The 288,358-nt window shown below is 43.1% G+C and overlaps 1 protein-coding gene across 7 annotated transcripts; it reads right to left on the reverse strand.

The window, feature by feature from the left end:
• Nucleotides 1-15,321: 15,321 nt before the first annotated feature.
• Nucleotides 15,322-173,326, reverse strand: LOC122932114 (bile acid receptor-like). 7 transcript variants are annotated; one of them, XM_044286349.1, is made up of 13 exons: nt 173,205-173,320; nt 170,471-170,592; nt 121,599-121,716; nt 81,683-81,812; nt 70,159-70,521; nt 60,547-60,687; nt 52,931-53,070; nt 52,605-52,712; nt 35,784-35,883; nt 25,959-26,084; nt 24,883-24,999; nt 17,465-17,578; nt 15,322-17,352 (listed from the first exon to the last, which is right to left on the reverse strand). In XM_044286349.1, the coding sequence occupies exons 3-13, from the start codon at nt 121,641-121,643 to the stop codon at nt 17,114-17,116; spliced, it is 1,623 nt and encodes a 540-aa protein (XP_044142284.1). In that variant the 5' UTR covers nt 121,644-121,716; nt 170,471-170,592; nt 173,205-173,320; the 3' UTR covers nt 15,322-17,113. The 7 variants fall into 7 exon arrangements, with proteins under 7 accessions (XP_044142284.1, XP_044142283.1, XP_044142282.1 ...); XM_044286348.1 differs by lacking the exon at nt 170,471-170,592 and having other exon boundaries at nt 52,605-52,709; nt 173,205-173,326; XM_044286347.1 differs by lacking the exon at nt 170,471-170,592 and having other exon boundaries at nt 173,205-173,326.
• Between the last annotated feature and the right edge of the window lie 115,032 nt (nt 173,327-288,358).

Below are 288,358 nucleotides of genomic sequence, written 5' to 3' on the forward strand. Positions count from 1 at the left end.
ATGCCTGGGCCTTGGCTCTAAAATGATTGCGCGCATTATGGCATTATACTCTTCTCCCTCAGCCCAGGTCCGAGTCAATAGCCGCCTCTCTGCACCTTTCACTATAAACAATGGAACGCGCCAGGGCTGCCCCCTATCCCCCTTTTTTATATATCCTGACCATGGAATCATTGGCCAATGCAATACGTAGCAACCAATGTATAAAAGGGGTGGAGGTTGGAACTAGTGAACACAAACTGTCCCTTTTTGCAGATGACTTGCTCCTATACCTTTCAAACCCTAGAATAGGTTTGCCTTCGGTCCTCCGGGAATTTGAGAATTTTGGCAGGCTCAGCAATTTTAAAGTAAATATTCAGAAATCTGAAATTCTGAATATCTCACTTGGCACATAGAGAAATCACCCACACCAAAGACACGTTTTCATTTAAAGTGGACTCTGACTCGATTCGCCACTTAGGTATAAACCTCCCTGCAAACCCTAATCACCTCTTTAGGCTGAACTACAAACCGCTGATTAAGACGGTTGAATCCTCCCTCCAGAAATGGTCTCCCCTCCAGATTTCTTGGTTCGGTAGAATTAATGCCCTAAAGATGGACATCTTACCCAAACTCCTCTACCTGTTCCAGACCGCTCCCTGTGACATACCTAACAGATTCTTTGTCCAATTGCGGTCAATAGCCTCTAGATTTATCTGGAATGGCGCAAGGGCCAGAGTAAGCCATAAAGTATTGTCTAGAGCGAAGAGTTTGGGGGGTGCAGGCCTTCCTGACTTTCAGGCATACTATAGAGCCTCCATCTCAAATTGTGTATTGGATCTTGTCCACAATCGTTCTCTGAAACTATGGGTAGACATTGAACATACCCTTGACCCACACCCGGTGACGGGGATATTCTGGCTCCCTGTGGCCACACAAAATAGCCTCCTCCATACTCTTCGCTCTCCTTTACTTCAAATCCTGACAAAATCATGGGGAAGATTTGCCTCCAAAATAAATCTAATTTCTGCCCCGGGTCTTCTGACAAATATAGTGGCTCACCCTGAACATCCTTCCCCGTTTAAGAATTTGCCATCACTTCAGACCTCCCCCCCTCCCCGGATTCTAATAAGAGAGATTTTTAAAAGTTCAGGTCTCTTACCCCTTAATGATTTATCACACATCTTTCTAAACTCCCCAAGTCGCTGGTTTCATTACCTTCAACTCGTAGCTTTTTGGGGTCCCTGGCTCCCAGGGCGCAATTATCTGCTCCGTTGACAAATTTTGAAAAGCTTTGTGTAGCCAGCACAGGCCCGGATCACGGTATCTCTTTGATTTATGGCTTGCTTGATGCCGGTGGTATAGGGGACATGTCGTTACTTGAACAGTTGAGGAGTGTTCAAGTAACGACATGTCGCCTGCAAGAGTTGAATTATAAGATCCTCATGCGTTGGTATAGAACTCCGGTCAAGTTGCACCTTTCTACCCATCGGTCCCCAACACCTGCTGGCGCTGCCATACGGCAGTTGGATCTATGCTCCACATTTGGTGGGACTGCCCCGGGGTTGCCCCCCTCTGGCAGGATATTTTCGCTCTTTACAATGCTCTGTACCGGTCTACTATACCTCCGTCCCCTCTGATTGCTTTACTCTCTGTTTACTCAGGTTTAGGTACCAAACATGCCGATTTTTCTCACGCGCGTGCAAAGCGCATTACAATGTTTTTGACTCGTGCTGAAAAATCGTGCATGTTCCCGCAATGCACCCGCGCCTTTTCCCGCAACGCCCGTGATCCATTTTTTTGCGGATCACAAACTGAAATGGAAGCATACAATAACGTTTAACAGTAAGTACATAAAACAAATTGGGCCGGGCATCAAATTTTGAAAAATATCCCGTGTCCCTCAAAAAACATGGTTATAAGGGAAAATAATAGCATTCTGAATACAGAATGCATAGTACAATAGCGCTGGAGGGGTTAATAAAAAATAATTTAACTCACCTTAATCCACTTGCTCACGCAGCCCGGCTTCTCTTCTTTGCTGTGTACAGGAAAAGGACCTGTGGTGACGTCGCTCCGGTCATCACATGGTCCATCACATGATCTTTTACCATGGTGATGGACCATGTGATGACCGGAGTGACGTCATCATGGGTCCTTTTCATGTACACAGCAAAGAAGAAGACAGAAGAGAGGCAGGGCTGCCCGAGCAAGTAAATTAAGGTGAGTTAAATTATTATTATTATTTTAACCCCTCCAGCGCTATTGTACTATACATTCTGTATTCAAAATGCTATTATTTTCCCTTATAACAAAATAATAAAGATCGGGTCCCCATCCCAATTGTCACCTAGCAACCGTGCGTGAAAATCGCACCGCAACCGCACTTGCTTGCGGATGCTTGCAATTTTCACGTAGCCCCATTCACTTCTATGGGGCCTGCGTTGCATGAAAAACGCACAAAATAGAGCTTGCTGCGATTTTCACGCAACGCACAAGTGATGCATGAAAATCACCGCTCATGTGAACAGCCCCATAAAAATAAATGGGTCCTGATTCAGTGCGGGAGCAATGCGTTCAACTCACGCATTGCAGCAGCGCGGAAAATTCACCCATGTGAAAGGGGCCTAAGGCCCGTTTCACACATGCGAGTATTCCGCGCGGATGCGATGCGTGAGTTGAACGCATTGCACCCGCGCTGAATACCGACCCATTCATTTCTATGGGGCTGTTCACATGAGCGGTGATTTTCACGCATCACTTATGCGTTGTGTGAAAATCGCAGCATGTTCTATATTGTACGTTTTTCACGTAACGCAGGCCCCATAGAAATGAATGGGGTTGCGTGAAAATCGCAAGCAATTGCAGATGCGGTGCGATTTGCACGCACGGTTGCTAGGAGACGATCGGGACGGAGACACGATCTGTATTATTTTCCCTTATAACATGGTTATAAGGGAAAATAATAGCATTCTGAATACATAATGCATAAACAAATAGCGCTGGAGGGGTTAAAAAAATAATAATTTTAACTCACCTTAGTCCACTTGTTCGCGTAGCCCGACATCTCCTTCTGTCTCCTTTGCTGAACAGGACCTGGGGTGAGCCTTAATTACATGAACAGGCCTGTGATGACGTCACTCCGGTCATCATATGATCCATCACCATAGTAAAAGATCATGTGATGGAACATGTGATGACCGGAGTGACATCATCACAGGTCCTGTTCATGTAATTAACCGCTTAACGCAGGATCGCTGTCCGGAGGCGGCAGTCTCAGGCAGAGTCACGCATATACGCGTCATCTCGCGAGGCGCGAGATGACGCTCACAGCCGGCCCGCGCATGCGCATCGCGGGCCGGCAAAAGTTCGAGGGGGGTTACATCATCAGCCTGCCAGCCAATGGTCATCGCTGGCAAGCTGATGATTTTTTTTTTTTTAAATCACAGGCCATTTAACACTTTATATTTATAAATATAAGGTGTTAATTGGCTGCTGTGCTCCTCTGCTGATTCTTTTCGTCGGTTGGTCTCAGCAGAGGAGCACAGTTCACAGTGAGTACACCAAACACCACACTTAGCCCCCAGATCACCCCCCATCACCCCAATTAAACCCTTGATCGCCCCTGCCAATCACCTGGTGAAAGGGAAAAAAGTGATCAGTGTAAACTGTCACTTTTTTTTTTCACTGGTATTGACTGATTCGCTGATTAGCGTATCGCTAATCAGCATTTGTACTTTTATAGTATCTGTAAGTGATCAAAACTAATCACAGTCAGATCTATAATAGTATTAGAGTCACCTTAGCTCGCACTTCACCCAAAACGCAGTGTTTGCCCGAACAGGCCTGATCGGTCGCCCACACGTGCGTTCACCCACTCCCGCTCCGCCGCAGTGACGGCCTCCGGTACTTCGCTAGCCTCCCATTTGTAAGACAGGCTTGCTTTTTTTCTTGGGTAGTCTCAGGGAATACCCCCTAAATTTTGTAGTCCAAGTGTCAAACAAGGGGTATTCTTCTGAAGAGGCCTACAGGATTTTGACCCAGTCGGATGAGGAATGGGAACCCTCATCTGACAAATCCAGCGGGTCAGAATATGAACCTGTAGAAAGCAGTGGCAGTCTGACCCAAAGTTCGGACGAGGAGGTTGAGGTCCCTGATACCAACAGGCGTACCCGGCCCCGTGTTGCTACACCACAGGTTGCGCAGGATCCGCTTCAAGGGCAGCAGAGTGGGGCTGGCGCTGTCGGATTACGTGGTGAGGCATACACCAGCAGCGCAGCCCACCCTGGACCTAGTACCAGCACTGCCATACCACATGGTGAAGTGGCGAGTACCAGAAGGGCAGTTGAAGCTGGTACGGTGGCACGTGCAATAGTTACCCTGTCGCAGCCACCGCACAGACAGGCCCGTAGACCCCCTAGAGTCCCTGAGGTGCTGGCAAACCCTGATTGGCAGTCCCCAACTTCAGCCGCACCATTAGTTCCCCCTTTTACCGCCCAGTCTGGAGTTCGGGTTGAGACAGCTCAGATCGGTTCGGCCCTGGTATTTTTTGAGCTGTTCTTGACTGCGGAGCTCTTGGACATAGTCGTGGCAGAAACAAATCGGTATGCCACTCAATTTATAGCTGCCGACCCGGGAAGCTATTATGCCCAGCCTTTCCGGTGGAAACCCGTCCAATTTACCGAATTACAAAATTTTCTGGGCCTTCTACTCAACATGGGTCTAACCAAAAGGCATGAATTGCGGTCATATTGGTCCACGAACCCAATTCATCACATGCCCATGTTCTCTGCTGCCATGTCCAGGGCACGATTTGAGGCCATCCTGCGTTTCCTGCACTTTAGCGATAACACCACCTCCCGTCCCAGAGGCCACCAAGCTTTTGACCGGCTCCACAAAATTCAGCTCCCCATAGACCACTTCAACAACAAATTTGCAGATTTGTATACCCCTGAGCAAAACATCTGCGTAAACGAGTGCCTTATACATTTTACCGGGCGCCTTGGTTTCAAACAATACATCCCAAGCAAGCGCGCCCGGTATGGGGTCAAATTGTATAAGCTCTGTGAAAGGGCCACAGGCTATACCCACAAATTTCGGATCTATGAGGTTAAAGATCAGACCCTTGAGCCAGTCGGTTGCCCTGACTACCTGGGGAGCAGTGGGAAGACAGTCTGTCACCCTTAGTTGGCAAGGGGTACCATCTTTATGTGGACAATTTCTACACAAGTGTGGCCCTCTTCAGGCATTTTTTCGTAGAACAGATTGCCTGCTGTGGCACAGCGCGACCTAGTCGCCGGGCTTCCCCAACGGCTCGTTACCACCCGTCTTGCAAGGGGGGAGAGGGCTGCCTTGTGTAATGAAGAACTGCTCACGGTGAAATGCAGAGACAAGCGTGACATTTACATGCTCTCCTCCATTCACGCAGACACGACAATACAAATTGAACGAGCAACCAGTGTAATTGAAAAGCCCCTCTGTGTCCACGACTATAATTCGCTCATGAGAATGGTGGACTTCAATGACCAGATGTTGTCTCCGTATTTAGTTTCCCGACGCACAAGACGCTGGTATAAAAAGGTGTCTGTATATTTAATTAAATTGGCTGTATATAATAGTTTTGTTCTCTACAGTAAGGCTGGGAGAACAGGATCCTTCCTCAAATTTCAGGAAGAGATCATCGAGAACCTCCTGTATCCAGGAGGTTCCGTGGCCCCATCCACCAGTGTAGTGAGCCGTCTACACGAGCGACATTTCCCCAATGTCGTTGCTGGTACCTCAACCCAACCGTCACCCCGAAAAAGATGTTGTGTCTGTAGCAGGAGTAGAATAAGGCGTGACACCCGCTATTTCTGTCCTGACTGCCCTGACCACCCTGCCCTATGCTTTGGGGAGTGTTTCCGGAAGTACCACACAAAGGTACACTTAGCATAGGAATTGCATCTCACAGGACAGGCACACAGGGCTATTAAGGCCCATTCACACAGAGCTGCTGCCAACCTCTCCTTTCACCTGGGACAAAGTGCATAATGTACTTCACCACATCTTTGGGCGATTTGCGCTTTGCACATTGTCCCATGGGGAAGGAGAGGTTTGTCCTATAATGGTAAAAAAAAAAATCACCAGTAAGCAAAAAAGTTAACGTTCTGTTCAAAAAGTTAAATAAAGATTATATGTTCAGTTCAAACGTTATTATAAAGTTAATAAATTTATCGCGTTTTTTTTTTTTTTTTTTACCTTCCAGGTGGACCAACCGATCGACTAGCTGCAGCACTGATGTGCATTCTGACAGAAGCATTGCGTTGCTGTCAGATTACACAAAAGTCGGTGTATGCGGCGCTGCAAGACGAGATTTCTCCTCTGCAGTAAAAGATACGTTTGCCGAGGCATATGAGCTGAGGAGGCGGCGGTGTTCATATGCTTTGGCAAACACTTTGTATATAAAAAAAATTGTAAAAAAAATCCTGGCAATGATTTATTCATCCACATCGATTGATGTGAATGGAGAAATCGAGTTTGTCAGGGCATACGAGCTAAGTGGGTATGGCTGTTTGGCGGAGCTGCTATGTCCTGGCAGACACCTTTCCCCTCCTTTTTTTTTTTTTTTGGCAGAGATTTTTTCATCCACATTGATCGATGCGAATGAAGAAATCTGTGCCGTTAATTTTTTCTTTCAGCCCAGAGACTGAACGGAAAAAAAAAATCTCATTACCTGTATGCTCAATATAAGGAGAATAGCAGAAACTCCTAATGCTGGCCATACATGTAATGATTGCGGAGACCCTCAAATGCCAGGGCAGTACAAACACCCCACAAATGACCCCATTTTGGAAAGAAGACACCCCAAGGTATTCGCTGAGGGGCATATTGAGTCCATGAAAGATTGACATTTTTGTCCCAAGTTAGCGGAAAGGGAGACTTTGTGAGAAAAATAAAAACAATTTCCGCTAACTTGTGCCAATTATTTTTTTTTTTATATGAAGTCGCCATGCCCCTCATTGAATACCTTAGGGTGTCTTCTTTCCAAAATGGGGTCACATGTGTGGTATTTATACTGCCCTGGCTTTTTAGGGGCCCTAAAGCGTGAGAAGAGGTCTGGGATCCAAATGTCTAAAAATGCCCTCCTAATAGGAATTTGGGCCCCTTTGCGCATCTAGGCTGCAAAAAAGTGTCACACATGTGTTATCGCCGTACTCATGAGAAGTTGGGGAATGTGTTGTGGGGTGTAATTTTACATATACCCATGCTGGGTGAGATAAATATCTTGGTCAAATGCCAACTTTGTATAAAAAAATGGGAATAGTTGTCTTTTGCCGAGATATTTCTCTCACCCAGCATGGGTATATGTAAAAAGGCACCCCCAAAACACATTGCCCTACTTCTTCTGAGTACGGCGATACCACATGGGTGACACTTTTTTGTAGCCTAGGTGGGCAAATGGGCCCACATTACAAGAGCACCTTTCGGATTTCACAGGTCATTTTTTACAGATTTTGATTTCAAACTACTTCTCAAGCATTAGGGCCCCTAAAATGCCAGGGCAGTATAACTACCCCACAAGTGACCCTATTTTGGAAAGAAGACACCCCAAGATATTCCGTGAAGGTTTGGCGAGTTCCTTGAATTTTTTATTTTTTGTCACAAGTTAGCGGATGATGATTTTTTTTTCTTACAAAGTCTCTTATTCCACTAACTTGTGATAAAAACATCCATGAACTCACTATGCCCATCACGAAATACCTTGGGGTGTCTTCTTTCCAAAATGGGGTCACTTGTGGCGTAGTTATACTGCCCTGGCATTTTAGGGGCCCAAATGCGTGCAAAGTAGTTTGAAATCTAAATCTGTAAAAAATGACCTGTGAAATCCGAAAGGTGCTCTTTGGAATGTGGGCCCCTTTGCCCACCTAGGCTGCAAAAAAGTGTCACACATGAGGTATCGCCGTACTCAGGAGACGTTGGGGAATGTGTTTTAGGGTGTCATTTTACATATACCCATGCTGGGTGAGATAAATATCTTGGTCAAATGCCAACTTTGTATAGAAAAAATTTGAAAAGTTGTCTTTTGCCGAGATATTTCTCTCACCCAGCATGGGTATATGTAAAAAGACACCCCAAAACACATTGCCTTACTTCTTCTGAGTACGGCGATACCAGATGTGTGACACTTTTTTTGCAGCCTAGGTGGGCAAATGGGCCCACATTCCAAGAGCACCTTTCGGATTTCACAGGGCATTTTTTACACATTTTGATTTCAAACTTCTTCTTACGCATTAGGGCCCCTAAAATGCAAAGGCAGTATAACTACCCCACAAGTGACCCCATTTTGGAAAGAAGACACCCCAAGGTATTCATTAAGGGGCATGGCGAGTTCATATAATTTTTTAATTTTTGTCACAAGTTAGCGGAAAAGTATTATTATAATATTTTTTTTCTTACAAAGTCTCATATTCCACTAACTTGTGACAAAAAATAAAAACTTCAATGAAGTCACTGTGCCCATCACGAAATACCTTGGGGTGTCTTCTTTCCAAAATGGGGTCACTTGTGGGGTAGTTATAAGGTGCTCTTTGGAATGTGGGCCCCTTTGCCCACCTAGGCTGCAAAAAAGTGTCACACATGTGGTATCGCCGTACTCAGGAGAAGTTGGGGAATGTGTTTTGGGGTGCCATTTTACAGATACCCATGCTGGGTGAGATAAATATCTTGGCAAAAGACATTTCCCATTTTTTTATACAAAAAAATTATTTGTATATATTTGTATATATTTTTTTATAAGTTGGCATTTGACCGAGATATTTTGATTTCAAACTACTTCGCACACATTTGTTCCCTAAAATGCCAGGGCAGTATAACTACCCCACAAGTGACCCCATTTTGGAAAGAAGACACCTCAAGGTATTTCATGATGGGCATAGTGAGTTCATGGAAGTGTCATGGCTGAGGATGGGGAAAACCCTCAGCCGTGCGATGCCAGAAGATTGTTAAAACAACAGAAATAGGGAGCAGGTCACCTCCTATTGTGTCCCTAATCTGACCCTAACTCCTAACCGTATGAGCCAACCCTGATGGTAGGAGGGCTCATACACCGGAACCTAATAGTCCCTGCTAGCCCTCGGGGTGGCCCTGGACTAGGAGCTGGGTAGACAACCTGTTCCTCCTAGACGCGGAGAAACAGGAGTCCAAAGTGGCCAAGCTACAAAGAAAAGGGAGACATGAACAACTTATGGCATCGCACGGCTGAGGGTTTTCCCCATCCTCAGCCGTGACAGTATGACCAGAAGGGTGGCCCCCACTGGCAGATGGTAAATAACAGGAGGATGTCTCCAGCAACCATGGCTGAAGAACCCCTCAGCTAACTGAAACCAGCAGAGGCTTTATAGCCCAAAGTAGCCACACCCACACTCAGACACACCCAGTGCACTCACACTAGGAAGGAATTTACCCTTCTCACACCAGGGAAGGGAAGACAACCACTTAAAGGGGAAAGTGCACACATAACATGTAACACCCCGTGCATACCGATAAAAGGCACACCTATAAAGAGAGGTTGCCAGGTGCAACTGCATGCACATTGCAGCAAACTGACTAGCACCAGTTCAGGCTGCTATACTGCCACATACATAATAAAAACATGTTGCCAGCAGCAACCACAAGTGTGGCAACAAATAAGCGGCCCTCACCTGTGGTTGAAACAACCAAACAAGACAGCAAGCAACAGCCTACAGACCATGGTCGTGACAGGAAGTTTTTATTTTTTGTCACAAGTTAGTGGAATATGAGACTTTGTAAGGGGGGAAAAAAAAATCATCATTTCCCGCTAACTTGTGACGAAGGCACGCCGAAACGTGCGTTGGGGTTGGGGCCATCCTGGAGGAGACACAGCATGGGTAACTGTCCGATGTCCTTTTGATTATAGATGATTTGTTTGCATTAGCACTTTACTCTTTCATGTATTACATTAATGGACTGAAATATGGACTTGTATCCGATGTATGTTTCCTCCAGTGATGTCGTTTTTTATCTCTTGCACCATATTCCTTTTAATCATGTTTGTGAAATATATGTGATTTTGTAATAAAGTATTCATTCATTATAAGCGGTCTGGCACATTTTTTGTAGGTTTATATTGCGGTAGTATGCCACAGGCTTATGCCAGCTAATTACTTTTCTAAATAATCATTCCCTGGTTGGGGTATATATTGGTTACTAAGTGCTCTAGCAGCAGAGGGAAGGAGAGGTGGCTGCTTAAGGCAGCTCATATCTCCAGATTGTCTCGTTCGGAAACATTCAAAGCTTAGTTTCAACAAATACCAGAATCACAGCATTATCTTCACTACATTGGAAGATATCACTGTTAGAAATCAGGATTGCAGTGAATGCAGTTGATAGTGAAAGTAAGTGCAGATTATACTGTGTTTATTCCCGACTCAATTTCTAACTGTAATATCTGTAGCTGAAGCAGGACCCCCCTCCCTCTGCTGCTATGCTTGGGCAGAACTGTTAGGCGGTTAATAAATGTGACGCATGTGTGCAGGTTTATGGGCCTACAGATAGATCTACACCAGCAAGACAGCTGGTGTACATTTTCACTATAATCTATGCCAGTGTTCTGATGTAAATTATAATAAATGTGATGGGCCTCCCACACCGACTTCTACCACTTGGCACTTTGAATATTGGCAAATGGTGTATAAAACCCCCAAAAAGTTGCTAAATTTTGTGCAAGTACAGCATAAGCCATACTACGTGGCTTTTTGGCGCCAGTTTCCTCTCACAGAGGGGATGATAAATTTCCGCCCTGAATGTTTTTTGAAAACTTGGTGTCAACCTAGCCCCACATTGTGTTTCAAAATTTTCTTGTTGTGAATGGAAAGGATTCACCTGTTGAAAACATTTATAACCTATCCACAGAATAGATTGTATGATCATTGGGGGTCTGACCACTGGGATCCCTTTCAGTCTTGAGAACAGGGGCCCCCAAGTTCCATTTGTAAAAAGAATGGTAGTACGCAAGGGTGACCACCACTCTATTTACTTCCATGGGGTTGCCGACTACAGCACTCGGGTATCTCGAACACTCCCATAGAAGTGAATAGAGAGGTGGTCACTCATGTGTGCCACTGCTCTGTTCACACAAGGAGCTCAGGGACCCCCCATTCTTGCAATCCATGGGGGTGACAACACTCAGATCCCTAGCGATCATACATTTATCACCTATCCTGTGGACCAATGACAAACCTCTTTATTTTAATTAACACTGGGAAATACTTTTATCAAAATTTTTCAGCTTCTGCATTGTTTTTGAACAATATGAATGGTAGAGGGATAGAAATATGTGCACAATTAGTAAACGTTTGATTAGCTTGTAGGGAACATTTGTTGCAAGCCTATCCATAAAAAGGAAAACAAGGAGCTTTTCTCATTTTAAAACTCCAACTGTATTTACATGTTGCACAATAATATGAAAAACTAAAATTCAATACAAATGCTATTAAAATATGAGATATTCCCTTACAAATGCATTTTTAGGAAAATAGAAAAATATATAAAAAATACAATTAAATGATGTGATATCATTTCAGAAAATATTAGTATTTCACAGTTTTACAATGACCCCTATAGGAAAAACAGGCTGCCTTTATGATCATTCAAGCAACATATTTTAAATGTGTTAGAAGCCATTAAGATTTCCCTAAACATCAGTTGTCCCTTAAAGTTGTGGTTTTGCTTTTTTCTTTCTTTTTTATGAGCAGGTAATTATTTTTATGGTCAGTGGTTAACATATTTGCACTGAAAACTCTGGCGCAGATTTACCAATGTGATTACGCCAAGAATGGCATAGATAGGGTTTCCACACTTTTTTTCCGTCATGCATAAAAGAGTGGTGGGGCTTAGAAGAAAGTGGGTCGAGATTCACAAAATTTGTCTCACTGTAAGCCAACCAATAGTTGGTATAAAGTCAGAAAAAAGTGCCTATCCCTGCACCACATTTATCATCTAGTCTGAGCCCCTGTGATAAATCTGGATCAGGTCTAGATAGCCTGTCTAACGTGACATTATCTACAGGATTAGTAAATCCGGGCCAAAATTCACATTCATCACTAAAATTGAAAAAAAGGCTCCTGCTACCTCATAAACCATATATCATTTTCCATTTTGGTTACAGGCCTAGCTTTTTTTTGCAGAGTGCCATATAAATGTCTGGTAATGTAACCAGGCTACTACCAACACACAGCCCAATTTTATGGTCATGCCTATTATAGTTTAAATATCTATAAAGAAAAAATCAAGGCAACTGGACGTACTGTAGATTTCTTGAAAATGTTTCACTCGTTCTTCCAACGAGCTTTCTCAATTCTGAGTGATTGTACAAAAATTCTGGGAATAAATATGTAACTGAATCCACATCTGGTAATTATACCCAGCATTGGATCAAAGGTGTTGATTCCATTATCCTAATTGGAGTCAGTAGGTGATAAAGACTTCCCAGAAAAAGGTGTCAAGACAGCATTGTATGTGGCAGACAATAGATGTCTAACCCCCCCCCTTCCCCACCACCACCACCTCTATTCAAGCTTGGCTTTTCCATTTTTACGTAGATGGCCTCCTTCACGCCTCATTTGTACCAATCGGCCTCCTTATCCAAAACACGTACTTGACTGTCTTCAAAGGTGTGACCTGTTCCTTTTAGATGTAAGTACACGGCTGAATCTTGACCAGAGGTTTTGGCTCTTCTATGCTGAGCCATACGCTGATGTAGTTGTTGTTTTGTTTCGCCGATATACAGTTCTGAGCATTCTTCATTGCACTGGACTGCGTACACAATGTTGTCCATCTTGTGTTTAGGCGTTGGGTCTTTGGGGTGAACCATTTGTTGCCTCAGTGTGTTGCTGGGTTTAAAGCAAACAGGAATGTGATGTTTATTAAAAATCCTTTTCCTTATTCTTGCGTCTGTCATGCTTCTCGCCCTCACTGGTAGTCTTGGTGGTCTTTATTCTCCTTCCTTCTGTTTTGACAAAGGCCCAAACTGGATACCCACAAGTTTTAAGTGCCCCTCTGAGGTGTTTGAGTTCCTTGGCCTCTGTGCTGGTGGGGATTTTCTCTTCCCGGTGGTGTAGAGTCTGGATGACTCCCAGTTTGTGGTCTAGAGGATGGTGGGAATCAAATAGCAGGTACTGGTCTGTGTGTGTTGGTTTTCGATAAACCTCTATTCCCAGCTTCCTTCCCTCTTCCACTGTTATAAGACAGTCTTGACACCTTTTTCTGGGATGTCTTTATCACCTACTGACTCCAATTAGGATAATGGAATCAACACCTTTGACCCAATTCTGGGTAAAATTACCAGATGTGGATACAGTTACATATTTATTCCCAGAATTTTTGTATAATCACTCAGAATTGAGAAGAACGAGTGAAACGTTTTCAAGAAATCTACAGTACGTCCAGTTGCCTTGATTTATTCTTTACAGATATATACCATGACCTGGATAAATGAGAACCTTCACAGACATATTATAGTTTAAGGCCTCGTACACACGGCCGATGCCTGCCATGGCACTATTGCGGATGCAGCCGCATTCACTTAAACATGTACTATTTTTTTGCGGTGCGGACAGATTACAGACCCATTCAAGTTCAATGGGTCTCATCCGTCCTGGCCACCGCACGGACGTTGCCCGTGCATTGGGGACCGCAAATTGCGGTCCCCAATGCACGTAACAGCCGCACAACGGCCGTGTGCATGAGGCCTAAGGGTGTTATCACACATAGTTTTTTAGTCTTGTTTTTCTGCACTTTTTGCTACTTTGTTTGCGTTATGGGAAATATGAACCTCAGGGCACACAAGCCATTTGTTGGCACTGGTATTTCTGTCAATTAGATGGTGTTTTTTTGTGTCTTTTTTGCTTTTGAAAAATGCTTATTACCTTCTCAATAAGGAAAAGACAGCACTAGAAAAACACTCACCTCTCTCGCCACTTTAAAAAAATGACAAGACAAGTGAAAAGTCACAAATTATTGCGCAGTTTTATGGCATTCGCCATAATTAGCAATTTTTTTTATGCCACAATATTGGTGCTTTATTGGTATTGCAATATTGGTACTTTAATGAATGTCCCTCACTGTGTGCGAAAAAGACCAGAAAAACTGCCACAAAAAAAGCATTTTGGCCAGTGCTAGATTGACGTGTAAGGCTACTGTCACACTAGCGTTAATATTTTCCGGTATTGAGATCCGTCATAGGTTCTCAATACCGGAAAAAACGCTTCGGTTTTGTCCCCATTCATTGTCAATGGGGGCAAAACGTAACTGAACAGAATGGAATGCTCCAAAATGCTCATACCGGAGTGCAGACCGCAGCATGTTGTAGATTGCTTTACGTCCTGGGATGCGATTCAAAATGGATCTATCATGACCCACAATGCAAGTCAATGGGGATGGATCAGTTTTCTTTGGCACAATCTGACACAATAGAAAACGGATCCGTCCCCCATTGACTTTTAATGGAGTTCATGATGGATCCATCATGGCTATGTTAAAGATAATACAAGCAGATGCAGATGGTTGTATTATCAGAAACGGAAGCGTTTTTTGCTGAACCCTGCCGGATCCATCAAAAACACTAGTGTGAAAATAGCCTAAGGACCTTAAGGTGTATTTTTTTTATACACTTTTATGAACTGATGTTTAAAGCGAACCTTTCACCAGGATTTCACTTAATAAACTATGACCAGTACCTTATAGATTATCCTCATTGTGTTTCAATGCATTCTTGTGCCGCTTTCCTGGGATGGATATTCATGAAAAAAACGAGTTATAGAGTCCTCGTCTCCAGCTCCTGAAGTCACGCTAGAAGTCAAGGGGGTAACCCTTCCCTCACTCCGGGCTGTAACTCCCCTGCCCTAACCCCGCCTCTAAGTAGTGTAACTGACACCCGGCTCAGTCGCCGGGACTGTGCTTGTACAGGCGGCGCATGCGCCGTCGGACTCGAGCACGATCCTGTAACTGAATCGCGCATGAGGAAGAGAAGACAGGCAGGCACCGGGGACGGCGCATGCGTGATTCAGTTACAGGATCGCGCTCGAGTCCGACGGCGCATGCGCCGTCTGTACAAGTGCAGTCCCGGCGACTGAGCCGGGTGTCAGTTACACTACTTAGAGGCGGGGTTAGGGCAGGGGAGTTACAGCCCGGAGTGAGGGAAGGGCTACCCCTTTGACTTCTAGTCTGACTTCAGGAGCTGGAGACGAGGACTTTATAACTCTTTTTTTTCATGAATATCCATCCCAGGAAAGTTGCACAAGAATGCATTGAAACACAATGAGGATAATCTATAAGGTACTGGTAATAGTTTATTAAGTGAAATCCTGGTGAAAGGTTAAAGTGCATGTTCATTTAAATGACTTAATAAATAGCTGGTAACCCAAAACTTAAAACATACATTTTCATTTAACTTTTATTAGTTTGTGCGTGCTCTTATTAACCTATGGGTCACTTGAAATCAGATGTTTAGATGTTGTTTCATGTGCAAAAAATCCAAAATGTTTTCCTCAAAATGCAGTGAGCTACCAAAGGCACAATCTGGTATACGTAACCATGCCTTATTCCTCAGTCCTTGAAGGAGTATGAAGGTTTCAGCAAGGTTCATTATCTGTAGTGATGTAAAATTGAATTCATGCAGCATTTCAGTATGCTGTAAGTTTCACTTCCTCATGGTTCTCAAGATTTCTGCTGTCTGTCAGTCAGTAGGAGTTTGTTTTATCTAAGTGGTGACTGGCTTATTAGAAGAAAAATCCCTGGTAACTTTACTATACCATTAATGACCTTGCACTTGTGTGTCTATCACATGACCCAGACAGGTTTTTGGCCTCTGGGAGTAAATCATCAAGGTTTCTATTGAGTGACAGAAAGCAGAGATCTTGAAAACCATAAGAATTGAAAAAAAAGTATTTTTGAAAATTGTATTATAATTTTCATACTTAAAGTTCATCCATATTCGTGAATTGACATGTAAATACATAACACACTGCCGTAGGAGGAAACCCAAATTTACAGTACTAAACTTTTAGATTTCTTGTGTTTCATTCTGCACTATCCACTGAATAATAATTTGCAATTTAACAATTTCTGTATGATCTTGGTATTCAAGGGGTATTCTGATATACAAAACTGGATTCCTATCGAAAGTGTGTAATACAATGTAAAAATCTTTAATATATGATAATTAAATCTTTTCAGCAGTTTTCCATTAGGCTCCATTCAGACGTCCACACCTGTTCCACAATAATCCGGAATGGATGCGTACCTATTCATTCTCTAAGGGGCAAGAATGGATGACGACAGCACACAGTGTGCTGTCCGCATCCACATTTCCAGAGCAGGGCCCCGAACTTCCGGTCCACGGCTCCGGGAAAAAAAAAATAGAACATGTTCTATTCTTGTCCACAATAGCGGACAACAATAGGCAGTTCTATGGGGGTGCCGGGCCGATGTAGTGCGGATCCGCAATACACTACGGACGTGTGAATGGACACTTATTGCTATCCACTTGACCCAGAATGTGATGCTCATAGCTCGCTGCCTAGGTTTACGAGAAACAAATCTAGAGGAGTGCCCTCCCATTACTATGTTTCTACAATGCCACCAATCCTAGTACAAGGGACTTAGATCAGTCTGTCATCTCAAATAGAGAAGCAGGGCAGCATTACATTTTAGTCAGTTCCTCTTTTTTGTTTGTCTTTGGAGAGAGTGAGCTGTAGGCAGCGTCATACCACCCATCGTGAAGGAGGGCAATTCTAACATGAGCCCCCATTTCACAGGTCCCATACAGTGAAATTGGTGCCCTCAATTATTTTAATGTCCATGTTCCATCATGATAAATTAGGGCTACTATTAATTTTATGATTGAATCAATATCCGTTTGATCTGTATTTAGTATGATTTCTCTTCTTTGGACAGCCATATTGAAACAGAATGACTTCAAAGAGTAAAAAACAAACAAATTCAGACAGTTGAAGTGTGGAGGCACTTTCACATTTGCTTTGTATGTCACAAAACAGTGTCCAACATCTTAACAGATGCATTTCCATAAAGATGCATTTCCATAAATTAGGTGATTAAAATGATGGTTTCAGTGAAAAACTTAGTGGAAGTCCCAACCACCATAAAGCAATGAGGTATGCTTGGTATCTCTGGTTTTCCAAGATAATAGTACTTCTGAGTGATTGTGGTTAAGGGTCCTTAGCTCAGTCAGGCGTCCAATCAGTCGTGCAAAATGTTGTGGGTCTTCTGGATGGTAAATCTTTGAATATTTATGTAAAATCACGAGAAGTGGCTCCTGCAGTTTTTCAACACCATTTTTGTTCTTCAAGAACGGACGATCTATTATCGAAACAAAAATGCTTTTTAAAATATATTTATCCAATAATAATACCATTGCTATAATTCCACCGACATAAGGACGAATTAGAGGATAAAAATCTTATTTACACACCTGAAAAGAACACAGTTATTGCAGAGAGTAGAGCATATTCTGCATCAGTCACATTAAGAGAGCCCATACTTCTATAAAAGTTGAACAGTGGAGTAATAAATTCTTCTGTGAGATCTGCAACATAAAACACAGCATTTCATGAATGTAGCTTTCATTTTTCCAGTGTAGTAAAAAACAAACAAAAAAAAAATGGTGGTCTCATTGGTTACTATGGGCAAAAAACCTGCTTTACATTACATCTCAAAAAGTCTACATACCTAACTTCCATGGTGTCTCCTCTCAACAACGCTGATATTTCAAGAGGTGCTGAGTGACCAGAAGTGCATAATGTCTTGCCTAGCAGACATATTCTGCATGTAAGGGGGCAACATACATTGAACTCCATTGAGGGAGAACACTACAATACACACTAGATTAAACAAATATAGACTGCATGCAAATTGCAAGTACATTATAATGCCAGGCCTCAAGCTGATGGTAATACCTCTGTTAACTGGCAGATTTGCACAGCCATTGGCCACCGCTAGTGGACAAGGTTGCAATCGGCCGTGGAAACTGAAAGTTATTTGAAACTATTGTCAAAAGTTATTGTAACCACATGCATGAACTGAAGACGCCTTTTTAAGCCAATGTCAGGAATGGCTCTGAGGACTCGTATAAACGAGAGTCTTGTCCTCATTTTGAATCCACCCCTGACTTTGGCTTAAAAAACGTCATAAAAAACCTTAATGTGTAAGCCTAGCCGTAGACCACTTACTTGAAGTGAATAACATTATCAGTTTGTTACATTGGCACCTCTTAACCCCTTAAGTACTTATGACGTACATGTACGTCATCTCTGGCCGTGACTTAAGGACCAGAGAAATACATGCAGGAGCTGCGCCCGATCAGTGGCAGGGGTCCGGTAGTCACTGATAGCTGGATCCCTGCTGCATGCACCGGCATCGGTGAAATCGTTAACCCCTGCACACCCACGATCAGCGCTGACCGCGGCACGTGCGATGTCCGTGCAAGGAGGAAGCAGCCATCGGGTCGCCGCGCTGCTGTGACGTGGAAGCGATGGCATGGAAGGCAGCCCGATGCTTTCCTTAGGCATCGTGGCTGCCTTCTGGGAGAGCCTGTGAGATCCAGCCCCCTGGATCTCACAGGCAGGAAGGCTGTAAGTGTATTACAGTGTGTAATACACTTACAGCCAGTGCATGACAATACAGAAGTATTGTCATGCATTGTAAAGAACCCCAAAGAACCCCAAAAGCTGAAGTCCCAGAGTAGGACAAAAAATAAAGTTAAAAAAATAAAGTTTTCCTAATTTTCTTTTAAAAGTTTCAAGTAAAAAATATAAAAATATCCTTTTGCCAAAATAAAGGGAGAAAAAAAAATTGTTAAAAATAGGGAAAAAAAGAAAAGTAGACATATTAGGTATAGCCGCTTCCGTATCGGGTCTATAAAAATATCAAAAACTTTTGTCTCCTTACATCACTAAAAGTGTAACACCAAGCGATCAAAAAGGCACATGCCCCCCAAAATAGTACCAATCTGTCACCTCATCCTGCAAAAAATTAGCCCCTACCTAAGACAATCGCCAAAAAATAACTAAGGCTCTCAGAATATGGAGACACTAAAACATGATTTTTTTTGTTACAAAAATTATATCATTGTGTAAAACTTAGATAAATAAAAAAAAGTTGACATTTTAGGTTTCTCCGCGTCCGTAATAGCCTGCTCTATAAAAATATGACATGACCTAACCCTTCTGGTGAACACCATAAAACAAATAAAATAAAACCAGTGTCAAAAAAGCCATTTTTTTGGAACCTTACATCACAAAAAGTGTAATGGCACGCGATCAAAAAGTCATATGCACCCTATAATAGTACCAATCAAACCGTCATCTCATCCTGAAAAAATGAGCCCCTACACAAGACAGTCGCCCAAAAATAAACACTAAAAAAATCTATTTTTTTCAAAAATGCTTTATGTAAAACTGAAAAAAATAAAATAAAATGGTATTGTCGCGTCCATAACAACCTGCTCTATAAAATACAACGTAATCTAACCTGTCAGATGAATGTTGTAAATAACAAAGATAAAACCGGTGCCAAAACAGCTATTTCGTGTTAACTTGCCTCACAAAAAGTGTAATATTGAGCAACCAAAAATCATATGTACCCTAAAATAGTATCAACAAAACTGCCACCTTATCCCCTAGTTTTCAAAATGGGGTCACTTTTTTGGAGTTTCTACTCTAGGAGTGTGCATCAGGGGGGCTTCAAATGGGACATAGTTTCAAAAAACCAGTCCAGAAAAATCTGCCTTCCAAAAACCATATGTTTCTTTTCTTCTGTAACCTGCTGTGTGCCCGTACAGCAGTTTACGACCACATATGGGGTGTTTTTGTAAACTACGGAATCAGGGCCATAAATATTGAGTTTTGTTTGGCTGTTAACTCTGCTTTGTTACTGGAAAAAAAAATGTAAATCTTCCCAAAAAGTGAAATTCTGAAATTTCATCTCCATTTTCCATTAATTCTTGTGGAACACCTAAAGGGTTAACAAGGTTTATAAAATCAGTTGTGTATACCTTGAGGGGTGTAGTTTCTAAAATGGGGTAATTTTTGGGTGGTTTCTATTATGTAAGCCTCACAAAGTGACTTCAGACCTGGACTGGTCCTTAAAAAGTGGGTTTTGGAAATTTTCTGAAAAATTTCAAGATTTGCTTCAAAACTTCTAAGCCTTCTAACGTCCCCAAAAAATAAAATGGCATTCACAAAATGATCCAAACATGTAGACATATGGGAAATCTAAAGCAATACCTATTTTGGAGGTATTACTATCTTTTTGACTCATTTTTACCATTGTGATGAAGTACAATATGTGACGAGAAAACAATCTCAGAATGGCCTGGATAAGTAAAAGCATTTTAAAGTTATCACCACATAAAGTGACACATGTCAGATTTGCAAAAAATTAGCTGGTCCTTAAGGTGAAATATGGCAGGGTCCTTAAAGGGTTAAGGGAGTTGTGCCATGAAAAATATTCTACCTTTTTCAAACCAGCACCTGGTTTTGTAATTGCACCTTACTTTTGTAATTGCATATAATTTAGTATAGCCACTGATCCATTTAATAAAATGTATAATAATGCTCTGTCCTTATTTCTGGAATTTGGTGAGCCTTTTGTCTGTGCCTGGTTTTATTTTTTCCGGCACACTATTTATTGTATACAATTTTTTAATTGTTTGTGTTTTTCTTCAATAAACTATATTATACATTTTATATAACTGGATGTGCGTTCCTTTTGCAGTTTTCTTTGTCTTGTATATGTTTAAAATGTAGCTGTAAAGCGCCACCTGCTGTTTGTTCTTTTCTTTATTTATTGTCCACCCCACTGAGGTGGTCACTCTCGATCAGTTTTAATCTTCAACTGTCACCAGCCATAGCTTCTGTTAGAAGCTGTGGCAGTTACAGAGAAAGTTGTGGACAGTGTCATAGCGCTTTGTTTACTACTACTACTAGAGATCCCACACCCTTGTCAGTGGATGGCCTCAAAAGCACCTTAGAGGCCAAATCTAATGACAGTAATTGCTCAGAAATGGGGGACATAGGAGATAAACAGGGAGAATCTGTGGTGGCTACGGCCAAGTTAAGACAGCTGCCGTTGTTTGAGGATGTGACAAGTGCTCTTTCATAATATGTATGTGTATTTTTTATTCCTTCATTCAGGACTGATAGTGGGAAAAGGGCCGTTCTCATCTGCCATGGTTATGGGAGATGTTCTTGTCGGCTGCGGCAGTGGTGAGCATGTGGTGTCTGACCAGTGACAGCAGGAACGCTGATATGACTAAGAGGCAAAACCAGACTCTACTAAGTGCAGGTCTTATGAAGGTATTGCAGCATGGGAGCGAGTGACTCCTATTATAGTATGCCTGAGCGCTTTTTGAACATTGATAGAGAAATCTAATTGCCACTACAACCACCTGTATATAGAAGCACTGTGCTTCCCAGGCTAGAAATTGACTATTTTGAAGCTGTGAACACTTTTGTGGCCAACTCAGTGTGGACGAAATGGCAAACACTACTTGCTATACACAGGGCTGCATAGCACCACACCAGAGTGTCAATGTTGACACCTTTCCACCACCGAAAACACCTGCAACTGAACCATAGAGCAATGGAAAATGGGGACCTTGTCTTATGAATCATATTTTCTTTTACATCATATGGACAGCTGAGTACATGTGTATAATTTACATGGGAAAGACATGGTAGACAGAAGCCGTATGGGAAGAAGGCAAACTGCTGGAGGCATTGTAATGCTCTGATGCAGTGTTCTGCTGGAAAACCTTGGTTCCTGGCATCCATACAGATGTTACTTTGACATGTACCACATACCTAAATATCCTTGCAAACCAAGTATACTTCCTCCTTAATGGAAACAGTACTCCCTAGTGATGGTAGCCTCTTTCAGCAGGTGACAATGCCCTGTCACACTGCGAAACATGTTCAGGAATTTTTTGTGGAACATGACAAAAAATTCAAGGTATTAGCCTGGCCTCCAAATCCTCAGATTTTACTCCCATTGAGCATCTGTGGGTGTGCTGGAAATTCCAATCCATGGTGGCCTCACCTTGCAACTTTGTAGGGTTATCTGTATACTGTTTACTGAGTATGCCTTGTTGTATTTAATATAAGATTTAACTTTTATTCTTATTATTTAAAATAAGTGTAAAGATATAGGGACTTCTAGTAAAATTGACTGGGCTCCTCCTCTATATACAATTGACCGTTAAGACAGGCATAGCACCCTTAACCTGTACTATATAAATGGTCCCTCCCTTCTCTAATCAAAATAACGCAGCAGTTTCACTAAACTCAGCTGTCTCACACTTATTTTAAATAATAAGAATAAAAGTTAAATCTTATATTAAATACAACAAGGCATACTCAGTAAACAGTATACAGATAAATGAGACCACTGAGAATACTTTATAGTGGGTCTATTTTATAGACACCTACTATAAACATATGACATAGTTTGTAGGGTTATCTTACAATTGACATTTACCAGCTTAGCTATCTTTGGCAGTTCCACAGTCAGATTACATAAAATAAAATACATGTGCATATAGGAATTTTCTCACAAAAATGTTTGATAACATGGCTAGTTGCTGGGGGACCAGCCACTGGAACCCTAATGATTCCCAAGAGCAGAATGGATTTATATTCATTAACATGCCATATAACACTTTTATAGAGAAACCTCATTAACCCATTCAATACCAGCGCTGTACATGTACGGCACTGGAGCAATGTGTAAACATGGTCAGCAGATTTCTTATGTGTCCAACAGCAGAGACCTGTGGCTAATTACCGTGACCGGCAATAATGCCGATCGCTGTAATTACAGTATTTTCGCCATATAAGACGCACCTGCCCATAAGGTATTTGAGGAGGAAAATAAGAAAAATAATATTTTGAACCAAAAGGTGAGCTTTTGGTGGGCTTTGAACTAATGGTGGTCTGTGGATGACACTGTTGTGGTGGCGATCTGTGGATGACACTGTTGTGGTGGCGATCTGTGGATGACACTGTTGTGGTGGCGATCTGTGGATGACACTGTTGTGGTGGCGATCTGTGGATGACACTGTTGTGGTGGCGATCTGTGGATGACACTGTTGAGGTGGCGATCTGTGGATGACACTGTTATGGGGGGTCTGTGGATGGCACTATTATGGGGGATCTGTGGATGGTACTGTTATGTGGGATCTGTGGATGGCACTGTTATCAGGAGGGGATTGGCACTGTTTTGAGGAGGGGGGTCTGTGGATGACACTGTTTTGGGGAGGGGGATCTTTGGATGACACTACCTTACAATCCAGCTCCCATAACACGTCACGCGCCTGCTTCATTCATAAAGTGGGAGTGACGTAACACCTCCGCCCGCTCTGCCTGTTACCGGAGCTTGATTGTAAGGTAGTAAACAGGATAGCGCTGATTTAAAGTTACTTAAGGTTAAGGATTACTGTTTAGATATGTATACTACTGTGAGTGGCAGGGCCCGGTGTAAGAGTACAGTGACTGCACCGGGTCCCGCCGCAAGTTGTCGGCCTCCAGACCCTCCTCCCTCCCCGCTGATACATTTCTGCGCTGTGCAGCATTGTAGCCAGCGATGTATCAGCGTTAGCGATGTAAAAATGGCAGCATTTGCCCCATAAGACACACTGCCATTTTTTTTGGGAAAAAAGTGCATCCTATTGTCACGGATGTAGTAGGGGAGAACACCAAAAGACAATCAAGAAGAAAGGGGAAAGACACTAGGCCTCACCGCTAGGGAAGGAAAAGGGTCGCCACCTATAAAACCCTGCTCCTGGCCGTAACTCCTATCCGTATGGGCACCTCTCGATGGTGAAGATACCCATACACGGGAACCTAGAAAACCCTGGTGACCCTCAGATGCCCTAAAGATAATGACAGGGCAGAGACGCTGGTGAAGGAACTAGCGTCTCACTGAGGCCAAGTAAACAACCGGGGGGAATACAAAACACGCCAAGCAGAACACTTAACTTCAGAGGATAAAGGATGAACAGGACTTCAACGCGAATCACACTCCAGCTCTTCCAAGACCAAATGAAGCTATCCCAAGCAAGGAGTGATGGGAAAAGTCAGACTAAATAGGGTGAGGTAAAGGTCACATAATCCACACCTGAACAGGAGGAGTGGACATACCAGCAACACACAGACAAAATGAAACCAAAAGAGGCTGTCAGATCACTAATGCGTAAATAATCTTTCAGACCTTCTGGGACCTGTCACAGATGTGACACTTATGGGGTGAAAAATACGGCAAATGCTTTAAACGCCATGACTAAATAAGATCACAGTATCTAAATGCACAAAAACCCGGAAGCTCTCTGACTAGGCTGAAAGTGTTCATGCTGCAATTCTTATTTTGGCCACCAGCTGTCAGGCCAGGATAAAAAAAAAAAAAAAAAAATTTTAAGGTAAAAAAATATATAAAAAATAAAAAAATATTAAAGTTTAAATCACCCCCTTTCCATATAATGAAAAAATAAATACCTAATAACAATAAATATAAACACCATAGGTATCACCACGACTAATTTCTTTTTTTTTTTTCTAATTCCACCCCATTTGGATTTTTTATTTACCACTTCCCAATACATTTTATACCATTAATTAATGGTGGCACTAGAAACTACAACCTGTCTTGCAAGAAATAAGCCCTCATACAGCTATCTGACCAGAAATATAAAAAAGTTATGACTCAAGGAAAATGGGGAAGAAAAATGAAAACGAAAAAACCTCAGATATTCTAAGGGTTAATGCTTGATAGATTTTAAAATCGTTGTTGCACATAAATGGGTATAAGCTTGAAGATTCCAAAAATAGACAACCATACCTGTATTAAATGTTTGAGTATTTTGCTGAGGATTGGGTTCAAGAGAATATAGAGGACATCTGTCAAAATCCTGAATGTGGTAGTATTCTCCTGAGTGGCTCTGATATTTTGCAAGCCCTAGAAAATAATATTTGTATTGATATTCTTTAATCTTTTAAGATAAAATAGATTGATAATAGTCAAAAACAGTGTTAGTTTATACAGCTTAGGCTACTTTCACACTAGGGTTAATATTTTCCGGTATTGAGATCCGTCATAGGGTCTCAATACTGGGAAAAAACGCTTTGGTTTTGTCCCCATTCATTGTCAATGAATCCAGTGTAAAAGTAGCCTTAGGATCCCTTGCATTTCAGTATTGCCGGAAGCTTGAACTTCCCCATCCAGCCCCATTAACTATAATGGGGATCGGCAGAGATCCCGCCCCATTTCAGCAACTATTTCAAGAATCTGCCAGAAGAAAACTGCTGCGTTCATATTAGGCAGAATACGGCCAGATCTCTGACAGTCCACATTATAGTTAATAGGGTCGGACAGGGACGTTTAAGCTTCTAGCAATGCCAGAATGCAGAGAGATCCGACAGGCTTTTCCTGCAAGGATCAGCCTGCCGGATCCTAAATGCTAATGTGCAACTAGCCTTATGCAAAACAATACTGCCTTGTAAATGACTTTCAAGCACCAAAAGTTATGAAAATATTCAAAATTAAAGGTACACTTCCATCAAAATTTTACCACACGTTGAAGGGGTTGTCCACCTTTTCTAAGTGATAGTCAGTACTCAGGATAGGCTATCACAAGCTGATCGGTGGGGAGCCAACATGCGTAATTCCACGATTAGCTGTTCAATAGCACCGGCATCGGAAGCAGACAGTTCGGTCTACTTTATAGTGGACTGAGCTTGGCCCTGCAGAACTGCTTGCACTGACTGTTAGTGCATATGGTCATAATTGAGGATAATCCCCGCAATGTGACTATTGAGCTGCTAGTCTTACTGGTAGTCTGTTGTTGCCATTGCAGCAGCCATTTAATAAAAACCTACCTGGATCTAATAAGAAAGATAAACTACAAGGTGAATTACCATTATCTAGCTGTGAGCACCCTGTTGCTTGTTGATTGTATGTTTGTGCAGAACGTAAAAACAGTGCTTCAACAGTGGATCCCTTTAGAAGAGCAATTTGATCATCATGGTCCAGAATTTCAAACCCTGGAAATAAAGTAGGATATATTAATTACAGAATATCAGCAAAAAATATTTATATGCAGTCTTCTAAGGTACGATACATTTTTTAAAGGAATCCCCCCCCCCCCCTCCAGCAACTACTTTACTACTTTTCAACCCCCTCCTCTGCATCCCAGTCACTCCATCTGTTTCATACAGTGTTGCTATATATAAAGTAATCTTATAATACTGTTGAGGGGGCCCTAACAATAAAATATTTTAGTCCTCCTTCTGGTTGGACCCTTTCTAAGTTCCAGCCCCAAAGCAGCCACTTTTCCTGCTTCCACTATAGCTATGCCCCTGATACAATACATATACTGCAAACATAAATGCATTCCATTGTGAGGAAAGAAGTGGATAAGAGGATCTCAAGTTTTAGGATGTCCTGAAATGCACCAAAACTTGCAGACGTGAGAAAACATGATGTTATTCATATATATAGATTTACAATATAGTCTTCAGTCACATGTTAATCGTAGGTCAAAAGTATGGGGACACCCTTCCTATTTATTGTGTTTGGGTCCATTCACACAATCACAAGTGTTTTGCGGTCCGCATTTTGTGGAAAGTACACGGCCAGCAAGGGGTGGGTGATATAGGTGATATGCGATATAAATTTGTGCCACGATATGGATTTTGTCCATATCGCCTATATCGCCAGACCGCGATATGATCGCGCTCTCTGTGCGCACCATGTTCTCCTGAGCCGGCACAGTGAAGAAGGAGGGAGTCACTCCCTCCCCACTGTGCGCGGCTGCCGCTGACCATCAATGAGAACAGATGAGGAGGAGGAGGGAGGGACTGACAGTAAATCATTGAGTTTTCACGATCTCAGTGAGATTGTGAAAACTCAAATCCGTTGGTATATTCTAACCCCCGGGCGTTCCCATGGTGACAGGGACGCTTGCCTGGGGGTTAGAATATACAGGGCCACGCCGCTCACAGGAGAACATTTATAAACTAATCAGTAACTTTACCTTTAATCATTGCTAATCTCTTTACTGGATACCTTACTCTTTCTTAGCTCCGGTAATAGCAGGCAGAGTGGGCGGCGCTCACTCACTGACGTCACGCGCCTGCGCCGCCTAGTGGGAGGAGCAGGCGTGTGACGTCAGTGAGTGAGCGCCGCCTGCTTGCTGTTACCGGAGATAAGACAGAGTGAGGTATCCAGTAAAGAGATTAGCAATGAATAAAGTTACTGATTAGTTTATAAACGTTCTCCTGTGAGCGTCGGGGAGGGGGATCTGTGGATGTTACTGTTTAGAGGAGGGTAGACAATGGGCCCCTAATGCGGGAGGGGGGAGTATGCTTATTTAAAATTTAACTTTTAATGAGATCAACGCTATCAGAATAATAAAACTCACTACACATAATAGACATACATACACATAAATGACCAACTGAATGGTGCCTGGCTGGTATAGACAAAAAATCAGTTCTGTCCGGGAAGACGCAAACAGTCTTACCAGACCCTTTGTAGATAGTGGGAGAGGTCCTTGGATACAGGAGGCAGGAGACACTTGGATCATGCCGTGCGGGAATAGGTGCATTCACTGTGAGGCCGCGTAGACGGAGCAATGGAGTAAATCCTGTATAGTCCTACCAAAGGTGAAGGGGGCTATTATGCTACTACCTATCTACACGGAGCACTCGCCTTGGAAAAGGCGACCCGTCCGGTAGCCTGTCCCTATGGTGGACCTAACCCTAAAACTACAGAAGTTATGCCAGTGAATTAAAGATAGAGTTGCCTCGGCGGCTGGTTTATTGCACTGTTCCCCCCAACCAGAAGGGTTTCACTTGCCAGGGACCATTGTGTCCCCCGGACCGTCTAGCACAGAACTAACTCTCCTGCGCAATACTGCATCCCACCCCAGGATAGCAGAGTACAAGCTTCCTAGCTTGTTCCCCTTTCCAGTGTGTATTCAGCCTCAGGTTAGATACCTGCGGCTTTCTACCTCTCATTTTCCTGCAGTCTTTCCCTGAAGAGTCACGGACAGAAACGTGCCACGTTGGGAGACCATTGGAAGCAACTCTATCTTTAATTCACTGGCATAACTTCTGTAGTTTTAGGGTTAGGTCCACCATAGGGACAGGCTACCGGACGGGGTCGCCTTTTCCAAGGCGAGTGCTTCGTGTAGATAGGTAGTAGCATAATAGCCCCCTTCACCTTTGGTAGGGCTATACAGGATTTACTCCATTGCTCCGTCTACGCGGCCTCACAGTGAATGCACCTATTCCCGCACGGCATGATCCAAGTGTCTCCTGCCTCCTGTATCCAAGGACCTCTCCCACTATCTACAAAGGGTCTGGTAAGACTGTTCGCGTCTTCCCGGACGGAACAGATTTTTTGTCTATACCAGCCAGGCACCATTCAGTTGGTCGTTTATGTGTATGTATGTCTATTATGTGTAGTGAGTTTTATTATTCTGATATCGTTGATCTCATAAAAGTTAAATTTTAAATAAGCATTAGGGGCCCATTGTCTATTTGCCTCTTTGGAGTGTCAGCATAGCCTGAATTGCTTCAGTGCTCTGATCAATTTTATTCTGTTTAGGGGAGAGGGATCAGTGTATGGCACTGTTTAGGGGAGGGGGATCTGTGGATGGCACTGTTTAGAGGAGGGGGATCTGTGGATGGCACTATTTAGGGGAGGGGGATCTGTGGATGGCACTGTTTAGGGGAGGGGGATCTGTGGATGGCACTATTTAGGGGAGGGGGATCTGTGGATGTTACTGTTTAGGTGAGGGGGATCTGTGGATGTTACTGTTTAAGGTAGGGGGATCTGTGGATGGCACTGTTTACGGGAGGGAAATCTGTGGATGTTACTGTTTAGGGGAGGGGGATCAATGGATGTTACTGTTTAGGGGAGGGGGATCAGTGGATGGCACTATTTAGGGGAGGGGGATCAGTGGATGGCACTGTTTAGGGGAGGGGGATCAGTAGATGGCACTATTTAGGGGAGGGGGATCTGTGGATGGTACTGTTTAGGGGAGGGGGATCTGTGGAAGGCACTGTTTAGGGGAGGGGGATCTGTGGATGGCACTGTTTAGGGGAGGGGGATCTGTGGATGGCACTGTTTAGGGGAAGGGGATCTGTGGATGGCACTGTTTAGAGGAGGGGACTCAGCTCCCTGCTGCTGTGTGCACAAAGCACAGGGCAGCTGGGAGAGTGTAAAGTCCTATTCACCCTGATAGATCTCTATTAGGGTGACTATGACAAGGGTTCTAGCCCTTAAGGAGGCTAATAGTTATTAAATAAAAAGTAAAAAAAAAAAAGTTTAAACCCCCCCCCATATAGAAAACAATATATCACGATATACAGTACAGACCAAAAGTTTGGACACACCTTCTCATTCAAAGAGTTTTCTTTATTTTCATGACTATGAAAATTGTAGATTCACACTGAAGGCATCAAAACTATGAATTAACACATGTGGAATTATATACATAACAAAAAAGTGTGAAACAACTGAAAATATGTCATATTCTAGGTTCTTCAAAGTAGCCACCTTTTGCATTGATTACTACTTTGCACACTCTTGGCATTCTCTTGATGAGATTCAAGAGGTAGTCACCTGAAATGTTTTTCACTTCCCCGGTGTGCCCTGTCAGGTTTAATAAGTGGGATTTTATGCCTTATAAATGGGTTGGGACCATCAGTTGCGTTGTGGAGAAGTCAGGTGGATACACAGCTGATAGCCCTACTAAAATAGACTGTTAGAATTTGTATTATGGCAAGTAAAAAGCAGCTAAGTAAAGAAAAACGAGTGGCCATCATTACTTTAAGAAATAAAGGTCAGTCAGTCCGAAAAATTGGGAAAACTTTGAAAGTGTCCCCAAGTGCAGTCACAAAAACCATCAAGCGCTACAAAGAAACTGGCTCACATGTGGACCGCCCCAGGAAAGGAAGACCAAGAGTCACCTCTGCTGCGGAGGATAAATTCATCCGAGTCACCAGCCTCAGAAAACGTAGGTTAACAGCAGCTCAGATTAGAGACCAGGTCAATGCCACACAGAGTTCTAGCAGCAGACACAGCTCTAGAACAACTGTTAAGAGGAGACTGTGTGAATCAGGCCTTCATGGTAGAATATCTGCTAGGAAACCACTGCTAAGGACAGGCAACAAGCAGAAGAGACTTGTTTGAGCTAAAGAACACAAGGAATGGACATTAGACCAGTGGAAATCTGTGCTTTGGTCTGATGAGTCCAAATTTGAGATCTTTGGTTCCAACCACCGTGTCTTTGTGCGACGCAGAAAAGGTGAACGGATGGACTCTACATGCCTGGTTTCCACTGTGAAGCATGGAGGAGGAGGTGTGATGGTGTGGAGGTGCTTTGCTGGTGACACTGTTGGGGATTTATTCAAAATTGAAGGCATACTGAACCAGCATGGCTACCACAGCATCTTGCAGCGGCATGCTATTCCATCCGGTTTGCATTTAGTTGGACCAGCATTTATTTTTCAACATGACAATGACCCCAAACACACCTCCAGGCTGTGTAAGGGCTATTTGACCATGAAGGAGAGTGATGGGGTGCTGCGCCAGATGACCTGGCCTCCACAGTCACTGGACCTGAACCCAATCGAGATGGTTTGGGGTGAGCTGGACCGCAGAGTGAAGGCAAAAGGGCCAACAAGTGCTAAGCATCTCTGGGAACTCCTTCAAGACTGTTGGAAGACCATTTCAGGTGACTACCTCTTGAAGCTCATCAAGAGAATGCCAAGAGTGTGCAAAGCAGTAATCAAGGCAAAAGGTGGCTACTTTGAAGAACCTAGAATATGACATATTTTCAGTTGTTTCACACTTTTTTGCTATGTATATAATTCCACATGTGTTAATTCATAGTTTTGATGCCTTCAGTGTGAATCTACAATTTTCATAGTCATGAAAATAAAGAAAACTCTTTGAATGAGAAGGTGTGTCCAAACTTTTGGTCTGTACTGTATATAACACATGCTTAAAATGATATCGCAATATAGATTTTAGGCCATATCGCCCACCCCTACGGCCAGCCCTATGATACAAATGCCTATTCTTGTCGCAATCTTTTTTTGCGGGTTGCGGAATAGAACCACGGATGAAGACAGCACACGGTGTGCTGTCCATATCTTTTGCTGCCGCATTGGAATTAATAGGTCCGCACCTATTCTGCAAAATTGCGGAACGGAGGCGGAACCAGAAATACAGTCATGCGAGTGGTCCCTTAGTGTGGTAGTAGGATACTACTGTGATAGGATGACATCTTTGTCACAAGTCATTTCTTAAAATTTTGATCTGCCACTTAGATCTATCCACTCAACTGCTATTATTGTGAACTGGATGCATCTAAGGCTACTTTCACACTTGCGTTCGGAGCGGATCCGTCTGGTGTCTGCACAGACGGATCCGCTCCTATAATGCAGACGATGGGATCCATTCAGAACGGATCCGTCTGCATTATATTTCAGAAAAGTCTGAAAGTTAGTCAGACGGATCCATCCAGACTTTACATTGAAAGTCAATGGGGGACGGATCCGTTTGAAATTGAGCCATATTGTGTCAACTTCAAACGGATCCGTCCCCATTGACTTACATTGTAAGTCTGGACGGATCCGTTTGTAAGTCTTGACGGATCCGTTTGCAAGCAGCGTTCGGGTGTCCGCCTGCTGAGCGGAGCAGAGGCCAAACGGCCAGACTGAGGCATTCTGAGCGGATCCGCATCCACTCAGAATGCATTGGGGCCGTACGGATGCGTTCGGGGCCGCTTGTGAGAGCCTTCAAACGGAACTCACAAGCGGAACCCCGAAAGCAAGTGTGAAAGTAGCCTAAGACTAAGGGTCAGTTCAAACGTCAGCAATATCGTTCCACATTTTGCAGTTCTGGAAATGTGGACCCGCACTTCCGGGTCTGCATTTCCGTTCCCGAAAAAAATAGAACATGTCCTATTCTAGGCATTATGTATTAGTGCCAGCAATGTGCGTTCCGCAAAATGCAGGAACGCACATATCTGCTGTCCGTGGATCCGCAAAACACGTTACGGACGTGTGAATGGAGCCTAAGAGCATCTCCGCAAATAAGTACGGTAGTTTACCTCACAAACTCACAGAGTGAGCAGTCAAAGCTGGCTTTAGGTTTGATGGGGCCCTGTCCAAAAATAATTTTAGGCCCCCTCCACAAGGTAACAAGCAAATTATTCATATAGTAGACTTTTTTTCCACAAAGAGCATTTTGATTGTAAAATAGATTGCTTGGACCCTTGCAGAACAATAGGGCAGCAGCCCCAAGTCTCCCATTTCTTCTTAGGCTACATGCACACGACCGTGCTGTTCTTTGCGGTCCACAATCCGCGGATCCGCAAAAAACTTAAGCTGCCCGTGTGCCTTCCGCAATTTGCGGAACTGAACGGGCGGCCCATTGTAGAAATGCCTATTGTCTGCAAAACAGACAAGAATAGGACTTGTTACATTTTTTTTTACTGAGCCACGGATGCAGATAGCACACGGAGTGCTGTCCGCATCTTTTGCGGCCCCATTGAAGTGAATGGGTCCGCATCCGAGCCGCTAAAACGGCGGCTCGGATGCGGACCCAAACAACGGTCATGTGCATGAGGCCTTACTAGCAGATCCACATTGATTAGTAGAGCAGAAGTCAAACATTTGTGCTGCCACTCCATACAAATTCAGCAAAATATAAACTCAAATGATTATGCTGTAATCCTGCCGCCTTTTGGTGATGTTTTTCATTTTCCATGTCACTATATTTAACCGTTTCCAGTCATGGCCATTTTTCCATTTTTGTGGGGGGGTTTTTGACACCCTGGCTTCCTGTAACCATAACTTTTTTATTTTTCTGTTCACATATGAGGACTTATTTTTTCTAAGACAAGTAATTCTTTCAATTAACACCATATTATATTGCATACTATGTAGGGGAAAGCTGGAAACAAGTTCCAAATGGAATGAAATCAAGGCAATTCCGCCACAGTTTGTGGGTTTTGTTTTTACAGTGTTCCTTGACCTGTTCTCTTGTCACTCAAGATGAAGAAAATTGACTTCTGCCTCATAGGGGTTGTTTTGCCATCCCTAGCACTGTGCAATTATAGGCAGAACTACATTAACATGCGTCACAGGGCGCCGACTTCACGCTACTTTCCTTCGGTGCTGCCGGCGCCCTGCGATAAGTTCGGAAAGAGGACGTGGCTGGCGTCCTCCGCTCCCATGGTTACTGAGGAGTCTAAGCGCCGAACTGGGTACTTGGCGATCAGCTGTATGCAAGGGGATCAGTCATGTGACGCTGGCCACGTCACATGACTCCTTCTCTCCCCTATTTAACAGGCAGCCTGCTTGCCACAGGTTGCCTGTGACTAAGGTCCTATACCTTGTGTATCTTCCTCTGTGACATTGCTCTTTGGTATTTGAATCTCGGCTAGTTTTTTTTACTTTGTCCTTCGCTTGCTCCTTGTGTCCGGTTGCATCTCCTGGTATTTTACTCCTGCTATACTTTGACTTGTCCTCGCCTGCTTCCTGTGTCTAAGTTGCTTCTTCTGGTATTTACTCCCGGTTTGTGCACTGACTTTGCTTCTGCTTGTTCCCTGGTACCGCCTAGACCTCCTGGTTTTGACCTTCCTTGTTTGACTACACTGTGTTTGTCTGTCTTGTTTGTCTTTTCTGCACTTACTCAGGTTAGGGATCGCCGCCCAGTTGCGCTCCGTTACCTAGGACGGGTAAGTGCAAGTAGGCAGGGACAGAGATGTAGGTGGAGTCAGTTTTGCACCTATCCCCACCCCCTTCTCGTGACAACATGTTTTTACAAGCTCATTATATAACTTGTGATTAGAACTCTACGGGAAAACTAGTATATTAGTTATCCAATGTCTAACAGATGCCCCCAATGCCTGTGCCCCTCATATAGTTTTACTTACCCCGCACCCAGGCATCCTCATCAGTCCTGATTCCCGCATGGCCGCTGCTGCGTTACCTGCGATGCTAGGGAGCCTGGTTCCCATCGCGGCCTGCTATTGACCGCAGTGATGGCTGTGCAGGTATCAGGAGAGACGTGGGTGCTGGGGAGTGGGTAATTATAATCTATATGAGAGGTCGGGCATTGGGGGGGAATGTGTTAGACTTTGGATAACCCCTTTAAAGTTACAAATATTGTTACTTGAGGGCATTATAACTAGAGATGAGCGAATTTCATATTTTGAAATTCGTTCACGATTCGTACGGGACGATCCCGTTCCGTTATGCAGGGGAGTCCTCTCCTTCATAATGGAAACGGGACGGATCCGTTATGCAGGCCATAGACTTCTATTATGACGGAATGAATAATGGGATGCCTCTAAAGAATTGCGTTATGGTCCGTGGTAATCCATAACACACTTCACCTTTTACCACCAAACGAAGAGTGAACAAATTTCATAACATGAAATTCGCTCATCTCTAATTATAACCTTAAAGGGGTTGTCCGGGTTCAGAGCTGAACCCGGACATACCCTTATTTTCACCCCGGCAGCACATGCTCCGATGCGCTCCAGTGCCCTGCGCTAGATCACGCAGGGCACGGGCTCTTTTGTTTTCAATAACACACTGCCGGGCGGTAACTTCCGCCCAGCGGTGTGTTCGGTGACGTCACCGGCTCTGAGGGGCGGGCTTTAGCTCTGCCCTAGCCATTTTACTGGCTAGGGCAGAGCCAAATCCCGCCCATCAGTGCCGGTGACGTCACCGGGGTTCCTGTCAGCCCCATGGAGAGCCCCGGTACGTCACCGGAACTCTGAAAAATGCCTTTGCCCTGTGCGATTTAGCGCAGGGCAGAGGAGAGCATCGGAGCATGAACTGCTCCGATGCTCATGTCAGGGGGGCTGCCGGGGTGAAAATGGAGGTATGTCCAGGTTCAGCTCTGAACCTGGACAACCCCTTTAAGGGTCATTGACAGGATACCTTGTTATAAATCCATCAGCCATGCAAGATGTGTGCTTGTTATCACACTCTTGTTCCTATTTCGATATGGGCCTCCATTTTGGAAAAATTAGCTTGGCTGCCAAAAGACTTTGTTGCCAACTGTGAGTATGTATTCACTACCTCGCCCTGTAAATCTAAGTGGTGGAGGCATGGCCCAGAAGAGAGTGAGTGGAGCTTCTGGGTGCAATGGCAATGCCCTCATTGTACCCAGGGGCTAATTTGAATAAAATAAAAATCTAATTTCTCCACAATGGGGTCACTTATCGAAATAGGACCAAGAGCATTGGAAGTGAGATTATCACATGGCTAATGTCTTTTTAACTGGGTATCTGGTCACAGATTCCCTTTAATTAATTAATAGCTTTTATTTTGAAACCTATTGTGGACCCAATCCAGTTTAAAAATTGTTGTGTGTGTTAGGCTACATGCACACGACCGTATGTGTTTTGCGGTCTGCAAATTGCGGATCCGCAAAAAAAAAGGATGACGTTCCGTATGGCTTTTTTTTTGCGGATCCATTGTAATAATGCCTATCCTTGTCCGCAAACTAGAAAAAATAGGACATGCACAATTTATTTGGCGGAGCAACGGAACGGACATACTGATGCGGACAGCACACGATGTGCTGCCCGCATTTTTTGCGGACCCATTGAAATGAATGAGTCAGCATCATATCTGCAAAAAAAACGGAACGGACACGGAAACAAAATACGATCATGTGCATGAGGCCTTAAAAAAAGAACATACCTGGGAGCCTTTTTGTGAATTCTACAAGAACTTGCACGTGCATTACAGCTGCTTCAGAGATGTGGTAGAATATTTCTTCTGGATTTGCTGATTCTTCTAGCTGAGTCAAAATGAAAAAAAAAAAAAGTTTTTCACATCAAATTACATTAATATTAGGGCAGATGCTTATAAACGTTATAAGAAGACCAAAATAATCACTATGGAATGTAATCTGCATCAGTGACAAAAGTTATTGCTCAGGTTTGTCCCATTAACCCCTTCAACCCCAGGCCTGTTTTCACCTTCCTGCCCAGGCCATTTTTTTGCAAATCTTATATATGTCACTTTATGTGGTAATAACTTTAAAACGCTTTTACTTATACAGGCCATTCTGAGATTGTTTTCTCGTCACATATCGTACTTCATGACGGTCATAAAAATTAGTTTAAAAAAAATCATTTTTATTTATAAAAAATACCAAATTTACCCAAAATTTTGAAAAATTTCCAAATTTCAATTTCTCTACTTTTATAATAGTAATACCTCCAAAAATAGTAATTACTTTACATTCCCCATATGCCTACTTCATGTTTGGATCATTTTGAAAATGACATTTTATTTTTTGGGGACGTTAGAAGTTTGGAAGCTTGAAAAGAACAAACAGCAGGTGGCGCTTTACAGATACATTTTATGCATAAACAAGACCAAGAAAACTGCAAAAGGAACGCACATCCAGTTATATAAAATGTATAGGGCTTCCGGTTCCGGCGCCGACATGAAGAGAAGCATGCACTGAGAGCTCCATCGTGAGAGACACCGCTTGCTGTGCAAATCCCCTCCAAACGACCTGGTCAGCGATATAGACCGGACACACACAATACCGCTTCGGTGCACAATCGGTCTATGGACCGATAAGTTGTCCAAATGGGGAGCAAATCCAAGAAAAACCCGATGAAGCCTGGGAAGGCGCCAACTGACAACAATATGGCACAGCCACCGGATGAGGAGGCATCAGCACTGGCAAACAGCGAGAGGAAAGAGGATGTCTATACCCAAACCCCGCAGGAGGAAAAAATGGACATTGACTACAAATACCTTGCGGTGGAAGTGGAAACACGTATTTTACCAGACCTATAAGAGGCGCTGTCTTCCACTGTGGTGCAGTCGTTCAACGAGCTAAAAGCAGAGGTCGCACAACATGACACGCAGCTGGAAATGCTGGAGATGAAAATGGCGGAGGTGGAGTGCGATTATGGGGAGGTACGCAAACAGTTGCAGAGAGCTATGTTGGAAAATGCCAAATTGTGGGATAAAGTAGACGACTTAGAGAACCGCTCTCGAAGGAGCAACTTACTTACAGTACAGACCAAAAGTTTGGACACACCTTCTCATTCAAAGAGTTTTCTTTATTTTCATGACTATGAAAATTGTAGATTCACACTGAAGGCATCAAAACTATGAATTAACACATGTAGGATTATATACCTAACAAAAAAGTGTGAAACAAGTAGTCAAGGCTGAAGCTCAGCCTGCGTTTGTGGGAGGGGCGAAGGAGGCCTATTTAGCGCCACCTCACGCTCCCATCACGGACGCCGCGCTCTCACGTGACGTCTCTTCACTTCCGGGTTCAGTGCCGACGCTGCCGCTCTACCCTCGCTGCCGCTCGTTCCTGCCTCCGGTCTGACTTCCTCTGCCCTCCCAAACCTCGCTCCTCTGGTAAGCTAAGCGGCGCCTTGAGCTGCTCCCCATCCTGGGAGCCTCGGCGCCGCGCTCTTCAGCGTTCCACGTGTTTGCTATGCTGGGCCCGGCTCCCACACTGGTCACCAGGCAATGCCGACGCTCAGATCCCCATCACAGGGAAACCATGACACTCAGCATAATTCCAGGCACTCACACCGCATCACAACCATCCAGCACATCCAGGCACAGCCACAGCACCTCTGCATCCAACCCACCCTGGTCACCCCTCTTGAGGTTACGTGGCCAAACCCATAACACACCATGCACTCATTCTGGTCACGCTTCACTCAGCGAAATAAGTGCGAAAACTTGTATTTAAAAATTTAAATCACTCCCCTTTCCCTATGTTAAAACTAAACAATACAAAATAAAGATCATAGGCATTGTTATGTCCCAAAATGCCAGTACTATTAAAATATAAATGTATGTATCCTATACAGTGAACACTGGAATTAAAAAAAAAAAAAATACCATAAGGGCCAATGTTTTTGTCGTTCTACCTACCAAAAAAATGAATAAAAAGTGATCCACTAATATTACTAAAAACTTCAGATATCACAGCTCTCTAGACATAAATATAAAATAGTTATGGGGGTCAGAATATGGTGATGCATAGAAAATCTGAATTTGTTTCTTTTTCAATATAAACTATATAAATGTGGTATTGTTGTAATCATACTGACTTGGAAAATGAAGTTGACGTGTCAGTTTTACTACATGGGAACGCCATAAAAAAAACTATAAAATTGTAGCAGAATTATAAAAAGTTAAAAACTAAGTAATGCCTTACTGATCACTCACTGCTTCCAGGCCACTGAGTCCCCTGCTGGTCTCTCACTTCCTACTATAATGAATCAACACCATGTGGGACTGCTGCAACCAATGTCAGAAACTTCATCACTGGAGGCCATAATACAGAGACTGTTGGGGGCCTAGGAAGTGGCAAGGGAACATCAAGGGGATGGGTCAAGGGTCTGGTTATCCCCTTTAAGACTAAAGTTATGAAGAATAATAATCAGGACAATAATTTGCTAATATAGCTACTGTTGTATACATCAATGAGTGCCTTAAATAACAGAAGTTGTCTTTGTTTAATAGACTACTATAATATGTTTTTGACCTCACAAATTTGTTAACTAAACATATGGCTCACTTGTGGATTCCTGAGTAGCTGCATTTTAGGGTATGTACTGTGACTTGGCAAAACCCTTGATTCCTGATTGTACTGTTGTATTTGGAACACAATATATTTTGAACACATGCATTAAAATGTGACCATAATACGATTGTATAAATAGCTATTTTAGCAATGAAGACTAGATAGAATTATTTTTTTCCTGTCTAATGTTTAGGTATAAAAAAAGTATGGTAATTTAAAAGCAGATCTGTCATCAGGTTATGCTGTCCTACTGAAGCGCAAAATAGTATGGAAACAGGTCAGTTTTCCTATTCACCAAAATGGAACACATCATTTATAAAGGGAAAGGCTGGAGGTTCTCGTTTCTAATGAATACACCAGACTCATAAACTATGTATCCAGTTTATTCTCTGACTTGCTTCTATTAGCCAAAACAGCACAATATTGTTTGTGAAGTTTTGGATAATCGAGCAGACCTGTCCCCATACCGTGCAGTCCTTACAGCATAGTCTGATGCCAGATCTGATAATAAAAATAATAATATTTAGGACTGAATTGATAATCGTTAATTTCTAATGATAATTTGTTTTCCCTTAGTCCTAACAGCAGCACAGATGGGGTTAACTGAGCCCAAAAGAATAACCAATAAAAGAACTTCAGCTCCCTTAAAGGGAGGGGTTCATCCCCCAGCCCACCGTTCATCCCCCAGGTTCGAAGAAAGATGCTGCTCCTGAGGAGACCAGGATCCCCGAACTGGGGACCCGTTTAGATGGGCGCCCCCGCCTACAATGGACACGTCCGTGGTCAATATGAGCCAAACTGGTTGGGTCATAGACTTCCCTTCTGGTAGATGGAACCACCATCTGAGGGAATTTCGGGTTTGGTTGGATAGGGAGCACAGGGAATCTAGCCCCGTAGGGCTGCCGTTCCATTTGTTTAAGACCTCCGACTGAAGGGGTCAGAGGTGCCATAAAGCCCAAGGGACTGCAGCCGCTGACATGAGCCCCACCATCTTCATGAGGGTCCGTATGGAGACTCGTCGTGGTACATAAAGGAACCTTGCTAGGTCCTGAATTCGCGTTCTTCTTTCTGGCGTCAACTGGAGGGACATCTCCAGAGAGTCGATTATGAATCCTAGATAATGGATAGAAGTCGAAGGGCTCACGTTCGACTTCTGCCAGTTGATAATCCAGCCCAGGCGGAGCAGAAAGGAAATTGCGACATGAAGATGATGGGAAAGTAGAGGGACTGAAGGGGCTTGAAGAAGCCAGTCGTCCAGGTAAGGGACAATGGTCAGACCCTGGAGTCTCAATGCTGCCACTACCGATACTACCACCTTGGTGAAGATCATGGGGGCAGAAGAGATTCCAAAGGGAAGGGCGGCAAACTGGAAATGCCTGCACACTCCTGATATCTGGACCGCGATCCTGAGAAATTTCGGGGAGGAAGGATGGATCGGGATGTGGAGGTAAGCAAGCGTCTTTGAGGTCCAGAGTGGCCATCACATCCCCAGGACTGAGGAGGTGGCTGACTGACCTTATGGTTTCCATGCGGAATCTGGTCCTCCTTATGAAACTATTGAGAAATCTCAAATCTATAATCATCCGAAGATCTCCCGTCTTTTTGGGTACCAGAAATACTGGAGAATAAATCCCTAGACCCTTCTCCCCTGCCGGTACCTCCTCCAGGGCTCCCTTGGAAAGGTAGTCTTGAATATAGGATTCCAAGATCCTTTGCCTGGCCGGCGAAAAAATGCGTGTAGCAATGAATCTTCCTGGGGGAGAGAAACAAGGTCTATAAGATAGCCTGTGGCTACTATATTTTGGACCCAGGGATCCAGGATTTCCTGGGCCCATACATGCCTGAAGAAGAAAAGACGCCCCCCTACAGGGAGGTGGGGGAGGGGTGCGGGAAAATCCAGAGGCGTAACGACAGGGATAGCAGGGTTTATCCAAGAGCCTCTGAGAGGCCCATAGTCAGGAGGGCTTTGCCTCCCTGGTGGGTTTGCGGGAGCGTCTAGAAAACTTTCTAGACGGCCCCCCAATCTCTACGTCCAGCCTGCTGTCTTGGTTGGCCCCCGCGGGCTTGTCTACCCCTGCCTCGAAAGGGCTGTTGGGGGAGACTCTTCCCCTTTTTATCTGAAAGACCCTCCATAATGGTGTCTAATTCGGATCCAAATAGACGACTTGGTTCAAAGGGGAGCCCACAGAGGTTATATTTGGACGCATTATCTGCATTCCAAGGTTTCAGCCACAGAGGTCTCCTAGCGGCAGACACTAAAGCCATTGTCTTGGCCGCCAATTTTAGCTGAAGTTGGGCTGTGTCACATAGAAAATCCATGGCCAAATTGACGGATTTAAAGGCAGCGAGGATATCGTCGCGAGAGACACTTTGGTCGACATCCGTCTGGATTTGATTTAGCTTAGCTCTAAGGAAGGAAGAAACCTCTGTGGCAGCAATGGATGTCGAGGCTGAGGCTGCGGCCGCCGAGTAACCCCTTCTGAGGGTGCACTCTGCCCTCCTATCTAGAGGGTCCTGCAGACTAGACCCATCGTCTGCAGGAACCAGAGTGTGCCTGGACAACTTGGCAATCGCCATGTCCACCTTAGGAATGGAACCCCATGATTCCACTAAGGGTTTAGCCATTGGGAACATTAGCTTGAATTTCCTGGTAAGGACTGGGCCTTTTTCCGGCTTTTTCCACTCTGTGCACATCACAGAGAGAAGGGTCTCATCTGCCCTAAAGACCCGCTGGGTCCGGCAGGCGGGATCGGAAGACTCCCCTACGTCAACATCATGGTCCCCTGACCTGATGGACTTTAGAAGCTTCTGTGTCTTTTCAGGTGGAAAGAAACAAGAAGTCTATTCTTCCTCATCAGAGGAAGATGACCCCACAGAAAGGGGCATTGGTCTATCAGTGGGGGCGGCCACCTCCATAGGAGTTTGAGAGGGAATAGGTAGCCTCTCATTAAGAAGACGTACGACCCCTTTAATGGAGTCGTCAACATAAGTTTTGGCCCACTGGTACATGTCCTGCATCAAAGGTTCTGTAGCAGTGGCGGAACGGCAGCTGTCACACCTGGAAAAAGGGAAGCTCTCGTCAAGAGGCGTATTACAGTCGTAACAAGCCAGGTGTCTCCTCTTGGTTGCTGACTTCCGTAGCTGATCGGGCTCTCTGGGAGAGGCCATAGCTGAAATAGAAAGGAAAAAATTAAAGCATCCTGAAAATAAAATAAGGGAAACCATCCATTTGATTTAGGAGCACGAACCTGTCGTGCCTTTTCATAGGTAAATACATTGATATCCAATTCATTTTTAGTCAAGATGGATGTTCATTACCTTTAAGAGCCATGCTCGACTATAGTTACAATTTTGTATGTCTTGAGAAGGCCAAAGTAAGGTCACACGAAGGTTTCTACTTTTTAGTGTTATTCTTCTCATGAATGTACCAGTCTGAGAAGAGGCCTTCTTATCTACTTTAAAATTTATGACAGGGAGGTAAAGATAAGCTCTATGCAGCTGGTGATAATTACCTATACAATTAGGCATTTATTAATGAAGCAAAATATATAATATTCATGTATTCATTTAATGAGCCTTAGTCCTTAGCATAAGACAATCAGTAGGACATATAATATATATTATACTGTTATATGTTATGAAGACAACATGTATCCAGTATATTATATATATTTCTCATTAGGAGAATCTTTGTCTCTAAAAGAGTGTCTGTGAAGATGTGTGTTTCGTAACAATTATTCACCTCTTTGGTATGAGAGGAGGTACTGATATCTCTGAGAAAACAAAGCTATTCAAGTTATTTACGATACACAAATAAACAGTGTGAGAAACATTCAGAGACGCCTGGAGGTCTGTCTCTAATTGCTACAAGTGTCAAATCTAATCCCTATAGCCTTGAATTAAAGCTTTTAAGGTCAATTGTATATTATACCTTTATTCAGACTTACATAAGTTAACCCTTTATACTATGATGCAAATAGCTTACACAGCAGTGCCACCTAGGTATGAGTAGGTGACATTACAACAGTAGCAAAAGTGCATTCTGGGTAAGGTTATGATGTCATTTCTTATCAATGATCACACCCATCCGACAATGATTGGAAATCTCCAAATTAGGAAGGTGTGTCTAACTGATAAGTTTGTGTTCATAAACCATACACAGGGGGGAGAAAAGGACAGAGACACACACAAGAAAGAGAGGAAAGAGAAGTTAAGCTTCGATATATAGATAGATATATAGATAGATATATATATATTGATAGATTATTCTTCGCCAAGCTAAGTGATGGATTCCCACAAGAAAGACTTATTTCAAGTCCTTCCCATTTAAGATATGGTCTAGCAAAGATCCTATATCCCTTTTATTTGTCTTAATGGTCTTACCAAAGTTATATGTGTGAAAATAGTCCAGGATGGGGCGGAAGGATACAGTTATTTCTTCTAGTTATATCCTTGAATGGATCTGCCCATGCCTGAAGTCATGTGACGTGTAGTTGGTTAGAGGGGGGTGGAATGTATTTAGCATTCCATATTAATGTCTAGGATTAGACATGCCCGTCCTGATATCATGAGGTTTTCTCTGAACAGCAGTGATGTATATAACTTATGTTCCTACTTTGGTATCCTAACCTAATAATAGCTTGGTTATAATGTGACAAGTTATTTCCACTCACATGTATTGTTAAGCTTGTAATGCTATATATATTCATTTGCATGTATCATTGTGTTTATTTACTTATATATGTTTATAATCTTGTAACCAATAAATCTGCATATTTTTATAAACCTGTGTATTATTGTATAATGCAGAACTACATGTTTTATCATTAACGTCATCGCACGTCAAAAAGAACTTATTTATCTGAGGAAATAGTCGGACTCAGATGTGAATTGTATCAATTAGGTTGTCTACAATTCACCAGGTCATGATTTTAAGAATTTATGACAAATTTTATAAATTAATTTTTTTTATGATTAATAATTTTTATGACCATAATTAATAATTCTTAATTGAATTATTACAACCCGACAAACCAGAGAAGTCAATACAATGAAAAGCAAAAAAAAGGTATGATAGCAATATCTCACAAATAGCAGGAGACTCTGGAGCTAGCTTGTAAAAGCAACGCAGCCAGAGACCGACTGAAGGAAATCAGGGAGCTTAAATAGAGAAGCTCCGCCCAGGGGAGTGGTTTGCATGATAACCCTCCCTCCTAACGATACTGCTATCCATACAGTTTTCCCCTTAGAAAAAAGGCTTATGCATAAGTGAGGGGAGAACCCTCACACACACATCCCCCCTGGAATAGAACCCGGCCGGCAAACTCAGCTCGAGGACGCCGACGACCGGGCCGAGAGACCGGAAGTGATGCCGCGGCTAGGCTCGCGTCACTTCCGGTCATGGCGGTGCCCATGCCAAACCTGCAGTGGAGCGCCACCGAGTCACATCGCAGGAGGGGACATAGCAGAGGCAAGCATGCCAGGTATCGCAAGGCGAACAAATAAGGCGAAGTAAATAAATAAGGTGCAGAATATAAGCGCTCTTAGATAAAGGGAAAAAAGAGGAGGCAAAGGGTGACTCAGATGGAGTCAGAAAACGTCTCCAACTCCCCAAAAGGAGAGAGAAAACTCGCCAGTCCACCTGTCCAAAGGACAGAAAAAAACACGGTGGGCTGGGGGATGAACCCCTCCCTTAAAGGGAGCTGGAGTTCTTTTATTGGTTATTCTTTTGGGCTCATTAAAAATTCCGCCGGTCCTACCAGTCCACGTGGAGCAGTTAACCCCATCTGTGCTGCTGGTAGGACGTAAGGGAATAAGTGGTATCAATATATGCTAATGAACAGGGATTATAATAAGAATTGTCCATCACTTAATGGAGAGAGAAAGGATTATCTTCTGTTCACAGCATCTCTAAGCAAATTCAGTGAATAGACATTTCTCCCAAGAGAGACTACCTGCCCAGGAGTAAGAAATACCAGATTAATGATAATATTACTATCTCCTTGGAAGACCGCTTTCCATAGGAACACAATTTTATTTTTTCTCTCTGTATATAGAGCTTTATATTCTATTGTGTGAATGAGTATAGTAGAGTTTCTGACTTGTCTCATTAAAAAGAAAGGTATAATATCTGTCTGCTGGTAAAGGTTTTATTGCTCTTATTACTTCCTATAGATATTATTATAAATATTTACAGTCAGAATAAGGAAGGTATAATGATGAAAAAGTGCTAGTGTGCAAATAACTAGTGATAGGAAGAAATATGGTAAGAGCAGTCTGCAGCCTTTAATACAGAGCCTTTCTATACTGTAAAGTAGTGTTGAGCGAATCGAGCTTCAGATCAGAGATCCAAAGTCGATTAGTTCAGACACTTCGGTTTTAACCCCTTAAGGACGCAGGGCGTACCGGTACGCCCTATTTCCCGAGTCCTTAAGGACGTCCTAACTTTAAATGCAGATTCCGACGCCCCAGGGGTTAATTTGAACAGGATGCCGGCTGAAATCATTCAGCCGGCATCCTGTCACAACGACAGGGGGGGTCATGTGACCCCCCCATGTCGGCGATCGCAGCAAACCGCAGATCAATTCAGACCTGCGGTTTGCTGCGCTTTTTGCTGTTTCTGATCCCCGCGGTCCCTGACTTTTGAGTGCCTAAATTAGAGATTTTTCTGCACCCCTGCACGATTTTATGCCGGCGGGTGGTGCGGGGGGGGAGGGTGTCGCAGGCGTTGGGGGCGTTGCAGGAGGCGGGCGGTGCAATCCCCCGCCCGCCTCCCCTTGAAAATTCGTTGGCTTCTAGTGGGTTATACCAGGCTGCCAGCACATTGCTGACACCCTGGTATAAACGGCCGTTTAACCCTTTCTATACCGCGGTCCGTACGGACCGCTGTATGGAAAAGGTTAACTGTCATCGGTCAGGGAGCTCTCTCCATCGGGGGGCTGCTGTGCCTTTGCAGCCCCCCGATGGAGAGGGAGAGAGCCCCCCGACAGTCCCCCTCAGCCCTGTGCTTACCCTTCCCCGTCTGCGAAGTTGTGGCAGACGGGGAAGGTTCCCATGGCAACAGGATGCCTGCTCAGGCGTCCTGCTGTCCATGGTGCTGAACAGATTTATGCTAAAATTAAAAAAAGTTAAGATAAAAAAAAAAAACATTTATCACTGAATAAAAATTAAAAAAATAAAATACACTACACATATTAGGTATCGCCGCGTCCGTAACGACCTGATCTATAAAACGGTCATATTACTTTCCCCGCACGGTGAACGCCAAAAAAATAAAAACTATGAGAAAATTGAAATTTTGCCCACCTTACGTCCCAAAAAAGGTAATAAAAGTGATCAAAAAAGTCGCATGTACGCCAAAATAGTACTAATCAAACCCTCATCCCGCAAAAAATGAGAACCTACCCAAGATAATCGCCCAAAAACTGAAAAAACTATGGCTCTTAGACTATGGAAACACTAAAACATGATTTTTTTGGTTTCAAAAATGAAATCATTGTGTAAAACTTACATAAATAAAAATAAAGTATACATATTAGGTATCGCCGCGTCCCTATCGACCGGCTTTATAGAAATATCACATGACCTAACCCCTCAGGTGACCATCGTAAAAAAAATAAAAATGGTGTAAAAAAAAAGCTATTTTTTGTCATCTTACGTCACAAAAAGTGTAATAGCAAGAGATCAAAAAGTCATATGCACCCCAAAAGTGCCAATCAAACCGTCATCTCATCCCGCAAAAAATGAGACCTTATTCAAGATAATCGCCCAAAAACTGAAAAAACTATGGCTCTTAGACTATGGAGACACTAAAACATTTTTTGGGTTTTAAAAATGAAGTTATTGTATAAAACATAAATAAAAAAAAATGTGTACATATTAGGTATCGCCGCGTCCGTGACAACCTGCTCTATAAAATTACCACATGATCTAACCTGTCAGATGAATGTTGTAAATAACAAAAAAAAACGTGCCAAAAAAGCTATTTCTTGTTACCTTGCCGCACAAAAAGTGTAATATAGAGCAACCAAAAATCATATGTACCCTAAACTAGTACCAACAAAGCTGCCACCCTATTCCGTACTTTCTAAATTGGGGTCACTTTTTAGGAGTTTCTACTCTAGGGGTGCATCAGGGGGGCTTCAAATGGGACATGGTGTCAAAAAAACAGTCCAGCAAAATCTGGCTTCCAAAAACCATACGGCGCACCTTTCACTCTACGCCCCGCTGTGTGGCCGTACAGTAGTTTACGGCCACATATGGGGTGTTTCTGTAAACAGCAGAGTCAGGGCAATAAAGATACAGTCTTGTTTGGCTGTTAACCCTTGCTTTGTTAGTGGAAAAAATGGGTTAAAATGGAAAATTAGGCAAAAAAATGAAATTCTCAAATTTCATCCCCATTTGCCAATAACTCTTGTGCAACACCTAAAGGGTTAATAAAGTTTGTATAATCAGTTTTGAATACCTTGAGGGGTGTAGTTTATAGAATGGGGTCATTTTTTGGGTGGTTTCTATTATATAAGCCTCGCAAAGTGACTTCAGACCTGAACTGGTCCCTAAAAATTGTAAATTTCTGAAAAATTTCAAGATTTGCTTCTAAACTTCTAAGCCTTGTAGCATCCCCAAAAAATAAAATATCATTCCCAAAATAATTCAAACATGAAGTAGACATATGGGGAATGTTAAGTCATCACAAGTTTTGGGAGTATTACTATGTATTACAGAAGTAGAGAAACTGAAACTTAGAAATTTGCTAATTTTTCAAAATTTTGGGTAAATTAGGTATTTTATTATGCAAAAAAATATATTTTTTTTACTTAATTTTACCAGTGTCATGAAGTACAATATGTGACGAAAAAACAATCTCAGAATGGCCTGGATAAGTCAAAGTGTTTTAAAGTTATCAGCACTTAAAGTGACACTGGTCAGATTTGCAAAAAATGGCCAAGTCCTTAAGGTGAAATAGGGCTGAGTCCTTAAGGGGTTAATGTTGTCTCCGCGTACAGCATTAAAATGTATTGGCTCCGTGTAGGCAAAATTCGTCTTACCCGAAGTCCCGCAAGGCTTTGGTGATTTAATTCAGTAATCACATCTGCGTCTTTAAAATAGAAATATGAAGTCGGGTTTGTTACTGGCTGGTACTTCGGTTCCAAACCCGACTTCGGAATGCTATCTTAAAATGTTTTTTTTTTAAAGAAGCAGATTTAATTAATTAATTCACCAAAGTCTCACACGACTTTGGGTGAGACGAATTTTGCCTACACTGAATGGTACATTTGAATGGTATACGGAGATAGCATTAAAACTGAAGTGATTGAACCAGTCGACTTCGGATCTTTGATCCGCGGCTCGCTTTGCTCAATACTACTGTGAAATTAATGTTACAAAAAACGTACAAAAAGTATTTAGTATCCCTGTAATCGTAATAACCCATGCAAATTAATGAACACACATATTTATGGTGATCTGTAAGCAGTTTTTAAAAAAAATGGCACAATTTTTTTAACTTCATTTTGATAATATACTATTTATTTAAAGACATGTCTGTGAAGAAAATAGCTTTTTAACCTCTTAAGGACATAGGGCGTACAGGTACGCCCTTGTGCCCTGGTACTTAAGGACACAGGGCGTACATGTACGCCCTGTGTATTTCTGATCACTGCCGTGCGGCTGGCAGTGATCGGAACGCGGTGCCTGCTCAAATCATTGAGCAGGCACCTAGGCTAAATGCGCGGGGGGGTCCCGTGACCCCCACATGTCGGCGATCGCGGCAAACCGCAGGTCAATTCAGACCTGCGGTTTGCTGCGATTTCTGCAGTTTCTGATCCCCGCGGTCCCTGACCGCGGGGATCAGAAACTTTAGGATTCCAAAAATGTTGCTGCATCCCTCCCCCCTGCACCCCTGAGTTATTTGAGCACGGTGGGAGGTGCAGGGGGAGGGTTGCGGGCGGTGCGGGAGGCGGGCGGTGCGGTAGGCGGGATCGCGATCCCCCGCCCGCCTCCCCTTGAATAATCGTTGGTTTCTAGTGGGTATACCAGGGTGCCAGCACATTGCTGGCACCCTGGTATAAACGGCTGACATCGGTGATGCGATGTCAGCCGTTTAACCCTTTCCATACCGCGGTCCGTACGGACCGCTGTATGGAAAAGGTTAACAGCGCAGGGAGCTCCCTCCCTCTCCCATCGGGGGGCTGCTGTGCCTTTGCAGCCCCCCGAATGGAGAGGGAGAGAGCTCCCAGGCAGCCCCCCCAGAGCCCCGTCCTTACCCTTCCCCGTCTGCGCAGTTCTGACCATAACTGAGCAGACGGGGAAGGTTCCCATGGCAACAGGACGCCTTCTCAGGCATCCTGCTGTCCATGGTGCTGAACAGATCTGTGCTGAAAGGCATAGATCTGTTCAGACAAAGTGTAAAATACAGTAAAGTACTATATATTGTACTGTACTGTATTATACAGACATCAGACCCACTGGATCTTCAAGAACCAAGTGGGTCTGGGTCAAAAAGAAAGTGAAAAAAAGTGAAAATAAAGTAAAAATCAAAAAACACATTTATCACTGATTAAAAATAAAAAAAATTAAATTCCCTACACATGTTTGGTATCGCCGCGTCCGTAACGACCTGATCTATAAAACGGTCATGTTACTTTACCCAAACGGTGAACGCCATAAAAATAAAAAATTAAAAACTATGATGAAATTGAAATTTTGCCCACCTTACTTCCCAAAAAAGTTAATAAAAGTGATCAAAAAAGTTGTATGTACTCCAAAATTGTAACAATCAAACCGTCATCTCATCCCGCAAAAATCATACCCTACCCAAGATAATCGCCCCAAAACTGAAAAAACTATGGCTCTTAGACTATGGAAACACTAAAACATGATTTTTTTTGTTTCAAAAATGAAATCATTGTGTAAAACTTACATAAATAAAAAAAAGTATACATATTAGGTATCGCCGCGTCCATATCGACCGGCTCTATAAAAATATCACATGACCTAACCCCTCAGGTGACCACCGTAAAAAAAAAAAATAAAACGGTGTAAAAAAAGCTATTTTTTGTCATCTTACTTCACAAAAAGTGTAACAGCAAGCGATCAAAAAGTCATATGCACCCCAAAATAGTGCCAATAAAACCGTAATCTCATCCCGCAAAAAATGAGACCCTACTTGAGATAATCGCCCAAAAACTGAAAAAACTATGGCTCTTAGACTATGGAGACACTAAAACTTTTTTTGGTTTTAAAAATTAATTCATTGTGTAAAACTTACATAAATAAAAAAAATTGTATACATATTAGGTATCGCCGCGTCCGTGACAACCTGCTCTATAAAATTACCACATGATCTAACCTGTCAGATGAATGTTGTAAATAACAAAAAAAAAAAACGGTGCCAAAAAAGCTATTTCTTGTTACCTTGCCGCACAAAAAGTGTAATATAGAGCAACCAAAAATCATATGTACCCTAAACTAGTACCAACAAAACTGCCACCTTATCCCGTAGTTTCTAAAATGGGGTAACTTTTTTGGAGTTTCTACTCTAGGGGTGCATCAGGGGGGCTTCAAATGGGACATGGTGTCAATAAAACCAGTCCAGCAAAATCTGCCTTCCAAAAAACGTATGGCATTCCTTTCCTTCTGCGCCCTGCCGTGTGCCCGTACAGCAGTTTACGACCACATATGGGGTGTTTCTGTAAACTACAGAATCAGGGCCATAAATAATGAGTTTTGTTTTGCTGTTAACCCTTGCTTTGTAACTGGAAAAAAAATATTAAAATGGAAAATCTGCCAAAAAAGTGAAATTTTGAAATTGTATCTCTATTTTCCATTAAATCTTGTGCAACACCTAAAGGGTTAACAAACTTTGTAACTTCAGTTTTGAATACCTTGAGGGGTGTAGTTTCTTAGATGGGGTCACTTTTATGGAGTTTCTACTCTAGGGTTGCATCAGGGGGCTTCAAATGGGACATGGTGTAAAAAAAACAGTCCAGCAAAATCTGCCTTCCAAAAGACGTATGGCATTCCTTTCCTTCTGCGCCCTGCCGTGTGCCCGTACAGCAGTTTACGACCACATATTGGGGGTTTCTGTAAACTACAGAATCAGGGCCATAAATAATGAGTTTTGTTTTGCTGTTAACCCTTGCTTTGTAACTGGAAAAAAAATATTAAAATGGAAAATCTGCCAAAAAAGTTAAATTTTTAAATTGTATCTCTATTTTCCATTAAATCTTGTGCAACACCTAAAGGGTTAACAAACTTTGTAAAATCAGTTTTGAATACCTTGAGGGGTGTAGTTTCTTAGATGGGGTCACTTTTATGGAGTTTCTACTCTAGGGTTGCATCAGGGGGGCTTCAAATGGGACATGGTGTCAAAAAAACTGTCCAGCAAAACCTGCCTTCCAAAAACCATATGGCGCACCTTTCACTCTACGCCCCGCTGTGTGGCCGTACAGTAGTTTACGGCCACATATGGGGTGTTTCTGTAAACTGCAGAGTCAGGGCAATAAAGATACAGTCTTGTTTGGCTGTTAACCCTTGCTTTTTTAGTGGAAAAAAATTGGTTAAAATGGAAAATTAGGCAAAAAAATGAAATTCTCAAATTTCATCCCCATTTGCCAATAACTCTTGTGCAACACCTAAAGGGTTAATGAAGTTTGTAAAATCAGTTTTGAATACCTTGAGGGGTGTAGTTTCTTAGATGGGGTTACTTTTATGGAGTTTCTACTCTAGGGGTGCATCAGGGGGCTTCAAATGGGACATGGTGTCAAAAAAACAGTCCAGCAAAACCTGCCTTCCAAAAACCATATGGCGCACCTTTCACTCTACGCCCCGCTGTGTGGCTGTACAGTAGTTTACGGCCACATATAGGGTGTTTCTGTAAACGGCAGAGTCAGGGCAATAAAGATACAGTCTTGTTTGGCTGTTAACCCTTGCTTTGTTAGTGGAAAAAATGGGTTAAAATGGAAAATTAGCCAAAAAAATGAAATTCTCAAATTTCATCCCCATTTGCCAATAACTCTTGTGCAACACCTAAAGGGTTAACGAAGTTTGTAAAATCAGTTTTGAATACCTTGAGGGGTGTAGTTTATAGAATGGGGTCATTTTTGGGTGGTTTCTATTATGTAAGCCTCGCAAAGTGACTTCAGAGCTGTAGTGGTCCCTAAAAATTTGGTTTTTGTAAATTTCTGAAAAATTTCAAGATTTGCTTCTAAACTTCTAAGCCTTGTAACATCCCCAAAAAATAAAATATCATTCCCAAAATAATTCAAACATGAAGTAGACATATGGGGAATGTAAAGGCATCACAATTTTTAGGGGTATTACTATGTATTACAGAAGTAGAGAAACTGAAACTTTGAAATTTACAAATTTTTCCAAATTTTTGTTAAATTAGGTATTTTTTGGTGCAAAAAAAATATTTTTTTTTACTTCATTTTACCAGTGTCATGAAGTACAATATGTGACAAAAAAACAATCTCAGAACGGCCTGGATAAGTCAAAGCGTTTTAAAGTTATCAGCACTTAAAGTGACTCTGGTCAGATTTCAAAAAATGGCCTGGTCCTAAGGTGTAAAAAGGCTGTGTCCTTAAGGGGTTAAGCACCAAAAGTCCTATATTTCCAAACATGGCAGGTCAGTACTGTAATGATAAGTCTTCTGCCTGCTGTACAGAAGGTCTGGGATTTAAATCCCAACAAAGACCTGTAAATTTCTTTCTTGTGTAAAAGTCTATTTGCTGCACGAAGGTCCCTCCTTCAACTCATATCAAGGCCAAGGGCCACACAGCTGCATTAATATTCTTTTAAGTAAATATTAATGAGGCTGCCAATGTTCGAAACCTCAAGTAACTGGCCCCTGGCCCCTGACTGCAGTATCGCCAGTACTGCCCTTGTGGCAGCCCTGGTCTGTTATGTGAAATGTGAAAGATAACACATTGAGAACTTACAAATGATTTGTGTTCATCTACTGGAGAGCTGTATTTTTGATATTCCGTAACTATATGATCAATCATCTTGCAGTCTTCAGCTGTCAGTTCTAGTCTTGTTATTGCCTGCTGGAATAGAAATAACAATTTGATATTTGTGCATGACATTGACAATCATAAACTAAGGTCCATTTGAAGACATGTAGTGGATGTTCCAATTATAATAAAATAATAATTTTGGTGACCTGTTTTAGTGCAGCTTACTGATGTTTATGTTTGTGCCCAATTTAGATTGTGTCCCTCTGGATCTTTTTTTTCATATCGAGTAGAATAAGACATTTACTCACTTTCGCTAACTTTGTAGTTGATGAAACTTGTCTGCTGTCATTTGCATCATCTTCCACTTTCACATTACAGTATACTGAACTGTTTTGCTTACAGTTTTTCCTGAGCCTCTTTGACTTGCATTGTACTTCAGTTAACAAACCTAGCACATAAAACAGGACATGATCAATTTACTATAATATATAACATTTTTTATTTTTTTATTCAGACTTTGAAAGGTAATGAAAGATACACAAATGGATAAATAATTTTACTTGCGGCCACTGAGAGAGTAGAAAAAAATTGAGAATTGCTCGTTTAACCCGTAGGATACCAGCGCTGTATATGAACGGCGCTGGGGACTGTGCCTCAAATCCAAACACCATACAGCTACAGCACAACAGAGCCATAAGAATGGATGCTCCAGAATTGTTGTCACATGGGAAATGCATGTAGTTATTAAAACGGGCATGTCAGGAGTGGTGAAAGGTCCTCTTTAAAAAAAAAAAAAATGATAGACATATTATGGATCGCCACGTCTATAACAACCTGCTCTATAAAAATATCACATTATATGCCCCCTCAGGTGAATGCTGTAAAAAAAAAAAAGTAAAACTATGCCAAAACAGCAATTTTTTTGTCACCTTGCCTCACAAAAAGTGTAATGCCAAGTGATCAAAAAGTCGTATGTACCCCAAAATGGAACCAATCAAACCGTCATCTCATCCCACAAAAAATGAGACCCTGCCAAATACAATCGGCAGAAAAAGAAAAATATATGGCTCTCAATTTATGCATCTATTTATTTGTTTTATCGATTTCAATAAAGATGTAATTGGATATATATTTTTGTATATGCTGAGTGTCTGGGTTTGTCCCATCTAGGAGCTATTCATTTTTGACACTTGCGTTTTATTTGTGCTGTACAACCGTATTCTGGTTTTGTGTTTTATTGCTCATTGGTATCCTCTCAGAACAAGGCAAAACAACAAGATCAGGGCTCCAGATGGCGACCAAAATGGTCTTTTTAGTCTTGTCGCCATTTGCGACTAGACCCGCCGCCGCAGCACTGCCGTTGAATATAGCGGCGGGCACAGGAGCTGATAGTTCTTTGCCCCGTCGCCGATGTTCTTCTCAGCAGCACAGTGGAGGAGTCTCTCTCTCCCCTGTGCTGCTGCCGCCGCCAATAAGAAGAGAGACAGGAGGAGGAGAGGAGGGGCTGTGGTCACTGCGCCACCAATAAAGATAACTGACCTGTTAATACAAATACAGGATGCGGGTGCTGGAATCAAATAGCCGGCACCCGACCTCTATGACCGGGGAGCAGCACTCCTACAGGAGGGGTTAACTGCAGCGGATCGCAGCTCCCTGTCATAGAGGTCGAGTGCCGCCTATTTGATTCCAGCACCCGCCTCCTGTATTTGTATTAACAGGTCAGTTATCTTCATTGGTGGCGCAGTGCGCCCCCCTCTGACCAGTATAATAAACATATAAAAAAAATAAACATTGGTGGAGCAGTGCGCCCCCCCTCCCCAGTATAATAAACATATAAACATTGGTGGCGCAGTGCGCCCCCCTCCCCAGTATAATAAACATTGGTGGCACAGTGCACCCCCTCCCCGGTATAATAAACATATAAACATTGGTGGCGCAGTGCGCTTCCCCCCCTCCCCAGTATAATAAACATATAACCATTGGTGGCGCAGTGCGCCCCCCCAATATAATAAACATATAAACATTGGTGGCGCAGTGCGCTCCCCCCCCCTCCCCGGTATAATAAACATATAACCATTGGTGGTGCAGTGCACCCCCCCCCCAGTATAATAAACATAAACATTGGTGGCGCAGTGCGCCCCCCCCCCAACACCCCAGTATAATAAACATTGGTGGCGCAGTGCCCCCCCCCAACACCCCAGTATAATAAACATTGGTGGCGCAGTGCCAATGAGTGTTAAAAAAATAATAATAAATGAACTCACCTCCTCCAATTGATCGCGTAGCTGCCGGTCTCCTGTTCTTTCTTCAGGACCTGTTGTGATGTCACTGAGCTCATCACATGGTCCATTACCATGGTGATGGATCATGTGCTGTATCATGAGATGAGCACAGTGATGTCACCACAGGTCCTTTGACAGGTCCTGAAGAAAGAACAGGAGACCGGCAGCTACACGATTAATTGGAGGATGTGAGTTCATTTTTTTTTATTTTTTAACCCTCAATTGACCTTCTACTAAGCATTCTGTATTAAAGAATGCTATTATTTTCCCTTATAACCGTGTTATAAGGGAAAACAAAACAGTGAATAGACTTTCATCCTAGCAACCATGCGTGAAAATTGCACCGCATCCGCACTTGCTTGCGGATGCTTACAATTTTCACGCAGCCCCATTAACTTCTATGGGGCCTGCGTTGCGTGAAAAACACACAACATAGAGCATGCTGCGATTTTCACGCAACACACAAGTGATGCGGGAAAATCACCGCTCATGTGCACAGCCCCATAGAAGTGAATGGGTCCGGATTCAGTGCAGGTGCAATGCGTTCACCTCAAGCATTGCACCCGCGCAGAAATCTCGCCCGTGTGAAAAGGGCCTAAGGGTGAATAGTGATCAAATGGCCAAGAGAGGAGAGAAGGCGCTCATAGGTGAGGGTAAAACAAATTGATGTCTCTTCCCCCTACCCAGGATGAGTGAAGTTACTCGCCTGGTTTGGTTTGCACTGATTGTGGTGCAACCTTAGTGGAGGGAGGTTCGAATGGTGGAGGTTGTCTGGGTTGGTGCTGCCAGTAGGTGTCCGAGACGACCCTGGGCGGGGGCCAAACCGCCGCTTGGGTAGATATGTGGATATATAAAAAAAGTTCTCGTCTGCAGTGGATTTGTGCGGTGAGCCGATGGACTTAAGGCGCAAATCACAACCCGAGCTTGGATACAAGATTTTTTTTTTTAAAAGATGACGCGTTTCGGGGTACTCAGGACCCCTTTATCAAGTCTCTAGTAACCAACGCAGAAGGAAACTACGATATGACTGGTCGAAAAACGCTAGTGTGAAAGTACCCTAAAATATTAAGTTTAAATCCCCCCTTTCCCAATTTTACATATAAAATATATAAACAATAAATAAACATATTACATAACGCTGCGTCCGAAAAGTCCAAAGTATAAAATTATTAAAAAAATATCTCCTATGCAGTGAGCGCCGTAACAGAAATAAAGAAAAAAAAACATGCAATTCGCCATTTTTTTGTCACCCCCAAAAAATAGGATAGGACTGTTCTATTATGGGCCAAACGTTTCATAAAATGCGAAATGCACTCAGTTTTTTTGGTGTATTTTTTTGTTTTTTGCGTGGTATTGAGTGTCGCAATACTTTTTTTATGGTGACGAAAGCGAATCAAAATTTTGGAATCAAAACAACCCTACGCCGATCTGATCGGCGTAGAGTTGTCACGATACCAAAATTTAGATTCGTCTTCGATTTGGCGACTAAAAATTTTATTTGGCTACTAAATTTTTCAGTTCAGGAGCCAATGGCTACTAGGTATTTTTTTGTTGTCTGGAGCACTGAAGATTTTATGCTATTTAAAAATGCTTTCGCTGTGTAAAATGTAACAAAAATAAAAATGATAGACATATTAGGTATCACTGCGTCCGTAATAACCTGCTCTACAAAAAGATCACATGATATACTCTGTCAGGTGAACGCTGTAAAAACAAAATAAATAAAAACTAAAAACAGTCATTTTTTGTCACCTTGCATTACAAAATGCTTAATATTGAGTGATCAATAAGTCTTATATACCCCAAAATAGTACCAATGAAAATGTTGCCTCATCCCGCATAAGACTCAATCACTCAAAAAATAAAAAAAGTATGGCACCCGTAAACCAATCCATCAAAATCTGCACTGCAAAAGCCATATGGTGCTCCTTTCTTTCTGAGTCCTGCCATATTTCCCCACAACAGTTTACCACCACATATGGAGTGTTGTCATATTCAGGAGAAAATGGGTAAGAAATTATGGGGTGTTTTTTCTCCTGTTACCCCTTGTGAAAATGAAAAATCTGAGACTAAAGAAACACTTTATTGGAAGAAATAAAACTTCATTTTTACAGCCACAGTGTTCCCAAATTCCGTAAAATGCTTAGGGAGTCAAAGTGCTCAGTACACCCCTTAATATATTCTTTGAGGGGTGTAATTTCCAAAATGGGGTCACTTTTTGAGGGTTGCCACTGTATGGTGCCTAAAAACCATTCTAGCAAAATCTGCCTCCAAAAACCATATATTGCTCCTTTCTTTTTGACCACTGCCATGTGCCCATAGAGCAGTTTACCACCACATATGAGGTATTTCTGTAAGCGGCAGAATCAGAGTAATGTATAACTTTTCATAATAAGCTTCCATATATACACGAGCGATCACTGTATCTGAACATAACATGACTTGTATGTGGCATATTTTTTTTCTCCTTTTCATGGTGCATGTTAATTTCTCTGTTGTCTCTGAGCTGCTCATCACATCTCAATCTCCACACATAGACCCAGCAGATTCTGCTCTCTAATCCTCTCTCACTCAAAAGCACCATATGGCACATTTAGAGAAGTACTGAACAGTATAAATGTGTATAAAGCACTTGAAATGAGAAAAAACAATTGCTATTAGCTTCTGAATCTGCTGAATCATCACTAATTTGTCTCTGTCTCCACATCCTCCCACCTCCTCCCTTCCCCTCTCTATAGACTTCCATGGGATGAAATAACCTGTTCCTCCAGTGAGATTTCTCAAAATTTTTTGAGAAAAAGTTTTAGAAAGGGAAGGTGGGAGAAACGGCTGATAACTGTAGAAAAATAAATTTTTTTCTTTGATAAGACATATTACAAAGTTTCTTATATTTGCCTGTAGTATTGATTTATACAAAGTTACATGAAATTACAGTAAATATTTAACCCCTTAAGGAATCTGGGCATAACGGTACGTCCTAAGTTTAAATCGCGATTGCGGCGCCCCGGGGGTTAATCCGAACAGGATGCCGGCTGAAATCATCCCCCCCGTATCGGCGACTGCCGCAAACCGTAGGTCAATTCAGACCTGCGGTTTGCTGCGCTTTTTGCAGTTTCTGATCCCCGCGGTCCCTGACCACAGGGATCAGAAACTTTAGTGTGCCTAAAATATCGATTTTGCCCCCCCCCTGCACCCCTGCATGATTTTATGCCGGCAGGTGGTGCAGGGGGGTTGTGGGCGGTGCTGGATCGCAATCCCCCGCCCGCCTCCCCTTGAAAATTAATTGGTGTTCAGTGGTTATACCAGAGTGTAAGCACTCCGTACGGACCGCTGTATGGAAAAGGTTAACTGTCAGGGTCAGGGAGCTCCCTCCCTCTTCCATCGGGGGCTGCTGTGCCTTTGCAGCCCCAGACAGGATGGGCTGACAGAGGTAGGGAGCCCCCCTCTTTACCCTTCCCCATCTGCGAAGTTGTGGCCACAACTTAGCAGACGGGGAAGGTTCCCATGGCAACAGGACGCCTTCTCAGGCATCCTGCTGTCCATGGTGCTGAGCAGATCTGTGCTAAAGGCATAGATCTGTTCAGACAAAGTGTAAGTAAAATACAGTACAGTACCCTATATAGTGTACTGTACTGTATTATACAGACATCAGACCCACTGGATCTTCAAGAACCAAGTGGGTCTGGGTCAAAAAAATGTAAAAAAAAAGTTAAGCTTAAAAAAAACACATATATCACTGAATAAAAATTAATAAAATTCACTACACATATTAGGTATCGCAGAGTCCGTAACAAACTGATCTATAAAACGGTCATGTTACTTTCCCCGCACGGTGAACGCCAAAAAAATAAAAACTATGAGAAAATTGAAATTTTGCCCACCTTACTTCCCAAAAAAGGTAATAAAAGTGATCAAAAAAGTCGCATGTACGCCAAAATAGTACCAATCGAACCGTCATCTCATCCCGCAAAAATCATACCCTACCCAAGATAATCCCCCCAAAACTGAAAAAACTATGGCTCTTAGACTATGGAAACACTAAAACATGATTAGTATACATATTACGTATCGCTGCATCCGTATTGACCGGCTCTATAAAAATATCACATGACCTAACCCCTCAGGTGACCACCGTAAAAAAATCTAAATAAAAACGGTGTAAAAAAAGCCATTTTATGTCATCTTAAGTCACAAAAAGTGTAATAGCAAGCCATCAAAAAGTCATATGCACCCCAAAATAGTGCCAATCAAACCGTCATCTCATCCCGCAAAAAATGAGACCCTACTTAAGATAATCGCCCCAAAACTGAAAAAACTATGACTATGGAGACACTAAAATATTTTTTGGGTTTTAAAAATGAAGTCATTGTACAAAACTTACATAAATAAAAAAAATTGTATACATATTAGGTATCACCGCGTCCGTGACAATCTGCTCTAAAAAATTACCACATGATCTAACCTGTCAGATGAATGTTGTAAATAACAAAAAAAATGTGCCAAAAAAGCTATTTCTTGTTACCTTGCCACACAAAAAATTGTAATATAGAGCAAGCAAAAATCATATGTACCCTAAACTAGTACCAACAAGACTGCCACCCTATCCCGTAGTTTCTAAAATGGGGTCACTTTTTTGGAGTTTCTACTCTAGGGTGCATCGGGGGGCTTCAAATGGGACATGGTGTCAAAAAAAACAGTCCAGCAAAATCTGCCTTCCAAAAACCGTATGGCTTTCCTTTCCTTCTGCGCCCTGCCGTGTGCCCGTACAGCAGTTTACGGCCACATATGGGGTGTTTCTGTAAACTACAGAATCAGGGCCATAAATATTGAGTTTTGTTTGGCTGTTAACCCTTGCTTTGTAACTGGAAAAAAACATATTAAAATGGAAAATCTGCCAAAAAAGTAAAATTTTGAAAATGTATCTCTTTTTTCCATTAAATCTTGTGCAACACCTAAAGGGTTAACAAAGTTTGTAAAATCGGTTTTGAATACCTTGAGGGGTGTAGTTTCTTAGATGGGGTCATTTTTATGGAGTTTCTACTCTAGCGGTGCATCAGGGGGGCTTCATATGGGACATTGTGTCATAAAACCAGTCCAGCAAAATCTGGCTTCCAAAAACCATACGGCGCACCTTTCCCTCTACGCCCTACTGTGTGCCCGTACAGTAGTTTACGGCCACATATGGGGTGTTTCTGTAAACGGCAGAGTCAGAGCAATAAAGATACAGTCTTGTTTGGCTGTTAACCCTTGCTTTGTTAGTGGGAAAAAATGGGTTAAAATGGAAAATTAGGCAAAAAAATTAAATTCTCAAATTTCATCCCCATATGCCAATAACTCTTGTGCAACACCTAAAGGGTTAACGAAGTTTGTAAAATCTGTTTTGAATACCTTGAGGGCTGTAGTTTATAGAATGGGGTCATTTTTGGGCGGTTTCTATTATGTAAGCCTCGCAAAGTGACTTCAGACATGTAGTGGTCCCTAAAAATTGGGTTTTTGTCAATTTCTGAAAATCTCAAGATTTGCTTCTAAACTTCTAAGCCTTGTAACATCCCCAAAAAATAAAATATCATTCCCAAAATAATAAGTCCTTAAGGTTAAAAAGGGTCCTTAAGGGGTTAAATATGTGTGAATTGTATACTTACATTCTGCAAGCATGCCAACAGCCTTACACTTCTTCAACCGACACTCTTGACACTTCCGCCGCATGTACATGTCCATCTCACAGTGTCCACCATTCTTACACCTGTAAACAGCATTTTTTGTAATGCTACGGCGAAAAAAACCTGCAAAATATAGTATATTCATATACCATATGATGAATATAAAATTACAACTGTTAATACAATTCACATTGGAAACAGTAGTAAAATGTTGAGTAACTTTGTAAATACTTTCAGGTCATTTCCTACATTAATACACAGCTGCTTTCAATATTAAAATTCTGCTGGATTTATTAATCCATTTGGGGGTTTAAAAAGACCTGTCCCCTCTCCTGATTTGTCTTTTAGCAACTACTTGCATTTGCCCTGCAATAGCAATTCTAGAACATCTATTTTTATAACTGTATGTTGTGCCATTCCTATATTATTCCTGTTTGACTTTTTTGAATTAGGCTAGGTCTACACGACAACATTTGTCGCGCGACAAAAAGTCGCGCGACAGATAGGGCGCAACAGTTGTCGCGTGACATAGCCTTCAGTAAGGGTACAGAGGGGAGGTAACCAGTTGGGGGGTGTACCTGCAGAGACTCATTCTATCCAATCAGTGCTGCCATTGTCAGACTGTGCAGGTACACCCCCAACTTGTAACCTCTCCTCTATACCCTTACTGCAGACTGCTAGCAATTATTCATAACTTCTAGTAGGAATAATAAAGGAATGGCTCAACATACAGACATAATAATAGATGCTCCAGACTTGTTTGTACGTGGGGAATGCATGAAGCTAATAAAACAGACATGTCAGGAGTGGTGAAAGGTCCTCTTTAAAAAGTAAGAGGAGATGTATGATCTCTCCTTAATACGTTCTCTTCTTTTATAATCCACTCCTGGTTTTGGCTTCCAAAAGTGCATCAGGAAACCTAAACATGTGGCTGTACCCTAAGGGTACTTTCACACTAGCGTTAAAGTTTTCCGGTATTGAGTTCCATCATTTTATTATTTTCCCTTATAACATGGTTATAAAGGAAAATAATAGTATTCTTAATACAGAATGCTTACTAAAATGTTGCTTGAGGGGTTAAAAAATATAATAATGTACTCACCCGATTTACTTGTTCGCGCAGCCAGCATCGTCTTTTTTCTTCATCTTTCAGGACCTGCAAAATGACCTTTGATAACGTAATCGCGCTCAGATCCTGCTGAATGCTGACGTCACCACGTGGTGAGCGCGATTACGTCATCAAAGATACTTTTGCAGGTCCTGAAAGATGAAGAAAGAAGACTATGCCAGCTGCGCGAACAAGTGGATGGGGCGAGTTAATTTTTTACTTTTTTAACCCTTCAAGCAACATTTTAGTAAGAATTCTGTATTAAGTATTGTATTATTTTCCTCTATAACCATGTTATAAGGGAAAATAATACAGTACATTGACTTTCATCAATTTACTAACATCATCTCCTAGCAACCATGCGTGAAAGTCGCACTGCATCCACACTTGCTTGCGGATGCTTGCGATTTTAACACAGACCCATTCATTTCTATGGGGTCTGCGTTGCGTGAAAAACGCAGAATATAGAACATGCTGCGATTTTCACGCAACGCACAAGTGATGCAAGAAAATCACCGCTCATCTGAACAGCCCCATTGAAGTGAATTGGTCTGGATTCAGTGCGGGTGCAATGTGTTCATCTCACGCATTGCACGCGCGCGGAAAACTCGCCTGTGTGAAAGGGACCTAAGGGTTTTCTGGTGCCAATAAGGGCTGAATTAGCCACGTTACATGTAGTAGAGATTGAGGCACTCAGATCATTCAGTTTTGCATTTAAGAAAGGATTTTTTTTTATTCATACATCAGTTTCATAATCCAGTTGCCCAATTTTCACATCAAAATCAAAGAAAGAAAAATGACCGGACGTTTCGGTCTCTATGGACCTTCCTCAGCGGTCAGATTTTATCTGCAAATAACTTTTCTTTATTTTTTCTTTCTTGATTTTTCATACTGGTTGACAATGACGATATGTCCTATGTACCCGTTATTTGCAAATAAAATCTGACCACTGAGGAAGGTCCATAGAGATGTAAAAATTGGGCAACTGCATTATGAAACTAATATATGAATAAAAAATTCCTTTCTTAAATGAAAAACGGAATGATCTAAGTGCATCAATCTCTACTACATGGGATACTGATCAAGACGTCATGAAACACAATGTAAGTCAATGGTAACGGATCCGTTTTTTTGGACACAAAAAAAACTGATACTTGGCACCCATTGACTTACAATGGATTTAGTGACGGATCCGTCTTGTTGATTTTGGATATAATACAACCGGATCCGTTCTGAGCGGAGGCAGACAGTTGTATTATATATTGGATGCGTTTTTTCCTGAACACGTGAAGAATTCAGCAAAATGCGTGGAATGCGTGCGGTTTTTCCACACAGATTCTCGTGTGAAAAAAAATCCAGCGTATTACAGTACTAGCAAAGTGTTTGATATTACACAAATGATATGTACAATTTGCATATTTTTCCGTGCAGAAATTGACCTGCCGAGCAGATTTCACAATAAATAGCATGTTAATTATCTTTGCGGTTTTAGCTGCGGGTTTCACCCTTTTCAATGGAAGGGTGACATCTGTAGCAAAACAGCATCAAATCCGCACCAATAGCCACAATTAGACATTGCGGATTTTGGTGCAGAAACGCACATAAATCCGCATTGAAATTCATGCGGATCCTATGTGCGATCATCCGCACTTGTGTGCAGGTGGCCTAAAGGTACAACTGAGTGTTACCAGCTAGGGATGTGTCCCTGCACAGTCTGAAACTATCTAAACAGTACTTCTGGTGTTAAACTGTTCAGGGACACCCCCTTCTGCCGAACGGGTAAAATCCAATTGTACCTTTACTCATAGACTTATAGAAGGAATAATATATGATTGATACTATAGATACTATATACCTAGAGTTTATAAGAATAAATCCTCCACAATTGTCAATTTAAGTGCAATACAGTTATTTACTAAAACAGACATGTCAGGAGAATTACAGGTCCTATTTAACCACTTCAACCCCGCTAGCTAAAACCCCCTTAATGACCAGGCCACTTTTTACACTTCTGCACTACACTACTTTCACCGTTTATCGCTTGGTCATGCAACTTACCACCCAAATGAATTTTACCTCCTTTTCTTCTCACTAATAGAGCTTTCATTTGGTGGTATTTTATTGCTGCTGACTACTTTTTTTGTTATCAATCAAAATGCAACAATTTTTTTGCAAAAAAATGACATTTTTCACTTTCAGCTGTAAAATTTTGCAAAAAAAACGACATCCATATATAAATTTTTCGCCAAATTTATTGTTCTACATGTCTTTGATAAACAAAATATGTTTGGGCAAAAAAAAAATGGTTTGGGTAAAAGTTATAGCGTTTACAAACTATGGTATAAAAATGTGAATTTCCGCTTTTTGAAACAGCTCTGACTTTCTGAGCACCTGTCATGTTTCCTGAGGTTCTACAATGCCCAAACAGTAGAAACCCCCCACAAATGACCCCATTTCGGAAAGTAGACACCCTAAGGTATTCGCTGATGGGCATAGTGAGTTCATAGAACTTTTTTATTTTTTGTCACAAGTTAGCGAAAAATTATGATTTTTTTTTTTCCTTACAAAGTCTCATATTCCACTAACTTGCGACAAAAAATAAAAAATTCTAGGAACTCGCCATGCCCCTCACGGAATACCTTGGGGTGTCTTCTTTCCAAAATGAGGTCACTTGTGGCGTAGTTATACTGCCCTGGCAATTTAGGGGCCCATATGTGTGAGAAGTAGTTTGCAATCAAAATCTGTAAAAAATGACCGGTGAAATCCGAAAGGTGCACTTTGGAATGTGGGTCCCTTTGCCCACCTAGGCTGCAAAAAAGTGTCACACATCTGGTATCGCCGTACTCAGGAGAAGTTGGGGAATGTGTTTTGGGGTGTCATTTTACATATACCCATGCTGGGTTCGCGCGGTGCCACAGGCACCAATCCGTTCTAGAAACAAATGCCTAAAGAGGGCCACACTTGTGTTGAAATTGTCCACATAAAGATGGTACCCCTTGCCGAATAAGGGTGACACCAAGTCCCAGACTATCTTCCCACTGCTCCCCAGGTAGTCAGGGCAACCGACCGGCTCCAGGGTCTGATCTTTTCCCTCATAGACACGAAATTTGTGGGTATAGCCTGTGGCCCTTTCACAGAGCTTATACAATTTGACCCCATACCGGGCGCGCTTGCTTGGGATGTATTGTTTGAAGCCAAGGCGCCCGGTAAAATGTATCAGGGACTCGTCTATGCAGATGTTTTGCTCTGGGGTATACAAATCTGCAAATTTCTGGTTGAAATGGTCTATGAGGGGCCGAATTTTGTGGAGCCGGTCAAAAGCAGGGTGGCCTCTGGGACGGGAGGCGGTGTTGTTACTAAAGTGCAGGAAACGCAGGATGGTCTCAAATCGTGTCCTGGACATAGCAGCAGAGAACATGGGCATGTGATGAATTGGGTTCGTGGATCAATATGACCGCAATTAATGCTTTTTAGTTAGACCCATGTTGAGGAGAAGGCCCAAGGAAACTTGGACTGGTTTCCACCGGAAAGGCTGGGCATAAAAGCTTCCCGGGTTAGCGGTTATAAATTGTGTGGCATACCGGTTTGTCTCTGCCACAACTAAGTCTAAGAGCTCCGCAGTCAAGAACAGCTCAAAGAATCCCAGGGCCGAACCGATCTGAGCTGTCTCAACCCGAACTCCAGACTGGGCGGTGAAAGGGGGAACTACAGGTGCGGCTGAAGTTGGGGACTGCCAATCAGGGTTTGCCAGGACCTCAGGGATTCTAGGGGCTCTACGGGCACGTCATTGCGGTGGCTGCGACGGGGTCACTACTGCACGTGCCACCGTACCAGCTTCAACTGCCCCTGGTGCGCGCCACTTCACCATGTTCTACGGCAGTGCTCGTACTAGGTCCAGGAAGGGCTGCGCTGCTGGTGTATGCCTCACCACGTACTCCGACAGCACCAGCCCCACTCTGCTGCTCTTGAAGCGGATCCTGCGCAACCTGCGGTCTAGCGACACGGGCCGGGTACGCCTGGTGCTATCAGGGACCTCAGCCTCCTCGTCCGAACTTTGGGTCAGAGAGCCACTGCTTTCTACAGGTTCATATTCTGACCCGCTAGATTCATCAGATGAGGGTTCCCATTCCTCATCCGACTGGGTCAGAAGCCTGTAGGCCTCTTCAGAAGAATACCCCCTGTTTGACATTTGGGCAACTAAATTTAGGGGTATTCCCTGAGACTACCCAAGAAAAAAAGCAAGCCTGTCTTACAAATGGGAGGCTAGCGAAGTACCGGAGGCTGCTGCGGTTGATGAAAAAATATCAAAACAGATTTTTTTATCGCCGCAGCGCGTGTAAAGTGAATGTGCAGTGATAAAAAAAAATAATAATTTGTCACTGCAGTGGGGCGGGCGTGGGTGAACGCACGTGTGGGCGACCGATCAGGCCTGATCGGGCAAACACTGCGTTTTGGGTGGAGGGCGAACTAAAGTGACACTAATACAATTATAGATCTGACCGTGATCAGTTTTGATCACTTCCAGATACTATAAAAGTACAAATGCTGATTAGCGATACGCTAATCAGCGAATAACGGACTGCGGTGCGGTGGGCTGGGCGCTAACTGATCCCTAAACTACCTAACCAAGGGGCCTAAACTATACCTAAAACCGGTCAATACCAGTGAAAAAAAAAGTGACAGTTTGCACTGATCACTTTTTTCCTTTCACTAGTGATTGACAGGGGTGATCAAAGGGGTGATCAAAGGGTTAATTGGGGTGCAGGGGGTGATCTGGGGCTAGTATGTAGTGTTGGTGTACTCACTGTGTAGCCTGCTCCTCTGCTGGATCCAACCGACGAAAAGGACCAGCAGAGGAGCAGGGCAGCCATATAACAGATCATATTTACAAATATGATCTGCTATATGGCTTCTGATTGGATTTTTTTTTTAAATCAGCAACCTGCCAGCCGCGATCATTGGCTGGCAGGTTGCTGACGAAATACTCCTTGACGAAATGCCGGCCCGCGATGCGCATGCGCGGGCCGGCTGTGTCCGAAATCTCGCGTCTCGCGAGATGACGCACGGATGCGTCCAGGAGGAATAAATCAACCACCTCCCGGACGCATCTGTGCGTTATGCGGTCGGGAGGTGGTTAAAGGGAACCTGTCACCGGGATTTTGTGTTTAGAGCTGAGGACATGGGTTGCTAGATGACTGCTAGCACATCCACAATAACCAGTCCCCATAGCTCTATGTGCTTTTATTGTGTAAAAAAACAATTTGATACATATGCAAATTAGCCTAAGATGAGTCTTGTCCCTGAGATGAGTCTCACAATAAAAGCACAATAAAAGCACACAGAGCTATGGGGACTGGGTATTGCGGATGTGCTAGCGGCCATCTAGCAACGCATGTCCTTAGCTCTATACACAAAATCCCGGTGACAGGTTTACTTTAACGTTAAAAAGAATGAGTCACCGTGAAATGCAGTGCAATCTGCAGACAGCATCTTATAGAATTGGACGGGCTGAGCAGGTTATATATACAGTTTTGTGGGAAAAGATTTAGAATTTTTTTAAATTTTATTTATTTAAACATCTGCTGTTTCTGAGCTTAAGAGTGCACAACTATCAAGTGACTGATAGCTAACTCAGTATACACACTTAGGCCTCTTGCCCACTGCCGTATGCACTCCGAGATATATGGTCCGTGAGCGGGCCAATATGTCCCAGAGCGGCATTGATCGTGTGCACGGGAGCACACAGCATCATAGATTACAATGATGCTGTGCACGTCGCGCCGCCCACGGGATTATTGTACCGCACTCATAGGATCATAAGAGTGCGGGACAATAGCACCGCGGGCGGCCCAAGGTCCACAGCATCATTTTAATCTATGATCCTTTGCGCTCCCATGCACACGATCAATGCCGATCCGGTACATATGGGCCCACTCACGGACCATATGTCTCGGAGTGCATAAAGTAGTGGGCCTTAAGGAGGAGTTCAGTTATGAAGTCACTGTGTGGGACTTGCATAGTAGAAACCACCCATAAATCACCCCATTTGAGAAACTATACATCTCAAGTTATTCAAAACTGATTTTACAAACTTTGTTAACCCTTTAGGTGTTCCAGAAGAATGAAAGCAAAATGAAGGGGAAAGTAAAAAATTTCATTTTCTATTTTAATCAATTTTTCCTCTAAAACAGCAAGGGTTAACAGCCAAACAAACCTCAATATTTATTACCCAGATTCTGCAGTTTACAGAAACACCCCATATGTGGTCGTAACCTGCAGTATGGGTACATGGCACGGCGCAGAAGGAAAGGAGCGCCATATTGTTAGCAAAGGGCAGATTTTGCTGGAATGGTTTCAGGTGCCATGTCGTATTTGAAGAGACCCTCAGGAATCCCTACAAAGAAAACAATTTTGGAAACTACACCCCATTTTGGAAACTACAGCTCAAGGATTAAATCTATGGGTGAAGTGAATGCTTTGCCTCAACAAGTGTTTCATACAATTTAGAAACACATGGCTGTAAAAATGAAAAATTTACTTTTTTTTCCAATATATTGTTGCACTAGTTCCAAGTTTTTTATTTTCACAAGGGCTGAAATGCACCCCACAATTTGTTATGCATTTTTTGGGGGCACGGTAGTATTCAGAAGGGAAGGAGCGGCATCAGGATTTTCTAACATGTCATGTGCTGAAATTGTTTTTAGGGGCCATAGCATTTTTATTTTTTCACCAATGTAGCTGTGTGAGAGCTTGTTTTTTGTGGAAGGGGCTGTATTGATATCATTTTGGGGTAAATATGTCTTTTTGATCACTTTTTATAAAAAATTTTGTGAAGGTGAACTGGGTAAAATGGCAATTCTGTCAGTGATTTTTATTTTTTAGGGGGCTCCTCTTGCGGTAAATTTGATATGATAATTTAACTCTGTGGGTTGATACAGTTAAGGCGATACCAAATTTATATAGTTTTTTTATATATATTTTACTCCATTTTAGCATAAAATCACTTTTGTGTAAAAAATAAATATCATTTTGCATCGCCATATACTAAAGTACATAACTTTTTTATTTTCTCAGCAACATAGCTATGTGGCGGCGCTTTTTTTGGCGGGAGGGGTTGTAGTTTTTATTGGTATCATTTTGGGGTACATATGACTTTTTGATCACAGGTGAGGTGACAAAAACAGAAATTTCTTCATTTTTTTCTACATTATTTTTTACAGCCTTCACTGCGCAGGATTAGTAATATGATACTTTTATAGATCCGGTCATTATGGACGCGGTGATACCAATTATGTGTATTTTTTTTTTTATGACCTAAATGAATGGATATGAGAAAAGACAATTTTTATTTTATTTAAAATTTCAAGACACATTTGGATCTTTAAGATCCATTGGGCCTGGTGGCTATATATGTATAGTCAGTGTTACACTTAGTGTTACACTTAGGCCTCATACACATGGACGTTTTTTTTGCGTTCCGCAAAAACGGTTTCCGTTGTTTCGTGATCCGTGTCCGTTTTTTCTTCCTTGGGTCTTCCTTGATTTTTGGAGGAATTACGGACATGAAAAGTTCGCCTTTGAAAAAACGGACACAGATCACGGACGCAGATGACAATCTTGTGTGCATCCGTGATTTTTCACGGACCCATTGACTTGAATGGGTCCGTGAACCGTTAGACGTGAAAAAAATAGGACAGGTCCTATTTTTTTCACGGACTGGAAACACGGATCACGGACGCGGATGCCAAACAGTGCATTTTCCGATTTTTCCACTGACCCATTTAAAGTCAATGGGTCCACGTAAAAAAACAGAACAACGGCCGCGGATGCACACAACGGTCGTGTGCATGAGGCCTTACACTAAGGCCGCTGCCATTGCAGCTTCGGCAGCCCAATGGAAGAGAAAGGGAGCCACCTCCCTCTCAGCCCCATGGATGCCACAGGCGGCTACTAAGCGCGACATTCAGGTAAATGCTGTTACCACGAACATAGAAATATTATACAGCGTTGGTTTTATCACTACAATCAGCTTCAGTCTGTGAGGAAACATGGCAAGTGTCCAATTTCCCTGCAGCACCACCACAGGGGAAATTAAACATTACACAGTGTCCATTCAATTCAATAAACTGTCTGTGTAACGCAAGGACAAGACAGGTGTATCAGGGCTGGATACGTTCTGTGCTCCTACTATCCACTCTGGCCAAGAGATGAGGATCCTCCTTTGTTAACTCATAATTCCCTAGGTTTTTTTTTACATGAAATTCATTTTTCTAAAAAAGACACTCCCTTCAATAGTACTCTTTTCTTTTCCGGTGGGATTGATACTTTTACTGCCACAAATGGTGGACTATCTTACCTTGTAGTTCATTCTAATTCACTGAGTACCTCTGTCGGAATTTGCAACATATAAAGTTGTTATCATTTTAGATATGGACATATAAAAGTGACTTGTTAGAAGAACTTACACAAGGTGGACATTTGCTTACCTTTACATCCTTCACAAGTAAGTGCATTGTAGTGATACCCAGAAGCCTTATCTCCACATACAACACAAAGTTCTTCATGACCTTTCATCCGGATGCTAGAATGACTAATCCTCGTCCTCTTTACAGAAGGATACATCTCTTCCACACTATGAGTCATGTTTGAGGGTGGCTTACTCATGTCACATGTGCTAAGGACATATTGCCCATCACCATATGAATTCTCCAAACTGTATGCACTGTAGTGGCATTGAGATGTTGAGGATTGCAACACAGGAGAATAAGGCACATTTGTATACTGACAATATGGAGTCGCCTGGAAGTCTGAATCTGGAAGTTGATAATTAATGTGATCTGGCAGGATGTCTGCGAAAACAAACAAGGAAACATTTGGCAATGTAATACTTTCCCTGCTGAACAGGCAGGGATTGTCCAAACTTAAATTTCTACCCCCAACTTTCTGTCAATCATTGCAGCAATGCTATCGGACATGGACAAAAGCAATTAAAATACATCTAAGGCATGATTCATTGTACATCCCAGAAATAATTTGCAATGGAAGGTCACTTTGTATATAGTATTTGTACAGCTATGCTGTACTTACATTTGCTAACCCCTTCCCCCTGTATGCATACGGGACTCAATTTTATATTTTTATTTTTCTCATTGTCACATTCCAAGAGCCATAACTTTTTTTTTTTAATCAATTTAGATGTATGAGGGCTTGTTTTTTTGCAGTACAGGTTGTATTTTTTATGGTACTATTTTGGGGTACACATAGCCTACTGGTTAACTTCTATTAAGGGCTCATAGAAAACGGATCCGCAAAAAATACGGATGACATCTGTGTGCTTTCCGCATTTTGCGTAACGGAACAGCTGGCCCCTAATAGAACAGTCCTATCCTTGTCCGTAATGTGGATGCGGATTTTTTTGCGGAACGGAAATACGGAAATATAGAGTAACTTCTGTTTTTTTGGGGACCTATTGAAATTAATGGCTCCGGAACGGACACGGAAAGAAAATACATTCGTGTGCATGAGCCCTAACTCTCAGGGTGATGGGAACAAAACAGTAATGCCACCACTAGTTTCTACACTGGAAATTTGGCAAAACATTGTTACATCACTGCATTCCAAGACCCATACCTTTTTTTTTTTTTTTTTTTGAGGGACGACTTGCAGTTTTCATTGGCATCATTCTGGAGTACACTTTTTGATTTTGCTTTTTATTATGTTTTCATGACAAATAAGCAAAAAAAAAAAGCTATTCTGCCATTGTTCTTTTAAGGCATTCACCATGCAGAATATATCACATGATAACTGTATAGTGCGGGTCATTATGGAAGCGGTGTTACCAAATATGTGTAGGGTTTTTTATTTTTTTTTCCATTGAAAAAACATTTTCAATTTCAATGGAAAAAGGTGCATTTTCCATACGCCTCGCCAACGATACTAAGCAGGAGGGTACCCCACCTTCCAGGGACAGGAAACAACATGGAGAACAAAGATTTAAAAGCTTCCTCCCCTTTATCTTCTCCAGTTGTTTCCTGTCCCTCGGGAGGAAGTGGAGAACTAGCAGGGATTCCCTCCTGCTTAAGGATATCGCTCAGCCTGTGATAAGTATTCCCTAATCTTTAGGAGGGCTGAAGCAGAGCAGCAGAATCCGGGACGAGATACTGCTCCCTCCGCTAGTTTAGGCATAAGTACTGCGCTGCAGGCAGCCCCGGGCAAAACGGCTCATATCGGAGCGATTCGTCTCAGGGCCGGAGTCTCTCGAGAGCCAGCCACATGGTCAGAACAGGCGCTGCGTGGCGTGCGGCCATGTACCACGTGACCAGGAAGTTGCACATTGAAAATACCGGCATGGGGATCCGGACAGCGTGCAGTGCAAGTCGCATCCCGGATCGATCTGGAGGCATGTTGCTCCCAGCAGAGAAACCTTCCGACACCCCTAAGGCCCTCAGCCCGGTAAGTCTCCTCTTGGGAGAAATTTTTTCTTCCCCACTCTAATTTGACTCTTTAGTGAGGGGTTGTTTTTGTACTTTTCAGGGCAGACATGCTGGGAAAAGTGGGGAATCTGCACTAAAGAAGAAGTGCGCGATATGTAAAAGGCAGTTAGCAGGTCACAGTAAAAGACAACTCTGTCAAAAGTGCACAGATAAAATTATGTCAGAAGAGGCCCCTTCTTTGGTGGCTAGCCTAAAAACCCTTATTAAGGAGGAGGTCAGCTGGGCCATTAAGGAAAAAATGGTCGTATTACCACAGAAAGCTTCTACATCCAGATCAAAACCGGAATCCCATATGGATTTGACCTTAGATTTTGATAAAGAAAATAATTTTTCAGATTTCGATTCCACCTCTTCTGAAGATGAAGCGGATAGGCCCCTATATTCCATAGAAGAAACTGAATCACTCCTGGAAGCAATTAGGGCTACCATAAACCTCGAAGAGTCAAAGGAAGCCAAAACAATTCAAGATCAAATGTTTAAGGGGCTAGGGGATAGGAAAAAGAGAGTGTTCCCAGTCCAAGATATCATAAAAAAAATTATCTCAGAAGAATGGAGAGACCCAGAAAAAAGCTTGAGTCCGTTCTTAAAAGCCACATACACAGCTAGGACTTTATCCTTATGGTTGTCTCAGCTGGAAGAACATTTGGTCTCAGGCACCCCTAGAGAAGACATTTTGTCTTCCCTACCGGTATTGAAACAAGCTTTAAAGTTTTTATCACTAGGAGGTCTGTTTGGCTAAGATCCTGGTCAGGGGATACCACTTCTAAGAACAGACTTTGTGGTATCCCTTGTGAAGGAGACAGAGTATTTGGGTCCATATTAGATGACATTTTGGAAAAGCCATCTGATAGGAAAAAGGGGTTCCCTTCGGAAACCAGGTTCTGTCAGCAGCGACGTTCCTTTCGGACTCAAAAAAGGGGCAGGTCGGATCAGAAGAAAAAAAGACAACTCAGGCTCTTGGCAGCCCTCTAGAGGTAGAGGTAGGGAGTTCCTCTTTAACCAGGATAAAGCCTCAAGGCAGGCAAATTTGTGATGCCAGAGATCCAGTGGGGGGAAGATTAAAAAGGTTCATCACAGCCTGGGAAAAGATCACAGTGTCTCCTTGGATACTGGATTTAATTTGTCAAGGATACAGGCTGGAATTTTCTTCCCCCAAAGAAAGATTTCTAGTAAACAGGAAACTAAAAAAGAAGGATCATCATTTACTAGAGTCTCAGATTCTACTTTTCTGGAAAAAGAAGCAATTATCCCAGTACCAAAACATCAGACAGGATTCTACTCCCCGATATTCAACAGTGAAAAAGCCAATCGGCTCCATCTGAGCTATTATCAATCTGAAACATCTCTACAGAATTATCCAGTACAAAAAGTTCAAGATGGAGACAGTAAATTCAACCATCAACTTGCTGACCCAGGATTGCTACATGGTAACCCCTGATTTGGCAGATGCATACTATCATGTACCCATTTACCCCAGTCACCAGAAGTATCTCTGTTTCACTATCTTCTTGAGAAACCAACTTGTCCATCTGCAGTTCCAGGTCCTACCCTTCGGCCTCGCATCAGCCCCGAGGATCTTTACCAAGTTAGTGGCAAAAATCTCAAGCGTCTTCCATCAAAAAGAAATAATATTTATTCCATACCTGGATGATTTTCTCATCTCATCATCAGAGACTCTTCTGCAAAGTCCCTTGCAGATAGTACTGAGCACCCTCCAGTCGCTGGGCTGGAAGCTGAATCTGGACAAGTCAGATCTGTCTCCCAGCAGGATTTTTTTTCCCTGGGAATTTGGTTCTTCTTCTTCCGCAACAAAAGAAGAAGTATATTATAACAAAAATCTCAGCATTTCGTCTGCTCAGGAATGTATCCTTTCAGAAAATCATGAAGATTCTAGGCTTAATGACTTTGGAAATAGCAGTGACTCTCTAGGTTGGTGGTTAAACCCACAGAATCTGAACCAGGGAGTACCATTGCAGACACCGAATTAAGTTGTCATCACAACGGACGCAACCAATTCTGGTTGGGGAGCCCACTGCGGGAATCAGCTGGTACAGGGGAGCTGGGATCCAGATCTTCTCTCTCTATCCTCAAATGCAAAGGAGCTGTTAGCAGTATTTCTGGCACTGAATGCCCTTTCTCCAACCATCCACTCACAAAATATCCAAATTTTGTCAGACAACAGGACCACTATAGTGTACCTGAAAAAGCAAGGGGGCACAAAGAGCCAAATTCTCTGGCATATTGCGACCCAAATCTTCTGGGCCGAAACTCACAAAATCAATCTCCTCAGTCCACCTAAGAGGAGAAGAAAATAATCTAGCTGACTTTTTGAGCAGACAGAAATTAAGTCCAGGAGAGTGGAGTCTCAACAGGTCAATGTTTCAAAAAATATGCAGGAGATGGGGTCATTCAAGCCTAGATCTCTTTGCTTCCCAAGAAAACAAGCAGACAGATCAATTTTATTCCCTCTCGTTCAAGGACAATCCGACAAGAGTGGATGCATTTTAGGGTCTATGGCCGGCAGGGCTTCTATACGCCTTTCCTCCAATCCGATTCCAAGGGTCCTGACGAAGATTGCAGAGGAAGGCTCTCATGTAATCCTAATAGCCCCATATTGGCCAAAGAGATCGTGGTTTCCCCTACTTCTAAGCCTTTCCAAAGGGAAATACTGGATCCTTCCTCAGATCCCAGACCTTCTCTTACAGGGTCTGGCTCGGCACCCAACGACCAACCATTTGAAACTTAAAGCAAACTTGGAGTTCTAGTCCAATACGTAGGACAGAATATGGATCAGGGGGCTTCAAAAACCACCATCTCTCGCTGGATAAAAATGACAATTGTCATGGCATATAAAGGAAAAGGACTCTCTGTACCCTCAAGTTTCAGAGCTAATTCAACTAGAGCAGTGTCAACTTCGTGGGCAGAAAGTGCCTCAACATTATTGTTCCAGATCTGCCAGGCAGCAACCTGGTCCAACCCATCAACCTTCTTTAATAACTATAAATGATATTTTGGCCAACAGGGACTTGTCCTTCTGCCGAAAAATTATTGTCTGCAGGAGTCCCTCCCTAGTCTTATTCCTTTGTTAATCCTCCTGCTAAGTGCCGTTGGGGAGGCATATGGAAAAGATGATAATTACTCTTACCAGTAATTGGATTTTCCGTATAGTCTCCACAACGGCACTGGGATCCCCCCCCCCCCCCCCCCCCTAATTTTCTTAACTGTATTGTTTTCTCCCAGATTAAAATTCTTTTCAGCATTATCCTGAGTTCTTGGATATTTACTAGAGAAGGTAAAGGGGAGGAGGCTTTTAAATCTTTGTTCTCCCCGTTGTTTCCTGTCCTTGGGAGGCCTGTCCTTGGGACCCTCCTGCTTAGTGCCGTTAAGAGTAATTATCATCTTTTTCTCTTTGTTTAAACTTTATATTATTATTTTTTGAGTACAAGTTTATTTAACTCTTTTCTTTTTTTTTTTACTATTAGTCCCACAAGAGGACTTTTTGACAGGCGATCTTCTGATCGCTTCTATAATACACTGTATTACCAATGCACTTTACTGTCAGTACTATAGTGACAGGCATCAGAGTGGAACAGCCTGACAGGGCATACACCTTCAGTAGGGCCCCGGCTGCCCGGCTAGCACACCAGCACACAGCAATCACACTCGCGAGATGCTGATGCCTGGAACAGCGCTTCTGCAGATCCGGGTCCTTATTTCAAGAACTCAGCTTTCCACTGCACTGGAGACCTGTGCATTCTAGGCTGCCGTAAAAAGAACAGCATCCTAGAATAAAGCCCATTAATGATCGCCAAAAAATACACATTGGTGGTCATTAAGGGGTTAATTATATTTAGAAAGAGAGATACTTTCACTGATGAACAGAACGTTTGTATATGTGTATGTTAAAACATTAACTTTATTGATTCACATTAAAATAGGAAGAGAGTGAATAACTATTGCAAATTAATCACGATAAGGACTAACCCTTGCTAAGCTATATACACAGCTGAATTGGCAACGGGTTGGCCAGAGAGTCCTCCTTCAGAAACACCCCCTATGCCTGACTGCGGGGTGTGAGGAGAATTATCACTGACTCATAAATAAACCCTGTGGTCCTGTTGTGACCAACTGCCAATTGCCAAATCGTAGCTTGCAGGGTAAGGAGTCCAAATCACCTGTTGGGCATTCACCACAGCTGTGGTCGTGATGTAATGCACCTTCAGACAAATACCGGGCACTGGGGGGACAGAGGCTGTAAGTGGGGCAAGGAGGGGGACTAGATCCTGAATGCAGTGTTCTGAGTACTATAAACTTGAACTCACACTGTCTGAACTTGGATACCACCCCGAAATGCTCCTATTTGCTACCCCTAGCACTGACTCCCTCAGAGATACTATGTGTCCGGGACGGCACAGCATCCTAATCCTAGCAGCTAATTCAGTACCTCTCAGGGAGTCAGTGCTAGGAGTAGCAAATAGGAGCATTGAGGGGTGGTATCCCAGTTCAAGTTTACGATCCAGAGAAAAGAAATAATAGTGGCACTTACCAATTGCAGTAAATTGCTTATTTACTTCACTTAAAGAATGAATAACAAGGGCTGAGGCGGACAAGAGCGTAGACCACTGAGTGATCAGCTGGCGACGGCCTATGTATGAGAGATTTAGGGAGCACATAAACTCAGTGAGGTCAGGCAAAGGTTGCCCCAGGCTTATTGATCATGTCCATAATAGGCATGATCATAACACTAAATGCTTTAAATTTGCAGCCCTGAAACACATCCCTGTTCCAGTATTAGGTGGAGATAGGCACCGCCTCCTTCTTTAAATTATCGCAACTATTTAAGTGTGTTTTTATAGCTAGAGGGTTATCTACGCGATATATGCATCTCCATTGTCAGGGAATAGAGTCCTGATCAAAAGTTTAAGACCACTTGAAAAATGGCAAAAATCATATTTTACATTGTTGGATCTTAACAAGGTTTCAAGTAGAGCTTCAACATGTAACAAGAAGAAATGAGAGTGAGAAAACATTTTTGAGCATTCAATTAATTGAAAATAACGATTAAACTGAAACAGGCTGTTTTTCAGCTGATCAAAAGTTTAGGACCACATGCCTTTAAAAGGCCAAATCTGTGCAAAGATGTGGATTCATTGTCATTTTCTGTCAGGTAGTCACACGTTGTGATGGCAAAGGCAAAAAAAACTCCCTTTTTGAACGTGGTTGGGTTGTTGAACTGCATAGGCAGGGTCTCTCACAGCGCGCCATCGCTGCTGAGGTGGGACGCAGTAAGACAGTCATTGGGAATTTATTAAATGATCCTGAGGGTTATGGAACAAAAAAGTCAAGTGGAAGACCCAAAAAAATGTAATCAGCACTGAGCCGGAGTATCCAATTGGCTGTCCGTCAAGACACTGGACGATCCTCGACCCAAATTAAGGACCTTACTGGTGCTGACTGCAGCCCCATAACCATCAGACGGCATCTGAGACTGAAGGGCTTCAAAAACAAAAAACGTCTTCTAAGCCCTTGTCTCCTTGAGCGCCACAGAACTGCTCGTTTGGACTTTGCAAGAGAGCACCAAACATGGGACATTCAAAGGTGGAAGAAAGTTTTATTCTCTGATGAGAAAAAATTTAACCTTGATGGTCCTGATGGTTTCCAATGTTACTGGCATGACAGACAGATCCCACCTGAGATGTTTTCTACGCACCACAGTGGAGGGGGCGCCATAATGGTCTGGGGTGCTTTTTCCTTCAGTGGAACAATGGAGCTTCAGGAAGTGCAGGGGCGTCAAACGGCCGCTGGCTATGTCCAGATGTTGCAGAGAGCATTCCTCATGACTGAGGGCCCTCGTCTGTGTGATAACGACTGGGTTTTTCAAGAGGACAATGCTACAGTATACAATGCCCACAGGACAAGGGACTTCTTCCAGGAGAATAACATCACTCTTTTGGCCCATCCTACGTGTTCCCCTGATCTAAATCCAATTGAGAACCTTTGGGGATGGATGGCAAGGGAAGTTTACAAAAATGGACAACAGTTCCAGACGGTAGATGGCCTTTGTGCGGCCATCTTCACCACTTGGAGAAATGTTCCCACTCACCTCTTGGAAACGCTTGCATCAAGCATGCCGAAACGAATTTTGGAAGTGATAAACAAAAACTGTGGAGCTACTCATTACCGAGTTCATGTTTGGAAGTTGGATTTCTGTTTTGGGGAGGGGTTTAGTTTTTTGGGGGAGATGTGGTCCTAAACTTTTAATCAGCTGAAAAACAGCCTGTTTCAGTTTATTCGTTGTTTTCATTAAATTGAATGCTCAAATTTTTTTTTGTCTCACATTTCTTCTTGTTGCATGTTGAAGCTCTACTTGGAACCTTGTTAAGATCCAGCCATGCTAAATAAGATTTTTTGCCATTTTCAAGTGGTCTTAAACTTTTGATCAGGACTGTATATTGTTCTTACTCTTGTTCTAATCTTAGATGAGGATGTTTTTAGCGTCCGTGGTTGCCTAGGCAACGTGGGCGCATTTAAATGAGCGCATAGGAAGCGCGACTAGGTCAGAGGCCAGAGGAAGCGCAGGTGCACGAAACGGGCCTCGCCAGCTGATCACTCAGTGCTCTCACGCTCTTGTCCACCCCAGCCCTTGTTATTCATTCTTCAAGTGAAATAAAGAAGCAATTTACTGCAATTGGTGAGTGCCGCTATTATTTATTTTCTCTGGATCGTACTTTGGTTTACTTGGACTTTTTAAAGCAGAGCACCACCGATTATTGCATTATCTGACTGGGTTCCACAGTTCATGGCCCCATACCTGTGTTCTGTTTACAGCAGTGCTGCCTTACACTCTTTTGTATGCTTCAAGTTTATAGTACTCAGATAGAACACTGCATTCAGGATCTAGTCCCCCTCCTTGCCCCACTTACAGCCTCTGTCCCCCCAGTGCCCGGTATTTGTCTGTAGGTGCATTACATCACGACCACAAGCTGTGGTGAATGCCCAACAGGTGATTTGGACACCTTACCCTGCAAGCTACGATTTGGCAATTGGCAGTTGGTCACAACAGGACCACAGGGTTTATTTAAGAGTCAGTGATAATTCTCCTCACACCCCGCAGTCAGGCATAGGGGGTGTTTCTGAAGGAGGACTTTCTGGCCAACCCATTGCCAATTCAGCTGTGTGTATAGCGTAGCAAGAGTTAGTCCTTATCGTGATTAATTTGCAATAGTTATTCACTCTCTTCCTATTTTAATGTGAATCAATAAAGTTAATGTTTTAACATACACATATACAAACGTTCTGTTCATCAGTGAAAGTTTTTAAGAGGTGAACGTATATTTCAATCAGTGATTTGTTAGAAAGAGAGATACACAAAGAGAAGTAAAACAGGGAAACCTTAAATTTTTACCATTTTTTAATGTGCAAAAATAAAATGTCAAAAAAGACAGAGTACTATAATAAACAGTCTAAGATTATTAACATTTGTGTAATGATACTTAGGTCTTAACTATACCGTTAAGGGTCATTTATAAAGCTCTGTATGTCAGTTTTATACGGTTAAGTCACAAATATTGGCCCACAATATTTTTTGCACAAAAGTGTGTGACTTTTTGTGATTTTATGCAGCTCTTGAAAACAGGAGGGGGCCTGGTTAGATTGACAAGTTGTTATAGGACAGATTTATGAAATTTGACTTTTTTTAAAGTTGCAGAAATGTTGCAGTTTCGCCCTAGTAGGGGGGGCAGCAGAAAAACTGGAGTAACATCTCTAGACAAGAGTGCTATTTCGAAAAACAACGAGCGATGTTAAAATTTATGATAATGCAGACTCTGACTTGAAAAATTCCCAAAAGTATAAATCTTCCCCACAATGTATACAATAATACTAATCTTTTCTAATAGACTTGATGCAAATATTTTCTACTGTTTTGTATCCACAGCTGCTATGCAGAAGTATATATCTCCATAGTAACAGACTACTAACTAAAGCTTGTGTAGTCTGATTCTGCAGTAATACTATACACAGGGCGGTATAGGAGCTGTAGACACCAAAGGGTAGGAGATTTTTTATTAGGTCTAGTGCATTGGAGTGTCAAATTTTTTTTTTTTTCAGCATTGGACATAGCCTAATAATAGCATTAGGGGGTTATTCATACATTGAAGCAACCAAGTTGGTCACTGATATGGTGCTAATTGGTTGAGCAGGTCTTTTATGGCATATCTAGTGTGTTGAGCTGGGACCAGGAAGTGGAGAGTAGCAAGGTAAGGAGGAACATTGTAATGGCATTGGTGAGGGATTGCTCAGGGCGAGTATGGTTTCTTAAAGGATTTATCAAAGACTATAAAATACCCCCCATATGCCTGGGCCCTCACATTGAATACACTTACCTGGCTCCCCACTCCCTGTGACGCTCCTGGTCCCTGCACCGCCGCTGCAGCTTCTTCCCATGTGCGGATGAAAACATCCGGTGTCAGGGGGGGAGCAGGCGGTGATGGGGGGAGCCTCTCTAGCATCGCAGTTGATGCTAGGGTAGGTCATCCTCATCCTCACATGCCATTGGCAGCTCACCCCCCTCCACAATACCAGATGTTTTCATCCGCGCACGGGGAGAAGCATAAGGTAAGTATATTCAGTGTGAGGGGCCCAGGCATATGGGCGAGCATTTTATAGTCTTGGATAACCCCTTTAATCATTTTTAACCCCCCGTGAGCCATCTAAAAAAGAAAATGTGTACTGCTGGGCAGCTCCTTTAACTTATGAAGTGCATTTACAGTTTCTGTTCATTTAGTTACATTTATAGTCTAATGGTGTTTCATATTTTATTGTAAAAAAATCAAAGCAAACGTTTTTGAAAATATATTTCTCATGAAGCTGCAACAATTTTTGCTCTATCATGAACTTTATACATGGAATGTGATTTTCTCCAGACCACAAAAGCCTGTTTTATTTTTTATCTGTCAAGTATGCTTTTTCGGTTTGAAATGGGTAAATCCAGTATACTATGCACATTCCACAACAAGCAGCAATTAATGGGATACACAAAGTACTTTTAATAGAGATCATGCTACACACATTCAGGTCAAGTTCACACAGGGCATCCTTGTGGTGTGTTTTTTTTTTTTACTTCAATAACTGAAGGCATGTGAGTGTGTAGAATTCTATCAATTCCTAAATTTTGAACAGTGAAACTTTAACATTTTCTGAAGTGTGGCATGCCATATACTGGGCATTGACAAAAAGGCTTTGCTCATGCAGCCCAGTTTTGGTGTATGCTTTTGCATGCATTTATTTTTAACATACTATATTCCTATTTTGGATCCAGTCCTGGGTGTGGGAAAATATATATAGGCACAAAAGTATTAAAAAGCAGTTGTAGACTTAGCTGCAAGTGGGGTTTAAAAGAGCAAGAACAATGTTTTGTTTTGTTTTCTGTTATTTTTACAGATATTCATATTATTGGAATATTATTATCAACAACTAGCTGCGAAAACCTATTTACTGTGTGGAGAATTTAACTTACCGTAATAAGGTAAAGGTTCAGCAAGACAGTATGCATCAGGAACTGTTACATAGCTGTTTGCCATGGTCTGCTCAAGCCTTTCCCACTGTCTCATTAACACATATTTTTTATGCTGTTCTGCAGAGAAATCCTGTAAAGAAAATAGAACTGTCAGACTAATATATTAATTATGTCGATTTTTTTTCAAACTTCGCTTAGTTACCCATTTTAATTAAGTAATTCAGATCAGTTGTGAGTTGATCTAAATTTGATAGAAAAAAAATTAAGCGATAGGTTATGCTTTGAGTTCAGACGTTTTACCTCACCTGAGCTTTTTACACTAATTCCAGAATAAAGAATCCAGTGAAGTGAATACCCATGATGCATTCTCACCAATGTACTTATACCAGGTGACTTAAAATAAATTTTAGTTAAAGGGGTTGTCTCACCTGAGACAATGGGGGTATATCGCTAGGATGGTGGGACCCGCACCTGTCTCCTAAACAAATCTCCTAATCTCTTAAACAAAGCCACGAAAGTGGAGAGAGCACTCCATTCATTTCTATGGGGCTCGGCTATTTCCGTTGTGCCCATAGAAGTGAATAAGAGCTCTTGCCAGTCATGCGCGGTGCTCTCCCATTCACTTGTATGGGTAGAGCACTTGGTGGTGGCCGGACCAGAGTGCTCCAGCCACCACTTTGGCCTTCTTCGTTCTCGATATAGGTGCTGGTCCCTGCGATGGGACCCACACCTATTAGACAATAAGGGCATATCCTAGCGATATGCCCCCAATGTCTCAGATAAGACAACCCCTTTAAAATCCAAAGAAGAGGAGGTGCTAGCTACCTTATTTTTAACATACACTACTGTAAAATGAAAGAAAAAGACTTGGAAAACTTAATGCGATTGAACTGAGATTGACAAAGTGTAAACTCCTAGTGGTGCATGGACAATGATCACACAACCAAGGTGGTGCACCCTTTATTTTGAGTTCTGCAGCAGGGTATTTGTTGAGGCGGGGTCAGTTTAATACTGGGTGGCATTTCCCCTCGCTGTGATACAGGCTGCCACTCTGGCATGGTAACGGTCATACATATGCTGGATATCATCCTGTGGTATGCCATTCCAGGCTCTTTTAACTTGGACCCATAGTTCAGCTAAATCAGTTGTTGGTTGTATAATCATTGACCAAGCACCTCTAGCAGTTTTTGGTACGGCCACATGGTCAGGTTTCCTGATGCAGTTTGGGGAAGTCAAAATGAGTGAATTTAAAAAAGAGATGTCGTATCTGTTCTTTATACTTTCTCTCCTTTTATAATCCACTTCTGATTTTGGCTTCCAAAACTACATGCAAAATCTGACCATGTTCTTTTCTCATTTTCCGATTGTGTATTAAAAAGAAAGCAAACCTTATAGGCTATAAATTAGGGTGAAAGTTGGGGTTTATAAAACAGAAATCCAATGCTTCTTAAAATCCATAAGATTAATTCAAACATATTAAAAGCCAGGGATGCAGTCAATCCATTTCCACGTTTCGAACACAAAAGGTTCTTTTTTACTTAAACCATTTGACAAAGTATTAAATTTAAATCTCCCACAGAATAATCAGGACTCACATACCCCCTAAAGCTACCAGCTTAGGCTCTGTTCACATGCATTAGCCATTTTGTATTTTGTCTAATGTGATAGAAGAGCTGAGCAATTGCTAAATCACGTTTTTTTTCTCTTTCTGAAAATGATGTGTGCCCTAACTGTTTGCTTATTAGCTTTATCAGTTTTAGGTTTGTTTCGATGTATCTTCAATCATTCTATTTGTATGAACAAATTAGATGTTATCATTTTTGCCATTGATGTAAATGATGCTTAGTTGGAAATCCTCAGAAGTTAATTACTGGCTTTTGTTGCTGTTGCCTCTGTGTGGGGGCTGTAGATGTTCATTAAAAATACAGTTTTGCAATTATATTAAAAGTCTGTAAATATCTTCCAGATCATGAGTCAAAGACACATTTTTGTGTGTGTGCCAAGGAGATTTGGAATTCTGGCTTGAGAAACAGGAGAATGGAGGAAGTGGTAATGTGTCCTAAAAACAACACACATTATCATATTTTACATTTTTTGTGAAAGCCCTTTTCTCCCCGTCTTAACCTTTTCAGAAAAGCCTAATGATAATTTATTAGCAAATGTGCATCTTTTTACAGATGACAGACCATGATAAACTTTGTAAAGTAGTAGAAGACTGCATGCAGTGGAGTGCACATGGTTTTCTTAAAGGGTTTGTACAGGCTACAACTTTTAATGACATATCTTCAGGATAAGTCATCAATATAAGATCTATGGGGTCTGACACCCTATACTGTGTACGGAGTAGAATCAGAAGGCTCCACACACTGTGTAGTTTCCACAGAGTATGGCTTTATGGAAGAGTGGCTAGAAAAAAGCTATTGCTTGGGGAACTTTCACACTCGCATTAAGCTTATTCGTCCTAACATTTGCACACGTGTGCTGCCGGAAGTCCGCCCTGGCCCCATTCACTATAATGAGGACCGACTGGAGATGTGGCCGCAGCACGGCAAACAAGCGGAGTGGTGGCCAGACAAAAACCTTTTCACATGGGGATTTTTTTTTTTTTAACGGCCAGTGAATTGCAGCCGTCAAAAAATAGAACATGCCCTGTATTTTGGGGCATTTAAAATTAATGGCTCATTTAACAGCCATATAGACAGGAGTGCACCTGTGTAATGGCCGTTAAATATGGCTGCAAGGGCCTTTCGGGGGGATAAAGTAAAAAAATACCTCATCCACTTGCGGGGGACATTCACAACTTGCTCTTCAAACCCTCGCTCCTCACTGGATGCAACAGAACCTGCACTCCCAGCGTCACAGGATCACGCTGAGAGCACAGATCCTGCAGCTTCCAGTGAGGAGCGAGTGTCCCTGCATGTTAAAGTGGATGAGGTGAGTATTTTTGTTTTCTGCTATTGTGGGTGGTTTGCTAAAGGGGGCATTTTAAAATACTGGGGTCACTATGGGGGGCATTTTCTATACTGGGGGCACAAAGGGGGCCATTATCTATACGGAGGGCACAAAGGGGTTTGAATAAAAAAATAAAAAAAATTATGAAATTCATCAATTTTTTATTCCTGTTTTTAACAGCCATTAAAATCTAGTGCAAATTGCATGCAAAACAGCCGTTAAAAACAGATAAACGGCCGGAAAATAGATGCACACACTGATGCAAAATGGCCATGAAAAGCTGACAGTTTATCAGTTTTTAACGTGTGAATGTACACTAAAACCACACAATAAACCCCATAAAAGTAAAACATTGCCTTTCTAACTTGAAATAAGCGACCAAAAAACAATATGTACCCCAGAATCCTTACAGGACTTCTAGGAGAGATAGCTAGAGTCTTGATTACCCCACCCACACACAGGACATTGGCATGCTCTGTGTGACCTCGGGTCCCAGCCTAGCAGGCAAACTACTGAATCTCAGGAGCAGCGTCCGAAGCAGGAGAAGTGAGTTTATTTTATTAACATGGGGGTCTGATCTGAAGTCTGAATGGGGGTCCTTCACATTGGGGGTATGATCTGAAGTCTGACTGGGGGTCTTTTTAACATTGAGGGTTTGATCTGTGGTCTGTTTGGGGGTCTTATGAACATTGGTCTGAGCTGAGGTCTGAATGGTATCTTATTAACATTGGGGGTCTGATCTGAGGTCTGATTGGGGTCATATTAACATTGGGAGTCTGAGCTGAGGTCTGATTAACATTGGGGGTCTGATTGGTGGTCTGATCTGATGTCAACTAATAAAAAAATATTTTTTCTTATAGTCCTCCTCTAAAACCTTATGGGGTGAAAAATATGGTATATTATAAAGCTGAGCTTCTCTCCCTCTATCATATCATGCTCTCAGATAAGGCACTAAAAATCACCTAATACTTTAAAAGGTACCTAGCATTTTCTCAATCTTTTGGCATGTTCAGGTGCTGAGATTTGCATTGATCCCTAACAAAGATGCAGAAGTACTTAGCTGATCACTATGTCCCATCATATCTCTTAAACTGTCCTTGGAGAGTTGATGGAAAGGGTGTATGGATTTATAAACTCTATGGGGTTTCTTAGAATCTGAAGACTGTTCACTCTGATTGCCATGGGTCCCATGTAATGTAATATTAAGGATATGGCCAGTATCCTGATAAACCTCTTCTGGCAATACCATGACAGAGTAATGTTGAGCTTCAATGGATAATTTCTACATATGCAGCCTCTGTTTTATGAAATTGATAGTGAAGCTATAGCAAACTTCTCCCTTCATCTTGTTTCCTCTTTATCTATGTATACTAATAATTAGCAGGTACACAACCGGGGTGAGCACTACTGTATGTGGGTTCACTAGGTCAGTCACAGTAGACACCCTATCTAGCACCCCCTAGATCTGACAAGCATAAAGTTGATACCTCTACTATTGCCATGGTCCTCTCAAGCCCTATGGGCCCAGGCCCAAGTTTGCCTAGTGCTGTAGCTGTGGTTTTGAGAGAGAAATTGCTCAGGGGCTAGATAATGTCAATTCAGTTTCTTTCCTATCGGACATGTATTTGTCTAGTAGGAGATTTCCTTCCTCATTATGTTTGGATACTGATTTATTTAGGATTTTCATCTGTCCTCCTTTATAAAAGATAGCGGATGTCAAATGATTATTGATCTTCACTTTAAGCAGGCTGAGAATCCAGCAGATAATCGCTAACAAGCATTCATAAAAATGCTTGTTAGCAATTATCTGGCATTGTCAATGTACTGCCGATTACCCGATAAATAAGTGAAACGCTCATTCGTCAGGTAATAGATCATTTGTGAAGGAACAAAAATTGTTTGCCAGCAGCAGATTGTGCTTTGTTAACAGCATCTGCTGATGGAAAACAACTAGTCAGTATGGGGTGAGCAATGGCATTAGCGATCACTCCTCCCTATACTCTGGAAGATTTACATGCAGCAGTCTCCTCCACCAGCGAGCAGGCGATTGTCAGGAAGGAACACTTCCTTCCTGACAATCTGCTGCTGTTTAGTCCCCTGTAAAGGGACCTTTACACTATGCAGCAAGGTAGTGTTGAGTGAAGTTAGGAAAACTTCGATTCGACTGCTTTGCCGAATTTCACAAAGAAATTCGCTTTATGACAAATTACTTTGTCACGAAGCACATTTCTTTGTAAGTAGCAGGTGCAATGACGGGGAACAGCGATTGTGCTGATCGCGGCATCAGATGTAAAAATGGTGGCCTTTCAGGGGTAAAAATAATAATACTCACCTTATATATTTAAGTGCAAAGAGGCCACTGCAGCCTTCTTGATTGAAGATCCCATGCAAAATCTTGCACAAGATTTTGGACGGGATCAATAATCAAGAAAGCCGTGGTGGCCTCTTCATGTTTAAATGGATGAGGTACGTTTTTTTGTTAGTTTTTTTTACATCATTTGAGGGAAAATTGATTAGTTACCACGAAGCACAGGGTAATTCGGCTTCTTGGTGAATCGAATATTCCCTGAAATTCAGAACAAAGTTCACTTCAATAATTCAATTCACTAAACCCTAAAGGTAACCACTACCTGACATTTTTATCATCCAAATTGATAACCTTCAAAAAACAGCCTCTAAATTACTTACAAGGATGAACCGTAAAAATTAAACTACGGTTTCCATGACATCTGTCTGCTGCCCTCTGCGGTGTTTTATGGTTAGGAGTTCAAATTAAAGGATTCACCTTTCTAACCTTAACTTAACTTTATAGGACATTTTTCAAACGGTTAACTAAGCTTGATAATCCCCCTGAGATGCCTACATGGGTAAAAATTTAATTTAAGTCAATATAGTTATAGGAATTTCAGAAAGAATTGTAGAAAAAAACTCATTAGGAATATATTGTTTTAGGGGATTGAAAATCTCAGCCCTGGGACACCTTTAGTAAGTAAATTTCATTTCATTACATGATCGTTTAAATTACTTCCTGATGATTTGTGTGCACACAATAAACACATAAGATTCAGAGGGAAGGATGCAAGTCTCCTGTGCGTTACGTAACGTGTAACTTTTATTTCGGTTTAACCCCTTAAGGACACAGCCTTATTTCACCTTAAGGACCAGGCCATTTTTTGCAAATCTGACCAGTGTTACTTTAAGTGGTGATAACTTTAAAACACTTTGACTTATCCAGGTTATTCTGAGATTGTTTTTTTCGTCACATATTGTACTTCATGACACTGGTAAAATTAAGTAAAAAATATTCATTTTTATTTATAAAAAATACCAAATTTACCAAAAATGTGTTAAAATTTTTTTAATTTCTCTACTTCTATAATACATATAATACAAAAATAGTTATTACTTTACATTCCCCATATGTCTACTTCATGTTTGGATCAATTTGGGAATGACATTTTTTTTTTGGGGGGGGGGGGGGGATGTTACAAGGCTTAGAAGTTTAGAAGAAAATCTTGAAATTTTTCAGAAGTTGTCAAAAACCCACTTTTTAGGGACCAGTTCAGGTCTGAAGTCACTTTGTGAGGCTTACATAATAGAAACCACCCAAAAATGGCCCCATTCTAGAAACTACACCCCTCAAGGTATTCAAAACTGATTTTACAAACGTTGTTAACCCTTTAGGTGTTCCACAAGAGTTAATGGAAAATGGTGATAACATTTCAGAATTTGGAAAATTTTCCATTTTAATAAATTTTTCCAGTAACAAAGCAAGGGTTAACAGCCAAACAAAATGCTATATTTATTGCCTCGATTCTGTAGTTTGCATAAACACTCCATATGTGGCTGTAAACTACTGTACTGGCACACAGTAGGGCGTAGAGAGAAAGGTGCGCCGTATGGTTTTTGGAAGGCAGATTTTGCTGGACTGTTTTCTTTGACACCATGTCCCATTTGATGCACCCCTAGAGTAGAAACTCCATGAAAGTGACCCCATCTAAGAAACTACAAGGTATTCAAAACTGATTTTACAAACTTTGTTAACCTTTTAGGTGTTGCACAAGATTTATTGGCAAATAGTGATACAATTTCAAAATTTCACTTTTTTGGAAGATTTTCCATTTAAATATTTTTTTTCCAGTTACAAAGCAAGGGTTAACAGACAAACAAAACTCATAATTTATGGCCCTTATTCTGTAGTTTACAGAAACACCCCATATGTGGTCGTAAACTGCTGTACGGGCACATGGCAGGGCGCAGAAGGAAAGAAATGCCATACGGTTTTTGGAAGGCAGATTTTGCTAGACTGTTTTTTTTTTTTACACCATGTCCGATTTGAAGCCCCCCTGATGCACCCCTAGAGTAGAAACTCCAAAAAAGTGACCCCATTTTAGAAACTACAGAATAGGGTGGAAGTTTTGTTGGTACTAGTTTAGGGTACATATGATTTTTCGTTGCTCTATATTACACCTTTTGTGAGGCAAGGTAACAAGAAACAGCTTTTTTGGCACCGTTTTTCTTTTTTTGTTATTTACAACATTCATCTGACAGGTTAGATCATGTGGTAGTTTTATAGAGCAGGTTGTCACGGACGCAGCGATACCTAATATGTATACAATCTTTTTATTTATGTAAGTTTTACACAATGATTTCATTTCTGAAACAAATTTTTTTTTTTTCCAGTTTTTAGGTGATTATCTTAGGTAGGGTCTCATTTTATATGGGATGAGACGACGGTTTGATTGGCACTATTTTGGGGTGCGTATGACTTTTTGATCGCTTGCTATTACACTTTTTGTGACGTAAGATGACCAAAAATGGCTTTTTTTACACCGTTTTTATTTTTTACGGTGTTCACCTGAGGGGTTAGGTCATATGATATTTTTATAGAGACGGTCGATACGGATGCGGCGATACCTAATATGTATACTTTATTTTTATTTATGTAAGTTTTACACAATGATTTTAAAAAAAAATCATGTTTTAGTGTTTCCATAGTCTAAGAGCCATAGTTTTTTCAGTTTTTGGGCGATTATCTTGGGTAGGGTATGATTTTTGCGGGATGAGATGACGGTTTGATTGGTGCTATTTTGGCGTACATGCGACTTTTTTAATCACTTTTATTACCTTTTTTGGGAAGTAAGGTGGGCAAAATTTCAATTTCCTCGTAGATTTTATTTTTATGGCGTTCACCGTGCGGGGAAAGTAACATGACCGTTTTATAGATCAGGTTGTTACGGACGCGGCGATAAATACCGAATATGTGTAGTGTATTTAAATTTTTTTAATTTTTATTCAGTGATGAATGTGTTTTTTTCTATCTTTACTTTTTTTTATTTTTTTGATCCAGACCCACTTGGTTCTTGGAAGATTTAGTGGGTCTGATGTCTGTATAATACAGTACAGTACACTATATGGAGTATTGTACTGTATTTTACTTACACTTTGTCTGAACAGATCTATGCCTTTAGCACAGATCTGTTCAGCACCATGGGAACCTTCCCCGTCTGCCACAACTGAGCAGACGGGGAAGGGGAAGGAGGGGAGCCCCCTCCCTCTGTGACCCCATCCTGTCTGGGGGCTGCAAAGGCACAGTAGCCCCCCGATGGGAGAGAGCTCCCTGACTGTTAACCTTTTCCATACTGCGGTCTGTACGGACCGCGGTATGGAAAGGGTTAAACGGCTGACATCGCAGCACACATGTCAGCCGTTTATACCAGAGTGTCAGCAATATGCTGACACTCTGGTATAACCACTGGACACCAATGAATATTCAAGAGAAGGCGGGCGGGGGATCGCGATCCCACCTCCCGCACCGCCTGCAACCCCCCCCCCCCCCCCCCGCACCACCCGTCAGGGACCGCGGGGATCAAAAACTGCAGAAAGCGCTGCAAACCGCAGGTCTGAATTGACCTGTGGTTTGCTGCGATCACCGATACGGGGGTCATATAACACCCCCCGGCGTTGTGACAGGATGCCCGCTGAATGATTTCAGCGGGCATCCTGTTCCGATTAACCCCTGCAGCGCCACAATCCCATTTTAAACTCATGACGTACCGGTACGTCATGTGTCCTTAAGGAATCGGGAAACATGCCGTACTGGTACGTCATGTGTCCTTAAGGGGTTAAAGAGTCTTCTATCAAAGCTGTAATTGAGCTCTACTAAGGGGATTCTGTCTTCAGTGCTTAACTGAGCACTAAAGATGCCAGTGTTTAAGTCAGGCTGATGGATAGTCATAGTATAGGCTGAATTACACAGCCCAATTCTGCAGGCGATTGTCAGGAAGGAAATGTTACTTCCCAGCAGTCGCAAGCTTGCTAGTGGAGGAGACCACTGCTATTACATGCAGCGATCTACTCCTCAGCATGGTGAGGAGCAATTGCTATGCCATCGCTCACCCCCTTGCTGTCTAGTTGTTTGCCAGCAGCAGATTGGGTTTAAACAGCACGACTTGCCTCCTGTAAAACAAACATTTTTAAGCGTAATTAAAGATTTAAATTGCCCGATGAATGAGCGTTTGCAGTATTGAACTGTCATATCATCCTGCGAACATTCGTTAATGATAAACTGTCCGAAAATTGGTCAGTCTAATACAGGCTTTAGGCCACATATCCATAGTCAGGGACTAAGATAGTGACAAGAGGTGGCTGGAAGTCTCTGTATGTTACACACAGGTGTCCTCTGCAGACTGAAGACATTCTCATTAGCAGTTCCTGTTTTCTAGTACACAGAAGCATTTTTCCCTAATAAAGTATATTACAAAAAAAAATTTACATCCCAGTCCCTATACTATATTAAAAATAAACTGAAACAACAGGTACACTTTACATTAGAATTCCCTTCTTATGAAGTAATGGTATATCACTATGATCATGCTATGTTTTATAATCGGTGAAGATCTGACCTCTGGGATAACACCCATCTTGTGAATGCAGTATTTCTAATTCAAAATGCTAACCTTCACCGACCAACCATGAACAACAAGTTGTTCAGAAAACATCCGTCTAAAAGCCCTGAATGGCCATCTTCACTCTGAACTTGTAATATGCATTGCTTACCAGAAACAAATTCCATAATATGGTGTAATGTAAGGTGACTGAATTATTTGTTAGCTCAAAAATGGTCTAACACTATTAATAACCTGTGGAAAAGGCTTTATATATAGTTGGTGCTGTCCTGAACATCTATAAAGAGATTGTAACAAGGTATCAACTTTTAGATGTAAGTACACGGCTGAATCTTGACCAGAGGTTTTGGCTCTTCTATGCTGGGCCATACGCTTATGTAGTTGTTGTTTTGTTTCGCCAATGTTGTCCAGTGACGCAGTCCAGTGCAATGAGGAATGCTCAGAACTGTATATCGGCGAAACAAAACAACAACTACATCAGCGTATGGCCCAGCATAGAAGAGCCAAAACCTCTGGTCAAGATTCAGCCGTGTACTTACATCTAAAAGGAACAGGTCACACCTTTGAAGACAGTCAAGTATGTGTTTTGGATAAGGAGGCCGATTGGTACAAACGAGGCGTGAAGGAGGCCATCTACGTAAAAATGGAGAAGCCAAGCTTGAATAGAGGTGGGGGGGTTAGACATCTATTGTCTGCCACGTATAATGCTCTCTTGACACCTTTTTCTGGGAAGTCTTTATCACCTACTGACTCCAATTAGGATAATGGAATCAACACCTTTGACCCAATGCTGGGTATAATTACCAGATGTGGATTCAGTTACATATTTATTCTCAGAATTTTTGTACAATCACTCAGAATTGAGAAAGCTCGTTGGAAGAACAAGTGAAACGTTTTCAAGAAATCTACAGTACGTCCAGTTGCCTTGATTTATTCTTTACAGATATATACCATGACCTGGATAAATGAGAACCTTCACAGACATGCTATTCTACTGTTCAACTGTATTGTTGTCCTTCTCTTGGAAATTATTACTATGATTATCAATGTGATTGTAGGAGTAGGCGAGACTACTGGAATGGAGGTGGTTCTGGGGGCAGGTGACGTCTGGCTCACCCCTAATATAGAGAGTCCGCTCCCGCATTGTCATAATGTGTAAACTACTAACTCATAATGTGAGGGGTTTAAATTCCCCTAGAAAGAGAAAGACAGCTTTTACTATATATCTTAAACATGCGCCCGACATTATCTGTCTACAGGAAACGCATTTCACGCCCACCTCTCACCCGAAATACTTCCATCCGCAATACTCCAGTTTCTATTTGTCATCCTTCACATCAAAATGTAGAGGGGTTATCACATTGCTGAGAAACTCTTTCCCTTTCACTGTCACACAGACATGTATTGCTCCTAATGGGAGGTATGTTATTATTGTAGGGACTTACAGAGAGGAAGCACTCTGCTTAATTATCACTTATGCCCCTACTGATGACCCCATCACCTTTTTTTGAAAACATGAACCGGGTAATTGAAACGCTCACATTTCATAAATTAATATGGTGTGGGGATTTTAATTTTACCATTCACCCTATGTTAGATCGCACTATCCCACCCACAACCCCGCGCTCTGCAACCCAGGAAAATAAGATTAGTCGAGTCCTACAATCCTTAACCCTAGCTGATACTTGGAGGGAGCACAATGGCCCGCAGAGAATCTATACATATTATTCATCAGCCCATCGAGCGTATTCCCGCATTGACATGATTTGGGCATCCACCTCTCTCCTCCCCTATTTGTCCTACTCTAGACATGTTGTATCTTCATGGTCTGACCATGATATGGTCATTTCTGACTTTGCAACCCCTCATCAAAGTCATACCTCGTTTCACTGGAGATTAAACGAATCACTCCTGACCCACCCGGCTCTATTTACTCAGCTGCAGGACGACCTTTCAAACTTCCTCACTGAGAATATCTCCTCTGAAATCGACCCTATGATATTGTGGCTGACACACAAAGCTTACATGAGGGGCAGAATAATAAGTGTAGCCTCCAAGAGAAAGAGGGAATGAAATCAGGCCCAAGTTGGTCTAGAAGCCAAATTGAGCAGACTAGTCTGGGCCCATCAAAGGCCCCCTTCACTGTACCTACTCAAAGCAATAAAAGATGTTAAACAACAACTAAACATAATCCTCACAAATAATACAGAAAAAGCCCTTAGCCCGAACTCCTTCTATTATAAATACGCCAATAAACCGGACAAATTACTGGCTAACCAACTCAATTACCAATATCATTACTAAACATAGACAACAAGCTTTTTACTATTTTGGCTGCTAGACTCAACAGACTCCTTCCGAGCCTTATCTATAAGGACCAGGTTGGATTTATTCCAGGCAGAGAAGCACCTGATAATATTAGAAAAATCCTAAACATTATACAAACCTCTAATAAAACCAAAGTCCCACTAGCACTGTTGGCCCTTGATATTGAGAAGGCTTTTGACACAGTCACTTGGCCCTATCTTTACACAGTCCTTTCAACAATGTGAATTAAAGGCTCCTTCTTGGCAGCTATCCAAGCTCTCTATTCCAAACCAGAAGCCTGTCTTAAACTTCCCACCACGAGGGGCTCCCCTATCCCAATCAGAAGAGGTACGAGGCAAGGATGCCCTCTTTCCCCAGCATTATTCACTTTAGCCATTGAACCCCTAGCAATTCACATAACATCCCATACTGACATTAAGGGATTATCAATTGGGGGGACGGAATATAATCTAAGTCTCTTTGCGGACAACCTACTACTATCTATTACCAATCCCATTATCTCCTTCCCTTCCCTTTTAAAGCTATTAGACTCCTTTACTAAAGCATCAGGCCTTTCAATAAACCACACCAAATCTGAAATGCTCCTATGTAATATTCCTTCCTCCACCAGATCAGTACTACTACAAAATTTCCCTTTCTAACACAAACCTCAACACATCTCTTATCTAGGAGTTCAGCTAACAAATGGTCTTGACATGGTTTATAAGACTAACTACTTACCTATGTACCAAAAGATACACCAAGATTTGGCTTCCTGACAAGCCCTGCAGACCACGTGGGTGGGTAGGATAAACATTATTAGAATGGTGATCCTCCCAAGACTCCTCTATTTGTTTAGGGCTCTACCAATACAAATCCCAATAAAGGATCTAAGATTCATTTAAAGAGATGTGTTGAGGTTCATATGGGCGGGCAAGCGTCATCGTATATCCAAGGCTACCATGTGCAGACATAAGTCTCAGGGGGGGGTTATCAGTTCCAGATTTTGTGAAATATTATACAGCAGCTAGAATGGCTCAGATGTTCCTGACCCATCTGGACCCACGAGAGCATCCTCTATGGATCGTGCTAGAACACTCCAATCTTAACCCCTTTACCTGGAAGGCTCTGATTTGGAATGCCTCTCCGACCCTCAGGCCATACGTGCTAACTCCCTATTGTCATACTACTCGCTAATACTTTGTAGATTTGTCAGATTCAAATTCACACTCCAATCCAAACCATCACCGTTGGTGTACCTTATAGGAAATCCTGCTTTCCTGCCGGGCCTTCAATGCCACAACCTTGATTGGTGGTCAACCAATCATCTGTGTACGCTACACAGGTTCATAGTTAGAGGCAAATTGATTTCCCTTACGGACTTCAAGGATAAGTACTCTCCCCCTATCAGGGAATACCTTATTCATGAACCAAATATTTTCTTATCTAAGATCTGTACAAATGCCTAACCGATCTGTAGATTTCACACCATTTGAGCGCTCTATTAACTACTCACTATATAGGCAAGGTCTGTTATCAAGAATGTATGGAGCTCTCAAAACTATTTCCGAAGGTTATAAGTTACCCTATATGAGAGCCTGGGAAGAGGACCTACAACAGGAGTCCTCACCCTCCAAATGGTTCCAACGTTCCCAAACCCTTACGAAGGGATCATGGCAAGTTACTCTGGCCGAGACCTCAACAGAAGTGCTCCACAGAACCTACATGGTCCCTACCCGACTCCATCGCCTATATCCCGAGATATCTCCTATGTGCTTTAGAGGTTGTAATGAGGAGGGGTCAATGCTACACACTTGGTGGTCTTGTTGTTAAACGGTTCTGGGTTAAAATAAATCTAATATCGTCAGTGTTAGACTGTAACTACCCACTAACATTACCCTTATGCCTTCTGGGGGACAAACCTCATTGGTTAACCTATGCCAGATTCAAACTTTCTCAATTTATACTATTAGCAGCTAGAATCCACATTGCTTATAGATGGCGATCAGACTCACTATCCTTCCGAGCAGTTTTAGATCGGATCAATAAAATCCTGCTATATGAGAAATTATCAGCTATCCACACTGACTTGTTCTCCACTTTCGAGAGGGTATGGGAACCCATAGCTATCTTCCTCCCATTCCCCAGATTTACTTTATAGTATCTCCCTTTGAATCTTATAGCATTTTATAACCTGACGCAGAGTGGTTGGATTAATGCACCTCTTCCTCCAGTTTAGAAGTATATTGTTCCTATCTGAATATATTACAAGATGTGATAATTGTTATGTATACCTCCAAGAGATATAATTGTTCTATGTAACATATTTTGTCAATCATCATTGCAAATTCTTGCTTCCTTATGCAAAAAACAATAAATGCTTTCTGAAACATAAAAGGCATCTGTCACCTCATACCACTATGTCAAACGGTCGACAGTTGTCCATCCGCGCTTGTAAGCAGAGTCCCATAATGTCCTTGTCATCATCATATTTTCCGTCAATCCCCTGAAAAAAAGCCTTTTTATAATATGCAAATTACCCCCTAGGTGCAACAAGGGAGGTGCCTCTGTACCTAATTGCACCCTGTATTCTATGCTGCGCCACCACCTCTGTGATGGAGAAGCCAAGCTGTCCCTGAAGTCTTGCGGGATCGTATTCTGTACAGGTGCAGTAACGGAATGGGAGACCTCCAGGCAGATGGCAATCTCCATTCCTTTACTGCGCATATACAGAATATGATGCTGCAAGACTTCAGGTACTGCCTGTCCTGTGCATCACAGCAGTGGGGGTGCAGCATAGAAGACAAGGAGAGGAAGCCTCTGGTTGCAACAAGGGCCCTTAAACCAACGGGGTGATTTTCATATCAAAAAAAGTAATTTTTTAGAGGATTGATGGAACATATGAAAATGCCAAAGACATCATACTTACAAGTGCGAATAGACAGCAGCTGTTGCCCATTTGACAAAGTGGTATGTGGTGACAGATAGCCTTTAGGTCCATTTATCAAACTTCCTTTATTATTTTTCATGAACAAATGTCATTTTTCAATAAGATCAAGAAGTGTTTTTTTAGAAAGAAACACTAGAAACAGCATTGTTCCTGTCAATGCTGTGTCTGGTATTGCATCTCATCCCTATTTACTTGCAAACGATTGACCTATTCTGAACTTAGGCTACTCTTATACCAAAGCTTCCTCCATTCTACCTTGTTGGCCCATTGATTGCATGCCTCTATCTTTGTCTTTCCACAGCACGTTCAAATGGTGGATTTTTCCATCAGCAAAACCTACCGTGGCAGCCATGAACGAAGTTATAAATCTGTCGCTGGTTTCTGCCGAGGTTCTGCAATTTGCATGCACCCGCATACACCAGCAGCTTTATCCCATGTAACAGAGCTAATCTGTGCATGGTCATTCTCTACAGTGTAAAGGATGAAATCAGTGGACCGGATTTAATACTGGCAGCAATGCTGCTGCAAAAATCTGTCCATTTCAGTGAGTATTTGCTGCGGACTGGATTTCAGTTAGACCTGCTGCATATTGCTATGTGTGACTGTATCTTATAGGAAAGGGGAGAAAATCTAAAAAATCTTGTTTGCAAAATATTCATGGAGCTTCATTAATGTAGTTAAAGGAAGTTTTTGGATGTGAACATTGCTGACTCATAGTTTATTACTAAAGACCCCCCACATTCACTTAGCCTCCATTCATCTTATTTAACCTTATTTCATTTAACTCCTATGACATCTTCTTTTAAACTCCATTTGCTTTCAATAGGCCTGCATTCCTTGAAATAACTCCCATCCTCTGGGGACATGTGACTGCAACTCTGCTCCTTCTAAAAACATCATAACCGTAACTTCAACTGCTTTCAATATCCCTTAGGGATAATCTAATAAAGGGAAATGAAATAGCCAACCAGTGGGAGGCTAGAAGAAATCATTAGCAGGTCATCTGATTATTGAAGATGTTCTTGGTAGCTAAACATTCCTTGTTGTTCAGAATGACTTCAGAGCTCGACCAAACAGAAAGACAAACAGTACGGGGTTAAAAATGATGCATATTGTGTTGCATATAAATGGGGGTAATTAAAACAAATGGGCTGCAGTTCATTTATCTAATTGGAACTAAGCATTTTTTGAGTGTTTCTCATAGTTAAGCAACAGTAGATGATTTGTATATAAATATTCTCAGGGCATAAGATATGACTGCTAACATGCATAAACAGTATAAGAAGATAAGTGCCATTTGTCCCACCTTGTATCCCGATCCGCAAATTTATATATAACAACTTTTTATTATGCCTGAACACTTTGTGATTATATTGTGATTGCTATTCTGAAAAGATTTCAGCAGTTAATTAGCATGTACAGATCTATCTACTGTATTTATCTGTCTATCTGTATTTCTTCATTCTCTCCCTCTCTCTGTCTATCTATCCATTTCTCTATCTATCTTACTATCTATCTGTTACAGACGATTGACATGGACCCACTGTGAAAACTGACTGGTTTGGCTGTGGGCTAAACCTCAGGGATTGTCCTGATTGCCCCCTGATACAGGGATCTGGACTTTGCTGCAGGGAACCAACCAGGCTGCTACCTCCTGGAGTAGTCCTGATGTAGTTGGCATCTGACCCCCCGGTCAGAGACACTGGTGTGAAGCAGCAAGGCATCAGGCAGTACTCATAGTCAGAAAATAAGCCAAGGTCAGGGCAGGCAGAGTTTGTGTGTATATGTGAAACAGGTTTGAGGTATGGACAGGTGGTAATGAGTCAGTATGGTAAACAAGCTAAGCTCAAGACAGGCAGCTGAGTATCAGAGTCGGTAAGCACGCAGAGGTTCGGTAAATGGGCAGACTAACTGAGAATCACACCTTCACTGGTAAACTTGGATCTAGAAACCTAATATCAGGCACCCTCCCACTTGGGCAGGTGTCTAAAATACAGTGGAACATCCAACCATTGTCTGGGGAAGAATTTGGGTGCACATGCAGGCCCTTTAAATGGCCAAGAACGAACGTTCGCACTCCCTAAGTGACAGGGCAGGAAACCTAGCAGAACAGTGCAGGCCACGGCCTGTATAAGATTTACGCCAGCAAGAGGAGGAAAGATAGCAGAAGCAGCAGCCAGGATCCGTTGTGCGTGTCATGTTTCCTTCTTTCTGACAGATCAGAAGAATGGTCAAATAAATTATTGTGTCAGCCAGGCCTAAAGGCAAAATAGTGGCCCAGTCATGAAATGGGGTGGGTGGGAACAGCATGAGAAATCCAAAGAGAGGCCTTATGACATAGTGGTGAGGTGGAAGCAGCATGAGGAGACCACAGAGTGGCCCAGTGGCAGTGTGGAGGTAGCAGCATCAGGAGGAGGACACAGGGTGGCACAATGACAGTGTGGAGGTGGCAGCAGCAGCACCAGGAGACCTGAGTGGTGAGATGGAAGCAGCATCAGGAGACCACAGAGTGACCCATTGACAAAGTGGGGAGGTGTGTGGCGATACCAGTACCAGCTGAAGATAGTGGATGAAAGAAGGAGTACTTGGCCTCAGATGCGTGGCATAAGGCGGTTGGCAGCATCAGAATAGTAGCTGAGGTAGGTAGCCAGAAGAAGCCGGTCTCTTTTGTCAAAGTATTGGTGTGGCACCATAGATGATCTAGTCTGATGTATCAGGCATTGGTGGGTGGAAATCCTGGCTGATCCACGCCTGATTCATCTTGACAAAAGTCAGTCTCTCCACATTTTGGGTGGACAGGAGAGTTCTTCTTGGGGTAACTATGGCCCTCGCCGCACTAAACACCCGCTCTGATGCTACACTACTGGCCGGGCAGGATAGCTTTTCCAGGGCAATCTCTGCCATTTGCGGCAACAAATTCAGTTTGGCTGCCTAGTAGTCCAGCGGATCTTCAATGTGGCGTGGCAGGGTGCTGTCCAAGTATGCCACCATCTGATGGTTCAGGTCCTGCTCCAGGTCTAGCTGCTGCTGGTGAGTAGTTTCTTCACTAGGTGGGTGAAGAAAGCTGCTCATCAGCGACTCTAAACTCAAGTTGGTGTTGATGTAGCTGGAACTGCTCCTACCCCCCCCAACCCTGCTATAGCAGCCATGGCAGAGGAACATGAGCGTAGAGGGGCCCTCCGGTCAGACCTGCTAGAGGATGGACGATGGCGCAGATAGGCAGCAGCCAATTGATTACATAGGATGTCTCTATAGTAGTTCAATTTTGGACCGGTAGCAAGGGTCCAAAAAGGTGAGGAGCCAGAAGCCATCCCTCTGCCGAATGGTGACAATTAGGCTTTCACTACGCAAGCAAGTGAACATGCTTCAGGCCATTTTTACAAGTGACTCAGAGGGACTCCATACTTCCATCTCCACTGCATACAGTGGGTGTGTCTGGGTCCTCTGCCTCGTCTTCCTCATTGCCCTGTAGCTCCTCTGGCTGTTCCTGCTTCTCCTCTCCTGTCATCTGTGTATAAAAACCACCCATTTCGCTACACATTGCTTGTGCTCCAATGGCCTCCTCCTCCAGTTCAGCCCTCACAAGGCTCATGTGGCTGTGAGATTTAGGCGCCATGTCTCCAGTTCCCTCAGCAGCCAGATTTACCAGAATCTGTTCCAGGACATGAAGCAGTGTAATGACGTTGTTCATCCTGTAGTCCTGGTGACTGACAAATAACGTGGCCTCCTCGAAGGGCCTAAGCAAACGGCAGGTGTCACTACTGGCTGACATCGAAGTTACACTGTGGAGTACTCCTGTCCGCTTGAATCATCAAGAAATTGTTTATGGCCTTTCTCTGTTCGTATAGTCCAGGGGTGGCCAACCTGTGGCTCTTGAGACACATGTGGCTCTTTGCTTCTTCAAGTGAGGCTCTAGCTGTGAAGCCAGGAAGCACTCTCCACCCCATGCTCAGATCTCTTTTCCTGATCAGGCACTGTTACTACTTTGCAGCTCCAGCTCACTCTCCACTACGCCCTGATGCACACAGTGTAAGAACGTAGTACGTGGAGACACGCACTGTGACCTGACATTGCGCTCATCAGGTCACAGTGGAGAGCATGTCAGACCTCAGAGTAGCAGGTGCCCGACCGAGCAGGAGCCCAGTGTCTGATCAGGAGAGGGAAGAGATTTTTTTTTAAATTATAGAACTGAGAATGTGGGTCTGATCTGAGCATGGAGGGAAGGGGGGGACTGTCCTGATCTGGAAAATGGGGGGTCTGATCTGAGCTTGGGGGGGTCCAGATTTGAGCAATGGGGGTCTGATCTGAGCATGAGGTTTCAGATTTGAGCATGGGGGGCAGATCTGAGCATGGCGGTCTTGTTTGAGCATGGGTTGGTCAGGTCTGAGCATGGGGTCAGATCTGAGAAGGGGGAGATCTAAGCATGCGGGGGAGATCTGAGCACTGAGGGTCTGACACTGGGAGTCTGATTTGTGTTGTCTGATCCAAGCATTGGGGGTCTGATTTTGGGGGTTTGATTTGGAAGTCTGATGAGGTTTGGTAATCTTATTGTAGGTCAGACAAGGATTGGGGATCTGATTTAGGAGTCTGATCTGAGGTCTGATGAAAAATATATTTTTTATTTTTTTCTCTGCTAATGAACAATAAGAAAAAATATTTTTAGCAGACCTCAGATCAGATGAAAAATATATTTTTTTAATCTTATTTTTCTTTGTTAAAACCTAGGTGCATCTTGTAGGGCGAAAAATACGGTAACTGTGTGTAAATATATAGCCTGTGGCTCCTGGTAGTCATACTTTTTTTTTTTTAGGCTCTTTGTGTATGTAAGGTTGGCCACCCCTGGTATAGTCGGTCCAACATATGAAGGGTGGAATTCCAACGGGTGGAAACATCGCATATCAGCCTATGTTGGGGCATGCTATTCTGCTGCTGCAGCTCAAGGAGGGTGTGCTTTGTGGTGTACGAGTGGCTGAAGTGCATGCAAATTTTCCTGGCCATTTTTAGGATGTCTTGCAGATGGATGGAAGACTTCAGGAACTGCTTGACAACCAGATTAAACACGTGCGCTATGCAGGGCGCATAGCTCAGCCCTTCTTGACGCAGCGCCCACACCATGTTCTTCCCCATTGTTGTTCACCTTGGTTCCGATTTTGAGTTGTCGCAGAGAAAGCCAGGATTCGAATTATTAATGAAGGACATGGGGCAGTTCCTCCCCTGTGTGACTCCGTTCGCCCAGGCAAATGAGGTGCAAAACATTGTGACACCACCGTGCCCTGCACATGTGGTATGCTGGAGGGGCACTGTGAATTGTCCCTGCAGTGTAGGCTGAAGACACGGTGTGAGAATGTGGAGGCAGAAGAGGCGTCACCTGGCCAAGTTGCTGGTGCGCTGTGCAGGAACCACATTCACCCAGTGTGCCGTAAAGAACATGTATTGTTCCTGACCGTAATTACAGCTCCACATGTCGGCGCTTCCCTGCACTTTGGCAGACACCGACGGACTCAAGGACTGGCCCTCCTCCTGTTCTACATACGTGTGCAGGGCTGGTACTGCATTTTTGGCCAATAAATGGCTTGGGACTCTTCACCTCTGCTCGGCACAAGCCATCAGTTTTCTGAAAGGTGCAGAGTCCAACTTGGCCTGGAGCACATTCAGTTTTTGCACCATTGGATGAGTGCATGCATACTGTTGTATTTTGACAAACGCTTCAGTGATTGATTGCTGATGGAATGACTGACGAGGAGCAGGAGCATCATGACCAGCAGATGATTGGAAGGACAGACCGCTCCCTTCAGCTAAGGTGGTGGAGCCTTGACTGCTTGAAATCGGGTGCGAGCCACTGGGTGATGCAGCGATTGCTGCGGCAGGATGGACCATCATATCAGAGCCACAGTTCTCCCAGGCCACTTTATGGCGATGCTGCATATGTTGATGCAGGGCCGTGGTCCCAACATTTGCACCCTGGCCACGCTTCACCTTCTGCCCACAGATTCTACAAATGGCCATGTTCACCTCCTTTGGCGGCTTAACAAAAAAACTGCCACACCGCTGAGTAGGTGATTTTACCCCCAACACTCTGCACTGACTGACTGTCTGTTACAGCCGCTTCTTCCATGAACCCCTGCACCACTACTTTCCGGGCAGGTAGGCTCCTGCGAAGCGGGTGGTCTTCCCCGGGCACGTTTGGCTCCCGACCTAACACTGCTGACTCCTGGCCATGCTAGCAACTTGCTGTTTACGCCGCTACCTCACGGACAAGCTGCCACCCTCTTCTCCTGATGATAATGAATCCCCTAATTCACCCGGCTTCCAAGTGCAATCAGTTACATCATCGAGTTCTATCTGCATGTCAATGATGTCCTCCTCAATGGTTTCTGGGTCAGGAGTCTGACCGCTCGCAACACCAGCTCTTATGACGCTCTCCTCATCACTACTTGCCCGTCTACTGGAGGAAGCAGCGGATGTCTCCTAAACATCTTGGCTTGCCAGTAGCTGCTGATTGTCCTCTAGTAGCTCGTCCTCGCTGTATAATGGAGCTGAGCCCACAGCATACAATACTTGTTTGGCTGAGGGAACAGAAAAGGACAAAGGCAGGTTGAGAAAAGGTGAGGGCCCAGGGCCAGCTCCCAGGCCATACCAACTAAGGGTTGTTTCTGACGAACTCACCGACTCTTGGCTGGGGGTGTCTGATGTCACTTGGGACTAAGTCGATGACCGAGTCAACCATTTAAGAACCGCTGGGTTGCTGGTCAAGACACGACCGCTACATGACTCCAGGAGCTCAGGCCTCTATCTCCTGCTGCCACGCCCCCTTACTCTGCTGATTGTGAGCCAAAACAAGGATTGGAGCCTCCACAGACATAAGGTATAAGTGAAAGATCTGCACCTGTTCTGTGTTTAGAGCCACACCTGGTTTTGTCTCACAATCACTGATGGAAATCAATGAGCAAAACACTGATGTGTGAATGAGGCATAATACTGACACTGAGAGGGGTGATAAAAAGACACGTACTAAACCCATAGACATCACCAGACGCGGGGTTTCATCTCTGGTGATGCACTGCCAGGCCTCTACTGCAACTGTCTTCAGTTCCTGCCTGTTCTTGGGGCATTTTCCCTTCAGTTTTGTCTTCAGCAAGTGAAATGCATGCCTAATCGGATTCAGGTCAGGTGATTGCCTTGGCCATTGCATAACATCCCACTCCTTTCCATAACTTTCCTTAAACTCTTTGGTTGCTTTTGCAGTATGCTTTGGGTCATTGTCCATCTGCACTGTGAAGCGCTGTCCAATGAGTTCTGAAGCATTTGGCTGAATATGAGCAGATAATATTGCCCGAAACACTTCAGAATTCATCCTGCTGCTTTTGTCAGAAGTTACATCATCAATAAATACAAGAGAATGTCACGGCTGAGGATGGGGAAAACCCTCAGCCGTGCGATGATGGAAGATGGTCGCTGCTCGGCCAGGACCACAGGATTAGGGAGCAGGTTACCTCCTAAAGCGTCCCTAACTCCTAGCTGCATGGCCGACCTTTAAGGTAGGAGGACCCATGCTCAGGAACCTCGGAGCCCTAACTCACTCTCCGACCGGTCCCTGGACTAGGAGTCAGGGTAAGACAACCTGTTCCTTCTGGATACGGAGGAACAGGAGTCTCACTGGCCAAGCTGCAAGGAAGGGAGAACAAATACAACTTATGGCAATGGCAGGAACTTGCCACAAACATAACACTCCTGCCACAGACGCAAAGCCTGGAACCCATGTGGAAGTACTGCTATCCACAAACAAAAGGACACAGCACACAACACACATCACACGGGAACCCAGGACCATAAGGTGCAATAAAGAAGACTAAAAACAAACACATCTTCTAGACACTAAACGACATTATATTGCTATGACCAGAAGGATGGCCCCCACTGGCAGTTGGTAAGTAACCAGGAGGGTGTCTCCAGCAAGCATGGCTGAAGCACCCTCCCTGACTACTGCCTACAACTGAGGCTTTATAGGGCCAAGAGGCCACACCCAACAGTCAGACACACCCCGTGACTCACACACACAGAAAAGGAGTTAACCCTTCCAATACCACAGAAGGGAAAACACATCTCAAAGGGGAAGTGTCCAAACAACGAACACACTGTGGCTGTTGCCGCAGGCAACGACATGGGTGGCAACCGTGTCCTGGGAGTCAGCCCGAAGGCCGGGACACTGCCACCACATGTACACTACAACCAAACATTGCCACGGGCAACCACAGTGAAGGAAAGATGTCAGTGCACACCAAACACAAAACAGAGTGCACACAGACATACAAAAGTGTATACAAACACGCACACAACTCCAAGGGAACCGCACACATACCTGTTGTTCGCGGCAACCGCACCTGAGGCCAACAACATTATGCCTCCAGCTGCGGTTGACACTACAACCCAAACCGCGGGCAACTGTATGCGGCTCCCAAGGAGTCACGGCCATAAACATGGTCGTGACAGAGAACCAGTTCCATTGGCAGCCATACATACCCATGCCATGACACTACCACCACCATGCTTCAGTGATGAGGTGGTATGCTTAGGATCATGAGCAGTTCCTTTCCTTCTCCATACTCTTCTCTTCCCATCACACTGGTACAAGTTGATCTTGGTCTCATCTATCCATAGGATGTTGTTCCAGAACTGTGAAGGCTTTTTTAAATGTGGTTTGGCAAACTCTAATCTGGCCTTTCTGATTTTGAGGCTCACCAATGGTTTACATCTTGTGGTGAATCCTCTGAATTCACTCTGAAGTCTCCTCTTGATTATTGACTTTGACACACCTCCTGGAGAGTGTTCTTGATCTGGCCAACTGTCCAACTGTTGTAAAGTTTGTTTTCTTCACCAGGGAAAGAATTCTTCGGTCATCCACCACAGTTGTTTTCCGTGGTCTTCCGGGTCTTTTGGTGTTGCTGAGCTCACCGGTGCATTCCTTCTTTTTAAGAATGTTCCAACAGTTGTTTTGGCCACGCCTAACGTTTTTGCTATCTCTGATGGGTTTGTTTTGTTTTTTTCAGCCTAATGATGGCTTGCTTCACTGATAGTGACAGCTCTTTGGATCTCATCTTTAGAGTTGACAGCAACAGATTCCAAATGCAAATAACACATTTGAAATGAACTCTGGACCTTTTATCTGCTCATTGTAATTTGGATAATGAGGGAATAACACACACCTGGCCATGGAAGAGCTGAGAAACCAATTGTCCCATTACTTTTGTGACCTAAACAAGTGGGAGGCACATATGCAAACTGTTGTAATTCCTACTCCGTTCACCTGATTTGGATGTAAATACCCTCAAATTAAAGCTGACAGTCTGCAGTTAAAGCACATCTTGTTTGTTTCATTTCAAATCCATTGTGGTGGTGTATAGAGCCAAAAATTTTAGAATTGTGTTGATGTCCCAATATTTATGGACCTGACTGTGTATATATATATATATATATATATATATACATAAAGAAATTCAGGCAGCACTCCCTTTAGTGCAAATATAATAATGCAGGTGCACGCGGTGGTCCCTCGATATGGGACAAATTCAGTAGAGAAGGAAAGTCCGCAGCACTCCTTTAAGTAAAAAAGTGAAGTTTATTCACACATGTCAGACAAGTCTGACATGTGTGAATAAACTTCACTTTTTTACTTAAAGGAGTGCTGCGGACTTTCCTTCTCTATATATATATATATATAAAGTTTGTTTCAGCTATCGAACTTTCGATACCCAATCAATACTTTTAGCCAGGTATCGATATGATACCGGGATTTGTCTTTTACCGATACTAGGCTGTGCTACTGCACAGTCTAGTATCAGAGAATATGGATCCCGCTGCTCTCAGCAGCACAGGGAAGAAGGAAGCAGTCTTTCCTTCCCCCCGTGCTGCTGCTGCCTTCAATGAGAGCACGGAGGGGAGGAGGAGGGGCTGTGGCCACTGTGCCACCAATGATAAGTAATGTTTAATACATTACAAATGCAGGAGGCGGCAGAAACATATTGCCGGCACCCTGCCTCTGACAGGGCACTGCGATCCGCGGCAATTAACCCCAGCAGCGGCAGCCTCTGATCGGAGCTCCAGCAATGTAATTGCGGAGCTCAGATCGATTACCATGGCAGCCAAGACGCTACTGAAGCCCTGGCTGCCATTGTCAGCTCCCTGCTGCTGTGTGTACTATGCACAGGGCAGCAGGGAGAGTGTGAAGTCCTATTCACCCTGATAGATCTCTATTATGGTGAATAGACAAGGGATTAAAAAATCCCAGGTTCTAGCCCCTAAGGGGGAAATAGTTATTAAATAAACAGTAAAAAATTAAAATATTTAAAAATATCTCCTATACGGTGAACGCCGTAAAAAGGAAAGAAAAACTGCGCGATTCACCATTTTTATTTTAGTCACCTTGTCCCCCCCAAAAATAGGATAGGAATGTTTGTTTATGGGCCGGACGTTCTATAAAATGCGGAATGCACGGCAATTTTTTGGGCGTTTAATTTTTTCGATTGGTATGATCACAATACTTTTTTATGGTATCGAAAACGAATCAAAATTTTGGTATAGAAACAACCCTAATATATAATATTTTTTTTTAATTATTTTTTTTTTTTGTATAGAGCCCAAAATTTTAGAATTGTGTTGATGTCCCAATATTTATGGACCTGACTGTATATATATATGATCACAATACTTTTTTATGGTATCGAAAACGAATCAAAATTTTGGTATCGAAACAACCCTAATATATAATATTTTTTTTTTTTTTTTTTTGTATAGAGCCAAAAAATTTTGAATTGTGTTGATGTCCCAATATTTATGGACGTGCAAAATCCTTTTTTGCATACAATCTTAAAACCTCTTATGGGTTACATTAGATTTTGATATTGGTGGCCTATCCTAAGTATAGGTGATCAATATCTGATAAGTGGGTGTCCAACTCCAGCAACCCCCGATCAGCTATTTATAACCTCCTCACAGCGCTGTACATTGTATAGTGTCTGTGCTTGGTATTGTAGCTTGAGCCCATTAACTTGAATGGGACTGAACTGCACTTAGGCCACAGGACTGATGAACGTGACGTCATTGGCCTAGAAAGAGGCTGCAATGCTCACGGGAGCGCAGCAGCCTCTTTAAACAGCTGATCAAGGTGTCAGGAGTCAGACTCCAGCCGATCAGATATTAATGACCTATCCTGAGGATAGGTCATCAATATCAAAATCTCAGACAGCACTTAGAAACTGTAGACATTTGAACTCTCCTCTCTGCTGCCTTCTTCTGGTTCAGTAGTGATGTACTTCTTGACTGTGTCACTACTCTGCCTTCTAACCCTTCTGTGAACAATGCATCAGATAGTACCTTATTTCATTGTCCATACAATTTAGTGTTGAGAAGTCGTGGAACTTTTCATGGTGTGTAACCAGAAAATGGATATATGTTGCAGACAACGTGTAAATGCTGGGTACAAATCACGTTTTTCCTATCTGTTTAACGTATACAAAAAACTTATAGGTTAGGCTTCTTTTACACTAGCGCAGGGGTGTGGAAATTTTAAAAAAAACTACTTGTCGAAGGACTAAAGCGGGGTCTCAAACTACTTGTCCCTCATGACAATCTACTTGTCCTGATACAAAAAGTAATTTTAAATCAAAACCATATTTAAGTGAATCATGTACATGCCATACTGGGCCAGTGAATCCCTTTAATGTACATGCCATACTGGGCCAGTGAATCCCTTTAATGTACATGCCAGTATGGGGAAGTCCCCCGTCCCCCCCCCCCCTATTCATGGAGGGTGAGTGGCTGGAAGTTGGAACCTGGCAGCACTCCTATTGACACTTCAATGCCAGGGAGAAGAAGCAGAGCGGCAGCCTGACAGCAGAGCATAGCTGACCCAGAGCAGTCACCACACACACTACCTGCTGGGCTATCTATCACGGCACGGGCTGCCACCATGACAGGAGCTCCTACTACAGCCGCTGACTAACGTGTGCCTCCGCTGGGAGCTGACTTCCGGCCTGCACAGGAGCGCTGATAACTAGTGATGGGAAGTTCGGATCTTTTAGGTGAATCGGTTCATTTGAATCAGCTCATTTAAATGAACCAATTCATGAATCGGATCTTCGGTTCACTTGGTGAGTCACTGACTGCAGAGCTGACTCGCAAGTGAACCAAAGACTCTAGGTGCCGATGCGCATGCGCAGATGCTATACAGTCGATTCACAATCACTTGCTGCTGCTGACTCAGTGCAGTCGGCTCTTCAGCTCTATAATTAGTAATGAGCGAGTCAGGATCAGGAAGAGTGATTTATTATAGGGATAGTAAGGGGAAGCTGAGGCTGACGCTGGACAGGAGGACTCAGAAGCTGTCACTGTGGTGTGCAATGTGCATTGTTACCCACAGTGACAACAGTCTGACACTGATATTAGTACAATGAACCAAGTGAAGTGATGTGAACCCACCCTTAGCTATATAGCTACTTAACTGAATGAGATGCTTTTAACATATATCTCTCCTGACAAGCCAATTTGATCCTAAAGGGTTAATTTAATTCAACCTGTAATCTAAACTCTTGTGTCATCTGTCACTTCTCCTATCCCTTAATCTTATCACTGCTGCAACAAAAGCAGCCTCAGCCTCAGTGTAAACTGTTCTCCACTCTGACTCACTGCTCTTTTAACTCAATGAATCGAATGAGTCACAAACTAAGTCGGATCTTTAGATTCTTTTAACTTGTGTCTCATTCCATTCATTTCTATTCTTAGACTCCCCTGTGTGACTCAGACGACTCAGAGCTGCTAGTGTGCTTGCCCTGCCCCCTCAGCTCTGGTTGGTGATTGGTTGGTGGGCGGGGAGGGGAGGGGCTGGCAGAAGCCAGCTTCCACTTTAAGCTCATAAATCATTTTATGGACCAGTTCATTATGACAATAAACCAATTATGTATAGTATGTTTATATTCATTATTTTCCAATAGTAAAGGACTGTATAAAGGGTGATTTTTTTATTTACTAGAAAGTTTAATTTTTAGACTCTATGTGGATCCAACACTCCCTGAACTTTATGGCGGCCATTATGGCGCATAACAGGTAATATTTAGTGTTAGGACCCGTCTAACAGAGATCGCCTTGCATTGCATTGGCCAAGCATCTCACTTTATAAATAAGCATAGGATTAGCACTATAATTTTTGGCATCATTGTACTTTATCTGATTTGCAGGGTGCTGCTGCATTGTCTCTTTTTTTCCTTTAACATTTATATGTAGGTACATAATTTTTTGGGAAGCAAAGGAAAACAATCCGGCACTGGATAAATTAGTTGTCGCTGCGGCTTTTTATTTCTCATATTCGCGATACATAGTACATACAGCAGACATCTCCTCCCACCACCACAAGTCAGGTTGACATGTTTCGAACCCTAAGGTTCTTAATCATAGCCTTGCGGTGTGCTCAGATTCAAGGGAATTTATGAGCCTCTGTCTCCAATGGAACAAAACAAAAGGGAAAAAAAAGGGGGGGGGGGGAGAAATGAAAGACAGTTGAGGGAAAAGCAAAGGGAGGGGGTAGAGGGAAAAGTAATCCCCGAGTCTGGCACCTCGCTCTTGAAAACTTGTAATACCACTGTTATATAAAATCAAGACATAGACAGTTGTGTTCAAAATAATAGCAGTGTGTTTAGAAAAAGTTAATAAAGCTCAAAATCCTTCTAACAGCTTTTATTTCCATGCACACAAATGCATTGGGAACACTACACATTCTGTTCCAAATCAAAACACGAAGAAAAATATATCAAATAGCAGTGTTTTTATTCTTCTTTACCAACTCAAACATTCACTATATAAACTGAAAAATGTTTGAAGATTTTGCTTTCCTTTGAATCACTTAACTATTATTTTTTTGTATAACCACTGTTTCTGAGAACTGCTGTACATGTGTGTTGCATGGAGTCAACCAACTTCTGGCACCTGTGAACAGGTATTGCAGCCTAGAATGATTGGACTACATTCCACAGTTCTTCTCTATTTCTTGGTTTTGACTCAGAAACTGCATTTTTGATGTCACCCCACAAGTTTTCTATTGGATCAAGATCCGAGTATTGCGCTGGCCACTCCATAACGTTAATCTTGTTGGTCTGGAACCAAGATGTCGCACGTTTATTGGTGTGTTTGGGGTCGTTATCTTGTTGGAACACCCATTTCAAGGGCATTTCCTTTTCAGCATAAGGCAGCATGACCTCTTCAAGTAGTCTGATGTATTCAAACTGATCCATGATCCCTGGTATGCGATAAATAGGCCCAACAGCTTAGTATCAGAAACATCCCCATATCATGATGCTTGCGCCACCATGCTTCACTGTCTTAACAGTGTACTGTGGCTTAAATTCAGTGTTTGGGGGGTCATCTGACAAACTGTCTCCGGCCACTAGACCCAAAAAGAACAATCTTACTTTCATCAGCCCATAAAATGTCTCTTTAGGCCAGTCAATGTGCTCTTTGGCAAATTGTAACCTCTTCAGCACCTCTTTTTTTCAACAGTGGGACTTCTTGCAGATAGCTTGGCTTCACATAGGCATCTTCTAATTGTAAGGCTGGGTTCAGACCTAAGCGTTTTACAGCGCGTTCCTACGCGCTGTAAAACGCTCAACAGGCAAGAACCAATGATTCAAACGTAAAAACACAAAATGCAATCGCACACTGCAACCAGCACTCTGCCCTGCCTTTATGCTGGATGTTGAATAAGGCATTGGTGTACATTTTGGCCAAAGCGTAATAAGCCACTCACCACGTCAAGGTCGCCTTCATGAGTGGTCCCTAACACTAGTTCCTACCTTTTATGGGCCATGATAGCCACATAAAGTCCAGGGAGCGCAGGTACAGCATGCACGCCAAGCACACTCTGCTTTTAACCCCGTCCGGTGCCATTACAGCTTTCATCGGATCCAGGGATGCAAGTACCAACATGCATGCTGAGCCCACTATATACTTCTCCTGGAGCCTAATGGCTACTAGTAGGTGCTATATAAGCAGACTCAGTTTTATACTGACTTTAAAACCAGCCTCCAGGGGGCAGATTAACTGGACAGGTGTGCTTGACTGCTTGGAGATCGCCACGCCTCCAATAGGTACTACAAAGAAAAAATATGGAAGATTCAGCCCGCACAACCCCTAGCAGGTGCAGATTGCTATGGCGAAATACAGATACAAACGTAAAAACACAAAATGCAATCGCACACTGCAACCAGCACTCTGCCCTGCCTTTATGCTGGATGTTGAATAAGGCATTGGTGTACATTTTGGCCAAAGCGTAATAAGCCACTCACCACGTCAAGGTCGCCTTCATGAGTGGGCTCAGCATGCATGTTGGTACTTGCATCCCTGGATCCGATGAAAGCTGTAATGGCACCGGACGGGGTTAAAAGCAGAGTGTGCTTGGCGTGCATGCTGTACCTGCGCTCCCTGGACTTTATGTGGCTATCATGGCCCATAAAAGGTAGGAACTAGTGTTAGGGACCACTCATGAAGGCGACCTTGACGTGGTGAGTGGCTTATTACGCTTTGGCCAAAATGTACACCAATGCCTTATTCAACATTCAGCAGGGCAGAGCGCTGGTTGCAGTGTGCGATTGCATTTTGAGTTTTTACATTTGTATCTGTATTTCGCCATAGCAATCTGCACCTGCTAGGGGTTGTGCGGGCTGAATCTTCCATATTTTTTCTTTGAAGAACCAATGATTCCCTATGGGAATAGTTCTCACCTGAGCGTTTTACAGCGCGTACGATCGCGCTGTAACACGCCCGATGCCCCAAGAAGTACAGGAGCTTCTTTGGGGCATCTTGTCGCACGTTCCCGTAAATAGACTTCAGCAGGAACGCGCGACAATGGACGTTCGCTTGTTCCGGAGCCGCGATTGTAAACGCGCATACAATCGCGCATAAAGAGCGGTCCATCCCGAACGCTCAGGTCTGAACCCAGCCTAACAGTACTCACAGGTAACTTTAGACCTTCTTTGATCTTCCTGGAGCTGATTGTTGGCTGAGTCCTTGCCTTTTTGGCTATTCTTCTATCCATTCGAATGGTAGTTTTTCGCTTTCTTCCACGTATTTCAGGTTTTGGTTGCCATTTTAAAGCATTTGCGATCATTTTAGCTGAGCAGCCTATCATTTTCTGCACTTCTTTATATGTTATACTCATTGAATTCCACATTGCTATTACTTTGAACATGCCCCTTTCAATAAGTGATTGAATTACAGAGAATCAGCAGCATGCATGTCATGACAGTTGGGTCTGTTGATTTTCTAATACTCTACTGTCACAGGGTCTTGGCTTCACGCTCCTTCCCTTCGGTGCCGCCGACGCCCTGCGATAACTTCGGAGCAGAGACATGCATTACATCCTCGTCTCCAGGTCAACGGGGGGCGGAGAGGACGCGCCGCTCACGCCTCCTTAGCGTGGTTGGTGTCCTCCGCTCCCGCAGTTTCAGCGAAAAGTCGAAGCTCCGAACTGGGTACTCGGCGCTCAGCAGAATGCAGGGGGATAAGTTATGTGACGCTGCCCACGTCACATGACTCTCTCTCTCCCCTATTTAACAGGCAGCATGCTGGCCACAGTTTGCCTGTGATTAAGGTTCTATACCGTGTGTATATTCTGTTGGCATTTTTCTCAGTATTTCTATTTCGGCTAGTTACTTGACTTCGTCTCTTGCTCGCTTCTATTGTACTTTTGCAGTCTCCTGGTATTTGACTTGGACTTGACTTTGATCTGTCCTCGCTTGCTCCCTGTGTTATACTTGCTCCTCATGGTTTTGACCTTGCTAGTTCGACCTCTCTTAGTTGTCTGTTTTGTTTGTCTCTCCTCACTTACGCAGGCTAGGGATCGCCATCCAGTTGCACTCCGTTTCCTAGGATGGATAAGTACAAGTAGGCAGGGACAGAGGAGTGGGGGGAGTCAGTTTGCACCTTCCCTATTCCCCTTCTCGTGACATCTACTACACCTGTTAGTAAATTATTTGCCATGTTGAAATGTAATTTCTACCAAAAACAGTCATTGATCAGGTTAGTTATGTCTGACTGCTATTATTTTAAACACAACTGTAACTCACATACATATAATCTGCAGAAAATATATTGAAAAATACATATATATATATATATATATATATAATGACTGGGATCAAATCAGTCCAAATATTCCCCTATACATCCAAAACAATTAAATCAAATTCCCCAAAATCTCAGTGTGTATATGTTCCAAAAAGAAATTTAACAGTTAAAAACCTTGGAAGCAAGTCCCAGGAGAGGGGAACCTCCCGAATCTCCCATCGGATATCTTGCTTGGAAAAACAAGTAACACTAAAAATGGCCTTTTAGAATAAATAAATGTTATCATTATACATTATGCAGCTTTTAGTAAAAATGCATTAATTCTTGTTTCAGATTCAATCCAGATGGAAACCTGGTATTTAACCTGAAAATCCAATATGCCTCACGTAACAATATTTTTTTCCTGATGTTACCTCCTCTCGATGGGGCTATCACTTTTTCAAAAGCAAAGGTACATAAACTGTTTATACTGCGATTATGTTTTGTTATAAAATGGGTCGCTGCATTAGAAATGCCTGTTGCCTGCGGATTCTCAATATAATTAAGATGTTCCTGTAGTCTTGCTTTAAACTGTCTGCTTGTACTACCAATGTACATCAAATCGCACGCAGTGCATTTTATGGCATAACTCACACCCGACGTGTTACAGTTTTTATCATTTTCAATTTAAAAAGGGTCTGTATGGGTGGAGTTATCAAACTTCGTGGTTTTTACTGCAACTCTACAGGTCTTACACGGATGACCCCCACATTTGAAAAAAAAACTTTATATTTGAGCCATGTATTTTTGGTTCGCTTGGGGTTACTAGTAAACATAGATGTGGACAGAAAATTAGCCAGGGTCTTCGGTCTCCTGGAAACAATGCGGCATTCATTCCTTTAAATGTTATATAGAATTCTATCATCATAGAATATTGTTAAACATTTGTTAATCGCCTGTTGTATTTCAGAAAACTGCTGACTATAGGTAAGTACGAATGTTGGTTTTTGTGTCTCCTTTGTATTTATATTTTTGGAGTTTGAGCTGGGGTTGGTGGCATTAAAAAGCAAATACTTTCTACATTTATTTTTAGTTATCTAGATAGTCTCTATTCTTGAGGCGATTCCAGATGACCCTGCATTCATGTGAGAAAGCAGAGTCAGTGCTGCAATTTCTCTGTGCCCATGTAAACTCCCCCACTGGGATTGCTTTTATAGTGTGTGCAGAATGGTGGCCTTAAAGGGCTTCTGTCACCCCCAAAACTTTATTTTTTTGTAGTTTGGGCTGGGTTTGGTGGCATTAAAAAGCAAATCCTTTCTACATTTATTTTTAGTTATACCCAAAGCTCTATGCAGCATCCAATGTCGATAGCCTCTTTTCTTGAGTCAATTCCAGATGTGAGAAAGCAGAGTCAGTGCATTTTATTTTTATTTTTCCCTTTTGTGTTCCATTGGAGTTGGAGGCTCATAAATTCTCTTGAATCTGAGCACACCGCGAGGCTATGATTAAGAACCTTAGGGTTCGAAACATGTCAAGGGAAGCTCATCAAGAGAATGCCAAGAGTGTGCAAAGCAGTAATCAAAGCAAAAGGTGGCTACTTTGAAGAACCTAGAATATGACATATTTTCAGTTGTTTCACACTTTTTTGTTATGTATATAATTCCACATGTGTTAATTCATAGTTTTGATGCCTTCAGTGTGAATCTACAATTTTCATAGTCATGAAAATAAAGAAAACTCTTTGAATGAGAAGGTGTGTCCAAACTTTTGATCTGTACTGTATGTGGATGCCGATCCGAGCTGGCTCTTACTGGGAGCAGCCAAAGTGCAGGGTGGGTGGCTTCTCCCCACATTCCAGGCCGGGTTTTGGTCTGGGATATAAAAACCCAGCCAGCAGTCTCAGCTGAGTGGATTATCCTCCATTTCACAGTGATGCTGTGGAGACTGTGGTTTTGAGATCTGTATGAGGTGTGCCGTGCTAAAGGGCTGAGAGCCGCATTGCTGGAAAACAGGCTCCCTAAAGCCTGCTGTGGATGGCTGATGAAAAACTGCTAACAAGGTGAACGTTTGTGTTCTGTGGACTTCCATGGTGTGAACAAACACCAACACTGCAAACTATTATTTTGTTTTGCCTTCTGTGTGAATGAACACTAAACTATTTAAGTTAAAGACTTTACGATTGCCTCTATACTGCGTCCGCTAAGCTGCCTACCATAGCGAAACCCTACAACACCTATAAGAGAAAATGAGTTTACTAACCTTTCTTTTCAGGAACACATCTCTTTAGTTTCTCTTATAGATTTACAAATAGACAATGGGAGTCTTGAGGGGACATCAGATAGATATGAATTTAAAACTATGAACACTCAGTATTAGGCCTCATGCACACGACCGTTGTTTCATTCCATGTCCGTTGTTGCGTTTTTCGTGATTTTCTGCGGACCCATTGACTTTCAATGGGTCCGTTGAAAACTCGGCTAATGCACCGTTTGTCATCCGCGTCCATGATCCGTGGTTCCAGTCCGTCAAAAAAATATAACCTGTCCTATTTTTTTCACGGAAAACGGTTCGAGGACCCATTCAAGTCAATGGGTCCGTGAAAAAACGCGGAGGCACACAAGATTGTCATCCACGTCCGTTTTTTTCCTGGCAAACTTTTTTTGCATGGCAAACTTGACTTTACTTTTTTTTACTTTCCTTCATGTCTGGTGATCCTCCAAAAATAAAGGAAGACACACGGAAACAAAAACGGAAACGGATCACAGAACAGCGGATAATCCCTTTGTGGATGCGGTCTGGTATTGCAGATACATCGACGATTTGCTCATTATATGGGGGCTGATGTGTCTGCCATACCGGACTTCGTGGCTTATGTCAATAATAACCCCTCCAACTTCAAATTTACACACCATGTGGGTTCGCGTACAGTTGTTTTTTTTAGATCTCAGACTGACAGGTGTGCAGGACTGAAATATCTGTACCGAAACCTTTCGGAAATAGTTTTTAGGGAATACCATTTTTAAAGGGCTTCTGTCACTCCCCAAAACTCATTTTTCATTTTTGGGCATATTAAAATCCTTATTGGATGACTATTCCCTATATAGGACTCTTACCTTGTTCTGTGGCTTGGTTTTACAAAAAATTTATCTTTTAAAATATGCAAATGACTTTACTACCAGCAAGTAGGGCGTCTACTTGCTGGTAGCCGCCGCATCCTCCTTTCAAAAAAACGCCCCCTCCTCCTGCTGATTGACAGGGCCAGCAAACGCTCTCCTCCTCTGGCTGGCTCTGTCTGCAATTCAAATCCCGCACCTGCACCTCATTCGGCGCAGGCGCTCTGAGAGAAGGACGCTCGCTTCCTCAGCACTTCCTGAGTGCACCTGCGACGATGACGTCACCTCTAAACCCGAAAGAGAAGACCTCATCGGCGCAGGCGCACTGAGGAAGCGAGCGTCCTTCTCTCAGAGTGCCTGCGCCGAATGAGGTGCAGGTGCGGGATTTGAATTGCGGACAGGGCCAGCCAGAGGAGGAGAGTGCTCGCTGGCCCTGTCAATCAGCAGGAGGAGGGGGCATTTTTTTTAACCACTTTAACCCCGCTAGCTAAACCCCCTTAATGACCAGGCCACTTTTTACACTTCTGCACTACACTACTTTCACCGTTTATTGCTCGGTCATGCAACTTACCACCCAAATGAATTTGACCTCCTTTTCTTCTCACTAATAGAGCTTTCATTTGGTGGTATTTCATTGCTGCTGACATTTTTACTTTTTATGTTATTAATCAAAATTTAACGATTTTTTTTGCAAAAAAATGACATTTTTCACTTTTAGCTGTAAAATTTTGCAAAAAAAACGACATCCACATATACATTTTTCGCTAAATTTATTGTTCTACATGTCTTTGATAAAAAAAAAAAATGTTTGGGCAAAAAAAAAAATGGTTTGGGTACAAGTTATAGCGTTTACAAACTATGGTACAAAAATGTGAATTTCCGCTTTTTGAAGCAGCTATGACTTTCTGAGCACCTGTCATGTTTCCTGAGGTTCTACAATGCCCAAACAGTAGAAAAACCCCACAAATGACCCCATTTCGGAAAGTAGACACCCTAAGGTATTCACTGATAGGCAAAGTGAGTTCATAGAACTTTTTATTTTTTGTCACAAGTTAGCGGAAAATGATGAGTTTTTTTTTTTTCTTTCTTTTTTTTTATTACAAAGTCTCATATTCCACTAACTTGTGACAAAAAATAAAAACTTCCATGAACTCACTATGCCCATCACAAAATACCTTGGGGTGTCTTCTTTCCAAAATGGGGTCACTTGTGGGGTAGTTATACTGCCCTGGCATTCTAGGGGCCCAAATGCGTGAGAAGAAGTTTGCAATCAAAATCTATAAAAAATGACCGGTGAAATCCTAAAGGTGCTCTTTGGAATGTGTGCCCCTTTGCCCACGTAGGCGGCAAAAAAGTGTCACACATGTGGTATCGCCGTACTCAGGAGAAGTTGGGGAATGTGTTTTGGGGTGTCATTTTACATATACCCATGCTGGGTGAGAGAAATATCTTGGCAAAAGACAACTTTTCCCATTTTTTTTAAACAAAGTTGGCATTTGACCAATATATTTATCTCACCCAGCATAGGTATATGTAAAATGACACCCCAAAACACATTGCCCTACTTCTCCTGAGTATGGCGATACCACATGTGTGACACTTTTTTGCAGCCTAGATGCGCAAAGGGGCCCAAATTCCTTTTAGGAGGGCATTTTTAGACATTTGGATCCCAGACTTCTTCTCACGCTTTAGGGCCCCTAAAAAGCCAGGGCAGTATAAATACCCCACATGTGACCCCATTTTGGAAAGAAGACACCCCAAGGTATTCAATGAGGGGCATGGCAAATTCATAGAAATTCTTTTTTTGGGCACAAGTTAGTGGAAATTGATTTTTATTTTTTTTTTCTCACAAAGTCTCCCTTTCCGCTAACTTGGGACAAAAATTTAAATCTTTAATGGACTCAATATGCCCCTCACGGAATACCTTGGGGTGTCTTCTTTCCGAAATGGGGTCAGAAGTCTGCGTGAGAAGTCTGGAATATAAATGTCTAAAAAATGTTACGCATTTGGATTCCGTGAGGGGTACGGTGAGTTCATGTGAGATTTTATTTTTTGACACAAGTTAGTGGAATATGAGACTTTGTAAGGAAAAAAAAAAAAAAAACAATATCCGCTAACTTGGGCCCAAAAAATGTCTGAATAGAGCCTTACAGGGGGGGTGATCAATGACAGAGGGGTGATCACCCATATAGACTCCCTGATCACCCCCGTCATTGATCACCCCCTGTAAGGCTCCATTCAGACGTCCGTATGTGTTTTGCGGATCCGATCAATGTATCCGTGGATCCGTAAAAATCATACGGACGTCTGAATGGAGCCTTACAGGGGGGTGATCAGGGTGTCTATATGGGTGATCACCCCCCTGTAAGGCTCCATTCAGACGTCCGTATGCGTTTTGCGGATCCGATCCATGTATCCGTGGATCCGTAAAAATCATACGGACGTCTGAATGGAGCCTTACAGGGGGGTGATCAATGACGGAGGTGAACAGGGAGTCTATATAGGTGATCACCCCTCTGTCATTGATCACCCCCCTGTAAGGCTCCATTCAGACGTAAGTATGCGTTTTGCGGATCCGATCCATGTATCCGTGGATCCGTAAAAAGTCATACGGACCTCTGAATGGAGCCTTACAGGGGGGTGATCAATGACAGGGAAGTGATCAGGAAGTCTATATGCGTGATCACCCCCTTGTCATTGATCACCCCCTTGTAAGGCTCCATTCAGACGTCCGTATGTGTTTTGCGGATCCGATCCATGTATCAGTGGATCCGTAAAAATCATACGGACGTCTGAATGGAGCCTTACAGGGGGGTGATCAATGACAGGGAAGTGATCAGGAAGTCTATATGCGTGATCACCCCCTTGTCATTGATCACCCCCCTGTAAGGCTCCATTCAGACGTCCGTATGTGTTTTGCGGATCCGATCCATGTATCAGTGGATCCGTAAAAATCATACGGACGTCTGAATGGAGCCTTACAGGGGGGTGATCAATGACAGGGGGGTGATCAATGACAGGGAAGTGATCAGGAAGTCTATATGCGTGATCACCCCCTTGTCATTGATCACCCCCCTGTAAGGCTCCATTCAGACGTCCGTATGTGTTTTGCGGATCCGATCCATGTATCAGTGGATCCGTAAAAATCATACGGACCTCTGAATGGAGCCTTACAGGGGAGTGATCAATGACAGGGGGGTGATCAGGGAGTCTATATGGGGTGATCAGGGGTGATCAGTGGTTCATAAAGGGTTAATAAGTGACATGGGGGGGGGTGTAGTGTAGTGTAGTGGTTTTTGGTGCTACTTTACTGAGCTGCCTGTGTCCTCTGGTGGTCGATCCAAACAAAAGGGACCACCAGAGGACCAGGTAGCAGGTATATTAGACGCTGTTATCAAAAAATCACATCTCCAGCCTGCCAGCGAGCGATCGCCGCTGGCAGGCTGGAGATCCACTCGCTTACCTTCCGTTCCTGTGAGCGCGCGCGCCTGTGTGCACGTGTTCACAGGAAATCTCGGCTATCGCGCGATGACACACGGATGCGTCCAGGAGGAATGAATCAACCACCTTCCGGACGCATCCGTGCGTTAGGTGGTCGGGAGGTGGTTAAAGGAGGATGCGGCGGCTACCAGCAAGTAGACGCCCTACTTGCTGGTAGTGAAGTCATTTGCATATTTTAAAAGATCGATTTTTAGTTAAACCAAGCCACAGAACAAGGTAAGAGCCCTATATAGGGAATTGTCGTCCAATAAGGATTTTAATATGCCCAAAAATGAGTTTTGGGGGTGACAGAAGCCATTTAAGGCTAATAGCCACCATCCTGCACACACTATAAAAGCAATCCCAGTGGGGGAGTTTACACGGGCACAGAGAAATTGCAGCACTGACTCTGCTTTCTCACATGAATGCAGGGTCATCTGGAATCGCCTCAAGAATAGAGACTATCCAGATTGGATGCTGCATAGAGATTTGGGTATAACTAAAAATAAATGTAGAAAGTATTTGCTTTTTAATGCCACCAACCCCAGCTCAAACTCCAAAAATATAAATACAAAGGAGACACAAAAACCAACGGTAGTACTTACCTATAGTCGGTAGATTTCTGAAATACAACAGGCGATTAACAAATGTTTAACAATACTCTATGATGATAGAATTCTGTATAACATTTTAAAGAATGGCTGCTGCATTGTTTCCAGGAGACCAAAGACCCTGGCTAATTTTCTGTCCCCATCTATGTTTACTAGTAACTCCAAGCAAACCAAAAATACATGGCTCAAATATAAAAAAAAATTCAAATGTGGGGGTCATCCGTGTAAGACCTGTAGAGTTGCAGTACAAACCACGAAGTTTGATAACTCCACCCTTACAGACACTTTTCAAATTGAAAATTATAAAAACACGTCGGGTGTGATTTATGCCATAAAATGCACTGCATGCGATTTGATGTACATTGGTAGTACAAGCAGACAGTTTAAACCAAGACTACAGGAACATCTTAATTATAATTATATTGAGAATCCGCAGGCAACAGGCATTTCTAATGCAGCGACCCATTTTATAACAAAACATAATCGCAGTATAAACAGTTTATGTACCTTTGCTTTTGAAAAAGTGATAGCCCCATCGAGAGGAGGTAACATCAGGAAAAAAATATTGTTACGTGAGGCATATTGGATTTTGAGGTTGAATACCAGGTTTCCATCTGGATTGAACCTGAAAAAAGAATTAATGCATTTTTACTAAAAGCTGCATAATGTTTTATGATAACATTTATTTATTCTAAAAGGCTATTTTGAGTGTTACTTGTTTTTCCAAGGAAGATATTCCATGGGAGATTCGGGAGGTTCCCCTCTCCTGGGACTTGCTTCGAGGGTTTTTAACTGTTAAATTTCTTTATCTTTGGAACATATACACACTGTGCGATTTTTGGGAATTTGATTTTAATTGTTTTGGATGTACAGGAGAATATTTGGACTGATTTGATCCCTGTGATATATATATATATATATATATACACATTTACAGTGCTGCCCATAATTATTCATACCCCCTGCAAATTTTGACTTTAAGTTACTTTTATTCAACCAGCAAGTCATTTTTTGATGGGAAATGACATAGGTGTCTCCCAAAAGATAATAAGACGATGTACAAGAGGCATTATTGTGGAAAAAAAAACATTTCTCAGCTTTTCTTTACATTTGAGCAAAAGGTGTCCAGTCCAAAATTATTCATACCCTTCTCAATAATCAATAGAAAAGCCTTTATTGGCTATTACAGCAATCAAACGCTTCCTATAATTGCAGACCAGCTTTATGCATGTCTCTACAGGTATTTTTGCCCATTCATCTTTAGCAATGAGCTCCAAATCTTGCCATCACCCTGATCTTTAGCTCCCTCCACAGATTCTCAATTGGATTCAAGTCTGGACTCTGGCTGGGCCACTCTAAAACATTAATGTTGTTGACTGCTAACCATTTCTTCATCACTTTTGCTGTGGGTTTTGGGTCATTGTCATGCTGAAATGTCCACTGGTGCCCAAGGCCAAGTTTCTCTGCAGACTGCCTGATGTTGTCGTGGAGAATCCTCATGTATTGCTCTTTTTTCATGGTGCCGTTTACTGTGATTAAGTTCCCTGGTCCATTGGCTGATAAAACACCCCCAAAGCATTAGGTTCCCACCACCATGTTTGACAGTGGGGATGGTGTTCTTTGGGTTGAAGGCTTCTACTTTTTTACGCCAAATAAAGGAAACATCATTGTGACCAAACAATTACATTTTTGTTTCATCTGACCATAACACAGAAGACCAGGAGTCTTCTTCTTTGTCCAGATGAGCTTTTGCAAAGGCCAAGCTGAAGAAGTGGCATCCTCCTTGGTCTTCAGTGTGCAGCATCCATTGGATTGTCTGCCTTGAGACATTGCCACCAGCAGAGCCCAGATTCACCCGGATGGCCTTGGTGGTGATGCTTGGATTCTTTTTCACAGCGCAGTGCTCACAGCCTGGGAGTTTTTTTTTCTCCCAGGCTGTGAGCTGTGCGCTGCGATTGGCCAGCGCTGCAGCCTAGGAGAAGGAGACGCCCACAGGATAAGGGCAGACACCGCCTACTATAACTTACAGAGCGAAGATACCGGAGGGCATAATGGAAGAACGGAGCGGCGCCCAGGGATAATATTAAGTGTAGTGAGATCCCCGGGCTCTACATGTCAGCATACTTAGTTCACATTGGTTTTCCAGGTGAAAGGTCCTCTTTAAGCAGCAACTTTTCCAATTTTCAATATTTATGTACAGTAATTCTTAAAACTTTTGGCCACGACTGTACTATGTACTAGGACGTTATTTTTTTTTTTGTCAATAAGTGTACATCACAGTACTTCTGTATTGTAATGTATTTATCTGTCAGTATTACACAGTTTGCCTATAAGACCCTACAAACCCAGAGGCCATTGTTATGCCATGTAAAGTCTTCAGTCCCTTGCAGCCTTGAGCTAAAATAAAAAATTCAAGTTTTTCCCCACCATTCTGCACTTAATACTCAGTAATGATAAAATTAAAAGAGAATGTTGAAGCACTTTTGGCATCTCTTACACCTCCCAGTCTTTCAGTCGTCTTGTGTATGATACTTCCAATTATATATATTTCTTTTGCACACTTTGATTTGAGGATTTATTGCCATTCTTCTCTGCAGATCCTCTTAAGCTATGTCAAGTTGGATGGGGGCAGCTATTTTCAGGCCTTTCCAGGGTTTTTCAATTTGGTTTAAGTCAGAGCTTTGGCTGGTTCACTGAAGGACATTCACAGAGTTGCCCCTAAGCCTCTCCTGTGTTGTCTTGGCTGTGTGCTTAGGATGATTGTCTTGTTGAAAGGTAGACCTTCAGACCAGAGTGAGGTCCAGAGCTCTCTGGATCCGGTTTTGATTAAGAATATCCCTTTACTTTGCACCATTTAACTTTCTCTCAACCTTGAACAGTCTCCCTGCTTGTTAATATTACCAATGACCTATATATTCAAGGTTTAGCGTAAATAATATGCTTTATTCTTATGTGATACGCACATATCAAATGAATATACACACTATATATATATTCTAAATTCCTTATATATGATACATGTTTTTGTTAGGCTACTTTCACACCAGCGTTTTTTGCAGGGTCCAGCAAAAACACTTCCGTTAGGCCTCATGCACACGACCGTTGTTTGTCTCCGCGTCCATTCCGCCGATTTTAGCGTTTCAGATGCGGACCCATTCATTTCTATGGAGCCGTTGAAAATGCGGATAGTGCACCGTTTGCCATCCGCGTCCGTGATCCGCGGTTCCAGGCCGTCCCAAAAATATCACCTGTCCTATTCTTGTCCGCGGAAAATGGTTTGCGTACCCATTCAAGTCAATGGGACCGCTAAAAAACACGGAGGCACACAAGACTGTCATCCGCGTCAGTTTTATTCCTATCATTTCCATGGCAAATCTGTCTTAGACTTTTTTTTTACCTTCCTTTATGTCTGGTGGTCCTGCAAAAATAAAGGAAGACACACGGAAACAAAAACGGAAACGGATCATGGAACAACAGAACCCCATTTTGCGTAACGGAACACAACAACGGTCGTGTGCATTAGGCCTTACTGATAATACAGCCATTTGTATCCGTTATGAAAGGATCCGGTTGTATTATCTTTAACATTGCCGAACTCCACTGAAAGTCAATGAAGGACGGATCCGTTTTCTATTGTGGCAGATTGCGTCCCTATTGACTTGCATTGTGGGTCATGATGGATCAGTTTTTCCTAGGACGGAAAGCAAAATACAACATGTTGCAGTTTGCTCTCCAGTCTAGGAACGCAACTAAACAGAACGGAATGCTACAAAATACATTTATGTATTGTTTTTCCGGTATTGAGCCCCTATGACGGAACTCAATACCAGAAAACGTTTAACGCTAGTGTGAAAGTACCCTTAGTTGTGATGGACGAACATCGGCCGGGACGTGCGTTCACGATCAAATGTTTGCGAACCACGAGTTCGCGGCCGGCCCCATTCACTTTAATGGCAGGCGATCCTGAAAAACCTTCAGGTCATATTTGCAGCCAGCAGACACTTTCTAGAAGTACAGAAATAGTCCCACAACATGGACAGTGATATACCAGAGGAGGATCATTGGCAAAAATATATGTATTTTAATCAGGGGCCATTTTTATGCTTCTTGAAGGGAAACTCTAAAAAATGTGCCCTACTGGAGCCTGGAAAATTTTTCTTTCCCATCGGTTTGATGTATACAAATGTGCAGTGCTCCACGTTTTTGTATCCTACAGAGTCCATTGAAAAAATGCATAGGTTAACTTAATTTTTTTTTTCTACCATGGAACTCTATGGTGAATGGACGCCACTGTACAGCATCAGTCTGAGGCATCTGTTAACGCATACATTTTTGGTATTCATTAAATGGATGGCAAAAATAGGATGTGAACCCAGCCCTAGTGTTAGAATAAGCACCAGTACACAGCAGAGCAACGTGGCGGATAGGGGAGGCCGCCATGTACTGACAGAGCGCTACCTGGTCCTGGTGGTCAGGGATGAGGACTGTGTTTCCCAAGGATCATTTTCTACTGGGAAATACAGGGCACAGTATAATACACTAGAATCTATATAATATTAAGATATTTGCCCTACCCCGAATAATAATGCAATTAGGTGGTCATTTATGATCTAGAAAAACGTCTATGTTAGGCGTATTTCTGACACTGATTGTGGCGTAAAGGTTCTTAGCAGCGCAATCTGCAAATTTTTCCCGCTCATGCCAGGTCTAAAAATGGATGGATTGGGCAGGGAAAGGGATACAGTTATGGCCATCCAGTTATTGAATACCACCACCATACATTTGACCGGATAACACCTCTGTACAGTGACCGGATAACACCGCTATACCTTGACCGGATAAAAGGGTATAAGAGGGCACAGTGCAGGGAATAACTAGGGGCACTGCACAGGGTGTGGTAAGAGGGAACAATGCAGGGTATAAGGGGGCACAGTCACATGACCCTGTGACATTAGAAGGTCCTTATGGTGAATACGGTTCATACTCCACCATAATGAGAGGCAGAGGAGTGAGACAGGGGTGTGATTATGTGGCTAGAGATAATAAAATGTAACTGTCGGCCAGTACAGGCCCCAAAAATTAGCCAATAGGCATTCACCTGACAGCAAAGAACTTTGGATTCTGTGGCTGGAGGTACATTAGGCGGTCACAGGATAAAAATGTAACTGTCGGCCAGTACAGGCCCCAAAAATCAGCCAATAGGCATTCACCTGACAGGATACATGACGAAGGGGCAAGCCAAGAGTTCCATGGCAAATTGTGCCAGCTCTGGCCACAGGTCAATCCTGCACACCCAGTAGACAAGGGGTTCCTCTCTTCTAAGAGCATCCTCATCAGCCGTTAACCCGATGTAGTCGGACACCTGACAGTCTAGGTGCTCCCTGAGGTTGGAACTGGAGGGCGGCTGTCGATGGGTTGGCTGCAAGAATGATTTCCGAAGTGACCAACACATCTTCAAACCACCCTCTTTTTGCAGGCGCGGTAGGATTGGTACCCGCGCCTGTTTTGCTGTGGGTGGAAATTTCTCTGCCAGTGCCCGCAACTGCAGAATGCAGCATCCCACGCAGCAAGGCCTGGAAATTCTGCATTCTGACAGCCCTCTGTGATGCTGGTAACATGTCCCCCATTTTGTGTTTGTGTAGGGGGTCTAAATACGTTGCTACCCAGTACAGGTCCTTGACCTTTATGCTTTTTATTCGGGGGGCCCTCTTCAAAAACTGGAGCATGAAGGCCCCCATTTGCTCCTACTCATCGCCCAGGAGAATGTCGTCCTCGGTCTCCTCCCCCCAGCCACGGACAACACCAGGGATCCCTGAAAAAGTTTAAAGCCTGCTCTTCTTGCTCCTCCTCCTCCCCCCAGCCACCATCCTCCTCTGACTCCTCTTCAGACTCCTGCTGACTTGTTTCAGATGGAGAAGCCACCCTTGGGAATTTATTCAGCATTGTGACTTCCTCATCTTCCAGCTCCTCCTCCTCGACGGCTTGATTAATGATACGACACAATGCACCCTCCAGAAAGAAGACGTAAGGTACGATGTCACTGATGGCGCCCTGGCTCCAAATGGCCGCAGAAGTCTGCATGCTTCGCACATGATTAGCCACTGGCGCGGTGAAAAAAAAAAGCTCCCCAGAACCTGTCCCGCCGCAGAGTTCGTACAGGTAGTCGTTATCAGTACGTTTCTGCTAGAGCAGCCTATCAAGCATACAAGGTGGAGTTACAGCGCATTGGGCAGTCACAAATCAGACGTCTGCCGGGCAAGTGGTGTCACTGCTGTACATCAGCAAGGCGAGCCATGGCCGTGTAAGAGCTTCTAAAATGGCCAGAGATTGTCCTGGCCTGCCGCAAGACGTCCTGGACCCCGGAGCATTTGGCAACGAATCACTGCACGAGTAAGTTCAGGACGTTTGCCATGCGCTGTTTCATCGAGCTCAGCAGATTGGCACCGTTGTCGCACTCCACTTTACCAACTGTCAAATTGAGAGGGGTTAGCCACTGATCAGCCTGTGACCGCAGAGCTGAAAGGAGTGCAGGACTGGTGTGGCTCTTGGCTTCCAGGCACAACAGCCGCAGCACAGCATGGCAATGTCTCACCTGGCACGTCGAATAGGTTCTGGGGAGCTTGGGGGGGTGTAGCGGAAGAGGCGGTAGCAGTGGAAAAGGAGGAGTCAGCCGAGAAGGATACAGAGGATGGAGGAGGAGGAGAAGAGGCAGGCCTGCATGCAATTCTTGGCTGTAACACCAAATCCACACGGGTGCCACGCTTAATATGCTTGACGGCCGTCAGAAGGTTTACCCAGTGAGCAGTTAAATTTATGTACCTTCCCTGCCCATGTTTGCTAGACAATGTGTCTGTGGTCAGATGTATCCTGGCACCGACACTGTGTGCCAGAGAAGGTATATCGCAGACCTCAATCAGTATTTGGTGGAAGAAGGTATATAGCAATAGCACCCCTCAATCAGTATTTTGTGGAAGAAGGTATATGGCACTCCTCAATCAGTATTTGGCGAAAGCAGGTATATGGCACCCCTCAATCAGTATTATATGTCAGAAACTGGTATATAGCACCCCTCAATCAGTATTCGGCGGAAACAGATATATAGCACCCCTCAATCAGGATTTTGTGGAAGAAGGTATATTGCAGCCCTCAAGCTGTTTTTTGGGGGGGCAGCAGGTATATCACACCCGTTGCAATTAGTAACCCCAATAGCGTTTGTCCTTCTATCTAGCTGCGGTATCGCAGAAGAACCGCACACAACTGCTGCACAATACAATTACACTATAATATAATTTCTATGTTAGAAAGTATATTATAAGTATATCACACCCCTCAATATCACATTTATCGATAGCACACCTATACCAGTCCTTAAAATGACTTTTGTGGCCCTATTAGCTAGCGTTTGGTGTCCCTAACAGTATGTCACTGCTCCACACAGCAACCTTTCCCTACACTGGCAAAAGACTGATTGTAAAATGGCCAGATCGGGTTTATTTATTGGGTAGGAAGGTGTCCATGTGCTGAAAGGTCTCAATTGGCTATCCTGTCCCACCTAATGGATGTGTCATGGGTCAAAGTTTGGCGCTATGCAAAATAATATTGCAATAAAAAGGGGGTTAGTCAGCACTTCCCAATGCGCAGGTGCACGCTGCCATGGCAAAGACCTAGAGTAAAAAAAGACAAGACAATGCAGCAGCACCCTGCAAATCAGATAAATTACAACAATGCCATAATCACAAAAATTATAGTGCTAATGCTACGCTTATTTATAAAGTGAGATGCTTGGCCAATGCATTTTGTACAAAACCATCTGAGCCCGTCTGCCGTGCGTCAAAGTGATCTGTTAGACGGGTTCTAACACTAAATATTACCTGTTATGCGCCATAATGGCCGCCATAAAATTCAGGGAGTATTGGATCCACATGCATGCTGGGTCTACTCTGCCTTTTACCATTTTTGGTGCCATAATGGCCTCCATTACAAGAGATGCAGGTACAAACCTGCATGCCAAGCCCACTCTATACCTTTCCTTGTGCCAGACAGCTTCCAATGAATGTAGTGAAAGCAGGCTATAGATTAGGCCTATTTCACACTACCGTATGGCTATTTCAGTGTTTTACGGTCTGTTTTTCATGGATCCATTCCGTTCTTCCGTTCCGTATTTCCATATGGCATATACAGTATACAGTAATTACATAGAAGAAATTGGGATGGGCATAACATTTTCAATAGATGGTCCGCAAAAACGGAACGGATACGGAAGACATACGGATGCATTTCCGCATGTGTTCCGTTTTTTTTTTGCGGACCCATTGACTTGAATGGAGCCACGGAACATGATTTGCGGGCAATAATAGGACATGTTCTATCTTTCAACGGAACGGAAATACGGAAACGGAATGCATACGGAGTACTTTTTTTTTTTTGCGGAACTATTGAAATGAATGGTTCTGTATACGGAATGAAAAAAACAGCCTGTAAACGAAAAAAAAAATGGTAGTGTTAAAGAGGCCTTATACTGAAACTAATTAAAATCAGCCTATGAGGCAGACAGGCTATTCAGCAGTGCACAGGAGGTGCTGACTAAGCCCCTTTTTATTTGCAGATTTACAGCGCTGTAGGTGTGGCACTCCAGATAGTCGTGCACTCTTGATTAGCCTGTCTGCCCCATAGGCTGATTTTAATTAGTTTCAGTATAAGGCCTCATGCACACGACCGTATGTGTTTTGCGGTCCGTAAAAAATGGATCCGGAAAAAAATGGATCCGGAAAAAAAACGGATGCCATACAGAACGTATGGCATCAGGTTTTTTTACGGATCCATTTTTTTTTTGCGGATCTATTGTAATAATGCCTATCTTTGTCCGCAAACTAGAAAAAAATAGGACATGCATAATTTTTTTTTGCGGAGCAACGGAACGGACATACTGATGCGGACAGCACACGGTCTGCTGTCCGCTTTTTTTGCGGACCCATTGAAATGAATGGGTCCGCATCCTATACGCAAAAGAAACAGAACGGACACGGAAACAAAATACAGTCGTGTACATGAGGCCTAAAGCTGTGGCCTGATCTCATTACATTTATTGGAAGCTGTCTGGCACAATGAAAGATATAGAGTGGGCTCGGCATGCATGTTGGTACCTGCATCTCTTGTAATGGAGGCTATTATGGCACCAAAAATGGTAAAAGGCAGAGTGGATCCAGCATGCATGTGGATCCAACACTCCCTGAATTTTATGGTGGCCATTATGGCGCATAACAGGTAGTATTTAGTGTTAGGACCCGTCTAACAGAGATCGCCTTGACGTACGGCAGACGGGCTCAGATGGTTTTGTCCAAAATGCATTGGCCAAGCATCTCACTTTATAAATAAGCTTAGCATTAGCACTATAATTTTTGTGACTATGGCATTATTGTACTTTATCTGATTTGCAGGGTGCTGCTGCATTGTCTTATCTCTTTCCTCTATTCAAAATAATATGGCGCGTGCGAATATCACCATATGTTCGCATTTTTGGCGAATCGCGAACAAGCATAGTTCGCCGCGAAACGACTGCCGGGCGAACCTCAAGGCCATCTCTACTCTTAGTTTGTCATCCAAAAAACTGAACTACTAATCGTGCCATTACATTATGTTTTACCAGAAGCACATTCTGTGCTGTGGGTCTGTATCAGAACGCAGATAAGGATAGTAGTCTGCCAAGATCTTTATAACATGTCACTTATGTGGAAATTTCCAAAAGAGCCGCATACAGATTCATCAGTTTAGCACGAAAATGCTGCAGAGCAAAAATGCTATAGTCCTATTTTTATTTAAAAGATTTCTTTGGCATCTCTGTGTTACTGGACAATAACTTCACGTGCCAATATATTTCCATAATATATGGAATAAAGCGTTTATTGAATTAAAATGTTATGGATATCTGCAACTTGGTAAACCCTGCTTTTTAGTAATTGTGCTTGGAGTAAAACATGAAGCTTCTGGGCATTAAAGGAAAATCTGTAATAGGATAGGCAGGGCCGGCTCCAGGTTCATGTGGGCCCTTGGGCGATAAATCCCAGTGGGCCCCCATGAGGCATTTTTTTACATTGACATGTCCCCCTGTGGCTCCCACACGGTATAATGACCCCCAGTGGCCCCTATACAGTATAATGACTACTAGTGGCTCTTCACACAGTATAATGAATCCCCAATTCCCACCCCCACTGTATAATGACCACCTGTGGCCCTGCATTCAGAATAATAACCCCCAGTCACCCCCATTCAGAATAATGACCCCCAGTAGCCCCCACACTGGGGGAATACTGTATGGAGAGGGCTCTGGGGGTCATTATACTGAATGGAGGGTCATTGGTGATCATTATACTAAATGGGGGACACTGGGGGTCATTATACTATGTAAAGGGCCCTCACAGTATAATGACCCCACAGTGACCCTCCATTCAGAATAATGTCCCCCAGTCGCACCCACACTGGGGGTTATAATGTATGGAGGGGGCACGAGGGGTTATTATATTTAATGGGGGCTCTGGTGGTCATTATGCTAAATGGAGGGCCAATGGGGATCATTATACTAAATGGGGGGCACTGGGAGTCATTATACTGTGTAAGGGGCCCTCACAGTGTGATGAATGACCCCCCAGTGGCCCCCTCACATACCTATCATTGCAGGGGAGCTGGTGGTCCTGTTATTCACTAACCGCAGCTCCCTGCGCTCCTTCTCTCCGGCGGCCCGCTGCAGCAGTGAGCCAGGCCTGGAGGAGAGAAGGAGATGTGCAGTGATGTAGCTAGAACTGACTGGGCCCCACAGCAAATTTTAGTACGCCCCCCTCCCCCCCCCCCAATGTGTGTTCACATCACGTTTTTCCTATTGGTTTGATGTATACAAATGTACAGCACTCCACGTTTTTGTATCCTGCAGAGTCAAGTAAAAAATGCAGACATTAACGTATATGTTTTTCTACCATGTAACTGTGTGGTGAACGGACGCCACTGTACGGCATCAGTCTGAGGCATCTGGTAACGCATACATTTTTGGTATACATTAAATGGATGGCACAAATGGGATGTGAACCCAGCCCTAGTGTCAGAATAAGCACCAGTACACAGCGGAGCAGCGTGGCGGAGAGGGGAGGCCGCCATGTACTGACAGAGAGCTAACTGGTCCTGGTGGTCAGGGATTAGGACTGTGCTCATTTTCTACTGGAAAATACAGGGCACAGTATAATACACTAGAATCTATATACTATAAAGATATTAGCCCTACCCCCAAATAATAATACAATTAGGGGGTTATTTATTATATAGAAATACGTCTATGTTAGGCGTATTTCTGACACCGATTGTGGCGCAAAGGTCCTTAGCACCGCAATCTGTATCTTTTCCCACTCATGCCAGGTCTAAAAAAAAGTGGTGTGGGCATGGAAGGGGATACAGTTATGGCAGTTATTGGATACCACCGCCATATAGTGATAACACCGCCATACAATGATAAAACCACCATACAGTGACCGGATAAAAGGGTATAAGAGGGCACAGTACAGTGAATGACTATGGGCACTGCACAGGGTGTGGTAAGAGGGCACAATGCAGGGTATAAAGGGGCACAGTACGGGGTGGGGGGCACAGTCACATGACCCTGTGACGTTAGAAGGTCCTTATGGTGAATGCTGTTCAGATGCCACCATAATGAGAGGCAGGGCCCCTGGATGGACAGAAGGGGTGGACACAGCAAGTAGGTTGAAGGGGCTCTGAGGGGGATTCATACAAGAAGTAGGGGCAGGAGGTCTGTGCAGGGCAGCAACAGGAGATAGGAGGGTGAAACAGGAGCTTTGGATACATGAGGGAGTAAAGGAGACAGCACGGGCCCCATGAGGATGAGATAGGACAGGATATGTGGGGGGGGGGGGGGGCAGGTGTCATGGAGACAAACTGCTTAATGAAACAGTAACACAACTAAATAGAATGAAGCAGCAGCCGATCGAAGAGTCCCCCCCTTTCCTTCTGTCCCACAGACAAGAGACAGTCACAGTGCAGACTCACTCACAGACTGTCTACACACTTCCCTGCTCCAGCTCCAGCCCTCTGGTCTCTCTCCTCAGGCAGCATGTGTCCTGTGTAGAGGGGGCGTGTTCTGAGTCTCTGCAGCTCAGAGGGCCCACCAGAGGGGTACTGCGTCAGTGAAATGACAGCAGTGAGAGCTCCCATCTGTATTGATGGAAGTGCTCATAGCAGCTCAGTGGGCCCCCCAGGAGCATTGGGCCCCGACACTTGCCCGGGGATGCCGGGTTATGACGCAGGCCCTGAGGATAGGGCCAACAAACTACCATGTGCCATTTCTAATACTGGTGGATTATTTTTTATTATATATATATATATATTACAAACATTTTTTATTGAAGGTTTTTGTAAACATTTTATGATATTGAAAACATGTAAAAGTCAATGTTTTAGTGAATAAGAAGGGTTGATGGAAAATGAAAAACCTGAGACCACACATATAGATGAGTGGATTTTGCAAAGAAGCATCAAAACTATATAGTGATATTATTCACTAACAGTAGATTCCAGCTCCTCTTAATAAAAATGCTTTATTCAACTTCCATAAAATCCGACATCAAATAGGACACTTTGCTGTGACGCGTTTCGGACTATAACATTTTAGCCCTTCATCAAGACAAGATTTTTGTCTCGATGAAGGGCTAAGATGTTATAGCCCGAAACACACGTCACTGCAAAGTTTCCTATTTGATGTCAGATTTTATGTAAGTTGAATAAAGCATTTTTATTAACCACTTCAGCCCCCCTAGCTTAAACCCCCTTAATGACCAGACCACTTTTTACAATTCTGCACTACACTACTTTCACGGTTTATTGCTCAGTCATATAACTTACCACCCAAATTAATTTTACCTCCTTTTCTTCTCACTAATAGAGCTTCCATTTGGTGGTATTTCATTGCTGCTGACATTTTAACTTTTTTTTAATATTAATAAAAATTGACCGAAATGTTTGCAAAAAAATGACATTTTTCACTTTCTGTTGTAAAATTTTTCAAATAAAACTCAATTTATATATACATTTTTCTCTAAATTTATTTTTCTACATGTGTTTGATAAAAAAAAATACAATAAGTGTATATTTATTGGTTTGGGTAAAAATTATAGCGTTTACAAACTATGGTGCAAAAAAAATAATTTTCGCACTTTGACTTTCTGAGCACCTGTCATGTTTCCTGAGATTTTACAATGCCCAGACAGTAGAAACACCCCACAAATGACCCCATTTCGGAAAGTAGACACCCTAAGGTATTCGCTGATGGGCATAGTGAGTTCATGGAAGTTTTTATTTTTTGTCACAAGTTAGCGGAAAATGATTTATTTTAATTTTTTTTTTTTCTTACAAAGTCTCATATTCCACTAACTTGTGACAAAAAATAAAATTTTACATGAACTCACCATACCCCTCATGGAATACCTTGGGGTGTCTTCTTTCCAAAATGGGGTCACATGTGGGGTATTTATACTGCCCTTGCATTTTAGGGGCCCTAAAGCGTGAGAAGTAGTTTGGAATCCAAATGCGTAAAAATGCCCTGTGAAATCCTAAAAGTACTCATTGGAATTTGGGCCCCTTTGCACACCTAAGCTGCAAAAAAGTGTCACACATGTGGTATTGCAATGCTCAGGAGAAGTAGGGCAATGTGTTTTGGGGTGTATTTTTACATATACCCATGCTGGGTGAGATAAATATCTCTGTAAAAGACAACTTTTCCCATTTTTTTTATACAAAGTGATATTTCTCTCACCCAGCATGGGTATGGGGCCCAAATTCCAATGAGTACCTTATAGGATGCCAGGGCAGTATAAATACCCCACATGTGACCCCATTTTGGAAAGAAGACACCACAAGGTATCTTTTTTTTGGCACAAGTTAGTGGAAAATGTTTTTTTTTTTCTTACAAAGTCTCATATAGTGTCTGGGAACAATTGTTTGACAGCCAATATCAGTACTTATGTTGACACCATCCTGCGTCCATTCGTTAACAGCTTGCCCTCACATGTAAGGGATACTATGGATGTGCTGGGACGCTTGGATGGTGTCCAATGTGACAGTGGTACCTATCTAGCCAGCTTGGACGTGGAGGCGCTCTACAGCTCAATCCCTCATGGATTGGGCTGTGGAGCGATCCTAACGTTCCTTCAGCAGAGAGGTGAACAATACAGGGACCATAATGCCTTTGTAATGGAACTTTTGAGTTTCATACTCACACACAATGTATTTTTGTTTGATGGCTCTATTTTCCACCAGCTCAGGGGGGTCGCAATGGGTAGTCCCTGTGCCCCGACTTTTGCGAACCTTTACCTGGGCTGGTGGGAAAGGGAGGTAGTGTTTTGTGAAGATATGGAGCGATTCACGGATGTTGTCCCCCTCTGGATCAGGTACATCGATGATGTGCTGATCCTGTGGGGGGGCGACAGTGAGTTGTTCCGTGAATTTGTTGCGGTCCTCAATAATAACACCGTGGGACTTTTCTTCACCTCAGAAATGGATATGAACAACATTTCCTTCCTGGATCTGTCCATTTCATTGTCTGCTGATGGGCATATTAGTACCAACGTCTTCAGAAAGCCCACAGCTACTAATAACCTTTTGAAATGGGACAGTGCGCACCCTTTGGCCCTTAGGAGAGGAATCCCTAAGGGCCAATATCTGAGGGTGAGGAGGAACTGTTCTCATTTTAGTGACTTTAGGGTGGCTGCTAAAGATCTCCAGCAGAGGTTTCGGTGTCGTGGTTATCCTCAGCAGTGTCTTAAGCAGGCTTACCAGCACTCAATGAGCACCAACAGGGATCTGTTGTTGTCTCCGAAAAAGAGGGACACTAGTGAGAACATCGTGAGGATTATTGGGACGTTTGACAGTGCCCATGACAAGGTGCGTCATGTCCTTAATGAGCACTGGGACATTTTGAAATCTGATCCAGATATTGGTGGTATGATTTCAGCCAACCCTTCAGTCACTTATCGCCGCAACAATAATTTACGTGATATGTTGACGCATAGTCTGTACACCAGCCCCCGTCCGCAATCATGGCTACGAAACCCACTTACAGGTACGTTTCCTTGTGGATCCTGTAAATTTTGTGGGTTCATCAAAAAATCTAAAAGCTTTACTAACAGCACTGTGGACAAAACGTTCTTCATTAAGTCTTTCCACAATTGCAAGTCAGTTGGTGTTGTGTATTTAATGACATGTGTATGCAACATCAAATATGTGGGTAAAACCATCAGAGAGCTAAGAAGACGGATTGGGGAACATATTCTGGATATCACCAATCTCAAGGATACGCCAATTGCTCGTCATGTTCTTGACCTTCACAGGGGGGATACATCATCGGTCAAATTTCAAGTGATCGACTCTGTGAAGCCGTCACCAAGGGGCGGTGATTATGATCGCATATTGTTACAAAAAGAGGCGAGATGGATTTTTTCTTTGAATACCATCAAACCATCTGGCCTTAATGATGCGATCTCATACGTCCCATTTATTTAGTGACTAGGCTGATTTCTTTGTGATACTGTACAATGGACTATGAGGAGTGGATTCATGTGTATGATTACTGATACAAATGGATATACACATGAATTGATGCGTCTGTCCGTTTACATACATCTCCTGGAGTGATCCTCTTTCACTGTATATCTATAGTGAAGGTGTCCATGCTGCGGTAACTGTATGTAAAGCCGCCTTGTTAATTCCTTGTTTTGTTTATGTGGCGCTTTCTGCGCTTCCCCTGAGACCCACTGTGTTCCTCCTTCCCTTAGCCTTTGGTTCGCCTTGTGCCGTGCCTCCTGGCCGGATTGGCTGATTGTTGGAGGCGTGTCTAACAGGGCGGGGTTTCACCCTGTAAAGCTCAGCGTTCTGTGGGCCGCTTTGCGGCCATCACAGTGCCGAATCATATGCACACTAGCACGCAGCACCTCAGCCTAGAGGTTGCTAGCTCAGGCAGGATAGTGACTGTTTGTAAAAGCTCCGTACCTCACACCAGAGGAAAACGGCGCTAGGCAGGGATCTCTATCACAGTTTGTTCGTCCATTACCTCGGTCAGTGAAACACCACTGAGGCTCTGGGCTCTATCATTAACCTGGTGCACATAGCTCCTGATGAAATGCATCCCCAATGCATGGAAACGCGTTGAGCTGTTGCCAATAAGGGATATGTCAGGGCAACCATTGCTCCTTCAATCCACCTGGAGTGATTGTATTTGCTCTGCCATAGTCCAGCACCTGTGATTATTAGTGCAGTGAGAGTCTGCGCGCTGGCTCTCACTGTTTTGGAGTGGTGTTTGGTGAAATTCCCATACCAATACATCCCCTTGATATCTTTCACCCTGGGTCACACATCCTGAACCCTGTGGTGTATTGAGCCCTTTATGTGTTAGTAGCTTGTGAGACTACTCTGGTATTCCAGATGGTGGTGCTGTTTGGCATATACCAGTGTTTTCACAATTGTTATAGTCAGTATTGAACACCATACTGGCGGTTGATATCCCCTTTTTTCTTAATTAGACAATTAATAAAGATATTATTATTTTGTTTTAGCGCCTATCCTCACATTATTTGCTCAAAGTCTCATATTCCACTAACTTGTGACAAAAAATAAAATTTTACATGAACTCGCCATGCCCCTCACAGAATACCTTGGGGTGTCTTCCTTCCAAAATGGGGTCACATGTGGGGTATTTATACTGCACTGGCATTTTAGGGGCCCTAAAGCGTGAGAAGAAGTCTGGAATCCAAATGCCTAAAAATGCCCTCCTAAAAGGTACTCATGGAATTTGGGCCCCTTTGCGCACCTAGGCTGCAAAAAAGTGTCACACATGTGGTATTGCCATACTCAGGAGAAGTAGGGCAATGTGGTTTGGGGTGTATTTTTACATATACCCATACTGTGTGTGAGAAATATCTCTGTAAAAGACAACTTTTCCCATTTGTTTATACAAAGTTGTCAATTTACTGAGATATTTCTCTCACCCAGCATGGGTATATGTAAAAATAAACCCCAAAACACATTGCCCTACTTCTCCTGAGTACGGCGATACCACATGTGTGACACTTTTTCACAGCCAAGATGCTTAAAGGGGCCCAAATTCCAATGAGTACCTTTAGGATTTCACAGGGCATTTTTACGCATTTGGATTCCGTGAGGGGTATGGTGAGTTCATGTAAGATTTTATTTTTTGTCACAAGTTAGTGGAATATGAGACTTTGTAAGAAAAAAAATAATAATCAATTTCCGCTAACTTGTGCCCAAAAAAAAAATCTTCCATGAACTCGCCATGCCCCTCAAAAATGATCTTTATAGCACCGCAGCGATTTTACGATGTTTTTGCAGTGATCAGAAAAAAATAATTTCTGTCACGGCGGTGGGGCGGACTGAACGCAAGATCAGGCCTGATCGGGCGAACACTGCGTTTTTTGTAGAGCCTATAGAACATGTCCTATTCTTGTCCGCAATTGCGGACAAGAAAAGGCATTTTCTATATAGTTCTGGCAATGTGCGGATCCGCAAAATGCGGAAAGCACATTGCCGATGTCCGTGTTTTGTGGATCCGCGGAGCCTTACAGGGGGGTGATCAGGGAGTCTATATGGGGTGATCAGGGGTTAATAAGTGACGGGGGGTGTAGTGTAGTGTGGTAATTGGTGCTACTTACAGAGCTTCCTGTGTCCTCTGGTGGTCGATCCAAGCAAAAGGGACCACCAGAGGACCAGGTAGCAGGTATATTAGACGCTGTTAACAAAACAGCGTCTAATATACTTTTTTAGGGTTAAAAAAAAATCGCATCTACAGCCTGCCAGCGAATGATCGCCGTTGGCAGGCTGTAGATCAACTCGTTTACCTCGCGATCCTGTGAACGCGCGCTCCTGTCAGCGCGCGTTCACAGGAAGTCTCGCAAGATGACGCGCAGGGAGTCAAGGAGGAATAACCCGGCCGCTCGCAGGACGCATCCCTGCGTTAGGCGGTTAAGAGGAGCTGGAATCCATAGTTTTTTCATATTTTGCACCTGACTCAGTCCGGGTCTGATTTTCCGTGCTGCACTGGGAGGTGGCAGGTGAGAGCTGCAGTGATTTTTCTTTTCGCCTGATATTATTCACTACACCGTCTTGTAAACAGAGCTATCATATGGTGTATACTTAGGGTACTTTCACACTAGCGTTTTTCTTTTCCGGCACTGAGTTCCGTCATAGGGGCTTAATACCTGAAAAGAACTGTTTTATCCCCATGCATTCTGAATGGAGAGAAATCAGTTCAGGATGTCCTCAGTTCAATCACTGAACAGCGGAAATACCACAGCATGCTGCGGTATTATCTCCGTCCAAAATTCCGGATCAGTTGACGGATTGAAATGTATTAGTGCATTAAAAATACAGCAATGCTGGATCCATCCTTCCGGTCTGCACATTAAATCCGGAGAGACGGATCAGTTTTGCAATGCATTTGCTAGATGGATCCGTCTACAAATGCTGTCCGTTTGCATGCAGATTGTCAGCGACGGAACTGCTTGCCGGATCACTCTGCCGCAAGTGTGAAAGTAGCCTTAAATGGAAGCGAGACCTTTAAAGGTCCTGAGGCACCAGCTACTGTCTCTTCTGAACCCACTTGTCAAGCTGAAGTATGCCGCAGCTGTAGTAGACACGGTTTGGGTTAGGCTACTTTCACACCTAAGTTCAGTGCGGATCCGTCATGTATCTGCACAGACAGATCCGCACCAATAATGCAAACGCTTGTATCCGTTCAGAATGGATCCGTTTGCATTATTCTTTAAAAAAAAAGTCTAAGTCAAAACCGATCCGTCCTGAATTACATTGAAAGTAAATGGGAGACGGATCAGTTTTCAATTGCACCATATTGTGTCAGTGAAAACGGATCCGTCCCCATTGACTTACATTGTAAGTCAGGACGGATCCGTTTGGCTCCGCATCGTCAGGCGGACATCAAAACGCTACAAGCTGCATTTTGGTGTCCGCCTCCAGAGCGGAATGGAGGCGGAACGGAGCCAAACTGATGCCTTCTGAACGTATCCTTATCCTTTCAGAATGCATTGGGGCTAAACTGATCCGTTTTAGGCCGCTTTTGGGAGCCCTGAAACGGATCTCACAGGCGGACCCAGAAACACCAGTGTGAAAGTAGCCTTAATTGTTGCACAAGGGTCTATTTTAACCTAGCCAAGGACTTGTCTGAATGGGTTTCTCAGCCTTAAAGGGTTTTTCCATCTTATATGGTGATGGATTATAGTTAAAAAAAATTCCATTGTTGTATAATTGGAGGTATGACCTCTAGAACAGTGTTTCCCAACCAGAGTGCCTCCAGCTGTTGCAAAACTACAACTCCCAGCATGCCTTGACAGCCTTTGGCTGGGCGGGCATGCTGGGAGTTGTAGTTTTGCAACAGCTGGAGGCACACTGGTTGGGAAACACTGCTCTAGAAAACTTACTAATACCGAGAAAGAAGGGGCCACAGAGCTAATGTAACACTGCATTCTCTCTGCACAGAGAAGCCTGGCAGGAATTAATTTTTTTTTCTAGAAAGTTTATCCTAAATCTATGACAGCCATCATTTTTGTGGACAAATTGGAGAACCATAATGAATGATATAGATTATAACTGATACAGGCCTATAGATCAGTATAATGATTATAACCTATAACCAGTATTTACTGGAAACTGTAAAAAACAAAACAAAAAAACACTAAAATAACTCGCTCAAGTGCCGCCACCCTGAAAAAAATCTGTCTATTTTTATGGATTGTTCAGAAATTTTTGGACAGTTGGCAACCCTTAGCCCCCAGCCACTTGGCTTGGCAGGGAACTACGGTCAAGTCCATAGAAACATATCTAACCAATAATATCATGTTAATATTATTTAAAGGGATTTTCAGAGATTTTCCTTAACTGGTGATGTGGGGGTCCGACACCCGGGGCCCCTACCCATCAGGTGTTTAAGAATGCAGCGGCGCTTGCAGTAGCACCACAGCCTTCTCACAGCTCACTAAGCACAGCACTGTACATTGTATAGCGGCTATGCTTGGTATCAAAGCTCAGCCCCATTCATTTCATTTGGGCTAAGCTGTACCAAAGCCATTTGACCGATGAACGTGACGTGGCCTAGGTAAATCTGAGAAAAGGCAGTGGTGCTACTGTGCTTGCCAGTGCCTTCTCAAACAGCTGATTAGCAGCAGTCCCAGGTATCAGACCCTCAGTGATCAGATACTGATGACCTATCAGAGAATAGATAGATCATTATTTAAAAAATCTCAGAAAATCTCTTTAACATGATTAGCATTAAAAAACTGTGCTACTTCAGTAAGATCATCACAACTCAATTCTTAATGTAACATTTCTCATTTTTGTATCAAATGAAGAGTTTTACAGACCATAGAAATGTTTTTAAAATATTACAAATTAACAGTTAATTTTTACATAAATCACTCAGCAGCAAAATAAAATGATTGTTTTACTGCTGTATTATCATAGAAATCAAACCACTGGAGTTAGGAAGTCGTAAATACACAATGAAAGCATTTTATCTTAAAAACTTGCTTTGGGTTAGCAGTAAGAACTCTCTTATACTGTATTATACTGAATGTAGTTAGTATCTTTCATATTAACAGATTATACACATAGCAAAACCAAACCCATATACCTTATCTTAGCACTCTACCAGTCTGTGTAAGAATTCCTTGTGCCACCATAAGATACTGCTTCAAAGGGAGACTATTGTATTTGAACAGCATGCAACAGAACACGCAAATGGGGATCAGATGGTCTATCCCTTTCTCACCAAGCGATTTCTAATTTTTTTCATTTTCGTTTTTTACTATGACTTCCCAGAGCCATATTTGTTTTATTTTTCCATTCACATAACCATATGAGAACTTTTTTTTTTTTTATCGCACCATTTACCAGATTTTTCGCCCTGTAAGTTAATTTTGGAAGTTAGTTGAAAGGCAATAGAGTGCTTTATAGCAATTAAAACTCCAAAACTCCCTGTTTCTTATTAATGGCATGAGAAAATCCCCACCTATAGGGGATCTTGTGTTCCCGCATTATCTGGGTATATTTTGTCAATCTTTAATTGACTCCATTGTAATAGGAATAGGAAAAATGGCTACATCAGCAAGCATGATTTGGCATTGGACAGGAGAGAGGGATGGCAAGCATTCCCTATTAGCACTGGAGGACTTGCTTGAAGAGGAGTCAACTCTGCAGGACGGAGAGTGCGCTAAGTTGAGTCACGCTGAAGGAGGTGGTGCTGCCGAGCACTTCATGAGTTTCTAGGTTTACCACCGACATCTTGTGAGGAGGCCGCGCCGAAAAAGGAGGGGAGTTTGGTGGGGTATCCACTAGTTTCTTGCCTCTTGTCATTCTGCCCGATGCCTCCAAGGTTTGGCACCAAATAGGTGTGAAAATTAGGGTATTTGGTCGCCTTTAAGACCTGCTATGAGCCGATGTTAGGATCGCTGGAGATGGAGCTACAGGAACATGCTGCTCTTCCGGTCCACACCAGGCCACTTCTCCCTCCGGTGGACTTTTAAGGTGAATGAAAGGCCAGTCTTTAGTAAATGTGAACTATTTTTGTAAATTTTATGAATGATAAACCAGTATACAGTAAACTCCTAAGCTTCTAGTAGTGGTTGCTGCAATCAGAATGTTATCATTTAACTACCTTACATGGGGGGAATTTATCCAGACCGTTGTTTTATCCTCCTGTCTTGATTGAGGTTGCACTGGTGTAAAATGCACCTAATTTATATATGGTATAGGCCTTTTAATAAATTAGATACGGTACATCTCTGACCTTCTGTGCAGTATAAACCAAGATCTACATCTCCCATCTAATTTACACAATTTTCTGGCATAATCTATAAAAAATCTGCCAGGCCATGCTAGACCCTCCAGGAGTAAACTAAAACAAAAAGAAATAAAAACACTTTTTTTTACCAAATGGTGCTCAAAAATGTGCTACTTTTTGGCCTACTTTTCTGTCACATATGGTTTAATAAATTGCTATGCTTATGTGGAGGTACTGTATATGTGAAGAATGTTATGTCCAAAAACTCACACATTAATAGTAATAAAGATAACCAGACATATAATGTAATAATCGTGGCTAGGTCGTGCAAGGCCTCATTTTTTACATTGTTTGTCTTACCACATATGTTCTATAACTTATCTCTTGCACAACTATGTTAGCAATTTTCATTTTGGCTAAGAGCATGCTAATGTGTAATATTACCAAATTACAATGGATTATTACAAGCTTGTTCCCATATTTCCAAATTTTTTTGTTCACACAGGACAAATTAATCACAGAAATGAATGCTGCAGGATTTTTTTTTACATATGCCTCAGTGGGGATTGTAAAAATGTAATGCACATGTAGCTGATAAAAGAACTCCATTCAGATGGAGTAGGTAGAGGTGTGGGTAGTATGGGTGCAGAGGCAGCCCTGAGCCCACTTGCATAGTGGGACCGACCAGGGTAGGATGCTAATACAGTTTAGATCTGTGGTAGAGCAGAGAGCCCACTTTCTGACTTGAAGGCTGCAGGCTACTTTAGTCCTCCAGTATACAGAATGCTGGAAATGCGCACAGGACATCAGATTACCTGCACAAGTGATGCAATTACGTAACTGCATTGTGCCTTCTGCCGTGGGACCCTAACAACGCTGCACTGATAGGGGGTTAGGGTGAGGTGAATATACGTTTTCTTTTTTTCCTGGGGACACAAAAGTGTCTATTCTACTAACTTTGTTTAAACATGTAAATTAGGTCTAATGTGCCCAGGAGCTGTCCTCCTAGCTAGTGGCAAGCCTCTTCCATCTTGTTAAATCTCTTCTCCGTCTCCCTGTTTTCCGTGCCACTTTATTCATCCTCAGATGTCGCCCATGCTAGATCTGAAATCTTATACAGGCACTGTCTGCAACCTGGCCTGTGCATGTGGCACCATCTACAAACTGTGGGTGGGCATCTGCTGTATAAGCTGCACAGCACATGCACTAGAAGCATAGTGCAGTGAAGAGAAGACTAAGCAGGTGAATGCCAGTGTAGCTGAGGAAACAGATGCCCACACTTGGTAAATGACAGTGCATGCGCAGGGTAGTTAGTGGGGTAGTTTGTGGGAGATTTCAGATCTGGCCTTTAGGGTTCGAACTTGAACCCGAACCCCATTGAAGTCAATGAAGACCCGAACTTTGGTGCACTAAAATATCTGTAAAATAGTCGTAGTAAAGGGCTAGAGGGCTGCAAAAAGAAGCAAAATGGGGGTAGAACAAATGTGGATAGGGAAATGACTTAAAATAACATTTGGGAAGGCTCCAAAACATTGGGAAATGGAAAACAAAAAGTGCGCTGGAGTATAACTATGGCTGGGTGCGGCCGGTATACTTGTCTACTCAGCACAAGGTATGGACAAGTCCTGTGGGATCCATGCCTGGTTCATTTTAATGAACGTGAGCTTGTCCACGTTGGCTGTGGACAGGCGGTTGCACTTGTCTATGATCACCCCCACCCACCGATCTAACAGATTTATTAACTATATTAATTTCCCTGTCATTTGGGAAGGCTCCAAAACATTGGGAAATGGAAAAAAAAACGCAAAGAGAAAGTGTGCTGGAATATAACAATGGCTGGGTGAGGCTGGAATACTTGTCTACTCAGCACGGGGTACATTTTAATGTGGCAAACAACAAACCCAGCTCACCCTGTATGTCGCATTCCCAGCGCACGGATCCAACAAGATAGGTCTTGTGTTAGCAGTGAAAAAGGAAACTTGACCCAGCACTTGTGGGATAGTTGCTCCAGCTTTACTGATGAAAATTGATCACATACAGTGGACCCCTCTGCACACTGGTAACCCTAATTTTCATCAATAAAGCTGGAGCAACTATCCCACAAGTGCTGGATCAGGTTTCCTTTTTTACTACATTTTAATGAACGTGAGCTTGTTCACATTGGCTCTGGACAGGCAGTTGCATTTGTCTGTGATCACCCCCACCTACCAATCTAACAGACGGATTAACTTTATTAATTTCCCTTTTACATATGCAGTGCAGGTGTACCTCACAACAAAATGGGTATATATCACCCACCAAACTAACAGACAGATTAACTATGGTAGTCAAGATTAGCGATCGCAGTATAGAGGCAACAACAAGTTCTTTGGATCAGTTCAGTGTTTTATTCACACTATAGGCAAGTGACAAAACAAGCAGTCATATTCAAACACCTTGCGGTGTCGTGTTAATTCACACCATGCAGCAATTCTGCCTCAAAGAATCCTTGCTGATCGCAGCACCAACCTGTTTTCACGCCAAACAGGTAGCAAGCCTTCATCCAGACACAAGGCTCCCACACTCCAACACAGAGACATGGCTTCTGAGCCCAGCTGCCTATTTAAGGACAGCCATGTGCTGCCAAATCCCGGACCTGCATTTAAAATCCAGTCCGGTATTTATATTCACCTGGCTTTAAATCAGCCCAGCAGCACATGCTGGGTGGAAAATGCCTGTTTTCCGAGACCAAACCTCTCACTGTGTCGCACTACATTAATTTCCCTGTCACGTATGCAGTCCAGGTGTACCTCACACCAAAAATAGATATAGGTCACCCACCAAACTAACAGATGGATTAACAATAATAATTTCCCTGTCACGTATGCAGTGCATGTGTATCTCACACCAAAAATGGGCATATGTTACCCACCGAACTAACAGATTAACTATATTTTTGTATCGGGGTACAAAGATGGTGCATTACACCCACAAAAAATCGCTATAGGTCGCCCACAAAATAAATAGCCCGATGAAATACCTAACACTCCCTCACTTCAGCTTCCTGTCCCTGCACTACTCAGAGCTAATGGGCGGTGCTTAATCGTGATCCAGCTTGTATAGAGGCTGGGTCACATGATGTACTGGCCAATCACAGCCATGCCATTACTAGACATGGCTGTTATGGCTTCTAAGTGCCCACAGCTTAAAAGCTTGTCGATTGGCTGCCCTGCAGCCTTTCAACAAGCTTTATTAAATGCCTGAACACCTTGCGGCAAAGTTCGGGTTCGAGTCTGGGTACCCAAACTCGCAAAGTTCGGTACAAACCCCAACTTTGCAGTTCGGGTTCGCTCAACACTACTGGCCTTGGTTATATCCAAGGAAGAAGGAGGTTATTATGTAGAGAAATAAGTTGAAGTGGGGCTTGAACAAGATGGGAGGGCTGGGCAACATTAGCTCAAGGACCTCTACTTCGACCTATTTTACCAATTTGAACAAAATTATTTTTTATGGGGCAATGCTGATGCACAGAGGGAGATAAGGGTATGTGCAAAATGACGTCACCTGCAGGCCACTAGGATTAGTTTGGTGAAAAAGAACTATCAAACTCTCATTAAAGGTGTCTCAATTCAGCAAATGGCATTGATCATGTAGACAGTTAATACAAAGCATTTACTAATATATTGTGATTGTTGATATTGCTTCCTTTGCTGGCTTGATTCATTCTTTCATTTCATCAGACACTGCTCGTTTCCAGGGGTTATGACCACCGTTACCAAGATGATACGAGATGGCCGGGAACAGAAGCTGCTGTGCATGTGTGTGTGCTCCTACAGTCTCGGCCACCAGAGAGGCCAACGCTTTTTCCTATAGTGTGCAAACACAACCACCAATGCTGGATTACAGGGTGGTCATAACCAATAGAAACAAGCAGCGTATAATGGGATGAAAAAATTAATCAAGCCAGCAAAGCAATCAATATGGACAATGACTATACATTAGTAAGTGCCTTGTATTAACTTTGTGTACATGATAAATGCTATTTGCTAAATTGCGACAACCCCTTTAAGATCTCAGGAATTTGGAGGCCAAGTCAACAACTTCAACTCTTTCATGTTGCACAATCATTCCTAAACAATATTTGCAGTGTGGCAGGGCACATTGTTCTTCTTTGGACCACTTCTAATATGTACAGTACCATATTAATCACTGCATAACAGAAACACTCCACAAGACCTACCATTTTGGAGAAGTGCCAGTTATTTACTCATCACAATTTTAACTTTGTCAAAGTTGCTCAGATCCTTACGTTAGCCATTGTTCTACTTAGAATATATCAACTATAATAACTGATTGTTCATTTGCCATTTTTTTTGTTTTTAATAACTATCTGGTGGTGGTATCTATCCCTTGTCAGGGTCTCCCAGGGATATATAGGAGGTTCCTGACATGGGATCGCCCCTATCGGGGTGGCTATTCCATTTATACGAAGGGCTATAGGAGCAGCGTTAAGGGTAAGATTTGTTCTTCCTATCCTGCTAACTTTTAACCCCTTAAGGACCCATGGCTTACATGTACGTCATATAAGGAAGGGACTTAAAGACCCATCATGTACATGTACTTCATGAGGTCTGCGTGGCTCCGGGGGAACGATCAGGGCAGAATCGCGGCGCCATGGCTGCTCTTACCGGCAGGCAGCCATGCCAGGTAAGCGCAGCATGGTGCGGATCCACCCCCTGCAGCTCAAAGCGCTGCAATTGGCCGATCATTGAGACTGGCACATCGCAGCGCTGGAAGTTGTCAGAAGCTGCAGGGCGGGTCAGGAAGAGGTCAGGGGATGGTGGCCGGTTCTGAACTGGTCAGCATCGGTCACATCCAAGGTGAGGCAGGGGACACCAGTGTTTTGGGTCCCTTCCAGCACTGCGATTGGCTGGAACAATGCTCCAGCCAATGGCGGCACTATAGCTGCACAGGAAGAGGCTGAACTTCCCTGCATGCAGCCATTCTAGCTTGTGACAGAATGCTGAGAGGTTCTGTGCTGCTGGGACTTGTGGTGTACCACCACTGCGAATTTAACTCTTTTGCTGCTGAAAAGAAGAAAGAACAACATCTGGAATAGCTGCACAGATTTTTTTTTCTTTTGCAGCTGCCCCCCCCCCCCCCCACCTACTGCTGGATAAGGGTTACCACCTCTATGTAGATAACTATTATACCAGCATACCCCTATTCAGGTCCCTAATTACCAGGGGTACTGTGGCTTGCGACACAGTACGCAAAAAAATCTGAGAGACCTCCCTAGATCCCTGGTAGCGCAACCAATTATAATGAGCGAAAGTAGGGCTCTCCGCAATGATAATATGCTGGTGGTTAAGTACAAGTCCGTGTACTGGCCACCAATCACACTAGCGCCAGCTCCCCTGCCGCTGTATGAGGTACCACTACCATGGTCCCCAAACCAGACTGCATCCTTGACTATAACAGGCACATGGGAGGGGTGGATCTTGCAGATCAACTTATGAAGCCCTACAGTGCCACAAGAAAAACAAAAGTGTGGTACAAAAAGCTGGCCGTACACATTGTACAGATGGCAATGTGCCATGCGTACATCCTATTTCAATCTTCAGGCCACAGACGAACTTTCCTTCAGTTCCAAGAGGTAGTTATCAAGGCCCTAATTTATCAAACCCAGGCAGGGAAGGGTCCCATTACTTTTGGAAGTCATGGTGCCCGTGTCGTACCAGGGTAACATTTTCCAGGTCAAGTCTCTCAGACAGCAAGGAAGGAAAGGACACAAAAAAGATGCAGGGTGTGTCACAAAAGAGGGATAAGGAAAGACACCATTTACCAATGCAAAACCTGGCCTGTGCATGCAGGACTGCTTCAGAATATACCATTCTTCTTTCATCCTTTATGCTCACTGTAATATTTCCAATTTATATCTGATTTAGTCCACCTCGCTTGCATATACAGTTTCCAACAATCACTACATATTCTTTTCTGTGAGACACCTGTTTGCTAAAAAAGTACCCTTTCCACCACTTAAAATGTTCGTACGGGAATGCTCTTGCTGAAATGGGGTCATTTCTTGGGGGTTTTCATTTCTGGGGATCTCAGGTATTTATTTAATGTGATATGTCACCTAAAATCCATGTCTGCCAATTCAGGTCAGCAAAATCCATATTTAGCTGTTTGTATCTAGAGCCCTGCCATGCCCTCATTTATAAAAAAATTTAGCACATTTGGGGAGTTGGCGTATTCGGGGGTAAATGGGGAACAAAATGTGGGGTGCATTTTGTCCTTTTACCCCTTGTGAAAGTGAAAAATGTGGTTGTAAAGCAACTTTTTCACAACCAAGCGTTTCTTAATTCTGTGAAACGCCTGATGGGTCAAAGTGCTCAATACACACCTTGAAATGTTCCTTGAGGGGTGTAGTTTCCAGAATGGGGTCACTTTTTGGGGGTTTCCACTCTAGGGCCACCTCTGGGTGTCTTCATATGTGACATAGCTCCGAATTACCATTCCATCTAAATCCGCCCTTAAAAAGCCATATGGTGCTCCTTCCTCTCTGAAGCTTGCTATGCGGCCATACATCCGTTTTTGAGCACACATGGGGTGTTTCTTTAAACTACAGATTCAGGGTAATAGATTTTGAGCTTTGTTTGGCTGTTGACTCTTAATTTGTTGCAGAAAAAAAATGATTAAAATTAAAAATTTGCATTTTTTTTTTGAAATTTCCATTTAATTCTCGTGGGGCACCTAAAGGGTTAACAAAGTTTGTAAAATCAGTTTGGAATAACTTGAGTGGTGTAGTTTCTAAAATGGGGCGATTTATGGGTGTTTTCTAATATTTAAGCTCCAGAAAGTGACTTCACAACTGTGCTGGTCCTGAAAAAATTGTGGTTTGGAAATTTTAAGATTTGTTTCTAAACTTCTAAGCCTTCTAATGTCCCCAAAAAATAAAATTTCATTTTCAAAATGATCCAAGCATGAAGTAGAAATTTGGGGAATGTAAAGTCTATTATAAAAGTAGGGAAATTGAAATTTGCAAATTTGCAAATTTTTCAATTTTTGGGGGTAAATTTTGTATTTTTTTCATAAATAAAAATTAAATTTTTTGACTCCATTTTACCACTGTCTTGAAGTACAAAATATGTGACGAGAAAACAATCTCAGAATGGCCTGGATATGTAAAAGTGTTTTAAAGTTATTACCCCATAAAGTGACACATGTCAGATTTGCTAAAAATTGCCTGGTCCTTAATGTGAAAAATGTCAGGGTCCTGAAGGGGTTACTTCACTAGATTGGGGTATTTTTAATTATAAACAATAAATGTTATGTCTTAGACTGGTGAACATGCTCTTTGACTTATTTAGACTATAGTGACGCCAGCTGTTTATCGAGATTTCTTCTAATGATCCTATATATCAGAACTGTGATTTTTCATTTGTCATCGTAAAGATATGCCAAATCCTCTCCCAGCTACCAGTTGTCACACAGTAGAAAGCAACTACTCCTCACTACAATTTAGAAGAACTTTGTTCTTTTTAATATTTACTATTCCTGCAAAGCAAAGTGAGGGAGTACTGGAGGTAGCATGGAAAAGTGATGGATTTTTTTGGCATTGTGTTATCTTTAACAGCAAATATTTGTATAATGTTTGAAACATAAGCTAGTTAGTGAATCACAGCACCGTTATCTTACTGATCAGTTCGGCAGCTAAGTCCAAAGTCTAGATTTTTTGGAGACAAGTAAATGGAATTTTTGTAGCAGGCGGAATTATCTATCGTTTCATAGTTAACTTCCGTCCACTATAGTATATTCCTATATGGTCTTCCTATGTTTATGCACTTGCACTTCAGACAACCTAGGAGAAAAATGTCTTGTGCACACACTTAAGTACATGGCTTCATAACTGAAAGGAAGACCACTATAGTGAAAGGCCGTGAAGGTAGCCAAGTGCAGAAAGTTGCTTGAAAGGCAAAAAAGAATGGTGCGACTGCACTCGAATGCTCAGATGAGATTAAAACAAAAAAAAATAAAAAAATGAGGCTATGCGTTTCTTCATCAGGATAATACATATTTTAGTACAGTACATTATGTATCTTATTGTGAACCGGAAATAGACAAGAGAGGTCCTGATATTAACATGATACAAGGTACACAGGTGAACAGAGGCAAAGGTGAAATGGTTGCTAGGAGATATTTAAACAAAAAGTGCTCAGTGCTGATACGTGAAGTGCCAGAGACACATTGACTGGATGCTCTATAGAGGAGTGAGCACAGTGGGAATAGTGTAAGGTAGGTATAATAGTAAGAAAGTGTCACAAACAGTACCAACTTATAAGTACTTCTGGGAGTACCCTGCTTTTCTCTAGTTATGTGCCTAGCATGCATAGCACCACATGGTAAGGTAATATTACCTTTGCTGCATAAGCTTTATACAAAGGGTAATACACTAGGGCAGTGATGGTTAACCTTTTAAAGATCGAGTGACCAAACTGTAACCCATAACCCACTTATTTATGGCAAAGTGCCAACTCAGCAATTTAACCTGAATACAATATAGTACAGTGATCCCTCAAGATACAATGGCCTCAGGATACAATATTTTCAACATACAATGGTCTTTTCTGACCCATCGTAAGTTGAAACTAGATTATATACAATACCTCAGACTAAGATCCAACGATTCTAGGCCACTTCTCTGGTAAAATAGCTGTATTAGTTATAGTTAGCAGCTATACCTGACTGTGATATGTAAGCACTTGTTTTATCTGTCTTAGTTATATGCTTATTTTTCATAAATATTATTTTTCTTATCTTGGATGATGTTTTGGGGCTTTGGAACCGATTACTCAAGTTTCAACATACAATGGTCTTCCTGGAACCAATTAATATTGTACTTTATCATGTGGCTATAATAGCCTGTCTACATTCACTGCGCTGCCTGTGCCGTTCATAGTATGCCCTGCGCTGATGAATGGCAGGGTGCGGGTGCTTATAGAGAGGGCTCTGAGTGCAACCATGCCATAGGTTCGCAACCACTGCACTAGGGAGTGCCCCATCTATTCCTCTCTATGGCAGTAGTTAAGGAATAAGGTAATGTACATTACACATTGTTTTGTGGGGAACAATTACCAAATTCCTAACATTTTCTATGATTCCGAGAAGAAAACAGCTATTGCTGCATTTTATACTACATTTTCCCTGCAGAGATTCTAAGCCAGATCCAATTACAGAGTGCAGGGTGTTTATGGTGGCAGCTGAGGTCCTTTTGAAGGCTGTGTTAGGCTACTTTCACATCAGCGTTTTTGCTGGATCCGGCAGGGTTCAGCAAAAACGCTTCCATTCTGATAATACAACCGTCTGCATCAGTTATGAACAGATTCGGTTGTATTACCTTTAAGATAGGCAAGACAGATCCGTCATGAACACTATTGAAAGTCAATGGGGGACAGATATGTTTTCTGTCAGAGAAAACGGATCCGTCCCCATTGACTTACATTATGTGTCAGGACGGATCCGTCTTCCTCCGCACCACATCACGGACTTGCACCAAAATGCTGCTTGCACCATTATTCCGTCTGCAATAGGGATGCAACCAAACTGAACGGAATGCATTCTGGTGCATTCCGTTTCGTTCAGTTTTGTTTTGTCCCCATTGATAATAGATGGGGACAAAACGGAAGCGTTGTTCTCTGCTATTGAGATCCTATGAAGGATTCACCGTTCACCGTGACGTATGGTTGCGTAGGCTGGCTGCTCGCCCCCTGGCGTACTGGCTGCAGACCTCTCCGTGCAGGCAGGTTGAGCTTGTTTGTTTATATTCCTTGCTCTGGTTACTTTGTAATAAACTTCCGATATTTTCATTTATTCGTAGTTTGATGCCGGACGATTCGGAGGTCTGTCACGTAGACCCCGGATCATGACAGTTTGTTTTCCTGTTCTGCCTACCTGACCCCAGCCTGTTCTCTGTTCTGACCCAGAGCTGGCTGATCTCGACCTATTTATTGAATTGCATGTACTCTGTTTTCCCTGGCTCTAGCCTATCCCTAACTACAGTTGTTTCCTAATACTTTGGTGCACCTGCAGAGATGTCTCCTAACCCCCTGGGTCAGGAGCTGTTTAGACCAAGACTACTCCAAGAAGTAGTGGCCTGGTGGTTCCCCTGCAGTGAAGTCCAGATCCTGTATAGGAGGTATAGGGTGAACACCTGGGGAGCCACTTAGATAACGGTACAGTAGAGCATTGTTTTTATCTTACCTCACACAAATGCTAATAAAAATCTTGACTCTGAGTTGCTGCAATTTCTATTCAGAGCAATGGTAGCCATTTTAGCTGGTTATGGAAAAGCCTACTAGTGGCAACAATAGGCAGTTTTTGAAAGTGTAGAGTAGGAGACACTTGCACTGCCGTAGGGTACTCACTGTCAATGATGTGTTCACCAAAGATGCCGCTGCCTGGTATTGGGGGTGAGTGTCCTGCCTAATCTCACCATTGGTAAGTCACTAATAGCTAAACTTGCTGGTAGAATACTGGCGCTGGCATAGTGAGGATAAAAGGATCATACATATAAATATATACGGCTCTAATTAGGACATACAATGATATTTCCTAATACCTGGTGGCAGTATCTCTACCTGTGTTAGTTGGCAATCGTTCAGTAGTGTGGTCCCGTTGTTCCATTGTACAGATCTAGCAGAACGCTTCTTGCTCTAACGCACACCTCGCACACTGCTCTGGTAGCAAGCGCACGCGTGGGGGAGCCTGCAGGGATGAGTCCAGGACAGTCTTCAGTGACGTCACAACTTCGCTCTGGGCGCCTCCAAAGGACAATTTTCCAATCTGTCACGAGCGACCTCCCTATCCAACTGTTTACATAGACACATAGCTGTGGTTAACCTGAATGAGTTATTAGTCCTTTGGTGCAATGAGGGCGTCGCCATTGCTGTTGTTGCACCCAAGAGTCCCTCTTTTCTTTGACCAGCCCCTCCCTCACTGCTTTGCCACTGCCTGGCCCTGTCAACCAAAGAAGCTGTAACTCGGGAACTGAGCCTTGGATCAACAAAAGAAAAATAGCATTTTGATCAGGTGAACCACAGCTATGTGTATATGCAAACAGGTGGATATGGAGATCGCTGGTAACAGAATTTCTTTAAGAAATAGACTACCATACAGTAAAATATATTGTATTGCTGGATGGTACATAACTGGGCACACTATAGGAAGCATTTAAACTACTGGGGGCACTACCAGAGCCATTTTAACCACTGAGCATGATAGGGGGACATTTTAACTACTGGGGTCACTAAAAGAGTGCATTATTACTACTGAGGGCACTACAGGGGGCATTGTAACTACTGGGTACTATAGAAGAACATTTAAACTACTGGAGACACTATAGAGGGCATTAAAACTACTCGGGCACTGTACTGGGCATTTTAACTACTGGGGCACTATAGAAGGGTCTTACTACTGGGGGACTCTATAGGGGGCCTTATTAATACTGGGCACACTATAGGGAAACCTCATTTCTACTGTGGGCACTATAGAGAGGTTTTATTTTTTAATTTGTACACTATGATAGGTGTTATAGGGCACACATTGGAGTACATTAATACTTAAGGGACATTCTTGGGGAGCATTATCATTATTGGAGGCATTGTGGAGATATAACTAATGGGTATTAGAGAATTATTATTATGGGTATGACTTTTCTATTACATTTGGGACACTATCTGTATGGCACTTTGTGCAGAATGTTATTTGGGAGCATTGGGAAGCACAGATGACACAGTATTGGGGTTAGCAGCAGAAAAATACCATTGGGGGACCAAGGTGTGGAAGATGATATTTTCCCCACCGTAAAGAACCTAATATGTGTCAGTGGCAATGTCACTGATGGTGTTGCAGAAAACTAGAAGACACAAATTAAGATCCAACTGACTTGATCCAAAACTAAGGAACAAGAGGGTAAGCCCTGTAACAGACCTAGCACTCTCCCTTACTGCTCAGCCTATGCAAAAATCTCTATGGTAGATAATTGCATACCCTCGTTCCTCGACTGTATGACACCTGAACACCCTATAATAGTGAGGGGACACGACCACCGTCTCCCTACACTAAATACGGAGGGAGTCAGGGTCACCTAGGATCAAGACCACAGGAAAACAGAAATAAAGGAACAGACTTATCTTGTGGATCCAGCAGTAGCAGCTTCTAGAATCAGCACAGTCCAGGAAGTTGTATAAACCACAAGGTGAGGCAGTATGGGGAGGAGATATATAGGGAGGCAATCACTGCTAATAGATGACAGCTGGGAGAGGGAGGAGAGATGTCAAAACGAAAGCAAAACAAAAGAAGATCATGCAGGAAGTACTGAAGAACTTCTCAAAGATCTGGTGGTGACAGTACCCCTCCCTCTACGAGTGCACTCCGGACACTCAGAGCCCACCTTCTAAGGATGGGACCTATGGAAGCCCTGAGAAGACGAGTGGCTTTAATGTCCGCCACTGGAACCCACATCCTCTCCTCAGGACCATAACCCTCCCGATAAACGAGGTACTGAAGAGAACCACGGACAATATGAGAGTCCACAATCCTAGAGACCTGAAATTCAAGATTACCATCAACCACAATCAGAGGAGGGTACAGTGGGTTGGACATAAGGTTTTAATAGGGACTTGTGAAAAACATTGTGGATCTTCCAAGTCTGAGGAAGATCAAGACTGTAGGGGATTGATGACGGACAAGATTTTGTATGGTCCAATAAACTTAGGACCCAACTTCCAGGAGGGAACCTTCAATTTGATATTCTTAGTAGACAACCATACCAGATCACCAACATTCAGGTCCGGACCAGGCACACGTCCCTTATCCGCCACACGCTTATATCTCTCACTCATGCTCTTTAGATTATCCTGAATCTTTTGCCAAATAGATGACAAAGACGAGGAGAATCTCTCCTCATCAGGTAAACCAGAAGACCCCTCTCCAGAGAATGTCCCAAACTGCGGATGAAACCCATATGCACCAAAAAATTGTGACTTATCAGAGGACTCCTGACGACTGTTATTTAAAGCAAACTCAGCAAGTGAGAGAAAAGAACACCAATCCTCCTGATTCTCCGCCACAAAACAACGCAGATATGTCTCTAGATTCTGATTGACGCGCTCTGTCTGGCCATTCGACTCCGCGTGGAAAGCAGAAGAGAATGACAACCGAACCCCCAAGCGAGAACAGAAGGCCTTCCAGAATCTGGAAACAAACTGCGTGCCCCTATCAGAGACTATGTCTGAAGGGATACCATGCAGTTCGACAATGTGATCAATAAATGCCTGCGCCAGCGTTTTAGCATTGGGCAAGCCAGGAAAAGGAACAAAATGCGCCATTTTGCTAAAACAGTCCACCACCACCAGAATCACAGTCTTCCCTGAGGAACGAGGCAGGTCCGTAATGAAATCCATGGACAGATGTGTCCAAGGACGGGAAGGAATGGGTAACGGAAGGAGAGGACCCGATGGCTGTGAATGAGGAACTTTGGCACGAGCGCAGGTCTCGCAGGCTGCCACAAAACCCTCAACCGGCTTACGAAGAGCCGGCCACCAGAATCTCCGAGCGATGAGATCCAGTGTGGCTCTACCCCCCGGGTGCCCAGCAAGGACAGTATCGTGGTGCTCCTTAAAAACCTTGTGTCCCAAAGCGAGAGGCACAAACAACATCCCAGGAGGACAAAGTTCAGGAGCCTCTGCCTGGGCTGCCAGAACCTTTGCCTCCAATTCAGGATAAAGAGCAGACACAACCACCCCTTCAGCCAAAATGGGACCCGGGTCTTCAAAGTTCCCCCCTCCCGGAAAACAATGTGACAAGGCATCCGCCTTCACATTCTTAACCCCAGGGCGGAACGTGACAACAAAATTAAACCTTGAAAAGAACAAAGACCATCTGGCCTGTCTCGGGTTCAGACGCTTGGCTGACTCCAAGTAGGACAGATTCTTATGGTCGGTAAACGGTCGGTGTCTGGCTCCCTCTAGCCAATGGCGCCATTCCTCAAAAGCTAACTTGATGGCCAACAACTCCCTATCTTCCACATCGTAATTTCTCTTTGCGGAGGAAAGTTTCTTCGAGAAAAAGGCACACGCTCGCCATTTGGCAGGCGAGGGACCCTGAGCCAAGACCGCCCCCACACCCACCTCAGAAGCGTCCACCTCAACTATGAAGGGTAGAGAGACATCAGGTTGTACCAAGATGGGAGCGGAAGCAAAACTCTCCTTGATCCCAGAAAAGGCCTTATGCGCCTCTATCGACCAGGAGGAAAAATCTACCCCCTTTCTAGTCATATCAGTGAGTGGTTTAACAACAGAGGAATAAATCAAAATGAACTTCCTGCAATAATTGGCAAAACCCAAAAAGCGCATCAGCGCCTTCTGATTCTCAGGAAGCTCCCACTCAAGCACAGCGCGGACCTTCTCGGGGTCCATGCGAAAACCAAAAGCGGAGAGAAGAAACCCCAGAAATTGAATTTCTGGAACCGCAAACACACATTTTTTCAGTTTAGTGTATTATTTATTCTCCTGCAGAATGAGCAAGACCTGACGTAGGTGGTCCTGATAAGTTTTGAATTCAGGAGAAAAAATCAAAATGTCATCTAGATACACTAGTACAAATTTCCCCATTAAATGATAAAAAATGCTGTTCACAAAATGCTGGAAGACGGCTGGAGCATTCATCAAACCAAAAGGCATAACCAAATTCTCAAAATGGCCCTCAGGGGTATTGAAGGCCGTCTTCCATTCGTCTCCTTCTCTGACCCTGACCAGGTTGTATGCCCCTCCTAAATCCAACTTGGAAAAAGCTTTAGCCCCAACAATCTGGTTAAACAGGTCCGGGATCAGAGGAAGTGGATAAGGGTCACGAATTGTGATACTGTTCAGCTCCCTAAAATCCAGACAGGGTCTTAAAGAACCATCTTTTTTCTTAACAAAGAAAAAACCAGCGGCAACAGGTGACTTTGAGGGTCGTATGTGTCCCTTTCTCAGGCTCTCAGAGATATAAGCACGCATAGCGACCCTTTCAGGTTGGAAGAGATTGTATAAATGAGATTTAGGCAGCTTGGCACCTGGGATTAGATTAATTGGGCAATCGTACTCCCTGTGAGGGGGCAGCTCCTGAACACCACTCTCAGAAAACACATCCGGAAATTCAGAGAGAAAAGATGGTACAGTCTTAGTAGAAACCTCTGAAACAGATGTCGAGAGGCAATTCTCTCTGCAAAAGTCACTCCAACCATTTATTTGCCTCGCTTGCCAATCAATGGTGGGGTTATATTTAGTGAGCCAGGGTAGCCCCAATACTAGATGAGTAGGTAACCCTCTTAGGACAAAACATGACGCATCCTCAACATGAGTATCACTCACAATCAAACGGATATTGTGAAACATGCCTTTTAACGATTTTTGAGAAAGTGGAGCGTAATCAATAGCAAAAACAGGTATGTCCTTTCCCAAAGTGCATACTTGGAAACCATGTGTTATAGCAAATTGATTATAAATTAGATTGACAGCTGCTCCACTATCTACAAAAATCTCACAAAGAATGTTCTTGCTCTCTAGCGCCACCCTGGCAGGTAGGACAAAACGCGAACTACAAGCAAACGGAAAACCTTAAATTTCCGCATCAACCTTGCCAATAGTAACAGATGGAACGTTTTTAGAGGACTTTTTTCTTTTTGTTACTTTATTACTCTCAAAAAACTGCCTGAATCTCCTAGAGTGACAAACATTTGCCAAATGATTTATACCTCCACAACAGAAACAAACCCTCCTCTGAGAGCTGAATCCTCTGTTGTTAGAGGCAAGCAAACCCAGCTGCATGGGCTCCTTCTCAGAGGGGAATGAGAGAGACTGAGACCCCTGCACACTGAATGAGACCGCCGCACTGTCCTTGGACTGAGTATGACAGGAAGAAGTGATCTCTCCTCTCTCTCTAAGACGTCTGTCAATACGAACAGCCCGAGACATGGCACACTCCAAGGAGGTAGGTCTCTCATGAAAGGCAAATGCATCTTTCAATCCCTCTGAAAGACCATGGCATAATAGACTTCGGAGTGCAGCATCATTCCAACCAGTATCAGCTGCCCATCTCTGAAATTCTGAACAGTATATCTCTGCGGACTGTTTACCCTGGCATAAAAGATGTAGTCTAAATTCAGCCAGAGCAATACCATCCGGATCATCATATATCTGACCCAGGGCTAAAAATTCATCCACTGAACGGAGGGGCCGTGCCCCCAATGGCAGCGAAAAGGCCCAAGACTGAGCGTTATCCCTGAGCAGCGAGATGATTATCCCCACCCTCTGCTCCTCATCACCAGAGGAATGGGGAAGTAGGCGAAAATGGAGTTTGCAAGCCTCTCTAAAACAAACAAAATTCTCACTACCCCCAGAGAACGTATCCGGGAGTGAGATCTTAGGCTCAGAACAAACTCCATGAACGCAAGCTGAACCGGTCACCTGAAACTGAGATACAGTTTTACGGAGATCTGCTACCTCCAATGAAAGACCCTGCATGCGTTCAGTCAAAAGTGAACCCGGATCCATGCTTGAGACGGTTTCGGCGGTTTATAATGTCACGGATGGTGTTGCAGAAAACTAGAAGACACAAATGAAGATCCGACTGACTTGATCCAAAACTAAGGAACAAGAGGGTAAGCCATGTAACAGCCCTAGCACTCTCCCTTACTGCTCAGCCTATGCAAAAATCTCTATGGTAGATAATTGCATACCCTCGTACCTGAACACCCTATAATAGTGAGGGGACACGACCACTGGCTCCCTACACTAAATACGGAGGGAGTCAGGGTCACCTAGGATCAAGACCACCGGAAAACAAATACAGGAACAGACTAACTTGTGGATGCAGCAGTAGCAACTTCTAGCATCAGCACAGTCCCGGAAGTTGTATAAACCGCAAGGTGAGGCAGTATGGGGAGGAGATATATAGGGAGGCAATCACTGCTAATAGATGACAGCTGGGAGAGGGAGGAGAGATGTCAAAACAAAAGAAGATCATGCAGGAAGTACTGAGAAACTTCTCAAAGATCTGGTGGTGACAGTCAAACTCCACAGGAACGAGACATGGCTGGAAGATGTCATTATGGCTGAATAGAGAAGAGAAGAGGAAAAAGAACATCTGCATCAGAGGAAACATGGCTGGAAGAAGTCGTGATGGCCGAATGGAGAAGAGGAAAGAGAACGTCTTTTGAGACCCTAACAATGTCTGGATGTCAGGAAAGCTAACAGGTCATCTGGGAGTAGATCTTTGCATAAGCTCCGGTTTGGAGTAGACTTGTTACCTAAATGATGTTTATATATATCATCAAATTTAACTATAAATCTTGGTTTTATAAAATGAAACTCTTTTGATACTGGAAAGTGTTTTTCAATATTATCGTCCATTTCCCATGTAGAATAACAGTTGCAAGAAAAAAAATAAGTGAACCCTTTGAATATTCCTGGATATCTGCACTAACTAAACTAATAACACACAAATGGTTGTACTGTTCGTGTGTTTTTTTGAGTACATTGACTAAACATCCACAGCACAGGGAGGAAAATTAATTTAATTATTGCATTTAAAGGGCCAGAATGGGTTAAACAAAAAATAAACACTACTCATTTCCCGAAATCCCCCACCACTGCCATTCCAATGCCTGTCCACTGCTCTCTACTTTTTGGTCCCAGCTCAATAAAAATAAACAGGAATTGGCTGCATACAATGCATTTGGAAAGTCATCAGACCCTTTCACTTTTTTAACATTTTATTATGTTGTGGCCTTGTGCTAAAATAAAAAAAAGCCAAGTTTTTTCCTATAGTTCTGTGGTCAATGCCCCATAATGACAAAGTGAGAACAGAATGAAAAGGAAAAACTAAAATATTGCATGTTTTCAGACCCTTTACTCAGTACTTAGTTAAAGCACTTTTGGCAGTGATTACAGCCTCCAGTCTTCTTGGATATGATGCCACAAGGTTTGCACACCTGGATTTGGGTATTTTCTGACTTTATTTTCTGCAGATCCTCTCAAGCTGCCAGGTTGGATGAAGACCATCTGTAGACAGCTATTTACAGGTCTCTCTAGACATGTTGGGTTCAATTCAAGGCTCTGGCTGGGCCACTAAAGGAAATAAAAAAACTATGCCTAAGCCACTCCTTTATTTTCTTGGTTGTGTGCTTAGGATCGTCGACTTGTTGGAAGGTGAACCTTCTAAAAGGTTCTAAAGGAAGGTGAAACATCAAAAAAATAAGCTAAATTTCAACTGTCATTGGAAAGGTTCTGAATATGTATGTCCATGTGATATCTAAGTTTTTCCTTTTTAATAAATTACCAAACATTTCTGTAATTCTGTTTTCACTTTCTTATTATGAGATATCAAGTGCATTTATTTTAGCACAAGGCTGCAACATAACAAAATATGAAAAAGGTGAAAGGGTCTGAATGTATTGTATGCCCACTCAATCTTCCACTGGTTGCAGTTGTATAATATTGCAAACATGAAGAGGTTTTTGTAGTTTTTAGGTCAATAGGTCTTTGCTGTTACCCTTTTTTTTTCACTTCTTCAGTGTTGCCTATGGTGCTTTTGGAGTGATCTTACCAGGACACCCACTCTTAGGTAGAGTAGAAACAGTCCTGAATGGATTGATGTGTACCTACAGTAGTTTTTTAACAATGCATTTTGCCTTTTCCAGATTCATGCATCTCTATAACACGTCTTCTGAGGTTTTCTGAAAGTTGTTTGCATTAAGGCATGATTTAGACTAACCAATCTTTCTTCAGAATAATTGGTCATATGGGCACATTTATCAAACTTGTGTAAAGTAGAACAGGCTTAGTTGCCCATATCAACCAATCAGATTCCTCCTTAAATTTTTCAAAGGACCTGTCCAAAATGAAAGAAGGAGTCTGATTGGTTGTGAAAAAGACCCCCATTCGAACCTCAGATCAGACCCAATGTGAATGATCCTCAATTAGAATTTAGATCAAAGCCCCAATGTGAATAAGACCCCCCATTTGAACCTCAGATCAGAACCCCATGTTAATCAGAGCAGACAAAAAATAAATTAATCAACACACTGCTGTGCTTAGATGTCATGAGGGTGTCACGACCTATCGCTTACCCTGTTGTGCCTGGGGTCAGAAGGTCGCAGCGAGTGGCTACTCGCTCGGTTTCAAGAGATCACTCCATGACCTAGTGGTGGGAATAGACTCCGTTCCAGGTTTTCCTGCTTAGGTTTGCGATCCTTTTTGTCCCATTTAGGAATCTGTAGCTTTTCCTTTCAACTGTTCTGTCAGCCCCTCCCAGCTACTATATATTCTCCCTTTCTGCTTCCATTGTTGCCAGATATAGACCTTATTTCCAGATCTTCTATTCTGACCTCTGTTGGAATTTGAGTTGCTGTGGAGCTGTTGGTACTGGTGCTGTCAGATCTACAGTTCTCTCCTGTTTGTTGTCTCCCTTCTGGGATTGTTTGTGTTGCTTGTCCTTTCCGTGTTGTTACCCAAGGACTGGTGCTCCCACCGCCCTAATCACTACCTAGTGCTTATTTCAGGGTAAGCCAGGGACAAGGCATGTAATCGGCATACGGGTAAGCAGCCCGTGTAGGGACGTCAGGGCAGGCAGGTGGCAGTGCTAGGTGAGTTAGGGGTCACCACTCCTCCCTCTCCCTAGTGTAAAGGGTTCTTCCCTCCCCTCTGCGCTGCTTGTCTGTTACCTGCCATGTCAGACGTGATATCAGAGAAGGCAAAAAATATATAACTCAACTTACCTCTCCTACTCTGGACACCACTGCTCCTGAGATCCAATGCTCTTCCTGCCTCACTGTGCTTTAACCCGACGTTGCATAGCGTGAGGTCAAAGAGCGCGCCAACGTCCTTACTTTGTGCGCAGATCACAGCAAAGCATCTTGAGTGCTGCAGGAGAAGACCATGAAATGGTGAGTACAGAGCTCTCACAGGGAGTGCTGTATTCACCGCTCCCCGGTCCTCCTGTACTAATGAACGATTCTATAATGAACACTCTCATTAGTATTAATCCCATAAGGTGCACTGACATTTTCCCCCCACTTTGGGGGGGGGGTGCGTCTTAGGCTACTTTCACATCAGCGTTTTTGCTGGATCGATCATGGATCAGCAAAAACGCTTCCGTCATAATACAACCGTTTGCATCTGTTGAACGGATCCGGTTGTGTTATCTTTAACATAGCCATGACGGATACGTCTCTAAAACCATTGCAAATCAATGAGGGACAGATATGTTTTATTTTTTGTCAGAGAAAACTGATCCATCTCCATTGACTTACATTGTGAGTCATGACAGATCCGTCTTGCTCCGCATCCCAGGACGGACTCAAAGACGCTGCTTGTAGGGCATTTGTGTGCATCATGGCTGGTGCGCTCCTTTCCCTTTAGTTCAGTTTTGGCCTTATTGGCTACTTTTTAGTTCAGTGTTTTCCTATGACGGATCTCAATAGTGGAAAGGGAAAGTGCTGGTGTGAAAGTAGCCTTATAGGACGAAATATACGGTAGTTCTTGAAGTGATTAAAACAGAGGATCACTAAGTTTTTCTCCATGCATTGTAGATATTTATTAAATGTGCCCAATTAAAGACATGAATTGTAACAACTGCTTGTGTGAAATTACTTCTTTAGATTGTGTTTGTCTATAATTGTGACTCGGTTAACAACCAAATTTCAACAATAGCAAATTTCCAAATTTCTATTTCTCTACTTTTATAATAGATAGTAACACCTCCAAAAAAAGTTATTACTTTACATTCCCCATATGTCTACTTCATGTTTGGATCATTTTGGGAATGACATTTTATTTTTTGGGGACGTTAATAGTTTCAAAGCAAATCTTGAAATTTTTCAGAAAATTTCCAAAACCCACTTTTAAGGACCATTTCAGGTCTGAAGTCACTGGGATAATTTTAAGCTGCCATGTCACATTTGAAGCCCCCCTGATGCACCCCTAGAGTAGAAACTCCAAAAAAGTGACCTCATTTTGGAAACTACGGGATAAGTTGGCAGTTTTGTTGGTACTATTTTAGGGTACATATGATTTTTGGTTGCTCTATATTACACTTTTTGTGAGGCAAAATTGCTGTTTTGGCACAGTTTTTATTTTTTGTTATTTACAAAGGTAATCTGACAGGTTGTTACGGATGCGACAATACCAAAAATGACTATGATTTTACATAATAAAGCATTTTTGGAAAAAAATGATTTTTTTTAGTGTTTCCATAGTCTGAAAGCCGTATTTATTTGTTTTTTTGGGTTACTGACTTGTGTAGGGGCTAATTTTTGTCGGTATGAGATGACGGTTTGATTGGTACTATTTTAGGGTGTTTTTGATCGCTTGCTATTACACTTTTTGTGGTGTAAGGTTACAAAAATTGCTTTTTTGACTTTTTTTTCATTTTTTGGCGATTGTCTTAGGTAGGGTATCATTTTTGCGGGATGAGATGACGGTTTGAATTGGCACTATTTTGGGGTGCATATGACTTTTTGATCGCTTGCTATTACACTTTTTGTGATGTAAGGTGGCTTTTTTTACACGTTTTTATTTTATTTTTTGACAGTGTTCACCTGAGGGGTTAGGTCATGTGATATTTTTATATAGAAGGTTCTAACGGACACGGTGAAACCTAATATGTCAACTTTTTCTATTTATGTAAGTTTTACACAATGATATCATTTTTTAAACCAAAAAAATTATGTTTTAGTGTCTCCATAGTCTGAGAGCCATAGTTTTTTCATTTTTTTTATGCACTTATATAGCACTACTATATTCTGCAGCGCTTTACAGACATTACCATCCAACTGTCCCCAATCTAACAATCTAAGGTCCCTATCAGTATGTCTTTGGAGTGTGGGAGGAAACCAGAGCACTCGGAGGAAACCCACGCAAACACGGGGAGGACATACAAACTCCATGGAGATGTTGTCCTTGGTTGGATTGAAACCTAGGACGCCAGCGCTGCAAGGCACCAGTGCTAACCACTGAGTCACTATGCTGCTCACAATTTCACTGATGTCGGTGCATGCAGCAGGGGTCCAGCTTTCAGTGACTGCCAGACCCCTGCCACGGATCGGCGGGCGCATCTCCTGCACCTGCCCGATCACAGCGCTGTACATGTTCGGCGCGGATCCTCTACAGGTTAGAAAGCTTATTCTCAATAAATCATGTATAACAATTCATTATGGCACTCTTCTATTTAGAATCAGATTAGACTCATTTTCCTGTATCAACATATTTTAAGAGATTGAACAATACATCTTAATAATGACAGTTTGGTAATTACAATAAACATTCTTCCATCATCTTAAGCGGCTTGTTTATAAGTGAAGTAAAGCAATACTATCAAAATTATTTAAACATGACAAGAATAAGCCAAAGAAAAACTGTTTACATATATACTTAGACTATTGGCATTTATCATATGCAGTAATTTCATACACAATGACCTATAAAGCAAAATAATTTAACCGCCATTTAACATGGCCTAAGCATGCCAGTTTTTATGCTAATCTATATGACAAACACAGGTAAGATTAGAGAACCTGCTGGAATAACATATTTAGTATTATCATACAATATGATTTTAAAAAGCAGAACCCGCATTGCTGAGAAAAATGATGTTTTAATATATGCAAATGAGCCTCTAGGAGCAACAGGGGAGTAGCCATTACACCTAGAGGTTCCGCTTTCTCTGCAACTCCCACGACCTCTGCACTTTGATTGACAAGACCAGGCAGTGAAAATGTAATCACACCAAGCCCTGGCAATCAAAGTGCAGAGGGAGCAGCAGTTGCAGAGAAAATCGAGCATCTAGGTGTAATGGCAACACTCCTCTTGCTCCTAGAGGCTCATTTGCATAGATTAAGACCTCATTTTTCTCAGCAGTGCGGGCACATATGAACATGGGACTAACATAGATGCCTTCAGCTGCTGATGCAATAGGTCATAGGTACAAATCTGCTGACAGATTCCCTTTAAGTCCACAAAATAGCTATATCTGTTCAGCCAATAGTCAATAATAGAACTTTCTATAATTGCTTGTTTCATTGTGAAAAAGTCAATCTTTGACTAAAAGCTTCCAATCTCTTATTACTTGCCTAAAGTATTATGGTGTCCGTCTCTATTGTCATTTTAAGGAATATTTTGGTAGCGCTGGCATCACAAAAGGTCCGCATTACAGGACCCCAGGTAAATATTATGTTGTTGAGGTTTAGATGGCTGGAAAACCTAATCTACTAAAATTTATGTAGGAAAAAGAGCGCAGTGCCTCCTCCACAAACAGACACCTAGTATCAGCCGTGACCGGACTTCAACAACACCTCACTGGTGGCGGTGCTCTGCCCACATAGTCCTCTGGATACAAACAAATATGAAGAAAAGATCGGGCAGCACTCACCGAAGTGTGAAGTGATTATTCTTTATTCCAATGGTAAAAGCATAACAGGTGTATAGCGGACCACAAACTGCAGGCAAACACTGGTGGCAAAGGCCGTTTTGCGCCGCATCATATCCTCGGGCCACAAGTTTTTGCCAGCAGGGTGTGGTCCACCCTACGCCTGTTATGCTTTTACCATTGGAATAAAGAATAATAACTTCACACTTCGGTGAGTGCCGCCCAATCTTTTCTTCATATTTTTTTCGACTAAAATTTAGTTGCATGTACATATCAAAACATGATACCTTTACACTGTGCACTTTAGATGTTCAGTGAACAGTTATGGACTAAGGTCAGTCTGGGCCACTGATCATTAATGGTTATAGACCTCTTACCAACCACTAGAACCATTAGCTGTAACTGACTAACAGGCTGTAGCCCCCCTCTAGCTATTCATACGGTTGCTTGCCCACCTGTTGCTTGTCAGGGCTGACGTAATCTGTACTGCACATGCACCAATTCCCAAAGCAACCACACATGTATATGCAGAACAGATGGCTTCAGCCATCGCAAGCAACAGAGTGGTACTGCGCCTGCCCAGAATTCTGGCACGACAGAGCACGCGTAGTACCACAGGTCCAGGTGAGACTATGCTTAGCCCTTTCATTTAAAGCTGGGGGAGCAGAGCGGCCAGGAATAAGAAGAGTGGCCTTCAGGGAAATGTTAATGCCCTCATTACACCAAACAGTTAATTTGCATATGAGAAAAAGATGAATTTCTCCAGAATGCAGGCAACAATCAGGATAGGGATCAAGAGTGTTTTACTCAAGTGTTTTACTCAGCGCACATATAACAATTCATTTAGATTGATATGAAGACATATGGTTCCCTCATTGCCTATACCTGATCTGAGTAGGCAGGTACTTACTGCAAATGTGTTTGGTTATGTCATATAAAATGGTTCAACTTACACATATTAACCAGAACATTTATATTTATAGAACAACACAGTAATGCTTAGCCGCCACAAATATTGGCAACCAAAGTTGTTGTTAAAAGTCGCTAAAAATTGCGCAATTTGACTCCAGTGAGGACCATGCTCATCTGACGCGACTTTTTAATAGAACATCTGACTTTTTTGTAAAGACATGTGACTTTTGTAAAGCCGCTTACTGAAGGATAAACTGCTACCGTCAAACCACATTTATCACAGTATTAAAGGATCATTAATAAATCTGACTTTGGACATATTTAAAAGTGGAGTAAGATGTAAGTGTCATGATAATTCTGGTCCAGTGTGGCAAGAGGGACTTGTAGCACAGTTAGTCTCATGGATGGAATCCTATATGGATTATTGAGTTGTCCTTATTTTATAGCTGGAAAATTGGAGTATTTAAGTGGACTGTTTCTGATTCTGCTTCTTTTGAGAGAATCATTAAGCTTTGTGCTGATGTAGTTGATGCACACGACCGTAATTTTGGTTCGTGTCTGATCAGCATTTTCTGCGGATCACATGTGGACCCATTTATTTCTATGGGTCTGCATAAAATGTGAACAGCGCACTGATGTCATCAGTTTTGCAGACAAGAATGGGCATTTCTACTGACAGGAATGACAAAATTTAGAAATGCACAATGCCGGTATCTTTATCTTGTGCATCCGCAGTTTGCGGACCGCAAAATGGATGCGTTCATGTGCATGAGGCCTTATGCTGTACTCTCTCATTATAGCAATCAATTTCTAAATAGTTTGAAATGTCAGCAAATAAGGCAGAAGAATAGCATGACCAAGCATTTCCATATTTTTTTTTTAAAGAGGACCTTTCACTGGTCCTGACATTACTATATAAATACCTGGCAGTGTAGGGCATATTGAGGAGATGTGATATTGCTGATGCGTGTCACAGCCAGAAGAAGGTGAGCTCATGCACTGCCACTTCTCTGGAGTGATGAATCTATTAGACATCTATAATATATACTATTTGTATGCCATAAAGGTCTCAGATAGGAACACCCCTTCAAAGAGAACCTGTCACGTTGAACATGATGTTTCAGCAGCAAGTTTTAGAGCAGGAGGAACTGAGCAGATTGATATATGGTTTGTGGTAAATGATTTGGTATCTCTTGTATGTCATTTGTTTATATTCCTGCTCATTCTGGGCTTTGAGATCAGGGAGGCAGTCCTATCTATGTATACAAAGTCATAGAGAGAAGGCTGGCAATCACTGATAGGACCACCTCCTTGGCTTTAAAGCCCAGAATAAGCAGAAGTATAAATGATTAAATAATAACTTCTAATGTAGAAAAACTATATATCAATCTGCTGAGCTCTTCCTGCTCTATAACATGCTGCCTTCAGCTCAAATACCATGTTCAACATGACAGGTTCCCTTTAAAGGTAATCTGTCAGCTCCAAAAACATCCCCTTCCCCCCTAAACTAGAGTAAGCAGTGTTTAGTGTAACTGATGCGTCCAATTATGTAAACTAGCAGTAAAATACATTGAGAGGACTCCTTCTTGAGTCCCCTCCATTATATGCATGGGCTCAGGAGTCCTCTGAGTGCATTTTACCGCTGGTTTGCTGCAGCATGGTATCAGAATGCAAGTGAGTATTAAGGCTACTTTCACACTTGCGTTCGGGGCTCCGCTTGTGAGTTCTGTTTGAAGGCTCTCACGAGCGGACCCGAACGCTTCCGTCCAGCCCTAATGCATTCTGAGTGGATACGGATCCGCTCAGAATGCATCAGTCTGGCACCGTTTGTCCTCCGCTCCGCTCAGCAGGCGGACACCTGAACGCTGCTTGCAGCGTTCGGGTGTCCGCCTGGCCGTGCGGAGGCAAACGGATCCGTCCAGACTTACAATGTAAGTCAATGGGGACGGATCCGTTTGAAGTTGACACAGTATGGCTCAATTTTCAAACGGATCCGTCCCCCATTGACTTTCAATGTAAAGTCAAAACGGATCCGTTTGCACTATCATGAACAAAAAAAAACCAGACATCTCTTATACTATACACTGTGCTTACTCTAGTTTGGGGAGTGTTTCGAGCTGACAGATTCCCTATAAAGGAGCATCAGCTCACTGGCCTATTTTCGGCACTCCCATAGAAATGGATAGAGGGTGGCTGCGCATGTGCAGTGTGCTCCCGTTCTCTTTGAGTGCCTTGTTCTAGAGATAGGTGCAGGTCCCTATCTGACATTGGTGGAATATCCTAGCGATGTGCCACTAATCTTCCAGGTGAGACAACTAATCCGACTTCGGATTCCTGTTTTACAGTTTTTAAAGTCATAGAATCGAAGCCTGATCTTATTCACCGAAGTCTTGCATGACTTTGGACTTAACAAATTTTGCCTCTGCAAAACCCATACCTTTCAATGCTGTATGGAGACAGGTCCCCGTACAGCATTAAAATGAAGTTTTGAAACAAATCGACTTCCAATCTTGGATCTGAAGATTGATTCGCTCAGCCCTAGAGACAACCCTTTTGAACACACGGTATCCTTACTTTTTAAATTAAGTTACAGATCACTTAAAAACTGATGACTATGAAAAAATGCAATTGCCCTATGCAGCAGTCTTCTATTAATATTTGTTTTGTCATTTCCTGCTTCTTAAGTATTTGAATCCTATGTACCAGTATTCTATTTATGTGCTTGAGAAAGGTGGCAGACCGCCCTGTAACAAATTACACTTTATTATAACTTCATGCACTTGTGTTTTATCACAAAAATTGCTGAATTTGTGCCTGGATTCTACTGAAGGTGCCTGGAGAAGATTAAAGATTAAATTATATTTTAACAGCCCCCCAAGTCACACTATGTAGCTATAGCATACGGTTTAAACACTGAGCAATTTTATCTTTTAACTTTAATAAAGGGGTTGTCCGCATTTTACTATTGATGACCGATCCTCAGGATGCCCCTGTATACTATTTACTATATGTACCCATTGGCACAACAGCAAATATCAAATCTGAATTACTTGCTATTATTGCATCTTCCTAAGCATTTTTTGCTCTTAGATCATGTTGACTGTTAAGTACCAAGTGGTTTACAGAGTATGTGCCAATATACTGTACATGTATAGTACATACTTACTCAAAATGCAAATATATCCATACACATTTCTGATAACATCGGCAGCATTTTTGCTGGCACAAAGTTTTCTCATTGTGCCCCCATAGTATATATTTCAAAATATCAACAGTTTTTCCTTGTGCCTAAAGGGAAAGAAACTTCATCTTAAAATACTGAAAGTGTTCATGGATTTAAAGAGAATATTTAATGACAGATATGTTGATTTCAGCCCTGTGTTAGTTTTATGTGCTGTGGTGTACTTGCTGTGAGTTTAGAGTTTATTACTTGCATCGCTTATATGGCACTGTGAGACAGAAGTCCTCAGTATTAATTGGCGGTGGGCTCCCCCACTCACTCCTGCCTATGTTTGACAAGTTGCTCCCTATCACTGTGCATAGGCAGAAGGCTGTCACATAGCACAACGCTTCAGTTTTGTCCCCATTCATTGTAAATGGGGAGAAAACTGAACAAATCGGAACAGAGTACACCAGAATGCATTTTGTTGTAGTTTGTGGTGTTCCCATGCTGGACACAAAATTGCAGCGTTTGTGTGCGGCATGGGAAATGAATCACGCCGGATCCGGCACAAAAAAGAATGTCAATGGTGCCTGATTCATATTGGACAGGGGTTCTTCATTTTCAATATAATACAACCGGATCCGTTCTTAACGGATGCAACCGGTTGTATTATTAGTACAGAAGCATTTTGTTGTGGTTTTGAGATCCCCTGCCAGATCTCAAAACCAGACAGCAAAAATGCAGATGTGAAAGTAGTATTAGAGAAAAAAAAAATACTTAGTATTTTCCCGTCTAAAGTAATGGATCTCAGACGGAAAGTTCTACAGAAAGGCCAAAAAAAAAAATTCGATTTTGCTTCTAAACAATTTACTATAAATTCTCCAGATATACAGTAAAAATAAACCAGTAAAAATACAATTTTACCAGAAATGAAAAATACACAAATCACAGGTTTCCTCAGCAAAATTATTAACCAAGGAAAATATCTGTTTCTTTTGCAGTGCTGGTCCTATGCCAGATGTCAAATCTCTATACCTTACAATATGACATTCCAACACCAGAGCTTTGAAAATGAATGGTTATAAATAAAAATATACTATTCTCTTTAAACAGTTCCTTTTATGCAGCAATAAATTCACTGTGTAGCATAAAGCAATGCCTAAGTTTCAGCAACTGAATGTTCTCACTATTTGTTACATGCAAGCTGCAGCAGCTCTTCCTTGACAGTAAATATGCCATTTTACTAATCCCTCTATTACAGAACACAATTTCTTTCATTCCTGTGACGTTGCAACCAAGCCTTTCAAATACATGTAACGTGGAGAACCAACACTGAGACTCATGTTGGTTCATGAAGCAAGCCAAAAGCTGGTCAGATGCACTAGAGCAGTGATGGCGAACCTTTTAAAGGCCGAGTGCCCAAGCTGCAACCCAAACCCACTTATTTATTGCAAAGTGCCAACAAAGCAATTTAACCTGAATACTATAGTCCAATATAGTATATCTTCTATGTACTTTATGATTTAGCTATAATAGCCTACATTCAGTGCGCTGCCTGTGCTGTTCATAGTGCGCCTGCGCTGATGAATGGCAGGAAAAGTCTAAGGCATATTGTACACCATAGACTTTTTCCAGAGTGCGGGTGCCCACAGAGAGGGCTCTGAGTGCCGCCTCTGGCACCCGTGCCATAGGTTCGCCATCACTGCACTAGAGTAATATCCTCCAAACCCGACAATTTTGGAGGGTTTAGTCGACCATCTAATGGAGACCTCTTGACACTTGTGCTAAAGCAGATGGGTATGGGGTAAGTTGAATAGCTGTCGAACAAAGTTATCTCATGAAGGCTATCTAAAATATAAACAACTTAAGGAGAGATTCACACATGCATTTTTTGATGCAGTTTTTTTGGTCAAATTGAGGAGTACAAAAGAAAGACCCTTCAAAAATGCACAAAAACTGCATATATGAATCATGCCTAGCTAGTCCATTTAAATGTTCTTTATATCTTCTGCAATGAGAAGGTGGCAAGGAAAAAATAAATGGGAAAATAATATATATATATATATATATATATACATACCAACACATTTATGTATACTAAAGCAACAGTATTTTAAAGGCTTTACCGGCCTACAATGATGGTAGAATTTTAGATAAATTATCAAATATATTCAAATATATGATATAAAAATAACAAATGACTAACACACACAAATCACCAATAACAGTAGCCATTATTTGTAGGTAACTTGATTTATTATATATGTTAATACACCTTTAAATAAAAAAAAGTCTTCTACACTGTAACATCAAATCATAAACTTGCTTTCCTTATCTCTCCTGCTGAAAACAAAGCTTTTTGCTGATTGGCAACGACAGGTCTGTATAGATTTAGTACTATAATGCAAACTTAGTGATTCCTACTCTTCTGATATTGTGACATAAAGCAACATATGAACAGTACTGTAGACTCTATATGTAAAAGATAGTCTGTATGGATGACATATTGATTAGATAAGAAATAATAAAATAAAAAATAGGAATTAATTATACAATAAAAAATAAATTATTAAAACATAATGTGGTCACTCTGTTCCTAATAAGATACTATTTAGGAATAAAAAATAAAAAAAATACACTTTAAAGTTTTTTTTTACTTAAAAAAAAAAGGAAGAAGAAAGTAATTTTTAGTTGTTTTATAAATATTTCTAGCTGCTAGAAAGAGCACTGTACTTACATATAGCAAGGATGAGCCCTGGTATCTCCAGATGTAGGCACCACTGCAAGTTTGGAAGTCTAATTAAGCCTGATGTCTTTCTCGTGGCTATTTATCAGTCTCTGTGCATATACTCAGGCTCCAGACGCTCTGCAGAGCCCACAGCTTCATCAGCCCTCTCTATAATCTCACACACCAACTTCCCACACAGCCCTCCCTCAGGGTCACTGCAAGGGCAGTGAAACAGACATAAATCAAATAATAAGTGGATGGTTGGGGACAGAGGCTACTGGGACCCAAGCGTCACACATTCCCATAGTCCCTTTGCTAGAATGAAGAAATAGTTATGCTCTTTTACCCAATTGTTGCAAAACCTCATCCCACATACTAAAACATTGAACACTTTATAAAGGGATAATGGTTAAAGAGTGTGGCTATGGGTTTGGTCAACTGAATAAGGCCTCTTTCACACTACAGTATGTTGAATTCAGTGTTTTGCGTTCCGTTTTTCACGGATCCGTTGTTCCGTTTTTTTGCTTCCGTTGTGGTTCCGTTTCCGTTCCGTTGTTCCGTTCCGTTTTTCCGTATGGCAAATACAGTATACAGTAATTTCATATTAAAAATTGGGCTGGGCATAACATTTTCAATAGATGGTTCCGCAAAAAACGGAACGGATACGGAAGACATACGGATGCATTTCCGTATGTGTTCCGTTTTTTTTGCGGACCCATTGACTTGAATGGAGCCACGGACTGTTATTTGCGGCCAAATATAGGACATGTTCTATCTTTTCAACGGAACGGAAATACGGAAACGGAATGCATACGGAACACATTCCGTTTTTTTGCGGAACCATTGAAATGAATGGTTCCGTATACGGAACGCAAAAAACGGACCGTATACGGAACGCAAAATACTGTAGTGTGAAAGAGGCCTCAGTGTGTGCATTTTTCTGTGCAGGTAAACATACAAATTCAACATATTCCATCTGTACTGCATGCAATATATATATTGTATACTATGGGGGGATATCAGTAGTATTAAGTCAGAGCAACAGGGTATTTTTTTTCTTAAAAACATTTTGCTAATCTCAATTATAATGGCTTGGATGAGAATTCTACCACATTAAATAAATACTGGTGACTCATGCTTCAGTCATAGAGGTAAGGTGTTGATTGGATTTCTATAACTGCCGACAGCTATCTCTCCCATCTCCCACCCAGCTTCCCCATGCTCAAATGCTGTGGGGAGAGCGGAGAAAGCTGCTGCCAGACCCTTCTGGCGGCTTATCTCACTGAAAAACAAAAGGATCGGGAGAAAATTTCACCCAATCCTTGTCTCCTCCAGAGTCAGGAGCTCCCCACGCACATTAGTGTGTTGGCCGAACCTTCCATCCTCGGCAGGTTTGGCCAAAAAAGTATATTGTGTATGGCCAGCTTAAGAGACATGACCTAGATGAATGAGAACCTTCACAGACATACTATGGCTTGTACTCCAGAATTCTTGCTTCAGAAAGATGCAAAATAGTTTGTGACTTTTTGGGGTTAATTTTGTAACTTTTTGCATTCTTACACCATTCACGTCAGAAGGGAAAAGTGAATAAAAAAGTGTTTAAGTATGTTAATAATTTTCATTTCAGATTTATCACTGTGACTTAAAAAAAAAAAGTTGCATAAAAAGTCACAAACTCACTTAAGGCCCCTTTCACACGGGCGAGAATTCTGCGCGGGTGCAATGCGTGAATCCGGACCCATTCACTTCAATGGGGCTGTGCAGATGACCGGTGATTTTCACACATCACTTGTGCGTTGTTTGAAAATCGCAGCATGTTCTATATCCTAGACCCTATAGAAATGAATTGGGCTGCGTGAAAATCGCAAGCATCCGCAAGCAAGTGTGGATGCGGTGCGATTTTCACACACGGTTGCTAGGAGATAATAGGGATGAGCAACCCCGGACCCGATTTAAGTATTTTAACTGTATTATTTTCCTTTATAACATTGTTATAAGGGAAAGTAAGGCCATTCTTAATACAGAATGCTTAGTAAAATGTGCCTTGAAGGATTAAAAAAAATATATATATTTACTCACCTCATCCACTTGATCACGCAGCCGGCATAGTCTTCTTTCTTCTTCTTTCAGGACCTGCAAAAGGACCTTTGATGACGTTATTGCGCTCACCATGTGGTGAGCGCAGTGACGTCAGCAGGTCCTGCTGAATGAAGATAGAAGGATCTTCTATCTTCTTTCAGCAGGACCCGCGCTGATGTCACCACGCGGTGAGCGCAATTACGTCATCAAAGGTCCTTTTGCAGGTCCTGAAAACAAGAAGAAAGAAGACTATGCCGGCTGCGCGATCAAGTGGATGAGGTGAGAATTTTTTTATTTTATTTTTTAACCCTCAATTAACATTATACTTAGCATTCTGTATTAAAGAATGCTATTATTTTCCACTATAACCATGTTATAATGGAAAATAATAAAATCTACAGAAACACCAAACCCGAACTTCAGTGAAGAAGTCCGGGTTCGGGTCTGGGTACCACATTCAGTTTTTTCTCACGCGCGTGCAAAAGGCATTGCACTCGCGCGGAAAAACTTAACAAGGGAACGCAATCACAGCCAAAACTGACTGAAATTGCATGCCTACTCGCATGATTTTCCCTGAACGCACCTGCATCGCATCCGGCCCTCACCTGCAACGCCCGTGTGAAAGAGGCCTAAGTAGGGGGTGGCGTAAAAAAACGGTGCAGGGTTTCTCAACAAAAGTGTTAGGTTTAAAGATGCTCCACATTTAACAACATGCCCTGTTTGATTTACACATACTCCTACTTGTTCGTCATATATTTCTGCTATGAAGGATTTTATACTGTAAGTCCACTAGATAATAAAACAAATACATTGACAAAATTGTCAGACCTCTGGAGTCAGACCTATGTTGCTGGATGTAATTGTTCTAAATTATATTCTGGCAAAACTATACAGCATTTTAGACATGAAATTTCAAAACATAGCATTTGTATTAACACGCAACTGACAATGCTGGCATCCTTCAATTTTAGGTTATTTGCCAAGTTAAAGGGGTTTTCCATGTCCTCTGTATTGATGACCAATCCTCAGGATAGGTCATCAATATGTGATCGGTGGGTGCATCCTTGCAGCTTGCCAAGAGCAGCAATGTCCATTATAGTGCGACCATGCTTGGTATTGCAACTTAGGCCCATTCACTTGAATGGGACTGAGCTGCAACTAGGCCATATGACCAATAAATGTGACACCACTGACCTAGGAAGAGGCTGCGTAGTGGGTAGACCAATCCTGAGGGTAGGCCATCAATATAGAAGACCTAGAAAACCCCTTTAAATTAGGCCCTAGAAAAATTACTACAGGAGGAGGCTAGTTGGATTTATGGCCTGCAGAGTTGCATCCCCAAAGGGCTTAATAAGGGTTTTTCATTTTCCTTATTTTTATGATTCTTGTTATTGTTATACTTAATTTCTGTAGTGTATTCTTCTGGCATAACCAGCTTCACAAGTTTGAAAATGTTGATACGTATCAGATCTACAATCCTCACAGAGGCGCCCTGAAAGGATTGTGATACTTATATAAGTTAAATGTATTGTGATGGCTCTAACACTAATCAAGCACCCTCTATAAGGGACCAGTTTTGAAAATCAAATCTGTGCATTTAAACCTATTGACAGCAAAATTGCAGCCATAGTATTAATTTAAATTTGCTGTATGGTTTAGGGTACATAATATCACTGTAGTTAGGAACGTTATGAGGATTAGATAAAACTAATACTTTATTAAATATACAAAAATTATAGAGGAAAGGAAACCTACTAACTATATAAAAAATCTAAGTGACTAGAGTGTATCCGCAATTCCTGTGGCAGATCGAGGTGACACAAGAAGGACCACGATCCGTGATACCACTCAGGTGTGGAGACGGTCACTAAGAAATCCACTTCAGGTGCACTATGGTTGATTATATAACCATGCCTCGGCTATGGTAATCTATGCACAACCCAAATTGTGCACCGTGGCACGGACAAGGTGCTCAGCTCACTCACCCAGTATGGATGGCCCTGGACTAGATTTAATATTTGACTAATCCATTGATAAACATCTACCTTTAGGATCCGACATGAATCAAGAACCATCTGTCATGGTTATGAACCAGATGTCTGATTGTCGGCCCTTAGAGCACGAATCAAGGGACACTAGCTACCTGGGTGTGAGCAAGAGGAAGCTTGAGTGCATCTGTTCACATATGGCAGAGGGCTGAGAAACCGCAGACCACTACTGACATGTAAACGCCATTCAAGCAACCATCAAAAAATATATAAGTCTGCCCCCACTAATTGCTTAACGTGTTTCGCCATACTCTGGCTTGTCAGGAGCACAAGTTGTGGGTAAAGAGACAGGGTACATATCTTGAGTATTATATAGAAAGTGCATGCGTCAGATATGTCATCTGTTGTTAAAGGGGTTGGCCACTTTCTGGCTACTTTTTGTGACTAATATATTTGGAAGATGGCTATATGGCACTTACTAATATAGCCTTTGTTGAAATTCTCTGCCATTTTCTATATTTCATAAGATATGCCTTTTGTTTGCCAATTTATTGTGCTTCTCAACAGGGAGGTCCTGTCCATAAAATGGCAACTAATGAAGTATCATGTGACCAGGTAAATCACCTTCATGTAATGTCTCCTCCATTCAAATACACCACACCTGCCATCTGCACTTGCACTGTTAGGTATTTAGTGCAGGCGCAGTGTGTTTGAATAGAGGAGACCGAGTGATGTGTCTGCTCACATGACCCCCCCATCAGCAGCCATCTTGTGGACAGGACCTCCCTGTGGACAGCACAATAGGCTTGGCAAACAAGAGGCATATCCTATGAAATATAGAAAATGGCAATTAATTTCAACAAAAGCTATATTAGTAAGTGTCATATAGTTATCTTACAAACACACTGGTCAACATTAGCCATAAAGTGATCAACCCCTTTAAAGATGGCACAGCCACTCTATTTGAGCTACTTCCTTGCATTTGATATATCTCCAGCAATAACCAACTAACTATATGTTATATAATATAGTTATTTATGCATATAATTTAACTTTTCAGGTCATTTTTTTTTATTTGTTAAGTATTTTTATGTTGCACAACATAGACTCAATGCATAGACAATTTTGCTGTTTAGCTGCTTCCGTGTGTTGGCACTTGCACAGTAAATGATATCTAATGTTCTAAAGACATGATCAGTTGTCTTTCAGTAGGAAAGTCAATGTGTACCCTGTCTCTTGGTCCCGCTCGTGGCTATTCATTAGCTGGTTAGCCCTCATGTCAATCTAAGAGGTGTGTTTATGTGACATTCATAGTGGTGTCAAGAACTCTAGAGATTAAAGTGGTTGTCTCATGACAGACAATGGGGGCATAACACTAGGATATGCCCCCATTCATTGTCTTATAGCTGTGGGTCCCACTGCTGGGACCTGCACCTATATCGAGAACGGAACCCCAAAAGTGAAGGGGGTGCACTGCGCATGTACAGCTGCTCTCTATTAATTTTCGATGTGGCCGGCGAAAATAGCCGAGCGCTGGCTCGGCTATTTCCATCGAGCCCATAGAAGTGAATGGGAACGGTGACCAGTCATGCGCTGTGCGCTCCCATTCACTTCTATGGGGAGCCAGCTTGGTGGTGGCTGGACCGGAGTCCTCCAGCCACCCCCTTGCGAGGCTTCATTCTCGATATAGGTGCAGATCCCAGCGGTGGGACCCGCACCTATAAGACAATAGAAATATATCCTAGCGCAGGGGCGGACATACCGCCTGTGCAGCTGGTTCAGCTGCACAGGGGCCCAGAGTGTGAGGGGGCCCAGCCTGGACTGGCCCACTGGGGAGATCGTGACTAACTGAGCTTTCTGAGTTGCCGGTAAGCTCCTCCCACTGTGCGATTGCACACAGTAGGAAAAGTAGCTGGCTGCAGTGGGGCCCCCTTCCTGAACTTCAGAGGGACTGAGAGATGATCTGCTGGTCAGGGGCTGAATAGCAGCGTTGATTCATAGGAGGGCTGGTAGGTTTTAGTGTAATCAGCACTCCTGGTCAGTAAGGCTGGATCCACAGGGTCTGATTTTTAACAAATGATGGCAAAAAAAACACTGCATTTTGCTGCGATTTTATAGAAAATAGGACCTTGTGGACCCAACCTTACTGACCAGGAGATGGAGAGTTGATTGGTCTACAAAATGTCACTCAAAAGCACTGACAGTCTCTCCTCCAATGAGCCAGCTCTGCTAGAAGGAAGGAAGGGCTGCTGCTGTGTGGAGACCAAGCCCTGCTACTGAGAGGAGGAGGAGCCTGATCCTGCTACTGAGAGGGGGAGGAGCCTGGCTGAGGACACAAGAACCAGCAATACAGAGCCAGGAGGTAAGGAAGGGATCTATATGTAATGTAGTGTAAAAGGGTGCCTGCCCTGCATGTATGACGGTTTGTGTATGTGAGAGTGCCTGCATGTATGACAGTGTGTGTATGTGAGAGGGCCTGCATGTATGGCAGTCTGTGTATGTGAGAGTGCCTGCATGTATGACAGTGTGTATGTGAGAGGGCCTGCATGTAAGGCAGTCTGTGTATGTGAGAGTGCCTGCATGTATGACAGTCTGTGTATGTAAGAGTGCCTGCATGTATGACAGTGTGTTTATGTGAGAGTGCCTGCATGTATGACAGTGTGTTTATGTGAGAGTGCCTGCATGTATGACAGTCTGTGTATGTGAGAGTGCCTGCATGTATGACAGTGTGTTTATGTGAGAGTGCCTGCATGTATGACAGTGTGTTTATGTGAGAGTGCCTGCATGTATGACAGTGTGTGTATGTGAGAGTGCCTGCATGTATGACAGTGTGTGTATGTGGGAGTGCCTGCATGTATGGCAGTCTGTGTATGTGAGAGTGCCTGCATGTATGACAGTCTGTGTATGTGAGAGTGCCTGCATGTATGACAGTCTGTGTATGTGAGAGTACATACAGTCCTGATCAAAAGTTTAAGACATGTATGGCAGACTGTGTATGTGAGAGTGCCTGCAAGTATGACTGTGTGTGTATGTGAGAGTGCCTGCATGCATGACAGTGTGTGTATGTGAGAGTGCCTGAATGTATGACAGTCTGTGTATGTGAGAGTGCCTGCATTTATGACAGTCTGTGTATTTGAGAGTGCATGTGAGGATGTGTGAAAAAGACCCTTTCATTTCAACTAGTAAAGTAAATGGGGCCGTGACCCGACAGTCACAAAAAATCCAACCTGCTGAATTTCTTGCGACTTTCTGATTGTGATTGTAAGAATCTTGAAGGTCACAATGCTACCCCATTCATTTTAACTCCATGTGTCCGCCCCTCTCCTAGCGATATGCCCCCATTGTCTATGATGAGACAACCCCTTAATTCGTGTCCAGTTGTGTCTAACACTCATTTCGAGAGCATCTGCACAGCAAATTTCTAATGATTAGTCCCTCTGACGGTCTGTCCGCCAGACAAAATTGAGTTCATGTGACGGTTTAATAAGTTTCAGTGTGGCATGCTCTGTCGCCATTGCCCTATACCCCTGAGGATGCTACCCTTGAGCAGACACATTGGTGGTTTACCATTCAGATCAAGCATGTTATAACAGTTTTTATAGATAGTGAGAAACACTAATCACTGATTCAAATATCACAGTGATTGCTCAAGTTTTTAATAGGTTTTAGATCACCAATAAAAGTGAAGTTTTAATGCTATAATATCACTCATTGTATATACACTTTAATTTGAAATTGGGTAAATTACTGGTCATTACACTATGCGTCGTCTCCTGTGGAGCGGCGGCATAGTGTAATTACAAGTACTCGCTCAATTCAAGTGAATGGAATAAGGACTCATCATTACACTGCACTTCCGAGACAAGGTACAGTGTAATGAACAGGAAGCGGAGCTCGCATGAAGCGCCACCTCCTCTTCAAACAGTTGATTGTGGAACATGTTTATATAACCAATTCCTTATTCCTTATTATGTCTACTCCTGTGATACAGTATCAAAAGTGATATAAATGATAATATAATCATGTCAAACAGTGAAATCAGATTAGTTATAAATACACCAAAAAAATATAACATACAATAATAATAATAAGATTATTTATATTACCTTTATATTAATTGATACTACCTAACCCGTGACTACACGTAAAAACATAAGTACATGTCTCATAATAAAAGTAAAAGATTCAAGAGATCAAAAGTCCTTTCAAATAAAATCCTATAAAATAAAGATGGGAAACAATCTGTGATGGGTGCTCTAGAGGTCTAAGGCAAACTATCATGGAGCTTAATACAAGAATGCTGACTACCCTGAAGGGGGAAATTAATGTAATCGAGGAGCAGTTGATGATGTGATTACCTGTAAGTGAAATCGAAGTTTTTAAAAAGGATATGGAAGTCCAGTTCACCTCTTGGGAAAAACAAATTAAGTTGGTGAAGAGTAAGAAATTTGAGAGAGATAAAATGGATGCCACATAAACTAGAGTATATAAATGGAAGACACAAAAACAGGAACCGCGTTCCAGCTCAACCTCAATATCTTCAGCGGTATCAACCGAAGGGGAATCTAGTGGCTCCACGTATGGACCTATAAGGAACCCAAATAGGTGTACGAAACGTAAGTTTGAGGAGACATCCAGACAGGTTCGGAGGAGACGACAGGGGACCCAAGATTATGGACATCAGCCTTTAAAGGTAATTGACAGAGGCTCAAATTAGTATTCTGAGTAGGGGAATTTCATTCTGCCCCACTGCTAATTTTGATCCCTTTATAGCCATAAAAGATCTGCACCTCTTCGCTAGAAGATAGGTTTTACCAGAAGAAAATGAATCCTAGGTTTGGCACGTTGGTGGAACAAGAGGCACTGTGGGATTTGCTTGCACTATTGGATGAACAGGAGTCAAGTGGTGAAGATTTTCCTGCATCATTGATCCCCAAATCAAGGAAATTTTCCCCCTTCTCCTTGTTTCCGGATAAAGACCTATTCGTCAGACGGGTGAGTAAGGAATTAGAAAAAATTCCTACAACAAGATATTTCGATAATTGTGTGGGATGGAAAGATGTAGCCATTAAACCAGCCGATAAAAGGCAGGAATATTGTAATCTGGCCCGTCACATCGTATGAGAAAGAAGCCTTTAGGCAATTGAAAACACAGGAGTGTTATAAAAAACTTACATTTAACCCACTTGTTAAATTTACAGAAGAGTTAAAAACTATTATACAGAGGGGGTGTGAAAAAGACTGTATTTCTGCAAAACAGGTTACCTATTTGATGAAAGGGATTCCCACCATCCCCACACTCTACGTATTACCCAAAGTGCACAAAAATGCAAAGTGACGCCCTATAGTGTCGGGGATCAATGGGATCTGTCATGCGGTGTGTAAATATATTTACTCCTTTCTATATTCCTTAGTTGAGACCCTCCCGTCGCATCTAAAAGATACCCCGGATGTATTGAGAAAAATGGAAGGGATGCAATTGGACCCGGAGATGATAATAGCAACATGTGAAGTGGAATTACGGTACACCTCCATACGGCATACAGATGGCCTAGCGGCAGTTGATTTTTTCTTAAGATCATCTGAAATTCAGGAAGATAGATGTGAGTTTTTATTGGATTTATTGGAGTTTGTGCTCACGCACAATTTCTTTCTTTTCAGGGGTGTGTATTTCCTACAGCTCCAGGGGACTGTAATGGGAGCGTCTTGTGCGCCTTCATATGCTAATTTGTTCCTGGGGCTGTGGGAAAGGCACATCTTCCTCATGGACCCCAGCCAATGATTGAGCGAGTCCTCTTTTGGGGAAGGTATATAGATGATATTCTGATCATATGGCGGGGGTCCGTGGGGGACTTTGAGTCTTTTGTAGACGGACTGAATAACAATGGACTAAATATTAAGCTCACATCTAAAACGAGTACCAAGAAAATTGACTTCCTGGATGTCCATATAACAGTGAAGGAGGATGGTTGGATTCTAACGGATTTATGTAGAAAAGAAACTTCTGTTAATTTTATTTTACATGCTGTATCATCCCATCCTAGGAATCTAGTTAAGAACATCCCGGTGGGACAGTTTCTGAGGATAAAAAGAGTATGCTCCACCGAGGCAGCGTTTGAAACGCAAGCAGAGATTTTATGGAGACGTTTTAAAAAACGGGGGTACAAGGAGACGGACATCAGGAGAGCATATGAACGAGCAAAATTTATGGATTGGAATACCCTTCTGTATCCCAGGGCCGATAAGTTGACACAAGCCAAGAAGGAGAAAATGAGATTCATCACGGAATACAATGGAGGTTCCAAAGAGGTAAGACAGGCTTTGTCAAAACTGGGAGATCTTGCGAATGGACCCTCAACAATAAGAAGGTGTTGGCTCATGGCCCTCTATTGCATATAGAAGACCTAAGAATCTTCGAGATGAACTTGTTAAGTGTCGCTACACAGGCCCCATGATGGGGCTGATTTTTGGCACTAAGGGCCAGAAATGGGGGTGCAGACCATGTGAGTCTTGTGTGGCCTGTGGGAAAGTGGATAGGACGATCGATTTTGGAACATGCCCGGTACCCGAGAATATGATATCACCCATACGATCACCTGCACAACAGTTGGGGTAGTGTACTGGGCAATATATCCATGCAAAAGGATATACGTTGACATGACTTCCCGGCCTTTCAAACGCCAGGTAAGAGAACATGTGCTGGCCATAGAAGCGGCTAAAGATGCCCAGGAGATTGAGTCCCTACTATCCATCCCAAAGCACCTTCGGGGGAAGTACATAACTCAATCGGTTCAGGGTTAAGATTCAGAGGTATGAAGTCAATAGCTTTGTACCCTTCCTGTAGGGCTTTTCTCTGGCCTGAATTACCCCCATATATGCTTTTAATTCATTATTATTTTTTTATATTGTTGTTATCATGTTGTGTATATTTGAGGTGATGATAGGTTTTTATTAGTATTCCTAGATGGGATCTGAGTAATCCCTACAGTGATGTGCATTCCAGCCAGGCTGATGTACCTTATGTTGTATATATATCTTGTATAACCATATACCTACCTTCCTCCTAGAGTGCCCTGGTAAGTGTGGTCCGCTATCGAGGATGGAGGGATGTGAGGAAGTGACGCCTGATTAAATGAAAAAGGAAAAAAGGAGAAAAGAGAGTGTAACAACAACTACAAACTACAAAGGAATAAAGGAGGCAGGGAAGTGTGGAAAAATATGGGACTTTATTTTGAAGGACTTTTTGATCTCTTGAATTTGTAACTTTTTATCATGAGACATGTACTTGTGTTTTTACATGTAGTCACAGGTTAGGTAGTATCAATTAATATATATTAGTAATATAAATAATCCTAATATTATTGTATGTGATATATTATATATACTTTTTGTGTATTTATTACTAATCTGATTTCACTGTTTGACATGCTTATATTGTCATTTATATCACTTTTGATACTGTATCACAGGAGTAGACATAATAAGGAATTGGTTATATAAACATTTTATTTTACCGTCATCATGTTTTTTATAATTATTTTATTTTTCATGATTATGTTGTTACTTTTCACATTGGTATTATTCACTCAGCATGGCACTTGAGCCCTTTCACTTGTCACACCTCACTCACGTGTGGTACACTGCATCAATATTGTTTTTGGTACAGTGATACACGTATCTAATATTTAACATGTTTAATGGAGATATTTATATTGTGGTGTAATTGGTCCATGTTATAAGGTCCCTTATTCTCAGTGGATATTCTGTATATATCTCCCCTTACCCTCCTTTTCTGGATACGCTCTATCCAGCGCTTATCGCCCTTATCCAAAATGGCGGGTCGAGCACTTCCGGTTCTGGAAGTTCGGAAAATGACGTACCGCAGTTTACAGCTTTGAATACACCGGATATTAGAGCAAGCAAGCGTACCTGTTAACGCAAATACAGGTGATTTATACACCTGGGTATAATTGAAAGGAGAGGGGTTTTGAAGCATTTGGTAGGTATTTAAACTAGGTCTGGGTGCACATGTAACATGCCCCCTGGAAGAAGCGGTAGGGGGTGAAACACGCGTCGGGGTAACGGTGGTGGTCCAGGGGCACTGCGATCTGTATCCATTTGAATTATCATCTTTGCTGTGGTTTACACCCTTGACTTATGTAAGACTTTTATATACCTGCCATCTAATTACTGTATGGGTGTTTATATACAGGATGGACTTTTGTCTACCTGTGCACTTAGTGGTGTGTGTATGTGGGGTTGGAGGCAATTTTGGGTACATGGAGTCGGAGTCGGCAAAAAATGAACCTACTCCGACTCCTACTAGATTTAAATTGGAATAAAAAATTAAAAAAAAGCAAGTTTAAATGTCCCAATTCACAAAAGGTTATAATTAATTACCATATTTTTTTGCCCTATAGGACGCACCTAGGTTTATGAGAAGGAAAAAAAAAAAAAATTTGAACCAGAAGCTGTGCTTTTGGTGGGTTTTGAACTAATGGTGGTCTGTGGATGACACTATTATGAGGGCATCTGTCGATGGCACTGTTATGGGGGCATCTGTCGATGGCACTGTTATGGGGGCATCTGTCGATGGCACTGTTATGGGGGCATATGTGGATGGCACTGTTATGTGGGATCATTGTGGGGGCATCTGTGGATTGTACTGTTATGGGGGCATCTGCGGATGATACATATACAGCATCTTATCTTATGTGTCATCCACAGATCCCCCCATAACAGTGTCCCTGTGTAGTGAATGGGGGCTGGCATCTGTTTCTGTAATGGCAGTGGGGCCCGGTGCCTTCTTCATTCATAAAGTGGGCGGAGCAGGCACGTGTTTTAGTGAGCTACGCTACGAGCGCCCACCCGGCCTCCTGACTGCCAAGAAGTTAGTAGTAAGTAGTACAGCGCTAGATTTAAGATGATTGGAATACTTTAACAATACCCACAAGTTAGATATGATTACCTTATACTACAGTGAGCGGGGCCCAGTGTAGTAGAATACAGTGACTGCACTGGGCCCTGCTGCCATTACAGAAACAGATGCCGGCCCCCAGCCCCTCCTCCCTCTTAGCCTATTCACCGGACGGTCGCAGCATTCGCCCCATAAGACGCACTGCTATTTTTCCCCCACTTTTGCAAAAAATAAGGTACTTCTCTACTATCACATTACCGCAAAACGAAACACGTTAAGTGACCATGAAGAAGCATGCTTTTCATATGCTTCACTATATGGCACGCAACGTACAGTTAAGGAGCGGCAATACTTATACTTTCCATTGTGTTGTGTTCCGCTGTTACAGGGAACGCAACGCCCATGGTTTACCTAGCCTCTCACTGATAACTGATCAAGTAAATATGTGTTTTGCAGGACTAGACACTCATATAAGTGAAGGTAATGGATAGTCAATAGTTTAAGACTGAAGCTGTAAACCATTTGAAAAACTGTCATTCAGCTAAGGCTATAAAAACTTGTAAACTCAGATTGTTAGCTTAAACTTTAAACATGACTATGGGATTCTACTAGGGAAATCATGTTTTAAAATAAATGCCCCTTCCCCTGCCCTTTCCTGGATCCTCCCACTGCCCTATCTTTAGCAGAAGATCAGCACACCAAGGAGAAGGCAGCAGCTTCCTAGCCAGAAGTTCTGTGGTAATGACATGTACCGTATGTTGCCTTTCTTTCCTTCAAGGAATGTATAAAATACATTTGCATATTAAATATAGATACCAAAAACTGAGGAGTCGGAGCATCTATCTACCGACTCCACAGCCCTGGTTCCTATGTCTTGACACAGCTGCATCAAGACGTTCGGTGCGGGGCAAAAAGAAGAAGATGGAAGAGGAGGCAGCGCTGCCTGCATGGAGTCAGTGGGAGAGGCACACTAAGGACGTAGGTAACACTACCACATTATCAGCACTAGTGTTATCAGTGGTATTACATAGGACTGCAGGTAACACTACCACATTATCAGCACTAGTGTTATCTGTGGTTTTACATAGGACTCAGGTAAGGCTACTTTCACACTCGCGTTTTGTGCGGATCCGTCATGGACGGATCCATTCAGATAGTGTAGCTGTCTACATCCGTTCAGAACGGATCCGTTTGTATTATCTTTAAAATAGCTAAGACGGATCCGTCTTGAACACCATTGAAAGTCAATGGAAGACGGATCCGTTTTCTATTGTGCCATATTGTGTCAGTAAAAACGGATCCTTCCCCATTGACTTACATTGTGTTCCAGGACGGATCCGCTTGGCTCAGTTTTATCAGACGGACACCAAAACGCTGCAAGCAGCACGATGAGACCACAGAGTGGCAAGGTGACATTGTGTGGAGGTGGCAGCAGCATGAGGAGACCACAGAATGACCCGGTGACAGAGTGGGGAGGTGGGTGGCAATACCAGTACCAGCTGAAGATGGTGGGTGAAAGAAGGAGCACTTGGCATCAGATGTGTAGCATCAGGTGGGTGGCAGCATCAGAATAGTAGCTGAGGCAGTGTCATGGACGGTGTACAGGAAACAAGGCAAAGCAACATGCATAAATGACTCGCTGGATCCAAAAGCTAAGGAACCAAGGGAGACCCCTGCAGAAGACCTGGCACTTTCCCTGGCTGCTCAGCCTATGCAAAGATCCTAATGGTGGAGGTTTGCATATCCACGAACCTTGACTATAAAGCCCTGAGCACCCTACAATAGTGAGGGGACACGACCACCGGCTCCCTACACAAGATACGGAGGGAGTCAGGGTCACCTGGGATCCAGCAAACAAAAAATAACAGATAAATGTACCACACTTAGCTTTGTAGCAGACAGGAGAACAAGGTCAGCATGCACACACACTCCAGGAAGAAGTATAAGCCGCCCAGAAAAGCATTCTGGGGAGGAATTTAAAGGGAAGCAATTAATCCAACACATGACAGCTGAGAGAGGCTAACGAGAGGAGGAACTGAATACCACAACACAGAAACTCAAGGAGGAGGTTCTGAAAGGCCTCTGTCAGAGCTTCTCAGCTGTCTGGTTGTGACAGTACCCCTCCCTCTACGAGTGGACTCCGGATACTCAGAACCCACCTTCTCAGGATAGGACCTATGGAAAGCCCTGATGAGACGAGAGGCCTTAATGTCCGTCACTGGGACCCACATCCTCTCCTCAGGACCATACCCCTCCCAATGAACAAGGTACTGAAGAGAACCGCGGACAAGGCGAGAATCCACAATCCTAGAGACCTGAAATTCAAGAGTCCCATCAACCACGATCAGAGGAGGAGGCAAAGGCGAGGGTACAATGGGTTGAACATAAGGTTTCAATAAGGACTTATGAAAAACATTATGGATCTTCCAAGTCTGAGGAAGATCAAGACGGTATGCAACAGGATTGATGACAGACAGGATTTTGTAAGGCCCAATAAACCTAGGACCCAACTTCCAGGAGGGAACCTTCAATTTGATATTCTTGGTAGACAACCACACCAAATCACCAACATTCAGGTCCGGACCAAGCACACGTCTCTTATCTGCCACACGCTTATATCTCTCACTCATGCTCTTTAGATTATCCTGAATCTTTTGCCAAATAGATGACAAAGACGAGGAGAATCTGTCCTCATCAGGTAAACCAGAAGACCCCTCTCCCGAGAAAGTCCCAAACTGCGGATGAAACCCATATGCACCAAAAAATGGTGACTTATCAGAGGACTCCTGACGACGGTTATTTAAAGCAAACTCAGCAAGGGACAAAAAAGAACACCAATCCTCTTGATTCTCCGCCACAAAACAGCGCAGATATGTCTCCAGATTCTGATTGACGCGCTCTGTCTGGCCATTCGACTGCGGGTGGAAAGCAGAAGAGAATGACAACCGAACCCCCAAGCCTTCCAGAATCTGGAAACAAACTGCGTGCCCCTATCAGAGACTATGTCTGAAGGAATACCGTGCAATTTGACAATGTGATCAATAAATGCCTGCGCCAGCGTCTTAGCATTGGGCAAACCAGGAAAAGGGATGAAATGCACCATTTTGCTAAAACGGTCCACCACCACCAGAATCACAGTCTTCCCCGAGGAACGAGGCAGGTCCGTTATGAAGTCCATGGACAGATGTGTCCAAGGACGGGAAGGAATGGGTAAGGGAAGGAGAGGACCTGATGGCCGTGAATGAGGGACTTTGGCACGAGCGCAAGTCTCGCAGGCTGCCACAAAACTCTCAACCGACTTACGAAGCGCAGGCCACCAGAATCTCTGAGCGATGAGATCCAGTGTGGCTCTTACCCCCGGGTGCCCAGCAAGGACCGTATCGTGGTGTTCTTTAAAAATCTTGTGTCTTAAAGCGAGAGGCACAAACAACCTCCCAGGAGGACAAAGATCAGGAGCCTCTGACTGGGCTGCCTGCACCTCTGCCTCCAATTCAGGAAAAAGAGCAGAGACCACCACACCTTCAGCCAAAATGGGACCCGGGTCTTCAAAATTCCCGCCTCCCGGAAAACAACGTGACAGGGCATCTGCCTTCACATTCTTAACTCCAGGGCGGAACGTGACAACAAAATTAAACCTAGAAAAGAACAAAGACCATCTGGCCTGTCTCGGGTTCAGACGCTTGGATGACTCCAAGTAGGCCAGATTTTTATGGTCAGTAAATACGGTAATAGGGTGTCTGGCTCCCTCCAGCCAATGGCGCCATTCCTCAAAAGCCAACTAGATGGCCAACAATTCCCTATCTCCCACATCGTAATTTCTCTCTGCGGAGGAGAGTTTTCTTGAGAAAAAGGCACACGGTCGCCAATTGGCAGGAGAGGAACCCTGAGACAAGACCGCCCCCACACCCACCTCAGAAGCATCAACCTCAACTATGAAGGGTAAAGAAACATCAGGTTGCACCAAGATGGGAGCGGAAGCAAAACTCTCCTTGATATCAGAAAAAGCCTTACGCGCCTCTACTGACCCAAGAAGAAAAATCTACCCCCTTTCTGGTCATATCAGTAAGTGGTTTAACAATAGAAGAATAATTCAAAATGAACTTCCTGTAATAATTGGCAAAGCCCAAAAAACGCATCAGCGCCTTCTGATTCTCAGGAAGCTCCCACTCAAGCACAGCGCGGACCTTCTCGGGGTCCATGCGAAAACCAGAAGCGGAGAGAAGAAACCCCAGAAATTGAATTTCTGGAACCGCAAACACACATTTTTCCAGTTTCGCATATAATTTATTCTCCCGCAGGATGAGCAAGACCTGACGTAAATGTTGCTTATGAGTTTTGAAATCGGGAGAAAAAATCAAAATGTCATCCAAATACACCAATACAAATTTTCCCATCAAATGATAAAAAATGCTGTTCACGAAATGCTGAAAAACGGCTGGGGCATTCATCAAACCAAAAGGCATAACCAAATTTTCAAAATGGCCCTCAGGGGTATTGAAGGCCGTCTTCCATTCGTCCCCTTCTCTGACCCTGACCAGGTTGTATGCCCCTCTTAGATCTAATTTGGAAAAGACTTTAGCCCCAACAACCTGGTTAAAAAGGTCCGGGATCAGAGGAAGCGGATAAGGATCACGAATTGTGATATTGTTCAGCTCCCTGAAATCCAGACAAGGTCTTAAAGAACCATCTTTTTTCTTAACAAAGAAAAAACCAGCGGCAACAGGTGACTTCGAGGGTCGTATGTGTCCTTTTCTCAGACTCTCAGAGATATAAGCACGCATAACGATCCTCTCAGGTTGGGAAAGATTGTATAAATGAGATTTAGGCAGCTTGGCGTCTGGGATGAGATTAATAGGGCAATCGTACTCCCTGTGCGGGGGCAAATCCTGAACTCCACTCTCAGAGAAGACATCCGAAAATTCAGAGAGAAAAGATGGTACAGTCTTAGTAGCAACCTCAGAAACAGATGTCATGAGGCAATTCTCTCTGCAAAAGTCACTCCAACCATTTATTTGCCTCGCTTGCCAATCAATGGTGGGGTTATGCTTAGTGAGCCAGGGCAGCCCCAACACCAGAGGGGTAGGTAAACCGCTCAGGACGAAACATGACACATCCTCAACATGAGCATCACTCACAATTAAACGGATATTGTGAACTATGCCCGTTAATGATTTTTGAGAAAGTGGAGCGGAATCGGTAGCAAAAACAGGAATATCCTTTCCCAAAGTGCGCACCTGGAAACCATGAGTTATCGCAAATTGATTATCAATGAGATTGACCGCTGCTCCACTATCCACAAAAATCTCACAAAAAATGTTCTTGCTCTCTAGCGCCACCCTAGCCGGCAGGACAAAACGGGAAGTACAAGCAAATGGAAAACCTTCAATTTCCGCCTCAACCCTGCCAATAGTAACAGACGGAACATTTTTAAAAGATTTTTTCCTGTTTGTTTCTTTATTACTCCCAGAAAACTGCCTGAATCTCCTAGAGGGACAAATATTTGCCAAATGATTTATACCTCCACAACAAAAACAAACCCTCCCATGCGAGCTGAATCTTCTATTGTCAGAAGCAATCAATCCCAGCTGCATGGCCTCCTGCTCAGAAGGGGCTGACGGTGACTGAGACCCCTGCGCACAGAATGGGACCGCTGCATTGTCCTGGGACTGAGTATGACAGGAAGGGGACATCTCTCCTCTCTCTCTAAGACGCCTGTCAATACGAACGGCCTGAGACATAGCAGAGTCCAAAGAAATAGGCCTCTCATGAAAGGCAAATGCATCTTTCAATCCCTCTGAAAGACCATGGCAAAATTGACTTCGGAGTGCAGCATCATTCCAACCAGTATCAACTGCCCATCTCCGAAATTCTGAGCAGTATATTTCTGCGGATTGTTTACCCTGGCATAATAGACGTAGTCTAGACTCAGCCAGAGCAATACGATCCGGATCATCATATATCTGACCCAGGGCTAAAAAGAATTCATCCACTGAACGGAGAGGCCGTGCCCCCTCCGGCAGCGAAAAGGCCCAGGACTGAGCGTTACCTCTGAGCAGCGATATAATGATCCCCACCCTCCGTTCCTCATCACCAGAGGAGTGGGGAAGAAGGCGAAAATGGAGTTTGCAAGCCTCTCTAAAACGCACAAAATTCTCACTACCCCCGGAGAACGTATCCGGGAGCGAGATCTTAGGCTCAGAACAAACTCCATTAACGCAAGCTGAACCGGTCACTTGAAGCTGAGAAAAAGTCTTACGGAGATCAGCTACCTCCAATGAAAGACCATGGAAGCGTTCAGCCAAAAGTGAAACCGGATCCATGCTTGAGACGGTTTTGGCGGCTTATAATGTCACGGACGGTGTACAGGAAACAAGGCAAAGCAACATGCATAAATGACTCGCTGGATCCAAAAGCTAAGGAACCAAGGGAGACCCCTGCAGAAGACCTGGCACTTTCCCTGGCTGCTCAGCCTATGCAAAGATCCTAATGGTGGAGGTTTGCATATCCACGAACCTTGACTATAAAGCCCTGAGCACCATACAATAGTGAGGGGACACGCCCACTGGCTCCCTACACAAGATACGGAGGGAGTCAGGGTCACCTGGGATCCAGCAAACAGAAAATAACAGATAAATGTACCACACTTAGCTTTGTAGCAGACAGGAGAACAAGGTCAGCATGCACACACACTCCAGGAAGAAGTATAAGCCGCCCAGAAAAGCATTCTGGGGAGGAATTTAAAGGGAAGCAATTAGTCCAACACATGACAGCTGAGAGAGGCTAACGAGAGGAGGAACTGAATACCACAACACAGAAACTCAAAGAGGAGGTTCTGAAAGGCCTCTGTCAGAGCTTCTCAGCTGTCTGGTTGTGACAGGCAGGTAGCCAGAAGAAACCGGTCTCTTTTGTCAAAGTGTTGGTGTGGCACCATGGATGATCTAGTCTGATGCATCAGGCATTGGTGGGTGAAAATGGCTGATCCACCGCTGATTGATCTTGACAAAGGTCAGTCTCTCCACATTTTGGGTGGACAGGTGAGTTCATCTTGGGGTAACTATGGCCCCTGCCGCACTAAACACCCGCTCTGATGACACACTACTGGCCGGGCAGGACAGCTTTTCCAGGGCAAACTCTGCTAGTTTCGGCCACAAATACAGTTTGGCTGCCCAGTAGTCCAGCGGATCTTCAATTTGGGGTGGCAGGGTGCTGTCCAATTATGCCACCACCTGCTGCTGCTGAGTAGTTTTTTCACTATGCGGGTAAAGAAAGCTGCTCATCAGCGACTCTAGACTCATGCTGCTGCTGGTGGAGCTACTGCTCCTGCCACCCCATCCCTCCCCAGCAGGGTCCAACAAGGTGGAGAGCCAGAAGTCATCCCTGTTGGCGCCATGTCTCCAGTCACCTGACCAGCCAGATTTACCAGCATCTGTTCCAGGACATGAAGCAGTGGAATAACATCGTTCATCCAGTAGTCCTGGCAACTGACAAATAACGTGGCCTCCTCAAAAGGCCTGAGCAAACGGCAGGTGTCAAGCATGAGCTGCCACTGGCTGACATCGAAGTTACAAAGGGGAGTGCTCCTGTCCATCAAGAAATCGTTTATGGCCTTTCTCTGTTCGTATAGTCAGTCCAACATATGGAGGGTGGAATTCCAACAGGTGGAAATGTCGCATATCAGCCTATTTTGGGGGATGCCATTCTGCCGCTGCAGCTCAAGGAGGGCGTGCTTTGCAGTGTAAAAGTGGTTTAAGTGCATGCGAAGTTTCCTGGCCATTTTTAGGATGTCTTGCAGATGGGTGGAAGACTTCAGGAACTGCTTGACAACCAGATTGAACACGTGCGCCATGCAGGGCACTAGGCTCAGCCTTCCTTGATGCAGCGCTGACACCATGTTCTTCCCGTTGTTGGTCACCATGGTTCCGATTTTGAGTTGTCACGGAGAAAGCCTGGATTCGATTTCTTGATGAAGAACACGGAGCAGTTCCTCCCCTGTGTGACTCCGTTCGCCCAGGCAAATGATCTGCAAAACACCGACACCGCCATGCAATGCACATGTGTTATGCTGGAGGGGCACTGTGAATTGTTCCTGCAGTGGAGGCTGAGGACACGGTGGAGGATGAGGAGGCAGAGGCGGACATTGTCGCAGGACCAACGGCATGATAACGTGAAGGAGGAAGCGGCGTCACCTGGCCAACTTGCTGGTGTGGCTGTGCAGGAACCACATTCACCCAGTGGGCCATAAAGGACATGTATTGTCCCTGTCCGTAGTTACAGCTCCACACATCGGTGCTGCCGTGCACTTTGTTAGACACCGACAGGCTCAAGGGCTGGTACTGCCCTTTTGGCCCAAAAAATTACGGCTTGGGACCACCTCAGCTCAGCACAAGCCATAGGTTCTCTGAAAGGTGCAGAGTCCACCACTTGGAAAGGGAGGGACGGCAGCACCAGCAACTTGGAAAGGAGTACATTCAGCTTCTGTGCCGTTGGATGAGTGTAAGCATAATACTGTTGTCTCTTGGCAAACGCTTCCGTGATCGATTGCTGACATAATGACTGGCGAGGAGTAGGAGGACGAGGAGCAGGAGCATCAGGACCAGCAGATGATGGGAAGGCTAGACAGCTGGTGGAGCCTTGACTGCCTGAAATCGGCTGCGTGCCACTGGGTGATGCAGCGCGTGCTGCGGCAGGCTGGACCACCACATCGGAGCAACAGATCTCAAAGGCCACTTTATGGTGACACTGCATATGTTGACGCAGGGCTGTGGTGCCAACATTGACACACTGGTCACCCTTCACCTTCTGCCCACAGATTCTACATATGGCCATGTTCACCTCCTCTGGCGGCTTGACAAAAAACTGCCACACCACCGAGTAGGTTATTTTACCCCCAACACTACGCACTGACTGACTGCTACCGCCGCTGCCTCTTTGAACCCGTGCACCGCTACTTCCCAGGCAGGTAGGCTCCTGTGAAGTGGGTGGTCTACCCCGGGCATGTTTGGCTCCCGACCTCCCACTGCTGCCACCCTGTTGACTCCCGGCCACGCTAGAAACTTGCTGGCCCCGCTGCTGCCTCACGGGCGAGCCGCCATCCTCTTCTCCCGATAATGATGAAGCCCCTTTGTCACCCGGCTCCCAAGTGCAATCAGCTACATCATCATCATCGAGTACTGTCTGCATGTCACTGATGTTTTCCTTAACCATCTCTGGGTCAGGAACCTGACTGCTCGCAACACCAGCTCCCATGCCACTTTCCTCATCACTACTTGCCCGCCTAGTGGAGGAAGCAGTGGATGTCTCCTCCACATTTTGGTTTGCCAGTAGCTGCTGCTGCTGTCTTCGAGTAGCTCGTCCTCACTGTATGCAGGGCACATGGCTCAGCCCTCCTTCATGTAGCACTGACACCATGTTCTTCCCGTTGTCGGTTACCATGGTTCCGATTTTGAGTTGTCACGGAGAAAGCCTGGATTCTATTTCTTGATGAAGAACACGGAGCAGTTCCTCCCCTGTGTGACTCTGTTCGCCCAGGCAAATGATATGCAAAACAGAGTGACACCACCATGCAATGCACATGTGTTATGCTGGAGGGGCAATGTGAATTGTTCCTGCAGTGGAGGCTGAGGACACGGTGGAGGATGAGGAGGCAGAGGCGGACATTTTCGCAGGACCAACGGCGTGATAACGTGAAGGAGGAACCGGCGTCACCTGGCCAACTTGCTGGTGTGGCTGTGCAGGAACCACATTCACCCAGTGGGCCATAAAGGACATGTATTGTCCCTGACCGTAGTTACAGCTCCACACATCGGTACTGCCGTGCACTTTGTTAGACACCGACAGGCTCAAGGACTGGCCCACCTTCCATTTATGCATGTGTGTGCAGGGCTGGTACTGCTTTTTTGGCCAAAAATATTACGGCTTGGGACTCTCAACCTCAGCTCAGCACAAGCCATCAGTTCTCTGAAAGGTGCAGAGTCCACCACTTGGAAAGGGAGGGACGGCAGTCCCAGCAACTTGGAAAGGAGTACATTCAGCTTCTGTGCCGTTGGATAAGTGTACGCATAATACTGTTGTCTCTTGGCAATCGTTTCGGTGATCGATTGCTGATAGAATGACTGGGGAGGAGTAGGAGGACGAGGAGCAGGAGCATCAGGACCAGCAGATGATGGGAAGGCTGGACAGCTGGTGGAACCTTGACTGCCTGAAATTGGCTGCGTGCCACTGGGTGATGCAGCGGGTTGTGCGGCAGGCTGGACCACCACATCGGAGCAACAGATCTCAAAGGCCACTTTATGGTGACGCTGCATATGTTGATGCAGGGCTGTGGTGCCAACATTGACACCCTGGTCAACCTTCACCTTCTGCCCACAGATTCTACATATGGCCATGTTCACCTCCTCCGGCGGCTTGACAAAAAACTGCCACACCGGAAGTACCGGAAGGTACTCCATATGCCTTTTGTTTCCGTATTTCCATTTTTCCATTCTGTTCAAAGATAGAACATGTCCGCATATTGTCCGCATTACGCATTGTCTGCATATTGTCCGCATAACGCATTGTTCGCATCAGTGGCCAGCTGTTCCGTTCCACAAAAAACGGAAAGCACACGGACGTCATCCATATGTTTTGTGGATTCATTTTTTGCGGACCGCAAAATTCTGGAAAAGCCATACAGTTGTGTGCAAGAGGCCTCTCATACTTAGGCCTCTTGCACACAAACGATTTTTCATTTTGTTCCCTTTTTTTTTGCTGAACGTATACGGAACCATTCATTTCAATGGGTCCTCAACAAAAAAAAGTTAGGTACTCCATGTGCATTCCGTTTCCGTATTTCCGTTACACAAAAAAATAGAACATGTCCGATTATTGTCTGCATTACGGATAAGAATAGTACTGTTCTATTAGGGGCCAGCTGTTCCATTCTGCAAAATACGGAATGCACACGAATGTCTTCCGTATATTTTGCGGATCCGTACTTGTCCGCATAACGGACAAGGATAGTACTGTTCTATCAGGGGCCAGCTGTTCCGTTTCGCAAAAAAGGAATGCACACTGACGTCATCCATATTTTTTGCTGGTTTGTTTTTCGCGGACCGCAAAATACTGAAAAAGCCATACAGCCGTGTGCAAAAGACCTTAATGCCTTTCTCATACTTAGGCCTCTTGCATACCAATGATTTTTCATTTCGTTCCGTTTTTCTTGCTGACCGTATACAGAACCATTAATTTCAATGGGTCCGCAAAAAAACGAAAGGTACTCCATGTGCATTCCGTTTCCGTATTTCCGTTCCACAGAAAAATAGAACATGTCCGATTATTGTCCGCATTATGGACAAGAATAGTACTGTTCTATTAGGGGCCAGCTATTCCATTCCGCAAAATACGGAATGTACTCAGATGTCATCTGATTATTGTCCGCATTATGGACAAGAATAGTACTGTTCTTTTAGGGGGCAGCTGTTCTGTTCCGCAAAATACGGAATGCACGTGGATGTCATCTGTATTTTTTGCGGATCCGTTTTTTGCAGACGGCAAAATACATACGGTCGTGTACCAGAGGCCTTACTTTTCCATATTGCAATTATAATATTTAGTTTTTGAGATTTTGCTCCCAATTTATGAGTCTTTAGCTATATTACAGCCCAAATAGCTGGTATCAAATTCAGCATCAAAGGAATGTACCGTATATATTTCATTCAAATTCTAGTATCAGCACAGAGATTATGTATTAGGTTAGGTCATTGATTTTGGTATTGGCAGATGATACAATATGATTTGGAGGAGTTTACAGTCTTCTATTTCTCCCAGTAATTTCCAGTTACAAAAAGATTTATTTCAAGCTGTTTTATTGGGGAAAAAGGGCCAGTCTGCAAATTTTATTCTTAGACCATATGAACTTTTGTGAAAGATTTCAATGATGCCTTCATAGAATGCAGCCACAGATGCAGAATTGCTTACTGATGAAAATTAGATTTTATTGTTTATTTTCTAGGTCTTCTCATCCCCCTTATTGGGAGTGATTTATAGTGCTGAGATTACTGCTGCGTGATTTTAATATTAGAACTCCAAAAATTGCATTAGCGCAGCAATAGAAGAGATGAATAACAAAAAAGAACATGTACTTGAAGGGATTGTCCCACAATGAATTATTACAGTTTCTGCACAAACAAAACAAACTTTTTCAAATAAAATCATTTTATAAAAATGCTTCTGTCACTTACTAGTTATGGGGCCTCTGGTGTTCTTTTGATTTGACTGTCCTCCTACAGTATCCAGTGTCTGTGGTCAGATTAGCCCAGTAGCTCAGTCCCACATCTGATGCTTGTTTTTTTCCCCCTAAGGGTCCATTCAGACGTCCGTAGTGTTTTGCGGTCCGCAAAACACTGACGCCGCACATCGCCGGCACTTAATAGATCATTCCTATGAAGAATAGGACTTTTTTTTTTCCGGAGCCGCAGACCAGAAGTTCGGGAACGCAGACAGGAAATGCGGACAACACACTGTGTGCTGTCCGCATCTTTTCCAGCCCCATTGAAAATGAATGGGTCTGCACCCGTTCCACATAATTGCGAAACGGATCTGGACCCATTCAATGGACGTCTGAATGGACCCTTTGTTTGTATATTTTTTTAATACATACAACATTGTAATAGCAATCATACATTATGCTAATATTTAAAGTGCTTTTCCAGGCCACCAATAATGATGACCTAGCCTAATTGGTGAGGGTCCCATACCTTGCATGTGCAGTGATCAGCTGTTACCTGCAGCCTCCGGCGCTGGAACCAGCACTGTAAATGATAACTGGTGTTGAGCTAATGGAACCCGAATTTCAAGATAAATTTGATTTGCTGCAAAGCCGAATTTCCTTGTGCTTTGTGGTAGCGATTCGATTTTACCTGAAATAGTGTAAAAAACAAAAACAAAAATCATACTTACCTCTTCCATTTGTTCACAACAGGCTGCCCGCCGCCATCTTGATTGAAGATCGCGCTTGAGATTTCGTGCCACATCTTCAATCAAGATGACTGTGGCCAACCTGTCGCAATCAAATGAATGAGGTAAGTATGATTTAATTTTAATTTTTTTATTTTACACTGTATTATTACTTCCTATCCAGAGGTACACCTAGCCTTTTTTGCTGCCTGAGGCGAAAACTGAAACGGTTCCCTCCCCTATGCCAATTTCTTAACCTAACCCCTTTGCCACAATTAAAGCACTCATTGCCCATGGCCCTTCCACTGCCGTCCTCTTGCTTTTGCCTGGTGCTGCCTGACCACCTTCATTTGTGGTGAATCACTGTTCCTATCATTGCACCCATTGCTTACAAAGAAATGCACTTCGTGTAATTGAGAAAGAAACACATTTTATGGCGAAATTCAGCGAGGCAGACGAATCAAATTTTTGAATACTTCACTCATCTCTAATGATAACAAGAAGCACAGCTCTGTTCAAAGTTTAGTGGCCGGGCTGGGTTATTGCAGCTCATCTCCCATTCACTTAACCACTTCAGCCCCCCCTAGCTTAAACACCCTTAACCCCTTCCCGACCGCAATCTGTATATATACGTGATAGCTGCACATACCCCGTGCAGCTACCACGTATATAAACGTTCTGGCAGCTCTTTAATCCAAGCACTGCAAAGCGCTTGGATTAAAGCTTCTGCCCCTGCCCTGTATGCTGTCACGGACAGCATACAGTGCAGTAATGCCGGCAAGGGACCAATCAGAGTGGCCCCTTGCCGGCAATTGATCTGATTGGTTAGTCTGTGCAGAGCCTGAAAGCAGATAGTGTTCCTCGTGCCCCCCGATCTGTGCCCCTCATAGCCCTTGGTGCCCCTCTGTGCCCCCCGATCTGTGCCCCTCTCCTGCCTCATCTGCCCTGATGCGGTCCGCCCCCTCCCCGCCCCACGCATTCATTTTTTAGCCGCCCCTCCTGCCCCATCCTCCCTCAATATTGTAGGCAGCCTCCCGACCCCCCCCCCCCTTTCCAGCGCTGCCCCCGATCCCCCTTCTGTGTGTGATGGCGGCAGCTCCATTACTGAGCCGCCGCCATCAGCAGAGGGTGTCAGCTCTATGCTGACACTCTCCTGTAACCCTATAGATGCCGCGGTTGCGGCATCCATGGGGTTAACAGAGGGAGGGAGCTCCCTCTCTCCACCATCGGGGCTGCAGTGCTGTGATTGCAGCACCGGATGGTTGCCATGGCAAAGGCGTCCAGTGCTGCCACCTACAGGCAATCTGGAAGTATTATACTTTGGAATGCAAGAGCATTGCAAAGTATAGTACAACTATCTGCCCCACTGGATCTTCAAGATCCAAGAGGGAACTGATAAAAAAAAGTGAAAATAATAAAAGTAAAAATAAAAAAATAAAATGTAAATTAAAAAAAGAAATTGCCTTTTCCTATAAAAAAATAAAATAAAATACACATATTAGGTGTCACCGTGTCCGTAACTACCGTCTCTATAAATATATCACATGATAGACCCCGTCCGATAAACGCCATAAAAATAAAATAAAAAAAACAGTGCCAAAAAAGCTATTTTTGTCACCTTAAAATCACAAAAAGTGCAACAGCAAGCGATCAAAAAGGCTTATGACCCCCAAAATAGTACTAATCAAACCGTCACCTCGTCCCGCAAAAAATGATACCCTATTTAAGACAATCGCCCAAAAAATAAAAAAGCTATGGCTCTCAGACTATAGAGACACTAAAACATCATTTTTTTGGTTTCAGAAATGCTATTATTGTGTAAAACTTAAATAAATAAGAAAAAGTATACATATTAGGTATTGCCACGTCCATAACGACCTTCTCTATAAAACTATGACATGACCTAACTCCTCAGATGAACGCTGTAGAAATAAATAAATGAAAACTGTTCCAAAACAGCCAATTATTGGGTCAACTTGCCCCATAAAGTGTAATAATGAATGATCAAAAAATCCTATGTACCCAAAAATGGTACCAATAAAAACCTCAACACTTTCTGCAAAAAACGAGCCCCTGCAGAAGACGATCGGCAGAAAAATAAAAAACATATGGCGTTCAGAAAACCAATCCAGCACAATCTGCCTTCCAAAAACTGTATGGCATTCCTTTCCTTCTGCACCCTGCCGTGTGCCCGTACAGCAGTTTACGACCACATGTGGGGTGTTTATGTAAACCGTAGAATCAGGGTTATAAATATTGAGTTTTGTTTGGCTGTTAATTCTCAATGTGTTAAAGAAAAAAAATTATAAAATGGAAAATCTGCCAAAAAAAGTGAAATTTTGAAATTTCATCTTCATTTTCCTTTAATTCTTGTGGAACGCATAAAGGGTTAACAAAGTTTGTAAAATCTGTTTTGAGTAACTTGAGGGGTATAGTTTCTACAATGGGGTCATTTATGGGGGTTTCCACTATGTAAGCCCCACAAAGTGACTTCAGACCTGAACTGGTCCTTAAAAAGTGGGTTTTGGAAATTTTCGAAAAAATTGTAAGAATTGCTTCTAAACTTCTAAGCCTTCTAACGTCCTAAAAAAATAAAATGACATTTCCAAAATTATGCCAACATAAAGTAGACATATGGGGAATGTTAAGTAATAAATATTTTATTAGGTATGACTTTCTGTTTTAGAATCAGAGAAATTGAAATTTGGAAAATTGCGAATTTTTCCACATTTTTGGGTGAATTTGGGATTTTTTCATAAATAAAGGTGAAATATATTGACTGAAATATATGACTATCATGAAGTACAAAGTGTTACGAGAAAACAATCTCAGAATGGCGTGGATAAGTAAAAGTGTTCCAAATCTATTACCACATAAAGTGACGCATGTCAGATTTGTAAATTTTGACCTGGACACTGGGGCAAAATTTGACCAGACCACTTTTTACAATTCTGCACTACACTACTTTCACCGTTTATGGTCATGCAACTTACCACCCAAATTAATTTTACCTCCTTTTCTTCTCACTAATATAGCTTTCATTTGGTTGTATTTTATTGCTGCTGACATTTTTACTTTTTTTTTGTTATTAAATCGAAATTTAAAGAAATTTTTGCAAAAAAAAATTCATGTTTCATTTTCAGTTGTAATTTTTTATTTTTTTTTAAAACACATCCATATATAAATTTTCACTAAATTTATTGTTCTACATGTCTTTGCTAAAAAAAAAATGTTTGGGTAAAAAAAAAATGGTTTGGGTAAAAGTTATAGCGTTTACAAACTATGGTACAAAAATGTGAATTTCCGCTTTTTGAAGCAGCTCTGACTTTCTGAGCACCTGTCATGTTTCCTGAGGTTCTACAAAGCCCAGACAGTAGAAAAACCCCACAAATGACCCCATTTCGGAAAATAGACACCCTAAGGTATTCGCTGATGGGCATAGTGAGTTCATAGAACTTTTTATTTTTTGTCACAAGTTAGCGGAAAATTATGACTTTTTTCTTTTTCTTTTTTCTTACAAAGTCTCATATTCCACTAATTTGTGACAAAAAATAAAAACTTCCATGAACTCACTATGCCCATCATGAAATACCTTTGGGTGTCTTCTTTCCAAAATGGGGTCACTTGTGGGGTAGTTATACTGCTCTGGCATTTTAGGGGCCCAAATGCGTGCAAAGTAGTTTGAAATCAAAATCTGTAAAAAATGGCCTTTTTTATCATGCGCGCGTTCACAGGAAATCTCGCCTCTCACGAAAGGACGCGCCGGCGCGTCCAGGAGGAATAACAGGGCCGCCGCCAGGACGCGATCCTGCGTACGGCGGTCCTGGGGCGGTTAAATTAGGGCTGAGTTGCAGTAACCCAGCACAACCGTTACACTTGGAATGGAGCTGTGCTTCCTGCTCCATTCACACTGCTCCAGTTCTACTGCTGGAGGCTGCAGGGAACAGTTGGTCAGTAGGGATGCGAGGTGTCGGACCCTCACCAATCGGATAGTAATGACCTATCCTTGGGACAGCTCATGAATATCAGGAACCTGAAAAACCTTTTGACCCTATCCTAACCTAGAGAAAAAAAACATAACTATTGATCACCCAGATTTACCCCAAAATGCAAAAAACAAAAATATTTGCTATCCAAGATGCCACTTGTTATAGATGTTCCTCCATTTCCCTATTTCGTATGCTTGCAGCTTTTTGAGTATAATTGTGTTATTTATTATAATAGCAATATGACTATAGCACAACATATTCCAAAGCATTTAACAAATCAAAGGCTACATCATATACAAACACAATCAGACATTACAAAGTAATAAATGTAATTGACAAATCAAACAATGGGAGTAAGGGTCTTGCTCGCAAGAGCTAGCAATTAACAAAGAAATAGCGGTGACACAAAGGGTAAAACTATACTTATAAAACAATATAACTGGACATTGATGGAATTTTATATATAACACTAAAATACTACCTAAAATTGTGCAATAAATCACTAAAATATAAAATACCACAATATGGCTATAAGACTGACAAGTCCATAAGAACTATTCTAGTGCATTTTAACTTATCACTCTAGTATATTGAGTGTATAGAGGTTGTGAATATTAAGGTTTATATAGCTGAGTATACTTTTTAACGTAGGGGTGTTTTTATGGAAGATTAGGCTCAAATCCACAATGAATGAGTTAAAAATCTGCACCAGATTTTGTGGAGAATGGGGAGAAGCAACACCTGTTTGAGGAATTAGAGTTAACAATGGCTCTATAAAAGGAATCGCTTGTGGGGGAATCAGTACCACTGAGGAAGGGGCAACGTTGGGCCCCGAAACGCGTTTGAGAAAGACCCCCAGATCAACCACTTGAACTACATGCTGGAACTATAAAGGCTGTTTTCCACTCAAAATTTGAGTACTCCGTGAGTAACCAAGTCCTGACACGCCGGCGGCTAAAGCACACAGCACGAGGATACAAAGTATCGTGTTCGATTTAAGCCGACGTGGGAGAAAGCGATCTGAGTCTCAGGGAATACCGGCTCTTAGAAACTACGGAGCGGTACCCAGAGTATCTCAGAGGCACGGTAGTGGAAGCCTGAAAGTTCAACAGCCACAGTACGATTTTTTGGTCCGCAAGTGCATCAGCAGAAAAATCTGCGCTGCGCAGTGAGTACAGCGGGATGCCGCGATAATACACTCACCAAGGGATAACTATCCAAACTGTAGTACCTCAAATCCTTAAGAGGGAAATTGAAGTGTGGGCTAAAAAGGACTTTTTAAGAAGATTAACTGTAGCTACAAGATCGGTATTAGCGTCTAGTCTGGATCCAACCCCATTGTTCATATACTCTTATGGACTTGTCAGTCTTATAGCCATATTGTGGTATTTTATATTTTAGTGATTTATTGCACAATTTTAGGTAGTATTTTAGTGTTTTATATAAAATTCCATCAATGTCCAGTTATATTGTTTTATAAGTATCGTTTTACCAGTCATGATTATGCGTCTATATGTCTAATAAATTGTATGATTCCATATAAAGTGAGAGTGCCCAGTATTTTTATCTATACTTTGCTCATGTGTCAGACGAAGGGTGTATCCTCTTTACTGTGAGCACCTCCGCCTGATTTTATTCACTCCTGTGCGTCACACAAGCTAGCTTTTTGTACAAAGGGTAAAACGTTCTTGTTTTTTTATAATGGTCCAGCTAAAAAGTACATATAAAGCTGCATGAGCCAGTCACCAGCCAGTATCTGTGTATGCCAAGGTACTATATGAGTGCACATGAGTGCATGATGGCTTTGAGGGATAATGTAGGAGGGAAGTAAATGAAAAACAGTTAGATAAATGGCTGGGAAAGGTTTTTCTAAAAACATGTGTTTTAGGGCACGCTATGAATGTTGAGAATTAACCTGACTGTCTGGGGTAGCACATTCCAAAGAACTGGTATAGCGTGAGCAAAACCTTGGAGATGAGGTTAGGATTGTAGGAGAAGGTTAGTCTTAAATTGATGTTAGAATATAGAACATTGGTAGGGTGGTAGACAGAGATAATGGGGTGATACATGGCAGTGCAGTACTTTGGAGAGCTTTGGCGGTGACAGTGATACATTTGAATATGGATGGGCAACCAGTGCAGTGACTGGAACAGGTTGGAGTATTTGTGTAGTAGTGGACGGACAGAAAAATGACATTGGCTGCTGCATTCAAGATACACTTGAGAAGAGAACACCAATTAGAAATTACTTAACTCTGTATTACACCTGCCGATTTTTTTGGCAGATAATCGCTAACAAGCGTTCGTCGGGCAATTGTGATTTTTAACTAAGCTTAAAAATCATCTTTTGCCAGTGGCAGTTCGTGCTGTCTAATCACGATCTGCTGCCAGCAAACCACTAGACAGTATGGGGACGCTTCCCTCCTGACAATCGCTTGCTCAATTGGCCTGTGTAATACAGGCTTTACAATTCTGTTTTTCGAAAGATGCAATTACAGATAGAGAGGACATGATGTTAGAGACACCTTACAGCAGGGATGCCCAACCTGCGGCCCTCCAGCTGTTGCCAAACTACAATACCCAACATGCCTGGACAGCCTACAGCTATTAGGGCATGCTGGGAGTTGTAGTTTTGCAACAGCTGGAGGGCCGCAGGTTGAGCATCCCTGCCTTACAGACTAAGGCCTCATGCACACGACCGTTGTGTGCATCCGCGTCCGTGATCCGTGTTTCCAGTCCGTGAAAAAAATATGACCTGTCCACGGACAACGGTTCACGGACCCATTCAAGTCAATGGGTCCGTGAAAAATCACGGATGCACACAATATTGTCATCCGCATCCGTGATCCGTGTCCGTTTTTTCCTATCATTTCAAAGGCAAACTTGGCTTAGATTTTTTTTTTCATTTTTCATGTCCGTGGATCCTCCAAAAATCAAGGAAGACCCACGGAAGAAAAAACAGACACGGATCATGGAACAATGGAAACCGTTTTTGCAGACCGCAAAAAAAAAAACGTCGGTGTGCATGAGGCCTATCACTGGTGTTTTCCAGTAGTGCAGGGGTGAGGTCACTGAACAAGGTATATAATTCAGTGGAAGGAAAGAGATGTACCGAAAGCTAAATTTGATGATAGTGGGTCCAATAGGGACAGTGTTTGTAGTAAAGCAGTACCCTTAAAGGCTCTGAACAGACTTTAATTTATGATTTCTTATTTCTAAATATTATTATTAGATTTTTTAGGCCTTACATACTTGGTCATATCTGATTTTCGGTCCACAAAAATGGATCATCGAAAAACAGATACGTTGTGTGTATTTTCTGGCTTTTTATCACTCCCATCAAAAGAAAGTGCTATTCTCATCCAAAAAAGTGAACAAGAAAAGAATTGCACCATTGACTTCTAAGGCAACATACCTGCATCTATTCTGTGTTTTCTTCCAGCAAGGAAAAACACACAGTGGAATTCAAAGGTTTTTCCTAGATATTTTTTACTGATGGGTCATCAGTATCTGATCGGTGGGGGTACGACACCCGGGACCCCTGCCGATCAGCTGTTTGAGAAGGCAGCGGCGCTTACATTAGCCTTCTCACAGCTTTCCCTAGGCCATGTGACGTCCTGTTCATTGGTCACATGGCCTAGGCACAGCAATACCAAGCACAGTCGCTATCAAATGGACAGCGCTGTGCTTGGCGGGTCAGTAGGCTGTGGCACTACTGTAAGGGCCGGTGCCTCTCAAACAGCTGATCGGCAGGGGTCCCGGGTGTTGGACGCCCACTGATATCTCGGAAAAAACTTTTAAATTACATTAATGTAACTAAACTTTCTAATTAATCTAATTCAATTTTGCTGTGTGTGATTTTCTTATTTTTCTCCTTGCTGGAAGAAAGCGTAGTAAGTATAAATGCAAGTATGTTGTTGCAAAAACTGCACAATTTTTATATTTTTGTGGGGTTTTTTCCGCACACAAAATGCAGCATAGCCGCAATGTGTGGCACCATACTCAGTGTGCTATCCACTTTAAAAACGAACAACACATTTAAAAAAATAATGGTCATGAGGCCCAATGTGGGGTCACGCCATAGCATATCTGCACTTGGGGCATTGCTTCTTGAATGCAATGTCAGAAATCCAAACACTACATTAACACCCAGCCATATCAATAGAAGAGATGAATAAAAGAACATGTACTTAAAGGGGGCCTCCCACAATTAAATATTCTTTTCTCTGTTAGATCCTGCAAAATAAAAAAAATCAACTTGAATCATTTAACAGATGCTCCTTTGTTTAGTTATTGCTGTTACACACGTGTGGTGCTTCTGGTGATCTTTTGTTTCCCTCTCAGAATGTGAAACTAATGGCCCAATTTACTAATCCTGTATATGCGGCAAACATAAGCCGTCTAGGTCGGCACCAGATTTATCACAGTGGCTCAGGCGCATGATAAGTGTGGTGCAGGGATAGACACTTTTGCCTAGCTCAATTTTGGTGCAAAACGGTGCATCTTAAGCTCCCTTTCCCACTAAGCTTATCCCTCTCCCTCTCAGCCCACACCCTTGTTGAGGAAGTCAGAAAAAAGAAACCCTATTTGCACCAAAATGTGCTAATTTGTGCCATTTTTTTGCGGACACATAAGTAAATCGGGGTCATATACATGGGTCTGATCTTCACTGCAGGGGAGTCACCATGCTGCTACATCTTGGAATAGTCCCAGTGTGGTTGGCTGCTGACGCATTGGGGGTCAGAGACATTGGTGCGAAGTACTGAGGGATAAGACAATAAGTCAGCGCAGGCAGAGCATGTGTGTATCTGTGAAACAAGTCTGAGAGCAGAGCAGACATCAAAGACTCAATAAACTAAACAGGCAGCAGTCAGGGCAGCAATCGGAGGGTCATAGTTGGTAAATGGGCAGAGCTTGGGACATGGGTAAAGGGGTAGGGCAATTTCTTGCATGCTTCCTCTCTCCTCACACTACACTCTCTTCTCAACTATAGCTACCCCTCCTTATGGGCAGGGTCAAACAACTCCACCTAGCAGCTGTCTGTACAGGCCAGTTAACTACATTTGCAAACTTTAGAGGAATGTACAGTGAGCATCATTAATCCCTTATGCATTGGGCCCCTGTATTTCATAAAACAAAGCAAAATTTGGTGGTTTTTCCATAAATACACAATATCTTCAAGTTTTCTGGAGAAAGAAATACTCAATTTACATACTTTTGTGTCGTTTGTTGCAATTACTTGATATTGGGTTCTTAGAACTTAGTGAAATAAAATCCATGTTCCTTCTTAATATTATTTCACACTTTAACCCCTTAAGGACAAACCTCTTTTGGACCTTAAAGGGGTTGTCTCACTTCAGCAAGTGGCATTTATCATGTAGAGAGAGAGGTTATCCAGCAGTGGTGGCCGTGCTGGCACGCTGTAAGAAAAAGTGACCGCCTTTCTGATTCCCGGGGCCATGGGAGCACATTTAACCATTTCAGGACAAGTCATTGATGTTTTTATGCTCAGGTAAAATTTAGCACTTTTGGCAATACTTTTTCTTTTGCATAGCTCAACTACTTTTACTACGCATTGTTCAGGACACATGAGGCTTGAAATTAATTGTTTTATTGTTAAATAATTATTTTAATTAATTATAATTAATTGTTTTATTTGTCAAATAAATTAAACTTTTTTACACTAAAAGCAGAAACATTGTCTAAAATGTGAAAACAATGGTGAATTGTGGCTGTTTTATTTAAAACACCATTGTTATCATATTTACTGCTGTGTATTGTAAAAAGGAACAAGGGGCTGTCATTGACGGAAGATACATGTCACCGAGGTTCCTGGCCTCGGTGAGGTAAGAACCAGGTTTTTCCCTGAAGTGTAAGTTTTGCAGTTGCAGTCTGACACTTCAGCTGTTATTATGGCTGTAAATACGATCCGGGCCGGTTCTTATTGGGAGCAGCCAAAGAGCAGGGTGGGTGGCTGTTCCCCACGGTTGCAGGCCGGGTTTTGGCTGGGATATAAAAACCCAGCCAGCACGTTCAGCTGGTGTGGATTATCCTCCATGACAGGGAAGCTGTGTAGTCTGTGTCTTGAGAGCCACATGCTGGGGGAACAGGCCTCTAAAGCCTGCTGTGGACTGCGGGTGGAAAACTACTGACCATAGTAACATAGTACATAAGGCCGAATAAAGACATTTGTCCATCCAGTTTGGCCTGTTATCCTGCAAGTTGATCCAGAGGAAGGCAAAAAAAAAAACTGTGAGGTAGAAGCCAATTTTCCCCACTTTAGGGGAATTAAAAATTCCTTCCCGACTCCAATCAGGCAAACAGAATAACTCCCTGGATCAACGACCCCTCTCTAGAAGCTATAACCTGTAATATTATTACGCTCCAGAAATACACCCAGGCCCCTCTTGAATTCCTTTATTGTACTCACCATCACCACCTCCTCAGGCAGAGAGTTCCATAGTCTCACTGCTCTTACCGTAAATAATCCTTTTCTATGTTTGTGTACATACCTTCTTTCCTCCAGGCGCAGAGGATGTCCCCACGTCACAGTCACAGTCCTGGGGATAAATAGATGATGGGATAGATCTCTGTACTGACCCCTGATATATTTATACATATTAATTAGATCTCCCCTCAGTCGTCTTTTTTCTAAAGTGAATAGCCCTTATTTTGATAATCTTTCAGGGTACTGTAGTTGCCCCATTCCAGTTATTACTTTAGTTGCCCTCCTCTGGACCTTCTCCAGCTCTGCTATGTCTGCCTTGTTCACAGGAGCCCAGAATTGTACACAGTACTCCATGTGTGGTCTGACTAGCGATTTGTAAAGTGGTAGGACTATGTTCTTATCATGGGCATCTATGCCCCTTTTGATGCAACCCATTATCTTATTGGCCTTGGCAGCAGCTGCCTGACACTGGTTTTTGCAGCTTAGTTTGCTGTTTATTAAAATTCATGGATCCTTTTCCATGTCAGTGTTACCGAGTGTTTTACCATTTAGTATGTACGGGTGACTTGCATTATTCCTTACCATGTGCATAACTTTACATTTGTCAGTGTTAAACCTCATCTGCCACTTATCTGCCCAAGCCTCCAATCTATCCAGATCCATCTGTAGCAGTATACTGTCCTCTTCTGTGTCAATTACTTTACACAGTTTAGTGTCATCTGTGAAAATTGATACTTTACTATGCAAGCCTTCTACAAGGTGAAGGTTTTTTGCACTGTGGACTTTATGTGGTGTGAACAGGTACCAAAACTGAACACCATTACCTTCGGCTTGTTTTTCCTATTGTGTGAATAAAACACTAAACTTTGCTTTACAACCTTGTTTTTGCCTCTGTACTGCGTTCGCTTACCCTGCCTACCAGAGCGAATCCCCACAGTATATATATATATATACAAGTATTTGAACACCCTGTGATTTTGCAAGTTCTCCCACTTAGAAATCATGGAGGCGTCTGATATTCACATTGTAGGTGCATTCCCACTCTGTGAGACAGAATAAAAAATCAGGAAATCACATTGTATGATTTTTAAAGAATTTTTGTCTTGCACTGCTGAACATAAGTATTTGAACACCTGTGAAACAGCAAGAATTCTGGCTCTCAAAGACCTGTTACTGTGCCTTTAAAAAGTCTGCCTCTACTCCCCTCATTAATCTAAATTAGAAGCACCTGTCTGAGCTCTTTAAAGACACCTGCCAACCCCACAGTCATTCAGATGCCAACTACTACCATGGGCAAAACCAAAGAGCTGTCAAAAGACACCAGAGACAAAATTGTGGACCTCCACAAGGCTGGAAATGGCTACGGGGCAATTGCCAAGCAGCTTGGTGAAAATAGATCAACTGTTGGAGCAATTGTTAGAAAATGTAACAGGCTACAGACGACTGTCAGACTCCCTTGGACTGGGGCTCCATGCAAGATCTCACCTCGTGGGGTATCACTGATGATAAGAAAGGTGAGGAATCAGCCCAGAACTACAAGGGAGGAGCTGGTCAATGACATGAAGAGAGCTGGGACCAATAGAACATCTTTGGAGGGAGCTGAAACTCCGTGTTGCTCAGCGACAGCCCCAAAACCTGACAGATCTAGAGGAGATCTGTGTGGAGGAGTGGGCCAAAATCCCTGTTGCAGTGTGTGCAAACCTGGTCAAAGACTACAGGAAACGTTTGACCTCTGTAATTGTAAACAAAGGCTTCTGTACCAAATATTAACGCAGATTTTCTCAGGTGTTCAAAAACTTATGTTCAGCAGTGCAAGACAAATAAATTCTTTAAAAAATCATACAATGTGATTTTCTTTTCTTTTTTTTTTCAATTCTGTCTCTGAGTGGAAATGCAACTACAATGTGAATTTCAGACCCCTCCATGATTTCTAAGTGGGAGAACTTGCAAAATCGCAGGGTGTTCAAATACTTCTGTATTGGGGCTACTTTCATATTAACTTAATCACTGAAAGGCGCTGTGCCAATTTTTCTCCTGAAAGGTTCACTTGGGTGCACAGTCTCTGCTCCTTGGGTCTCTAAGGAAAAGAACCATCAAACAATTCAAAGCCCTTATCACTTATGAATTGTTGATGACTATGCATACAATTTTAGGTTTTTGTAATTTATAATTGTTTGTCATTTTAAAATTTCTCATAAATGCTGTATTAACCGCTTTACGTCCGCCCATATGATATAAACGTCCTATGGGTGGACCTCTATTTCTGAACGGACGTTTCTGAACGTCCTTTCAGAAATAGCAGCTGCATGCTAATCGTGCAGCTGCTGATCGGGTTGCCCGCTGTCAGTGACAGCAGGGCAACCCTTAGAGAAGGCAGGGACAGTGCCCAGGTGTCCCTGCCTTCCGGATCGCTGCATACACAGCGCTCACCGAGCGCTGTGTCTGCAGAGCAGGAAGCACTGTGCGCTTCCTGTTCCGGCCGGGCGGTCATGTGACCGCCGGGACCGGAGCTGCAGGAGCTGTGTGAGGTCTGTCACAGACCTCGATCAGCCCTGCACTGAGGCTGTACAGCGCTGTATTGCGCTGTACAGCCTCTCTGGGGGTGCATTTCTTCTGTAACTGGTGCTACTATGTCAGCCCCAGTTACAGGAGAAATCAATAGTGAAAAAAAAAGAAAAAGTGAAGCAAATGTCCCCCAGAGGTCTTGTATGACCTTATGGGGGACGAAAAGTGTAAAAAAAAAAGGTTGAAAAAAAAAATAAAAAAATAAAGTTTCACATGTAAAAATAAAAAGGTCCCCAAGTAAGGAATAAAAAAAAAAAAAAATAGACATATTTGGTATTGCCACGTCCGTAAAAAACAGCTCTATAAAAATATCACATGAGCTAACCCCTCGGGTGAACACCGTAAAAAAAACCCCCAAAAAACTGTGTCAAAACAAGCAATTTTTGTCACCTTGCATCACACAATATGCAACACCAAGTGATCAAAAATGCGTATGTCCCACAAAATGGTACCAATTAAACCGTCACTTCATCCCGCAAAAAATGAGCCCCTACATAAGAAAATCTCTCAAAAAATAAAAAAACTATAGCTCTTAGAACATGGAGACACTAAAACATCATTTTTTTGTTTCAAAAATGCTATTATTGTGTTAAAGTGAAACAAATAAAAAAAGTATACATATTAGGTATTGCCGCGTCCGTAAAAACCAGCTCTATAAAAATATCACATGAGCTAACCCCTCAGATGAACACCGTAAAAAAAAAAAAAACTGTGTCAAAACAAGCAATTTTTGTCACCTTGCATCACAAAAGGTGCAACACCAAGTGATCAAAAACGCGTATGTCCCACAAAATGGTACCAATAAAACAGTCACCTCATCCCGCAAAAAATGAGCCCCTACATAAGAAAATCTCTCAAAAAATAAAAAAAAACTATAGCTATCAGAACATGGACACATTAAAACATAATTTTTTTGTTTCAAAAATGCTATTATTGTGTAAAACTTTAATAAATGAGAAAAAGTATACATATTAGGTATCGCCACATCCATAACAATCTGCTCTATAAAAATGTCACTTGACTGAACCCCTCAGATGAACGCTGTAAAAATAAATAAATAGAAACTGTGCTAAAACAACCAATTTTTTGGTCACCTTGCCCCATAAAGTGTTATAATGAATGATCAAAAAATCATATGTACCCAAAAATAGTACTAATAAAACTGGCACCTTATCCCCTAATTTCCAAAATGGGGTCACTTCTTGGGAGTTTCTACTGTAAGGGTGCATCAGGGGGCTTCAAATGGGACATGGCATCTAAAAACCATGTGGAGTTCCTTTTCTTCTGCGCCCTGCCGTGTGCCCATACAGCAGTTTATGACCACATGTGGGGTGTTTCTGTAAACCGCAGAATCTGGGTAATAAATATTGAGTTTTGTTTGGCTGTTAACCATCGATGTGTTAAAGAAAAAATTGGATTAAAATTGAAAATCTGCCCAAAAAGTGAAATTTAAAAATTTGATCTCCATTTTCCTTTAATTCTTGTGGAACGCATAAAGGGTTAACAAAGTTTGTAAAATCAGTTTTGAGTAACTTGAGGGGTGTAGTTTCTACAATGGGGTCATTTATGGGGGTATCCACTATGTAGGCCCCACAAAGTGACTTCAGACCTGAACTGGTCCTTATAAAGTGGGTTTTGGCAATTTTCTTAAAAATTTGAAGAATTTCTTCTAAACTTCTAAGCCTTCTAACGTCCTAAAAAAATAAAATGACATTTCCAAAATGATGCCAACATAAAGTAGACATATGGGGAATGTTAAGTAATAAATATTTTATGAGGTATCACTTTCTGTTTTAAAAGCAGAGAAATTGAAATTTAGAAAATTGCGAATTTTTCAAATTTTTGGGTAAATTTGGGATGTTTTCATAAATAAAGGTGAAATATTTTGACTCAAATTTGAAGTACAATGTGTCACGAGAAAACAATCTCTGAATGACTTGGATAAATAAAGGCGTTCCAAAGTTATTGCCACATGAAGTGAGATATGTCAGTTTTGCAAAATTAGGCCTGGTCAGGAAGGGGGCAAATGGCCCAGATGGGAAGTGGTTAAATTGTTGTTAGAAATAACTGGTAATGTAAAGTTTACAGGGCCTGACAAAACCATATTCTTTGGCTATCATCAGGGGAAACACAAGTCTGTATTTTTCCTATCCAGTCATATATGTTTCCCTGAAAATAAGCCTTGTCATAGCTGTCTGTCAGCCACCCGTCTAACCTGCTCTATTGAAATAATACATTTTGACACGATGAATGGGTATGTTAGAGCTGATAGATGTCTGGACTATCATTTTGCTGAGCTTTCTAGCATGTATGAAAGCCTTTAATTGGAGTCCAGTCACATTTATGCTAAACTATTCCAAGCAGTAGATTTAATTTTTATTGTATTATAATCCAACATTCCAGTAATATATATTTTATTGCCTAAAAAATATTGTGGATTTTGTTCAAAGGGACTTTTTAAATGAGATACAAGAGAAATGAGACCATCGCAACAAAAGCCCAGGACCCGTGGGTGTGTTTTTCCTTGATGGCAGCGTTTCCTGAGATTTCTTAAAGGGTCAAAGGGCTAAAAGGAATTTTGGTTTTTGAACAGTTAAAGGAAATCATTTCAGAGGCAGCTGGTTTATATCTAAAGAACTGTTCAATCTCTGCGTTATCCGAGCTTGCTTTGTTTACTCCATCTCAGTAATTAGCTCTTATCATGTCTCATTAATGAAACATAAATCGCTGCATGTACTCGTTAATAAGAACTTCTGGCAAACACACGTTAAACATTGGGTATAGTACAAAAGGCTACCTGGTGTAAAACTGCATGGCTGGACAAATCCCAGGAGCCAAGTAGTCAATGTCATCTAAAGAAGTTTTGTTTTGTTTTTTTCAGCAAAAAAAGAGAAAGGAGTCAATCTGGAGGCAAGTATTGAAAATTATAATATCATAATCCCAAAATGAGGGTATTTAGGGCACTGGTCTCCTGGGTAATGGCAGCAGGGCTATTTTCATTTACATGCCTTGGCAGGCTAAATAGTAAACATCTCATTGGTGAGCCCTAAGAAACATACCCGGATAATACCACTAAACAGTGTCCAGAGACTAGGTTCACAACATGTTAGTTCTTACAGTTGACATTGTTGTGATGAAAAAAAAGTATCGGAATCTGAACCTATACTGCAGAGTAGTGAGTGAGTACCACTACTCAAACATTGTACAAGTATCTCCAAGGCTATTATAACACACTGTGCTGCCTATTAAAGGCGCAACATGAGGACGACATAGTTACCCCCTGGAGACATGGCATGGATTGGTTTGGGTACACGTGCCACTGGTTGAAAACCTATATTGTAGAATATCCAACAGCTTGTGTGGAGCACATTCCATTGTATACGGCAAAATAGTGAACTTTTGGCATAAATGTAGGCTTAAAACGTTTTTACAGGTTTGCAGTCTAATACTATAATACTGTAACCAAATATTAATCAATTATAAGTCCAACTTCTAGGGAACCTGTAATGTAGAAAATACAGTGCAATCTACAGGTGCTATTTTTAGGAGCAAAATGATCTGAGCAGATTGATATGTAGTTTATGGCAAAAGAATCAGAATAACTTTCAGTACTTTAAACTTCTGCTCATTGTGGTCTTAGGAGTCCACTGGGTTGTCCTGCTCAGTAAATGACAGTTACCACTGTATGTTCAGTCATGCACAGAAGGCTGTCAATCACTGATCAGCACGGTAGCTTACCTCAGTGGTTCGCACTGGTGCCTTGTGGCACTAGGCAAGGACAACATCTGCATGGTGTTTGTATGTTCTCCCTGTGTTTGTGTGGGTTTACTCCCATATTCCAAAGACATACTGATAGGGAACTTAGATTGTGAGCTCCATTGCAGACAGTAAGCAATGATGATGTCTAAAAACTGCTGTGGAATATGTTAGCGCTATATAAGTAGTTAAAATAAGTAGGACCACCCACTAGACTTCTAAGCCCAAAAGGAAATTCATATGAACAAATCACAAAGTTATAAATGATAAGTTATATTGAAACTTTGTCCATAACACTATACACTCACCTAAAGAATTTTTAGGAACACGATACTAATACAGTGTTGGACCCCCTTTTGCCTTCAGAACTGCTCAGGTAGCCCGTGACATTTAAACGATGGCCAATTGGCACTAAGGGGCCTAAAGTGTGCCCAGAAAACATCCCCCACACCATTACACCACCACCACCAGCCTCACAGTGGTAAAAAGGCATGATGGATACATGTTCTCATTCTGTTTACGCCAAATTCGGACTCTACCATTCGAATGTCTCAACAGAAATCGAGACTCATCAGACCAGGCAACATTTTTCCAGTCTTCAACAGTCCAATTTTAGTGAGCTCGTGAAAATTGTAGCCTCTTTTTCCTATTTGTAGTGGAGATGAGTGGTACCCGGTGGGGTCTTCTGCTGTTGTAGCCCATCCGCCTCAAGGTTGTGCGTGTTGTGGCTTCACAAATGCTTTGCTGCATACCTCGGTTGTAATGCCCTTTTTGTAACAAGTGGTTATTTCAGTCAACGTTGCTCTTCTATCAGCTTGAATCGGTTGGCCCATTCTCCTGTGACCTCTAGGATCAACAAGGCATTTTCACCCACAGGACTGCCGCATACTGGATGTTTTTCCCTTTTCACACCATTCTTTGTAAACCCTAGAAATGGTTGTGCGTGAAAATCCCAGTAACTGAGCAGATTGTGAAATACTCAGACTGGCCCGTCTGGCACCAACAACCATGCCACGCTCAAAATTGCTTAAATGACCTTTCTTTCCCATTCTGACATTCAGTTAGGAGTTCAGGAGATTGTCTCGACTAGGACCACAACCCTACATGCATTGAAGCAACTGCCATGTGATTGGTTGACTAGATAATCGCATTAATGAGAAATAGAACAGGTGTTCCTAATAATTCTTTAGGTGAGTGTATATACATCTCCTCAGCTTCTCCTCATGCTATCTGCAGCTCAAATTGCATGTTCAACAATAGCAAGGCACAGAAAAGGAAGGATGAGATGAGGAATATGAAGGAGGGGCAGGTGCTTTACTGTTAGGTTAAAAGAATTGGTCAGCACGGCACCTAGATTATGTCTGTACAATGCAACGTTCCAGAGAAAACTGTATTTCTATTAAAGTGGTATTTAGCTAGTTGGCACACTGAGAGGCCAGCCAGAGCAGTTGGAGCACCAGTTGGTGAACAATACTTCAGCCTTAGTCACTCCCTCTATCCCCTGGATTGATTGGGCTGGATATCTCAGCGAAGGGGGGAAGTGGCTAAGGCTGCAGGGGTGTTTACAGACTGGTGCTCCAAGTGCTCCTTGGTGTGCCAACTAGCTAATTAACATATTCATAAAAATGCTTTTTTATCTGGAATGGTGCATCATACAGACATAAACTGTATTATTTTACCTAGCATGATCAACCCTACCATGCGGTGTACGTGGTATTTTAGGGTTGATCATGCTCACAAATGCCCTTTTAGTTCAGACTTTGTGGAAATTTGAACAAAATCAACATGAAATCTGCATGAAAATCTGCAATGAAATGTGGATTTCATTTCAGATCCGCAACTAAATTTGAAAGTAAACCATTCTGTCTTGTGGATTTAGAACTCCATTGACTTCAGTGGAAAAAATCCTTGGCAAATCTTCCCACTTCCATACCATATGTTTTATGTTGTATAAATAGATCGACACTCACAAATATATGGGTCACGCAGATTTCTTAAAAATTAAAATTTATTCACACAAAAAATTTATTCATACTAAAATTAGGGCTCTTTCACACTTGCGTTCTTTTCTTCCGGCATAGAGTTCCGTCGTCGGGGCTCTATGCCGGAAGAATCCTGATCAGGATTATCCCCATGCATTCTGAATGGAGAGAAATTCGTTCAGGATGCATCAGGATGTCTTCAGTTTAGGACCGGAACGTTTTTTGGCCGGAGAAAATACCGCAGCATGCTGCGCTTTTTGCTCCGGCCAAAAATCCTGAACACTTGCCGCAAGGCCAGATCCGGAATTAATGCCCATTGAAAGTCATTGATCCGCATCCGGCCTTAAGCTAAACGTCGTTTCGGCGCATTGCCGGATCCGACGTTTAGCTTTTTCTGAATGGTTACCATGGCTGCCGGGATGCTAAAGTCCTGGCAGCCATGGTAAAGTGTAGTGGGGAGTGGGGGAGCAGTAAACTTACCATCCGTGCGGCTCCCGGGCGCTTCAGAGTGACGTCAGGGCACCCCACGCGCATGGATGACGTGAGGCATGGATGACGTGATTGCATGGCACGTCATCCATGCGCATGGGGCGCTCTGACGTCATTCTGGAGCGCCCCGGGAGCCGCACGGACTGTAAGTATACTGCTCCCCCGCCCCCACTACTACTATGGCAACCAGGACTTTAATAGCGTCCTGGCTGCCATAGTAACACTGAACGCATTTTGAAGACAGATCCGTCTTCAAATGCTTTCAGTTCACTTGCGTTTTTCCGGATCCGGCGTGTAATTCCGGCAAATGGAGTACACGCCGGATCCGGACAACACAAGTGTGAAAGAGCCCTAACATATACAAAAAAAAACTTGCATAAAACCTGAAACGACCGTTGTGTGCATCCGTGGCCGTTGTGCCGTTTTCCTTTTTTTTTTCGCGGAGCCATTGACTTTCAATGGGTCCGTGGAAAAATCGGAAAATGCACCGTTTTTCAGCCGAGACCGTGATCCGTGTATCCTGTCCGTCAAAAAAATAGGACCTGTCCTATTTTTTTGACGGACAACGGTTCACGGACCCATTCAAGTCAATGGGTCTGTGAAAGAACACCGATGTACACAAGATTGGCATCCGTGTCCATGATCCGTGGCCGTAGGTTACTTTCATACAGACGGATCCGAAGATCCGTCTGCATAAAAGCTTTTTCAGAGCTGAGTTTTCACTTCGTGAAAACTCAGATCCGACAGTATATTCTAACACAGAGGCGTTCCCATAGTGATGGGGACACTTCTAGTTAGAATATACTAAAAGATCTGTGTACATGACCCCCCCCTGTAGGTAACACATTGGTGGCCAGTGCGGCCCCCCCCCCTCCTGTAGTTAACTCATTGGTGGCCAGTGGGCCCCCCTTCCTCCCCTGTAGTTAACTCTTTGTTGTCCAGTGCGGCCAGCCCCCCTCCCCCCCTGTAGTTAACTCTTTGTTGTCCAGTGTAGCCGCCCCCCCCCTCCCCTGTAGTTAACTCGTTGGTGGCCAGTGGGCCCCCCTCCCTCCCCTGTAGTTAACTCTTTGTTGTCCAGTGCGGCCGCGCCCCCCCCCCCTCCCTCCCCTGTAGTTAACTCGTTGGTGGCCAGTGGGCCCCCCCCTCCTAATTAAAATCTCCCCCCCTATCATTGGTGGCAGCGGAGACGCTTCAAGTTAAAATATACCATCGGATTGGAGAAAACTCAGATCCGATGGTATAAAAGGGACTCCTGACTTTGCCTTGAAAGTCAATGGGGGACGGATCAGTTTGCAATTGCACCATATTGTGTCAACGTCAAACGGATCCATCCCCATTGACTTGCATTGTAATTCAGGACGGATCCGTTTGGCTCCGCACGGCCAGGCGGACACCAAAACCACTTTTTTTTCATGTCTGTGGATCCTCCAAAAATCAAGGAAGACCCACGGATGAAAAAATGGTCACGGATCACGGACCTACGGACCCCGTTTTTGCGGACCGTAAAAAAAACGGTCGTGTGCATGAGGCCTAAGGCTGAGAAATCGTCAGTACCTCATGAATGTCGCTTCACTAAGTATCTATACCAAATTTTTGCATCAAAAAGTTTGCATGAATACATCACGCGAATTTTGATGGATAAACAATTGCGAATATTTAATAAGTGTCGATCAAACAAGTGTGCACACTGAACTCTTGCTTTATCAAGTTCCTACTGAACTCTCGCTTTATCAAGCTCTTATAACGAACTTATGTAACAATTTGAAAATCATCTAGCTGCTTTGGTCTTGTTCGTTTAAAGAGACATAACCACTGATATATGGAGTATAATGCTTGAACAACTGACATATGCAATTTAATATTTGAAGAATCTTCAGTTTTACAACAAATATGTGCACGTTTGGATTTAACCAGTGTTTTTGTATATGAGCCTTTGATTCGATTTAAGAAGCTGTTTTAAGAACCGCTTATCTTGATTGATTTTTTGTATAATCCTTCCGAATCAGTTATTCCCAGCATTCGAGTATTGGCCAATATGTACTGTGCAAGTTTTATGTATATGTAATTTTAGTAGTGTGAATAAATTTTAATTTTATTAAATCTGTGTGACCCATATATTTGGGAGTGCCGATCTATTTATACAACTATATCATATGTGTTATGTACTCACCCAGTGTATTCAGCAGGCAGACCACTAAGGTGGGAATGATCATCATTGGAACCCATCCCTCACTACTGGGGTGCGGGGGGATCCTTTCTTCTGCTCTCTACAGGGAGCACATTGCATTTGTCCCACACCTGGGCCTCCCTTTGGTATGTTTACTGCTATCCCTAAAGGACTATTTTATCGTGAGTCCCTGTGGGCTGCTCTATTACACCACTGAGGTCCAAATACACACGTCTTATACTTCACTATCTGGTGAGATTTAATACTAGAACTAAGGGTCTGTAAGACTAGGTAACCCTGCACAGGGTACGGACATGGAGGGTTCCTTGCTTTGTTACAGTCTACGCACTACATTATCTATTGACACCTGACACTGGGTTTTGCCAATATTATGGTGACCTGTTAAAAGAATGTATCTTCCATTATGACCAATCTGTTTAGTCTCATTACCATAAGCTTTCTAGGTCTTTAATATATTATATCTAACCCCCTCATCATCCGACCAGACAAGCCTGGTCCATTAGTATGGACATATATATAGGATAACTACATTCAACGACCCAATACAGCATACCTAAACCTGGACGTCTTCGGAGGACCTAACAAATTCTGGTGCACATGATACTTTCTAGGGCATCTATTCTGACGACTGAAATTGATTATTTTAGAGCTGGGACTACTTACCACGATGGGACCCTTGCCTTTTTTTCTTTTTCCTCTTTTATATCTATTGGGTTACTTTGTTCATGATTTACGTGAAATGTTCCTGTATCGTCCCCTGAGTAACCATTTACAATGGGAAAATGAGTCAGGACACCTGGGAGGGACCCCTGTTCTCCCGCAGCTCTTGCAAGAGTTTACCATTGTTGTGGTTGCGAGACAATATTGAATCCCCTAGCAGGTAAAATTTTTAAACTGTATATTTTTATAGTATATGTCTTGCCTGTCTAGGTACTATGAAAATAGTCCTTGATCTGACCATAAATTGATTATTAAAATGTTTGTTTTCGGGCACTTAAAATTTAATTGGTGACCATTTGTACCTAAACCCTACTCTTACCACACCCAAAGCCCATAGCTACATATCCATGGGCTTATTGTGATTATCAAGGTTTTAAATCATTTATTTTATTCAGTAATTCGTTAAGGTCCCTTTACATGGGACAAAAGATCAGCTGATTGTCGGGAAGAGTCTGCTGCTCGCTGGTGGAGGAGACCGCTGCATTTACATACAGCGATCTCTTCCACAGTATAGGGAGCAGTGATCACTAATGCCATCGCTCTTCCCAATACTGACTCATTTGCCAGTAGCAGATCATGTTTACACAGCACAATCGACTGCTGGCAAACAACAATCCAATTACCCGATAATCCTATGAATGCTTGTTAGTGATTATCTTTAGGATTCTCAGCCCGTGTAAAAGGCCCTTTAGTGTTAGTTTTCTTAACTATCAATCTCAGTGAATTCAAATCTGCACACAATCCGCAAGATAATGACCATGATGCAGATTTCTAATGAAGGAAACAGCACTAAAAAATATGCAACATGCTGCACTATGCAGTAATTTTATGAGGATTTGCTATGAGAATTTTGAACCTCAAATCTGCACGAAAACCTTGACTTGTGAACTTAGCCCTAAAGCCTCTCAAAGACTTGGTTATGTCCACTGAATTGCTGAGCAGCTTAATTAAAGATATGGGTTAGGGCTCATGCACATTTTTTTTGTGGACCTTATGCGGAACCATTCATTTTGATGGGTCCACTAAAAAAAGTAAGGTAATTTTTGTGCACTCTGTTTCCGTATGTCCATATTTCCGTTCCGCAAAAAAATAGAACATGTCCTATTATTGCCCGCATTGCGGACAAGGATAGTACTGTTCTATTAGGGGCCAGCTGGTCCGTTTCTGCAAAATACGGAATGCACGCGGACATCATCTGTATTTTTTGCGGACCGCAAGATACATACGGTCGTGTGCATGAGCCCTTAACCATGTTCACATGCGTCAATAATTGAAATAATTTTGAATAGCGTGTAACAGTAAAGATATTTTGCACACGGCTTTTAACGGGTAGGGGTGGTTGTGACATTGGATCCCTATATTAAGCAGTAGAAGCAACTATAATTGAAAAATTACAGAAAGATATCTCTATCATCCCACCTTTAGCAGGCTATATGCAGCCCAATGCTAGACTCATGTGCATGTTTTTCAGTGGGGAGAGACAAGCTGTTGATTGACACTGTAGCATTGTCTTTTCTCCTAGAATTAAAAGACCCCCAACATTCTCCTAAATTCCAACATGGCTGATTGTTATTTTGTATGACATCTATCAACTATGCAAATTAGATAAACTGTGGATCCTTCAAATTTTGGCAAAACTGCTAGCATTTATCTAATGTGTCTGGGCAGCACTTACCCATGTGCATTTTGTGACCCCTTGAAATTGTCTTATCCAGATTGCATATTGTCCATATCGTCCATAGACATGAAAACACTGATGTTTTCAGTGCAATCTTCTGGCAGAACCACGTCTATGGGGCTTATTTGAACCCCCCCATACACATACACTCTCAGTGCCTTGAATGGGGAGAGGAGATAAAACCACTATCACACAGATCTAGCGTTTAAATCCAACATGGCCGATCCTTCTCTCCCCCAACATCTAATGTAAGGCTTTTTTAATATTAATATCATTTTTTTTATATTTAGATATTATAAGCATTAAAACTTCAAAAGCAATGTTGGACTGGGGTGCCTAGGACCCACCAATAAAATGTATTTTGAGGGCCCACCGTACGGATACATTCAGATATTACTTGCTCACACAGCAGCAAGATGCTACCAGATGATTGAATATGGGATTCTCTGCAGCAACTTTAAGAAGGTAGGTCCTGGGGAGAAGAGGACACTGACCAGCTTTCCTCTGTACCTAGAAGTCATCTCAGCTCTGATAGTGTCTATAATAATAAACTGGGAGTTTCTTTAATAATCTATAACGTTTTTTATATGAATATAGGCTGATTGAGGGGCTGTACATTGACTATATGTATGTATTGCGGTAAGTCTACTGTGTTATGTGCCACTTGTGAGGGGGGGGGGGGGGGAGATAGGGGGCCCAGCTTGCTCAGGGGCCCACTGAGCCTGGTAGAATGCCTCTATGTGCCGAAATATAGTGCTACGCATTTTAAGAGACTGGTATTGTACGTTTCATGTCATCATTTAGTGCCCTGTTATAGCATTTGCACTAACCTGAAATTTATGTTATGCCTCTGTAAATTTAAGTTTGAAATGCTGAAGGCAAATTTACACAATTATGGCCAGTGCAACAGAACATTCTCAGCGGCTTAAATATTGTATTTGACATGTTAGTAGTCATGTAAGCAATAAACTATGTGATCTTCTGTGGCTTAGTCACACATATATCAGCGGAGTTTCAGCACAGCTTGATCCGATCATTCTCCTCATGGACAGAGAGTTAACATCAGCTGGCAAATTTTCGGAATATTTCTCCAGACTCTCCTCTCATGATTCAACACTAAACTGGAGGAAAGCTTTGTACATCTTATAGGAAAGCATTCAGGCCCCTTCTAAATCTTCTTGACTCCATAAATTAGCAGAAGCTTTTAAATCGTCAGAAGCAGATTATGTTTAGTAGGTGGTTAGTTTTATAGGGGGAAAACTGTGCAAGTAGCGCTATCAGTGATGATCTGCAAAGACAACATCCAGCTGCTGCTCTTGACCTGTGGTTCGTATTTCTCATGTGTCTCATTGATAGGCATTACTGTATCATTTCACTTTTAATTTATACTGCCCCTATTTATAGTGATTGTAAGGAAACCAATTAAGACTTAGGCCTCTTTCACATGACCATATGGCTTTTCTCAGTGTTTTGCAGTCCGTTTTTCACGGATCCGTTGTTCTGTTTTTTGTTTCCATTGTGTTTCCGTTTCTGTTCCGTTTTTACGTATGGCATATACAGTAATTGGGCTGGGCATAAAATTTGGCTGGACATAAAATTTTCAATAGATGGTTCTGCAAAAACGGAACGGATACGGAAGACATACGGATGCATTTCCGTATGTGCTCAGTTTTTTTTGCGGACTCATTGACTTAAATGGAGCCACGGAACGTGATTTTCAGGCAATAATAGGACATGTTCTATCTTTTAACGGAACGGAAATACGGAAACGGAATGCATACGGAGTACATTCAGTTTTTTTTGCGGGACCATTGAAATGAATGGTTCCGTATATATGGACTGTATGCGGAACGCAAAAAACGGCCCATAAACAGGAAAAAAGGTTGTCGTGTGAAAGAGGCCTTTATCCAGGAAATTAGGACACAACAGCAGAGTTTCACACAAGCAATAAAGAACGCGTTTCGGGGTACAGCAGCCCCTTCCTCAGTGGTGAGGAAGGGACTGAGGAAGGGGCTGCTGTACCCCGAAACGCGTATGGTAAACAGACAGTGAGGGACGACATAAGGAAGAAATTTACATTCACAATCGGATGCTGAACAAATTTGAAAACCCCGACTGGAATTGAAAGTCACCTGACCATCCAGTGGAAACCACATGGGACGCCACAAACAGGTCCTGGAAGGCCAAAGCTATAAAGAACATTGTAAAGCAATATCCAGCAACACCGGGGATTTTCTATAGAAAATATCGAATCCACAGGTCCTTACAGCTCACAACAGAGCAATCGCATTTCGAAGGACAAGCGGTCTATAGGAGTGGTAAAGTACCTCTGCGATTTTTACAACTAACGCTAAAGTACCTTTGTGACTTTTTACAACTAATATTGGCTCTTTGGCTCCACCCTGGTGATCATTATATGTACCTCTGAACACAAACTATCGGGGACATTGATATATTTGGGCTCTAGAGACTTAATTTAGCGATTTCTAGGAGGCTATATGTGTGATTTTAGAGTATTTTATGTATCTTATGTTAATTTTATTGTAAGTTTTATACAACATGTTGTAAGTGTGATATAAATATAATATTCTCAGACACTTTTTTCTGATTCTGTCTGTTTGATGCCCGATATTGAGTGACGCCCAACTCTACTTCAAATTTTGTTATCTATCAGCAATAGGGAGTGCTGTGCGGCAGTGCACCTTTTCCACTAGTAAGCAGTGAGTGAGCCACCAAACCTTTGATACCATTATAAACATTGCCAGCAGAGGGCCCCCAATAGTGCTAACAGGCTACCCTGCATAAACAATGTCAGAAAAGGGCCCAACACAAACATAAAAAAATGCTTCCCCCGATAGCGGACAGGAGTTGGATACATGCATGATGTGCCAGGAGGAGTCCCTCCTATTTTGTGACATGGATAATGTCAATATGGGGAATAAGTACTTACAGTACAATTACACCCACTAAATGACCACCCAAGGTGCTAAACAGGAATCATATCAGCCCTCTCTGAAATTAATCATGTGACGCAATATGTGAGTCTTGCTTCTTTTAGCCCTCTGTTTGCCACTTTGGAGGTTGTTTACTGCATACAATTACATTCATCACACTGATACTCTAATTTAAACAAGTCTGTTATAGTGAATGGTTTTGAAATTTCCACACCTTGTTCTAATTTAATTTTTTTATTTTATTTTTTTAGACCTGTAGGTGGGATTTTTTTGATCAGCAAAGTACGGTAATTCAGTCTAGAATAAGATAAGGTAAAGTGATTCATTTGATTAATACCAACATTTGGCTGGTAGATATAACAGGAATGAAGCCTCCCTAGTGGAAATACTTGGATTTGATCTCATAGTACAGAGCTGCATAGCTTCTGTGTGCTCCCATACAGATTCTGTTGGATGTCGTACTTACAGGGTATACATATATATATGTATATATATATATAAAATAAATAAATACACCGCAGCACATCCAGTAGGTGAAAAACAGTGGGATCCTTTATTCACCCATGCAACATTTTGATCCGCTATTTTTTCATACACGGAACCTGACAAGGATAGGATTATTGAGACGTGTAGAGGCAATGTGGACTTTCTTTCTGTTCCCTCATTACTGGACATAAAAAAGAGGTATGATGTTAAAGGGAACCTGTCATCTGGATTTTGTGTATAGAGCTGAGGACATGGGTTGCTAGATGGCCGCTAGCACATCGACAATACCCAGTCCCCATAGCTCTGTGTGCTTTTATTGTGGAAAAAAAACGATTTGATACATATGCAAATTAACCTGAGATGAGTCCTGTCCCTGACTCATCTCACATACAGGACTCATCTCAGGTTAATTTGCATATGTATCAAATCGGGTTTTTTTAAGCAATAAAAGCACACAGAGCTATGGGGACTGGGTATTACGGATGTGCTAGTGGCCATCTAGCAACCTATGTCCTCAGCTCTATACACAAAATCCCGGTGACAGGTTCCCTTTAAGAAATGCCTGACTTTGGAACTGCACTCCACGACTCTGGTGGAATATGTTAAAACGAATCGCATACCCAGAGGAATGCGTACACAACCTAGATAATCTATGCATTCGCATGACCCAGAGTTCCGTTCCAAATACGAACAGATCTCTAACAAATACTCACGGGACTTAATGCTTCTTAACATAGAATTTATGTGTAAAGATTTGCTTTCCTCCACAACAAGTAAAATGGAGGAGGAGGCTTCACTCAAAGCGATATTGCCCTCACATGAATTTAAGGAATACTACAAAAACTTCCAACCTTATTTGGATAAACATATCTTGATGGAAACCTGATGGAAACCGGCCTAACCAGAAACAGGATCAAAGAAAAACTAAAAAGAAAGAAGAGTCTACCAGATGTAATCCTGCAACTTTTTTAGGGATTCCACCAAACACTGGAAAAAAGCCACAAGAAGGGACGGCCGGAACAGAAATAGACACCGCAAGAACAAGAAGCCAGAAATCCTTAAAGACCAATGCCTGACTGAACAGACTGTGGACCTATGGATGGAAGGGCTTAGCTCATCAGTTGGTTGGATGCTCTGGACATTTACGGCAGATTCCGTGACATTATGTATGCACACTGGGCTCTATACTATGTATGCTTATAAATTAGTTCTGTTCTACTGACTACGGCCATCTAGGACATTATCGCCTGCTACGGGTCAACTGTTTGTGGGTGGGACAAGTGGGTAACAGCTGCCACTGGTCCCCGCTTTTTCCACTTGCATATTCCGGAGGGTAGTGCATTGAGAGATAGCACATCATCCGGCAGTACATCCAGGGCGAATTATCCTGATTTATGATTGGCTTTTACATATTACTACGATGCATCTACCTCTGCTTGCTCATTTGACTAACCAAGCGACGTGTCAAGTGATGTGCTCCTCGGGATCATGTGATTTTCCTGAGTGACATCACGGACATGCGCAAATCAAGTTCCAGAACGCCGTATCCATGTGCTGCAGTTTCATAACACTGTATCCTCCTACCATTGAGCACGCCTTACTCCATGCCTAGCCCTCCTACCTTTTTAAACACACAGCTGACGGTTATTCACTGTTTACTATCACTTATGTCAAATATAAGTATTCCTTTTAGATCACTATACCTGGATGAAATTTACATATGAATTTTTGTATCAGATTATGTTTTTTCCTAGGCAAGATGTTTGTGTAGATACACATGAGCTTTTTTGGAGCATATTTTTTTTATGTTAAAGTCAATTGCCACTTATGTATGCTAATACGATGTGACTCTATAAATATTCACTGTTCACCAAGATGTATTGCTTGAAAATGGTCCCAGCAAGCGGATCAAAACGTTGCATGGGTGAATAAAGGATCCCACAGTTTTTCACCTACTGGATGTGCTGCGATGTATTTATTTATTTTTTGTGAATCATCGCTTTGGTAAGGTGCAATACCGCTGGCACCCAACAGCTGCTTTACAAGGAGTGCTGCCCTGAATTTTCACATGTATACTGTATATATATATATATATATATATATTTAACAAATGACGAGGCAGCACTTCCAGCTTTTGGCGACAGGGTGAAGACCCCAAACTTTAATCCAAGCAACGTTTCGGACTGCTCAATGAGGCCTTTATCAAGCTTGATAAAGGCCTCATTGAGCAGGCCGAAACATTGCTTGGATTAAAGTTTGGGGTCTTCACCCTGTCACCAAAAGCTGGAAGTGCTGCCTCGTCATTTGTTAAGTATATATCGTGGAGGAGGGGCCGGCCTCTGTGGGGAATTGCACCCAGTTCACATCGTCTGACTGTGCTGCTGCATTATCTGTGTTATATATATATATATATATATATATATATATATATATTTAAAGAGGTCTACCCATAAAAGTGTTTATATCATGTTAGTAGGGCATGCCATAAACCACTGATCAACAGGGCTGGTCATTGGGACTCCTGACCCTAAAGATAGGTCAGTTTTAGGTAGATAAATTGTGGATGCTTTGAAACTGAATAAACAGTGATAGCACATTATATTTTCTGTAAATCCCATTCATTTCAGTGGAGATTTATAATGTTCATTAATTTTGATCGGTGTAAAGTCATGAACATATTCTGACAGCAACATGCATTGATTCTCTCCAAATACTGATATTGATTCCAGGGGAACAAATGTTTACTATTACTGATAATAAGGATGGCAGCGACATTGACAAACCAAGGTTAAGCCATGTACAAAAATATCTTCATTCCAACATTACCCACAAATACAGTAAAATTATTTGAAAGTAGTTCTAAGTACGGTAGGTAATTCTAATATATGGGAGTCCCCCATTCATCGGCCTACTCTGGTAGCCATAATAGTTAATTGATTACAAGGATTGTCTCTTGTTCTGGAACTTCCACTATGTCAATGCATTACTGATTTTACTGTGTTGAGAATACAGTGAAAATGAACTATTGCTGCCATGTTTGTCCACAATTTACAATTGGAACTCTGTGATCCACCTAATGGGAACCATTTAAATAAAATTGTACTGCAAAAATAGAACCCATTTCTGTTCAAAACCTGATGCATTCCAATGTGGACTTCTAATAGTCACAAAAGTATGTTGCCCTGCCTTCCCTGCAGCATTTCTGCCATCCGTTTTAAACTACAGGAGACCTGGTGTGCTATATAAGTAGAGTTATTCCTTAAAGGGGTTGTCTAGCTTTTGAGACTCCTGCAGCATGTTGTACGTGTTGAAAAGCTCATAATCAACTGTTCCATGTCAGTCCATTCCCACTCCCTTGCTTTCTTCAGCAGTCTTCCTGTCCCTGTCCTGTAAATTGTAGTGCACCTCTGCAGTCAATGACTGGCCTCAACAGTGACTTGCCATTTGAGGCTAGTCATTGGCTGCAGTGGCTCATGTGACCCCGTCCGTCTGGAGATTTACAGAATGATGACAGGCAGACTACTGAAGGAAGCTAGGGAGCAGGAACAGCAGGGAGCAGGTGAGTATGAGTTATTCAATAGGTACAGGAGGGGTCTGTTGAAAAATAAAAAGTCCACTAAGCTGGAAAACTCCTCTAAATTAATTATATACTATTTCTATGCAGTTTTCAAATATTTTTATTATCATCATTTTTTTTATTCTTTGTTTGAAAATTTGGTTTCTTCTTATCCAGTGTCTATAAATGTTATTTTCAGATTTGTAATATATCCTATATATCACCTGTTCTGCAGTTCATTTTAATTTGAAAAGATAACTAGAAAAAAAGAATAAGTTGAAGAATTTAAATTTAATATCCAGTCTATCTGCATTTTGTAATGATATTTTGTTTAGATGGTCACTAACATTTCACACAACTTTGCATAAGTACAAGTGACTACAAGAAACTTTGTAATATGTCTTACCAATGAGAAATGTCTAGTTCTCATTTCAGTCTCAAGATAATTGAAATATGCTTTGAATCTGTCCAGGACAGATCAGATTAACAGAAAGATCATATTAGACACGTTAATACATATCTATGGAGGGGTGAGCAGGAACTCTGGGTAAGGGGCGAGCAGGACCGCTACAGCTAAATAGTAATGTTTTATCTCAGCAAAAGTTTTTTTTCACAAACATACAGGTTGTTACTTCTATGCAATGTTCTCCATGATCCTGGGGCTACTTTTGAGTGAGTAAGAGAAAGTTAGGAAGCAGATTATCCTCTACTTTCTATGTGCAGTGGATAGCAGCTAGTCTCCACCCACCAGATCTAGGAGAATTGTGAACTAGACATTCAGCATGCACAAAGAAAAACTGCTAAAAATGGCAGTTATATAGTGTCCAGAAATACTGTGATTCCTCATGCACACATGCTGTACTATTGAATATTGTAAAGTTTGTTGAAAGGTTGAAGTACACTTTAATTTAGCCATATGGACTGTATTATTTTGAATTGTATTATTATATTTTATTTATGCCTCGTTAAAGAAACATAAAAGTTATAAATAATTACAGACAATTTATAAGGTGTAATTTGCTAAATAATAAAAAAAACTGTTCATGTTGAACTGACACTATGTTGTCTACTGAGCACTAGCTCCAACTAGGATATAGTTTTACAATATATTATACTGTAGTTTGTAGCATGGAAAAGTGAAATAAAATGTGAAAACCTACTTCGGTAAGTGAAAAGGAAAAGATTACATTAATGACAACTCATGAAAGCTCACATCCCACACAAGCTTTTAAACCAGAAATATGAAAAGGAATTCAGAGAATTGAGGTAAAAACTTTTCAACAACGAGGTACGCAGACAATCTTATGAGCAATGATTGAATTTTCCAGTGGAGCCATCATAATGAATATTCTGGTGCTACTTCAATATTTACAAAGAAAAAATGGTGCACTACAATGGAAAATGCAATTGACAATATATGGCTAAACCCTCACACTGATATTAAAATTGGACTTTTGCCAATATATTCTTATATCAAGAAAATACCGGTGCCCGCGCACCCCATCAAGTTATCTCAAAGTGGCACGGGACCCAACGCTAACCTACCTGTGCCGTATGAGCAATTACAGGGGCCTTTTTTGTATTGGCACATAACGGGGGCATTTTGTGTACCAACACACACTGGGGCATTTTTTGTACTGGCGCACATTATAAGAGGCATTTTTTGGTACTGGCGCACATTATAAGGGGGCATTTTTGTTGTACTGGCGCACATTATAAGGGGGCATTTTTTGCACTTGCACACATTATAAGGGGCATTTTTTGTACTTGTGCACATTATAATGGGGCATTTTTTTGTACTAGCGCACACAACACTATTAGTTACTCCAGCTGTAACTAATAACAAATTTACCATTACAATAATGTAAATAATTAACTCAAATGATAAAAAAAATTGGATATTGCCATACTTTAATAGTTGGTGAGCAGACCAGGAAAAATAGGAAAAATGTGGTAGATCTCAATATAGAACAATTCACACAGTACCTATCGCCCCAAACCAACTTCTGTCTGTTTCAAGTTATTTCAGTGATCATTGTTTTTTCTTTCTTTAAAAGAAGGGTACCAGCAATTTTGTCAACATGTGTATATGCTTCCTTTTCTTTACTTCTCCTTCTTTATCTCCTCCATTTCAGCCATGTCACTGGTTAGTTCTGTGACTGCAATTAGTACAGTCAGTGAAAATGTCACATTCCGGAGAACCAAGGCAGACCTCTGTGACGTCTTGCAAACAGGACACAGGCAAATACAGACCAGGGACCAACAGAGTACTTTGGTACGAAGCCTACGTGGCGAAACACGTGTCGAGGTTGAAGCAGTGGGGGAACCGTGTCACCACTTTTTAGCAGCAACATGGGTAGGTAACATGGTATCTGGATTAGGGTGGGACTAGTGGTTTGCAGTTTTTGTTATATGCCATCTTTATGAGTAGTATTGCACAGTCCTAGTATACCCTACAGCATCCATTGTTTGGACGCTGTGAATAAGAGTCAGGTAGTTGTTCAACACTATGGAACAGCAATTGCACCCGCAACTTCTTCAATATTCGCAGCTTCTGTCAATTGTCTGTTACCTGCTGTATATGGTCACATTATCCCCCATTGTGATTCTCCACATTGTAGAGCCCTTTTGTGGCCCCGTCTCCATGTTCTGTCCCTTTTGAGTCTCACCTGTAATGATCATGTGATTTATATTGAAAAAATGAGATTTTTTACCTTGTTAAATCCTTGCTCTTTTTTTGTACTAGTTCTTTGACACTGACTGCAATTAGTACAGTCAGTGAAAATGTCACATTTCGGAGGACCAAGGCAGACCTCTGTGACGTCTTGCAAACAGGACACAGGCAAATACAGACCAGGGACCAACAGAGTACTTTTATTACACATGTAATAAAGGAACATGACAGTTACATAGCAGGTTAGGCAATAGTGGTGTCATGGTCTTACCTTCTTGCTGTTCTCCTTCGTTTGACATGTGCTGGCGGCCATCTTGGTTTCTGGGTTTCTTGTAGCCTCCCACCCTGCGGCTTCTCCTTCCCACTGGGAGGAGCTGGATGCCTAGCTCATATATATAGGAGGTCTGTGGCTTCAGTTCCTTGCTTGGTCCTCCTGTGTTCACATGCTTCTAAGACTGCTGCTGCTTCTGGTTCCTGATCCTGGCTTCGTCTGACTACCCTGCTGGTTCCTGATCCAGGCTTCGTCTGACTACCCTGCTGGTTCCTGATCCAGGCTTCGTCTGACTACCCTTCTGGTTCCTGACCTCTGGCTTCGCAAGACCCTGCTTCGGTTTAGCCATCCGTTTGGACTTTTGCCTTACAGCTTGATTTTCAATAAAGCCTTCTTATTTCCACTTATCTCTTGTTGTACGTCTGGTTCATGGTTCCATGACATTAGGACCAAGCCATGAATTCTGACGGTACAGGGCCATCCTCGCTACCTACGCTGGTTGCCAGACTTGATCAGCAGGATCACCTGTTGGGTCGGTTCGCTGTGGCGTTGCAAACCCTGCTTGAACGCACGGCTCATTTAGCTTCCGTTGCCGATGGGTCGGTTGTCGCTCCTGGGCCCGCTCCTACTGCCGCTCCGGTTGTTGCGCCAGAGTCTACCCCGACACCTGTTGCTGCGCCTGCGGTGTTTCGGGGTATGACCAGTTCTGCCCCCCTTCCACGGCGCTTTGGGGGAGAGCCAACTCAGTGCCGAGGTTTCCTTAACCAGGTGGGCATTTATTTCGAGCTGCCGCCACACGTGACTCATGAGACCCTTCCAGTGGGGATGGCCATTGGTGCCGTTCACAGAGAGTCGGTCTGTTTCCAGGTTATTTCGTCTCCACACTACTCGGTGGTCTTGGGGTACCCCTGGCTCCAGAAGCATAATCCGACTTTCGATTGGAGATCGGCCGAGATCCTCTCGTGGTCACCGCAGTGTGGGGCTAGTTGCATCCATGGGTCTGTCAAGTTGCTGTGTACTTCCTTGGACTCTCTGTTGCCTCCTGAATACGAGGAGTACCGGGATGTATTCGATAAGGTGCGTGCGGTTGCCCTACCTCCGCACCGCCCATACCATTGTGCCATAGAGTTACAATCTGGGGCCGTTCCTCCTCGTGGCAAAGTCTATCCACTGTCGGTAGCGGAGAATGAGGCCATGGAGGAGTACGTGAGGGAGGCGCTTTCACGCGGACACATTCGCAAATCCTCGTCCCCGACAGGGGCTGGATTTTTCTTTGTGAAAAAGAAGGGCGGTGAGTTGAGGCCTTGCATCGATTACAGGGGTCTCAATCGCATCACGATCAAGAACGCTTACCCGATACCCTTGATTTCCGAGCTGTTCGATCGCCTCAAAGGGGCCACGGTCTTTACCAAACTCGACCTGAGGGCGGCATATAACCTGGTAAAGATCAAGGCGGGCGATGAGTGGAAGACCGCGTTTAACACCAGGACCGGTCATTATGAATCCTTGGTTATGCCCTTTGGGTTGTGCAATGCGCCCGCAGTCTTCCAGGAATTCATCAACGATGTTTTCCGTGACCTGTTACAGCAGTGTGTGGTGGTCTATTTGGATGACATCTTGGTATATTCAGAATCCATGGAGGCCCACATTCTGGATGTCAGACGAGTGTTGCAACGGTTACGAGAGAACAAGCTGTTCGGTAAGCTTGAGAAATGTGAATTTCACCGATCCCAGGTAACCTTCTTAGGTTACATCATTTCCGCTGAGGGGTTCTCCATGGATCCTGAGAAGGTTTCGGCTGTCTTACAGTGGCCCCAGCCCAGTGGTCTTCGTGCCTTGCAGCGCTTTTTGGGCTTCGCCAATTATTATCGGAAGTTCATCAGGGACTTTTCCATGCTAGCCAAGCCTCTCACGGATCTGACCAGGAAGGGCAGTAATCCCCAGGTCTGGCCGCTCGAGGCCATCCGAGCTTTTGAGGCTCTAAAGTCCGCCTTTGTGTCGGCTCCGATTCTGTCGCATCCCAACCCTGGGTTGCCTTTTGTCCTCGAGGTGGACGCGTCTGAGACGGGAGTAGGCGCCCTTCTGTCTCAGCGTAGAACACCAGAGGGTCCTCTGCTTCCTTGTGGGTTTTACTCCCGGAAACTGTCTTCCGCGGAGTGCAACTATCAGATTGGTGACAGGGAGTTATTGGCCATCGTGCAGGCCCTTAAAGAATGGAGGCACTTGCTCGAGGGCTCGGTGGTTCCGGTTCTCATCCTGACGGACCACAAGAATCTGACCTACCTCTCTGAGGCCAAGAGATTGACACCACGTCAGGCCAGATGGGCTCTGTTCTTGTCACGTTTTAATTACGTGGTCTCCTACCTACCCGGTTCCAAGAACATCAGAGCGGATGCCTTATCACGGCAGTACTCCGAGCTGTCCGGGGAGGAGTCGATTCCGACTTCGGTCATACCTCCGAATCAGATCCTGGCCGCCATTCGCACCAGCCTGACCTCTCCCCTGGGTGAGCAGATTTTGGTGGCTCAATCTGGTGCTCCCTCTGGGAGACCCAACGGCAGATGTTTTGTGCCTGAGGAGTTGCGCACTCGGTTGTTGCGAACCTACCAGAACTCCAAGGCCGCGGGGCATCCTGGAAAGAATCAGCTGTCCTGGGCTGTTTCACGTCTGTTCTGGTGGCCTTCTCTACGTTCCGACATCGCCGCATATGTAGCGGCATGCTCCGTTTGTGCCCAGAGTAAGTCCCCTCGGCACCGTCCGTTGGGCCTTTTGCAACCCATAGCCACCGGGGAGCGTCCATGGTCACACCTGGGGATGGATTTCATTGTGGACCTCCCTGCATCCCGAGGCCATACGGTCATTCTCATGATTGTGGATCGGTTTTCCAAAATGTGCCACTGTGTTCCTCTCAAGAAGTTACCCTCTGCACAAGAGTTGGCCACGATTTTTGCCAGGGAGGTCTTCCGGTTGCACGGTTTGCCCAAGGAGATTGTGTCGGATCGGGGGAGTCAGTTTGTGTCCAGGTTCTGGCGCTCCTTTTGCTCCCAGTTGGGGATTCATCTCTCTTTCTCCTCGGCCTACCACCCTCAGTCCAATGGGGCCGCAGAACGATCCAATCAGGCCTTGGAGCAATTCCTTCGTTGCTATGTCTCCGATCACCAAGACAATTGGGTTGACCTCCTGCCTTGGGCTGAGTTTGCCAGGAACACGGCGGTGAACTCTTCCTCTGGGACGTCTCCCTTCATGGCCAATTATGGGTTCCAACCTGCCGTGTTACCGGAGGTATTCTCTCCCCAGGATATTCCGGCTGTGGAGGATCACCTTTCCGTCCTACGTGCTTCTTGGGTACAGATCCAGAGGTCCCTTGAGGTCTCTGCGCAGCGCCAGAGACTCCAGGCTGATCGCAGACGAGCGCCCGCTCCTTCCTACCAGGTCGGAGACCGCGTATGGTTGTCCACCCGCAACCTCAACCTTCGAGTGCCCACTCCCAAGCTGGCGCCTCGCTTTGTTGGTCCCTTCCGAGTGCTTCGCAGGGTAAACCCGGTAGCATATGCCCTTGCGCTTCCTCCTGGCATGCGGATCTCCAACGTGTTTCATGTCTCCCTGTTGAAGCCACTGGTGTGTAATCGTTTCACTTCCTCGGTTCCTCGGCCTCGTCCGGTCCAAGTGGGCAATCGTGAGGAGTATGAGGTGAGCAATATCCTGGACTCACGCCTGGTCCGCGGTCGGGTGCAGTTTTTGGTCCATTGGCGTGGTTATGGTCCAGAGGAGCGTTCCTGGGTTCCCTCCGCAGATGTCCATGCTCCTGCCTTGCTCCGAGCCTTCCACGCACGCTTCCCTCAGAAACCGTTCTTTACTCCGCGGAGGAGGGGCCCTTGAGGGGGAGGTACTGTCATGGTCTTACCTTCTTGCTGTTCTCCTTCGTTTGACATGTGCTGGCGGCCATCTTGGTTTCTGGGTTTCTTGTAGCCTCCCACCCTGCGGCTTCTCCTTCCCACTGGGAGGAGCTGGATGCCTAGCTCATATATATAGGAGGTCTGTGGCTTCAGTTCCTTGCTTGGTCCTCCTGTGTTCACATGCTTCTAAGACTGCTGCTGCTTCTGGTTCCTGATCCTGGCATCGTCTGACTACCCTGCTGGTTCCTGATCCAGGCTTCGTCTGACTACCCTGCTGGTTCCTGATCCAGGCTTCGTCTGACTACCCTTCTGGTTCCTGACCTCTGGCTTCGCAAGACCCTGCTTCGGTTTAGCCATCCGTTTGGACTTTTGCCTTACAGCTTGATTTTCAATAAAGCCTTCTTATTTCCACTTATCTCTTGTTGTACGTCTGGTTCATGGTTCCATGACAAGTGGTAGAACTGCCACAGAACCAAGTGCACCGGTAGACCAGAGGCAAAACTCAGAGGGCAAAGAGCCAGAGAGCACCTTTCTTCACAGAGCCCCTGGTGGTGGGGATGAACTGGGCCAAGGGCTCAATGGTCGCACCTCCAGGATGGTCCCGGTACGCTTGGCCCCTACCTGCAAAGAGCCGCACTGGTTCAAGCACCAGCGGAAACAGTCAACATAAGTACTGAAACCCAAACAAAACACAGGACATGGATCAGATGATAAACGGGACCCAGCACACAAGCAGATGCCTGGACCCTATGCAGAACGGAAACATGGCAGTCTCAGGCAGAGCTGCACACAGACTGGAATAGAAGCAGTAGGCACTTACAGGCTAAACATAGAACAAGGAGGATCAGAAGCAGTTTAGCACTGCCAAGCTATCAGACTCAGTTAGAGCACTGCTAGGCTAAACATGGAACAGAGTGGACCCAGACACAGAACAGGTAGAAGAACAGGCAAGGCATGGACAAGGATAACAACATCGATACAGAACAGGTACAGAAGATCAGGCAAAGTATTAACACAACTCAAATGCTTTACCAGGCAACACCACACAGAAGGGCAGATGGTAACCCCCCTGGGTCAGCAGCAAGGGGCTACACCCAGTAAGGCACAAGACAGACTAACTTCCTGGGTGAGCAGCAAGGTGCTACGCCCAGAAAGACACAAGACAGACTGACCACAAGCCCCACAGCTCACAGGTAGAAATAGATGCATAATGAGGGCACCTGATAAGACACACCCAGGAACAGACCAGGGAATGTTAACCCCACCACAACCAGGAGTAACAAGAAGCAAAGAACATACAATCACAAGTGACAGTTCACACCAGACACAGAATGCTACAGCCAGCACTCCCATAATGTATCAAGTACAAGGATACAGGCAGCCAGCCAACACAACGAGTAAAATAACCGCACTGTGATACAAACAGACATGCATTCATACTCAGACCCTGTTCACATACAAGGCCACAGCCAGCACGCATCGCTGAACTAGCATACATGGGAACACCCACAGGCAGTACACAAAGCACATCCAGCCAGCCAGCACGGTACCAGTGACATTATTCACAGAGATAAGGACGAGGGAAGCCACAAACACAGGCCACATTTCACAAACAACACAGCAGCCAGCACGCAGTCCTAAGCAACCAGCATGCACAGGATTCAGCCTGCAGCCAGTAGGCCACACACCCTGAAGCCAGCCTACACGGCAACAGTGACAAGAACTGCACAGAAATGCAGACACAGGGAGTACACAAGTTCACAGGCAAGTTCACACAAGAGACCGCAGCCAGCAAGCAGCCAGCATAGACAGGAGACAGCCTGCAGCCAGTGCGCGAGAGGGCATGCAGCCAGCCTACATGGCCACAACTGTCACAGTGAACTGCACCGTGACAGAAAAATCATGTTGAAGTAATATATGCGGAAGGAAGTGTGGCCGGCACACGCAGGGTTGCACGTCGCACGGGATAGGATAATTACCACATGTAGTAGAAAGAAAATCCCAGCAGACGTGTCTTCAATGCTAATAGAATTTATTTTGCAAGTAGCAATATGTCCATAAATAGGACGCGTTTCGGCTCAGTAGCCTTTCTCAACAGTAATATATGCAGCTGTCACCAGTAAAACAGAGCAACACATACCTTAGCTTCGTACACAGATGGAATTAAAGAATCTTATGAATAAACTGGCACAGCTGGACAGCGACATTTTCTTTTTAACCACATGCAAGAAGGAATACTTAATCCCCAAAGGACTTTGCTTAAAGGGCTTCTGTCAGCCCACTAAACCCTTTTTTTTCCCCGTTAATATTAATCCCTACACTGCAAGCTCCCCGTACATATGCTAAATATTCATTTTCGTTCAGTAGATATTGTTAAAAATCAAGTTTTATAATATGTAAATTACCTTGCTACCAGCAAGTAGGGCGGCTACTTGCTGGTAGCAGCCGCATCCTCCTCTCATCATGACGCCGGCGCAGGCGCATTGAGGATGGAGCGGCCGGGAGAGAGGCCGCCTCTCAGTGCGCCTGCACCGATTAAAGAAAGTTACGGCGCAGGCGCGATATTTTTAATTAGAACAGGGCCAGCAGAGAACGAACCCGTTCCCTGGCCCTGTCAATCAAACGGCGGAGGGGGCGTCATGATGAGAGGAGGATGCGGCTGCTACCAGCAAGTAGCCGCCCTACTTGCTGGTAGCAAGGTAATTTACATATTATAAAACTTGATTTTTAACAATATCTACTGAACGAAAATGAATATTTAGCATATGTACAGGGAGCTTGCAGTGTAGGGATTAATATTAACGGGAAAAAAAAAAAAGGGTTTAGTGGGCTGACAGAAGCCCTTTAAAAAATCCTATGTTGCACACCCATACAACTCACCTTATTCACAACATTTATGCTAGAGGACTTCTGAAAGGCTGCGTAACCACCTTATCCATGTCTTCTACAGCTCCAAAAAAAAGTTTCAAATGGAAATAGAAATGCTAAAGAGCAAACTTACCGAGAATTTGGTCCTGGGAATGCAAAAATACTACAGAACACTACAACTACATTTGATAGACAACAAGAAAAATTAATTCCACAGACTTCGACTTAGAGCGGGGCGGTATTCACACACCAATCGAGTACAAGCAAAAGCTAACAGGATGGATCAGAACATCTATCAGGAACCAGCTGAGTCATTAATCTGTCACCATACAGACCGAATAATGTGGAACTCAAGGTCCAGAGGACTCTCATTCTGCCCTACAAAAAGTCTTGACAAAACAGAACTCTGTAGTGACATGGAGGAATATTTTAGGAGATTAAGACTAAAATAGTTCTTCCATGACAAACAGGAGAGAGAATTCTCAAACAGCCAAACACAATTGGCACTGGTGGACAAAAAAACTGTCTGACTGGACCACTCCCCTTGGCCACAATACCATTTTGGACCAGTACATTGACTCCTTTAGAAATGTATTACAGTCTGCAATACTGGACAAACATTTAAAAGAAACATTTAACATCAACATACAGGAAAGGAGGGTGATTCAAACCTTAAAAAACAACAAAGGTATTACCATAAAACCTGCAGATAATGGTGGCGCTATAGTCCTTTTAAACACTTTGGACTATGTAGAAGAAGCATACCGAAAACTTACAGACACACGATACTATATCAAAATGGAGGGAGACCCAACTCAGAAATATTTGAGAGAGTTAAAAAAGGTCATCAGGGGTCTTCCTGCAGGATCCACGCAACTTTTAGACTTGGTACCTGAGAATCTCAGGATCGGAGTAGGATCGGAGTATTCTACATGCTTCCCAAAATACACCAAGCAGGGAATCCATGGATGCCGATCATTTCAGATGTGGGAAACCTCACTGAAAGAATCTTAGGTTGGATAGAGGGCATCCTCAAACGATTAGTAAGGAACACAAGTTATTTTCAGGATATCACTGACTTATTGAACAAACTGTCAGCCATAGGTCCCCTCCCTAAAGGCACAATCTTGGCAACCATGGATGTGGAATCCTTGTATTCGAATATCCCGCACAATGATGGATTAACTGCTTGCGAGTATACTTGGAGACGAATGGGATCGTCTCAGAGTCTGTACTACAACTGACCAAATTCATCCTTACCCATAACTATTTCTCTTTTGATATATTTACAGTGCACTGGGACCGCCATGGGCAGTAAAATGGCACCGCAATATGCAAATCTCTTTATGGCAAAACTGGAAAATGACTTTTTGGTATCCTGCCCCCCCAAAAACTTGGCCTACTTCCTTTTCATTGATGACATCCTAATAATCTGGACCGACTCTGAACATGAACTGATAAAATTTCATGAACAATTCAACAAATTCCATCCCACCATAAACCTGACCCTCAACTATTGACACACAGCTTTCTGGACACCACCATAAAACTTCAAGACAGCTCAATACAGACATCCCTGTATCGAAAACCCATTGATCGGCCTACATACCTCAAATGGGGTAGCTTCCACCCCAAACATATTAAAAAGTCCATGATCTATAGTCAAGCCATCAGATATAACTAAATCTGTTCCAGCCCATCAGAGATGAGCATTTACAATATCTGAAAAGGAAATTTTTACACCAGGGTTATCATCCTGCTTCAATTGAAGATCAGATCACAAGAGCCACCAAGATCCCCAGAAGTCAACTTCTCCAATTCAATAAAAAGAAACAGAACCAGCGCGTACCTCTGGTTGTGACCTACAAGCCACAACTAGAGGTACTGAGGAAAACTGCCCAAATAATTACATCATGTGCTACATAAGGATGTTCGACTAAAAGCAATCTTCCAAGATCCCCCCCTTACTAGCTTACCGACAACCTCCAAATCTAAGGAATATTCTGATCAGATCAAGTTCAAGGCCATGTACCACAGAAAAAGGAACCCATCCCTGTAATATAAGAGGATGCAAAATATGTTCCCATATAATGACAACAGATAAGATCCGTATTCCCAACACACAGCAGGACTATAAGATCCCTGGGACATTCACATGTTCTATATCTAATGTTTTTCATCTGATTCTTTGCACTAAATGTCCTGTTGGAGGCCTCTACATTGAAGAAACAGGACAGAAACTCAATGCAAGGATGAGGTCCCACCGTCACACAATTAAAGAGAAAAAGCTACGCTTTCCTGTGGCTAATCATTTCTGTAGAACACATGAAAGGTAACTTCAAATCCCAAAGAGCTAGAAGAATATAGGAATACAAATTTATAACACTGCTTGACACTTTAAATACTGGACTGAATTTGTCCCTGGGATTTATGACACTCTAAAAGATCTAAAGAGTCTTCTCTAGACATAGTCGGGGCACCAGGTCTCTGAGATAACATCAATTTAGAGACTATAAAACTTTCACACCCCTTATCTGTAAGATAATTAAGGACTCATTCTCAAGATCTTTGATATGTTGTTCTGTTTTTTTTTTTCAAATGTCCATTCATTCCCCCATGTCTCTGTTCTTATTGTATATATATATTGCTGTTTCTTCATATATTCTTGTGGTACACCTGATGAAGGGACTGGTGATGTCTCGAATATTCGCTATGCGGGGGCAGAGGCTGGCTGCTTAAACCTGTGCTCCTCGTCTGAGCTGGCTATCTAACCCCTTCATAAGCCCTCCATTTGTACAAATATGGGGAAAATTGGTAAGGACGAACTCAAAGACCAAGCTGTGTCCACTCTGGTCCGACATGAAAAAATACCTCAAGACAAAGCTGCAATCCCCTGTCTCCAGCGCGGCCAAGATGGCGCCATGTGCTTCCCAGCAATCTAATGCAGAGGACCTCTCTGAGACAGGCAGCATCTCGGACACATCGGAACGCAGATCACTCTGACAAGATCTTCCTATATCAAAATCTGTTCTCCGTGATGTGCTTGAATCAGCGTTCTCACCATTGAAAAGAGACCTCGCTGGCATCAAGGAGGACCTGCGCCACTTGGGACACAGAGTCGTTGCTCTAGAGACTACCCAGGAAGCAGGAGCGGACATATCGCCGGTGCAGCCGGTTCAGCTGCACAGGGGCCCGGCGTGTGAGGGGGCCCATTCACACTAGTGAGTGCTTCTGGAAGCGCTCACTAGTATCATACTAGTAAGCGCATCCAGAAGCGCTCACTAGTATGCAAGAGATTGGCGCTTGCTTACTTACCCCTCCAGCCTGACTGCGTACAGCGCGCTCTATGACCTGACACTGTACGCAGTCAGGTCACGTGTGCAGTACGGGCTGTTGGAGACAGGACAGGGAGAGCAGGAGAGGTAAGTTTTAATTATTTATTTTAGTCTGATCTGAGGTCTGATATTATGGGGCCCTGGGGTCTGTCACATCATGGGGGGCATGAAATAAGCATATGGGGTGCCTGACTCTGGGGGTCAGACTCCTGACTGAGCCAGGGTGGGGCCTGAATGAGCATATGGGGGGGGGGGACTGAGCAACTGACATAAGGGGGGCTGAGCAACTGATATATGGTGGGGCTGAATAAATAAATAACTGACATTGGGGGGCTGAGCAACTGACATATGGGGGGCTGAATAAATAAATAACTGATACTGGGGGGACTGAGCAACTGACATATGGGGGCTGCATAAATAAATGGCTAATATTGGGGGCGCTGAACAACTGACATGGGGGGCTGAATAAATAAATAACTAATATTGGGGGGGCTAAGCAACTGACATCAGGGGGCTGAATAAATAAACAACTAATATTGGGGGTCCTCCTGAGTAACTGATATGGGGGGTGTCCTGGGCAACTGACATATGGGGGGCTGAATTAACAAACAACTGATATTGGGGGGGTTCCTCCTGCGTAACTGATATGGGGGGTCCTGGGCAACAGATATGGGGGGCCTATCTGAGCAAGTGACATATGGGGGGGCCTGCCTATTTTATATACTGTAATATGCAAAATAACTTTTATATACTGTCAGACATAGGGGGCACTATGGAGGGGAGGAGCAATATGGGGGTCCTATCTTATACACTGGAACACATGGGGGGGCACTGTGGAGAGGGAGGAACAATATGGGGGCCCTATCTTATATACTGGAACACATGGGGGGGCACTATGGAGACGGAGGAGCACTATGGAGGCCCTATCTTATATACTGGCACACATGGGGGGCTCTATGGAGAAGGGGGGAAAGGAGCACTATGGGGCCATCTTCTGGGGCACTATCTTATATACTGGCAGACATGGGCACAATGGAGGGAAGGAGCACTTTGGGGGCCCTATCATATACTAGAACACATGGGGGCACTATGGAGAAGGGGGAGCACTATGGAGGCATCTACTGGGGACCCTATGTTATATACTGGCACACATGGGGGGCACTATGGAGAAGGGAGGAGAGGAGTACTATTGGTGTCATTATATAGGGAAATTATACTGGCACACATTATGGGGGCATTTTATTCTGGCACATTGTCAGGCACCATGGGGATAAGGGGAGGCGCACTATTGGGGCACGGTATAGGAGTATTTTATACTGGCGCAAATTATAGGGCACTATGGGGACCTTGTCTCAACTGGTGGCACTAAAGGGCTTTTTGGGCACACAGTAAGGGGCATTGGCACACATTATGAGGGTACTATGGGGAAATTGGCTCTACAGGGGGCACTAAGAGGAGGTATTTTTTATACTGCCACACAACAGGGCACTTTTATTTTTACTGTAACACATTATAAAGAGAATTATTACTACCGGGGGCATTATGGTAGGCTTTATTACAGTTGAGGGACTATGAGGAACTTGAATACTAGTATGAGCACTATAGGAGTATTATTACAGTGGGATGCGAAAGTTTGGGCAACCTTGTTAATCGTCATGATTTTCCTGTATAAATCGTTGGTTGTTACGATAAAAAATGTCAGTTAAATATATCATGTAGGAGACACACACACAGTGATATTTGAGAAGTGAAATGAAGTTTATTGGATTTACAGAAAGTGTGCTTTAAATGTTTAAACAAAATTAGGCAGGTGCATAAATTTGGGCACCACAAAAAAGAAATGAAATCAATCTGCATAAATGCCTTAGTGGATTTTGAGCAGTGTTTAGGGTCGTTGTCTTGTTGAAAGATCCAGCCCCTGCGCAGCTTCAGCTTTGTCCCTGATTCCTGGAGACTGGTGGATTCCATGCGTCCCTCAACTTTGACAAGATTCCCAGTCCCTGCACTGGCCACACAGCCTCACAGCATGATGGAACCACCATATTTTACTGTAGGTAGCAGGTGTTTTTCTTGGAATGCTGTGATCTTTTTCCTCTGTGCATAACGCACCTTGTTATGGCCAAATAATTCAATTTTAGTTTCATCAGTCCACAGCACCTTATTCCAAAATGAAGCTGGCTTGTCCAGTTGTGCTTTAGCCCATTGTCACGGATGGTGTAACAGAAAACAAGAAGTTACAAATAAGGATCTGACTGGCTTGATCCAAAACTAAGGAACAAAAGAGTGACCCCTATTTAAGCCCTGAAACTCTCCCTGTCTTCTCAGCCCATGCAAAGATCTCTATGATAGAAAATTGCATGCCCTCGTGCCTCGACTGTATGACATCTGAACACCCTATAGTAGTGAGGGGACACGACCACCGGCTCCCTACACTTAATACGGAGGGAGTCAGGGTCACCTAGGATCAAGCAAACAGGAAAACACAAATCAATGAACAGACTTATCTGTAGAAGGATCAGTTGCAGCATTCAGCATGTACACACTCCAGGAAGTTGTATAAACCGCAAAGTGATGCAGTATGGGAAGGGATTTAAAGGGATGCAATCAGTGCAACTACACGACAGCTGAGAGCGGCTAACGAGATGACAAAACGAAAGCAAAACAAAAGAACCTCAAGCAGAATGTTCTGAAGAACATCTGTCAGAGCTTCTCAGATGTCTGGTGGTGACAGTACCCCTCCTTCTACGAGTGGACTCCGGACACTCAGAGCCCACCTTCTCAGGATGGGACCTATGGAAAGCCCTGATGAGACGAGTGGCCTTAATGTCCGTCACTGGGACCCACATCCTCTCCTCAGTACAATAACCCTCCCAATTAACAAGGTACTGGAGAGAACCACAGACAGCACGAGAATCCACAATCCTAGAGACCTGAAATTCAAGATTACCATCAACCACAATCGGAGGAGGAGGCAAAGACGAGGGTACAATGGGTTGGACATAAGGTTTTAATAAGGACTTATGAAAAACATTATGGATCTTCCAAGTTTGAGGAAGATCAAGACGGTAGGCAACAGGATTGATGACGGACAAGATTTTGTAAGGCCCAATAAACTTAGGACCCAACTTCCAGGAGGGAACCTTCAATTTGATATTCTTAGTAGACAACCACAACAGATCACCAACATTCAGGTCCGGACCAGGCACACGTCTCTTATCCGCCACTCGCTTATATCTCTGACTCATGCTCTTTAGATTATCCAGAATCTTTTGCCAAATAGATGACAAAGACGAGGAGAATCTGTCCTCATCAGGTAAACCAGAAGACCCCTCTCCAGAGAATGTCCCAAACTGCGGACGAAACCCATATGCACCAAAAAATTGTGACTTATCAGAGGACTCCTGACGACGGTTATTTAAAGCAAACTCAGCAAGGGACAAAAAAGAACACCAATCCTCCTGATTCTCCACCACAAAACAGTGCAGATATGTCTCCAGATTCTGATTGACGCGCTCCGTCTGGCCATTCGACTGCAGGTGGAAAGCAGAAGAGAATGACAACTGAACCCCCAAGCGAGAACAGAAAGCCTTCCAGAATCTGGAAACAAACTGCGTGCCCCTATCAGAGACTATGTCTGAAGGAATACCATGCAATTTGACAATGTGATCAATAAATGCCTGCGCAAGCGTCTTAGCATTGGGCAAGCCAGGAAAACAAATGAAATGCACCGTTTTGCTAAAACAGTCCACCACCACCACCAGAATCACAGTCTTCCCCGAGGAACGAGGCAGGTCCGTAATGAAGTCCATGGACAGATGTGTCCAAGGAATGGGTAACTGAAGGAGAGGACCTGATGGCTGTGAATGAGGGACTTTGGCACGAGCGCAGGTCTCGCAGGCTGCCACAAAACCCTCAACCGACTTACGAAGCGCCGGCCACCAGAATCTCCGAGCGATGAGATCCACTGTGGCTCTACCCCCCAGGTGCCCAGCAAGGACAGTATCGTGGTGCTCCTTAAAAACTTTGTGTCTTAAAGCGAGAGGCACAAACAACCTCCCAGGAGGACAAAGATCAGGAGCCTCTGACTGGGCCGCCTGAACCCCTGCTTCCAATTCAGGATAAAGAGCAGAGACCACCACACCTCCAGCCAAAATGGGACCCGGGTCTTCAAAATTCCCACCTCCCAGAAAACAACGTGACAGGGCATCCGCCTTCACATTCTTAACCCCAGGGCGGAACGTGACAACAAAATTTAACCTTGAAAAGAACAAAGACCATCTGGCCTGTCTCGGGTTCAGACGCTTGGCTGACTCCAAGTAGGCCAGATTCTTATGGTCGGTAAACACAGTAATAGGGTGTCTGGCTCCCTCTAGCCAATGGCGCCATTCCTCAAAAGCTAACTTGATGGCCAACAACTCCCTATCTCCCACATCGTAATTTCTCTCTGCGGAGGAGAGTTTCTTCGAGAAAAAGGCACACGGTCGCCTCAACTATGAAGGGCAGAGAGATATCAGGTTGTACCAAGATGGGAGCGGAAGCAAAACTCTCCTTGATACTAGAAAAGGCCTTATGCGCCTCTACCGACCAGGAGGAAAAATCTACCCCCTTTCTAGTCATATCAGTGAGTGGTTTAACAACAGAGGAATAATTCAAAATAAACTTCCTGTAATAATTGGCAAAACCCAAAAAACGCATCAGCACCTTCTGATTCTCAGGAAGCTCCCACTCAAGCACAGCGCGGACCTTCTCGGGGTCCATGCGAAAACCAGAAGCGGAGAGAAGAAACCCCAGAAATTGAATTTCTGGAACCGCAAACACACATTTTTCCAGTTTAGCGTACAATTTATTCTCCCGCAGGATGAGCAAGACCTGACGTAGGTGGTCCTTATGAGTTTTGAAATCAGGAGAAAAAATCAAAATGTCATCTAGATACACTAATACAAATTTCCCCATTAAATGATAAAAAATGCTGTTCACAAAATGCTGGAAGACGGCTGGAGCATTAATCAAACCAAAAGGCATAACCAAATTCTCAAAATGGCCCTCAGGGGTATTAAAGGCCGTCTTCCATTTGTCTCCTTCTCTGACCCTGACCAGGTTGTATGCCCCTCTTAGATCCAACTTGGAAAAAACTTTAGCCCCAACAATCTGGTTAAACAGGTCCGGGATCAGAGGAAGAGGATAAGGGTCACGAATTGTGATACTGTTCCCTGAAATCCAGACATGTACCCCTCTTAAAGAACCATCTTTTTTCTTAACAAAGAAAAAACCAGCGGCAACAGGTGACTTCGAGGGTCGTATGTGTCCCTTTCTCAGACTCTCAGAGATATAAGCACGCATAGCGACCCTTTCAGGTTGGGAGAGATTGTATAAACGAGATTTAGGCAGCTTGGCACCTTGGATGAGATTAATAGGGCAATTGTACTCCCTGTGAGGGGGCAACTCGTGAACACCACTCTCAGAAAACACATCCGAAAATTCTGAGAGAAAAGAAAACAGATGTCGTGAAACAGATGTCGTGAGGCAATTCTCTCTGCAAAAGTCACTCCAACCATTTATTTGCCTCGCTTGACAATCAATGGTGGGGTTATGTTTAGTGAGCCAGGGTAGCCCCAACACTAGAGGAGTAGGCAACCCGCTTAGGACGAAACATGACACATCCTCAACATGAGTATCACTCACAATCAAACGGATATTGTGAACTATGCCCTTTAACGATTTCTGACAAAGTGGAACGGAATCAATAGCAAAAACAGGTATATCCTTTCCCAAAGTGCATACCTGGAAACCATGTGTTATAGCAAATTGATTATCAATGAGATTGACAGCTGCTCCACTATCTACAAAAAATGTTCTTGCTCTCTAGGTAGGACAAAACGGGAACTGCAAGCAAACGGAAAACCTTCAATTTCCGCATCAACCTTGCCAATAGTAACAGATGGAACATTTTTAGAGGATTTTTTCTTTTTGTTTCTTTATTACTCTCAAAAAACTGCCTGAATCTCCTAGAGGGACAAACATTTGCCAAATGATTTTTACCTTCACAACAGAAACAAACCCTCCTCTGAGAGCTGAATCTTCTATTGTCAGAGGCAAGCAAACCCAGCTGCATGGGCGCCTGCTAGAGGGGATTGAGAGAGACTGAGATCCCTGCACGCTGAATGAGACTGCCGCATTGTCCTTGGACTGAGTATGACAGGAAGGAGTGATCTCTCCTCTCTCTCTCTCTCTCTCTCTCTCTAAGACGCCTGTCAATACGAACGGCCCGAGACATGGCAGTGTCCAAGGAGGTAGGTCTCTCATGAAAGGCAAATGCATCTTTCAATCCCTCTGAAAGACCATGGCAAAATTGTCTTCGGAGTGCAGCATCATTCCAACCAGTGTCAGCTGCCCATCTCCGAAATTCTGAACAGTATATCTCTGCGGACTGTTTACCCTGGCATAAAAGAAGTAGTCTAGACTCAGAGATATACGATCCGGATCATCATATATCTGTCCCAGGGCTAAAAAAAATTCATCCACTGAACGGAGGGGCCACGCCCCCACCGGCAGCGAAAAGGCCCAAGACTGAGCGTTATCCCTGAGCAGCTAGATGATGATCCCCACCCTCTGCTCCTCATCACCAGAGGAATGGGGAAGTAGGCGAAAATGAAGTTTGCAAGCCTCTCTAAAACGAACAAAATTCTCACTACCAGCGGAGAACATATCCGGGAGCGAGATCTTAGGCTCAGAACAAACTCCACGAACGCAAGCTGAACCAGTCACCTGAAACTGAGATACAGTTTTACGGAGATCTGCTACCTCCAATGAAAGACCCTGCATGCGTTCAGTCAAAAGTGAAACTGAATCCATGCTTGAGTTGGTTTTGGCGGTTTATAATGTCACGGATGGTGTAACAGAAAACAAGAAGTTACAAATAAGGATCCGACTGGCTTGATCCAAAACTAAGGAACAAAAGGGTGACCCCTATTTAAGCCCTGAAACTCTCCCTGTCTTCTCAGCCCATGCAAAGATCTCTATGATAGAAAATTGCATGCCCTCGTGCCTCGAATGTATGACACCTGAACACTCTATAATAGTGAGGGGACACGACCACCGGCTCCCTACACTTAATACGGAGGGAGTCAGGGTCACCTGGGATCAAGCAAACAGGAAAACAGAAATCAATGAACAGACTTATCTGTAGAAGGATCAGTTGTAGCATCCAGCATGTACACACTCCAGGAAGTTGCATAAACCGCAAAGTGATGCAGTATGGGAAGGGATTTAAAGGGATGCAATTAGTGCAACTACATGACAGCTGAGAGAGGCTAACGAGATGACAAAACGAAAGCAAAACAAAAGAACCTCAAGCAGGAGGTTTTGAAGAACGTCTGTCAGAGCTTCTCAGATGTCTGGTGGTGACACCCACCTCAAGCGGCACTTTTTGTGCTGTGGGCAGAGAAAAGGCTTCTCTGAGACAGCTTTCTGTATCCTTCCCCTAAACCATGATGGTGAACAAACTTTGTCTTCTGGTCATTTGAGAGTTGTTTTGAGACCCCAATGTTGCTACTCTTCAAAGAAAATTAAAAGAGGAGGGAAACTTACAATTGACCCCCTTAAATACTCTCTCATAATTGGATTCACCTGTGTATGTAGGTCAGGGGTCACTGAGCTTACTAAGCCAATTTGAGTTCCAATAATTAGTTATAAAGGTTTTGGAATCAATAAAATGACAACAGTGCCCAAATTTATGCACCTGCCTAACAATTATAGCACACTTTCTGTAAATCCAATAAACTTCATTTCACTTCTCAAATATCACTGTGTGTGTCTCCTATATGATATATTTAACTGACATTTTTTGTCGTAGCAATCAACGATTTATACAGGAAAATCATGACGATTAACAAGGTTGCCCAAACTTTTGTATCCCACTGTACTTCTGGGACACAGTGGGGAAATTATTACTGTAGGGGCACTATTATTACTATGTGCTGTCTGGTAGATAATTATTTCTATCGGTGGGACTTTGGGGAGAAGTATTACTGTTATGGCACCCTGGCACGATATCAGCTTAGCACAATTATTTTTGGGGAACATTATGTTTACACTATTAGTGTCAGGGACACTGTTTCCTGGGCACAGTTATTTTTTAGGACACTGTGTGCCAATAATTGTTGAAGTGGGGAACTATCTGTGTGTAACCTGTATAGGTAGCACAGCGGGCACAGTATTGGGGGTGGCAGGATGGGGTGTTCAGAAGGTGGGAGGATGATGGAAAAGTAGGAAACTAATATGTCTGTCTTTCAAATTTTGCAAAGAGAAGAGATGGCTGAAAAATCATCATGGCGGTCTGGTCTGAAAGGAGAAGATGAGGACAGAGAACATCTGCATCAAAGGAGACATCACTGAATAGAAGAGGTATGTGGACCTGTATTAGGCTACTTTCACATCTGCGTTAGTGATTCTGGCAGGCTGTTCCAGTAGAGAACAGCCAGCTGGAATTCACTGGATCCGGCACTGCTGGATGCAGACAGAATGCCCGCCGGCCCTATTGACAATAATGGGGTACATCAGAGATCCGGCCACAATCTGGCAAAAATGCAGAGAATCAGGGGGACCGCATGCTGCGGTTTGTGTCCGGCCGATTCCTTGCATTTTCAGCCAGATCAGGTGGCCGGAGCGTAGTGTCGCAGGTGTGAAAGTAGCCTTACCCTGTATGTTTTGTTTTGTTCTAAGTAATGTTAGGACGGAATAGGTTAGGTTGCGAATTTGGCTTGGGAGGGGGGCCCAGGCACATTCTTTGCACAGGGGCCCTCTGCTGCCTGTGTCCGCCCTTCCAGGAAGCCATCCTGACATATGGGGAGAAGACAGAAGAAATCTGAGGATCCGCAGTCTCCCAGAATCAGTTGCCCCAGAGGCGCTTTCCAAAGCAGCAAGGGAGTTATTTACCTCCCTGCTAGGCCTGGAGAGAGCAGAGCAAATCGCCATTGAGAGGATCCACAGAGCCTCAAGACCAAGGCCAAAACCTAATGAGCTGCCTCATGACACCATATGCGGTATCTTGAGCTACGTGGACATCGCGGAACTCATAAAAGCCAGCAGAGAATCTACACAACTTTAATAGGAAGGTGAGGACCTTTTTGTTCTTCCAAGACTTAGCACCTTCCACTCTGGCCAAACGCTGCATTATGCGCCCACTCTTAGAAGCCTTAAAGGCCTCAGCAACCCCTTTTCACTGGCTATACCCCTTTGATATCGCCGTTATGAAAAATGGGAAACAAATCACCACCAGGTCTCCTCTTGACCTAAAAGCCGCTTGGGAACCGCTGGGACTCACCCCATCGACATACCCTCCTGGATGCCCGCTGATCAAGGTGACCCGCTTCCAACTCCACCTCACCCAGAAATCTGGCATCATGTCTCATAGGAACACAGATAAAACCAAACAAGACCATTCACTGGGACTTAAAACCTGTGTGATTCCTTTCTTGTACATCCCTGGTTACACCTCTCTGTGGATCCAGATCCTTCAATCGGACTAACACTGTCTTCTTGTGAGTCATCCTAGTCCTCCACATTTCTTTGGCCTTTAGTATAGTCCCCTCACTACTCGTGGACTCATAAAAACTTGGTTTCTTACCAGACTACTGATGCGGCACCCCAGAAGACTGGGTCTTACCGTGTGTATCACCCAGATACGACTGCACTCCGGAAATAGGTTCCATTGCCAAATAACTTAAGCTATTGCAGCATCCAGATGGATCACTTTCTTCCTTGCTTAATTTTTATTTAATTTTTTACAGTTTAATTTTAGCTAATATAAATGTTCCTCTTTTATAGCACCTTACCTTTACCATCATAACGATGGGGTTTAGCCAGCATCGTACCTAATCTGGTTTTCCATACATTTTGATAGTCTACCTTAGACCCTCAGGAGCTCTACGGGACCCACCTCCTGAGAGATTCCCTGATTGTGTTACAAGTAGGGGTGCTCTATACCATCCCAGTGGCACGGCAGGCGTGCACTCAGACTCACAGATAACCTACCAACCAGGCTCTGGGCGAGAGACAAGGGAAGGGTCACCTCCTAGCTAATCCCTGACCTCTTTCCCTGCACTGCTCAGCCCACATGCAGACCTTAAAGGTAGGTGTGATGTGTCCCCGTGCCTGGGCTGAGAAAACCCTAACTTCCCTGAGATGATGAAGAGGGGAAATAGGAGCAGCCTGCTCGCACAGAACCTGGAAGGGAGAGATGACACAAACAACCAAACTTGAAATACACTTATCTTTCTGAGCTGGAACAGACAACCTTCCTTCCTAGCTTCCAAGACCACAATAATCCTTATAATCCGCTCAGAGCACTGGGCTGGTGTGCTATTTAAACTAATGACCCCACCCAGTGCACCTGATGAGAGGCGGATCCAGCACGGCTCCAAAACAAACACTTAACTCGTGCTGCTATCCTGGCCGACCTCCGCACATCGTCAGAGTGGGGCATGACAGTACCCCCCCTTCTATGGGTGACCTCCAGACACCCCGGACCCACCTTATCCGGATGGGACCTATGAAAAGCCCTCACCAGTCGGCTGGCGTTGACATCTAACGCCGGAACCCACATCCTCTCCTCAGGGCCGTATCCCCTCCAGTGCACCGGGTACTGAAAGGAACCCCGAAGAACTCTTGAGTCGAGAATCCTGGAGATCTCAAACTCCAAGTTTCCCTCGACTAGAACAGGAGGAGGAGGAGGCGGCAATGGCAATGGTTCCACCGGTCTCACGTATTTTTTTTGTAAAGAACCTGTGGAACACATCATGGATCCTCCAAGTCTGCGGAAGTTTTATACGGATCAATAAATCTTGGACCCAGTTTCCAAGATGGCACTCTCAATTTGATATTCCTAGTGGACAACCACACCAGATCACCCACACACAGGTCCAGACCAGTCACACGTCTCCTGTCAGCCATTCGTTTATACCTCTCACCCATCTTCTCCAAATTCCCTTGAATCCTCCGCCAGATGGAGGATAAGGCAGAAGAGAATCTCTCCTCCTCTGTCATCCCAGACGAACCAGTCCCAGAAAAGGTACCAGACTGAGGATGGAAACCGTATGCGCCAAAAAATGGTGACTTACCCGTGGACTCCTGCCTATGGTTATTCAATGCAAATTCTGCTAAGGACAAGAATGAGGACCAGTCCTCCTGATTCTCAGCCACAAAGCACCTCAAGTAGGTCTCCAGGTTTTGATTAGTACGCTCCGTCTGACCATTCGACTGCGGATGAAAAGCCGAAGAGAATGAAAGATAAATGCCAAGCTGAGAGCAGAACGCCATCCAAAATCTGAAGACAAACTGCGTGCCCCTATCAGAGACCACATCCGAAGGAATACTATGTAATTTCACAATATTATTGTCACGGATGGTGTTACAGAAAACTAGAAGACACAAATGAAGATCCGACTGACTTGATCCAAAACTAAGGAACAGGAGGGTAAGCCCTGTAACAGCCCTAGCTCTCTCCCTTACTGCTTAGCCTATGCAAAAATCTAAATTGTAGAAAATTGCATAGCCTCGTTCCTCGACTGTATGCACCTGAACACCCTATAATAGTGAGGGGAAACGACCACCGGCTTCCTACACTTAATACGGAGGGAGTCAGGGTCACCTAGGATCAAGCCCACAGGCAAACAGAAATAAAGAAAACAGACTTATCTTGTGGATGCAGTAGTAACAGCTTCTAGCATCAGCACACTCCAGGAAGTTGTATAAACCGCGAAGTGATGCAGTATGGGAGGGGATTTAAAGGGATGCAATCAGTGTAACTAAATGACAGCTGAGAGAGGGAAACGAGATGATAAAACAAAACCAAAACAAAAGAACCTCAGGCAGGAGGTTCCAAAGAACGTCTGTCAGAGCTTCTCAAATGTCTGGCGGTGACAATTATCCACAAAAATCTGTGCAAGAGTCTTAGCGTTAGGCAGACTAGTTAGCGGTATAAAGTGAGCCATTTTACTGAAACGGTCAACTACCACCAAAATCACTGTTCTCCCGGAGGAACTCGGCAGATCCGTAATAAAGTCCATAGACAAATGCGTCCAAGGACGAGACGGAATAGACAATGGAAGAAGTGAACCAAGCGGTCGAGTATGAGCAACCTTTGACCGAGCGAAGGTTTCACAAGCTGTCACGTAATTCTCAATGCTCTTACGTAACCCTGGCAACCAGAACCTCCGGGATACTAGATCACAGGTGGACTTACCACCAGGATGTCCAGCGAGGACAGTATCGTGATGTTCCTTGAACACCTTGTATCACAAGCCCTCAGGAACAAACAACCTCCCTGGGGGACAAGAACCAGGAGCCCCCTCCTGGGCTCCCAACACCAATTCAGGGTACAGAGCGGAGACCACCACCCCCTCCGACAAAATCGGCGCAGGATCCTCTGAATCACCTCCCCCAGGAAAGCTGCGAGACAAGGCATCTGCCTTGACGTTCTTGACCCCTGGGCGAAAGATAACCACAAAATTGAACCTGGTAAAAACTGTGACCATCTGGCCTGCCTAGGGTCCAGACACTTGGCAGATTGCAGGTAAGCCAAATTCTTATGGTCAGTGTACACCGTAACGGGGTGAGACGCCCCCTCTAACCAGTGACGCCATTCCTCAAAGGCCACCTTGATAGCCAACAACTCTCTATCTCCAACATCATAATTCCTCTCGGCGACCAAGAGCTTCTTGGAGAAAAAGGCATACGGGACCCACTTGCCAGGAGATGAACCTTGTGACAGCACCACTCCAACCCCCACCTCTGATGCATCAACCTCCACTACGAATGGCTGAGACACATCCGGCTGCACCAGAATGGGAGCAGACGCAAAATGCTCCTTAATAGCAAAAAAGGCCTGCAATGCCTCATCCGACCAGACAGAGACATCGGCGCCCCTTCTTGGTCAAATCAGTAAGAGGTTTTACTATGGTAGAATAATTTGAAATACATTTTCTATAATAATTTGTAAACCCCAAGAACCGCATCAAAGCTTTCTGATTCTCTGGTCGGTCCCCAGAACCGCCCGGACCTTTTCGGGGTCCATACGAAAACCTGAATCAGGAAGCATGTATCCCAAGAACGGAAGCTCTTGCACCGCAAACAAACATTTCTCCAATTTGGCATATAATTTATTCTCCCGAAGGATCGTCAAAGCCTGTCTCACATGATCCTGATGGGTCTTCAGATCAGGAGAATAAATCAAAATGTCATCCAGGTAAACCACTACGAACCTCCCCACCAAGTGATGAAAAATGTCATTGATGAATCGCTGAAATACTGCTGGCGCATTCGTCAACCCAAAAGGCATAACCAGGTTCTCAAAATGACCCTCGTGCGTATTGAAGGCCGTTTTTCCATTCATCCCCCTCCTTGATTCTGATAAGATTGTAGGCCCCTCTCAAATCCAACTTGGAGAACACCTTGGCACCAACAATCTGATCAAAAAGATCAGAGATCAAAAGCAGGGGATATGAATCCCGGACTGTAATACGGTTCAATTCCCGAAAATCCAAACACGGTCTCAGTGATCCATCCTTTTTCTTCACAAAGAACAAACCTACTGCCACTGGAGACTTAGATGGTCTAATATGACCCTTTGCCAAACTCTCGGCGACATACTTTCGCATGACCTCTCTTTCGGGTTGAGAGAGGTTGTAAAGCCGAGACTTTGGCAATTTAGCCCCCGGAATGAGAATAACTGGACAATCATAGTCCCGATGAGGGGGCAATTCCTGAGCCCCACCCTCCGAAAAGACATCAGCAAAATCTGAGAGATACTGAGGTAAAGCCGTAATGGACATACCAGAGATGGATGTGCCAAGACAATTATCCGAACAAAACTCACTCCAACCAATGATTTGTCTCGCTTGCCAGTTTATAATTGGGTTATGTCTAGACAACCATGGCAACCCCAAAAATATAGGAGCTGGCAAATCCTTCATGACAAAACAAGAAATAATTTCAACATGTGAATCACCCACCCTTAAGTGAATACCATGAACAATGTGAGTAAGGCTCCTTTGCGAAAGAGGGGAAGAATCAATTGCAAAAACACGAATCTCGTTCTCTAAAGTGCAAGAACTTAGTCCTAGGTTTTGAAGGAAAAGAAAGTCAATTAGGTTTACCTCAGCACTACAATCAAGGAAAACATCAACAAAAACATTTTTTTACTTTAGCGCCACCATAGCTGGAAGGAGAAAACGGGAACTGCAGGGAGCTTGCATACCTGTCTGCTCCACCACACCATTCATACTACCAAGTGTGAGGGAAGGTTTTTTTTCTTTTTTCTTTTTCTCTTCCACCTGTGGTTTAACATAAGGACAAGTAAAAATAAAATGACCCCTCTTTCAGCAATAGTAACATAGTTTGTGCACTTTCCTAAAGTGTCTACTATCAGAATGGCAAGAAACCTGACCCAACTGCATGGGTTCCTCCGCTACCCCAGAGTTACCTGTAACATCACCCGGGATGGCAGTAGAAACTAAACCACTCACAGAAGGGATACCTTGCGCGGAGGGAGCCCTATACCTCTCTCTGATACGTCTATCTAGCCGTACTGCTAAAGACATAGCGTTCTCCAAAGAGTCTGGGTATTCGTGAAAAGCAAGGGCATCCTTCAATCTTTCAGATAACCCCTGACAAAACTGACTACGTAACGTGGGATCATTCCACTCCGATTCAGTAGTCCACCTCCTAAACTCAACACAGTAAGCTTCTGCAGTATGTTCCCCCTGAAACAAGTTACGAAATCTCGACTCTCGCCATCGAGACCCGATCTGGATCATCGTAGTTTAATCCCAGAGCCTTAAAAAATTCGGTGGAGGAATTTTTTAAGGCTCTGGGATTAAACTACGATGATCCAGATCGGGTCTCGATGGCGAGAGTCGAGATTACGTAACTTGTTTGGCAAAGGGTCATATTAGACCATCTAAGTCTCCAGTGGCAGTAGGTTTGTTCTTTGTGAAGAAAAAGGATGGATCACTGAGACCGTGTTTGGATTTTCGGGAATTGAACCGTATTACAGGTGGCAGAGAACCAGGTGGCAGAGAAAAGGCCGAGGATTGCACGTCCCCTTTAAGCAGAGAAATAACTATACCTATCCTCTGACTCTTATCACCTGACGACGATGGACGCAGCCGAAAGTACAATTTGCAGGATTCTCTAAAACAGATAAAGTCATCCGTACCTCCTGAAAATCGATCAGGGACAGCCACTTTAGGCTCCACACAAATTTGACCTGCACCAGCTGCCAGAGCATTCTGACACCGTGTGACCGAACCACGTAGCTCCACAACCTCCAGGGATAGCCCCTGCAAGCGGTCAACCAGTGCTTCAATTGACGCCATCAAAAACCCGCTGAGTAATGGCAGTCACAGTATGGCGGATTATAATGTCACGGCGGGCGTGCACTTAGACTCACAGATAACCCACCAACCAGGCTCTGGGCGAGAGACAGGGGAAGGGTCACCTCCTAGCTAATCCCTGACCTCTTTCCCTGCACTGCTCAGCCCACATACAGACCTTAAAGGTAGGTGTGATGTGTCCCCATCCCTGGGCTGAGAAAACCCTAACTTCCCTGAGATGATGAAGAGGGGAAATAGGAGCAGCCTGCTCGCACAGAACCTGGAAGGGAGAGATGACACAAACAACCAAACTTGAAATACAGGGAGTGCAGAATTATTAGGCAAATGAGTATTTTGACCACATCATCCTCTTTATGCATGTTGTCTTACTCCAAGCTGTATAGGCTCGAAAGCCTACTACCAATTAAGCATATTAGGTGATGTGCATCTCTGTAATGAGAAGGGGTGTGGTCTAATGACATCAACACCCTATATCAGGTGTGCATAATTATTAGGCAACTTCCTTTCCTTTGGCAAAATGGGTCAAAAGAAGGACTTGACAGGCTCAGAAAAGTCAAAAATAGTGAGATATCTTGCAGAGGGATTCAACGCTCTTAAAATTGCAAAGCTTCTGAAGCGTGATCATCGAATTTCATTCAAAATAGTCAACAGGGTCGCAAGAAGCGTGTGGAAAAACCAAGGCGCAAAATAACTGCCCATGAACTGAGAAAAGTCAAGCGTGCAGCTGCCAAGATGCCACTTGCCACCAGTTTGGCCATATTTCAGAGCTGCAACATCACTGGAGTGCCCAAAAGCACAAGGTGTGCAATACTCAGAGACATGGCCAAGGTAAGGAAGGCTGAAAGACGACCACCACTGAACAAGACACACAAGCTGAAACGTCAAGACTGGGCCAAGAAATATCTCAAGACTGATTTTTCTAAGGTTTTATGGACTGATGAAATGAGAGTGAGTCTTGATGGGCCAGATGGATGGGCCCGTGGCTGGATTGGTAAAGGGCAGAGAGCTCCAGTCCGACTCAGACGCCAGCAAGGTGGAGGTGGAGTACTGGTTTGGGCTGGTATCATCAAAGATGAGTTTGTGGGGCCTTTTCGGGTTGAGGATGGAGTCAAGCTCAACTCCCAGTCCTACTGCCAGATTCTGGAAGACACCTTCTTCAAGCAGTGGTACAGGAAGAAGTCTGCATCCTTCAAGAAAAACATGATTTTCATGCAGGACAATGCTCCATCACACGCGTCCAAGTACTCCACAGCGTGGCTGGCAAGAAAGGGTATAAAAGAAGAAAATCTAATGACATGGCCTCCTTGTTCACCTGATCTGAACCCCATTGAGAACCTGTGGTCCATCATCAAATGTGAGATTTACAAGGAGGGAAAACAGTACACCTCTCTGAACAGTGTCTGGGAGGCTGTGGTTGCTGCTGCACGCAATGTTGATGGTGAACAGATCAAAACACTGACAGAATCCATGGATGGCAGGCTTTTGAGTGTCCTTGCAAAGAAAGGTGGCTATATTGGTCACTGATTTGTTTTTGTTTTGTTTTTGAATGTCAGAAATGTATATTTGTGAATGTTGAGATTTTGGTTTCACTGGTAAAAATAAATAATTGAAATGGGTATATATTTGTTTTTTGTTAAGTTGCCTAATAATTATGCACAGTAATAGTCACCTGCACACACAGATATCCCCCTAAAATAGCTAAAACTAAAAACAAACTAAAAACTACTTCCAAAAATATTCAGCTTTGATATTAATGAGTTTTTTGGGTTCATTGAGAACATGGTTGTTGTTCAATAATAAAATTAATCCTCAAAAATACAACTTGCCTAATAATTCTGCACTCCCTGTACACTTATCTTTCTGAGCTGGAACAGACAACCTTCCTTCCTAGCTTCCAAGACCACAATGATCCTTATAATCCGCTCAGAGCACTGGGCTGGTGTGCTATTTAAACTAATGACCCCACCCAGTGCACCTGATGAGAGGCGGATCCAGCACGGCTCCAAAACAAACACTAAACTCGTGCTGCTATCCTGGCTGACCTCCGCACATCGTCAGAGTGAGGCATGACACCCAGGTGCCTTGTAGAGCTTGTGCTTAATTTGTTGCTGTGGCTCTTAGCCAGTTAATCTAGGGTCTGTTACCCCCCATACCATAAAAGCTACTCACGTTTCCTTTTCTTCCTGCACTGTCCTTCTCCTTTACCATCTATTTTTCCCTTAAATGTAGGAGACTACTATGCTGACATAATGCTCTTGATATCAGTTATGGCATCTATTGTAGTTTCATCCTTGAACGCGAGAGGCCTGAACGAGCCACGGAAAAGATCCCAAATCCTCCCTTTTCTTTACAGAGACAAAGTTTCCATCGCCTTTTTTCAAGAATCACACTTCAAGATGGGTAAGACGCCTAACTTACCACCTAGACAATTATCACAAAGGTATCATAGCATACATACCTCCGCCAGCAGGGGCGTAAACATTGCTATACGCAAACAACTACCCTTTAAGCATGCTTCCACTCTTGCTGATCTGGAAGGTCACTACTTATTTGTTAAAGGCACAATTGTGGAAACCTCAATTACCCTAGCAAATCTATATGCTCCCAATAAGGGACAAGTTCAGTGGCTCGTTCGGATACTCAAGCTACTAGCATCTTTGAAGGAGGGAATTGTTATTCTAGTTGGAGATTTCAATCTCCCCCTGGAACCAGAACTAGATTCCTCCTCTAAACGCTCACGGTTATCTCACAAGCTCCTAGGTCATCTTCAGAGAGCCTTGAAAGACTTAGGCTGAGTTCACACAGGCAAGATTTCCACGCGGGTGCAATGCGTGAGGTGAACACATTGCACCCGCACTGAATCCGGACCCATTCACTTCTATGGGGCTGTGCACATGAGCATGCTCTATATTGTGCGTTTATCACGCAGTGCATGCCCCATAAACGTGAATGGGGCTGAGTGAAAATTGCAAGAATCCGCAATCAAGTGCGGATGCGGTGCGATTTTCACGCATGGTTTCTAAGATGACAGTCTATTCACTGTATTATTTCCCTTATAACATGGTTATAAGGGGAAAATAATAGCATTCTTAATACAGAATGCTTAGTAGTTGGTCAATTGAGGGTGATTGGACCATGTGATCTGACGTCACCACAGGTCCTTTAGCCGGCAGCTCTTGATTAAAGAAGTAAGAAGAGACCGGCAGCTACGCAATCAAGAGGAGAAGGTGAGTTTTTTTTTTTTTAGTTTTTAACCCTCAATTGACCACCTACTAAGCATTCTGTATTAAAGAATGCCATAATAACATCTACACACCACCTAACCCAAACCTGAACCACAGTCAGTTTTTTATCACGTGCATGCAAAATGCATTGCACCCGCGCAATAAAAACTGAACAACGGAACGCAATCACAGTCAAAACTGACTGCAATTGGGTACCTACTCGCGCGGGTTTGCCGCAGTACACCCGGGACGCATCCTGAATAAATCCATCACGCCCGTGTGAACTCAGCCTTTAGGAGTCACAGATGTTTGGAGGACCCTTAACCCTCAATGTATTGATTACACCTATTCTCAGGCCAAGTCCTCATTCACTAGATTAGATTACCTTTTTTTATCCACTGCTCATCGGAAATATTACATTATCTGATCATGCTCCAATATACCTTCATATCCTCCTGAGAGGATACATTAATGGCCGACCCCTCTCATATCTCACAAATAGTGATGGACGAACATTGGCCGGGACGATTCGCGAACGCGATTAATTGTTTGCGAACCGCAAGTTTGCAGCGGACCCCATTCATTTTAATGGCAGGCGAACCAGAAAAACCTTCAGGTCATATTTGCAGCAACCAAATACTTAGTAGAAGTGCACAAATAGTCCCACAACATGGACAGTGACATACTAGAGGGGGATCAATGACAAAAATTCGTAAAAAAAATATGTATCTTTATCAGGAGCCATTTTTATGCGTCTTAAAGGGAAATTCTCAGAAATGTGCCCTGCTGGAGCCTAGAAAATTTTTATTTTAGGCCACGGGAGTACGGGCCTTAAAAATTAGGCATTTACCTGACATAAAAGAAATTCTGATTATGCGGCTCGAGGTACATTATGCGGTCAATGGATAAATATTTTACTGTAGGCCACTGGAGTACAGGCCCCAAACATTAGGCATTCACCGGACAGAAAATAACAAGTAATTATGTGGCTGGAGGTATATTAGACGGTCATTGAATATAAATTTTACTGCAGGCCAGTGGAGTACAGGCCCCAAACATTAGGCATTCACTGGAAAAGATCAAGTGATTATGTGGCCGGAGGTACATTAGGCAGTCGCTGCATAAAAATTGTACTGTAGGCCAGTACAAATATATGTCAAATACATATGTTTAAAAGAACTGCAAATATAAAATTCAGAACAGCTAATATCCCCTATCACGGAGAAAGATACTTCGCAAGTATCATCCTCCATTCCGTCGGGTAAAAGTCCAGGGCCCGACGGATTTTCCCTTCAAAATTACAAAACCTTTAACCCCTTCCCGACTGCGTTCCCGCAATTTGACGTAATAGTACGTCATGGTAGCCGGGCCCCTGCTGTATCCGCCGACATCGCTGTAAAAGCCGATGCCGGCGGATTAACCCCTTCTATGCCGTGGTCCGCGCTGACTGCGACATAGAAGGGGACCCGATGTGGCAGGGACCCGATGCGTGACAAGGCAACCTGATGCCATGCAGAGGCTGCCCAATGCCTTGCACGGCATCGGGACCTGCCTTCTATGGGTGCCGAGGAGATCCAGCCTCAGGCTGGGTTTCCTAAGCAACCTGTTAGTGTATGACTCAGTGTCATTCACTAACAGGCAATGCATTACAATACAGATGTATTGTAATGCATTGCAGGGGGGATCAGACCCCCAAAAGTAAACATCAGAAATAAAGTAAAGAAAAAAAGTTAAAAAAAAGTGTTTTTAATCAAATTAATAAAGTAAAAAAAGCCCCTTTCCCCTTATTTTATAAAAAAAACAAAAACATAAAAACCCCACACATATTAGGTATTGCCACGTCCGTAATGACCGGCTCTATAAATATATCACATGATCCCCCCTGTCTGATAAACACCATAAAAGGGAAAAAAAATACACATAAATTGCAACAGCAAGTGATCAAATAGGCGTATGCCCCCCAAAATAGTACATTTCAGATCATCACCTCATCCCGCAAAAAATGAGACCCTACCTAAGAGAATCAGTCAAAAAACAAAAAAGCTATCACTCTCAGACAATGGAGACACTAAAATATCATTATTTCGGTTTCAAAAATGCTATTATTGTGTAAAATATAAATAAGAAAAAGTAGACATATTAGGTATTGCCACGTCCGTAATGATCTGCTCTATAAAAAGTCACATGACCTAATCTCTAAGCTAAACGCTGTAAAAATGAATGAATAAAAACTGTGCCAAAACAACAAATTTTTTGGTCACCTTGCCCCATAAAGTATAATAATGAATAATCAAAAAATATGTACCCAAAAATTGTACCAATAAAAACGTCAACTCTTCCTGCAAAAAACGAGCCCATGCACAAGACGATCGGCAAAAAAAAAAAATAGGGCGTTCAGAAAATGGAGATACAAAAAACAAATTTTTGTTTTAAAAAATGCTTTATTATGTAAAACTGATACAAACATCATAGAAAGTAGATATATTTGATATCATTGTGTCCATAACAAGCTGCTCTATAAAAATAGCTCATGATCTACCCTGTCAGATGAATATTACAAATAGGTTACACAGAACATAGACATACATAAACAGTAATTAAATGTTAAATAGACCTGGAAAGAATAAGTAAAAAGTGTACATGAATACACCAACCAACAAGAATAAACTGAGATTAAACGGGTATATCATCAAAATTAAATCCTTTATTGAATAAATGACACATAGACGAGACATGAGACAACAGATAAAAAATGGCTACATCTGAGGAGGCATATTAACATAAGTAAGACATGGGGGGGGGGGGGGGTGGAGTATGCAATATAAAAGAGGAGGTAGAAAAAAGGAGTATAGTACCTCACTGATTTCTGTATGTATTCCTGCAACCACAGGTATTCAGTAAGGGGGCAAAAAAAAAAACTTAAAAATGATAAAGTGCAAGTGCTAAATGGCAAAACACCATATCAATAAGTGGTTGCAGATTACACCGCAACATGTGGATGTGTAATGGTTCCAAAATATGGGACCATATAACAGCCAGCAAAAACGTTAAAGTGCAAGTGCATAGAAAATCACCATATCAATGGTCAAATACCACAATTATAGCTGTGGTGACAGCTTAAAGGGCTTCTGTCACCCCACTAAACTCATTTTTTTTGCGGTACTTATAATCCCTATCATTTTCGTTCTGTAGATATGTCAAAAAACATACTTTTATAATATGCTAATTACCTGTCTACCAGCAAGTAGGGTGACTACTTGCTGGTAGCAGCCGCAAAAAACCGCCCCCTCCTCCTGTTGATTGACAGGGCCAGGCGCGATCTCCTCCTCCGGCTGGCCCTGTCAGCATTTCAAAAATCGCGCGCCTGTATTGATTCGGCGCAGGCGCTTTGAGATAAGGAGGCTCGCCTCCTCAGTGCGCCTGCGCTGATGACGTCTTCTCTTTCGGTGACGTAATTGGCGCAGGCGCACTGAGGGGGGGGTGAGGAGGCGAGCCTCCTTATCTCAGAGTGCCTGCGCCGGTGTTGAATCAACACCGGCGCGCGATTTTTGAAATGCTGACAGGGCCAGCCGGAGGAGGAGATCGCGGCTGGCTCTGTCAATCAACAGGAGGAGGGGGCGGTTTTTTGCGGCTGCTACCAGCAAGTACTACGAAGTAGATAGCGGCGTCCCGCTATAAAATTACTTGCAAGTAAATTTTACCTTATATCGACCGAAGGTTCTCCAAACTTTAGACTTTGGATCCTCTCCTCAGAAGTGTCTGTGACACGGTGTATCAAGAGGTTTTTCTTAGACGACTCTGTGTTTCTGTTGGATTTAACTGCCAAGCCCACCAGATCTCAATCTATTGGTGGAAAGTCTGCAGTGGTGTTTATAACAGAGATATCCCATTAAATGAGGCTTCCAAATGTAGTCTGTAAATCGGTCCGGATGTCTGTAAATTTTATAGCGGGACGCCGCTATCTACTTCGTTTTCAGCGGGATGCTGCTGTAATTGGAAGTGGTACATAACAATATTCGATTGGACTTTATCAATACCCAGGTGTACACACTAAAATTGGACTGAACAATTGAATTAGAGATTGTATTTTACGACTGTCGATATTTGCACTATATTACCCTGAGTCTTTGTGTAAAACTATCTTTTTTATTCATTTTATCGATCCATCTATCGATTTTTACAATAGATTTGTTTGAATAACATTATTCATAATAGCAATAAAGGTATCAAACTGCATCAACCACATGGTCACGATTTCTTGAGTGCCCTGTTACACTGTTTACTATCTATTATAAAGTTGAGAAATTTAAATTTGGGAATTTTTCAAACTTTTTGGAAAACAATCTCAGAATGGCTTGGATAAGTAAAAGTGTTCCAAAGCTATTACCACATAAAGTGACACGTCAGATTTGCGAAAAATGGCCTGGGCAGGAAAGTGAAAACAGGCCCGGGGTTGAAGGGGTTAAAAGTACTCTAATTCCTCATTTCACAGCTCTATGTAATTCCCTTCTTAATAGAGGTACTTTGCCGACTCAGGCCCTGGAAGCCCATGTTACAGTCATATTTAAGGAGAAAAAAGACCCCTTGGAATGCGGTAGCTATCATCCAATATCCCTGATGAACACGGATGTCAAATAGTGGGCTAAAATTTTAGCTCAACATACCCAAACAATCCTTCCTGATATCATTGGCCAAGTACAGGTCGGTTTTGTCTCCGGTAGACAGGGGAATGAAAACACGGTATGTTTGCTCAGACTTATATCATGGGCACAAAATGCCCATGTCCCTCTTGCCCTACTCAGCGCCAACGCCGAAAAAGTGTTTGATAGGGTTAGCTGGCAATACATGTCAGCAGCCCTATCTAGTTTTGGCATTCGGGGCCAGTTCATCCTCTACTCGATCTTTTCCCTCTACTCGACCTCATCGGTGAGAGTAAAAATAAATCGCACCTTATCCCCTTCATTCCGCATACTTGATGGCACTCGACAGGGCTGGCTATTATCTCCCGCCCTTTTCGTTATAGTAATGGAAACATTACTCCGTAAAATTAGGCAAGACCCTGATACTCCGTCGGTGCACATGCCCATTTAACTGCTGTTTTTGCGGATGATCCTCCTAATCATGACATCCAACCCATTAACTTAATTCCCTAGGCTACTGTCCATATTTAATGACTGAACATTGTCCAACTTTAAAATTAATTATAGTAAATCAGTAGCATTAAATATCTCTTGCCCTGCCTCCACCATTACTACACTGAAGCAAACCACAGCTTTTACTTGGGCTCCCAAAAGTGTACAATACTTGGGGATCCAGATATCGGTCAACCCAAATGAGCTATTCTCGCTGATATGTATTAGTACTATAAGGCAGTGCAAATGACCAGATGTTTAATCCTGTTGTCTTCTCCTTCTCCAAACCTCTGTACAGATTTAGAAAGGCATCTTCTGACAGCTAAAGAGAGACTGATACTGTGGGGGATTAGATCCTACAGAGACACGTCCCATCCCACTCTATTGAAAGGTGCATTAGCTATCTGGACCGGACTCTATGAGGCTCAGATCCTCCAGTTCCCATTTCCCAACCTACCTCTCGATTTACTGCAACCTCATATACATCCTGGTGTTGTACAGCCGTCGGGAGTATGGTCTCTGCTGACCAACTTCTCCTTAAGAGAGATTCTTACAAGGGACGGTAACCTACATTGGGATGACATAATAGGGCTTCCCTGGGTTCAGACGGCTTAATTTCTTCATCTCCTAGATTTCCGCAGAGACATAAAAACATCTCCCTGCCTTGTAATCCCCACAGAACTAAATCTTGGCTTGAACAACTGATGGAGAGGACCAAGTTCCCCAGAAGGGTGTTGTCTCTCACGTATACCTCAATACTCTCTTCTACACTTCCTTCAATAGACTTTCTAGAGGCCTGGGAGAGGGAACACTCACAGACCCGGAAAAAGCCTTTATCTTAGCCCACTCCCTTGGCTTTAATAGATGTATTTAAATTCAGGAAAACTCATACAAACGTCTGACAAGGTGGTATAAGACCCCCTAGTCCCTCCATCGGATTAACCCTGATACAATGTTGTAGATGTGGTGTGGGGAACGGATCCCTCTCCCATATTTGGTGGTTCTGCCCATGTATACAACCTTTTTGGACACAGGTGGGTACTTTGATAAACCAAATCTGCTCTATGAAACTGTCCTTAGACCCCAAACTGACTCTTCTTTCGTGCCCATATGACAAATTTACTCCATCCAAACACAACCTACCTACCATGCTCATAACAGCAGCGCACTTGCTCATACCATATCTCTGGAAAAGGGATTTACCACCCTCCATACCAACATGGATAGATAAGGTTGATCAGCTATAACGCTTTGAAGAGTTGGCGCACTGGGAGACACACTCTTGGACTTCCTTTCTAAATACCTGGGGCCAATTTAAAGCCTATAGAGGTTTTAATTCATAAGCGCATTTCCACGGCTTAGGGTCCATTCACACGGATCCGCGGAACCCGCAAAACATGAACAACAGCCATTTGCATTCCGCATTTTGCGGACCTCACATCGCCGGCACTTAATAGAAAATGCCTGTTGCGGACAAGAATAGGACATGTTCTATTTTTTGGGGGAATGGAATTGCGGACCCGGAAGTGTGGATGCTCAATTCCGGATCCGGGCAGCACATCGTGCTGCTCCATAGAAATGAATGGGTCCCCAATTCCGTTCCGCAAAATGCAGAACGAAATTGCGGACGTGTGAATGGACCCTAAATCTACTGCTCATCATATGAGATGCGTCACACCAACTTCTAGTGACCTTTATTTTCCATGCCTTTCTAATTATACCTCACACATATGACCACTATGCCATTTGTCTCCTACCCAACCACCTTCCACACTAACCTATTTCCCCCTTCGTCCCTCTTTTCTCCTGTATTCCTGGGCATTACTAGTCTTAAGCAGGTATTTCGACAAGTTAATTACCTGGGTTATACCCATATTGTAGCTTTCTGGTACTAGGACTGTTTTTGCTGTGGTCCTGTGGTGAATTATCTTACAATGCTGGATCAAGCTCCAGAGCACTTTGTGACAGCTCCTGGAACTCTCTATGTCATCTTGTTAACCTGTATTACTGTTTTTTATACAGCTTTGATTATACAAATGTGTTGTGTTTTGTATGACATATTTCTTTAATAAAAAGAGAATTGATAAAGAAAAAAGAAAACTCGCTAGGTAACATCATTACTTCTATTTTTGTCAGCCATTAAAAGGTATAAAACCTGCAATACTCCTATTTTGTTTCTCTTAATGAGAGCACTAAATTAGCTTCAAGATGCAACACACTAGGGGCCAGATTTATCATTAGCTCAAGTCAGAATAATGGAGTGAAAAATTTGCAAAAAAATGCGCAAACGCTAAAACTTCGCACAAATTTGCGACTTTTTTCTGCTCTGCACTATGCTCGCCAGTTTTCTGAAAGTGGGCGTGTTTTCTTATGTAAATGAATCTCTAGACAGATTTACTATTGGTACTATTTAAAAAGTCTCAAAAAATGCGCAATTTCACTCCAGTGAGGACCATGCTTATCTTATGAGACTTTTTAATAGAACATGCAACTTTTTCATAAGGACGTGCGACTTTTGTAAAGCTGCTTACTGACGGATAAACTGCTACCGTCAAACCACATTTATTACTGTCTTAAAGGGCCGATCATAAATCTGACTTGGCTAAAACTGACTTTAGCCATATGTGAAAGTGGAGTGAGCTGTCAGAGTAATGATAAATCTGGCCCTAGGTCTTTACCTCGGATGTTTTAGGACCTGGCTACAGCCCACAGGCATGATAGCTGGCATCATGATCACTGGTAAGAATTCACATTCAATTCACCTTTGGATGGAACCTTAAAAGCCATGACTTACTTCTGGGGTCAAGCAGCAATATTATGCAAAGTATGATATTGCATGAAATATGAGACACCTGCTGCCATTGGCATTAGTTTTTTTACAACTATATTAGTAATACTATAGCTATGAAAATAATGAGTAGAACTAGACCTTCATTGCTAAATCAAGCCTACGTGGACATCCACCACAGCTATGTATCTATTATTTATCAAATACAAATAGTGATTAGTAAAAATTAGCCAAAAACACACATGCTTTTCCAAGATGCTTGAATCTGACAGATACACAATCCGTTCTCTCACACTCTCTGGCCTTTGTCCAGGGGAAGTTTATGTAAAGAGCAGAATATATTGCCCAGATACATAAACAGAAATTGTGTGGTGTCACTGGCGTATCTTCCTAGTTTGTCAAATGTGGTTAATTAGGATGATAGATGAATTACTGCATTAAGCTGCCCATTACTCTTCCTCTCTTTACTCACTGTGGACCATTTACTATAATTGTGGAAGATTTGTTTCTGAAAAAACTAAGCAACCCTATAAATTGTTCCAGTATTACATATATAAAATGTGCTCTTTTGAAAGCTTTGTTTTTGTAGTGACATTTAGGAAAACTACAGAAAGCTTATGTTCCTTGTCCCCTCAAACACAGTAGGCTGCATGTATGAAAAGATACTCTGCCAATCAGAGCTCATCTTTCAATTCTTAAACTAGTCTGAAAAAGGAAAGATGATCTCTAGTTGGTTAGTATGAGCAGCTAGGCCACTTTATATGTAAGACTAGCAGAAGGACCCGGCTTCGCACAGGTATATTCCATCTATTTAATTTAATGTTTGTGTGTGTCGTTAAAAGATATCAACACTATACCCCATAACAGTGACCCCGCCACTTTAACAGTGAACTCCACTATCCCCCACCCCTTAACACTGACCCCCCCGCCCCCACAGTGCCCCACCACTTTAAAATGGGACCTCCACAGCAGCCCACCCCCCTAACTTTGACCTTCACAGCAGCATACCCCTTTAACAGTGAGTTCACAGCACCCCACTCCATTGACAGTGACCTCCTCAGGGGCCCGCTCCCTTAACAGTGACCTCCACAGCAGTTGCCCCTTTAATAGTGGCCCCTGCCCCCTTAAAGGGCTTCTGTCACCCCATTAAACCGTTTTTTTTTTTTTTTTCTTTACTAATAATCCCTACACTGCAATCTCATCATACATAAGCTAATTAATGATTTTCGTTCAGTAGAATTTGTTAAAAATCGATTTTTGAAATATGTAAATTACCTTGCTACCAGCAAGTAGGGCGGCTACTTGCTGTTAGCAGCCGCGTCCTCCGATGGTAATGACGCCCCCTCTGCTTGTTGATTGACAGATCCCGTCCGCTGGCCCTTTCTCTGCTGGCCCTGCCTGTTTTGATTCAATATCTGGCGCCTGCGCCGCGGCCGTACCTCTCTTCAATCTGCGCAGGCGCACTGAGAGACGGCCACTCGCTCGGCCGCTCGCTCCTCAATGCGCCTGCGCCGGGTGTAGATGTGACGTCATCGGCGCAGGCGCATTGAGGATGGAGCATTGAAAATCATTAATTAGCTTATGTATGATGAGATCGCAGTGTAGGGATTATTAGTAAAGAAAAAAAAAAAAACGGTTTAATGGGGTGACAGAAGCCCTTTAACAGTGACCTCCACAGTGTCCTCCCCTTTAACAGTGACCTCCACAGCAGCCTGCCCCCTTAACAGTAACATCCACACTGAACGCCTCTTTAACAGTGACCTCCACAGCACCCTGCCCCTTTAATGCTAGGGCTACATGACAACATGTGTCACGCAACATTTTTTCTCAACAATTTTTATAATGATAGGCTATGGTGTCGCACTGCGACATGTGACATGCTGCAACTGCGACACGACAGTTACAGAAAATCTATCCAAGATGGATTTTTCCTGCGACTGTCTCATCACACTCGCAGGATGTCACATGTCACAGTGCAACACCATAGACTATCTATAAAAATTGTTGTAGTAGTGTAGTTGTGCCCTATGTGTTGTGCGACTTATTGTCGCACGACACATGTCGTCGTGTAGCCCTAGCCTAAAGCTGACCTACAGCAGGGAGTAAAACGGCGTGTATGTGGAGACTAAGGGCCTGCAAGCTTTTATTGGCTGATAAGGGACATGTGACCGTGTGTATGGCAGTTAGGATATGAAGAGAAAGACTTGCAGGCTTGTATTGGCTAATGCAGGTCATTTTTTGGGAATATCTCAGGAACGGTACATTCTAGAGAGCTGTGACCTGATTTCTTTCCATGTAGCAAGGGATGTGTATACTAAGTTTAGTTGAAATTGATGGTTGCGTTTATGAGTGATCGCGGAACATACACACACATATAGTGACAGAGTAGTGACTGCTACCTCTGCACCCCCTATATCTACACCCCTGAGAAGGGACAATATTGACATTTGTCTTAAGGACTATAAAAGATACCAACCAGGTATATGTATTCTAAGCTTATACGCTGATGTGATAGGACATCTGACAGAGAAAGAGGGAGCAAAGAAAGATTTTCTGTAGACAAACACTACAGCTAGGGAAGATATAGAAGCTAGTTAGATTTAATTAATTAATAGAGAGGTTTTAGCTAGGGACAGGAAAGAGTCAGATTCAGTTTATTGTAGTGTATTAGTCTGTGTCACGGGCTGCAGCCATTCAGTAAGACTTTGCTTGCACTGCACATCAATATTTAAATCTACAGTACTTTTTTTATTATTTACATTTTTATTGTGTAACAGGCTGGCCAATTTGCATAAAAAATCACAATCATAGACAGAAATCTTCTACAATATTAAGCCCGATGCTGATATTGTACTGGCTGTATTTTCCTGTATTTTTTTTTTTAACATATTGTAAACTTTCTTTAAACACCTTCTTTGGTCACAGACTAGTTTACTTGGCATGTTGTTCTGTGTCACTCACATGGCAGTGGACTGTGCACGTGCACATTTTTTTAAACAGTGTTCATACTTTTATTGCAGAAAGTTAATTTATCACAGACTGGGTAACCTAATGTGTTGTACTGTGTCATTCATTGTTTAGTGACGTATTTGATGTATTCTAGTGAACTCTGTCCAGGAATACAATGTTACTTGTAATTGTTTAAATAGACTTAAAAATAAAATCTCTCGTAAACACAGTGGCAATGGGTAGGGTAATAGGAAACTAAAGACCTGTGCCACGTTATCCGCAAGTGGAATGCAAGATGCAATGGAAGATATTCAAGATAGTCTTTCTGTTGATGAGCTGTGTGAGAACAGTCATATTTTGGACTTCAATAAGGAGAAGGTTCATCCAGAAGTGGAGGACCTGATAGCTGAAATGCATAAGTGTGTTGGTGTTAGTAGTAATGGCACTTGCACCCACAGTCATGGTGGTGGTGGTAGGCCATCTCAAAGTGTGGTGGACGCTGAAGCAATATACCCTTTCCACAGCAGTAACGTTATTGCCATAAAATGCGGTATCTTACTGACTTTCGAGTTTGTTTCTCTAAAATCTGTATGGATTTCAGGCCTTCTTTCTTTCCTTTCAGTTGCTTTTCCTGGCAGCTTTCTGTCTTAGAGATGAATGTTCACTGAACTAGGATTTTCTTTAGGCCTACTTCTCTGGAGCTTACACATGCAGGTGTTGCCTCTAGATCTGCTTAGCTAAGACTCCCTCTCCCCTCCCCATCTCATTTATCATTTTCTAAGCCTGTTTTAGGTGTAGAAAATAGTCTAAATGTAAGACAGCAAGGAAGCTGGCTTACATTTAGACCGGCGATGGATACGTCAAAGTTATGTAGAGGCCAGATTAATAATAAATGACCCCCATAGTGCATAAAAAACTCCTAGCAGTGATCCTCTGGATCACAGCAAATGCAAACAAGTTTCAGTCCCTGATCATATCAGTGTCCTCCAGGATACACCTGAATGGCTAATTGATGGGGGTGCAGGGTGTCAAACCCCCGTCTATCAGCTAGTGATGGCCTATTGTGAGGACAAGACTGGACAACCCCTTTAGTTAGTTGACATCAACTTGGTACTCCCAAAATTTTTGCCTCTAATTAAATTTCTAGTATGAGGTGCAAGTAGATTCCTTTATAGGCCATAAAATGGGTTTTCTGAGATTTCCATATTGATGGTAAATTCTTAAGCTAGGACTTCAATATTTGACTGTTGGTGGTCCCACTCCCCTACCAGATGAATTAAAGGGATGCAGCCCTCACTGGTTCCCTACATTGCTTACACAGGCAGAGCACCATAGATTAAGTTGAAAACCTGGAAAGCCCCTTTAAATACACAAGTTGCGCTTCAAAGAACATTTCAGTGGTGCTTGGTTGTTAACCCTAGATGACCTTAAGTGAAAATCCCAGCTGCTCATTGCCAGGAGAGAAAAGGATTTAGCATTTTTGGTAAGTCATTATGCAGCTTTGTCACAGTTTTATGCAATGTCCACTACTGTATTTTTTTGTGGATAGCACACTGACCCATTAAAGATTAATGACCTATCCTCAGGCTAGCAGGAAAAAAGGACCGGCACTCACTGTTAGTATATAATCTTGCTGTGATTTATTGCCACATTACAGTGACGCGTTTCGGCATACAATCTGGGTTTCTCAAACAGTTTGACAAAGGCAGATTGTATGCCAAACAGCGAGTGGCGGTCCTTTTTTTCTGTTATCGACATGGGACGCCTGCTCTGGCACACGCGCACCGCCACTCTGTTTCCCGCAGTGCTGATCGATACATTGTGTACGCTATCCTCAGGCTAGGTCATCAATATCAGATCAGCTGGGGTCCATCACCCGTCACCCACACTGATCAGCTGTTTGAGAAGACGGCGCACGCTGTATGTCTGTGGAACAGGTGCAGCGGACAGGAAGAGAGAACGGAGACGGCATGTGTGCACTGCGTGCTCCATCTCCTCTTACAGCTGATTGGCGGGGGTGTCGGGTGTCGGACTCCTGACGATCTAATATTGATGACATATCATGAGGATAGAATAAATGTGGGTGGGCACTCTATATGAAGGTAAATAGGACGTGATTTATTAATAAAATTTCATAAAATGCAAACAATATACACCAAAATAAATTAAAATGGATATGGTATACACACTCTGTATCAAAATGTATAAAAATATGGAAAGAGATCAAACCATCAAGCTGCTTCCCAAATCTGGGGCTGATACCCAATATAGATCTCTCCTTTTGGCAGAACCAATTTGCTCTGGAAGTGAGACCTTATATTGGATAGAATTGGTCGGACACCGTTGTATATGATGGTGTCTGTCCAAATAAGCATACACAAGTTAAAATGACATATATAGTAAATACAAATATATGGTCCTATTAAATATAGCCACTTGATTTTCTTGTTTAGAGTCCTTGATGTGTTTTAAATGCTAACCGTAGCAAAGTCCTGTTCAAATTGAGACTCTTTGTGAATGATGAACAGTCTCCTTTTGTATCCACATGGAGTTTGCTACACACATATATATCCGGTCTTTCTGTTATTAATCTTTAGGATAACGGCATCCAAGTTTAATCGCTATGGTGAAAGTCCTTGTTGGTACATTGAATCTTTCTTCCTCAATTGGTAATAGGTATTACGTCAAGAAAAGTTTTTTTTACCCACTATGTGGGCTTACCTTTGCCTGTGGTTTACGGGAACTTGCGACTCAGTTTATTCTCCACAAAGTGCGCCGGCGTCCCGGCTGCAGAGTTGCTCGCGTCCCACGTGTCTCTGCTGCTGATTAGCAGAAACTGGTCCAGTATAGAGAACACGTCTTTTTTCGGCGCAGGTAGATGACGTCTTTTCAATCCGTTCAAATGGGTTCGAGATATTCCTTTTCCTAGTGCACTTAGGTTCTTTAAGATCGGGGTATCTTTCAAAGTCCTACGCCAGACGCGTTTCGGGGAGACGCTATCCCCTTCCTCAGTGGCACTGAGGAAGGGGACAGCGTCTCCCCGAAACGCGTCTGGCGTAGGACTTTGAAAGATACCCCGATCTTAAAGAACCTAAGTGCACTAGGAAAAGGAATATCTCGAACCCATTTGAACGGATTGAAAAGACGTCATCTACCTGCGCCGAAAAAAGACGTGTTCTCTATACTGGACCAGTTTCTGCTAATCAGCAGCAGAGACACGTGGGACGCGAGCAACTCTGCAGCCGGGACGCCGGCGCACTTTGTGGAGAATAAACTGAGTCGCAAGTTCCCGTAAACCACAGGCAAAGGTAAGCCCACATAGTGGGTAAAAAAAACTTTTCTTGACGTAATACCTATTACCAATTGAGGAAGAAAGATTCAATGTACCAACAAGGACTTTCACCATAGCGATTAAACTTGGATGCCGTTATCCTAAAGATTAATAACAGAAAGACCGGATATATATGTGTGTAGCAAACTCCATGTGGATACAAAAGGAGACTGTTCATCATTCACAAAGAGTCTCAATTTGAACAGGACTTTGCTACGGTTAGCATTTAAAACACATCAAGGACTCTAAACAAGAAAATCAAGTGGCTATATTTAATAGGACCATATATTTGTATTTACTATATATGTCATTTTAACTTGTGTATGCTTATTTGGACAGACACCATCATATACAACGGTGTCCGACCAATTCTATCCAATATAAGGTCTCACTTCCAGAGCAAATTGGTTCTGCCAAAAGGAGAGATCTATATTGGGTATCAGCCCCAGATTTGGGAAGCAGCTTGATGGTTTGATCTCTTTCCATATTTTTATACATTTTGATACAGAGTGTGTATACCATATCCATTTTAATTTATTTTGGTGTATATTGTTTGCATTTTATGAAATTTTATTAATAAATCACGTCCTATTTACCTTCATATAGAGTGCCCACCCACATTTATTCTATTTCAAACCATATTTTTTTTGAGGGGTGTACTCAAACCGTGGTTGGTGCACCTACCGTGGAGGAACAGAGGTGAGCGGATCTCTATAATTATTTTTTGTTATTTATATCATGAGGATAGGTCATGAATAGAAAAAGCATGGACAAACCCTTTAATTTCTACAGGGTGAACACATGCATTTTTGTTGATGCGTGTAGCCATTCCATATGTGGTAAAACATTCCCTGTTCATGTCCGTATTGCTGTATGTATCCATGTTTTGTGTATCCATTGTTTGTGAGCCGAAATATGGAAATGGCCGTGTATATGAAGCCTTAATCTAACAGTGAATACATGAGCATCATAACATATATTATACAGTGATGCTTAAAAGTTTGTCAACCTTTCTGAATTTTCTATATTTCTGCATATATTTGACCTAAAACTACATCAGATTTTCAGTCAAGTCCTAAAAGCTCCAAAACTTTATTCTCCATGCAATCCTGCCATGCACACCATTGTTGTTCAGTGTCCAACTGATGGTGAACATATGAACATTAATATTAGCTAATGTGAAAAAGGCCTGTTTGTTGTTTAGAGGTTACCTTGGGTTTCTTTGTGACCCCATGAACTATTAAACGCCTTGCTACTGGCGTGATCTTTGTTGGTCGACCACTTCTGTCTGACAGTTTTTTGTTGGAGCCCAAACTCTTTAGAGATGGTTTTGTAACCGTTTCCAGCCTCATGAGCGTCAACAACTGTTCTGAGGTCCTCACAAATCTCCTTTGTTCATGCCATTATACACTTCCACAAATCTTTTGTGAAGATCAGGCCCCGCATTTTTATAGCCACTTTGGAAGTGTCAAGAAGCTTGAAAAGTTGCAAATTATGACGCACATATAGCATGCACCATAATTTGCAACTGATTTACACCACAATAGTGGCGTGAATAGGTTGATAAATGTCCCCCAGTATGTTTTAAAAGCTTTGTGTCATCTGAAAAAATGTACATGAAATTTGAAAGCGAGATATTCTTGACAGTAAACAGATAATAAGTGGGTAGTTAGGCAACACTTATAAATACGGCGTACTCATTAATAAGATTTGTTTTACTCCATTCAGACTTTTCTCTGAAAACATCAGTCTTTTCCTATGGCAAACAGGCTTTCCTCCCACTGACAATGGTAGTTTGGAATTAAAAGCATTAGAACATTAACCCTTAGTGACCTCATTTTTTACTCTGTACATTAGACTTCTGTAAGTGGATTTAATCTGAGAGATATACAGTGGCTGTGCTTAGTGGCAAAGGTTGGTAAAGCAATTGTCATGAGGATTGAGTGAAGTACATGAATGAGAGATAAAACGCGGTATTCCCTGTTACACAGGGGTCTTGTTGCTCCTGTACCATGGGTACATGCAGTAGATAAAGCACAAATTCACTTTGACCTGATTCAGCCAATGAAAATTTTGCTATAAATTAAATAATATACAAGCACAGACTTTTTTGCATATTGCAGCTCAGCTTCAGTTGAAATGCAATACGAGACACAGCCTGCAGACAACACATGTAAGGCAAAAGCTATGTGATACATTAGCAATTATCAATGTAATATAAAGCCAAATTTGTATTCCTATTTTAGTTGTTCTACATTTTCCATAATCTTGGACATATGATGGATATTCTGATCTCAGCCATGAATGCTGTACTGTTGATGAGCTCCATAAAATGTTACTCCTTTAATAATAAAAATCTTTATTTATATAGCGCCAACATATTCTGCCGCTCTGTGCAAATTTAGGGTACATGTAAAAACAAAATGAGACATTACAAAGTAATAATCTAATCAACAATTTAAACAATAATCCGTCTGCATTATATTTCTAAGTGTGAAAGTAGCCTGAGCGGATCCGTACAGACTTTACATTGAAAGTCAATTGGGGACGGATCCGCTTGAAGATTGAGCCATATGGTGTCATCTTCAAGCGGATCCGTCCCCATTGACTTCCATTATAAGTCTGGACGGATCCGCACGCCTCCGCATGTCCAGGCGGACACCCGAACGCTGCTTGCAGCGTTCAGGTGTCCGCTCACTGAGCGGAGCGGAGGCTGAGCGCTGGCAGGCGGATGCATACTCAGTGGATCCGCCTCCACTGAGAATGCATTAGGGCCAGACGGCTGCGTTCAGGGCCGCTTGTGAGCCCCTTCAAACGGAGCTCACGAGCGGACACCTGAACGCAGGTGTGAAAGTAGCCTAAGGTAGGGATCAGCAACCTTCGGCACTCCTCCAGCTTTTGTGAAACTACAATTCCCAGCATCCTCCATTCATTTCTATGTGAGTTCTTAGAAGAGCCGAGAAAGTATGCATGCTGGAAGTTGTAGTTTCACAACAGCTGGAGTGGAGGTTGCCTACCCCTGGTCTAGGGTAAGCTGCGTGAAAGCTGTGGCACTCACAGGAGTGCCGATGCTTTCTCAAAACAGCTGACGGGCGTGGGTCTGATCAGCGCGGGTCCCGGGTGTTGGACCACCACCGATCAGATACAGATGACCTATCCAGATGATAGGTCATCACTCATCAGTTACAACACTTTCGGAAAACCCCTTTAAATTAAGATTAGCCATACTTCATACAGACACACACATCACACCATGAACAGAGGACATATTGTAAAAAATTGTGGTGAAAAAGATAAAAAGAACCTGGTGAAAGAATGGCCACTGGTCGGTTGTCAGCTATTGAAAACTGGAAATCATCTATTTTGTTGACTTTCAGTTAATATAGGTAGATGGATTTCTGAATAAAAATGTTTTATTTTACTTCCTGTCCTGACTTTAACTTCTGTTTTTGTTTGAATCTCACTCAAAGCATTCACTGTGAACTGAGAGGGAAAGGGATTAGTGACTCAATTAGAGCATTACACATTAGACTGATTAGTGCATCCGTCTTCTATCTGCATCTTTGTCTAGGCCTATCAGGAGAACAATAGAGCTATCATACTGTTATCCAAATTGTACAGTCTACTATTATACTAGCAGATAACAGCTTCCCTTCACAGCAGCAGTAAACTAAAGAATGGATTACCTATCTATGTAAGAGTTGTATCTTTTTGCGCTTACTGCAACTGTGGAATATTACAACTGAAATGAAAAAAGAAAAACAGCTAAAACTCTAAATAAAATTGTTTTGTATGAATAGTGAGTTTTGTATGAATAGAAGCTGCTCTACAGTGTAATTTTAACATCTTTTCTTATTCTGGTCTCTTCACTTTTTGTGGCTAGCAGCTCATCACACGTGACCATCAAGCACCTTCATCTCCCAGGAGTGCATTGTGGTCAGCACTTGCTAACCCTGCCCAGTTTCAGAAGCTGTGTTTTCCTGTCTTCTTCACCTGGATAGAAAATAGTTCCTCACACACAGCTCCAGCAATTACAATAAGTAGCGCTATTGTATGTAATATTTTCCTTCTCCACCATTTGCAGAGGCATACTGTATATCTCTATATTTCAATCAATTTAGAAAGACGGATGAATGAAACAAAGGTGTCAAGTCTGCTCTACTATGACATCGCTACACCAGCACATAGTACAGGAAAAGAATGAAACACGTTGTGCTGGTCGTCTCGGTGGATAAGAACCATGAAAAAAGGTGTGGAGGGGACAATGATAGACTTTATGGAATTATTGGGCAGAATGCCAGATAGGGCTACAAGGGGCACTATTTCTCCGGATCACGTTGTTTGATTGTGCATGCTGTATCATAGATCATCCTCTAAACTAAAGAAAAACTCCATATTTCAGCATATGCATTACATCATCAATGGTGGCTAGCTGTGCCAGCTGGACTTCTGCAATTGGCCCAACCCTGGCAACTCATACCTAAGCACAAAAGCCCTTGGTGGTTTTTCTATGCCCTACTGCAGGGATGGCCAACCTGAGGCTCTCCAGATGTTGCAAAACTACAACTCCCAGACTGCCAACAGCTATCAGCCTACAGCAGGGCATGGTTGGAATTGTAGTTTTACAACTGATTGTGTGCCTCTAGCACAACACTAACAGATAGGCCTTCAATCAGCAAGCTTTGTCCTTGTATCCAGTGGTCCTACCTATATGCGCTTCTCCTTCTTTTACACCAGCACTTATAGGAGGAAGGGAGAAGCTACTGCACATGGTGGCCCACCTCTAAATGCAGGAGAAGGTGGACTAGAAGTCAAGCCACAGAAACAGCACGGATCACTACTAGAGAAGAAAATATGATGTACATAACAAAACTAACAATATTTTTAGTGCATGTACAGGTATATTACAATAATACTTCACCTGAAATACCCTATTAATTAAATAGTAATACTTTAACTGGAATAACCCCCTTAAGTTGTGTCTGTCAGACATATAACAATCTAAGGGGACGTTCCTCTGTGCTAACTCCCAAATTTCCTCTGGAAAAGCCATGGTGTGAATATCCCCTAAGACTGTTGGAATTCTGACAGGTGAGAGTTTTATCAATTGGGGGAAAAATTGTGATTTCCACTTTTGTTTTCTTTAGGGAATTGAATGCACTTGCTTGATTCCTCCATAATTGAAGAAGGTGGGGGACAATAGACCAAGAACAGTGGGTTCTAGATACCAGCCCGCATCAATTTGACATGTATTATAAGTGTGTCAGATTGATGGGGGCTGTATTATAAAGTGTGTTATAAAGGTGTTTTAGAAGTTCTTTGTAACAAGCACTACAAATGGGGCTTCCACATCTAAACATCACCTGCTATCTCTTGTCAGAAGATGGACTATGACCAAAGAGCAGAACATCAAGGTTTTGAGATGTCAAAGTGCCTCATTTTAATGGAGCCTGACCTACACAGCTCCTTCTTTCCATATGTCAGTGGAATAAATCTCACAGACCCTCCAATAATATTTTTTGACTCTCATGCCTCTGTAAGGCTACTTTCACACTTGTGTTTGGTGCGAATCCGTCTTGTATCTACACAGATGTATCCACACCGATAATGCACTTACATTGTAAGTCAGGGCGGATCCGTTTGGCTCCGCATCGTCAGACTGTCTCCAAAATGCTGCAAGCTGGGTTTTAGTGACCGCCTAAAAAACTCAACGGAGACCAAACGCAGCCAAATTGATGCATTCAGAACGGATCCTTTTCCATTCAGAATGCATTGGGGCTGAACTGATCCGTTTTAGGCCGCTTGTGAGAGCTCTGAAACGGATCTCACAAGCGTACCCAGAAACGCCAGTGTGAAAGTAGCCTAACTTAAAGGCTGAACCACAGTAGTTTTCATTTTATCTGATACACAGGAGACAAATTTGCACAGTCTTCAAACTTTGCTGGTAAATACATGATATAGCGTTGGTATGTGGGGCTTCGAGTACAATCTGGGAAAGGTGGATGAGTTTGTTTGATTTACTTGAAGTTTACTCAACTGAACAAATTACTAACATTGAAAAGGAGTCAGGTCCGCATCAGCTAAAGTGGAGGATGTTTACTGTAAAATGGACAAACTGCAGATAAGGTAACAGATCTTCAAATCCCTTCCAAAACTTATCAAGAGGGGCATTTGCTTAGATAAGACAAGATCACCTAAGGTCAAGGATGAACCAAGAGCAAATACTAGGCAAGCCGCCACTGATGGGCTACTGGTGAACATAACGAGTGACAGCCAGAAAACTCACTAGGGTCTTATCTGTATGTTGTGAAAACAGTGATATTTACACTATAGCCAGGGTTTTTGAATTTTTAAATGCAAAAAAAATGATTCCCATATACTACAGCAAATCACTGAAATCAAGTGCTCAACCAACAGGCTGCAGTTTAAGGCTGACAGGAGTATTAACAGCCTGCTGGCAGATAATCCTGCAACTGAAGGTGGTCATTTCCAAAGTAGTGCTGCATCCTAAATGGGTTGTTTTGGTGCTGACAATCACTTTGGTCCAGATCTGTGCCCCTGAAGATAAGAAAAGGAAGATTCACCTGTCTGTGTCCCACCACTGCTCTGTTCCCGGACTCTTTTGATCCCCGCAGGATCATGAAGAAGCTAGTTCCTATGACTGCTGTAGCCAATTACAGACCTTAGTGGTCATAGAGGCTTGAGTGGTACATCTGCAATGACCGGGCCGCAGGGGTAGTGGAGAGGATAAGAGTAGTTGTACTCACAGTGGCGTATCTGGCTCCTTTGTTCCCTGAGACGGTGTAAAGTGATAGGATGGCGCACCTTTTCAACCCTCGGGGCATACTCTGGTTCTCTACGGGCCCTCTGCCTGCTGGGAGTGGGGGAGCCCTTGGTATAAGTAGGTTTTCGGGTGTAAGACAGAGTCCATGAATGGTGCAATGCAATACTGATGTTGATGTAGTACACTATGTTTTTCCATCCTGCAGAGTTAACAAACATTTTTTTTTTTTCAATGGAAATCACTGTATGGCATACATCTGAGGCATCTGTTTAAAGGGGTTATCCAGGAAAAGATAATGATGACTTATCCTCAAATGGGTCATCATTATCACATAAGCAGAGGTCCAAGTCCCGGCATCCCTGCTGATCAGCCATTTCAAGTAGCCGCTTGTGACGGTCACGTACACTACACACAGGGGGAGGATAGTGACCACTGCGCTCCACCCTCAACCCTGGCCCTGCCTACTTGCCTCGCAAGTCCTAATGACAGGGGACAACTAGACGGCAGTCCCTAACTTAGGATACGTGCTGGGAAGACAGACAAGACAATTAACAGAATGTGAACGGACCGGGTCAGAACCAAGAGAGCTACGCAGTACAAAGGGTTAAGCAAAGAATGGTCAGAGGAGTCCGCAAAGAGTAGTCAGGTGGGAGCCAAGGTCACAATACCAGGAGGGATGCACAGTACAGGAGGAGCAGGCAAAGGATCATCGGGGAACAGGATCAGGTGAGTAATCAGTAGTCCAACAAATAGCCAGGAACCTAGAATTAACAGGCAACCTGTGGCCAGCAGGCTTCCTGCATTTATAGTGGGGTCTGAGGGTCATGTGACGTGGCCAGCATCACATGATCGACAGACAGACAAGTCGAGCACCGAGTGATCAGCTCGGCGCTCAAGGCAGACCTAGGAGCAGGGAGCCTCCCAGCTAGCAAAGGCGTCCTGGGAATGAGGCCAAACACAGATCCTCGCTCCCGAAGCTAAGCAGCAGGTCTGTGGCTGATGGGAGACCGAGTGCGCCTTTGGCGCCCTGTGACACTGCTGTGCTCCCCAAAAGCGATGGTGAGCGATGCAGGCTTTCCTAGGACAGTGCCATACATTGTAAAGCGGCTGTGCTTGGTGTTGCAGCTTAGCCCCATTGACTTGAATGGGGCTGATGCAACTAGGCCATGTGACTAATGTACAGTTATGTCACTGGCCTAGGAAGAGGCTGCAGCACTCAAGCTGATCGGTGGGGGTCCTGGGTGTTGTTCTTCCGTAGATCTGATACTGATGGCCTATCCTGGGAATAAGTCACAAATACATTTTCCTGGTTAACCCCTTTAACATATATGTTTTTGTATATGGTAAATGTAAGAAGACTGAGGCCTGTGATTGGCTGCATGTCATGGTGGGGAGAGGGAAGAAACTCCCCACCGAACACCAAAGGGAAGCAGGAGTTTAAACTAGGCCAGGACATTGGGGAAAGGGAGCAGGGAACCTCCTAATGCATTCCTAAACCTCACCCTGACTCCTAACCGTATGAGCGGACCCAGATGGTAGGAGGGCTCATACACAGAAATCTCAGGCCCTACTAACCCTAAAGATCCCTGGAATAGATTCAGAACCAGAGAAGACCGGTTCCTCAAAAATATGAATGAACCAGAAGTCTCCCACTGGCCTAGCTGCAAGGAAAGGGGAAGACAGTGAAAAACAACTTGTTCGGCAGGTAATAACCCAGAACAACTAGCACGTACCTGCCGCAGCAACACACCAGAAACTGCCTGGACCCCCATGCGAACCGGATACATGATGGCACCAGGCAGAGCTGCTCACTGACTTGTAGTTCCCCCTACGGGGAACCCAGAAGCCCTCTCACCGAAGGCACAGACAGACAGGAGAACGTCTAGCATCCAAGCAGGACAATACACACAGACGACATTCCAGACATGGAACAACAACTAGACATACGGTACAAACCAAAAGTTTGGATACACCTTCTCATTCAAATAGTTTTCTTTATTTTCATGACTATGAAAATTGTAGATTCACACTGAAGGCATCAAAACTATGAATTAACACATGTGGAATTATATACATAACAAAAAAGTGTGAAACAACTGAAAATATGTCATATTCTAGGTTCTTCAAAGTAGTCACCTTTTGCTTTGATTACTGCTTTGAACACTCTTGGCATTCTCTTGTTGAGCTTCAAGAGGTAGTCATCTGAAATGGTTTTCACTTCACAGGTGTGCCCTGTCAGGTTTAATAAGTGGGATTTCTTGCCTTATAAATGGGGTTGGGACCATCAGTTGCCTTGTGGAGAAGTCAGGTGGATACTGTCATGGTCTTACCTTCTTGCTGTTCTCCTTCGTTTGACATGTGCTGGTGGCCATCTTGGTTTCTGGGTTTCTTGTAGCCTCCCACCCTGCGGCTTCTCCTTCCCACTGGGAGGAGCTGGATGCCTAGCTCATATATATAGGAGGTCTGTGGCTTCAGTTCCTTGCTTGGTCCTCCTGTGTTCACATGCTTCTAAGACTGCTGCTGCTTCTGGTTCCTGATCCTGGCTTCGTCTGACTACCCTGCTGGTTCCTGATCCAGGCTTCGTCTGACTACCCTTCTGGTTCCTGACCTCTGGCTTCGCAAGACCCTGCTTCGGTTTAGCCATCCGTTTGGACTTTTGCCTTACAGCGTGATTTTCAATAAAGCCTTCTTATTTCCACTTATCTCTTGTTGTACGTCTGGTTCATGGTTCCATGACAGATACACAGCTGATTCATACTGAATATACTGTTAGAATTTGTATTATGGCAAGAAAAAAGCAGCTAAGTAAAGAAAAACGAGTGGCCATCATTACTTAAGAAATGAAGGCCAGTCAGTCCGAAAAATTGGGAAAACTTTGAAAGTGTCCCCAGGTGCAGTCACAAAAACCATCAAGCGCTACAAAGAAACTGGCTCACATGCGGACCGCCCCAGGAAAGGAAGACCAAGAGTCACCTCTGCTGCGGAGGATAAGTTCATCCGAGTCACCAGCCTCAGAAATCGCAGGTTAACAGCAGCTCAGATTAGAGACTAGGTCAATGCCACACAGAGTTCTAGCAGCAGACACATCTCTAGAACAAGTGTTAAGAGGAGACTGTGTGAATCAGGCCTTCATGGTAGAATATCTGCTAGGAAACCACTGCTAAAGAACACAAGGAATGGACATTAGACCAGTGGAAATCTGTGCTTTGGTCTGATGAGTCCAAATTTGAGATCTTTGGTTCCAACCATCGTGTCTTTGTGCGACGCAGAAAAGGTGAACGGATGGACTCTACATGCCTGGTTCCCACCGTGAAGCATGGAGGAGGAGGTGTGATGGTGTGGGGGTGCTTTGCTGGTGACACTGTTGGGGATTTATTCAAAATTGAAGGCATACTGAACCAGCATTGCTACCACAGAATCTTGCAGCGGCATGCTATTCCATCCAGTTTGCGTTTTGTTGGACCATCATTTATTTTTCAACAGGACAATGACCCCAAACACACCTCCAGGCTGTGTAAGGGCTATTTGACCATGAAGGAGAGTGATGGGGTACTGCGCCAGATGACCTGGCCTCCACAGTCACCGGAACTGAACCCAATCAAGATGGTTTGGGGTGAGCTGGACCGCAGAGTGAAGGTAAAAAGGCCAACAAGTGCTAAGCATCTCTGGGAACTCCTTCAAGACTGTTTGAAGACCATTTCAGGTGACTACCTCTTGAAGCTCATCAAGAGAATGCCAAGAGTGTGCAAAGCAGTAATCAAAGCAAAAGGTGGCTACTTTGAAGAACCTAGAATATGACATATTTTCTGTTGTCTTACACTTTTTTGTTATGTATATAATTCCACATGTGCTAATTCATAGTTGTGATGCCTTCAGTGTGAATCTACAATTTTCATAGTCATGAAAATAAAGAAAACTCTTTGAATGAGAAGGTGTGTCCAAACTTTTGGTCTGTACTGTACAAAAGTCCCTGAACATAACCCACTCCAAACATATACAAGGGAAGGTAGGGTAGAATACATATAAACATTGGGAAGACATAAATGTCAAACTAGGGGGCCCTCACACTGGACACATGGAATATCCAGGAAAGGAGCAAGGCTCCAGCACCAACCAAGGCTCGAATAAAACTGACCTCACGCTCACAGCAACAGGATAAGTAGAGTCATGAGACCATAACCTCCCAGATTCACACTTTAACCCCATAACCGCCAGACTGGGGAGAGGCCAGGAAACAGGAGCAGTGCACACACATACAGAAACAACACATTGCCCCAGGCAACTGCATGCACGGCAGACGTGTCATGGCAAACTACACCAGGACCGAGAAACAGCCGTGACACTGAAGCAATCACGGGACCCAGCTACTTCCTGGTCCTGCAGGGACCAGAAGCGGCCGGGAGGAGCAGTGGCAGGACCATGAACAGGTGAGTCTTCCTTTTTTATATCTGTAAAGAATAAATCAAGGCAACTGGACGTACTGTAGATTTCTTGAAAACGTTTCACTCCTTCCTTTTTTATGTTCTGGGGCACAGGTCAAGACTCCAGACCAAAAAAGATGTCAGCTCCAATGCCGGACAAACCCTTTATTATATTATGTGATGTGGTTGTCCACATTGAACAAGCTTTTTGTTAAAAAGGCCGGCTAACAATAAGTCAAGCTGCAGGTGGACCTTCCAGCCACCAGCCACAATCTGTGTGAGAATCTGGTAGCAGGTGTTCAATTTTCCTGCAGTGCCTCCACAGAGCAAATGAAGAACTGCAAAATTAAAGACATGTATATGTTATGAAGGGATGTGCTAAGTCATTCAGCGAGACAGATGATTGTAGCCCCTCTCTGCTCTGTCTAATAGGTGAGGATCCTAAATAGTGGAATTCTGTCTTCTAAATTAAAAGTCCCTAATAGGGCTTTTGAAAATAAGATTCACAATGACAGACCTCATTTTATATTTTTATTTCACACCATTTACCAATAATAACACATTGTATGGGTTGTTACAGGTGCAAGCATATCAAATATAGATTTTAATTTATTATATGTGATATTAGTTTAATTAAAAGAATAGCTAAAAATTGCTACTGGCCAGGATCGCACACAGCAGTTTAGTGCCATGTTGTATGTTTACGTATTCATTTTTTAACCTAAGAGAACAAATTTAAAGAATGGGATTCTTTGGATCTTTCTCACTGCATCCATTTTGGTTTTGATTTAAAGGGGTTGTGTCACAAAACATATTCAAACCAGCACCTGGATCTGAATACTTTTGTAATTGCATGTAATTAAAAATTTAGCTCAGCCGCTGAGCTATTCAATAAAATGTATATGTATAGCGGCAACTGCTGTTTGTTCTTTTCCATATTTATCGTCCCTCTCGTTGAGTTGGTTAAACCTGCTTAGTTTACATTTTGACAACAGCCATATGTTCTGTGAGAAGCTATGGTAGTTACAGGGAGATTGGTGCAGCAGAAAGAACACACCCCTGAGCTGCTGCCAGGCTGAAGGTAATCTAGCAGAGCACTTGGAGCAATAAATAGTGAGATCTCTGGTTCCATGTGAGGTACAGGGCTGGTTCTAGCTTTGTTAGAAAGTTATTGTCATGTACAATATGATGTCTGATTTTTTTTTTTTTAATCAATTATGGCATTACCCCTTTAAAGAGAACCTATCAGTTGAACATTACCTCTCAAACCATCAGGAGTACCTACCTAGCCATTCCGCTCCACATGTGTGCTGATGGTGTCTGAAATTTCCTTCCGAGCCTTCAGCACTCAGGAGAGGAAAAAACCCCAGT

Source organism: Bufo gargarizans, chromosome 3 (genome assembly GCF_014858855.1).
Source record: "Bufo gargarizans isolate SCDJY-AF-19 chromosome 3, ASM1485885v1, whole genome shotgun sequence".
NCBI classification, from domain to species: Eukaryota; Metazoa; Chordata; class Amphibia; order Anura; family Bufonidae; genus Bufo; species Bufo gargarizans.

Excerpts from the sequence above, each read along its gene's own strand:
- LOC122932114 (XM_044286347.1), bottom strand. Across the intron at positions 81,813-121,598 it reads TCACTTTTTCAAAAGCAAAG|GATTTCTCTGCAGAACAGCA; the intron begins GTACATAAACTG and ends TTTTCTTTACAG. Across the intron at positions 17,579-24,882 it reads TACTCAAACATTTAATACAG|ATCTCACAGAAGAATTTATT; the intron begins GTATGGTTGTCT and ends TTTATGTTGCAG.